The following is a 288,358-nucleotide window of genomic DNA, read 5'->3' as shown; positions in this document are numbered from 1 at the left end:
GCAACACTGGACTAGTAATACTGTATGCATTTCAGCTAAACACAGATACATCCGGAAGTTGAGAACCTTCAGTGCATCACACATTTACCACTGTGAATCCTTTCTGCTTTACTCAGTGATGTTGATGTCCTTACAAAAGTTTGTTTGAAAGTCCTCAAATTCTTCTCCCCAATAAGACTGTGCCTCTGTTGAGAGCTAAAAGTTTTCAAAGCCTGGATACAAAAGCTCTATCCAGAGATGACGCACGCTGTGAAACACAGTTCCCAATTCAGACTCTAAGAGTGGACACTGGGGTTATGTGGAACAAGCTGTACCCATCTGGCCACCAAGGTGCTTTAGTGAATGAGATACTTTGACAGTGAAGTCTAGCTGCAGTTAATTTTGTGATTAGTGCCACGGCTAAGCAGCAAGATGAGTGACTGGGCACACTACATCCCACTCACTTAAAAGGTCACAGGCCACACAGATGGGATGGACAGAAGATTTACAAGTTAATGGGTAATGGGGTAAAAAATATTTTCATCTGTTTAGCTATTGGCTTTGGGATGGCTACTTTTAGAAGCGACTAATCCTCAAAACAACACACACACACACATATACACACAAATATGCATATGCAATGTATTTTTAAAAAGAAGCACATGACTCACATTGCCAGTGTAGTTCTTAGTTGTCTTAATAGGAAAATATCATGCGCTGTCTCACTCACGCACGTGTGTGTGGATACAATTACACATGTACACAAGTACACAGGCCACACAGAGCATCAGTGATTAGACCCAAATGGAGCTGAACCCTGACTGATAGCATCTGCTTCTAAAGCCATCTGTGCAGACATCAGCCACTGAGTGATGATGGACGTATAGTGTCTAAACTAAAATGAGAGCGTGCTCAGATTCAGACTTCCGCCTCATTACTTCTGCAGTACAGAAAAAAATAAAAGCATGTTTGCTTTGTTTTTCTTTAGATGAAGTATAAATTTGGTTTATAAATCATGTAAGACACCAAGATATAAGATATAAGAAAAGAAATATATCATATACATCACTAAAGTAAGAGCCTTGAATAAGATGATGGATGTTTTTGCCTGGAAACTGTTGTATGAGTCAAGTTTGAAGTCAGGCATCTTACTGTGTTACTGTCATGCATGGAGCATAAACTTTTATATATACAACAGCTTTTTCACTGTTAATTCAAAATCCAGAGAAAAGCCTTAAGAACAGAAGCTAATAGTTTTCTTTGGTTTCTTTCTTTCTTTCTTTTAAAAAATTAAAAATTGTCAAAATGCTGAAGATCTACACATCTTGCACTGCATTTAATAAAGAAGCCTCTGCTCTGAGACGCACAACAGCTGTTCTCAACTAGTTTCCTTCTGCAATAGCAGCATTTCTTTCTGCAATAGCAACATTGTGACTCACACCTTATTTAGAGCTTCTGTGACAAAATCTCTTGCGTAAAGCAACGTAGATAGTGACATGTTTTCCCTTCAGAGCCTCAAACTCAGATAATGACTGAAAAAAGGAATGAAAATATGATTTCGTAAAATGTGTTATGTGTGTTATTTCCTAACAGCGGAGGGCTTAATCACATGCCCGATTTTCATTATACAAGCCACAGCTTTCATACACCATAGACTACACTCTGTCTGCCCAGCAACACACCTGAGATATGGCTGCCTCCAAATTAATCTGCACCTGTGGCCTCAGAGGGACTGGTTTTAACAAGGAATCACATACTCTAAATAATACCACACCAAGACCTTCGTAATAGGAAATGAAATAGTCAGTCACGGATCCTATGCTTGCTCATCCATGAACGTTTGTGATTATCTTTCATATATCACAAATGACACATTTGTATTTTACAGACCTGTAGACTTTACACAGCTGCTAAACAGGGTGTTAATCTAATTGTAGTGGTGGCATGACTGATGTTTATTGACTCATTGGCAGGGTATGAACCTTCACCTTCACCTTAGTCTTGAACAGTGTACAGAAAAAACACAGGAAGACAGGGAATATGGCACAATTTGGACAGAGAAATGTTCCCCGAAATGCACACTTAAATCTTCACATATTTCCGAAGAGCTACACAACACTTAGAAAAGCTGTTATCCAATAACATATTACATGTTTAAGCAATATGGCAGGTCTACAGTCTGATGTCTTTTTTATTGTTTGTTACCATTGTTGCCTGTAATGCATTCCAAAATAAGTCATTACTGTTATCACATTAGGTTTTTCAGTAATGGAACACATTACTGTATTAAATTCAGTAATCACATTACAGCTGCAATTATGTTGTTACATTGTTACCAAGGTTCATCAGTTATTTGCATGCCAGACAGACAAAAAAAAAAAAAAAAAATCAAATGTGTCTTTTTCATTCTCTGCTCTTACACTACAATCATCTGGACATTGCACTTATTTTTATTTTTTTATATTTTATTGTTAAAATATCTATTTTTTCTAGAATAAGAAAATGCTGAAAATAATGGTGAAGTGCAGTTCCGCCAAGAGCAGGAACAACTGCATTAAAAATACCAACACAGTCTCTTTGTAAACATCTGCACAGACTGCACGCTAACATAAACCCAGCCAAGAGCCCAGAATGATTGCATGCCAACCCCCAGCACAGCAGCCGGAGCCTGATCTTCCACAGGTAACAAAAAGCAGTGATGAGCAGTCAGGATTGTATGGCGTTGTATATGAGGGCCTATGAGGGGCCGTACAAGCCAAAATTCATTCTTTCACTCTCACACACATACATTCTTCTTTCACACACATATATTTTCACTCTCACACACATACATTCTTCTTTCACACACATATATTTTCACTCTCACATACATATATTTTCACTCTCACATACATACATTTTCACTCTCACACACATACATTCTTCTTTCACACACATATATTTTCACTCTCACATACATACATTTTCACTCTCACACACATATATTTTCACTCTCACACACATACATTCTTCTTTCACACACATATATATTTTCACTCTCACATACATACATTTTCACTCTCACACACATACATTCTTCTTTCACACACATATATATTTTCACTCTCACATACATATATTTTCACTCTCACATATATACATTTTCACTCTCACACACATACATTCTTCTTTCACACACATATATATTTTCACTCTCACATACATACATTTTCACTCTCACACACATACATTCTTCTTTCACACACATATATATTTTCACTCTCACATACATATATTTTCACTCTCACATACATATATTTTCACTCTCACATACATATATTTTCACTCTCACATACATACATTTTCATTTATGCATTCCTACATTTTGCTCTCATTTACATGCATTCAATATGCATTTAATCTCACAAATAATATATGTATGTAAGAAGAGAATGCATACATGTCAGAAGAAAATATATGTATGTGAATGAAAGAGTATAGTGGAAACGGAAGGAGTTTAATGGAAACAGAAGGCTGGGTGTCTGTACCGCTGTGATTGGCTGAGAAGCACGCGCGGGTCACTTTCAAGTGTCTGACAGCATGGAGGGGGGAGAAGAAACTCGAGTTCTTCAGCAAGCTATCGGGGTGTTAAGAAATATTTTATCATCTCCTGAAACGGTCACATCGTTGTCCTCGTCACTTGATCGAGATGGGACGGGCTCAACTTTTTTTTTTACGTGCGCTCAGAATAGTGGCACAAAAATAACGCCACAGTAACCCAGAAAGAGTAATATTTCAAACTCCGCCACTCCGTGCTTCTCTGCCACTGCCTCGTTTGAGTTTTGGACGAAATGGATTCTGAGATATTGCATTTCGTCATTTCGAGCTGATTGGAGACCAGAACAGCCAATCAGATATTTTTGCATCCAAGTCTGTGATTGGCTGGTTTTGTGGCACAAAAATAACGCCACAGGTCACAAAATAAACTTTTAAGATATTTTCATGCGAGAATGGTGCTGTGTAAACTTCAAATATCTGCTTGATTCATCAAGACATCACATATTTCCATAAGTGCTCTAACATTTTCGGAGATGCCTGTTACCTATGGCCTTATTTTTGTCCCACTATTCTGAGCGCACGTAAAAAAAATTTGAGCGCACGTAAAAAAAAAAGTTGAGCCCGTCCCATCTCGATCAAGTGACGAGGACAACGATGTGACCGTTTCAGGAGATGATAAAATATTTCTTAAAACCCCGATAGCTTGCTGAAGAACTCGAGTTTCTTCTCCCCCCTCCATGCTGTCAGACACTTGAAAGTGACCCGCGCGTGCTTCTCAGCCAATCACAGCGGTACAGACACCCAGCCTTCCGTTTCCATTAAACTCCTTCCGTTTCCACTATACTCTTTCATTCACATACATATATTTTCTTCTGACATGTATGCATTCTCTTCTTACATACATATATTATTTGTGAGATTAAATGCATATTGAATGCATGTAAATGAGAGCAAAATGTAGGAATGCATAAATGAAAATGTATGTATGTGAGAGTGAAAATATATGTATGTGAGAGTGAAAATATATGTGTGTGAAAGAAGAATGTATGTGTGTGAGAGTGAAAATATATGTATGTGAGAGTGAAAATATATGTATGTGAGAGTGAAAATATATGTGTGTGAAAGAAGAATGTATGTGTGTGAGAGTGAAAATATATGTATGTGAGAGTGAAAATATATGTGTGTGAGAGTGAAAATATATGTGTGTGAAAGAAGAATGTATGTGTGTGAGAGTGAAAGAATGAATTTTGGCTTGTACGGCCCCTCATACCACAGCCTAGTGTGCTGACTGGAGATGGCTTCCTGGATTTCCAGCCACATTAAATATTGTACTAGTTACTCTCTATCCGTCGCTATCATAGCAATATATTTTAAAGATCGCGCGTGCTCAGATTCAGACTTTGTGACATTATTTCTGCAGTGCTGAAAAAAATAAATGCTTTGTTTTTCTTTAGATGAAGTATAAATTTGGTTTATAAATCATGTAAGACACCAAGTTATTAGATGCCAAAAAAGAAATATATCATATACATCACTAAAGTGAGAGCCCTGAATAAGATGGTGGATGTTTTTGCCTGGAAACTGTTGTATGAGTGAAGTTTGAAGTCATGCATCTTACTGTGTTACTGTTTGGGCTTGATTTAAGCTGTTCCACCTGCTTTCAGATATTAGTCCTGGATTAAGAAAGATGCTGAAGATGCCAGTCCATTGTTATAGCGCTATCATAGCGATGCATATTTTAAATTGTGCTGCCATAGCAGCTGATGATCTTAAAGTAGCGTTCATGTCAGCGTCCAAATTTTAAATCCGACCTGTATCTGAAACATTATAATAAAGGTATCCAAAAACAACATTGTTCCATCAGTTTACTCATATTAGACTTCACAAAAGTCTGTTCAAGGTTAAGTTACCAAATGACTTGAATGAATGATCCTGAAATCTGCTTCCAATCATCTTTCATCCCTACTATGACATAAACATAGCACAATGTTTAGGAACAAATGGATGCGAGAGGAAATTTTTTTGTATGACAAATAAAAGTGACATTTAGAGACTAAATGAAATATGCTGTCTCATTTTTTTTCTTATCATAAATTTGAAAGGTTCAGGATCTAACAATGTAGGTTAAGTGCTATAAAGTCTGGGTGTTGCAGTTGTGTGTAAATGTTTACCTGAGACTAACAGCCAGCGGCGGACTAATGCAAGAACAAATACAATGACATCACACGGAGAAATGGATACTGCAAACTGAGTTATATCGCTTGACTTGTGTCCTGAAAGTCAAGTGGAATGGTTTGAAACATTAGTGTCTTCTTAATGCAAACAAAATCTAATATGGAGAAAGCAGAAGATCTTTGAATTTTAGAGCACAAATAAAGTTTGGTTCAATCAGCTTGATTGTATTTTTTGTTGCCCGTACATCACCTTGGCAGCAGCGATGGCTGATATTTTTTCTGATCTGTTTTCATGTTATAGGAATCATCTAAGCGCCACCACATTGGAAATCACAGTAATATTATTTGATTTGACCACAAATGGTCTTATCGAGATTAGTTTACCAATATATTTGTTCTAATTTCCAAATTGTTTTCCATCAGTGTATCAGCATTTGGTCCTGTCTTGGATGATTAGCCATGGCTTTAAAATATTCCCCACAGTGTGTCCATGTATAACTCAGGCAAACAAGGCAAGACTTGGTTTTTTTTTTACTTTCTGTACAAGAAAGCAGCTCTGTCCACAGGTGTGGTATAAAATATTGTAAATGTCAAGTCCCAGTGTAGTCAGCAAGACAAGAATCCATGTGTATGAAGACAGATTCTTGAAATACAGTTCAAAGGTAGCACTGAAAGTTGCATCCATTTTCCCTGAATGAATGATCAGTTCTGTGGGGTTTGGATAAACATCTTTGTGATCTTCTCATAGGAAAACTGAAATCTGATTTTATGAAATACTCACAGGATGCTTAGTAAATGAAAGTAGCAACTAGTATGTTTCCTTTCAGTCGTGCTGCTTCTCTCTTTGCTGTTTTCATTCACAGACAAACATTCTTTTGCACATAGCTTAACGTTCACATCATTAGTACAGTGCTACACATTATTCAAAAGTAGAACACTATAGTTTGCTTTCTGACTAAAATGTTAATACTATTTATTTAAGGAACAGTCCAAAAAGTGTGTGTTTCCTTAGGCACAATGTAATGATTTCATTTCATTTTGTTATCCGAATCCAAATAAAAGTGATCCCACTAGAGGTTTTCGGCGATAATTAATGGTCAACAACAGGAACAGATCTTCAAGCATAGAAGGAATAATAAGTGAGAAAGTGATTTCTGCAAGATGACATGTGTTTAAACTGTGCAACTAAGGCAGCATTTCATCTGATTTTGTATTAAATGTCTGTGCAAGGGAAAAGGCATATTGTCTTAATAGTGTATCTTAAAGTATGGCAGTATGTTGTTTTGGATTCTTTCTGTAGCTCTTACATTGCGTTTAGCATCCTTATGGAGCAACATCATCACTTAAAATAGGAACCATTAGTTGAAGAGACCATCACCAGTCTAGCATTGCTATAGTACGAGATTGCCCTCATCAGTCTCACCAGGCTCCTGATAACTGCAGAGGGATTTGATGTGATGGTCCAATGTTGTGACAATCACTCACAAATAGAAGGATCTGAAATTTTACCTCCATACAGTAAAGACTGAGAGAAGAAATAGCATGCCTTTCAGACAATCAAAGAGGAGAAACTATGCAGGTTTCTTGCTCAAGGAATCTTTGTTACAGGCAGAGGAGTCTCACAAAAATAGGAGAAGAGATTTATTTATAAACCCTGGCACATAAAACCACAAATCAGCTAATTTTAGACATTCCTGAGAGCCATTTTTTGTAACTCTCAGACATACTTAAGACTGAATGAGAAAAAAAGGAACAATATGACTGATGCTTATGTTCAGACTGGGGACTGCATGCATATCTATTCCTGTGAGGTTGTGATGTAGGACAAATTAATTGTAAAAAAATAGCAGATGGCTCTCTTCCACAGCATGTCTTATCCGGTCTTCCTTCTCTCACCCCAACCGATCACGGCAGATGGCCGCCCCTCCCTGAGCCTGGTTCTGCCAGAGGTTTCTTCCTGTTAAAAGGGAGTTTTTCCTTCCCACTGTCGCCAAAGTGCTTACTCATAGGGGGTCATATGATATGGTCATATGATTGTTGGGTTTTTTTCTCTGTATGTATTAATGTAGGGTCTACTTTACAATATAAAGCACCTTGAGGCAACTGTTGTTGTGATTTGGCTCTATATAAATACAATTGAATTGAATTGAGGTGCAGATGGCAATTTTGTCAATGCAGCTGTGAAACAAGAGCTTTTCAAGCTACTTAATCTTTTGCGGCATAAACTGTCATCTACTCCACCCTATATTTTGGAGACAAACAAAAAGTACTTTACTGGACAGAATCTACATAGATTTTAATGGTGTCAGTTATAATGATTTTTTCCCATGAATGCCAAAATTTGAGAAAACATTTTTTAAGAGAACTAAAATAACAAATTAAGATAGAGTTGGGGTTATAGTTATACTGATTATAGCTTAAAAAAAGCTAGGTAAAAGGTAAAAGCAAGACTATGCTCATATTCAGAATCTTAAGTCTGTCTGTCCTTTCAAATATGAAAGGCAGAGAACAATAACAGGTTTTTGTAAGTCAGATTATTGATCCACAATCAAGAAGTAATATAGGAGGGTAACAGGCATTCTGCTGACCTCAATGTGAGGAACCAGCAGTATCTGTCTCCACAGCAACCTTCTTAAACTATCTTTAGCTCCAATCCAGTAGCAAACATGATTTTCATGATCATGGCTCCATGATAGTGGAGCCATGATCATGCCCAGAATATGTATGACATCTGTATGTCACTGTGTCACCCAGTCCTGTTCATTGAATAGAAGGGGGAAGCGCCTGTGTGAGGCAAGAACGAACATAAATAACGATATTCTGTCATTGGTTGAATGTCGCTGTTGTCACATTCATACAGACCAATACTGCTTTGATTTGTTATACATGTGTACAAAACTGTCTGCCTGCATGTTCTCTGGTGGAACAGCTCAGTGCAGGACTCAAAGCAGTTTCAGATGAAGGTCCACCTTTTTGGAGCTAGATGTGCCAAACCTCTGCAGTCCTATGGTAAAGTACCGTGAGAGCTTGCATATGAATTGAACCCTGACAACATCCCCTTCAGTGATTTAACATAGGAATAATCCATTTATGCATTGACTCTGGCAGATTCAGTTTTCTTAACTGCTAGAAGGATCAACGAGAGCCAGTGTGGGATATGTGCTCATTGTTCGTGTTTATAGAACTGCACTGCCACATAAATTACATTTTAGTGAACCATCAATTTAACGGGTATGGTATGCTCATTTTTTAAGATTAATAACATGTTGTCTCTCTCTCTCTCCTACCCTTCTCTTTATCATCGTCTCCTTCTCTATTATTCATTTTTTGTGTAAAACCCCTGTTTCCTGTTTTTCTGTTTCAAACTGATTTATTTTTTAGTTGGTGAATTTCCACTTCAGTGTATGTGGGCGTTAGCACTCACACTTGTATATGCAGTGTATGATGTGTGTGAGCGTACTGTGGAGGGCATGGTGGGTAAAGCCTGCTGGACATGTTCCTGTTTTTTACTTGCTATATTGAGTCACCAGTTAAGCCTTGCCAGACCAGTGTGTCAACAGGGGATTCCAGACAGTTAAGCTGCTGTGGGTGGATGCCTACCTGTCTAGGCTGAGCTTTGTTGGTGACACGCACCTTTCCATCCAGAATTGAAAACTCAATCTCTTATCCCGTCCTTATCAAAGTCTGCAGTATTACAATCTGTATTTTCCATCAAAAAGGCTGATGAGAGCCCCCAAGGCCAAGCTGTTGTTATGTGTTGGGAAGCAAACAGAAGGCATAGACCGTAATGTGCTAAATCTCCATGGCAGGTGTCTGGATTACCTGGGGTGGCACCAGTACTCAAACATTTATGCACATTTATATTCTTCTTAAAGTCATACAAAGTAAATTTCGTGCATATTTTAGATTTAAAATAATTCAAAAGTTCTGCAAGTCCTTCAATTTATTAAAGCCTGGTTTATTGTAATATCAATCGTTTCTAACCTAACTTACAAGCATTTTTATTTCCTGACTTTTCCGGCTGCCTATCTCACCCCTGGGTATATATATGCCAGCACTCCTGTTTGTACCATATTTCAAGGTCATCTCCTGGCACCATATTTGTTATTTCTCCCACTAGAGCAGGTGATGAATAACCTGCTATGTGCATTAGCAATGTTTAGACAGTACTGCAAACTTTTACATTTGCAAACATTTTCATTACTGCACCATTGTCCAACTACTGCAAGCATCTGTATAATGATCACAGCAATAAATGATGTGCCTACAAAAAACAAAACAAAACAAAAAACAAACCTTGCGCATATTTATCAAAATAATGTGCTGAGTTTCAAACCAGCATCAGACTGGGAACGAAAGGGCATGATTGTTGATGGCAGGCAGGCTGGTCCGAATGTTTCAGAAACCGCTGTTCTACCGGGAATTTCCCTCACAGCCATCTCTAGGGTTTACAGAGAATGGACCAAAAATGCAAAAAATATCCAGTGAATGGAAGTTCTCCCAGTGAAAATGCTTTGTGAACAATAGACAATAAGTTCAGTGTGCTCAAATAGCAGTCAACAGATTTCAGTCTAACAGCTTTGGGATATGTTGGAACAGGAGATATGTTTCTGGAGCAACAGCGTGATGTCAGAGCAATGTTTCCAACACCAAGAATCCACACCAGCATTTGTAGCTCTATGGAAGATCTCCTACAGTACTATTCCATCTTGAGCATCATGTAAGGATGCTCTTTGAAGACTTTAGTTTTGTTTTTAGTACCATCAACCCAGACAGACTGGACACCGAACATAGCGTCTTAGGACTTCACAACCTGTTTGTCACTTGGCTTCCTGACTATCTGCGCCTTGATTATTAGATTAGGCCCCAATCTTTCTTTCACCCTCGCTGCGTACAAAGCCCTCTTTAACGTGCTCTCTACACCCACAACTCTGTCCCTTCCATACTACCAAGACTCTCGTTAAGTCATTACGTTTGTGCATTACGGAGCTGTGATTGGACTTGTTTAAGGAGAAGATGAGACAGCCTATAGGAGTTAAGTCCAACGACTGGTACACTTGAAATAATTTTTCCCTGAACTCCACCTAAACAAAAGAAAACAGGCATAATAGAGTTCTGAAAACACAAGAAACTCAATACACACCGATGGAAACTTCACATTTCTGGGTGTATGTTACAGAAAATCTCTCCCAGTCTACAAACATTGCAGTGCTACAGCAGAGACTTCTTTTTGTGAGGGTTCTCAGAAAAAATATAACATGCAGGAGAAGCTGCTGGTGTTATTTTTGTTTTTACCCATGCTCTAGTGAGGGTGTGCTGTCATACTACATCTCTACGTGGTATGCCAACAGCTCAGCTGGCAGACAGGAAAGCCCCTCAGAGGATCATAAACTCTACACAGAGAATCATTGGCTGCACACTCTTTCTAGCTCTTGCTACCTCAGCAGAGCAGCCGACATCATGAAAGACCCTTCCCACCTTGGACATTACCTGTTTAATTTACTGCCATCTGGCAGATGATTCAGGTCCATCACAAAGAACCAGATTTAACAGCCTGTATCCCAGAAGCACACGAGAGCTGAACTCTGCCAAACACTTACCTCAAATGAGAAAGCACCGCAACAATAGTCACCCTTGCATTACAAAGCACAGGCTCTAATGTCCAATATACCCAAGTGCAATAACTAAGCTGCTCTATTGAATTGTAGTTATTGTATTATGTTGTATTGTTGTAAATTAATTATGTCTATTATATGTGAAGGCACCTCTAGGATTGCTACAAATTGTGTTGTACTCTGTGCAATGACAATAAAAAGGATTCTAATCTAATCTTTACATCCAGCAACTATTTCCTCCACAGACAGACAAAATTCTTCTTCCATTTCAGTCTTTTAAAAATCATTTTCAAGAAATCTTCTGATCAGTAATAAAGCTTTACCGCCCACTTATTATTTCTTAAAGAGAGCCAGATTTATCTACATCAGGCTTAAAATATTAAATAAAATGATTTGTACTGGTTGTAGCTTTTGAATGTGATATGCGACAGACTTTTGAACTGTTTTATTTAAAACAGTTCAGTAAGTTAGAGCTTGTTTTTTTTTTACCTTTTCATTCGAGGGACTGTTCAAACAGCATGAAGTAAGTTAAGAAATACAAGTGGAACCAAATCAAACAAAAGCCGGAAATGTGGTCAAATGGGTTAGAAATGGAAACCGATAAAACTGAAAGGTACAAAGGAAAGCACAAAGATGACGAACCTCCTTTGATTCATGCTGACATCATCCTTGCTGCTTTTACTCAGCATTGATTCTACCCCTAATGAGAGACACTGAGAGGAAGCCAGGAATCAGTAGTGATATATTTGATTACCTGGGTTGTAAACCTGTAGTGTAACTGCAAAAACAGCCTCCAGTCACCCATACCTCTAAGCACAAGAGAAATAGGAACAGAAGAGACGAAGAGGTTAATTGAAGGTTGATGAGCTCTTTCATGTCTAATACAGAAAGGGCATTAGTGTTTAATAAAATAAGAAAATTGCCAGAGGAGTCTTTAAGCCTATAACTTTAGTGGCACGTATTTGCGTTACTAGTGACTGAATTCACTTATTAGTCTATGGCTAGTTCATGGGAAAGAAAGGTGATTTTGGACTGAGATACACTTCTGGACTTGAAACTGCAAAGGTTTTATGTGGAGACAGAGTTCGGATACAGCAAGTCTAAATGTTTTATCAAATGTTCTCCGAGTTTGCCAGTTTGAAAAATAAACCTGAGCATGTTTTGCTCCATCCTAATGTTAACTATAATTTCCCTTTTGTAAAGACGAAAAATGTCACTCTTTGATTGGTGTGTTGGAATTCAGCTCTGTCAGTGCAATTTATTCTATGTTCCACAGGCAGACAGAGAAGCTATCTGGCACAGCACTGGACTTGTCTGTTCTTTCCCCTTTCTTTGCTTTTCCTCCTGCCTTTAAAACCACATCAGTGATTATTACTGGGAAATGAATCAAAACTGATATCAGTAATTACCCTTAACTGTTATGATGAGTTTAATTCCATCCTTAAATGTATCATTTCAGTGTGTAATTATTTTTGATATGTGTATGTTGGCACGCGTGCATGTGTTTCTGGACAGTAATTAATTAAATGTCTCTTGAGCTGTCTGGTATTCCCTTCATATAATTTAATAATCTAGATGAAGAGTCCATTTTTCACTTGTCATTTTTCATTATTAAACTTTAGAGTTTTACTTCATGAGTGTCCAAGAGGCCTCTAATGGAGAATGGGCTCGGCTTTTCCAATTAAGGAGATGAGACTGTGCAGAGGTAAGCCTCCATATAAATAAAGGCATGCAAAACGAGGTTACAACGGGCTTTGTTGCATCTGGATATATACTTATATGGAACAACGTTCTGTGGAGAGATAAGACAAGGTATCACACTAAAATCTTATCCCAGCTATGAAGCATGGAGGAGGGAAACTGTGGCAGATTGCCCAACATACAAGCTGTGTACTTGCACATCAAGCATAAATGTACTCTTACTAAAAAAGGTCAGAAACAGAAAGCGTGTGCAAATGTTGCCAAAAAATATTTCTGGGTTATAATGCTACAATAATTAAATGATAATGACATTAAGAAACGCATTCAGTAGTTTGCCTACACGCTGAGGCATAAAAACATGCAAAGTAAATTCTGAGAAGAACTTCCAACACTGAATATCCTGGTAACCTTGTGATGATGTGACATCCGGCATCCCCATCCATTGACTTATTGACATCGAAGTGACCTAAGATTATTGTCCCAATTATCACAACATCACGTCTGAAATAGTGGCAGCTGTGACTCTAAGGCACTTTACTCTTCATTCTCTGAAGATGTCCTGTTAACACGATGAAACAACCTAAAGGTCACATGTCTGTCTTATTGGCATATTTGCTTAAAGCCTTGCTATTCCTGAACCTTCGGCCAACCACCCCCCTCTTTAATTAGACGTCTGACAGGCTAAAAATAGGCAATAATGACTCATGCAATATGTTTCACAGTGAGAGTAGCACTGTTTCATTTTCCATTTGACCAAAAAATATGGCATATAAATGATTCCATAAATATGTGCTTTGGTCTAGTTGTAAGCAACTGTAATAAGATCTACAATGTGGCCCTGAGTCACAGCAAGCAACCAATCTTCTGCTAGTGATTTGTATGTTCAGTACTATATGTTCCCAGCAGTGGCAATTTCTCTCCCGCATCAGTAAAAAATAGTACTTCTGTGTGGTGCTATTACCTTCTTAATAGCTCTGCTAGAATGAGTGTATTGAGAGACAAAATGTTGGAGTATTTGGCATTATATTCAGACTGAAGGCTGGCTACTGAAATTTGGAACACGTCTAGGCTATTGCAGCAAATATATAACAATATTAAACTCAAAACCTACTAGTCCAGTGTGGCTGAGGTGTCACATTCTGTCATATGACAAGGGAGTTCAAGCAAATTCATGTGTCCAAACTTTCTAAGCCAGTTAATTGTTTTTTTGTTTGTTTTTTGGTGTGTGAGAATTGTTTAACTATAGCACCACTAAACAACTTTCTTTTGCTAACATGGATAAGTAAATACAGTTGAATTTGATTCTATTATCTAATCTCCCTGCTCTCCATTTCATTCAGATCCAATAAGGTCTGTTAATCTTCTGGTAAGCTTTTTCTTCTTCTTCTTTTTTGGGGGGTTTCCAAAAAAGTGATTTAGGAGATTGACAACTAAAAGCTTATTTTAAGGAGGTGAAAAATTCATTTTTGTCACTGGTTTTGTACTATACTGTTGAGTCACTTTGTATTTGTCCCAGCACTGTTCATTTTGGAAAAGAAGTTGTCAAATTCTTTCATTTCACAAATTAAAGTAGCTGGAACACATCTATAGTCTAGATGCAACATGCAAAGGCTCCTTAATGGATTTTAAAGTAGAGGTTAGGAAAATAAGCCCCTTCTCTCCTGCGGCTCGCTTTTAGCTATGTGGTAATACTATCTACACTGAGTTCCATCATGTCGATGGAATTGCTGTACTCTACATTAAACCTCACTCTTGTCTCTATCTCCGTGGCTCTCAGTGCTCTGTCAATTTTTCCATCCTCCCTTTAATGTTGCAGTTAGGTAATGGGATGTCCCTAGCCAACAGCATGAATCTTTCTTCCTTCTAACAGGGGTCCTCTCCCTTAAATCCTGAAAATTCCAGAGACGGTGATGTAATTTACATGCAATTTTAAGACTGCACTATCCATTACATTATTTTACCCATTCTTTCCTTATTTTTTAAAGGGACAACTGAGTTTTCTTTAATTTACCAGCAGCAAATCAAGTAAATCAGATGGACATAATATGGAGAAACAAACCTGCTAGAACTAAGACAATGAAGATTGTAGATAATTTTCAGTAAAGCATCCACGGAAACACTGCACAACAGTCTTTCTCTTTATACCTTACTGTCTGTGCGATAGGGTCATCTAATCTTAATGCACTCAAAGTGGTCAGATAAAAGTCTCAAAAACATTTTTCTTTGTGCCTAAAATTATGGATGCAATTTCCACATCCATAAGCAGGATCTAAGCTAGGGTCTAAGTAGAGGTCTGTTCAGACGTCCATGCGGTCTCAAATTCTGTTGGCTTCATATGATGCTAGTACTCATATCCAAAAAATATCCTGAAAAGCATTTAAAGAGATCCTGTGTGAAGAAGTCCTTTTCTACCTGCATCTACCATTTGCCTTTCAATAAATATAAGGATCATCAAAAATGTGCAACGAAAGTTGTGAAGGAAAATTGCCCAGACTTTGGGAAAGCAAAACTTCATCTCCTTCTAGACACAATCTATTACAGCTGATACATTTCCATCAAGTGGAATCCAAGTGTGCGAGAAAGAGATACAATCATGGTGTCATTGCTTGTCTGTGGAGGATAGCCACAAATATAGAACAAAACAAACTAACCATATCATTTTTTAAATATTTTTTTATATTGATATTGATTATTTTATTATTATTCTATCTATCTATCTATCTATCTATCTATCTATCTATCTATCTATCTATCTATCTATCTATCTATCTATCTATCTATCTATCTATCTATCTATCTATCTATCTATCTGTCTGTCTGTCTAAAGCACAGTGTGTGTGCAATTGTTGGTTAGGGTTATTCAGTAATTTGGAAAAAAGTAATATTGTGCAGTGTACAATCCCTTTGATATGACTGGCAGACATAATACACATTCGCTATTATTTGTCCAAGCTGCCAAATCATTTTCCATGTCTGGCAGGATGCTTGCATCCCACCACAGTGACATAAACAAAGGATGTCATTTCCACTTTTTATCACAGAGTTTGTTGCTATGTTACTGAAATAAACTAATGAAATGTTACATTGAAAGAAAGTCTACTGAAAGAAAGACTCCCGCAAATGCTGTGTGTTTCTCTTTCTTTTATGTTTTTCTCTGGGGTGGGGTGTCAGGGTCTTGTTTTTTGGGGGGGGTGTTGTACATCTGTAAACTGCAGGCTGCACTGCAAGTGATGCAAGTCACATTTCTTTATATTTATTGCCTGCCTGTATCCATCAGTCTATGATTTTTAGATGTCTGTCAGTTTGTCAAACCTCATGGTTGTTTTTCTGTTTGTACCTCAAACAGTGACAATATATATAAACTGCACTGTATACAATAACCTTTTCGATTTGGATAGACAAAAACACGTACAGTGGGGTCAGCATGAGCAGTGTGTGAGAAACATTACTTCATTTGCTCCTTCATAAGAAGCTTTTGTTGTATGTTCTCATAGATAAACAGATACAAATCTAGTTTCTGAGTGGTTAACAAACTGAGACATGCAAAATTTGTACATAAAGTCTTATTTTTACATTTCTTATTATTATTTGCTATATAAATTTGATGATTAACAGTTTGAAAGTAAATCTGGTAGTAGACCATAAATAACTAATAAGTGGCCCAAGATGGATTTTTGCACTGTCAGCCAACAAAGCAAATACTCTGAGGTGCCCAGAACAATTAGTCCCAACGAGTGGTCAAAACACTTTTCAAAGGATCCCAACTGATTTTTTCTGCTAAAATGTCACTTCACAGCAAGATAAGCAAACCTGCCACATTTTCCTCCTCTGCTTATAAATTTATTTCCTTTTTGAAATTTTATGTTTTATAACTTTCCGAATTGGTTCAGCGGGCAGTTCTGTTCTATGACCGCTAACGAAAATCCCCAAATCATTAGGATTCATTGTGATTGTAAAACATAAGCATCTGTAAACAGTATTTGAGCAGATAGGTAGGTGCAGTCGCGGAGGTCAGTCTTCTTTTTGGTTCATGAAGACATCCCACCTTTCATCCAAGAGGTTTCAGTTTCAAAGGGACAACCCCAACAGGAATCAAATACCTGGTTCTCTTCATCAGTTAAACTGAAGGAGCCTCTTGAATAAGAAGTGAAACATCTTCACGAAAAAAAGAAGCCCAGTGTCCTTCTTTTCTTCATTATTCCTTTTTTCCCCCCAAGTGCTCAAGACTAATATTTATACGCACTCAGAAGTGATAGACCCGAAGGTACAAGTGGGAATGACACACAGAAGCTCCACTCCGGTGTGGACGAATAAATAAATAAATAAAATTAAAAGCTTTTCCAGCTTGTTAGCCAGAACCATTGCTGTGCTACATGAGTGGTATTTAAATGAATGAGGAGGACTGTATTTTGTCATCTGTCTGTCTATGATTATGTAATCACAGAGTCACCTAATGATGTCATTGGAAAGGAGGTGTCAAGGGCCAACTACAACGAAAGAAAGAAAGACGTGTGCAGTCGAGGTCTTTAACCACATTTTGGTGATTCTCTTGTCATGGAAGCTGTGCATGCTAGTCTTTTTGTTGAAACATTGCAAGGTTTTATCCCATGAAATCACAAATATTAAAAGAAAATATCAATTGTAGTACCTAATGCATATTTTGAGTCTTCACACTCACTTTTTAAAGTCCTTTTGTTAATATCATATAATCTGGACTTAAATCAAACGAAGCAATGTTCTGTAGCAATACGAAACACTCACATCATCCTGTAGCATTATGAGTCCTCTGGGACTAGAGGGAGGGAGTTTCTATATAGTTGATTTGAATTTTTGATTTGAGCAAATAAGCACTAATGTATCATTATGACATTTGGACCAGTGTGGAGAGAACAAACAGGCAGTCCAGTTGTTTGCATGATTAGATTATTCTGTGTCCAAAGCATTAAAATCCGTATCCATCTGATCATACCTTATTTGGCTGCACGTCTTTGGATTCAGTTCTCAACTACACAGAAAGCCGCTAAACACAGCACCCGCATTATGGATCTGTCCGTGTTTTATTTACAGTAGTAGCAGACGGCACTCCTGGGAGATCATTTATGCATGAAACACAAAGCCGCGTTATCGCTTTGTTTTGACATCTTATTTTGGCACTGTGTTGTGTTACAACAGGTCAGACATAATTTATACAATATGTGATGCTGTGATGAAACAATTCAATACTGATAAATGTCCTCATTCTCAAGCAGTCTGCAGGCACAATGACCTTAGAGTGATATTTTTGATTTGATTTTTTGGTAATATTGTGAGATATTGATGGGTAGAACTGAGCTAAACCAGCGTTATACAGATGTAGAAAAAAAAAAGGGTTTTCTACAATATGTTGGTGTGTGTGTGTGCACATATATGTTTGTATCTAAAAGCACCTGACTGTGTATGTATACCATAGGCACATTATATCATAAGGGAGAACAAAATAATCTAATATTGTACAGGAATAAAAAAGTAAGAAAAAAAGTGAATAAAGACAAAACATCACCCAAATGTACAAATGTGCCAGAACACATGGGATTATGCCAGCCTAATGGCTCCAAGTACTCAAGACATACAGGCCCAGTAGTCACACTACTTGTGGTTATTGTGGGAGGTGTTGTTTCAGCTTTAAAGCTGCCCTAAGGGATGAGGCTGACCTTTAAGAGTAAGCATCTGATGACTCCCTATGGACAAGCCCATACTCGTTTAGATGGAGTCTTTACATTTTCTTTAGTTAGTTATTCATGCAAGCCACCTTGGGGGAGTCAGGCAGTCTGTGACAAATGTGACCTTTTATACCTGAACTGCATTAAGGTGATGACTGGAGGAAGAAGAAGGCTGTCTGTTGTTGAAACCATGTCCCTGTAATGCGGTTGCTTAAAGCCACTAAACGAGCTTCCATCATTTTGAAAATAGGATTAGTTCATTATCCAAGGACACATCATTATTTATGTATTTATTTGTCTTTTTACATAAATAAGCCAAGTACTGCTCAGGAACCCTTAAATCCCACCTAACAAAGATGTGCCTTTCCCTTTTTGTGTCTTTTTTTATCCCACGAGAATAATATTTGTACAAAAACTCTCACAGAGTCTGCAGCACATGAGAAAAGACTGGATAGATGAAATCTCTCCAACTGATTTGTGGCCTAAATGCTTACTCATTTCTAAATTAGCCAGAGGTGCTTATTCTTGTCAGGGCACCAATATCCCTAACAAGCACTTGCTTAATAAATAGTCATCCAGGGCACTAAACTTTAGGATGACACTATTTTGGAGTGAGTACCTCTTCATGTACTCAGTTATTTAAAATGCTGTCAAGAGGCTGCAGATCATCACTGAGAGTGCTGTCTATTAAAGGTGCTAAATGAGGACGTCTCTGCTTGGCTTTCATGTACAGAGTCTATTTTTATACAGAAGTCATAGAAGGTTTTTGTAACACTTTAAAAAAATATATATAAGTGGATTTCAACCATTCTGTACCCAAGGCACCTCCAACAGTCATGCAACAATTTTAAGGCATACCTCCATGCCATCTGACGCATCATCAGTTGTTCTTTTTAACCGTATATTGTCACAGAAAGGTAGCATCTGGATGAAGCATTAATGACACATAAGAAAACAACCTTTATTACCCATTTCACTCAATCAGATCAGTGCATTTAAATTTCATTCTTTTATGGAGTTGCAGTAATAATGTATATGCTGACACCAAATACCCAGCCACACCAGTGTGCCTCACCGCACCATTTGGGAACCACTGTTTTTTAATGCATGAAGATTTATTTATATCCCATGTGCTGGTTGTGTTGTGAGAGAGGCTATACAGGTAGGTAAGCCACCATTAAGCTTTCCATTAAGACCACTCTGAGCAGAACTACCAAGGAGGCAAATAATTGAGGTGGGCAAACGCCTGTGCACTTTACCTTCTCAAATTTCAGTGCGACTTCAGACCTAAAAGTTAAAACCAACCAAACCTGCACAGTGAGGCCTAGAATGACTCAGATGGAGCCTAAATGAATTTCTTCCTCTTATGCTCCTTTAAAATGTCTGTTGATGTGTAGAATATGTCACTTGCAATTGTCATACAACACCAAATTCATTCAAGAATGAACAAGAAGATATTATTTGACATATAACCTTTATTTGGATTAGTAGATATTGCACATAAAAATCTAAAGCAATTTACAACCATTAACATGACCCAGTTGTACATGCACATTTAACACTGTGTGTACATTAGAAACAGAGACAAACCAGGAGAGACAAAGCCCCGTTCAAACATGCACTCCTTTTTACCTGCCAGGATCTAAGTGTGAATGAGCGTCCCAGCTGCTTTTTCCATTATGTTAGAGCAACAATATCAAAGCTAGTGACAGAGCAAAGTACAATGCAGCATGTTTGAATTGGAGGAATGATGGCATGCCCTCACCTTAGCAGATTAATGAAGCCAGTAATATCACATGTCTGAAAAGGGCTGTATTTTGGATCTGCCAGACATGAGGATCATGATTTTACTGAGCCGCTGCAGCAGCCAGCCTGAAAACATTACATATTTAAAATATACTAATGCCGATCGGATGATCCTCATGCAGAGAGAGCACATCTGTTGTGTCTGACAAGTCAAAGACAATGAATCGCAGCTGCAATGACAATCAGAGAATCTGCACTGTCATAAGGGAGGTACCGAGGGAACCTCCTCCATCTAGAGCAGAAACAAGAACATTAAAAAAAATTACACATTTGCAAACTGCAGTGTCACAGCGGCACATATTTCTTAAGACAGCATCACAAACAGTAGCCAAGAAACCCAAAGTAAATATTCGTCATAACTGTTTCCACAAAGTTGTCACTGATTCAGCAGAGTCACAAAAAGTTATCTTTCATCACCATTTACCACAAACAGAAGAGGATTTTGAGCCAACACCTACATTTCTCCGTATAAACATCGTTCACCATTATCCATATTATTTTCCAACACTGCCAAATGCTTTCATCTTCAGCTCTCATCTTGCCTCAAACAATAGTGACTCACATGTACACACAGCAAATGTATGAATTACTCATATGCACACACACACATGCACACACACACACACAGCTACTGTATTCTCCAAATGCTCTTAAGGCAATGGTGGCCTGGCAACTGTGACTATTCAAGTAAATCTAAATGCATCTTCGTATGCATCTCTAACCCTTCATCTCTGTTCACCCCATAGACGCCTACGGCCTGAACGAGTTGCTCAGAAGCATGGGACACGACTATTTATCACCGAGAGACACGGTCAGCAGTTTCCCTTACAAAAACATCACAAAACAAAGAACAGTTCATTGTTATATGTAAACACTTGACAATTGAGAATAGCGTACAAGCTAACTCTGCTAACGACGCTTGTATTTGCGTGACGCTAAAAGGGTTTTTTTATGCCTTCACATGTTGCCGCTGACATTCATGTCAAAATAGCTGCACTAATTCAAAATCTGCCCCCAAGACAGTAAACATCAACACTAATGAAACAATTCCCAGAATACTTAACTTTCAGACAGCACAACCTTTAATCATATTCTACAGCTTGATTTCTATGCTCCACATAAATCATACTGACAGCAAAAATCACTAATACATATTTAATACATTGTAACAGTGAAGACTATATTAAAACATAACTCATTTTGCAGCTTGCTGTGCACGTGCATGACGACTGTCTGTTCATGTTGATGTTTTCCACAACAAAGATGCTTGTGACAGCTTTAAAAAGGGCAGCAGTGTGTTTTTTCTTTTTTTATTTTGTTTCAGTTTTTTTCTTTTTTTCCCTTTAAAGATGTTAAACTGTTTGTTATGTCATAAATGAGCTCCTTGCTTTATAAGATAATGCAATTAAAATGGCAAATCTGGTTAAGCAGTCTGGCAAAGATGATAATGTTTCCTGGTGCTCCAGACCTTCTGAGGCACCAAATGGCCCCAAATTTACGGTATAAATCCTGTAATTCAACTGATTATGATTTACAATCAAATATGACCAGTCAGGGAATGTCCTTCATGATTAGGGCGACAACATTAGTTCGTTGTTATTATTTCTTATTTTTCTCGGGCAAAATTGTAAGTATAAATAATCTTTACACACAAACACACAAATGAAGTAAAATGCAAACCCTCATCATAATTTCAAAGAAATCCTTTGAAGAATGATTTTCTCTGGCATGTTGCAAACACATTTATTTGAATGAATGATTAAAATCTCATTTAACACTTGTAGTTCAATTGTGCCGCTATTTCCTCACAATGACTTTAACCTTGTTAAACTTTGTAAAGACAATGCACAAGACAGTTAGGAAAGGGTTAGGGGACAGATGCTTGTCTGGCTTCATGATGAAAATATAGTTCATTTATAGTTACTTCAGACAAAACATGTTTAGATACATGTATGCAAAATATCAGTATTTTGCCACCCTTAAATCTCACAGCTCTGCTGTCATTCTACACCTCATCCTGCCAAGATACAGTTTCTTGTTCAAGTCTCCACCTGCTTCATTTTTGCCACAACCAGCGCCAAGACTGAAGTCCTACCTCCTCCCATCATCCATCACCAGACACAGCTTTGCTATCTAACCTCACCTGAGTGTAACTGCCGAATAATTTATAACTGAAACTTTGTATTTCAATAAATAATTTCCAATTCATCCAAATAGTCATTTATCACTGAAATTCCAGACTATGGCTGCTGCTGCTACTGCTGGTGGTCATTTATATTTATTGAGCTATTTAAAATAGAAACAAAAACTATATTAAAATGACTTATTGTGTCATTAATTTAAAAAAAAAAAAAGAATTAGTTATCCTAATGCTGAATGTGATATTAATCATAGCAAAGCTAAGATTTACATATCAGTTGGGAATCTGGACAGACGTTTATTTAACATTCAGATAACCGAGACTGAATTTTTACATTTATTTTCTTATCAGCATTTTACGGCTGGAGAGCAGATTTGCCATGAATGCCCCTGCCTCCGCTGCCCACTCAGGCAAATTTACTTCTCAGGCAGCTTTGCTTGCACTAAACAATTACAGCACTGTTCAAACTGTCAACCCCGTGCACCAGAGAGTCCCTGTGCAACACCTGTGGACAGTATTCTTATCATTCTTCAGCAGCATTTCCCCTGAGCACAACTGCACCATGCGTCAGCTACACTAGTGTCAATATCCCAACATTTATTGTAACAAATGGCTACACCTTTATATAAGGGAACCACTCTAAAATGCAAGCAGCAGCTAGAGTCATTGTCACGTATCGCAGAGACATGTAGTGAGTAAGGCTGAAAAAAAAAGCTATTGTCATGCATGGAGCAGGGTATGTGCCATCGTCATGCATGTTAATAAGAAGCTGAAGCAAGAGGAGGCGATGATGGTAGAGAAGTCAATCAATGCAACCACTTACAGGTTTGTATAGCCTTTAAGGAGAAGAGGGGGATGTGTATCTGTCATGATAATTAAAGAATGTGTCACATTATAAAGGCCAACCCATTGACTGAACATGATTGATTACTCAATCAAATACAAGTCTGTGGTAGTGCATGAAACAAGAACAATATTTCTACTGTATGAACAGTGATTAGGCTGGATGAACAGACCATAAAAGACACATTTTTCACACTTACTCTTCTTCACATTTACATTATGTGTAAGTGAAATATACTAATGAGCGGTCCAACCACAAACTATTCGTTATCACAGTTATTTTTAGAATGAGATTCATTTTCCTGGCCAGTTTTAATTGCTGTGAAGGGAGAAAGCAGTATTTATTGGCATCTGTCTGTAATTGGCTGCGAGAAAATTCATAATTGAGCCTGAGTGTGTGTTTGTAGCTGGTGGATGAGATGCGGTGGGCTGGGGAGTGAGGCATAACAACCTCTTTGTCACTGCAGGGAAATAAGTCTGTTATAATTCTCCAGAACAAAAGTGTTCCTCTAATGTGGGAAACACCACATCTCCCGTCTGCTGTTCAGCGCAGCGGCAGATCTGTGTTCACAAGGGAGGAATGTCTGCTTTTCAAAGATTTAACAATGAGTTTGTCAGATCGGACTGAAAAACATAATTCATTTTCCATGACATCACTTTCGTGTGCATACTTAAGATCAGAGATATACATACAAAAGCTGAATGTCCCTGTGGAAATCAGTAGAGCCCAAACGCTGTCAGAGAGGTAGATGAATGTCTGCCTCTTGAGCTTCAATGATGATGGGGCCTGAGCGTGCACAGTGACACATGGAGGATCTCTGTAATGTTCTGTTTGTCACTTTGTCCATGTGAGATCAGAGTTGTCTCAGCAAGATTTACTAGGCTAGTCTGGGTGTGTCAACAATATTGTCATTTGCTATATTTTCCATTATACATGCTGAGATTTCAGCTGATAAAATTCTGTGCCCTAAAGTAGCTCTCCCACTGTACCCACTGTAGGACATACATAAAAGGAAGTGTGCTGTTGCTCTCTCTCTCGCTCTCTCTCTCCCTGTATATATATATATATATATATATGTATATATATATATAGATTATATATAGATATATATCTACATATCAGAATTAGTGTGAGGGGAGTCATGTGTATAAGAAAGACATGACAAAGACACAAACTTTGAATCCTGGTTTCCAAACTTTAACCTACTGACGAGTTCAACAGGGACACAGAAAAATGAGCTTATGAGGGTTCTGGGAAGTACCTGTACATTGCACTTAACAGACTGGTTTACAAATGCAGTTCAGCAATAGGAGAAATATCTGGTGCTATAGCTACTATGTCCTTTTAAGCATTAGTTGCAATGATACTGATAAACCATATTTACATCAAGCAGCAAACTCCAGGGCTAAAAAATTAAGCCATTGCAGAAGTTCAAAAAAATCCCAGTCCCTACAATAGCCACTCACACCATCTCTAAAAGTGAATCAGTCATTATGTTCTTTTGCTGTTTTTTATTATATCTATGGTAATATTCAGTAATTTCAGATGAACACAGGAGAGTTAATAAAATTTTTATAATATGATATGTAGAATTTATTACCTTAGAAAGATAAAATTCCATTTAAAATGCTTTCCATAAAGAGCAGAATAGAGGCCCAAGCACATAAAAGATGTTGGCTTACATAATATTTTTTTCTTTTGATTATTTTTTTTATGTCATGACATGAATATCACATAACAACCTACTCATTTATCAGTTGCCATGTAGCAATTTACAACATCTTGTGAATATTTGCAGCTTAAGAGTGTTTCAGAACTTTTAAACTACACTTCTAACTCCAATAATTAGAGGAAAATTAACATTAGGTAAATATAATATTTAGTTTTCAGTGGTGATAGTCACTGTTGTCTTCATCCCACCAGATGCTAATGCCATCATTATCAAACAGCAGCGCATCCATTCAGTCACCCACATGTGGGCGACTTTAACCACTGGTGTCTTAAAACACTACTCCCCAACTTCTACCAGCATGTGACATTTGCAACATTTTCTGCTAGAAGTACAAAGTCAGGAATGAAGACGATCACAGCCTGAAGAGGCTCAATCACAGCTACAGGACTGCTTTGATCACACAACCTGGGATTAATTCAACCAAGCTGGAGGAATGCACAGAAGCTGTGCTTTTTTATATCACAAACTGTGGATGACAAGCAACATCCAAACACTCTTCAAAAACCACAACACTTTCTTCAGAACAAGTGACAAAGCCTGTTGCAGCAGAGCAAGAGCCAATCTAAAAGAGCGGAATAAAGGTGATGAAAAGGGCCTTCAAGAGCAGGACTGAGGACCACCTGATACATAACGGCTCCTGGAGGGTTTGGGAAGAGTTACAGCATATAATCACTGTGAATGTGAATCATTGTGAATCACTGTTGATGAGCTAGGTGGTTTCTTCATCCAGTTTGAGGCCACAACAGACTCACTGCAGGAACAGGATGTGGGATTTTTGCTAAGGTCAGACATGTGCTAAGGAGAGTACTCCAAGCATGTGCTAACCAGCTCACTGGGGTATTAGAAAAAGTCAGGTCAGGCACTATAATTCCTTTTCCCAAAAAGCCAGTCTCTGCGGACTTGAATGATTATAGATCCATTGCACTTACTATATGCCTGTGATTAAGAAGTGCTTCAAGAAACTTGCCAAGCATCACATTAAAAGCAGGCTCTCTCCCACACCTGATCCACATGAGCTTGCTTACAGAGCTAAGAGATACTCAGAAGAGGCAATTGCCATAGCAATCCACACAGCAATAAACCACCCAGAACACCGAGGGAGCTATGCGACTATAGCTCTGCATTTGATATCATAATTACAAACTTTCTAGTCAGCAAACTATAAACACTTAGGCCTCTCATCTGCACCTGGATCAAAGTCTTCCTCATTAACCGCTCACAGAGAATCAAACTAGAACCCCACCGCTCTTCCTCCATCACTCTAAACATCGATGTAAGATTGTGTCGCGAGCCTGGCCCTCTGCTCCCTTTGCACTCATGACTGAATGCCAGTTTACTTGACCAACTCCTTAGCTGACAACACAACGATCATTGGGTTTATCACAGGAGAATCTATGACAGCATACAGGGACAAGATAAAAAGACACGACAAAGTCATGGTGATGCTCAGTGAATAACCTGACACCGAGACAGCACAAAGACAAAGGAATTCGGCAGGAGGAAATTAGACACTGATCTGACCCCTCTCTTCATGTGGAAAGGGCACAAACATTCAAGTTCCTGGAGGGTCTTCATATCTGAGGACCGTAAAGAGTAAAGACAGGAGATAAAACACAGACAGCATGCTGATGGTGGCCTTCTACTGGGAAACAAATGAGAGGCTGGTAACATACTGCATGTCGGTGTGGTATGCAGGCTGAAGATAAGAAAGTACTCCAGAGAAAATCACTGGGTGCCCCCTCTCCTGTTTGGAGGCCATTGCCCATTCATGCTACCTGAGCAGAGCTACCAACATCATCAAGGACTTCACTCACGCAGGCTTTTAGCTCAGTTTCTTCTCTCATGCAATAAAAATCAAATGAGGAAAAACACTAAAAGTGTGCCACCCATCTGGCTGCTGTGCGCCCGCACTTTATTTATTAATGTACATACAGATTTGTATATTTTATACAGGTTTTTATATCTTTATTTATCCTAGATTTTATTGTACGTCTTAGTTATCATCCTGTGTTTTAGTGAGCGTCCGTTTTTTTTACGTTGCACCATCTCAGTTTCCTTGTATATATTTACAGTGACAATAAAGGCCATTCAATTTAGAAGCAGGCACTTTGTCCACAAGGCAAATGTATTATCATCATTAACACAGACAACCAGTAACTGACTGCAAAACATCAAACACAGTTTTAAAGTTACATAGCAAATCATGGGTTTGTTGTTATAGCTACATAATTACTATTTAGTTATAAAGACTGTCTCACATATCATGTAGCCAACCACTACTAACATCCACACCGCAAATATCTAAGCCAACAATTTGCCTCTGTCTACAAGAGATAACTGTATACTCTGGTGTTGTGCTTTTTCATAAAAGCCATGGAGGTATTTACACTTAAGACTGGGTTTCTTAAGATAATCGATATATAATTTTATTCACAGTCATAAATGAAGCTTCTATACTGCTACATCACATGGCATATTTTTTCACTTCACATGAATGTCCCTATGAGCACGTGTTAAACAAAACAAAAAGCTGGGGGGATGTTGGGTCTCGTGTTGCCTCTGTAACTGTCTTTTTTTAATTGTTGTGAATCCATTTCCCTCAACAGGTTCCCATAGTGCTGACAGTAGTGTAACTAAACTTGGACATGGACGCACCTGTCGCCATAGCGTCCTCCTCATTGTCCCGAAGCCCACGATGACGACGCCGATGGCAAGGCGCGATGCAACATGAGAACGTGGCGAGCAGAGCTTTGCGGAAGCGTGTGTTCATGAAGCAGTAAATAATCGGGTTGACGCAGGCGGAGGTGTAGCACAACAAATGGATAAAAGCGATGGGGGCCCCTGAGAGCGTCTGTGTGGCAGAGCTTTCATCAAAAGCCCGCCAGGTGTTGACACAGTACAGTGGCATCCAACAGACAAAGAACAGGACAACAATCACCACCAACATGCGAATGACTCGTTTTTTGGCCTCTAGCTTGGCTTCCGATGTGTTGCTGCGTGGCCTCTCTGCCTTGATCGCCCTGCCTGATGCAGCCATGGCAGACATCTCCATCGTGTGCGGCCGCTGGACCGCAGTCACGTAGCAACCATCTCCATCATCACTGCCAGCAGACACGGTAGCGGTCAGGCCATTTACATCTGAAATGACAAGCAGGGTGAAAGAGAGAGTATTTTGGTGTTAATTAAATTCAATAAAAACAAATTCTCAGCCAAGTTATTTAAAGCCTCATCCTCTAATGTTTGAGCAGTGCTCCTGCTTCGTGATACTTTATGCCTTTTCTGCCCTTTGGGGATGGGTCTGGATTATATCAGAAGCAAATTAAAATTCAAAACACAAAGACATAAAGGACAGACACTACTTGAAGGTTTAAATGAACTGATACCAAACCAATGGAACAAAACAAAAATGCAGAACATAATTAACACAATAAAAATACTGGATATAGGTATTATTCCAAATGATTGCACACTCAGTAGCAATGAAAATATAGACTTAAAACTGTGTATTACTTTAAGAATCTATTTGTCATTACTTCATGTCGGGGCCTTCTTCTGGCATATTTTAAATCATTTAACGACACCTCTGCACCTTATAATTGTCTATCCTATGCAACTAAATTGCCACGTCGTTGGAAGGAAATTACATCAACATAATGAAAAAAGCAATAAAGTCACAAACATCCTATAATGGAGTGCTGTATCCACTTCTGATGCCTTCGGCATTATTAAACTTTTAGACATTTACAGCACTTGATTAATGTTAGGGAAAAATGTTGTCTCTGTTTAGAGAAGAACGAGTTTGTAATGACCTGAAATAAAAAGTGCTTGTTTACATTTTTAAAAAATCATTTAATAACCTCAACCAAACAGTTTTTTTTTTCTGGATACAAACTCATGCCTTCGTGTGTCCAAATCATTCCAATCACCGACTGCATTAAAACTAAAATTTTAGAATCAATTTAATTGTGAAGGAATACATTTCCCCAGGGGCGTAATTTCCAGGGGGGTTAGGGGGGTTGTGACCCTCCCAATAATCAAACCCAACCAATATAACCCCCCAATAAAATTATGAATTATCTTGCATAAATAGTCTGTTGATTTTCTTTACTCATTTCAGGTATTACCAGCAAAATAGTTGCTTGTTTAATCATCTGGGAATTTACCCAGATTTATTTATTTATTTAGACAGAGATCTTGACCCCCCCCCAATGTTCAGCACAAAGTTACGCCGATGCATTTTCTACAAGTCAGCGTTGTTAAACATAAATGGTGTTGATATCAGAGTGATTCTGCCATTGCATTAAAAATAGTTTATTCTGGGAAATCATCTTTTATCCTGCAGCCAGCTGACTAACTCCTGTGTAAGGTTATTTTGGAGTAATTTAAAGAGCAACTTCTTGCCTTCATAGATGGAATATTAGCAAGTAATTCTTACTAGCCTATGGGGGTATTACAATTCAGTAAAGCAATTTGAGAACCTTGCTTTTCCTCTATAAAGATAGAATTAAAAAGGATTCAGAAATAAGAGCCTCAAGGTACCCCATACAAACAAGATCTGGTATTGTAAAGCTACCGAAGCACCTGCTGGATTATTAAACATATTTCCTAGAGGCAGTTTTGCAATCTGTGGGTTAAGATGCAATTTTTCAATCTCTTCTCCTTCTGTTTGTTTTTAATCCATATTGTTTTCCTCCAAAAACTCTTTATATATTTGTACAATCCCTTTCTCTCTGAGAGCAAACAGATGGTAATGTCCATGCCTGCAGCTGCCAGCCAATCCATCCTCTAATGGAGCATCAGCAAGGACAGTCGGTGCTGCTATCACCCCAGACACGAGTTCATATTCCGATAAAAGGTTATGTTTCACTTAGCCTGCGCACACTACAGCAATTGTAGCACTAATGAAATTCTTGTACTTAAAAAAAATTCCTCATAATTCACACAAACCTGTAGAAAAAAATGTAAGGTTAGAACTTGTTTGGTATGAGCTGATAAGTGTTGTGGCATTCAGTAACAGACAGTTTCACTCAAGAATAAAGTCAATTAGAGAGCACTGACTGATCTGACTGATTTATATTATGATATGAAAAACTCAGTTGAATTACTCATTACTCAGACTATTTTGTGCTTTTAACTGTTTAGTGAAAATACTAAGTATACTCTCTGTATACTGGAGCTACACACACAGATGAACTGAAATACAAGACCAACAATGATTGTTTTTATTAATGAGGTTCAGAAGTTCTACATAAACATTTAATATGAAGACGTTCTTTACTTCCTTCATCAAATCATTTAGATAAATATTTTTGCTATTCAGTTTAAAAGTATAAAAAGCACGACTACAGTTAAAATGATTGTTATGGCACATTTATTCACCTGTCCATTTTTTTAATTACTGCTGTTTTTCTCCGAAACATAAGTGTTAATATGCGTGTCCTTTTTATATTTATGTATTTATATTTATATATATTTGCCTCATTTTATATGACAGCTTTGCTGTATGTTGTATGCATGCTGTTATGACAACTCGATTTCCCTCTGGGTTTAATAAACTTTCTCTGTTTCTGATTCTGATTTAAACGTTGCTGTAGTTTTCTGTGTTTTTTATTGTTGTTTTCTAGGAACCAGATGGCTTTCTGGAACATTAATTCAAACTTACTATTTTCTTTATGTTTTCTTTTATGTTTTCTATAAGTACCGTAGTTTAAATGGCCTCACCTGAAGAATCTTTTTTATGGCCCATTTCAAACTGGATGCCTCGATAAAGTTCTCTCGAGATCAAACCGTAGGCCACGATCATCATCACGCCTGGAATGGCGAACAGTACAAGCAACAGCAGGATGTACCTAAAAGAGAGATGAGAAGTTTAAAAATCCAAGCAGAGCGGACAAAAAAACAATAACACGTGAACTCCGTGCACTGAGTTGCAGTCTGTACATATCTTATGAGTAATGCATTCATCACATGCTTTGTATGTTTGCCTGTTGGTTTGTTGGGTCATTGCATTTGAACATTTTAACATCCAACAAGCTTGTTGCCTGGATCAGAAATAAAAACACAACTTGGGTTAAAATGGAAACAAGTAAAGAGAGTTCTTCTGGAACAAAATTCATAGCAGTTGTAAATATAAAACATTATTACATGAGCGGTGTGTGCTAATGGGTCGCACAACACTCACGTTGAAGGCGGCTCTCAATTACACACCTGCAAATGTTACAGTGAGTGAATTTAACAAAACAGTGATGTTTTCCTGTTGGCAAAATCTGAACACTGACGGAAAAAAATCCTTCTTTCCAAGGATTTTTTTAAGTGGTGTTGAGGATTAGTTCTCTGGGCTTTCTGAAGGTCTTTCAGAGTTTGTCTTTGGTACTTAATGAATCTCTTTTCTTTTCTTTCTTTCTTCCGTTCTTTCTTTTTGTTAAGCCAGCAAATACCTACCTATGAATAATTCAAGCATAGAAAAGCAATGTAACTCAAAGAATGAACGAATGTTGTGGCTACACATAACAGACCACGAGCAAAATAAACCATTTTAAATCATATCTTTGGGCCCTTTGTTACTAGCAGCCGTGTTGCAAAAGCATATAATTTGTTTCCATTTATTTGGTTGAATGTATGAAAAATGCCAAAGTTAGCACAGTTTGACGGGCATAAATTAGTAGTTTGGCACCAACAAGGTGATTCCCAAAGATATTAGTTGAAAACTTGCACAGTTTTGGAATGTCCTTCACAAAGCCTGGAGACTGAACACTACTTATAGAAATGAAAACAAAGCAAAATGTTTGTTTCTAAGCTCATTAGAATTGCGTAAACTCTGTTTTTTCCTTATGTGCTGTATTCCCATGTATGCTTGGTCATATTTCAATAAATCACTGAACCTATTTCTCATTTCCCCAGCAAAATATAAAGAAATCAGGCTTGAGACACACAGTATTGTGTGTGTAAATAAAAAAATAATAATAATAATAAAAAAAGTCTTGCAGGGAGACTGATGAGATAATGTCTCAAGTGGAGATTAGACCAATGACCTTTCCATTTTTAACAATTCCCAAGGTACTCATCTAATCAGCCATTTCATGAAGAAACACATACCGCCGAGGGACGATTGCACATTGATATTCCAGAGGTTCATACAAATACGTTCACCATTGTAGACACACACAGTGAGACAGGATTATAGTTTTCATTGAGACACACAAAAAGGCATAGATATGCTTTAAAATGTATAATCTTTTTATGTGGACTGGATGTTTTGAGGCCATTTGCTACATGAATTGAAAATCAAATGAAATGGGATCCAGCGCTCAGTGAAAGATTCACAAGGTGAAAACAATACCAGCTCTGCTGCTGCAGCTGCTTCGCTCTATGGGTCAAATGTTATGATAATACATCAGAGACAGTGGGAACAGAATTTATACCCAGAAGAGAAAATCAAATACAAACATGGCAAATCAGACACAAACACAAAAACAAAAATAATGAGCACACAAAGATAATCACATGGTCGCCTGAAATTACATCCAAAGCCTGTTTTATCATAATTCATAACAAAAACACACTGAAACACGCTCTGTTGTCTTCACCTGTCCTAATGTTTCCACATAAACATTGAACAGACATAGTTAAAACAGGCTCCAGGTCCAAACATGGAAGTGAATGAGATATTTCAACACAGAGTGGCTTACTGAAAGGACACAGAGACACACACACCACTCATAAACAGACACAGTTCATCTAAAGTTTATTACAATAAAAATCACTTTGTGATTGCAAGCGTTGTGAAAGTAAAGAAGGAAGCATGGCCCGACAGCGGGTTTGATGATGAAGTAAAAATATAGCTGGAAATGTGTGTTTATAATACGAGTAAAATGTTCTAACATGTTTCCTATGAAGAAATAGGAACTTTTAATCTTCAGTCTTATAGTTGCCAAAAATATTGTTGCATGGAGTTAATTTAATGCCTGACTAAATAAAGGCTATGTAGCATGACTGAAATTTCATGGTATATTAGACCATCCTGAGTTAAAACAACTTCCACTGTGTGACTGCGTACCTTATCCACTCATGGTGTCTATGTTCGTTAATCCAGGAGACATCCTTCTCTAATTTTCAGAGCATTAATGACTTTTCAGATATTTTAGACAATTTTTTGTTGTTGTTTTTCTTATATTTTTATCAAATATGCATACAATGAATATATTACCTCACCACAATGTTAAAGAAATGAAAAAGTATAACAAATAAAATGGTCTACATAAGAGATACTGATTTTCCATCTATCTCTTTGTAGTCTCTTCTTATTTTTCTCCCACACTAGCTCATTAGGTAAGATTTAGAATTTGTAATAAAAACAACTTAAAACAAAGTAATAGAAGACATCGACTTCCACAATTACCCTATAGCAAGTAAAATCTTGTAATAATCAGTAAACCAGAACTTTTCAGAAAACACTGCAATGATGGGTCTTGGTGCTGCAGGTGTACTTGGTGTGGTATGTAATTCCCTTATTACAAGGTGTTGCTTCACATAATTGATTTGGCAGAGTTTTATGTCCCTCCTGTCACAATCCCAAAGGGGATTTGTATCTCCAGCTGGAATCAAACTTGGCAAGAGAATGTGTGGATACTATGGATACTTGATACATAGCTCATATACACATATATATACACATGGATACAAAGGCTTTATTGTTATGAGGAGAAATAAATAAGTCGCCAGAAGAAAAAAAAATGTTGCAAACTGACAAAACAGAACATTTTCCAGTTTGCTGTTCTGGAGCATTCAGACGTGTGTTAACACAATGCCATAATGGACTTCCCAGCCCCCCCCCCCCCCCCCCCCCCCCCCCCCCCCCCCCCAAGGTTAGACTGTAGAACGTTCAAAAATATGGTGGCATGGTTTAAGTCTGCAAGGTTATACGTGAGCAAGACTTCTGGAGCAATGCCCTTTGGACAGACAAGATTAACGTGAAGATTTTTGCCACATTTGGCAAAAACCAAACGCAACATATCAGCACAAACATCTCAGTGTCGTGCTGCACAGCCACGGGAACTGGGTATCTCGCGGTCATTGAATTGACCATGAACTGCTCTCTATACTAAAGTATTCTAGAGTCAAATATGAGGCCATCTGTCTGACAGCTAAAGCTTGGTTGAAATTGGGTCATGCAACATGACCTTGATCCCAAGCTCACCAGCAAATCTACAACAGCCTGTCTGGGGGAAAAAAAGAACCTTTTTGCGTCACGTTACAGAGTTATGCGAAAGTAATGTAACAAGGATTGGAACAGAATTCCTCCACAATGATGTGGAGGAAACTGATAAAGTCGTTACAAGTTTTTGCTGTTAAAACTGGTTTTTCAAGGTGTGTACTAAGTTTCATAGAACTGAAGATTTGTGTGAAAAACTTTCTTTACTGAGTTTACCCAGTTGATAAGGGTTGAGGGTAAGGGGTAAGCTGCATCCACATTGGAAGCGATTCATTCGTCATGTTTCACTTTGAAGCTTAAAGGTGGTTGCTTGCAGACATTCCAGGTTACTGTTGCCTAGGTAACCCTTCTAATGTATTTACTATCAGGTCATATGTCAATCAGATCTTACTCTCTTGTTTGCTTACCTGGAAGTTCAGAGAACTTTATCTCAGATCTCACTCACTTTGCACTGGCAGTGCACGTTACAGATTATGGGCTATTAAAGTAAATTTCTGCCAATTTTTTTTCTCATAATTTTAGAATGAGAAAAAAGTTATTCCGAGAAGAACTGTTTATTTTGTGTAATGTAATTATCTAATAATCTTTTTTAATTCATTGTAATTTCATTTAGTTTGAAAATGTTTAGTTTTAGTTTAGTTTTTAATAGTGCCAGTGCTAGTTTTAGTCTTTTTAATTATATTTGAGCTATTTTGTATTGCATAGTGTACATACCTCTGTGTTAAGATTTGCAAAAATGAGTACAGGTACTTCAATAAATACAGACTCACAGTGTTGTAACACATCTATCAATGCCTCATCAGGCAAGTTGCAATGCAAACTATAATAACCCTGGTGATGGGTGTAGAGTATTATTTTGGACATAGCACTCATGATTTATGTTACCAAAGTGAACCAAGACACGTACCAGGTCTGCTCTGCAGTTGCGACAGGCCACTTGTGGCGACACCGGTGTGCTGTAGTGTTGTCACGCCGCGGAAACGACTCCAGGTGACTGATGATCGGATAGGGGATCATAATAATCAAGGCCAGCACCCATGTGGCAGCAATCACCCGATAGGCATGCGAACGGGTCTGCCATACCCGTGACTTCAGGGGGTTACAGATGGCGCTATAGCGCTCAATTGCTATGGCAACCAGGCTAAAAGTGGAGATGCTCACGGATATGCCTGTTGGAAAACAAAACAAAAAAGTAAGCAGGTAAAATACTGTGTGCTTGCTATCTTGTATCTAATGCCATCTTTTGTTGCACTGTATAAACATTTATTACTGCTCAGTGCCAAAAAAGAGTTTGGACCCATAATAAAAAAATAACACAAAGCAAGTAGGCTATTATCTGCAATCATAACAAAAAGCTGCCGTCGGTGGAGACGTGTTTGCAAATGAATATAGTGTGAGGTGGAGACAGTTATCTGAATCCTGTGGTGGAGGAAATCATGCTGGCCTGAGCCACAGATTTGATCTGCCATCCCTGTAGTGACAGGGCAAGACGGGAAATTACTCTTCACCTCTCTTATCCATGTCTTCAGCGAGAATACACAATACAGACTGAGTGTGTGTGTGTCAGAGAGAGGGAGCAAGAGACCCTTAGGTGCACTATGGTTATATACGAAGGAAGCTTTAGAGCATCCCCCAAGGAAGCAGGAGACAATCCACCAATAGTCCCCCCTTAGGGTCTCTGTCCTTTTCTTCAGTGCACCTTAATGATGGCTGCCTTCATTCATAAGCCCTGTGCTTTACATGAGCCTTCTTTTCTCTTCAGTTCTCAAATAATTCTGGGCACAAAAGCCCTCCTGTTCTTGTTTGTTTTATTTTTTTTGACATATTTTAATATTAATAATTGTATTGAAATTTCCTATGTTGTTAATTTAAATGAGGACGTAAAAATGTTATGTCCTCTCTTTTTCCAGGTATCTGCGTTACAGTACATTAATGAACTACTTAAATGAAATAAGCAACCGTATTACACACTGAATTAAAGACTAAAGCTTACCTCCATGTCATTCCCCCATTCTGTAGAAAATATATACTTCAATATTATGCTTAACTCTTTCCACTCCCTGGACAAATATGTTTCAGCTATTTGTGCAAACGCAATTTTTCAATGGTTGCCAAGGGCGGCACATTCACTCATTAAATTGTGCTTCATTTACTCTGTGTAGCAACCAATTTGGTGGAGATGCAGTTGAGAATTCAGGTTCAATAGCCCCAGTCTAATGTTGATATTTCATCATCACATTTTATCTTTAAAGATGTAAAATTGCCCGTTTGTGCTCTAGGTTTTTGTTTTTTCAGTCTGGGTTTATGAAGACTTGTTTTTTGTGTTTTTTTAAAGATGCTCTCAAGTGTCTCTTGTCTGTAGAAAGCTCTAGCCTCACAGTTGTGGAGCTGTTTATGAAGTGGGGGATGGTGCAAAGGTGGGAATGTCAAAAAAAGGCTTCAGACTTAGAGGGTTAGAGGCACATCAGCCTTGTTATAAGCAAGACTGAGAATATGTACCACTTGTATAAGCTGAAGGTCAAAAGGTGAGAGATCCTAACCCTCTGACTGCTATTGCTTTCCATTGTTTTCACAGATTTTATTAAGGTTAAGTGAAGTACAGGATTAGAAAGCAACAGGAACACTATAGTCACTGCATCTGAACGGTGTCTTCATTTAGTATGAAACCACCAGCTGCCACTGGTGATTGTTTCATTTTCTAATAATCCAAGTCAATTGTTTTCCAGGTAAAATTGACTTAGCTTTGCAGTCAAACTTAAAATGTAATTGCTTAGATTTAAAATAGCAGGTGATGCCAAATCAGCTTGCATCAGACAAAAAGATTTTTGCTTTTGAAAAATGATATATAATCAATGATTACATGATACATGATTATAGATTTTCTTTTGTTTAAGCCATAATTTTGCCTTTGCGTTAAAATTTTTAAGTTAATTTGTGTGTTTGTTTGTTTGTTTGTTTGTTTTTTCTATTTCTGGTTGCAAAGTATTCCAAATCTGTGGGCCTTTAACTGTAAATGATGACTGACCAAATATCCTTTATAGATAATTCAATCACCATTAATAACTCCCCTCAGAGCCCAGCTAATTTACCAAAAGCTGGAAAAGTAATTCCCTAATGAGCTGAACAATTTGTCTCTTTATAATCTGCAGACAAATGTCTGATGAGGAAGGAATTAAGAAAAGTGTCCAGGCAAGCATGGATGTTGCCTATAGTAAATGCTAGAACTGGAGAAAATTATGTGCTTTTATCCATCCTCATCCATTATTCAGCAGATGGCCCCGCCCCTCCCTGAGCCTGGTTCTGCTCCAGTATTCTTCCTGTTAAAAGGGAGTTTTTCCTTCCCACTGTCATCAATGTACTTGCTCATAGGGATCGTCTGATTGTTGTGGTTTTTCCTTTTCATTTTTCATTATTATAAGGTCTTTACCTTACATTATTAAATGCCTTGAGGTGACTGTATTGTGATTTGGTGCCATACAAATAGATTTGAATTGAATTGAAATTTAATATTTACACACTGCTTGCTAACAAATGACACCATCAGCTTTTAGCATTGTAATTATCTGTAACCTACTGTCGCTGATTTAGATTTCATATATTATTAATACATATATCATATATTAATTTATGTAATTCATATATTAGTAATACTGATTTTAAATGCTATATGTTCTTGTAAATATGAGATGGAAAGTAACTGCCATTAGTCTTTAGTGAACTCTAAATTTGCAGATATATTTGCAAAAGTTTGGAGCAAAGTTACTGAAAGTGTCTTCACATTCTTTAGTTTTATGGCATTAAAATGGCTTTTGATGATTTGCTATCCTTACCACAAGCTTGAACTTTAACACTGTTCACTGAAAAGTATTCCCATACAGGCTCCCTGAAGGAATTCCCATTGGTAGAGACACTTTTAACCTCCATCAGAAGGTGTCTGACCTCTCATCTTATTGCAAACCACCGATGTGCGACTGTGCTGCTTAAAATTCAGCTGAATCAGATTTATACAGCATTTCATAGCAGTTCTTCTGTATCAGCTAAAAAGATTATCACCAACATTGTACCAAAGACATTTGTACATACATGATCGTTCTGTAAAACACAGCTATATATACAGTGTATGTCTTTGTGTCTTTACCATAGGGAAACCTAAAATTTATGCTACAAATAGATTAAAATGAAATAAATTTTATCTCTCCAATAAGCTTAGCTAAGAAATGTTCCTAAAATGTAAAGATAGCCTCTAAATATCTGAAATCTGAGGCTTACTCTGGATTTATTCACATCTTTTACAGTATAGAAAAAACTGTGAAAAGAGAAACAAATAACAAATAAGTGATTTGGGACCCCGTCTTTCACCACACCCCTTTTTGCTCACCCATGAGGTAGGTGACTATCTTGCACATGGCAGCTCCAAAGATGAAGTCCTTGAGGATGCTGGGGATGAGGTTGAAGGGCATGCAGAAGATGGCCATCATCAGGTCACTGACGGCGAGGGACAGCAAGAAGGTGTTGGTCACGGTGCGCATGCGCTTGTTGACCGTTAGAACAACAATGATCAGCAGGTTTCCGAATACACTCAGGAAGAAGATCACCGAATAGAGCAGGATCCGAAGTGTGTGGTCTTCATCTGGTAACGAAAAGAAGAAGAACAGATGGAATATTAGCATGCTAAAGTGTTCATCTGTTTTCATTCAGTGGTGTACTCTTCACTTTTTAGCTTCATAAAGCTGTCTAAGTCTAGGTGTGTTTATTAAGTTGTAAAAGCCAACGAGTGAGCAGGTTTGTCTCTAAAAGGTGGAACGTCTGATTGTCCAGCCAACAGCAGTACAGTTAGGAGCTGTTACTGTTAAAATATTATGTAATGCATTGCACAGTTTTTATTAGCTTTAAACTGCGCTGGTTTGTTCGTAAAATGTTAGATGCTATTAAGCGACAACATGCCATGGCCACAACGAAGGACATTACAGCGTCGGTGACTCGCTGTCCAAATTGTTATGGTGTGAAAAGTGTCCTGACAGTTCAATTCATCCCCAGCTGAAAATTTGCAGAGTGGCACTGCTCTGTTTCCTGTCTATAAACACTGTGTTGGCCAAAGATTGTTGTGGTCCAAGAGCATCAGCAGCAACAGAGGGGACCTTGTTTTCACATCCAGTAGTGGTCTCTTAAAAATCATAAAATATTGATCATATCATCGATCACAAAATATAAGACACACTATTCGTCATCATCTCTTGTATTTTGTTTTGAGATTTACTTTGTGTCTGTTTATTGCCTTGGTTATGTTCTTGTGTTTTCTGTTCTCCTCTTGTTCACATTTCACCAATTTGCCCTCAGCATATAGTTCCTGTTCTACCTTTGTCAGTGTGTCTGTTTGGCCTCATTTGTGTGCTTCCTGTTGTTCCTAGAGCTTGTGAATTTTGCTTATTTTGTTTTGTGGACTGTGGACTCTGACCTATTCAAAGGTTAGCTCTTGTTTAGCTCGTCTTCCCTGGTTTCTTTTGGCCCATTTTTGGCATAACCTTAAAAATTATTGCAATGAAACAAAAAGTTAAATGGGTTTAACCTTAAGTTTTAATCAATAGAAGACAATTGTGTATCTCCAGAGTGTGGCTGGCTGAGCAGGATAATACTGAAGAGAATCAGGGCCACTGGGGAAAAAAAAGTGGGCATGTCTTTTTTTTTTCTTTTTATCCAGAATTCTGATATTAAAGTGACTTTATTATCAGAATTCTGGAAAAGAAGAAAAAAAAGACGTGCCCACATTTTTTTTTTCTCCAGTGGCCGCAATCCTCTTCTGTAGGATAATATAGTGTTTCAATAATAAGGTTGTGGGTATGGTTCAAGCTTGCAGGATCTGGACATTTGATTGGTTTTCCTCATACCTTTGGAAAGTTTTTGTCATTCTACTTAATCATACAAAATATTCAACCAAACAAGTCTCCACTTTGGACTTCGGACAGACTTCAAATGGTGCAACTGCATAAAAATTATAGAGTTATACTAGGAAAAAGGACTAGAGGTGGATGCACCTTCTTATTAGTTTAAATATTTCAACTTTGCTGTAAAAATTCACTTCACGCTGCCTCATGAAAAATCCTGTGAGCTGGGATTCTCCCATAAGGCAGTGGACTCTCCTGATACCACTGGCAAGATAAATGACCCTTTTTAAGCCGAGAGGAGCTGACTGTGTTAAACTTGGCTTTTAGATAGACAGAGAGAAAAAAAGGAAGAGCTTAGTGAAGAGAAAGTGAAATCATAAGCTCTGAAGATGTTATTGTAATTTGATTCCAGCTGCCGGTGGTCCTGACGGCTGTACAGGACAAATATCTGTGGAGTCATAGGTGTAACACAACCTTTATTTTGGAGCCTCTTTTTTTTTTTAATCCACGATTTTGATGATGATATTGTGGCGGGGTGTGGTTAGCGGTGCCACTGCAGAAGAGGAGTGGCGCAGTGGGTTCAGGGCGTGGTGGTAGGGGAGGCTGGCTTGGCACAGCCGGTGAACATCTTCTAATCACACCTTCCCTATTTCAGTTGCGGCCGAGACCGGAGAGGAGAGCAGCTGCTTGTGGAGTATCAGAGCCGAGGCAGCGAACACTGAAAAGTGCTATCAAAGTGTGTGTGTAAAAAGTAACAAAATAAAAGCCATACAATGAGCCACAGAGTCGTGTCGGGTCCGGTCCACAGATATCTTGATGGGACACTGAAATGCAAAATGCTTGTTGGGTAATCACTCCTGCCAAATCCTAACAAGGACTTAAACCATGTTTTAAATCTCGATTGTACTTATTTGAATGGGACTTGATTTGTATTCCCAAAAGAGGGATTTAGATCCCACAAAATGACAGGTCCCTACAAAATAAATAATGCAAATACAAAAAACACATACAAAGAGTCATAACAGATAACACACGCTAGGTTTTTCCAGGTCTCTCACCTACTATAGGTAGGTTTAAACATTCCCAAAGTAGATTTTTAAAATACTTTCACTGATTCATTACTTCCTGTAACAGCTGCATCCCAAATAGCCAACAAATCTCTTCCCCTCTTTATCTGGAGAACATCTGGATAGCACTAAAACCCATGTTACAAAACCCATGATACGAGTTCATACACCTTAAAATGATGTCATCCTTTTAAATGATAAACCCTGACAGGCAGATAGTTACATTTTTTTCAGGTTAGCAGGTAAAAGTCAGTATGAAATAATATTTACAGGATTACAACGACACTAAAACTATCGAGCGCATCCTTTCAAATGATTTTTGTAAATTGAATAGCAGTCTTCAGGCTGCAGGAGCTCAGCGACAACCTCTGAAAAATATTCCATTTACGTGTGATACAGTTAATATCATTTGCTTTTCATTCCTTCTGAGCCATTTCAACCAAGTTCCTCTAACACATTTGGAAGTTTGTATTTTCCTACCCCAAAGTTGCAGTCTCAATCTTGCATAAAAATACTGTTAAATGTAAAAGATTACCTAAAGCCTCTCTGTGCCCTCAGCCATTGGCAGCTTCACTGGATCATATCCTGTAAAGTCCATGTTAACGGCATTCTCGCTTATCTTCACTTCGCCTCCCTTCTTAGACACAACACTCTTTTAAACAGGTTAGCTACTGTGTCTGTATCCTGGGGATTAGAGGTACCCATGTGTGCTGAATCTTGAGGACACAAATCACATTGCACACATAAACCCGAACTTCACTGACACAGTTGTGGAGGCATGTGCAGTCAAACACACTCAAGCCTTTAATCCCCTGAAAATATACCACCGCAGTTCCTCAAAGGCACCGGTAAATTAGATTAACTAAAGTCTGCAAATATATATCAAGAGTGTCTGTGTCCTTGAAATCACCAAATTTATTGCCATCTCTTTCAGTCTTCTTCTTTTTTTGTGTTTTCATTTGTTTTTAATGATTCTTTTTTTCACTCATTGCAGTGCCCTTTTTAATGAGGCTTTGGTCATTGTGTTTTTGTCTTTAATTTAAATCTCCATGACTTTTAAATGTTTCAGTCTCAGAAGTCTTTTGCTGCTTTATTACTCCATTGATTCCTTTCCCCTCTGCTCTCAGTTAAAGTAGAAAGCTTTTACTGTTAAAAAAAAAAAAAAAATCAGCATCCAGATGCATGACAATGTGGCTCCCACCTAATTTGCCAAAGTGCATGGGAAAAAAAGGTAGCCTAGTGGTTGTGTTTTGAGCACTGAGTGTTTTATTTAAGAATCAGGAGATGATGCCAGCATTGATTAACATTTTCGTTGCTTTAAGGATATTCCTTAAGGATCACATCAGTGACTTCCAATATAAAAAGTGGGATTAACAACGCAACATAAAAAACTATCCAGAACCACATTTATTTGAAGTAATCCCAAACCTAACTCTTATTGACTTTTAGTAATCCACCTGGGATGTAAACATGTGTATTGTGCACAGCTGGCTGGGATAATCCGAGCTCCACTTATCTGCCTGCTTAACAGAAGGCGACGTAATGTTCAGGTCGAGCTGCAAAATCTGAACATGGATACGCAAGAGCTGACATGAAGTTAAAGAGGTACATTATTGGAATTGCTTTGGTACTCCTAATGCATACGAGCATATTTATAGTTCATAGATAAAAATAGCATCATGTCTTACCAAATTGATTTGGTGCTCTTGAATCTGCCCATTCACTCAAATGTTATTGTATCACTTAGCTTGGTCAGCAAAAAGTCAGTAAGCCAGTGAGTCATATGCTCGCTCTCTCTCTCTCTCTCTCTCTCTCTCTTTCACGCACGCACACACACACACACACACACATCTAATGACATGTGCCTCCACCATCTGTCTCACAAACTCCTATGCAAATAAAAAGCATTAAGCTCTAATATGGTGGGTGTTCTAATAACAGACATGCAAACTGCAGCCACTGAAATTGTTACATTTGCATTGTGGGCGCAAAAGCAGAATGGAAATACGGAGACACATGATTGGCAAGAAAGAGGAAGCAACACTCTCCTTCATTACTGTCTATCTCTCTTTCACCCTCTCTTGCTTAATGAAATATGTTACACTGGCTTCTGCCTAATCAAAGCCAATTAGCTTTCCTGTGTCCTTGCTGATAACTCCCTGAGCACATTTACCAGTTCCTTCAGGACAGTCTTCGCAGTAGCTGCTACTTGGCTCGTCAGTGTAGAATGGAGGCATTCTTAATATTTTACCTTTCTCTCACACGGGCCAATAACATGTCTGCAAAGGGAGCACTCTAATACTGTGGTCTTCTGATTCACAGTCTCGCTGGGCTGATTAGTGCCGCAAAATGAAAATGCGGTGCTCATCAAGTCTGTTTAAATGCTAAAATTAATATTGTTGTTACTTGAACTTCTGATAATAACTTCTTTTTAAGGTGGTGAACATATTGCAAAACAGACTCATATATAGCCCTAAAGGGTTGATTCTGTTCATCTGGACGTAGCGTTTTCAGTGGGAGAAACGTTTCGTCACTCATCCAAGTGACTTCTTCAGTCTCAGCTGACTGCAGGTTTCCCCAAACCTTATAAACAGTAGATTTGGACAATGACTGAAACCAGCACCACTGAAGGAACAATGGGGTGGGGAGTCAGTTCCTGATCTCACATCAACTGATGATGATCAATTCCGTGACCATCATCATTGATATTCAAGGAACTGACCTCCCAGCCCATTGTTCCTTCAGTGGGCTGTTTCAGTCATTGTGCAACTGTACTGTTTATAAACTTGGGGAAACCTGCAGTCAGCTGAGACTGAAGAAGTCACTTGGATGAGTGACGAAACGTTTCTCCCACTGAAAACGCTACGTCCAGATGAACAGAATCAACCCTTTGGAATTTACTTACCTGGATGAATGAGCATGCATCAAGACAGACTCATATCTACACATCCGGACTGACTGAGTAACGCTATCATTCATTACATGTTTTTTTTCACTGTCTTTCAAATCTGTATTTGCTCTCCACTAACTCTAATGCAAATCAGCTGCAGCTCGATTATTCAAGGTGTGTCTTTAGAGTAGTTTTACCAGCTACCTGATGGTATTTTATGAACACGGTATGCTGAACCAAAGCTACTTATTTGCCATTTATTTATGATTCATTGGGTAATGATTACTATGCAATATGATCAATTAAGCAGATGACCATCATGAGGTATGAAGGGAAAGTAAATGACAAAGGAAATATAAGCATTGTTGAGCTTTTGTAAAACTAAAGAAAAATCACATAATGAACTCCTCAAATCAGTAAACCTTCGCTGTAGAGGTGCTATAGGTATATTATACGTGGCCAGATGTAATTTATGACTGTAATTAAAAAAAATGGGGGTGGATGATTCAGAATTTGATGACTAGTGCTTACTTCAACAAACTGAACCAACAGGCTCTACGGTCTGTGCATTTTTCATACAGTGAAATCTTCTCTTGTGAAAATGGGCCCATCTCTTGATTTAACACATTTAGTCTATATGGTTAAAATATCTTAAATAAAGGTAAGAAACAAAATAGTAGTTGACAAGATATGATGAAAGAACAATTTTTTAACCTGTTGTATTGTAGTTGAGATGGTGCAGGGTAACCCCCAAAGCACATTTTATTCATTCTTTTCCTTCTGGTTACTTTTGCTTTCTTTCTCATCACTGTGTCTTCCAGAAAATAGATCCAACATGAAACTAACATCTTAATGTAATTTTATACTAGACTTAGTCATTAGTGCTAATTAGTCATTTCTAAAGAATTAGTGCTTAAGAAAGATTAAAGCACTAAAGCTTTATGTTGCAATTTACATCTGCAGTTATGTGTCCACGGTCTTTTCGGATGCACAGTGCTTCCTTATTCCTTACTTTTTTGCACTTGTCACTTACATGTTTCAGCTTGTCAACCAAATTTTGACTTTAGACAAGAATTTAAAAATGCATTGTTTAAATGATGATTTCATTTATTAAGGGTAAAAGTTACCCAGAACTGTTTGGCCCTGTGTGAAAAAGTAATTGCCTTCTAAACTTGATAACTTGTGCCACTCTTGGGAGAAAGTGCAACGGCACCGAGTCTTTCACAACAATGTGGAGGAATTTTTGCTCACGTTTTTTCCCCGAATTGTTTTAATTCAGTCACACTGGATTTTCTGGTAGCGAGTAAAATTCCTGGTTACAGCTGTCCGGAAGCAGCAAAGGAGCCCCAGAACATCACACTACCACCACCATGTTTGACAATTGTTATCATGTTCATTTTATGAAATGCTTTATTAGTTTTCCACCAGATGTAGCGGGACTCAAACCTTCCAAAAAATCTACCTTCATCAATCCACAAAATATTTTTCCAAAAGTCTTGTGGGTCATCAAGATGGTTTATGGCAAATCTGAGACGAACCTTTGTGTTCTTTTTGGTCAGCAGTAGTTTTCTCCTTGAACTCTCCTATTTTTGCCAAGTCTCTTTCTTATTGTTGAATCATGAACTTTGACCTTAGCTGGACCAAGTGAGGCCTGCAGTTCTTTAAAAGATGTTCTGGGTTCTTTTGTGATCTCCTGCATGAGTCATCAATATAGTCTTGGAGTAGTTTGGCACACCACTCCTGGGAAGGTTCCTACTGTTCCATGTTTTCTCCATTTGTGGATAATGGCTCTCACTGTGTTTGACTGAAGTTTCAAAGCCTTAGAAATGACATTGTAATCCTTTCCAGACAGATAGATGTCAACAATTTTTTTCTTAGCTGTTCTTGAGTTTCTCGTGATCATGGAATAATATGCTGCTTTTTATTTGGTTGCTTTTTAAAAAAAAAAATTTAGATACACTAGCCGCTCCATAGCATCAAGTTAGCAATCATGACCAAGACATCCGCTATACCCTTCAAAATAAGGCAGTAACCTCCAGTTTACTTCATACCGGCCAAGTTGGTATAATAGCTTTTTCCCGTAATAAATGAAATCATGCATTAAAAACTGTATTTTTGTAATATTAAAATTTGTTTGACCATCTGAATCTAAGTGTGAAATATATGCAAACAAAAAAGAGAAAGAAATCAGGAAGGGGCAAATACTTCTTTACACTGTAAAATGTCATCACTACATCACTGTATACTGAGCTTTGAGCCAAGCTAACATTACCACGCCATTACGCTATATTTTAGAGAAAGGCAAAATATAGGGTGGTTGGGGTGGAAATTTTTTTTTTTCGTGGAATGATTGTTTTCTTTTTACCCTTGGGAGACTTAAGAAAACAATTTTATAAAATGAGAAATGACCACTTAGACCTCAGGAAGTTACATATTAGTCTGAATTTTTGTAATTATCAGCATATTTGAATTGTGGCCTGAAAATCTGGCCTGAAAATTTGTGTCTGGTTTTCCTGTTATACAGCAGAATGGGCCAGATAGGAAAAAACATCAAATCAGACACATGCGGATGGACACAAACATAACGCAGAGGCCAGAGCTGCCAGTGAGGCAGAGAAATATCATGTAATGGTTAATGTTGCAGGAAATTACTCTATAGATAGGAAGTTATTACTGAAACCAACACTGACCATTTGGCAAGGCTTTGTTTGTACCCAGCTAAACCAAAAGTCTTTTCAGTTTAAAGAGCCAAATGACAGAAGGGAAGCCTGTAGCACATCCACGTCTGGCCACTGACGCTGACACACAGTCTGCTCTCTGTTTACAGACTGCAGGAAAAATCACTTTGTTTTAACTGCTGGGGGTTTTCTGCTTGCAATTATTCAAAAGAGGCCAGATATGCTACTTTAGATCATGTGTCATTTATTTCTTGTTCGGCTCCATTACCAGTACATATTGTTTCACTATGTCATAGAGAGATACGTCTCTGAATTTGGGTAGATCACACAGAGTGCACGCAAGATGTGGGCTGTATTGGACACCATTGATTGTTACACTTTTTTTTTTAATGCAGAGCAAATGTGCAAATAATGTGTGACAGCATATCTAACATGTCATTAATAACAACTTACCAGCCATTAAAGTGCTGTTTAAACACTGCAGAGCAGATGTTAACAACAACACCTGTAACAATTCAAGTGAATAGTAAAGTAAGCCTGTTATTTAATATGTTAAATTATGAACAAAAGAATAAGAGTTTGTATTTCGTTAATGACTATTAAAGGTTTCATATGTTTCTCGCAACCAGTATCTATACAAGATATAGATTAACCCCACACTTCACCACATCGTTTTAAATCCCAGTATGCCCTCGTGTCGCTGCGCCTGTGAGAGGAAAGCTGGCTCGTCTCCTGTTAGACTTAGGTATTGGTAAATGTCACAGCTAGTGGCTAATCCAGCAGGGTAAATGCCACCTAAGCCTTGTCACTAAGTCAACACCCCCCAACCCACCCCCACCCCCAACCGAACAGTTGATCGTGGCAACGAGCAAACCCATTTACTGCTGACTGACAGACTACAGCATGCAATCCACAGAGTCTCCCATCACAGCGGTTAGCATGCAGAACATTAGGTTTGCTGCTTGTCCCACAGCGCAGGCATGTATTAAACACCTCAGCTCTCACAGGCAGAGTGAGAAGCGAGGGTGTGAGCGACAGTAGATGGAGCGCTGAGAGAAGTGGTGGGAGAAAAAGAAGAAATGGAAGGAAAAATGGTTACATTTTTGTACATTTTACTTTGGGTTTTTTTTTTGTTTACTAGACACCTTTTGTTTTGCATAAACTGCTTTCTGAAAACAGATTTGAAATGGTGGTTTGCTCCTGGCACTGACAACAGACCCCTCTTTCATTATTTTTCATCATCCTCTCCAGAAATTGCCTCCCGCTGCTTGAGTGACAAATTATGCACCGGTTTTCCAGTATCCTAGATAAAGTATAAACATTTTTATTGATTCTATTAATGAAAACCAAGCAACGTGTGACAAGCTTCCTGTGAAGCCACAGTAACTGAAGTCTACAGCGATGATGTAAATCCATGTGCCGTGAAGCCCTTAGAGAATACGAAGGTGTCTTTTTGTTTTTTTACCTTTTTTTTCTCACTTTTTGTTTTGTTATTTTTTTCTTTCAAATCTGAAACAACACCTGGACTGTGTTGAGTGTGAAACCATTTTGAAAGGTGTCTGCAGTCGAGCAACATGTTTCCACCTGGAGCTTGCACAGGTTTGGCCTTACTTTGACATGCGCTCGCTCCCACTTTGTGCCTCACTCAGGGGTGAATGCCAGTATCCATGGTGAAATGCTCACAAAGCGGCGGATGTACATAGACATTTTGCAGAGGTACCCTTTTTTTGTTACCAGGTTATTCCAACAATTTTGTGTCATATTTCTGTCTTCAAAAAATGTGCATTAAATTCTCCCATTTAATACTTGCAGCAATTTCCCTTTGTGTTTTCCATTTTTATGGCAAATATCAATCGCAACCTACTGTAAATCATGCAGTATCATAGCTTGACTTTTAGTGTACCTTCTCCTCTTATCCACCTATCAAATGCCTTATATTAAAAAAACACTCTTTGGCAAACAGGAGGATCCTGGACTGGAGATATCTCACTGATCAAAATAAATGTCATCCATTGAGGAAGGATAAATTTACTAAATCCCTGCAGACTACATGTGGTCCACGGCACGCTCCTTGAGGTCACCAATCTGCATAAAACATAACTCTTTCAAAGTCTGACAGTGATGCAACTCAATCTGCCTGATAAACACAGAAGGGCAGAAAGAGGAGATGAATGAAGAATGATTGACAGAGGTGGAGAAGCAATCAATTTGGGAGTGACGGAGTGAGAAATGACGGTGACAGCAGCTGCACTGGGTCCGACACTTTAATTTCATCTATTTATATGATCATCTGAGATCAGTATGAAGTGCAGTTAGGAGATACAGTGAGAATATTAACCAGAGAGAAAGAACGGCCTGATTTGAAGGAGTGATTGACATGTTGTGGGGGAAAGAAAATATCTTAGTTTGCTGCATATAATATATCAAACACATCTGCTGCCAGGCTCGGGAGACACAAACCACCTTACATTGATCTGTACTTGTTAGATGTGCCCTCAGTGGGCTTGTAATTTGCAGTGTTCTAATTCAGCCTCAGTTTGAAATTACTTACCACTGGGAGGTGTAAAAGATCACGTGTAATGATGGGAATGATTGAGAGAGAGGCAAATCAATCATCATCGCCTACAATGCACTACAGTTTAAAGTCTTATAAAAGGGGTACAGGTATCTGTCATTTATATAAAAGAATACTGACACTATGATGCTCACATACACACACAAGCATAGGCACGTGTGGCAAAACCACCTCATCCAAACACAGAAACACTGACAAATTCTGAGGAGTGAAGATTGATTGATAATGTAGCAGCTGGAAACAGGGCACAGGAAATTGCAAGTGTGATGATGCACTCAAATGTCCCTTTTTTCCTCCAAAATTTATAGATTTACATGGGGAGTGGGGGCAGTCTATGCATAAGAGGTGCTCTGTTCTCATCACAATTTGGATAAAGTGCATTAAAATGCTTTAGGAACAGAGATGGCACATTGGACTGGGATGACCGTGAGGCACAGCCCTGATGTGACTTTTTTTTTTTATGCATAAATCCCCTGTGTGGCCAGGATTAGATGTGCCTCTCTGTCTGTGTGCATCCTCTTTGATCTGTAATTCACTGCTGCTCTGTACACTTTTTTTGCTTTAAATAAATAGAATCTAAAAAACCAGCCTTACTGTAAAAAAAAAAAGTATTAACAGACCTCCATATACTTCCAATAAACTGCTAAATCCTAAAGACTGAAATGGTATCACACATAAAGTGAGTTTGTCACCTCCAAATGTTAAGCACAAAATGCTTTTACCTTAAATTGTTAAAAGCACAGATTCTTATTTTATCTGTTGTCATTTCAAGGACTTGAAAAACAAAAACAATCAGTTTTAGTTTCTCTGAACTCAGAGCTCACCAGTCCCATCACATCCCAATGAAGTCAATACTACAAATTAAACTTAAGTTGGACATTGCATACAGTCTGCGAATGTATGCAATGCTTCAGTACAGATAATAGCACGTTAAAATTAAATAAAGAGACATTATGGTGGCACATTTCATTAAAAGATGAGCTATATGCGTGCGCGCTCACCTCTCTGCCTCGCACGCTGAGGTATGAGGAGTGTGGACGCGTTGCCGCAGGCGATGTTTGTTGCCTCCAAGCTCCCGTTACCCGCTCCGTTCTTCAGCGCGTCGACCTGCGCTACGACGCACTCGGGGTTGATGGATGTCTCATTTCTCACATAGTCAGCCATGATTCTGTTTTAATGTTCGCAGCGTAAGTTGATGCCGTCTAATATTAGGAAAAAAATAAAGGGAATTCGAGCCTTTAAAGTGTCAAATAACACTACCCTGCATCCACTGTCCATCACACTGACTGAATGAGGTATAAGTTGTCTTTTTCCCAATTTGCAAAAGAAAATAAAAATGTAAAAATAAAAAAAAAAACGTAGATTAATTTCCTTTCTTTTATTTTTTCACTCCTTCTCGGTTACTGTAGATGTGTCTCAGTGGGCATCGCGCGTTAATCGAGGGCTGGTGCGCACCAGGAGAGGTGAGCGCGGCGCGCTGCTGCGCTTTTGCCAAATGAACTGCCAGAGTCGCGGACTGCTGTCATAAAGGGCGTGTGGTTTGTGTGCGTCTGTGTGTGAGCAGTGGGAATAAGAAAAGCCTGATTCGTTTTTTATGTGTGTAACTCATACACGAACATATTTATAATAGCCTCACAGCTTCTCAAGAGGCAGCATTGTTTGTCTCGATTAAAAGAAAAAAAAAAGTCGGGGTGAACCATAAAATGAAAACCATTCATCATTTTCTCGCAGCACCATGAGCCTGAAGCAATGAGTACTGAAACATTGTGTTAGGGGAAAAGCACTCAGTTCCCTTTCAATATCTAAATAGTGATAGTCCTAAAACGCTTAAGACCTCTTGAACTTTACAAAATAGTCAAGGATTTAATATGGAAGCAGCAGGGGAGATTCAAATGAATGAGACCTGGGTGAATAGAGAGAAGAGAAGAAAGACCAACATGATTCATTGCGTTCAGGTTTTTGATTATTATTACTTTACTGCCGTCACTTACACTCATATTTGACTATTTGTTCCATAGTGTGAAGGTGCTTGTGGTAATTCAATTAAGAGCGAGGACGTTTTCACCATATTTAAGGGTTGACGGACTGTAGGCGGTTTTGTGGTTTTTACATGCACGCCACCGCCCCCATGTGGCAGGTCTGAGCGGATTTCCGGTCATCTTGTTGCAAATCTCTCTTGACTAACAAAGGTTTGAGCTGCAGAATACATCAGTGCAGTTTCTAAACGCGTGTGTGATAGACTTCCTCCCTATAATATCTGGTGCATGATTATCAAAATCATCATCATTACCTCTTTAACCCCTTCACTTGAACTAATTAGATCTTATGTTATTAAGAAATGCCAAATGGGTTTTCTGCATACTTATTTTGCATTTTTTGCCATGCCGCCTGCCCTCTGGCTGTGTGTGTTGTAATATTTTCATCTGCACTCATTTGATTACTCACTTAATTGCTCCTCATCAGCATTTATGGTTGATGTAGAACTCTCTCTGTGTGTGACTTGATTTATTTGCTACCAGCAGTTTCGTTTAACCATTTCAGCTTCAAGCCTTCCCCCAGCAGAAGCAGTTTTATTCGTCTGACTTGAACATTTGAAAAACACTAAGATCTATTCTGTTAACAGTCATCTGTGGAAAGAAGTGACAAAACACCCACACTGGTTATTCTGGCAGAACTGATAGTACAGTTGAAATCTCAGTAAAGGCTTTTGTTTGGTCCTGATCCTGGTTATTCTGTTGAATTTGCTGTGCCACTATTTTTTTTTAACCATTTCCTCATCATCTCTGTCTGTTGGTTTATTGTTTCAGTATTGGGTGATCGTGTTTTGTTTCCTGCTTGTGTTATTCCACCCATCTTTGTTTCATTGTTTGTTGATGCTTCCCGTGTTCTCTTAAGAACTCCTTTGTGTTATGAATGTGCATTTCTTTTGGAAGTTTTTAGCCATCAAGAATCGCCATCACTTAGATTCTTTCTCTGGCTGAGTTTAATCCTCTGAATGTAAAACTGAATGGGACTTATGAGTGGTTACTTTTCCGTGTTGAGATGTTATGCAACAAATAACCACTTTTATGAAAGAATGAACATGTGGGAGGAAACTAGATTACCTGGGGAGAACTCATGCAGACACAGGAAGAACATACAGTCTCCACACAGAAAGGCATTGGCCTGGAACCCACGATCTTCTTGCTGTGAGGCAACAGTGCTGACCACCATAACACCCTGCCGCCCTTAGAGGATTCTGGAAAAACTAAATGCCTTAAATGTCTTGGCCTTTACCTCTTTTATTGCCTGTACACTCATCCTACCCACACTGGAAGTTGCCTAACGCTTCAGGAGAATGGTTTTGGCAGACCGACCTAATGTCACACCTGAAACTGAACTTTGGGCTCATGAATTCACTGTCACATGGCGGTCTTGCCCTCTTTTTTTTTTTTTTGGAGAGGTACTTGTAGCTCCCATGGCTTGGAAATGCTTGTTCCCATTACTACTGTATACCTAGCTGTACTTCTGCAGTAACATCGTGTATCGAGTGCTCTTCATCATTTCTGAAAAGAACAAACTGGAGAGTGGGAGTGTGTGGTTTTCATTCTTATTTTTACCATCTTTTGATTCTACTTTGGTCTCTTTTGGGCTCTCTTCTTTTATTCTTTTGTGTGCAGATTCATATCTTTGTTAAAAAAAAAAAAAAGCTAAAGTGCATGTGTCTGTGCCCTCAGGCAGTGTGTCAATATGATTCGATGTCTTTAAATAACAATATTGTTAAATGACAGAATGTTTTTGGTGGTCTGCTAGCAAATCCTTGATAGTCTGGATTATAGCTCTGATTATGGGAACTCTTTCTTGTCATTTTATTGGGGTCTCATACATCAAAGATGCTATTTTTGAGTCAGGTTCTTCGGTTTCATCATTATATTTTCCTGAACTAGGGATGAAATATGGATATACAGTAGTATCTGCCTTGAGTCTGGACACATTACATGTCTACTTTTTTTCCCCTAAAAGGCAACAGACACTGTGTCTTCAGTGCCACTTGCACATTTGTTAAGTTAAAATGTCACTGCTCTCTGAAGGGTGTTATTACTGGGAAGCCACTGTTTGCCCCCTGAACACTCAAATGATTTCCAGAAAAAATGGAAGGGGATATTGTTACAAGCAGCCCATCTCTAATCTTTCTCCTGGTCTAATTAGCTGGCTCGGGCAGGTCATGTGCACAGCCACTTAGCCCAGATAAACAAGCCATGTGAGGATGCCAATCAGAATGAAGAGAGAGAATAGTGCTCCCCGTTGGGCATCGTAATCGCATACTGGCATGACATGTTGATTACCGACGCGTCCCTGCTGATTAGGACAGGTTGGAGGCAACCACTTCTTGGGTGGCACTTTGAGGCTGATGTCTATGACTTTTGTTTAAATAATAAATGCATATTTTGTATATTCTTGTATAGCTATATTTTATATATATGACATTATGTTCCATATTCAATAATCAACAGCTTCTTTGGAAAATCCATCAATCGTCACAAAAAGACAAAGTTTGTGTGTTTTTTTTCTGGCAAATTCAAGGTGATGACAAGAGGTAATGGATAGTGAACGCATCAGCAATAAGCCAAGCTGAAACGGATTTCTGCCTCTTTCCACTCATCTCCCCTCAGGTTGTGGCTCCTAAATCCTTGAGATCGATTGTTCAAACCTGGCTCCAAACTGGTACTGTGTGTGTGTGTGTGTGTGTGTGTGTGTGTGTGTGTGTGTGTGTGTGAGAGTTATAATCGGAAAGCTCAGTGTGCCAACCCATCAACAGTAATAAGTGCCTGGTCAGGAGGTACGTACACCCCTATGGGGTATCTGAGTGTTCAGGTGCACAGGCAGAAAGATTGAAGTCTCCAGCACAAATTCTGCCATTTCCTGTTGTCGGTCTCACCACGTTGTCACAAACAGACCTCGTCATACTTTTTACATCAGTATAGTATTTACTAAAGCACTGGCTCTCAAAATTGGTTCCAGGAACCCCCAGGGACAATGACCTAGTGTAACAGAGGCTTCTTCAAAATAACTTGCTTAAATCAGAAATATTGCAGACATACAAACGAGAAGCATTAGATCAGTAATGCAAACCTCACTAATATGACACTAATATGATCTTTCATTTGCTTCTCACGGGTGCAGTGAGACATTGATCCTAAGTGATGTTAGGACCAAACCAGCTACAACAATGTTAGTGCCATGAGGGGAATCCTTGGAATAGTTTATTCCCAGTAAAAGGAGCTTTCAACAGTAGATGAAAACAAAACAGCAACAATGTCTACTTTGTCACAGTTTACTGTAGAAGAGGTGGAAGGTATTGAATACACATAATTCAGTTTATTGTTAAAGGTAAGTGCTCTAGAGTAACATTCAACGGGATGGCTCTAGCATTGCACCAACAATTATATCCATACAGTAAAAGCGTGGAGTGATGTGATTCACATTTCTGTGAAGTGCTGAAGGATGGTAATGGATATCCATACATCTTTCCACCAGCAGGTCTGCACATCAGTCAATATACATTACTGTTGTTGGTGGTAATGCGCTATAAAAGGTAGCAGTGTGCCAAAAAAAGGAGGAAAATTATATTGGGGGGAGGGAGACTAATGCAAGCTCAAAGCAGTGACGAAAAGGGTTTTCAACCAGATGTGCTTGATAGATGTTGGATGCATAGGTTATGTTATAGTGAAGATGTAGTAAGGTGGAAATGAGACCTTGTATTTTCTTCTTCTTTTTTTTTTAAAGGGATACACACCTTTGTGGATGTTACCTGGCAAGATATTTGGATCTCATACATGTGTGGAAGTTTTAATATCACCTTGCAAGTGTGACTCAGGATTTCTTTCTGCATTTATGCAAATTCAATAAATATATCTAGAGATTTTTTTAGAAGATGAACTTGCCAGAGGCAGTTTGGTTCTGTGCATACAAATTAATGTAATTTGGGGACTCTAAAGTAATTATTTCCTTTCAGCATGACATACACAAGGTAACTCTCAGTGTGTATGCACATAGTAATAAAATAAAAACAAAATTATACATAGATAATAAGTCAAATAAAATAATACATTGTTAAGTAAAAATCTGAACATGTCAGGACATCATTTGCATAAAGCGCTGCTATAAAAGTTCCTGTGTTATATTGCGCAGTCTCATCATTGGCAGTCCACAGCACTCATATTTGTTTTGACCGTCTACTCAGTGCAGAAATAATTTCTGTTCAAAGACATGGAGAGGAACTGCAAATTAAACTCTACTTTGTGGCCTCGTCAGAGGCCTTGAGAAAGAGAGGACACTACCAGAACCGAATTCTGAGTAGCAGTAACAATAAAACATTTAAAAAGATATTGACAACAAAATCTTGCTGCAGGCACCAGTTTGGTAATGAATAAAACTTTTCTTTTGCAGGCCTTGGTTGTCACCTTTGTGCCATTGTATAACTGCTTTTTACATCCAGAGTTACGACCAGGTTAACAACAAACATTAAAACTTAACTGCGACCAATCCTATCTTGAATTTTTTTACACCACGAAGATCTTTACTAAAAAAATAAATGACCCCCTTTAGTCCACTTTGTTAGAAGACTAGTGAAGTCAACATTTTATCCTTACCATTTTAAGTAATGACATGGAAAAGAGGTACAGAGGGGAATTTCTAACCAGTGGTGACACTAAGGTGGAATTTGTGAAGCTGTTTTTTGGAAAGTGAGACCAATTAACCCCTGGGTCTCAGACTCTTAAAGAATCAATGAATGCTAGTGAGAGCAAACTTCCTGGACACATTATTTTATACAAGTATCTATGCTGACAGAATGGATAGCTAGTCCAGTGTTGTTCTGTCCCTTCATTAAGGTACTGTGCAACAGTCTTGGCCCATAATTTCTTAATATTTTGCTTCCAGTGAGCCGGATGTATTAAAAAGATTTTATAGTGGCTTGATCAACAGTTGTCCAAGTTTTTCTTTGGACATTGGCTGCTTTCCATTTCTTTCATTGAATCTATGAAAAAAAATGTTTGATAGGATAAAATACTATTTTTGCACCAACAAGGTAATTCCCATAGAGGTATTACCTAAAAACTTGGTATATTTCAGTATGGTGTGCAGTGTGTCCTTAAAAAATTTGAGGAAATTGGACACTGGGCTAAAAAACTATCTGCAGCAGATAACAATATTTGAAAGTCATGTGTCTATGAAACAGAAAACCATCAAAGCGAAGACCTAACAAAGGACTTGAGACCTTCAGTTGATCCACATACTGTTCAATGAAGCCTCACCAAAAATTATCTCAGTGGCTGTCAAGAAGGAATTATTGAGGAAAAAGCTGAGGTATGCCAAATTACATAACAAATGAACTGTAAACAGCTCGAATAAGGGTTAATGGAGTGATGACTCCAAATTTTAAATTCTTGATTTTTAATCACCATCAGTATTTACAGAAGAGGTCAGGAGAGAGGAACAAAGGCGAGTGACTGCAGTAAAAACACATTAGAGGCCCATAGTGTTGGGGATGTTGTCAAAATTGACGGATTTACGAACACAGAAAAATACCTTTAGATTTTGATTGACCATGAAATACCATTTGAATAACAACAGCCACATTTTTCAGTATGACAGTGATCCCAAACACACTAACATTGCAGTATAAGCGTACCTAGATAGAAAAGCCCTGTCTGTTTAGCATTATATACTGTATTTTCTTTTGTGATTCATTAAATCACTAGATCTAGTTTACATTTTCCTAGAAAAAAAAGGAAGTGTTGCTCAAGACATTTGTGCAGCACTGCATGTCTCAAGAGACACCATATCATCACAATAAAACCATTAGAATTAGATTTGAACATTATGACCTTGAGGGTGGAGTTTATGACACATTTGTTGAATGAGACTGGATTGAATGTGCCATAATGCAAACACTGCAGCTTTGAGGTGTGTAAATGTAAGAGAAACACCCACATGGGTAATTATCAGGGACGTGTATTGATAAGAACTTAGCAATTCCGATTTCATTGTCCATATTTATATATTCTGCTCCTTATCAGTTCTTTTATTGATTCTCATTGGCTTCTCATTTGCTCCACTTTGAGAGTCATTGCCATCCCTAAGCACCATATCAAAGACATTACATTCATGCAAATTAATTGCATACAAGTGTCTGTGCCTGTTGTAGGTATTTCCCCTATTTGTTGTGATCAGTGTTGGGATCATTACTCATAAAAAGTAATGTATTGCACAAATTACACATAACACAATAATTAAAAGTAATGCAGTACAACTTAATTACTCCCAGGGGAAAGTAATTTTTTACACTATTAAGTAACTTTCATGTTACTCATTAAAATGACCTGAAACTCATTGTTTCATAAATACTACTTAACAAAATATAATCCTGTAGGCTCCAGTCCCAACCTTTCCTAATGAGGACACACGTGGGATCTTTCGCTTTCTTAATATTTAGGTATGAACACAAAGCTGACAGCATAAAGCAAGGATGAAAATCAGCACAAAAAGACTTTAAAGCGATCATCATAGTGATTCTACGTTAGAAACATGAACAGAAAGGTAAGCTTCAGCCTGATTGCTCATCACTGGCTTTGTAACCTGTTGAAGTTCAAGGTCTGGCTGCTGGGATGGGGCCGGCATTCACTCAGCTTTAACATCACTCTGGGTTCTTGGCTAACTTAGCGTTAGCATACTGTTTGCGCAGGTGCTTGCAAAGAGCAGAAGTTGTGTTCTGTCCTGGATGCAGTTTGCACTTAAACACTGGGCTCTCCTCCTTTTGTCCAATAAACTATAAACAAAATGTTCATATCCACACTGTAGAAACTGTAAAAACGAATTTCCTCCTCCAGCACACAAACTGAAATTAGCTGATTAGCACAAGTGCAAATGAAACCAATAAGTGGGCTCGATAGGCGGGCAAACTCAGAAATCAAAGTAACTGAACAACTGGGAACAGGTTCTCCACAAGAACCAGCTCCTGATCCTCATCTCTAATGATTATATTTACATTACATGAACTGGCTTTTTAAGTACTACTGCATGCAAATTTATTGACCTTTTTGCTAGAATAACACAATTTAGGTCATTCTTTGTCAAGTTTTAATAAGTACGCCATCATTTTTTTCATTCAAGTAAAAATTAAATTATGCAATTAAATTGTGCATTTTTGTAGTCATTTCACAATACTGTGTTAGTGATTAAAACTCGAATTTCACAATGCTGTAATAACTGTGTGCTGCAAGGATTGTACATTGTTTTTTTTGCCACCTGCATTTTGTACCTTTGACCGGTAAACAGCTGACTGCCCACCTTGTAATGCCTCTGCAGAAATTTGTGAGCCTAGAAACTGTTAAATAACTCAGCCTTTAGGCTAACCTTTGGCCTGTCAAAGTCCCTGAAGGGGGAAGGAAAAGGGGCGGGAAGGAGGAGGTAGACAGGAGATACATAGATAACAGCTAAACAGTAACAGGTGAGCTCTCCTTCGAGATTCAGACGCCAGGAGAGACAGGCTGGTGAGTATATTATAAACACTCAACTACGCTGTATGTAATTTTGTGTAGTTAGTTAAAATTTTTCAATGTCACATTCAAAACTAGATCTATGCTATCTTATAAATTCATTTTAAGAATAATGGAAAATGTTGTCTTGTCTTGAGGATGAGTGTTTCTTCAGGGTGAGCTGTGTTGCTTGTGTTATAGTAAACTGTTATAAGTCATTATTGAGATTATAGACATAAATTTGTTATTATTTGGATACCGGATCTATAAACAGTGTAATCTTTAAGATGCTAAACTCATATGGTTCGAATATTGCATTCAGTGAAAACATAAATTCTATACACTTAAATTTAGGACAGGTAAAAACATTTCTTTTAAAAGTAAAGGTATAAGGAATACAAACAAAAAAATTATTCTAACCTGCCTGCTTAAATAAAGTCGTTGTTTTTAGCCATTTTTCGTTTATTCAGCCATACAAAAGGCTAAATAAATCAGCCAGTACATGTGCACACACAGAGTGACAAGAACTTTATGACCTTCCTGTATGGGAATAACAATCCAGCAAGAATTGCAGCAGAAGTTCTTATTGTGCATTCAAAGTCCAAGCTGCTTTTTTATGGAGAGTCATCACCACTGTAACCTCTTCTTCTATTAACCATTAACTTCTGTTGCAGACCCAGCATGAAAGGTTAACTGTAAGATTATTGATCTGAAGCAACTCTCCTACTGGTCCTTGAGGTCCAGTAGTAGTTTCTACTCTACTTATATATTTAAAAGACCAGCGGCAGTAACAACGGGGAGGGTGGCGGGGGGCGGGAGGCGTTAAAAAAAAAAGATATGCCTGTAAGTTAAGCATTAGTAGTGACAGGTGTATTTAATGTTATGACTTTACCACTGTGATTGCCATGTGTGTGCTTTTCACCTTTTTTGTTAGGACATGGCTGGGTACAAGCCACGGGTGATTACCCTATCCAAGAAACCAAAACAGACATTCGGCTTCTATCTGAGGGTGGAGAATGGCGAGGAGGGTCACCTGATCCGCTGCTTGGAAATGGGAGGTCCAGCTGAGCTGGCTGGCATGAAAGACGGAGACCGCATCCTCCGGGTCAATGGAACATTTGTCGATGAACGTTCGCATTCTGAAGTGAGCAGGATGTAGAAATACTGCAGTGCATTAATCAAATCAATAACAACTCTTAGACCAGTTCTGCTGTGACAAGCATCTTTTCTTAGAGTCTTCTTCTTTTTTTCCTGGACAGGTGGTGGACCTGGTGAAAAACAGTGGAACCTCTGTCACGTTCCACATTCTAGATGAATCCTCCTACAAGCAAGCAAAAGCCCAGGGAGTAAACCTTTCCAGCCCTGGAAGCAAGCCAGTTGCCAATGGAGTGGAAAAACATCGTCCAAAACCCAAACTCTGCTACCTGGTTAAGTCCAGCTCAAGCTTTGGGTTTTCTATTCGCTCAGTTGAAGGTAAGGAGAGGATGCAGGGACTCCCAATTCTGAGTAAGTGTTAGAATAAAAAAGGCCATAGGAGTACTATTTATAGTGATAAAAGCCATTTGACGCTGGACAGTGGAAGTTTAGATTTGCTAAACTGGAATGGCTTAACTTTGGAAGTACCCATTTATATGACACTTACAGTGGTTCATAAGTTCCAGCTAAAAGCGTATTTATTTGCTAATAGAGCATTTCCTAATGCCTCATATGTATAGTCGCCAATAAGGCTTGAAGATAGTGGCTAAAACCAGAAATAATCATGATAGTGTTGAAGGGAGCTTAAGTATCATTACAGACTTTTGTCCAGCTATCCATTTTATTCCACTTATCCAATTCAGACTGTGCATGAGCCTATCCCTGCTGTCATCAGGCAAGAGGATTCACCCTGGTGCGGACAACAGTCTGTTATATTCCAGTCACAGAAATAGTTAGACAACCGTGCTCATTCATTACAGACTTTTATGTGATTTGCTTTTGGAGTCACCTTCCAGCATGAAGATTTAAAGACCTTTGCAAAGATTTCACTTGTCAGACCCGGACGTTATGTCTAACTTGTTGCAGTGTTTTCTTTGCACTTATCTTTGAAAGGTATTTCAGTAGTAATAGATACAAAAAGATATTATCACAAATTAAAATTAGGATTTTGGTTAAACTTCAAAAGGGATGACTTTTTTCTTTTTAGTCTGTAGAGAACTATCGAGAAAACTGTTCAATTAAGTTTAAAAAATGTCCTTTTTTTTTATCATCATGTCTAGGTGAGCATGGACTTTTCATGACAGAAGTGACCCCAGGAGGCACAGCTGAAAGGGCAGGGGTCAGACTCAATGACCGTCTGGTGGAGATCAACGGGGAAAACGTAGAAAACATCACACACGATGGAGCAGTGGACAAAATTAGACGGGCAGGCAGCCATATCATGTTCCTACTGGTCGACAAAGAAACAGACAAGTTCTATCAGAAGACTCATGCAAAGATTGGCTCGTGGTTAGCCACAACAAAGTACCTCCCTCGAGAACCACGCATCATCAACATAACCAAAGGATCTGATGGATACGGCTTCACCCTTAGAGAGGAGCCCAGTCAAGCAGGCATGGTTATAATGACTATATTTTGTAGATTACACTGTCCAAAGAAGGCTACATTTTAATAATGTGCTCCATGACTCCATGCAGGACACTTCATCAGGGACATAGAGAGAGGCAGTTCAGCAGAAAAAGCGCATCTGAAGGAAAAGGACAGGCTGGTGGCTGTGGATGGCAGAGATGTGGAGAGCTGCAGCCACGAGGAGGTGGTAGACAGGATCAAGCAGAGTGGCAACAAATGTTGCCTCCTAGTAGTGGACAAAGACACAGACCAAGTGTATAAGCTGGTGAGCCAGGGCGCCAACATCTTGTCTGTTAAGTAATCCCTGCAGGTGGTCTAAATTATATCATGTTGTATCATTCACAGGGGAAAGTTTCTCCTCTGCTTTTCATGGAGGAGATGAATGATTCCAACTCACCACCCAGTTACACAGAAGCTGTTAACTTACCCATTCCCACACGATCAAGCACGCCTGCTCCAGAGAGGAAAGAGGAACTCAGGCCTAAACTGTGTAAACTGGAGAAGACCTCAGATGGCTTTGGCTTTCATCTAAATAGCATCCAGGGAGTGTGCGGCCATTACCTCCAAAATGTAAGGCTTCTAAATAATGTCCACAATTTGACCATTGCCACTTTAAGCACAACTGATAAGTGATAAGACACACTGTGTTCCAGGTGGTGAAGGGTGGAGTAGCTGACAAGGTAGGCATGGAGAATGATGACATTGTGGTTGAGGTGAACGGGGTGAATGTAGAGCAAAGCCATCATGATGACGTGGTGAAGATTATCCAAGGCAGTGGGAATTATCTGGAGATGTTGGTGGCTAAAAGGAGCGTCTATGATAAGCTCAAAGCTCAAGGAGTGCCTATCACACGCCAGCTCCTCGGGGAAACATCTTACGCTCAAGTCCACAGTGCAAAAACTCCAGAAGCCAGCAAGAGGGAGAGACTGGAGGAAGAGGAGGAAGCAAGACCTACAACCCCGACTGAACCAGAAAGACAGAGGGTGAGAAGTGGTTTTTAATTGTTTCAAAAACATTATAGCATATGCTGGTGTGTCAAAAACATTCATATTCCCCAGAGAATAAATTATAATGACTCTGATGAGCTTCTGGGTTTCCTTTTAGTGCCACAGTGAGGTTTACAAGGTTTGGTGTAAATAACTCGATGACTGGATGAGAGGAAACTTGTTCAGACATCCATCTTTTCCTCAGAATTCAATTCAGTTTTATTTATAAAGCACTAAACAACAGTCGCCTCGAGGCACTGTAAGGTAAAGACTACAATAATACAGAGAAATGCCCAACAATAAAACAAACCCCTATGAGCAAGCATTTGGCAAAGATGTGAAGAAAAAAACTTCCTTTTAACAGGAAGAAACATCTAGCAGAACCAGGCTCGGGGAATGGCAGCCATCTGCTGCAAGGAAGACAAGACAAAGAATGAACTGTAACATTTATCTGACACTGCTGATGACCAAATGCCTATAAAAATACGTCATTCCCATCATCGTCAGCTGTACTCTGCGGCTGCTGTTTGCATGCTAACACACCAAACTAAGATCAGGAGCATAGTAAACATTAAATCTGCTCATACTACAACCGTTGGTTATAGTATTTTCATTTGCTTGATAAAATACCTCTCATCCCCTTTTCTCAATCATCCCTGAACTAAAAACATACAGGAAAAAAGCTCATTGTCCTTAATAATGTCTGTGTTTTCTCTTATTTAGAACTCATCCGTGTCATCATCTTCGTCTGCAGAAAGCATTGATGAGAGAATGTGAGGAGCAACGTGAAGGACCCCTCTCCTGATTTGGCCTAATTTGATGTTGATCTGTTTCTTTTTCTTCTGTTTATTTTAACCAGTCAGCTTGGCTTCTCACAAAGACTTAATATCAAAAGATTTTTTTTTTAAGTTGACAGAAACAATAGAACAAGGACAGTGAAGACTTCAAACTTACTGTCAAAATCTGATTCATCGCAGAGTAGCTGCTTCAACTGTATGACATGACTGAGAACAAAAGCATCTTTGTGAATATTGAGAAATTTCAGGAACGTTTGCCCAACGTTTTGATGAGTGTGTTTGCCGAGATGAGTAATATCCTTCCTACTATGACTAGCACAGCACCGAGAATGAACACAATATTAATACTGCCAGTAAACACTGCGACCTTTTATGTATTCTTTTTTTCTCCTGCTTTTAATAAATGTTCGAAATGTTTAAAATTTTATTTGCTCTCTGATTTATAAATACATGAAACGTTTTTGAAACATGAATAAACAAACGTGTCATCTAAAAAAAAAAGACCAACTTCATGAATATCTTTTTGTTGGCAGCTAAAAACGGCATATTTGTCAAAACTTACAGCCACTTCAGAATGTGGGTCACAAGTGGCATTTTCATCTTTTCTTAAAAAAAAAAAGATCCAAGGACGGAGGCAGCTTGTGTCATCTGAGAAGATTGTGGCCTCACATGGTTATTAACAGTGGATGTATACCGATAAAAGAAAATGATTTGTGCACACTCTGTGATTAGAGGAATGGGAGACCATAGAGTTTGACCCCAGTGGAGCGAGAGGTTCTGGTAGACGACCATAAAAGCAGCAAAAACAACAAGTGAGGGATCTAAAATTATATGTCATAAAAAATCCTTCTACTGCTGAAATGAAATCATTTAAATGTGCTTTGATACTAAAATATGAGGAAAAAACAAACCCAAGTTAAAGCACAGTATAAAGGTAAAGATATTTAAGTGTCAAATATATGTGTGTGTCCACTCTCCGGTTAATGAGCTTTTCAAATATTCCCTAATATTCTGATCAGGTAAGCTGCACACCAAGGAGCTGAAACAAAAAAAGGAAAAAACAAAAATTCAAATGGGTAAATGCTAACCTACTTTCAAAGCAAATGTGAAAAGGCTAAATTAATAAAATATATATATTCAACCGAGAGAAGATCAGCTGGGTCTGACTTGAACCCAGCTGGAAAAGTCAGCCTGTCCACCAAAATATTTATCAGCTGATTTTCAAGAGTATAGCAGGTGGCCTTCTCTTCTTTGAAACACTGGCACGTTCCATCAGTGATTTTTATTTTTAAAAGTTAACTCACTGGATATTCTTGTTATTGCATATTCAAAAATATTTTCTTCATAATTATTTAAAAGCAAGGACAAGAAATCACACCTCTGTTTGCAAATATGTAGTAGTAATACATTATATTTATTAATTATTCCCTCCCAACCAAAGTGGTATCTCCCTAACAGCAACGACTCAGAGTACACTCGAGGATCGTGACAATCCCGCACCTTTCTCCCCACTTTTAATGCTCCTGGTATCATCAGTGTACCATGCAGCCAGGGTTGTGCGCTGATCTGCAGTTTGAAATTTAATCTTTATGTCATTTATAATTAACAGAAAGCATGGTGGTGCAACAGTAAGCACTTTTCCCTTACAGCAAGGAGGTCAAATCCACCAGGTCGCCGAGGCCTTGCTGAGTGGAGCGTGCATGATTTCCCTGGTTGCGTGGGTTTCTCAAGGTACTGACAGCTAACTGACAGTTCTAACTTGGGTGTGAATGGGAGCGTGAACGGCTGTTTGTCACTTTGCGTTAGCCCTGTGATAGGCTGGCCACCTGTCTAGCACGTACTCTGCCTCTCACCTAAGACAGCTGGCATAGGCTCCAGGCCTGCAGCGACCCTGAAATTGGATAATCGATGGATGGTAATTTACAATAAAGTTAAAGGAGTAGGTGTTGTCTTAGTATGCTGCTGTGGCAAATAATCCAAGATGGTGAAAAATGTGGCCTTAAACCAAACCATTTACAATTTCATCCAGCTGAAACGTTCACTAACATATGGTGAACAGGCTCCAGGTCAGCTCCAGTCATGACAGTGAAGAAAGAAAAGAATGTAGCAAACAAATGAAACAGTGTTTGTATTTGTAAATACAAAATCAAAAAACCTAATGATAATGTTCTGTAAATACTTTAATTTCAAGAGAGGAGAGAGTTCAAAGTTGTTCTGTGTGCCCCAAAAGGTCCCCAAAACTTATTCCCCCAAATCCACCATTCCTGATTCAGGAAAAGGCAGTCCAGGTAAATATGTCCAACATATACATATAAAAAAAAAAATGTAATTTTGGATATCTCTAAATTCCAAATTTAAAAGTTAGCCCATGCATCATGAGTCCAAAGAGAGGCGATGTACTTCAGGAGATCAGAGTGCCATGTGTTTTTCTGGTGCCTGCTTGTGGGCCAGATAAAGGAAGAGGATGCTGGACAAAGCGCTGACCAGGAAGATGACATCAAACCAGCGGTGATAGAAGTTGAACTGCAGTTCTCCCAGAACCTCTGTCACAATGGAGCGATACTCCAGTGGCATGCTCATGCGCATCAGCAGCACAGACGACACGAAATACATCCCCTATTGGATTGAGATGCATAGAAACTTCTGATTGCCAAATTACAGTTACAGACAATTTGATTCAGTATAACTCGTTATGCAATGTTTACAATCTTACAACTCAGTCTCATGTTTACAACTGCAGGTTATTGCTGGTATTTAAATCAACACCGGCAAGTGGAGGCTAGTGCAATATGGAAACAACTGTGTTTGATATTTACAGACATATTTCTACATATTTTTTTTTTTTACACTGAGAGAATTGCACCTCAGTTTCATTGCTACAACGACAATAAAGATTCAGATTCACGGTCATTTGTAGGCTGCAGGTTTTCTCAAAAACACACTCACCATGATCTGAGCGAGGACGAGCACGATGACATTGGAAGACTTGCTGCTTGATATTGCGTAGAAGAACTAAAAATAAGCAGCAGAAAATGTTTCATTAAACTGATCATGAGGATCAACATGAACTGCCTAAAAAGACCTTATGAAGTGACAGTTTTACCTTGGTGAGGGTGATGAGTAAGCCACGTATCGATGTGACGATGATTATTCCCACCAAGATGAAAGAAATGTGTTGGGACCAAAACTTAACCTGAAAAAGTGAGAAAGACAAAAAAAATCTATAAGAAAAACAGTGGCATGAAAAACAGATTTTATTGGGTAGGCATTTATTCATTTAAATTCAAAAGTGATTCCAAGGATCTTTAATTGTGAACTGTGAGAACTCAAAAAAAACAAAAAAATGAGCATGACCAGAGTTCTTGCAGAAAACAACTTTACAAGAAGTCTGCATGACACATGCTGCAAATTTTAAACATTAAGGTTAGACAAATAGAAATTATGTTTGGGTTGAGTCTTATGAACTAATCGAAACACAGCTTTGTGCTTGTGTGTGCATGGGTGTGTGTCTCACATCAAACTGAATGCCCAGGTAGTTCACCGTAATTTCAATGCCCCTCGTCACTGGATCCGTCTTTCCCACTCTATCAAACACTATGTTTATAGTGGCCTAGGATTACAAGAAGAACATAATTTTATTACATCTAGTGCAATAAAGATACACAGTGACACGTTATTATGTAACCAAAACTCTGTATGTGATTATGAATGGAAAAAACAACAAAGCCAGAATACATTATGTGAATATTCTCACCATGAAGATTTTCCACACACAGTAGATGGAAAAGAAATAGCCAAGGAAGTTAAAGTATTTTCCCTGGAATGTCTTTGAGTACTCAATTCGCTCCTGCAGATAAAGAAAGGTGGTGTTAAAAAATTTGCAAATCATTTACCCTACATACAAGAAAAGGGCGTAGTGTGTATAAATAAATGTGTCTATAAAGGCAGGATGTGCTGTTATGGTGTCAGAGTCCTCTTGGATTTAATCAAAACATTCAATTAAACAATGGTTTCTATGGAAAACACAGGCACGCAGGTCGCTTTGTGCTTCAAACTAAATCTTACCTGCTTAAATCACAAAAATAACAACCACACTTGCCACGTTATTAACATTTTAGAATCAGCATTTTACAAGTAATCCTCTATATGGTGGATTACAATGTAAATGGTTCACATCATGCTAGGGGACTCATGCTAGTGCATATGTTATAGGGACCCTGATATGTTACAGATCAATAACTAAGCTTAACAGAGTGATGATGATGAAAGCTGAACAGTTATTAAGTCATAACATGACCTGAATTCTTTACTTGGTACTTACTGAAGAATAAGCAAGAGTGGAAAGGGACCTGGTTTCAGTCCCTTTTCAGTCCAGCTGATTTTTCAGACACATATTTGCTGATTTAAAAAAATCAGATATTCCAATATATTGGAAGGCTTTTCCCCCCCATTCAGACACACTTATTCCATTTGTTATGCGTAGTTATTAATTTACTTGCTCAAGCTTTGCCCAACTCTGCTCAGATCAGTTGATTGATCCCAATATGCATGTTCCCAGCAGGGTGGCTGGAGAGTGCCCTCTGCTGGGCAAACTATGCAGCATCAACACTCGCACCAAGATTGAAGGGTGTTTCTCCTCTCTTTTCTTTACTTTAATAGTCATTTAATCAGCGGTTGCAAGTGCCAATACAGATAGATCAGCAAGTAGCTAGTATCAGATCATACTAGTGGCCCACTGATAAATCAGTTGGGCTCTAATCAAAAGAACAGAAATCACAACTGAGAGGGGATGTTCAACTTGTTATAGATGAGGAATTTTAAAAATCTATACAATAAATTAGAGATGGTCTCCGAATTCCACAGCAAAGTGTGTGGGTGTGAGATCACACATGCACATGTGTTACCTTGGTGGCTTGGAGGTCTACAGTCTCAAGAAAAAGCTGCCGACTCAACTCCTCAAGAGCATCAACCTCCTGCTGGACCAGCGAGAGGTCTGGAGAAAGAAGTCAAGGATAACTACAAATATTTACGCCTACTTAAAGTAGAGATATCCATTAACAGCTGAAAAATCACAGAAATTAGGCTTCAAATAAGACACAAATCCCGTCCCGTTGTGCCACATATAACTGCTGTGGCAACCTTGTGTGACAGGCTTTATTCATTATAAGCATAAAGGATACTTTCACTGCCCGTTTGTGTAGAGGTGACACTCTTGATCATGCCCCAGAATCCTGTCTGTTTGTTCTGGTCTTCCCCACGCTGGTACATCTGCCTCCGGGTCATAGCAATTCTTTAAAAATTGTTAAAAAAAAAAAAAAAGTATGAAGTGCGACACAAATATGTTTTTGTAGTTTAAGAAAAAACAAAAAGTCTTTTCTTACCGTTTCTTTTTGCTGACAATCATGTCCATAGTCTGAAGCAGCCGTCTCTCCAGAGCAAGGATGTCACTGTCTGTTACATTTCTATGAACGCAACAAAAGCACAAAGCATAAAGGCAGTGTCAGCTTTTGTTTGAACTCTGCCATGAAAAAGAGACACAACTGAGTATGATAATTAGTGAGACTTGGATTAATATAATGCATGATTACAGTCATGGTAAAAAGAATGTACAGCCTCTTTCAATTATCACGATATTATAATAATAAAGTCATCTGGCTTATTTAAGAAGAAACCATGATGTGACATGTTACACTGTGTCACTATTTCACAAAACTAAGACAAAAACATAGAAGCAGTGTGAAAAACATATAGTATACGCCATGACACTTGTGAAACCACTTTAACAGCAGTAATTTCAGTTAACCATTTCCCAGTTTATCAGTCCCACACATTTGTGAGAGTGATAGATGGGGAGTGGGTCTCCCATGCTGACAATTACTATGAGGCATTTGTGCTAATATGCTCTGTTTCATTTCTGCTACACATGACACTGTTCAATATGACCAAACATCTCCACTCCAAAGATGTCTTGTGGTTTCTTCAGATACAAACCTAACTCATGCTGTCACGTTCCTTTTAAAGCAAAGAGGCTTTCTGAAAACCCTCCAAACCAACCACAATTCTTCAGTAGAAACTAAGATATAGCTCTTGGTGTTTTTACAGTTTCTCTGAGCATTGCAGGGTCTGACCTTGAGGTGACTTTGTTGGGATTTTCACTCCTGAAACGATTGGCAGCTGTCTTGAACATCTTCCATTTATGAATAATCTTTCTTGCGGTAAATGACAGATATACAACCCTTCCCCGATTGACAGGCAGTGACAGTTGTTTCTATAAGATCACTTCAGTAAGGGTGGGCTTAGTTTTTCACACGCTGCTTCTGGATTCAGGCTCCATCTTTGTTAAATAAATCATGACACGGTGTAATGTATCACATGCTGTTGTTTATCAGAGGTTGTATTTACCTCATTTGAAGCCCTGCTAAGAATATACTTTCTGTTTCACATAGCATAGCTGAATGTGATGTCAGAGAAAACCCACAGTGGAGCTTACCTGAGGAAGTAGGACATGTAGGTGTAGGGACAGTTGACGGCACCAAACCCAGACAGCAGAGCCATGAGAGTGACTCCGATCACACCAACACGACTGATTAGCTGCTCAATGGATAAAATCCCTAAAACAAAACCCCCACAAAGCATCAGACTGAAGCATCACAACTCTTCGCTTGGCCTTCAACACTCTTTCCAAAGTACAATATTAGAGATGGGACCTCCATATTTTAAAAAATATAATGTTTGAAATATTCTACGCAGTGTGAGAACATAAAGGTGACTGGTGAAAAATAAAGTGAGCTATGTGCACTCACCATGTTTCGGGCTCAAGATGGGGAATGGGTCTCCCAACTTCCAGAAGAAATACATGAAGGTAAACCACACCATACAGGCAAAAAGAAGCCGCTGTCTCTGCACTGCTCAGAGAGACATCAAAAGTTAAAGTTTAGAAAAGTTTAACTTTAAGTGATATCATCTTACTTTTAGTGGGCAAAAGTGGCGAACTTACATAGGCGGATGTTGCTGACGACAAAATAACCAATGTAGAAAGGCACCACAAAGATTAGAACCAGCAGAATCACATAGAGATTCAGCTTCCAGTGGAAATACCTGGAACTGTTGCAAACACATAAAGGCTGATGTCTTTCATTGGCTGTAAGCAACAAAACACACTTAAATCTCACAGAAAATACACCAACCTGCTGCTTAAGGCACCCAGAATCTCAAAGATAATGAGCTCAAACATAGTGCATGAAAATGCAAAAGTGACAGAGAAAACCACCTGGACAACATAGTGCCGCACCTGCACACAAACAAAAACACATTTAATTAATTACAATGCAACCTAAACACCTTAATTGTTCTTATTAGATTTATTATTATCCATCCTGGTGATAATTTGTAAATAAAAACACTGTACCTCATAGTCTTTGAACAGCTGCCGCATAAAGAACAACCAGCCAAAACCAAAGAACAGAACCTGTTTGGAATAAAGTGGGAGGTATGTGGAGGACAAAGAAGTGCATACCATCAAATTTCAGTTAATCAGAGCTAGAGATAGTTTGATGGATTTGTTCGAATAAATATGTGCTTAAGTTAAATACGAAAGCATGTCTCCAGCTTCAGGTTTTTGGTATAGGTGCTTGTTAACTGGCTAATTCTCACATTATCACAGCTTACTGGCTATGAAAATGTCCAGTAAGCTGTAGGATCACTGGGATCAATGGCAGTTCCAGTTCTCTTACCCAATTTGCAGCCCTGCACCAAAAACAGTTATCACCTATTTGCAATCAGGTGTTGTGCCAAAAAGTGATCGTCTGCCAAAAACTGTTTTTCGGTGTTTGCCAAGTAATCCTGAGCCACAAACAACATTCCACAATTGCCACAAGGTAAAAGCCACAATCTGTTTTTGGCAGTGAGTTTTATAAATCTTTTTATTTATCAAGTTAAAAAAGCAAAACACTTTTTTAAAAAGAGTAATCTGACCAAGAGGACAGCAGAAATTACAACATATATAACAATAGTTCTGTAAACATATTTCAAGTGTCCAAAAAGGACCGGATTAGTTATAATGTAGGTACAATAACACAGAGTTATGAAGATACTTGAAAAACTGGTAATTTTTACATTTTATATATAGCCTTCTTTCCTGTTCAATAAAGTTAATTTACAAATATAAGTAAAGACATTACACTTAAGAAACACATGGAAACATTGGAAATCAGTTTTTGGCACAACACCGGTCATGAGTTTTCAACCACCTTACAAAACAAGCATGCATTCTGCAACAAGGAAATCCAACATCCACAAGTGTGAAGCTGACGAAACTCAGCTTAACCCTACTTCCTACTTCTAGTTTGTGAAACTACATAATCCACAAGTTCGCCTGCACAGCAAACCTACTATATGTCTATCCTCGCAATTCACTAGGAAACAGCCTGAATGTTCTTTTGTTAAAATCACCATGTAGAGCAAATACACATTAAAGTACTCAAGAGCTGTAAACATTCTCAAAATGTACTCTCAAAGCTTACATTTTAGTGGAGGCGCTTGTGCTTAGGTAAGAAAACAACTTGTAATTCCTAACAGTTGTTGTTATTCTTCTGTTAAATGAAGTTATTTACAACCACAACTCGACTTCGATATTTAGCAAGGGCTGTAACATCTGTAAACTAGCACCAAGCTAACAGTCTTTAAAAGGCGTTTTCGGTGTGATATTGGGAGGATATACTTGAGAGTCAAAGCTTAGACCTGTCGCTGCATGTCCGTGTGTACAAAGTTAAACACGAGTTACAACCAGTCGACTCATCCAGCTCAGCATTACCTGTGAGGTGAACATAATGACTGAGTCCACTAGAAACGACATGATGACAGTTTAGTGCGTCGAAAACTAACTGAGCATGTGTAACTGGGTCGAGCACAGCTTCCGTTCACCCTGACATGATAGAAACTCTCCGATCTGAATGCAAATTATTCGTTATGTCGTTAAGAAGCTCATATTAACTGTCATGTTAAAGCAACTGCCCGCGAAGGGACGTCACCGAGATGACTCCTGCAAATACACTTCCGTCTCACAGTTATGACGTCAAAAACAAAAAATAAATATCCCCAAGAGCACCTGGCAATATGGCTTTAATTCTATAGCAAACCGTGAACGTGGCTATATTATTTACATATATCAGACATTTAATTTATTTGACAATTGTTGTATTTTCCACATGTAAAAACGTAGACGTAAAAAAAAAGCGCAACAAAAACGCACTTTATATTTTTCTTTACTTCAATAAAGTTAATAAAAACTGTATTCAACCATAGCGTTAATTTTTTTTAATATTTTCAAATAAATTGTGAGTTATTTATAAATATAATTTATTTAATTATTTATTCACTTTTTAATACCTGGGGACAAATTTAGAGAGACAAGACTGCGATGGTGTGCAATGGAGGGATAGTGGAAATACTGGGAAAAGTATGCTAACTGTAGATGGAGTTGACAGGCAGGACACGAAGAAGAAGATCTCAGAGAAGTCAATAGAAGTAGTGAAGGAGGGTATGCAGAGGGGTGTGACACAGGAGGATGCTGGGGATAGGGTGAGATGGAGGACACTGGAAACCCCTAAAGGAAGCAGCTTAATGAAGAAGATTTGTGTATTTAGTATTTATATATGTATTCCTTCATTCATTGGTCTCAGCTTTAGAGCAGTTTGAAAAATAGTGATTTTTTTCTGACGTCACCCTATGAAGTTTTACCCAAAGTCCCAATTAAAGGGATTTTTGAGCGTTAAACCTTAAGTTAATATGTTTTACTCAAACTTCTAATTTATTATAATGTGTATTTGACATAAAAATGAAACACTTGTCAGCTGCGTCCCGTAGTCCATGGTTGACTGCAGGCTCCCTGAAACAAGAAATTCACACAAGTCCCTCCAGAGGGCGTTGTGAGCGCAAAACATGATCTATGTGGTTCAGCCTGTTGTCGGCGCCTCACCGCAGTCCATTGTTGGCCGGCTGGTGTTCACGGCGGAGTTTGATGTGCGCACAGTGGAAAAGAGTTGGATGAGTAAAAAAGGTCTCTATCTTTTTCTGGAGTGAAGTTTCCCGAGACTGACAAATCATAAGGATGAGCGAGATGTTGCAGAGGTAGAAGATTTTAAACTGTTTGGCTTTTTGGTATACAAGCGGTGAGTGTCTCAGTCTCATGGGTCTATTTGTATATGATAGGGCTTTTATTTTATTTTATTTTATTTTATTTTATTTTATTAATGAATTTTGTTTCATTCACTTGATTAACTACAGCTTATCTGATTTCAGCAAAATAGTACAACATTTATGTGATCACTAATTTCTTTCATGTGCAGTTATCTACAGTTGTATTTAATTTGGGGTTTGAACCGTTAAGCTTAAATCCAACCCTGAATCGGTTTAATCATCTCTGCTGTGATAACTTTGCGACCTACTCAGGCTTTGCAAACTTAATTTTTAGATGTATGGAAATATTTTGCACTACATCCCACTAAATACTTTTGTTGGAGTAAAAGTTCTGTAAAAAAAATATTGTACATCGTTGAATACAGCAGTTTAACTGGCTTTCTGAGTAAGAAAAGTGAGTTTACCTTTTCAGCCTTTATTCTGCATCACTGGATCATCAACTGTTTTAAATTATAGGAGAGGGTATATTCACACAGGAGCAGATCATCATCATTTGTTAAATCTCAGTAACTCTCATTTTCCTCTCTGTTGAATGAGCAGCGAAGAAGATGATGATCCAGGCCTCCTGTCTGCAGCTGTGTACACTCTTGCTTATGGCAGGACGCCTACAAGGTGAGTGTGCCAAACCACGCTTATAGCATAAGGAAAAAGCCAAAGTGAGGGTGTTCTATACATCAGCTTATGATTTTCTCTGGTGGCTGTTCCAGGCAGAGTAACAGCACCCCAGCATCTGGTAGCACCAGTGGAGAAGCCTTTCACTCTGACCTGCAGTCTTTCAAAGGAGCGAGGTGAATCCCTGAGAGAGGTGCGTTGGCTAGATGTCCAGAACCAAACCCTGCTGACCTACAAGCCTGGCAACAGGGAGACCGTGAGCGGGCAGCAGCATGTGGAACTCGCCCCGTCGTCCACGAAGGACACCTCGGCTATCACGATTCGCAGGGTGGGCTTCCGTGATGAAGGCTGCTACACTTGCATATTTGACCTGCACCCTACTGGTTTAAAGCAGGGATCAACGTGTCTCACAGTGACCTGTGAGTAAGCCCATTAATGATAACATTGACATTAACATTAATGATCTTGGAGCAACAGTAGTATGTTATAGTTTAGATAAAGCCTGTGCGCTTGTGCACATTTCTGAAACTGTACCAATCTGTTACAGGACAGAATGAGTAGCTTGCCTGTATGGATTAGGGTACTGATCCTTTACAGCAGTGTTTCTGGCTCAGTTAAGTCAGAGACCCCTGGTGGATTTCAGTTCATTCTTCTCAGATTCCTGTAATCAACATTATGTCGTGTACTCCATAAAATGGCTTTGCAGGGGTGAAAGTTCAAAATGAATTTTTTTTTTCAAACAGCTAGAGTGAAAAAAAACACACTTGCTCACTTGGGAAGACTTGCTCTTGCAGCCAGTTAAAGTAATGATCCCCTTGACACAAGGAAGGAGACAGACGTCATTCACAGGGTCAAACTGAAGAGTTCAATTGTTCTGAAGTGGAAGCAAGATGGCCTGTCAACCAGTTGATTAATATCATCATTAATATCATCAGTGTTGTCTGTTTTTGAATGTGAAAATATGAGACGTGCTAAAATAGCTGTTGGTATATTTGAGAAATAACAAAGATTAAAATTGAGACGCCACATGAGAATCATAAAAGCCAGTCAGCTAAATGGAGTTTCCATCGTTTCTGTCCTCAGTGGTGCACCATTTCTTAACTGATTTTGGATGCCTGCCCTTTGCACCCGACCGTTAACACTGCAAATATGTGAATACAGATGTCCCTAACCACCGCTCACCTCTGAACAAGAGTTGATGAGTATGTTGAAGCTCAGCCAGTCATGTTAATAAAGCGCCGTGGAGCAGTGGGAGGAGGGCTCATTTCACTAACCAAAAACAGCTGGTATGGATTCCAGTGACTGGTTTCTGTTTGGGCGTCTCATATTTCTGAATATTAACATTGTTCTGTTTGCACCCTTTATCTGCCTTTTTCTTTTCTTTATCTTTTCTTCTCATCCATCATTCTTTCACTGACTAGTGTTTTTCTTTTCTTTTTAAATCTCCAGCTCAAGTCACCGTTGATGGTAACAAAACAGCAGTGAGCGGCAAAAAGGTTTCCCTTTTATGCTCCTATGGTTTGCCAGAAAAAGTTCGACAGATAATGTGGAGGCGCATTTCTGCTCAAGGAGAATCCACGGATGTAGCCTCCTTTGCAAAACGGAGCGACCCCATGATCGAGCCACCCTACCAGGGGAGATTCTGGCTCACTCCCTCCCTGTCTGACAGTCAGCTTACCATCCACCCTGTTGCCATCCAGGACGAAGGCTGTTACACTTGCATGTATGAAACACATTCTGATGGGCTGAAGACCTCCACAATTTGTCTCTCCACCTACGGTAAACACCTGTTTTTCCCAGTGGGCTATTACTTGTGATGCTGTTATGGTTCAGTATTGTGAAAGGATAATCCACACAAGAACACATTATTTGTACAAACCCTGAGACAGCTTATGTACAATAAACTTACTATGTATCAGAAATGAAGCACAGTTTAAAAGTTTTCAGTATGATCTTAAAATAAAAATTAATATTTTGCTAATTGCTATAATCATTAATTATGTAATCTGCTTATACAAAGTGGCTGGTGAGCACAAATCAGAGGAAGTAAAAGAACAGGCTCCGTACTGTTGAAAAAATAATTTTTTAACAATATGCAAGAAAAAGCAAGTCTGTGTAATGTTTGTAAAGTTATCTTACAAAATTAGTATTTAACTAATTTTTAACTAGCTCACCAGATAAACTGGAAACAGAAACATCTAGCGTGTTTCTGCACAAAGGTAATAAACACTGCTGGTGAAATTGCAGTATTGTTTTGTCATGCAAAAAATAAATTTTTCACATGATTCTGTGCAAAACTAATTGATAAGAACTCGTAGCACCAACTTTACGAGCAATAACATGAATTTATCAGATTCTTACATCATTGTCCAGCCTTTCCAAGCGTTAGTTTTTAGACAGATGGTCTCACATTTGATTGAAGATTACTTTGGCATACAGAGGAGTTCGTGGTCAACTTAGTGACTACAAGGTGCTCAGCCCAAATCATCACCCCTCCGCCACCGTGCTCGGCAGTTACATTAGGCGTTTGTGCTGATATGCCGTGTTTGGTTCTCTCCAGGCAGGGCGCTGTACATTACAGCTCCGCTAAAGTATCATCAAACCAAACGTCAGTCTATCCAGAAGTGTTGTGGCTTGTTTGGATGTAACTCTGCAAACCTAATTTTGTTATAATAAACATTTATATGTGTCTTTGGGGCTAAACTAATCAGCATTTCTGGAAGCTGTGTTCCCAGTTTGAGGCACTTCTTCCTTCTTCGACCTTCTTTGAGGTCATAGTCGTAACAATGAACAGTTGTCCTTAGCAGTAAAACCTTATAACTACACTTAAATTGAATAACTGTTGCTGTTAACACTGGGCGGTCTCTGTCACTGTCTGCCATTGTCGATGAAGTCACTATTGCAGTGCAATGTAAGATATTTGTCTTGAAGTAGTATATCCCATATCTGGTAAATCGTTTGGGTACTGTTATAAAAGTATTCCCGTTACATTTTACTGTTCACATTAATTATGTTAGTATAAAAAGCAAAATTCTTGTTTGGCTGAAGTGAAACTGGGGCTTTAACATAGTGTGCAATAATAAATTGCTGTGTGGGAATCGTCCAGTTTCACTCATGGTGTTTTGTCCTGACAAGTCCACTTGTCAGCAGATCCCTCTGCAAACTCAGCAAGGAAACACACTGTACCAAATAGACTGTGATTGGTAAGATACTCACTTGATTTAGTTAATTCAGACTATTACAGTCTCATATTTGCTTTGTAAAATGCTTAAACCCACCCCTTGCCCCCAGAATTTAACTGGAAGTGATTGATCTGTTCTGAGATTAAATTAAGCCCTGGACAAGTGGAAGATTTGGCTTGTTGGTGGCACTAGATGAAATGTCAGGCGACCAATAAAGTCATTAAGAGTCTTAATCGAGGCACCCTGAACCAAATTACGCACAGAATTTCACGCCAAATTTCCAAAGCAGTACATCAAATTGACATAGTTTGCTTTGGACCAACGGACCTAATCAAGGTTCCCTCCCTCCCACAGAGCTATGATTTTATTTGTTGTTAGTGCGACTGATACTTAAGCAATCTTCAGTTTTTTGAGGCTGTGTTTTTGTAAAATAGTGTCACTAGTGCATGGAACAAAGAAAATAGTTGGAGCTGGAAAGCCAGGAGAAAAATAAAGGAGGCAGGCTTTAGTGCAAGTAGGAGACAATTTAACTTAGATATTGTTGGCAGGATAGACAGGTACCCCCTGGGATTCAGATAGGAATGTGCATCTTTTCTCCCAGATTTTGCCCTCTGAACAATTTTATGATATCGGCAGAGTAGGCTGTTGTTAACACACAAACTCAGAACAGAACAGGAGTGTGTCCGTGCAAAGAATGGACCATTCGGTAGAATGATGGAGGCAGGGAACGAGGTCCTGATGCATGACTCCGTCAGTGTTTGCGGCAGACAGTGATTCCCTCTGTGCTTTGTTTCTCTCTCTCTCTTTATGCTCATTTGCTTTTGCACTTTTCTTCCATTCCCTTGCTCTCACAGTTATCTCAAGAAACACACGTGCTTTTGTCTGAAGCTGAACTGTACAGTACAGTAGGCGTTCTGGGTGCTGAAGCAAGATTAGCATTAATGTTTTATTCTTGCTGCTTATTGCCGCCAACAGGCTTCTAACTTCATTCCACTTTGGGTGTGACATAATACGCCCTTCTTTTCTCCCACTTTCAGACATACTGTTCAAGCCCAGTTATAGCCCATGCAGACACATTTACATTATCTTTGCTATTACAAGTATTATTGATTACATTAATAAAAAAAATTGTACTAAGCCAGACCCCCCTTTGCTTTTAGATCTGCCTTTGTGGTAATTCTTCATGGCATATATTTAACAAGGTGCTGCAAACATTTCTCTAAGATTCTGGTCCATGTTGATATGACAGTATCACACAGTTGCTGCAGATTTGTCATCTGAACATCCATGATGGGAATCTCCTGTTCCACCACATCTCAGTGGTGCTCTTTTGGATTGAAATCTGGTGACTGTGGAGGCCTTTTTAGTACAGTGAACTCACTGCCATGTTAAAAAAATGATTTGAGCTTTGTGCGTTATCCTGCTGAAAGCAGACCACAGACCACGCTCAAAGTAAATCTGTTTATCTATATTCACTTTTTCAGTGTGAAAAACGTGGAATGGAGAAATGTGTAATGTGATTTAAAAGCTCTAAAAAGATTTTTCATGCTACAAGTGAAGCAGTCACTGGGTTCACATCTGCATGGCTACATTAAATTTCTGCATGAAATTATACATTTTCAGCTTTTTTATGTCACAGTTTGTGGTGAAAGAAATGCTAAAGTTCTGTATTTAAGTTGTAACACCAGACTTGACACAGTATACATAAGGTAATATATAAATGTCTTAACTTACTACAAATCTCAAAAGTAATCGCCACCATGAGAGAAAAAGCAATCACAGTACTTTGATTGTTTTTACGTATATATTTGTGCCATTGTAATAGGTAACAACAAAGTCATGAATGGGGACAAAAATGTACTTCCTTATAATACATTTGCTCTTTAGGACACACAAGTATTACATTTTAAATAAAAGCCACAGTCCTTCCAAGCTATGCAACACTAAGGCATTATTATGGTTTGGATTGTTGTCAGATTGATCTCAGATTTGAAGTTGGTGAAGTTTATCACGTAGAATTCGCAGAAAATGCTGAAACTATGAATGCCAGATATCTGTGGCTAAATGTTTTCTTGCCAACAGAAATGTTCTGAGTTCCAGTGTATCACATTCCTTTCTCAGCCCAGAGAACAGAGAATTGAAAACAGCCAGATATTTACTTATGGATCTAAGGAGTGCAGGAATTCGCATATCTTAGCTGAACCGAAAGGCTTTAAGGGTTTTATTAGATATGATTTTAGAAACTTAAATAAGCACACTTAGATGATGCAAACTAAAACAATGGGCCAATTTATAGATTAAAGTAATCTGACACATGCTTGCTTTACCACAGCATGGTTTTCATATTTCACTGACTGCTTTTATTATTATTGAAGCAACAGAAATAGAAGCAACAGAAAGGTTTACTGCAATAAACTTGCATTTGTGTAAATTTAAATGCAGATAACAAAGCGTTTACTGTTCCTGATTATTTTTCGCAGTGCTACCAAAACCTCAGGTGAGCTACAAAACCGCTTCTCCAGGGGTGATCGAGGCAAACTGCACCTCTGTTTCAAGGCCGCCAGCAGAGATTGTGTGGAATGTGGAGAGAGACAACCGCACCATGGGCCCACCTGTGACAAAACAGCTATCGCAAGATGATGGGACCACTCTGGTGATCAGTACGCTGACTGTCCAGTCTGGGTTGCTGAAAGACGTGTCGGTCAAATGCTTGGTGCACCACAAGGGGCTTGAGTCACCAATTGCTGTATCAATGAACACTAAGAGTAAGTTAGTGTTACTAATCCTTCTTCTCTGAAGATCTCAGCGACTGAGCTTTTTTGCCCTGCGCTACGTTACGTTACAAACTTACTTTCTGCAGGCAATACTACAACCCAGAATGAAAAAGAAAGCAGAAATAGTTTTTAAATGTTCTCTAAAAGACACCGATAAACTGCATTACACTGGTTCTCATACTTGCAGACCAATATTTGTCTTATGTAGGTCTGTGGAGCCTTTTCAATTTTTTGCATAAAGGCAATCTTCACTTCATAACATAGTGAAATGAACATTTGAATACCACTCTTACCTTCATGAAAATGAAACTACAGTCAGCTGGATACCTTACTTTAGCACAAAATCCAAGAATTCGATACTGCATTAAAAGATGGAACCTCAAGGGTCAAATCAAAATTGCTTTTTTAAGCTTCCTCATGGATCTTCTGAGCAGTGTTTCAATTTTGGACCCATGGACCCTGCGTATTAATATTATGCTCTGCTGAGCACAGAGGCAGTGTCCTTGGCTGATGCGGTGTAGCTTGTTAGTAGATAGTCATATAGACCACTGCTTTTTCTCGCTTGACCACGATTGATAACACAGCTAGCCTGGTTTCTGATCCACTAGCCAGCACCGCCTCCTTCTCCTGGCTTCCAGTCACCACAGGAGTCTCTGCACGATGCCTTGAAACTCATCAAAGCAGAGCCATGAATATGAGGTGCCCATAAAAAGTAAAAATGCATTCAAATATAGCTCATTGTGGAGTGCTGTTAGCCCTCCAGGACCACCGCTGTGTTTGGATTGTTCACCCTGTTCTGACCATGTGCAAATTTGCAATGACTACTGAATCTCTTTTGCTGTGTTGGGGGATTTAAATTTAGGGAAGAGTACAAAATAAGGAGGTAAAGTATCAGATTTTTCTCTAGAGAAGCCTGAATTATGATACTATAAATATTTAAATATACATAACATTAAACAGTAACTTACTTCCTATCCAGGATTCACTTAATGTTCAGAATTACCATAATGGCCTTACGGTCTCTCTATTTTAAAAGTCTCAATAAAAGGAAGAAATTTGGAAGTGAAAGCTCAGATCTGATGAGCTGGGGTAATGTAGAGCAATGGCTGTATAAACCCCCCAAAACCCCCCAAAACTCTACAATGCATGTCATCTGTTTCAAGTGCTGGATTAAGGTATGATTTTTGTCTTTTTTTAAAGACAATATTGCACAAGCAACCTATAAAATGATCATTCGCTGTACCTACATGTCTGTTTTCATGCAGACCGAACACAGAACATCTTAAATAGAAAGTTACAGATGCTCATAGATGATTCGTTGATGCCAGCCATGCAACTCTCCCTTATTCCAGTGTTTATGCTAAGCTAACAGGCTGTCCTAGGAGCCTCTTAGTTTACTCAGCACCTCATGTTACCTGATAAGCATGAGAGTGGGAGTCATCGTCTGTTTAAGCTGTTGGCAGGAAAGTGAATCAGCAAAGTTGCTGAGTGAATTAGTGTTTTCCCATTCTTCACCGGTATGGTTAAAAAATCTTTGTTGTTGTTTTAATTAATAATGGTCTGGAGGCTTTGGCATATGTAAACTGTGTGCTATTGTCAGGTATTTGGTTTTATGATGACCTGTGGTTGATCTTGGTTTAATGGGTCAAGAGTGCAGACATCTGTGAAATCACACAGTAACTAAATTAAATCTGAGATTTAATCAGGGCTGGTCTATAGCTGCGAGAGGGAGCTTCAGTTTAGCACAGCCCTTCGGTACACACAGTCACCGAAATACTAACAGCAAAATTAAATTGAAGAATTATATGTTTATCTATTTATGGGAGATATTAAAACTGCTGATCAGATTTCTGTATCTTTCCCTTCCAGTCGGGACCGCGCTCACCATCCTGATCTCGGTCACTACAGTAGCAGCTCTGTTAGTTCTGTCTCTCTGCTTCTGCCTTTGGAAGTGTTTTTTGCGTAAAGAAGGTGAGTATCCCCACTGTATAACTCCAAAAATGTCTCACTGTCATTATTTGAGGGTTGTATCAGGAATACATATGAAAAATCTCATGTTAATGTCAACACTCCTGTCGTTTTAGCCAACTGTCCACAGGTTTTATGTAACTAGCGGTGTGAGCTGGTCACCTGAAGTTAACTAGATTGCTTTATGTTCAAAAATGCTACAAAAAATGCAGTATCATTAAAAATGAAAGCTTTAAAATACTTTTGTTAAAACATTAGCCTAAAAAGTGGAAGATCCCTAATTTGATTCCAGGAGAAGAAACAAATCCCTTTGTCAGAACTGGGCTCCATGTCTGCCAAATCAAACATGCAGAGCTACACATGGTTCCCGCCCTTTGGAAACATAACAGTGAACAAGCTAAATTAATATTGGAAGTAAAACAGTGTTTTTTTATTTCAATGTTAAAGAACTGCTTGTGCACCAATGCACTTGATACTGTCAGTCTCTTGGCTTGAATTGTTTTAAAGTTATTACACTTTTTCCACTCACTCCATCGTAATTCTCTTAAAGCCAAGAGATCATTTGAAGGTCAAGGAAATCTAATATTTGGGGCTCCTTCTCTTATTGTGGGTTTAGGCAAACTGCCTGGGTGCTTCAAAAACAATGAAGAAGCAGTTGCCAGGTGTGGTGTTCTTCAACAATAGTGTTATAATATTGAAATAATGGTCAGAAAGGCATTTCCCAGAGGTCAGATATTGTGAAATGTACTCACAGTATCCACTGACGTACATATTGTGGTATACACTGTCAAGTAAATTTACTGATTTAGTTCCAAATTTGTGAGTTGTGTAATTACCCCAATTGTGAGATTCCAATGAGATTTGTCAGTGTGTTATAATCTGCAAATATGTATTGAGTTTCTGTGTGCATAATTAGATTAGTAAATGTTTTGAAAATAAAAAAATCATCTCTTTCAGTCTGAATACAGATTTGGAGATATGTGTACACATTTGCAAATCTTACTATGCACACACCTCCACATTACTGCACACATTCACAGGTCAAAAGGACTTTTTAAGATATTCTTTTGCACATTTTGCAAATCTTATTATGCACACATAGATTGTAATGCATTGTAAACATGTACATTTTAATTACAATAACATCCCCATCGATAGGCTACTCAGTTATCACCAACTTACATTAATATTTAGTAGCATGGAGGAGCAGGAATTTATATTGTATGTTGTTGTAAACTGGTTTTATTCATATCTATAAAATTACCGGATCTCTCTTCTCAGTTAGTTTTCAATCTATAAACTCTGAAACCAGCTTTTGCTCCTATACAGTATCTGACTGGTCTTTAGTCAACTTGTGACATAAATGCTACATTTACAATATTGAATAAATGAATGAAAAAATGGGTGCTGAAGCTGTTGCACTCATTATTTGAGATTCCAGTTGTATTTAATATTATCATTAGCCACACGGCCTAAGGGTAACTGCAGATTCACTTGGTGATGGTGGAGAGGAAAAACCCCCCTGTAGCAGGAAGTGCCTTCTGGCAGAGACAGGCTCAGAGAGGAGAAGATATCTGCCTCAGTTGATCAGTGGAGAGGCAAAAAGAGAGAAAAGAGAAGCACAAAAGCACAGTTAGAACATTAACAAAGGCACAAAAGCAACAACAAAAAAAACTATGAGAGAGTTTAGACAAAAATGAAGACTGAGATTCAAAGACTTTTAATTTTGAGACTAGAAACTTCTAAAAGTCTCCGGTTTTCTCAGTTTTTTGTATTATTTCACTTTTTATCAGTTAGTTTTTATATATTGATTCAATCTATCCATCTGGAAATGTGTTTCATAATGTCCTCGAAGTTTAGTTAATATTTACAGTTAGGATTGAACATCGATGGTATGATATTCCTGCTTCATTGTCCTGTACCTGCACTCCATCTGCACTTTACTGACAAATTTAAGAGCTGTTTTCTGTCTGAGCAAGAAGAAAGTCCAAGTATAGCAGTTCTGACTGAATAAGGAAATCAGCCAAAGCCAACCAAAGTCAAAGAAAACTTTACAGACAAGACTTTTGCAAAGAAAGATCTGATGGAAACAGTTACATTTATACACTGAACACAGTGAAGAGTTGGACAGAGACTAGGTTCTGCAGTTGGATGCTTTTCCCACTTACCTCATCTTATTCTGATAGGAATGATTTATGGTAACGAATTTTCTTGGAACTTGATTTTAAAAAGTCTGATTGCAATAAAACTATATTATTTAATTTAATCATTTGTGATCCAGGTATTATTACATATACTGTAAAATCAGTGTGATTGTCATTTTATGTTTTTTTAAAACCTGCATGATCAACCACATTTTGTCTTTTGACTTTGTATCTAGCTTTTAAATGTGCCTCTGTGTTTTCTCACATGTAGTACCTTCTTACAGTTAAACTGTTTCAGACTTTTTTCCACAATGTAAATGTTAAATATGATTTTTACACGTTATAATGCATTTTTAGATGTTCTTGTCATACTCTCTCCCCGTACTTTTGTTTTCAGCTGATTAATTGTAAACAAACCAGACCAGAGGCTGACAAGAAGACCTGCTGGGAGCCAGCCTTGCAGAATTATTTCCCTGCATTATCGTCGTCTTCATCATCATCATCATTATCTCGGTACAAAGGGAAGATATTCTGACACACCTCTGTAGGATGTTCAGTACAATCCTATTTATGAGCACCAAATGGACAACACTTAACTCTGCTCTGCTGCCTCTGATATAATCTCCCAGACTGTCCTCACATGGTGTCAGTGAGAAACTCTTAAGCAGATCTCGCTGTCGTTCTCTGTGTGACTCTGTAATTGAATGAATCGATGCTCACGCATTCCTGAACCAACAGCAACGTCTCTGTGCGGCAAATTGAAGTACTTGTTTGGTAGCACGTCGCCTGTCCTTAAAACACTTTCCTCTCTTAGACTCTTAGTCTTTTACCTGGTCTTTAAAGAAAGAGTGCACAGCTATTTTATATTTTTCATATTCAGCAAGTTAGCAGAAACCAAATGTGTATTTGTATGTATCCATGCTGAAATTATAGGCAGTAAACTCTTGATGTTTTGAAAAAACATAAATATATATAATTGTATTTTAAAACAGTGAAATTATATTAAATATTCCAGGATTTAGCTGCTTAGCCACGCCTGCACTGCAGAGATGTACTAACATTTTGGATGATTTTTGGACAGTAGGAAAGAAAATGCCATCCCTATCCTTTAAATAACCAGCTAACTGTCACTATGAGCTGATACTTATTCTTCCTCTTGTACCTCAGCTGAAGACCCTGTCGCTTCAGTGTATTGTGAAAGCTGGGTGGGGTCATCGGTAGTATTAGATGAACTAAAAGGGCTGCATACTGATTCCTTGTTTATGTAATATCTGTTACAACCTTTTCTACACGTTTCAAAGTCTGTTTGTGTTTGATGTGTGTGTGCATGTGTGTGTGTGTCCATGTGTGTTCGTTAGAGGTTGAATTCCACGGTCAGATGGCTTGAATCAATTGCCTGAGGGAGCAACAGTAAAACCTTTTTGGTGCCCCAGAAAGGAATGCGTGTCTTGTTCGATGCCTCCATCGTACAGTCATGGTTAGTGGTTTGAAAAATTGCTTGAGAACTTCACGTTAAACACCCAAAGAGAGACTCCACTCCTCTAAATATTTTTGCTCTGGATCAAAGTGGTACCTGCGTGCTTATATGATCAGCAATGAATTGCAATGGCGCTTCTGGGTATTACTGTGTTTGTATGTGTAAAGCGGTGCTTTTAAAATGTTATTTCCTTATTGAAATAATATTTCATTTCAAAGCATATGACTTGCATCTGTCAGTTATTTTCTTTGTAAACAGACGAACAGCATGAAAGTTATTAGAGTTTAAGATCAGCACTTCATTCAAAAGCTACAAAAGCATTTAAGTAGTACTTACCTGTATGTGGAGTTTGAGCACACGCAGTGCTCAGGAACACATCATTTACATCAGCATAATTCTGAAAGTGGGTTCAGATTTGTTTAATAGGAATGCAAAGTAGCATCCAACAGGAAAAAAATCAAAGGATGCATGAATGACTATTTACATATGTAAAGTTAATGTAATAAATGCAACAAACAGAATAATAAAAGTGTTTAAAAATGCATCTCTTTGTCTTTAGTTTTCAGACTCTCACTGTCATCCTTTCAGCCTTTTATCTCAACTTTGTGCATTTCCAACTATATTTAGAAAAGCATCACATTCCTTTGGGCTGTGCCAAACCTGGTGGCCAGATGCCTTTTTTTTAATCCCAAGCCAAGTCGTGGTGGACATCGCCGAGCAAATAATCACACACATATTGTGCACACTTTTACACAGAGAGTCTGCTAGGCATGTCAACTGAAAGATAACATTTACTATTTATGCTTTCTATTAGATATATGTTTGTGTATTTAACTCAGCACCTGTATAAATCTAGACAGCATAAATTCAGATCTGACTGCATCTGGATTTATGTGAGAAGTGTGACTAAAACAGTGCTTTAATTTAGCAGATATCCAAATTGAACCAAGCTAAAAGATTATGTTATTTCTTTTGCTATGATGAATAAAAATGCTTAACATCAGAGTGAAATCATTCAAATATAATAGTTTTACACTCCTAATTGATCCCTGCTCCTGTTTAATCCCCTTGGAGACATCTGTATTTTTAGCAAAACCACATGCCTTAAGCATTCATAGCATTTTTTTTACCCTGTCAAAAGGTTTGTTGCACTGCTGCAGACATATGCCAGACACTGATTAAAATTGCACAGTTTCTAAACCTGTGGTTGTCTATTTGCATGTGTTTGAATCTGCATGTGAAGGTTTATAAGGTGTTTCTCAGGTCATTTGTTTATGTAAAATGTAAGCAGGTCTAGGTGCATGTGTATGTGTATGTGTAAAGTATGTGGTATGCACGTTGTGCTTTAGTGAAGTGGTAGGGTGGGGTGATGGAGTGGTTTAGGATTATAAATCTGCACATACTGCTGAAAAAAAATTAAACAAATACTAATTTTACCCCCCCTCTCAGGAAGGCCGTGATATTCCTGTCAAGAATACTTTTTTTTTTTTTTAATTAAAAAATCCCCGTCTCACTGGTCATTTTTCCAGATCAGTTTAAAAGTTTAAACATAATGCAAAAGCTTCTTGTGTTATTTCACTTCACTAATATTCACTACGTATTAGAAAATGTTTTGCGGATATGCTCGGACGTCACAGATGTTACTCTCGATCATGATTTTGGAGGAAGATGACACACACTCTGCGTTTCTGTGCACCTTGTGGGAGGTTTTTTTTAGCTGCTTTGATGCAGAAGCGTCCACAAACTCGCTATGTGACCTCAGAGGCACCTTCTAATCTGGCCTGTTGCAAGCGCTGCCTTCACACAGCCTCCGTGTGCTCTGTCATTTCGCAGGGGCTTCGTGAATCAGGGCTTTGTCTAACCGAGAGAAAATACAATCACCAATGTGTGTGTGTGAGAGAGAGAGAGAGAGAGAGAGAGAGAGAAAGAGCATGCACAGAAGGCCTGTGTGGGTTGTGACAGCCAGACACCGATGGTGAGAAGAGAAAAATTCCATTCACTGACAGAAACGTAGTTTCCTGACTCATCTCACATATTGATTAAGAGTCACATAGAACATGTAGGCTATATTTCAACTTCTCTGGGTCCTCCCCCAAGTACTTCCACTGAGAATAATGGAAGAAAAATGGGGCACATTTTTCAATAGAGATTTTTTAGTGAATGGTGGATTAGAGCATCAGGATTTACAACAGAAGGAACATAATAATATAATAATCCATAAGTTTGGGGTTTTTTCTCGTGTGACATGCTGTGTGTGTTGAGCAAGATCGTGAGTGATCAGTGATTTAAGGTCTCAGAGTTATCACTTTGGTGTAGATTTTCCAAAGAAGCGAGCAACAGCAGTGAATTCGCTTTAAAAGGTGGGGAAGCAGTTTCCTGTTTCCAGTCCTTCAACTGAAAAGTGGTGACCTTAGAGAAACTTGCTCTACAAATTCGGATTTTCTTCTTGATTTGTTGGTCAGAACCTGTTTTTCCATGTAAAATGTGACAGCAATGACAGTGTCGTTACACACTTTGATTAGTGTTACAAAATGTAGGTTTTTGTTTTGAAGAAGTCTCCGCACACATCAGCAACTTTAGCAGACTTGTTTATTAGGACGTTAATAGCCTAAGTTTTAATTATAGAAGAAAACAGCTTCATATATCACACTTCTAACCAGGCTTAAGAAAATAAAAATATGAAGGCCTGTGTGAAAGAAAAAAAGAAACTATTTTATTGCATGTTTTTAAATATTTCTGTAAAAATTGATATATTGTTTTTTGGGTTTCTTTAAGGACAAGGATGCCTCCTGGGCACCTCCTGGGTGAGGTGTTCCGGGCATGTCCCACCGGGAGGAGGCCCCGGGGCAGACCCAGGACACGCTGGAGAGATTATATCTCTCGGCTGGCCTGGGAACGCCTTGGTATTCCCCCGGATAAGCTGGAGGAGGTGGCTGGGGAGAGGGAGGTCTGGGCTTCTCTGCTTAGGCTGCTGCCCCCGCGACCCGGCCTCGGATAAAGCGGATGAAGATGGATGGATGGATGGATGGGTTTCTTTAAGAATTTTCCTTTTTAGTAAAATGCTCCAACCTAACATACCCTCATAAAATGATCCCAAGTGGCAAAACCCCTCTTATGAGGAATTACTCCCAGTTAATGTCTTAAGAAAAGCGAAACCTGTAACAAGAGGAGATGAGTCACAGTAGATGAGTCTACTATTACATATAATTGACATTCCTTAAATCTTAAGTTGGTTTCCTCTAATTTTTGAATTCTTTGTTGCTCTAAATAGCTAACTTTTATTTGACCAATTATAAGGCAAACGCCCAAACTGCTGTATTACGTAAACAATGTGATGTTGAGGTGGAGCAACTTTTACCACGAGGTGTCATTGTCAGAAATCTTTCTATCTTCGACTTCCTGCACACTTGAACTAAACCGCACTGATGCGGTTGGCAGACAAAGTGCCCCGTTTCTGACGGTGGCAGTGACAAAAAGAATGAGCCCTGTGTGTGGGACAGATGTGAGATGACCTGGTAAAGGTGCTTGCTCATATCTCTCTTCACGCTCACAGACCTGTCTGTCTGGTAGTTCTGTTTCACAACAAGTAATGAATGGACAGGTAAGTAAGTCAAATAATAAGCTCAAGTAAGAGGAATGCAAAAACGTGCAATAAAACCACTGCATTTATTAACGTTTCAAACAAAGTTAATGGTTCCAAAGTCACAGATGAGCCAGTGATTACACTGAGAAACTGATTTCTCTTTTTCACAAGCCTTCGATAACAAATCAGCCCGATGACTGAACAACACATTTTCCCTGAGTCTGTGCAGAACAAATCTATTTACCCACTGGATTTTCTACGAAATCATTGTTTTTAGTTTGTTTTCCGTATTGCTCACTGTAAATGAAGAATATAAAAAGTAATATTAAAATATAATAAAAAGCGACGTTGGAACAAACCTGAGCGTGAGAGTTGCTGCTTCTGGTCTACTCAGAATAACTTCAGATGTCCAAAAGCACACCTACACAACCACAAGCTTCCTCTGTTCACCTCTTCTGCAGCGTGGTTGATCGCTTATCATCTGCTCAACAGTGCGACACAGCCACACGCCAGTGCACTTTTTTTTAATTTACACTTGTGCATTTCAAATTATAAACATTTGACAATATTATTATTACAGCATAGGCTGGGTTTAACTTGGTTAGTAAACCTGCTGTTTTCCAGCAGGTTTACTGCAGTGTTGATGCTTGATGAAGCACTACACAGCAGTCTTGATTTGGGTTTTTTTTTTCGGTTTGAAGCAGAAGGCTGGTTACCAGCGGGCAGGAAAGCTTGTGGTTTTGGTGATTATGCAGTTCCTTCCAAGTCTTTTTGCTGTACTAAACAATATTTGTTACCCAACTAAAAATAAAGCCAGTATGGAAGTGCAAAATACTTCCCTTCCTTTAATGGCTGCTAGAGGCTCCTGTGTTAAAATACCCAGATTAAGAGCATAAATACAACCAGACACAACAAATGGGATTTTGATCTCTGGCTTCTTCTACCTCTGAGACAAAAGCATGTTTGGGGTGTTTTTCACTTAATTATTTTTAAATATTTCATTTAATGTTTTTGTGTGTCTTTGTGATCTTGGGCAGATGTTCTTTGTTTTTGCTTGTTAAACTTATGATCAGAGTGAATTACAGATTCCCATTGCCAAGATATCTCTAGAGCTCTCTCCTCCAAATATGGTTGCATCAGGTGACAATAGAGGTAGTTTTTGCTTTGGAGTTCTTTGATAGTTAAGAATGCTTGTTTTGTGCATGAAATAAGCCACAATGCAAAATTAGGTAGTGAATTTTGGAATTTTGCATATTTTGATATTGTAGGAGAATAAAAATACATAAAAATAAGGCAAAGCATACCTGATACTGAGATCTTGATGGCGAGGGCAATTATGCTATGATGGTATCCTATTAAACCAAATCTGTGCAGCTCATCATCATTAATGAAAATCTGCTTAAAACTTAAATATGAGATCAACCTGTCCTTAACATGTTTGTGTGTTATTTCCACGTTTTCTCTTTTACTAATCTGTTCACAGTTGTTTGAGTCGAAGTTTTTACACCAGATGACATTTAGTGATTCTCCACAGTGTTTGGGTGGTTTTCAATGACTTGGCTCTCCAGACTATAATCACAGCTTCACACTAGGCATTTTCTAACAGTAGATTGCTTTACTATGTGCTGTGCCCTGATATTTTACTATCTTTCATAACAGATGTAAGTGGGTTTTTTTTAGTATTCTTTACATCTCATTTAAAGTTTTCCAGGTACAACACCATGTATAGTACTGAGAAAAATGCAATTTTTGAACGTAGTGCTTTCAGTGAGAGAAACGTTTTGTCACTCACAGAGACAAAGTCGACTGGGTGAGTGACAAAACATTTCTCCCACTGCTAGGGCCAGATGAACAGAACCAACCTTCTGGAACATCTGCTTGTCAGTTTTTTTCGAAAAGGGAATTAATCATTTTTTGTGATATGCCACTGGCCAACAGTCCAAACAGATTGCAGTTTTGGCTGTGGCTGAAGCTTCAAGGGGATTCTGTTCAGCTCTCATGAGACTCAGCAGGGGATAGCATTTCCCTCCCCACACTATATATGGTGGGGATGGGGCACTGCTGACTTCAAGTAAGGGTATAGACAGGCAGACTTCCTGTTTGCCTTTCTATGCAGGCAGACATCCTGATTGTATAGAGAGGCAGGTCTTTCACTTCATGACTGAACTGCTGGGGCTCCTAAGCATTTTCACTTTGCATTAATACTGTGGAATATTTGATTGTGGAAAATCTATCAGGGAAGAAATTTCACAGACTTCACTTATAGTGAGCTCTTTAGAGCGCCCCATTCTTTCACAAATGTTTGTAGAGAGGCTGCATGGTTGGTTACTTGATTTTGTAGACCTGTAATGGAACTAAAAACACCTGAATTCAAAAATTAAAAGGTGTGGCCCAATACTTTTGTCCATCTCAAACTCTTCTTTAAATGTGAGGGAAAGTGGAACAGGAGAGTGGCTGATGGATTAGTGGTGGCATCTGCGTATGTTTAGCAAGTGAATATTGATCAGTCTATGTTCCTACTCTGCATTATGGCTATAATCTGTGGGTAGCAACCACTGAGTAAGTCTGTGACACTTTCACACAATCGTATGAAATTGATTTGGTAGCAATTGTTTACAGAATTTAAATGTGTTTTTCACTGCTTAAAGTTTCATGTGGCGCCATTAAAAAATGTAACTTTTGTCTATTGTGAAAACTGTGTTAAATAATGTCTTTGTTTTGCTTTGTTTGCTTGTTTGTGAATGCTCTTTCTTTCCAGGAAGTTGCTCTAGCTTCAGACCCACACATACAATGACTCAGAGAAATCTGAGATGCAAAAATCAGGGAAAGAAGGCCATGGTGTTAAGGTCTCCAACCTCCAGCAGTTATAAAACATGGAGTCTAAGCTGGGAAATAATGGTATTTGTTTGTATCATAAGCTGGCATTCTCTAATTCTTCCATTCTCATTTGCTTGTAGTTTCTGGTACCTTTAAATAGCTAATCATTGCTACCCTTACTTGAATAAGTGGCGCCAACAGTAAGGCCATGACCCAAACTGCAATGCTAAGTATATAAACATGTGGTTGCGGTGGGGCACCACTTGCCACATGATCTCATTGAAACCTTAAATCTGTCCATCTTTAATTTCCTGCACATTTAAGTTTAACCCCACTGCTGTGGTCAACAGACACGGCGTTGTATTTCTGACACTAGTGGTGACAAAAACAACGAGGGCTGTTTGTAGGACAGAAAAAGGTATGAGATGAAATCGGCTTATTTAAATATTAAATATTTGTTCGTATCTTCAAGCATCTCTGGTGCTATTACTACATTTTGCAACGAGCCACGAGTGGACATGATCATTGTTTCTCTGCATAATATATGAAAATAATGAGCTCAGCTAAGAGAAATAAAAAATATGTAATACAGTGAGTACATTTATTAACTTAACTTTATACACAAAATAATCTTTCAAAAGCTGTACATGAGCTACTCATTAGTTTACATTACAAAACTTTTTTTTTTCACGTTTGTCATCCTGTAACAAATCAGAAGACTGCATTACAAATATCAGCAAGTCTATACAGAACAAATCTATTCAATTAATGAATTTTATGACGTTGTCAAAGTTGAATACGTTAATTTTTTTTTTTTAAATTCCAACTCAAGTCATTGCATGGATTTGAATGGGGGAACAAAGTCATATCAGAAAATAAAAGCATTGTCTGGATTAAACCTGAGCGTGAGAGAATAAAGTTGCTGCTGCTTTTGGTCTATTCATGATAGCTTAATAGGACACAGTGCGTCTACACAACCACAAGCTTCCTCCATTCACCTCGTTTGCAGTCTGGTGATTGACTTATTTCTCATCACATTATGTTTTTACACACACCCATTGATTCATCAGATTGTGGAACCATATCTAGTTGCAATAATGTTTCAGTCCTTTGAGTTTTGCACAATTTGTTTTTGCACAGCTGTCTTGAGCATTTGTCAATTTGGGTTGAAGTCTGACTAGGTCATGGAAACACTTTGATTCTTTTGTTTTTCAGCCATTCTGTCGTAGAGTTGCTGTTGTAGTTGTGCTTGGGATCATGGTAGTGTTGCATGCCCCAGTTTTGGCCTAGCTTTAGTCATTGGACAGACGGCCTCACATTTGACTCGAGAATACTCTGGTATACTGAGGAATTTGTGGTCGACTCGATGACTGTAAGGTCCCCAGCTGCATCACAAACCAAAAAACATCCCCCTTCCACCACTTTGACTGAAAGTTAGTTTGAGTTGTTTGTGCTGATACACTTTGTTTGGTTTTTGCAAACATTTCAACTTTGGTCTCATCTGTCCAAAATATATTGTTGCAGAAGTTCTGTGCTTTTTTCAGATGTAACTTTGCAAACCTAATCTATGATTCAACATTTTGTTTGTTTGTTTTCCTGGAGTCTTTGTCCTGGTAACCCTTCCAAACAAGCCATAATGTCCAATGTTTTTTTAATTGTACTGTCACAAACTTTAACAGGCCTATAGAACTTAATCTAGCCTCTGAGCATTGCACTGTCAGACCCTGCAGGGAATATGTGGTGTTTTGTTGCTCTAGATCAGCCAACTTGGTGAAGATCTCTCAGTCAGGTGTATCTGATTAGCTGCATTTGACTGCTATGTACCTTCTTTATTCCTATGGAAGCAATGGAGATTTACTTAGTTTTTCAAGTAAATTAAGAATTATATAGTCAAACTTTTTTCTTTACATGACTGTACTGATTTACATTTTTACACCATTTCATCCACAAATAGCCATTTCAAATGAAAAAAATTGAGGAACTGTTGATGACAGCATATTCTGGATTTTTAACTTGATTGTGCCAGGGTGTGCTGCTCTCCAGCAGGTTTTCTAGGTTGTCTGTGGTTGATGACAGCATACGTTGCATGATCTACATTTCTTACTGCTGGATCTGAAGCTGAAATCTGGGCTGGCGAGCTGGTGATTCTGGTCTTTCAGCAGTAAAAGAAGACTCTGGGTTTTTAACTTGGTTAGTCATGGTGTGATATTTTAAACCATGTTTAGTAGCATGTCTATGGTTGATAATACCATATATTACACATTGTTGATATTTAAGTGCTGGATTTGAAGCTGAAATCTGGTACTCATGGGGCTGGCAAGCTGGTGATTCTGGTCTTTCAGCACTAAAAGAAGGCTCTGGGTTTTTAACTTGGTTAGTCATGTTGTGATATTTTAAACCATGTTTCGTAGCGTGTCTACGGTTGATGATACCATATACTGCACATTGTTGATATTTCAGTGCTGGATTTGAAGCTGAAATCTGGTTCGAACAGGGTTGGACAGCTGGGGAGGTCAACACTGCTGTAGAAAAAGCCAATAAATAAATTACCCATTTTTAGACGGTAAATTCAATAAATTCAGATTCAACTATCCAAAATAAAAATTAATGCTCTTACGTTTCCAGTCATAAGAACTCAGGAAGATGAGTGCAGTCAGTATGAGAATCAGAAGCACTATGCCAAAATAAATGTAGAAGTATGGCCTCCAGTTCTTATCCTCATTGTGATAAGGGCTCGGTGTTGTACCTACAAAAGCAGAATCACCAGATCAGTCGGGCTAAACTGCATCCACTAAAATGTTGGCAGTGATATTCTGACAAATAAAGCTTCTCACCTGCATTTTTATCGTTATTATCAGAGTTTTCAACTCCCTGGTACATGTCTTTAGGGAATGATAGACAGAATTATCACTTCGTATTTTATTATTTCATATTTTAATGCAGATGAAGAATAAAATATATCTGAAAGCATACCTGATACTGAGATGTTGATGGAATGGCTGATTGAGGTGCCATTATATCCTAGTAAACGACATCTGTACCGACCATCATCATGAATGGAAATCTCCTTGAAATGTAAATATGACATCAGCTTATCCTCATCAGGATTCTGTGTTATTTCCACATTTTTTGTTTCATGAATCCGTTCACAGTTGTTTGAGTCGAGGAGTTTACACCAGGTGACCTCCAGCGTTTCTCCACAGTGTATGACCGGACAGCTGACCTTCAGACTTTGTCGTGGAGGAATCTTCCAGGTGCTGCCTCTTCGGACCATAATGTCAACTTCACACGAAGCATGTAAACCTAAAAAAGTAAAGAAGAGAGATTTATAGATGATAATGGTTTAAAACTGTTTTTCTTTGTTTTTTAATTGTTTTGAACAGTATCTTATTTATTTCTGATTGTTGTATAATTTAATTATTGAGTTGATAAAAACAGTCACTGTATGTAGGAACTATTGCATTTTTTTGACACCACTCACAGTTCTTAGCTTGACTATGGTGCTTGTTTTACAAACTTAAGCATCAAACTGTTATTCCTATCTTACACTACTGATGTAACTAGTAGTAGTAGAAGTAAGACATATATTATTAGCATCAAATTCAAAATAATGTAATAATACCATTTATAGACCAATAATACCAATAATACTAATATCATTTATAAATTACATTATTAATTTCAAACATTTTACATGTTTTCTTTGTTCTACTGTAAATAAAATCTGATTTTATAATATATGCAGATTTCTTGCATCGTGTTTTCATTTACATTTTACACAGCATCCCAACTTTTTTGGAATTACACAAATTGTCATTTTCATACTAAAATGGTCATTTTTGTATGTTGAAGATTAAATCTGAATTTATGTGGTTAACATGTCATTTTGTGATTTAATATCAGTATCACACATCTTAAATTTGTATCAGTTCTACATGCTATGTTTATGTTCAGCAACACACATGAAAATAAAATAGAATAAAATAAAAAATAAACATCAAAACAAGATAGGAACCAAACGTAGGGAATTTGTGAAAGCACTGATTCTATGGCGGTGCTCATTTTGTCTGAGGCACTCCTTGGAAGGAATACAAAGATTAAACTTAAGAATCAAATAAATCAAGAGCTTTTTCTTTAAAATATATTTAAATACTTTTACTGTCATGACACGGTGTCATGTTTAACCTAAAAAAAAACCCAAAACACAAACTTTGAACTTGTTTTAGTTAATGCACGTTCATCAGGAAGTTACACAGAATTCAAAGAAGCAGGAAATACTGCAATTGTTTCAGCGTACCCAAATATTATATCTGTGTCTCTTATATTCTACATTCCAGTCTTGTGCTCTCAGTCTTCACTTTTCAGTCTCAGCCAACAAATATCTTATTTGTTTAAGTTGTTTTCCCATCGTCTTTTTACAATTAGTTTATATTAAATAACTAATCATTAATAAAAGAGCTTTAATAAAAAGCATTAATAAAGGTTTACCTTTACTGCTTCCATCTACAGACACAAACACAAAGCAGCAAAAAATCATCAGAGAGTTAAATCCGTCCATCAGGCTCATCATGCTCAGACCTTAAACTTACAAATAATCTGTTGAAGGTACTGCAGGGGCTACTTAGACTTGTGACAAGCTCACCACTTCCTTGGTTGTTCACACATGTGCATTTCAGGTTGTGACATGATGAAGTTTCTAGTTTCTAGTATTAAAGAAGAATCAAGATAATAAATAAAAATAATAAAATAAAATAAAATAAATAAAACTTCTCTCACGAAGTGAGACACATACAGTTCAAATGCATTTATTTTACTTGCAAGGAAGCAGCAGTATACACAGCAAATGTCTATGCGAGTGCTCACAGGGGCAGTCCGGCAAGTTTCATTTATACACTTCTTCCAATGTTATCCAATGTTATGTGCCTGAATCTCTTACAGAGAAAAAGTAGTTTCAATCATGTACTTAATCATGATTGAAACTACTTTGGATAACAGAGAGCAGAGGAGCCACAACAAGGCCTGAGAAGATAGAGAGAAACATTCCTTCAGCTTATTGGAAAGAGTGTTGTATAGCTTTAAAATTTTCATTTTCATTTCTATCTATCAAATTAGTTAGTGTAATAATCTACAGTGAAATCTGATTCCAGTGTTGTTCCCAGTTTTTGATTTCTAGTTGAGTTTTGATTCCTGTTGGTTTTATTAATGTTCATTTAACTCAATTGGAATTTAAATTCTTGTTTATTATTAGTTACTCAATTTGTTTCTTATTAATATTTGATTTTTATGTTCCTTCTTAGCATCTAGGGCCTTTTGCAGTTAGTTCCACTGCCTGTTTATTTCCATTAGCAGTCTGGTTGTCATGTGTGAACATGAGGAAGGAAAGGACCTAAACGCAGGACTCGCAGGTAGGTGAGGACTGGTGATTTATTGCAGAGAACCGAGGAATGAACAGAACATGAGATGGCTGACTGAACTGGACTGGACAGAACACACGGGAACGACAACATTAATGACAAGACAATGAACAGGTGGAAACTGATGACTTAAATACACAGACTGATGAGGATGATAATGAGAGACCGGTGAGAAACACAGCTGAACATAATGAAACAGGAAATGGAACATGTAGAAAATAAACAATGAACATGAACTGAAAACGCTGGGTCATCAACCCAGGAACCCTGACACTGGTTTGAAGAGTTTAGTTCCTTGTGTTATTTTCCTTAGCCTTTGCCTGTGTGCCTCTGTGTTGTATTATATAGTGTTAGCGTCTTATCTCTGTTTTTGTGACTTCTTGTTTTACTTTGTTTTTACTATTATGTGTCTCTTGTGTCGTGTTCAGCTGTGTTTTTTTTCCTTTCGGTTTTCACTTTACAAATTAGTGAAGAGAATTTAACATTATTAATAAGGTATTGGAAAATTTACCTTTATACCATGAATGAACCAGTAGACTTGCTCCAGAGTGGGAGTCCGTGTCCTTCGTGGACTCCATGGTGGGATGCTAGATAGTGCCTTATTTAAGGACTCCATTTTTCCTGCTGGGCAACATCAGCACTTACGTGAGCAATGACAGTGAAGTCTGAAAGGCTTATGTTGTCTGTAACGGACAACTAGTTCAAATATAAGAGTGTTCGTAAGCACACTGGGCGCCAGGTCACCTTAAGTGCCAAGTCTATGATTGTTTTTCTAAAAGGCCATCAGACCTATGGCCGTATGTCTTGGACATTCAGGTGAACAGAGATGTTGAACCGTTAATAGATCACCACATGTAGTGAGGTTGGGCTGGGAATGTCTGGTGGAGGGCCCTTTCTGGGAGATCGTCACTGTGGACACTGAGTCCAAGTGGACCATATTCCACTTTCCTGTCTGTCTTTACTGCTCCAGTATCTAATAAAGGTAAAAATGCCATAAATCTATCTTTAAAAACAAATAAATAAAAGAGCAGCATCTGGGAAGAAGTGGGACAACTCATCCACCACTGTAGCTGAGGTCATAGGGTTAAAAAATTCCACCCTTGGGAGGTGGATTAAAATTCCACATGTCTTTATTGTTGTAGGGCTGTCTTCATTAAACTGGGATAGTGTTTCCCCTCTTTAACAAGGGAGCTCTCTGGGAAGGTCAGTTTCATCAGTACTGGAGATGAGACTCCACCCTTTAGTCGAACCTTAGATTGAAGAGGAACAGCGTAGCTTTCATCCTAGTTGTGGATCAGCTGGATCAACTCTTCATTGTCTCAAGAATAATAAAGGTTGTGTGAGATTGGACAAAATCTCACACAACCTTGTCTTTTAGAACAACTCGTCTATCTCTGTGGTTGCTCATAGAATTAAAGAAAAAGCTCTCCAATGGCCAGGCCACTTGGGCATGGGAACTGCTCTAAGTCTGGATACTTCTGGGTTTTCTTGGTCGACCTGCAATATCATGTGGAAGTGAACAGTAATTTTGAATCGGTAAACTGGGGTGAAAGTCCTCAATAAGTTTTTGAAAAGGGGACTCTCTGGGAAGCTTTGTCCCAGCTCTATATAGTTTTTCTCCTGTCCTACAAATCAGCATATGTTCTGTAGTCACAGAGGAGTCATTCATTGCTTCCCTTGGCATGTTCTGTGGAGGTTGCTTCAGGAATATGGTGTATCAGGCTGAAGGTTAAAGGTTATTTAGTCCCAGTAAAACTATAGCAAGAGATTGGTTCACATTGCCAGTGGACTGGACTTTATGGACAGAATTTCTATGTGCATGCAATGGGCAGGTGGTGTAAGATCAAAGTCAGTTGATTTGTTGGCCTTAACATCTCATTTCTGATTTCTTTAGATGATGTAGTGTAAGTTTAAGGTGATCAGAGTGATCATCTCCAGGTTGTAAGTGACCAAGTGTGAAACAACTGTGGATAACAATTAGAACCAAGTCTATGACCATGATTCTCAGTCGCAAAAAGTTAAAGTACCCATTTCAGGTTGGGGATGAGCTGCTGCCCTTTGCTCCATGTGTGAGGGACATACTGAGCAAGAAATTGACACATGGATTTGTGCAGCATCTGCAGAGGATGTCTGAAAGACTGAGATTACACAAACAGGTGCTGGAAATGTGCTTGATCCGAAGGTTGTCTGAGTTCTCACTTAGAGATATGGTGAGGAACATGAAATAGGCTCACAGCAGAGCCACTCTTCCACACTGAAAGGAGCCAGGATGTTTCAGGTCTATTCAAGAGGCCCAAGAACCAGACATAATACACATTATACAGACCTCTTCTTACCTCTTCTTACCTCCACAGACACAGATGGGCAGCATATAGAATACATATATATCCCATTATATTGATGCTCAAAGTTTTAGAGAAAAGCATATTGTAAATAAAGAAAGAGTCTTGGCTTTGAATTGTTGTTGAATTAAATGTGTTTTTCAGTGTTTAAGATTTCATGTGGCTATTGTATTTCAGAAGTAATGTGGGTTCAAAACACTTGAAATGTTAAATATTAAACATATTAAAAGCGCTCACTATTCCATGGTATGAGCATAGGCACACTGCTCACCAGCTTATAAATCACAGCAAACCTTTCCACAAGCATAATGTAGTAAATGGGTTTATTTTCTGCAGATTTCTGTTTGTGACACTTGACAAGAAAATTATGATCATGCACCAATGTTTTATTGACCTGTTAGCTGATATCACACACTGCACATACAGTAAACGATGGGCACAGCTCGAAATGATTAAAAGTGAAGGCAGTTCACAAGTACCTTAAATCTGAATTATTTCTAAGAACAAGGGGCAACCTCTGTGATTTAAAAAAAAATAAATGTTTGGTTGTATAGATATGGAAAAACCTTCCCTGGTCCCCCCACCACATATACCTCAGTAAAAACTTATGGGCAGAATCACTGGTTTGAACTGAATGCAACATTTAAAAAAATCATACCTATAGAGTCTGTAGTCTATTGTCTATGGTATTATTTAAAAAGCAAAACAAATAATCAAACATGTATATATACAAATACATATATACTAATGTAGATCAATTGAGTGTAAGTATTAAAGAGGCAGGATTAATGCTGACATTTGAAATTATTCTAAACAGTTAAATTGCAGCTTTACCATAATTGTTTTAATATTTTGATAAACACCTGTTTTTTTCCAGGAAAATGCTCTAACTTCAGACTCACTTATAAAATGATTCAGAGAAATTTTAAAGGTGAAAATCCCCCTTAAACGGAATTGCACACAGTGTATGTCCACAAAAAGGCCCTAACATTTTACAAGGGGAGATTTCTTTAAGGTTTCCAACCTCAAATGGTTAACAAACATAGAGTCTACTATGACAACGACTATGTTGTCTTTATTTAATATTTCCTCTAATTCCTCCATTCTCCGCTGCTTGTAGTTTCTGGTACCTTTGCATAGCTAACCAATACTACTCTTACTTGTTTTTCTTTTAAGTATAGAATATGTGAAAAGACGGACCAAAAATAAGGCCATCACCCAAACTGCAGTATTAACAATGCAAACATGTGGTTGAGGCAGAGCGTCCCTTTTCACAAAATGTCATTGTCAGAAATGTTTCCATCTTTAACTTCCTGCACATTTGAGCTAAACCACACTTCTGTGGTCAACAGGCAAGGTGTTGTCTCTGACAGTAGTGGTGACAAAAACAACAAGCACTGTATGTGGGACAGGTATGAGAAACTGTTCATATCTCTCAAATCTCTCTGGTACTGATTAACATTTCTTTTTAATGACTGCCATCCTTCTATAACAAATCAGTCAGAAAACTGCATTTAAGTGTTATTCGTCTGTGAAGAAGAAATCTGTTTATGACCTTTTTTGAAAGTACGACAGTTACTACAGTCAGTCAATACAAGGACTAGAATCAGATGACACCACAAGTACAATACAAAGTACAATAAATTATTAATTGAAAAAGAAGCAGTGCTGGGAACAAACCCGAGGCCTAGAGAATGAAGTCACTGCTGCTTCCGGTTTAGTCATGATAACTGTAGAGGACATACGGTTCACTTAGAGAACCACAAGCTTCCTCCATTCATCTCTTCTGCAGTATGGCTGTACAGCTGTACGTTTCATCATGTGACTCCACCACATATTGCAAAACATTTTTCCATTTTTTCATCTGCAAGTGTCCCTTTCAAATCAACAACACTCAGGAAAATTTGATGACAGCATACTCTGGGTTTTTAACTTGGTTAGGCACAGTGTGCTGTTTTCCAGCAGGTTTGCCGTGGTTGATGACAGCATACGTTGCATAGTCTTCATTTCTGACTGCTAGATTTGAAGCTGAAATCTGGTACTCATGGGGCTGGCGAGGTGGTGATTCTGGTCTTTCAGCAGTGATAGAAGACTCTGGGTTTTTAACTTGGTTAGTCATGGTGTGATATTTTCCACCCTGTTTGGTAGCGTGTCTATGTTTGATGATACCATATACTTCACAGTCTTGATATTTATCTGCTGGATTTGAAGCTGAAATCTGGTTCGAACAGGGCTGGGAAGCTGGTGATACTGATCTGTCTGGAGTATATGATGAATAGATGTCATTCAAAACAGACAAGCTGGTCAGTGGGACAGGAGTGGAAGGAGGGCTCCATTTAGGGAGGTCTGGTATCATATGAGTGGGCATTTCCTACGGCACAAAACACCAAAATGAGAATATATTAGACAGTAAAAAAATTCTTGACACTCCCATGACGCTAAATCCTAAGTTAGTTGGAAGACAATTAGCTTAGAAAACAAGTAAAATCGGCCTGCCAGGTTGTCAGAGGCTCACAAAATGTTATATAATTTATTACTTGTTTATTTTATGGGCTATAAAAACATTCAAACTGAAACAAAAAGAAAGAATGAGTTCATCAGTGAGTGAAACTACGGGTTCTCCTGTTTTCAAGCCTTTTGTTAGACCAAAGGTACGCTCAAAAAAAAGTCAAAAATTACACTTCTCCAAGGTGCCATTAGACGCTGGCTCCAAAAGTGAGTAAGTAAAATTTTACTTATATAGCACCTTTCAAGACAAGGATAAAAAAAGTGCTTCACAACAATAACAGCGCAGAAATAATACTTTTTGTTCCACAAATATCCCAAAACTATATCTTTAAAAGCCAACATTACCTCTCCCTTTACGTAGTTTAAGGTCAGCACTCCTGTAGAAAAGTCAATAAATAAATTACCCATTTTTAGACGGTAAATTCAATAAATTCAGTTTCAACTATCCAAAATAAAAATTAATGCTCTTACGTTTCCAGTCATAAGAACTCAGGAAGATGAACGCAGTCAGTATGAGAATCAGAAGCACTATGCCAAAACAAATGTAGAAGTATGGCCTCCAGTTCTTATCCTCATTGTGATAAGGGCTCGGTGTTGTACCTACAAAAGCAGAATCACCAGATCAGTCGGGCTAAACTGCATCCACTAAAATGTTGGCAGTGATTTTCAGATAAACGCAGCTTCTTACCTGCATTTTTATTGTTATTATCAGTGTTTTCAACTCCCTGGTGCATGTCTTTAGGGAATGATAGTAGACAGAATTAACACTTCATATTTTATTATTTCACATTTTAATGCCGATGAAGAATAAAATATATCTGAAAGCATACCTGATACTGAGATGTTGATGGAATGGCTGATTAGGCTGATATTATATCCTAGTAAACGACATCTGTACTGACCATCATCATGAATGGAAATCTCCTTGAAATGTAAATATGAGATCAGCTTATCCTCATCAGGATTCTGTGTTATTTCCATATTTTTTGTTTCATGAATCCGTTCACAGTTGTTTGAGTCGAGGAATTTACACCAGGTGACCTCCAGCGTTTCTCCACAGTGTATGACCGGACAGCTGACCCTCAGACTTTGTCGTGGAGGAGTCTTCCAGGTGCTGTTTCTTCGGACCATAATCGCAACTTCACACGGAGCATGTAAACCTGCAAAAAAAATTTTTTAAGTAATGCGTAATTCTTATCAGAAAAGAATTAAAGCCTGTTTACATGAAGCATATTTTCGTCTTTTGTGATCGCAGCAATGAAATACATTTTTATGTTAATACTATATAAACTGTCCCATCCCATACATGTCTTCCATCTTATTTATTTGTCTATCTGTCATTTTCCTAGTGGTTTTATTAATCTAATTAAGTCTCAAACTCTCTGGAGCACTAACATTTCAAAGACAGAGAGAATATAGACGTAATAGTAATTAACGCAATGGATGCTGTGTATTAAAAAAACAACATGTTTTATATTCACATGTGTATTTACATAAGACAAATTATTTTATAATGTTTGTTTTTCACTCTAACAGTATTGTTTTCTCAGTAACTGGAGGACTTACTGGCCATTTACTTGTGCAAGATAAGATTAAGATTCATGTTTGTAAAGATTTGTTTTAAGTTTTAAGTCTGGTACGTATGTAATGTTTACATATTTTAATTAATGCTTAATTAATGTTTTTACAATAAACTTTATGATAATATACACTGTATAAAGGAACTGTACTGTATTGTGTGGCTTCTGTGTGGCATGGTTGAGATTTAGTGTCGTGAGGCTGCATGCCACAGAGGGAAATGTAGCTGCAGATTTTACCTTTACTCTGGTTTACACTGACAGAACGCACCTCCTGAGCTGAATCAAAAGCCCTTTAGTCTTACTCACCCATAACTCAGTGCTCAGTCAAATAATAGACACCTCCAGCATTAAACCTAATATTAATGATTAGAGGTGTAACAAATCTACAGATAGACAAGAAGCCAATAATACTTTGAGGGAGTGCCCATAAGCCCTAGTCATAAAAGATAATAATAATCTTCACATATTTTCTAAGATTCTCCCTCATCATCTATAATATCATAGTGGCTGTAACACACACATATGCCAACATTTGGCATGCGATGTTCAAATAATTCATATCAGCGCATTTTTCCAAGAACAACATCTGATTATTTGGTTAATTAGGTATGCCTTTATGATTTGACGTTACGTAAAATATCATCTCTATATATTTTTTTCACAAAACTCAATCGCGTGCCCCAGAAGTATGTCATCATTATAAAATCGTATGTATCCTCAAATGGCCAAACACTCTCTTTATTTAGTCCAGCAACCACACGATGTATACAACAGTAACAATAAAGTGTGCTACATTGTTTGTTTTCTGTACAACTTTAAAGCAAGTTGAATTCATCATTTTAATCCCTGTCATGTTTTTTTCACACTCTTTATGTTAAATATTTAATAAATAGTTTTAAACATTAATCTTTGTTCCTCAGTAATGATTACTCTGTATCTCTTATAGTCTATGTTCTAGCAGTGTGCTCTAAAGTGTTACTACCCTCAACCAACCATGACGCATCTATTACAGCTATTTCATCAATAAAATAATATTTATGTTTACCTTTGCCGCTTCCATGGATAGAGACAAACACACAGCAGCAAAATATTATCAGATAATTCAGCTTATCCTTTAGGCTCAACATGCTCACAGCCTGAAAGGTTTCAAATAATTGACTGTAGGTACGTCAGGGGCTTTTTTTCACATGTGACAAGCTCACCACTTCCTGACGTCCCACACGCATGCCACGACCATTCTGCACATTTTGTGTAATTCAGTATGCTGTTACTTAACAAAGTTTCCAGCAATGTTAAGGAGGAGTGGACTTTATGTAATCAAACAAGTACTTTTCCACTAGCTCGCTGGTAGTTCGGTACTTTGACTCAAGCAGTTCCATGAACTTTTTGGCCATGTTTGTTTGGTTTATGACTGGAGGTTCAGGGGAGTATGAAATGTTTTGTCATTGATTCTCTACTATAATTAAACCCCTATTTTCAAGTCCCCCATTGTGATCCGTAGTGCTGGAAGCATGTCAGCATTATTCACAGTTGTTTAGTTCTTTTACAGAAGTTGTTTCATTCACCTTTACATGGACCCCGAGCTTCTAAAGGTGGCTATTTGACCTGCTTGAAATTGTACACTAAAAAGCTCGCTTTCCAGTGCAGAGTAGAGACTGTTAGGAAGAAATTCAATGGGGCCCCTCTAACCAGCGTTCATCACCATTATCTCATAAATAATCTGGGACCAGTCAAACAACTGCTTGTCTGACTGGTGTACTTGTATCAGGTGTCTCTCCTCTACAGTTAAGATTATATTAACTGTGCATTATATTTAATGTGATCATAGCTCCTTTTTATAGTCATTAAGTAGCTTTCATTGTTGTCCATAGCTTCGTTTAAACAGGAGTGAGAGGAGGAAGGCGGGGCCCCCTTAGGGAGGTCAGGTGTCTTCTACTTTTATGGCAAGCTTTAAGCATTGATTCAACGTTTCAAAGTTTTTCAGCCCACAGGGCACTCCACTTGCCTGCAGCCTGCTTCGCCTCGTGGCAAGCAGCACTTCTGTGTATTACTTTTTTTTTTACTAACTATTTTCTTGTTTGGTAGTTTTGTCATTTGTTAGTTTCTAAAATAAATGATGTTAAAATTTGTTTTCTTTTATGGATATGTAAAAACAAACAAAAAAAATCTAAAAAGTAGTAATAAATTTGTAAGAAAATTCCACAATACAGTTCTAGAGCACTGCAATTTTTTTAAATGAAGATGCACTAGTTTTTTTTTTTAAACAAAACTCAACCATGCTGTTATTTTTGTTTTATTTTGTTTTATTAACTGTGGATCTAAGTGCTAACATGCACAAATTCACTATCTAAAGAAGAACACTTTAGCTTTGCCCCAGGAGTCTAACAGTAAATGAGGGATTTGTGATAGTTTTCTTCAGACTTAAAGTGGAAAATTGGATCAATTTTTACACAAAATAATCATCTTTCCTTCACACTCGGGTTACCAGTATACTTATATGAACAACTAATAATACCGAGCATGCTTCAGGCTTCAATATGCTGCAACTTGTGTACATACTTGTGTGCTAGAAATCTGAAGTATACACCAAAAGTGACTTTTGTTTTTCCTTTTTTTGCCCTGTCTGTGCAGCCAGCAGGTGGTGTAAGTTCACATTCACCTTCCATTGTAGTTTATAGACAATGCTTCTCAGTGTCATGTGAATCAGAGCATACTTTTCCAACAGCACCATCTGGTGGAACACTGTGTGTTACTTCATGTTGATATACCAGTATGTGTGTGTCTCTGTGCAAAAATAATATAACCATGTATTTCTCTTTTAGCTTTTGGTAGTTATCTATAGATAAAGATTTTGGACCACAGTGTCAAGAGAGTATCACACGTCTTTCAGATATGTCAGTTGCACACCCATGATACAAATCTCGTGTTCCACCACATCCTAAAGCTGCTCTACTGGGTTGAGATCTGCTGAGTACAGTGAACTCACTGTCATGGTCATAAACTGGCTGCAGATCCTTTTTAGATTTGTAACATTTTGTTATCGTGTTCAAAATGGCCTTCAAAATGTCATCATAATGGGATAGACATGGTCCGCAACAATATTCAGGTAGGCTGCGGTATTTAAAATTTGCTACTAAAGGGCCCAAAGTGTGCCACAAAAATATATACTACACCATTCCACCCACAAAAGTAGTGTGAATACAAAGTACTGATACAAAGTAGGATGGAGCCTTGCTTTTATTTTGTTTACACTGAATTCTGAATTTGCCATTTGAATATTGCAGTAGAAGTTAAGACCGGGAAACATTTTCCAATGTCCTCATGTGAATTGTAGGTTGTTTTTTGTTCCGAGCTGGCAGAAGTGACACCCAGTGTGCTCTTCTGTTGCTGTAGCCCATCTGCTTCAATGTTCAATGTGTTGTGCATTCAAAGATGCTCTTCAGCATACACTGGTGCAAACAATTGGTTTTTTTTAAACTATTTGTTTTTTTACTATTATTATAAGAAGACTGAACATTCTCCTCTGACTTCTGGCATCAACAAGACATTTTCAGCCAGAGAACTGCTGCTCACTAAATGTTTTCCCTTTTTCAGTTCATTCTCTGCAAACCCTGGAGATAAATATGGGGAGACAGACAGTTTTTAAAATGCTCAGGTCAAGTTCAAAGTCATTTAAATCACCATCTTCCTCAGTCTGATGTTAGTTTGAAATTCAGCAGGTTGTCTTGACCTTGCCTATCTATGCAGCTGGCTAGCTATCAAGCTAGCTATCTGGCTAACAATAGCTAGCTAGCTTGTATTTTCTTAAATACACAAACGTTCATAAGGCTGGCATTGTGAAGTGTACCGTTGTTGCAAACTAAGAAGTTAAGGTCCAAACCCATCAGTATGGATTCTGTCCACGTACTCCTGCTTCATCCCAACGACATGTTAGGTTCACTGTTTCTGCTAAATTGGTTTTAGGTGTGGACGTGAACGGTTGTCTGTCTCTCTCTGTGCCTGCTCAGGGAGAGCTCACCTCTCACCTGATGAAAACTAGTGTTCAGTGCACCCAACCCATCTCACTGAACTGTGGAAGAAAATGAATGGATGAAGCATATGCCCCCTTTTCAGCAAACAGTATTGTGTAATTCGATACTCTCTCTGAATACATTATCATACCATAAAAGATAAGGAATACTCACAATAGGATTTGTTTTTTTTTTTAAAAGAACATATTAATGCGTCAGTGTACCAGGGATTTTCTTAATCTAAGGATGATTTCTTATCCTTGTTTACAATCAACTGGGGGGGGGCTAGAGCCTGTTCCAGCTGTCACAGGGCAAAAGGGTACAGCCTGGACCGGTTGCCAGTTTTACATTTGCTCTTAAGGCTGACACATAGATCATTCACACTCGGATTCACACTTAAAGTCAGTTTAGAATCATCAATTAATCTAAACCCATGAACATGCAAACATGATCCAGGCCCCAGACTGGATTCAAACCCAGGATCTTCTTTGTGTATAACAACAGTTCCGTACCGTCACTAAATCAATATATTTCAAGCAAAAGTAAAGTCAATCAAACACAGAATTTACAGTGAAAACATATCAGTAAAGATGATTATCTGGTGTGATTATCTGATCATTTCTACATACATCTGCACAACGAAAATGATGTAAAAATCTTCAGTTTGTCCACTCTGACCTCATTCATTGAGCCTTTCCTGTACAGAGTGTTACTACGTGATGCATATCCAGACATTTCTCTGAATGAATATAAAGGTGTGGTTCTTTTTCCTGCTGACAATAAATAGTTTGTAAACCAAACCTGGACTTTCCATGTGGCAAAGATCACTGACTTCCTGTTGTTGCACATCAAAAAAATTTGCAAAATTATGCAAATGACAGCATACAGTGACAACAAAATACATTACAGTAACTGCTCACTGCTGTGGTATCTCGCAATGCAGATATTTCATGTTTGCTCAATGACAAATATTTTAAAATACAGCAAATACAGTAGGTGACGATGATGATGATGACCTTTTGTCTCACATAAAAAGCCAGCAAACCAATATATCCACATACATAGAAGTACATGCAAATTGAGTATTTCGAGTCAACAACGTGTTACAGCATTTCCACATTACTATCAATGTGTCAGATTATATTTTGTCTGCTGTTTGTTAGTACTGACTGTTTTCCTCTACATCAGTACAGTTATTTTCATATTGGTGTGATAGCACATTTGCTTCTCCCTCTCTCTCTCTCTCTCTCTCTCTCTCTCTCGCTCCCTCCTTCTCGCTCTGCCTCTCTTTTCTACCGCTTCCTCACTACTGTGGCCTTTATGCAGTTTGATGCAACGAAGCGATCAGCTCATATCTACTACAGCGTCAGGCCGAGGGGCCCTTCTCCAGCAACCGGGCACTCTGTGGGATCGTCATGGGAAACTGTGCTTCAGGGTAAGTCATCATACACACTCATACATTCATTCACATGTTCATATAAGTGGGGACTTTCATATATTACAAAGTTATTCATCAGAATGTGATGTATTCTAAAACACTCCTTTAACTGTTGTAAATGTAGAAAATAGATTTAATGCATTTGTGAATTAACTGCAGCGAAAATATTTAGAAGCAAAGACAAAGTTTAAATGAAATGATTGTGCAGTTTTTTACAAGAAGCTTCTGCATTTCCTCTAGCAAGGAAACAGTGGTTATGAGATAAAAATAGCCCTGGTTTCTGGTTGTGTTCTTACAAGAACTAAGTCAAATACAAAGAACATATTTTGCTGTTACATTACAGATTCAATATATTACCATGTGAGATGTTAAGTCTAGAAATATGCAAAGCTTGATGTCCTCTTTGGTTATTCACTGCCATATTCAGTTGGTTATAAACAGGTGTTGATTGTAGGTCTATGTAAAGTGTTTCCTGTTGCAGCACAGGCGCTTATTTGTTAAAGCTGTCAAGGAAACACTGCTGTTGACTAAAGCCCACACCTGATGCCACAGATAATATTTTTTACAGTCTATTGAAGTGAAAGACATATTACTGAATAAGCAGTATTATCCAAAGGTATGGGGGCTTTATTCTTCTGTGTGTGCTAACATTGTGGTCCTATAGCTTATCGTTTCAATTTGCTTTATTTTCAGAAAGAAGAAAGAGAAAGGTAAAAACTGTTTTGTATTACTATTTTTTATTGCTTTTGTGTTACTTTCTCCAGTATAAAATGTAATAAATATCATAAACAAATAAACTATTATAAGTTTATGATATATTTCCACATTTCCTCTTTCAGGGGATTCTGAACCAGATGATAAGACCGTGAATGACAAGGTAGACATCCCCGCATTAATCTTGGTTCTATTTCAGTTGACCATAAATCTTCACCGTTATCAGCTCATGATTTTCATAGGACATGGGTGTGTTCCGCTTTGGATTTACATACTTGGAGAAGATTAACATGAGGCTTCTGCCGTAAAACAAACTCCACAGGAACCCACGGCATCTAGACACATTTCAAAATGTGCCAGCTGTAGAAACGCAGTATAAAAGTTGACTAAATTATTTGATGGGCATGATACGAGTAGATGACCACCCATCTCACTCTCTCTCTCCCGACAGCCCAATGAAGATGTAACGTATGCTTCTATTAACCACGAGAACGCCAAAGGAGCAAGACAAGGCAGACCACCGACAAACCAGATCACCGACGACGACTGCGACTATGCTACAGTTAATATTCCTGAAGCACTTCAACCTCACTCTGAATCTGAGTGCTCATCTAAAGACGAATGTGCAGATGATTATGTACTTATGGGGTAAACAGACGGAAGTGGAAACATTTGTTCGGTCAAGTCAGTTACAGAAAAATGTCTGATGCCGGAAAAAAGGCATGCAAGAACTTGTTTGCACTTGAATTGTCACTTTACTTTTTATATTTTTAGCTTAATCAAGAGCAGATCTTGATCATCAAAGAAACTGCCAAAAAGAGAAGATTCACAGACAACAACAGCTGATTGCGGAAGCATGTACATTAACCAGAAAGAAGTTTCTCTCCACAAATGAAGAAACGTTGTAACCAGAACATGGTGGTGGTGTTCCTTCCTCAAGAAGACAAACTCACATTGCAGACGAACCCGTGAGAGACAATACGATTCTTGAGACATTGGGACATTACTAAAAGATTTGAAAACTAAGAAGAAAGCCAGTAAGCTTTCATCAATTCTGGACCTCTCTGAGAAGGGCGATGCAACCAAATCAGGAAATACAGAAGTTTGTGGCATGCACTTACTACTTACATGTGAATCGATGAAATCTTAAAGCCACCATGTGTGACATTTTAATGTGAATTTGAAAATGTTCCAAACAGAAGTTTTATTTTGTTTTGTATCTTTAGCTCTGTGTGTGGTTACGTGATTTATGTTTTGGCCCCAAATTCCTAAAACATCGAGGCATTAGCACAAATTCAAAACTTGCTCCTCTTTAAAGAGAAGTTTCGCTGAAGAAACTCAGCCACACCTTGGCACACCACAACTGAAAATCTGAAAATGTGCACCGCATTCTCAGACATTCTCACCAAACATTTTGCTTGCATAGGAAAGAAAAGTGGATCAAGAACTGGTATTTTGTGGTTTAATAGCGTGCATGTGCAACAATAATGGCAGAACTGTTTGGGGGTTTTTGAGAGACAAATTTGTTGATATGAATGCATCTGCTGTAAGGTGCTGTGCAGGAAGGTTTGATCATTATCTAGAGTCTGTTGCAGGTGGTTGGTGTTGATACAATGCCAACTCTTTGCTGCATCATTAACCAGTTTCACAACACCCCATATTGAGTTCCCTCAGAAAGCGTTTTAAAACTTAATACTGCCCAAATGTGCAACCAAATACCAAAACCGTTTGTAAAATTTGATGTATTGCCACATTATAAAACGATAGTCCAGACCACACATTTTAATACATAGTCAGAAGCATTTTACAGCATGTAAGAAGCACCCACCAGTCCCATTATACTACAAACACACCGAAAGGCTGAGAAGTTGTTGGTTTTTTTTAATTCCTTGTTTGTTTGTTTGTTCTTTGAGAGATTGTTGTTCTTTGAGAGATTGTTGTTCTTTGAGAGATTGTTTTTATGTGCCTTTTTATTTGAATCTGTCTAATCAACAGAATTATTTATACATTTAACTTTATGGCAGAGTACTGTTATTTACCTTATCTGTTTTTATTATGCTGTATGAATAAACTGCATGTCTGAAAACTGAAAGAAGAGGAAGAAAAAATAATCTTTTCAATTTAAAACAAAAACCAGTTTTGCTATTTGCTTCTGCTTTTAAGAGGAAATCATGTTAATGTTCTAAGTCACTGAAAGAGTTCAAATAGTCAGACTGTGAAGATAGGGATATATTTGTGAGGCAAATGTTAGTTCTGTCATTATAACGGAAAGACAGTTATAGTCACTGCAGCTCTTGCCTCTGATCTACTGTCTATTACTTACTAAGGCTACTGAAAAGAACAAGTGTGAAGCCACTGACATACAAATATATACATATATTTATATATATATATATGGAGAGAGAGAGAAAGACTTTTCTTGGTTTAGATCATTGTTAGTGAGTATAGTGTTGGTGATCATGCCAGAATTGATGAATGAATGCAGAAATGTGCCATCAGGTTTTCACCCACCATGCAAAAGCGTTTGGAATGAGGCTGAATGGGAACATATTCATTTTTCAGAATGACAATGATCCCAAACACACTGCCAATGGAAAACTGTCATGGCTTGGCCTCCCCAGAGCCTGGACCTCAACATTATTGATGCAGTGTGGGATCATCTTGAAAGAGAACAGAATAAAAGGCAGCCAACATCCAAATAAGAGCTTTCAATGTCCTTCAAGAAGCCCGGAGAATAATTCCCAAAGACCAAATAATGGCTTTCAAGCTCGGACGGTAAGATTGACTGCTATCACTGAAATTATTCAGGCACCTTGCATCATTTAATCCTGTAGCAACATTAATTCTATTATTCACCAGTAGAGGGCAGAATAGTCCCTTTTCTAGTTTCTTTTCTCGGAACTGTATTAGTCACTGTTATTGTACTGAGGTGAATCTTTATACAGTCACTATGAAAAAGGTGACAGTTAGTATTGATTGTATTTTTAGTGTGTGCCCTCAAACAATGAAAAAGTCACCTTGACAGATATCACTGTAAAAATGTTGAGAACAACTGTTTTGACTCTTTTTGGTGTATCTTTCTGAGTTGCTCTGATGCAGCATTACTAGTGTTGTTCCTAAGTCTGAAGAATGTGGCTAAAATGAAGTCAGCATTTATACATGTACTTTAATACAAAGAATCATATCATCTCACATTAATACATAACATAAATACTTCACATGGCATTGTCCACATTACCTTGAGACAGCTGTGTGATTAAAATGCATGTTTTCATTGCTTGGTGCTTGTACTGTACCCACTCCAGCATGATTCTATGTAAGAGATGATTATCTATTATCTATTTAATGTATTTAATGTATAAATAAGTGTATTTGTACATAATTGTAGCCAATATATTTCATCAGCATTATCAAAAGTCTGTAGTTCTGTAGTCTTACATGCTGCATGTGGCTCAAGAGCCTCCTCATTTCAGCAGTTCAGTGCAGTTTTTAGTTAATGTTCTCCTCGAGACCCACACAAAGTGGTGGGCAGACATCAGGTACATCCCCCGTTCCATTAGTTAAGTGTTTATTAGGATACATTTAAAGTGAGAAACTTTCCTCTTTCAGAGAAAATCTTTGATCTTTCCCTCTCTTTACTATTTCACCCTTTCTCAGTTTCACAGCCCTCAGTTTCTCACAAAGACTTGTTGCATTTAAGCTGTGATGCATGTGCATAGGCTTTTTTCTTTTTCTTTTGTCATTGTGAACATATCTGCAGATCAGTTATAGATAGAGTTCACACGTTGAACATAGCTGGCATAGGGCTCCACTTCCTCCACATCCTCTATCTACAAAAAAAAAAGGAAAAAAGAAAAGACAAAAGAGATAGAACAGAGGGAGGCCTCTTTAACAAAACATGACAAAGTGCAGTTAACAACCAGAACTATAAAATACAGGCAGTTTTACCTACCGGTGGGGATTTGGAGAACGAGGTATCTGACCGTTGGTGTTGCCTAGCAAAAGTTACACAAACATGTTCAGTAACCTAGACACTCTCAGAACACAAGTTATTATTTTGATTCAATTTCTGTTAAATTAAACCTGTTACCTCCGCTTCATGACCACAAAAAATAAGACTCCTGCCACAAATGCAATTATTATCCCAGGTATGAGTGCATACAGCCAGTGAGGACCAACTGTAGGGAGACAAATGAAATGTTTGTTAATATTTTAAATGCACATGGTCGTGTAACTTTTGTGCCTCAGTTTGTAGAAGCCTGACCTTTGACTTTTTGAAATTCTGGAAACAGAATCTCAGTCAAGTTCTGGTATCTGATGATGCAGCTCAGGTTTTTTGGATCCATGCCTTCAGGAAGCTCCAGACGACTTTCTACTGTAAAAAGTCCATTTTTCCCAGGCAATTTTTGCACAGGAGAATTTTGTGCATGACTCCAGCTGATGCTGGCTGCAGGATTTCCATTTTCAGCTCTACATACTGCTACCGTTGTGTTGTCTTTGTGCTCTAACCAGGCTTTCATTATAGGAGTAGCTAAATCAGGAGAGACAAAAAAAGAAACAACAACAAAAACAAATCGTTTAAGCTTGCTTTACGTTTAACCACATCACAAAATGGGATTTGCAAGGCATAGTGTGCTCTATTTTCATTTTTCTTTGTTTTTCTTTTTCAAACAAATATCTAAATGTGCTAAATGAAGAATGTTAACAATGAAGTCAATGATCCATCTAGAGCAGGGTTGTCAAACATGAGGCCCGAGAGCCAGAATCAGCTCCAATCCAGCCTACTGGATAGATTTTAGACTAGTTCATTCAAGTGTATTTTCATTCAATGCATTATACAGTTTTTCCTATTGATAAGGGACCTCCTCTATTGTATTTCATACTACGCCAAAGTCATTAAGTAACAAGTAAACAATAAAAATTAAAAAGCAAAATCTACTATAGAAAGTTCTGTTTTTTACAATTGGTCCACGGGTGGAATTGAGCTTTTTCTGTAATTTTAGACATGCTGTCAGATGTCTTTTATCTGCTGCAGCAGCATTTGAATGTATCGTGACGTGCCGCTGAAAGCGCACTTCTGTTTCTTAGATTAAATGAGATTAAATGTAGTTAAAAAATCTTTACACTTTTTTTACACTTTCCTGGTTCCGATGACTTCAGATCAAAGTGAGCTGTATGTTGACCGTGATGTTAAATAGGCTTAACATCCCAGCTCTAGAGTACGAGGGGTGTGTTTGTGTCTAAAAAGGCAAATGGGATTAAAATGTGCCATTGAAAAGACTTTGCAGAGCAACACAAATGCATATCCATGTTACTCCCTTATGAGCTATAAGCTGAATGGTAGATAGATATTTCAACTATCTGCATTCGTATATATCAATAGACGTACCAAGTGTGGTGTGTGAATAATGTGAAAGCAGAAGTCTTACCTATGATTTTCACGTAGATTTTACAATTAGTAGCTCCTCCTCTGTAAGCAAACTCACACGTGTAGATCCCCACATCATTTTCTGAGAACTTTGGGATATGTAGATATGGCTGAGCACTGGATGTGTTTCGGAGTGACTTTCCATCATTGCAGGTGTCTGTGTTTTGACCGTGGCTTTCAAAGTTTATCTCACAAGAGGCTTTGTTAGTAAAGTTTATTTTCCAGATAACATAAAATGTCTCATTCCACATCTTATCGCTGCACGTCAAATAAACATCACTCCCATTACTGAAAAGTTCATTTCTGCGTTCTGGAAAAAAAAAGGGAAGTGTGAATGCATCTTACAGATCATTAAAATAAAATTGTGGTTTTTTTCTGTCACAATACAACAGGTGTGCTACTATACAGAGAAAAAATGCAAAGTATTTAACAAATATGTTTACTTAAAGCTTTAAACACTATTATAAAATAAATTGTAACATTGTTTATTTTTTTTGTAACAATTGTGAGATTTGTCCAATTAGCAGTCCAAAAGAAAATTATTTTATATATTACTACGAAACAATTTTACAAAAAAAGAAAATGTAAAAAAAAGAGGAGAGGGAAGTAGAGAACAAAAAGCAGTAAAGAATCAGACTGATAAGTAACGCCTTTTTCAAAAAGTATTGAAGTGCTTTAAAGCACTTTTGTCTTTCGCTTTAATGCATTTCAAGTAAAGAAAAGTGTGCAATGGTTGAAAAGTGCACAATGGTTAAAACACAATAAGCAGTAGAAAAGGAATTAAACATAATGTACTGACATTTTCACATTTTGCTGGTCACACTTTCTCACTTCATATTTTACTCATAGTGAACAGAAGCAGTATAGAAACACGGGGGAAAGACTTTTACCAATGATAGGAGGAGAAGTGGTGTTCACAGGGGTGCTTTCATTAGTTCCTGAGAGAGACGAAGGTGAATTAAGGAAAAAGTTAGTAGAATGTTTCAGTAATTAAGTAGCAACAAAATATTCATTCTGAAGTGCTCAGTCAGCAGAGCAGCAGTGATGGTCGTCTGTTAGTTGAAGTTTAATTGGTTAAGATGTAACATGAATTAAATGGCCATGCAGGACGGTTAAACAACAAAGAGCTGTGAGACACACTGCACGTTTTTAAGCTTTTGAAAAAAAACAAACATGACAGTCACCAAATGTGGGGCGATAAAATGTCACAGTTAAAGTTCAACTCCTTATAAAGCCCACAAATGTTAATCACAATCTTCCACGTTACCCAGAAGCTAGAGACACAATCGGTATTTCGTATAAGTGAAACGGAAAATTCAAGATGGATATGTTCAGTGAGTTGTTTACATCTGACAGGTGTAAAACCAAGACCACGCAGAAAGTGAGTGAACAAAACCACAACTCTAAAACAGAGACCCCCTTACAATGCAGAAAGAGCTGCATCATAGTGTTACCCAGATGCGAAATCAAGATTTCCACTGCAGCTACAGTTTGGTACGAGGCAGTTTGATCATTCAGAAAAGACGGGGCTGACTTCTGTTACGGAACACTTTTTCCCCCTGCCAGTTTCTGCTCTGGCCCACTTTCATGCATAGTCTTTCCACACACTGTCTACACTGTGAATCAGAGTACAACCATTTCACTGAAATCTCAGGAGGCCCACAACCACTTACAGTTTACAACTCACCCACTTTATAGTAATAAGCCACAAATTTAACACTAATGTAATAATGATTAATAATCATAATCATAATCATAACCTCTGTGATTATGCATGCTACATATATTTGACACTACAATCGCAGAGTATAATGACGTGGACAGAAAAAGGGTAAAAAATTACATTTTCAAGATTTAAAAATGTCTCTGTTAAATCACTTGTGTCGTAAACCACATGAACCCGCATGGAGTTTGTCATTGTGTATTATATTTGCGAAGGTTGCTCACTCTTAAGAAAATGTAAGTAGTGAAAGCTCAAAAAACAAATGCAAGAAAAATGAGTTAACATGTCAAACCTGATTCCACGCTCCGCGTTTCAGACAAGAGCAGGATCAAGACATAAATCCACATAGTCTCCTTCATCGCTGCGTGTCTTCGAGTGCTCCTCTGTAAACTTGCTGTTCACACCGTAAAACCTCAAGTATGGCCTGACATAAACCGTCAGTGCTAGACTCTCTAAAGTAACATCAAACCAAGATGCACTTTCTTTCTCCTCCGTTATCTTGCCATTTCATTTCCTTGCTATTCCCAACAAGCTCTGGATTTAAGTGAAGCATGTCCTCCAACAAAGACTTCAGACAAACCTGAAGTCCTTTGTGACACAGTAATATATACATCGTGTGACTAACAAATCCCTCCCTTTTCTTTCTCATCCCCTCTCCAAACCGCTTTCCACTGAGACATCTTGCCTTTTTCTCCCACACAGGATGACGTTTGATAAGTCAAGACACCCATTTCCTTTCTTGTCAGACACATAGCTGTGCTCTCTAAAGTAGTATGTAGTGAAGTAGTATGTGTGAACATACACATAAAAAATAGTTGTATGGACGCTACAAAGAGCAACGTTATGAAATTGTTTCAACTTTCGTCTCCACATTCATAGTCACAGGTGATGATTCATCACGAGCTTACTGGAGTTTTGCAATTGTACTTTGTATGTTACACTCACATTTATCCATTCTTGTGACATAAATGAAGCATTCTACGTATTTGAGCTTAGTTCAGCTTAGTTTAGTCAGTATTTCGAAAGATTTGATGAGAGAAATGATTTCTGCTGAGTAGGACAAATGTTTGTCTTGCTGTGGTCTCATATTTGCTGGTGTAAGAACATTTTGCTGTATAAGGCTCATGCTATGCATGCTTGCCTACATGCAGCGTTAATGTGGGTGCAGGTGTTATTACTGACTCCATCTCCAGTTTGCACATTGCACACATTAACTGAAAACAAATGGTGCAATCATTCTGCTTGTATGCGGTTATGGTCTCCAAGCCGTATGCGGAGTTTGTGGTCCACAAATACATCGTGCAATGAGAAATCTTGATATTAGCTGTCCCATAAAAGTTCAGATAGGGCAGATGAGCAACGATAGCTTGGCTTATCCTTTTCTTGTGGGTATTCTAAGTGTGACAAACAGTGAAAACTGTGAAACAAAGGCAAAAACGGTGAATAAATTTTCCTAGTATAAACTCATACATCGCATACCTTAACCAGCCAGAGTTTGATTCATCCTTTCCTAATTTCATCTAGGGCTGGGACCTTGAAAAAAGAGGGGTATTTAAATGAATAACTGCCGTTCTCCTTTTTCTTGGATCTAATATTAGACAGTGTTTATTTCATGTATAGACAGAAATTCAGCTGACTATGAGTTGGCACACATGGGACAAGGAACTAGTTCTTCCAAAAAATTGCAAATCCTTCAGCTATTAACTATTGTTGCTTTGGTCAGCAGTATTGCACACATATCCCAAAAAAGGAGAGAAAAAAAACAACAAGAGCTCACATTTTGGGCTTTAACGATAAGAAGCACAGACTGTGCATGTGTCTATGCATGGGTGCACACACTGCTTCCCTTTGATAAGTGACTTCCTGTTGATGTCAAAATCATGCTTTTTTGGCTACCCAAAAATATAACCCGGAGGGTAAGAAAAAAAACAGAAGTCAGACAATTTTGGTCTGCTCCACGTAATTCTTTGTGTTTTGTTTTTTTCTTCTTCTTTAGTTTTTTTCTGAGGTTTGAGCAAGCAAAATTGCCTGGAAAGTTTAGGGGTTCAGAAGAAAACAACTTTATATATAATGTCATGCTGTGTCATCACTGAGAGCCTAAAGCCTTGTATCTACCCTGATAACCACTTGCTTGTTGTGAAGTCCCCCTGCCTTTCATTTGGTCAGCTGAAAAGCTGTTGGTTGCTTTTATTACATTTTTCAGTTCAGTCTGACACCAAGTAAAGAGATTTGAAACATTAGACTTCATAGAAGAGTACAGCATGCTGCTGATACCTCTGTGTTCACTGTATGGTCCAGTAAAATCCTCAGTGAAGGTCAGTGTGCTAGTGCCTCGATCATATTTAAAAAGAAAGGCAGCGTGCTTCAGATTCCAGTGCTTTTTATTGGTTTTTGTGTCTTTTTTACATGAAGCAAATCCTCTTGATCACTGACGAACAGTACGTGTGCTATCATACAGCTTTTTCGATTTGCTGTGACTGTGTAGTCATACAGAGACTTTTCATCAAGCATGGAAATAATTTTCTGGTCATCCGGTATATGTAGATGGGGATCAGATCACTCTTGTTTTTCATTTTCTTGTGTGCTACTGCTTCTTGCTACAAACACAGCTATTAAATCAGCTAAGTATTAACTATGTTGTTTATCTGACAGAACATAGAGGGTGTTTTTCTTTGGGTTTATTTTAGCTATATTATTTCCACTTCTTGTAGGGTCACCTTTTTAGTCTTCACACTGTCAGACAACTCCACCCTAGTCTAGATGGAAACTTTTATCATCTCTGACTCATATGTGAGGTCGTTTGTGCATGTTGATGTTAAAATGTCCTAAGTAAGAAGCTGACACTTTACTTTTGAATTCTTGCATTTTTGTCGTTATGGAATAAATATAGTTACATTTCATGACCAGGTATATTCTACATTCTTTCACACTGATGTAACCCTGGTTCCATACATATATATTTTTCTCTATGTTGTAGATATATTTTGATTAGATTTTTCATTTTTAGGAACTACGTTTTCATTCCTCCTTCGTTCTACTAATTCTTAAAGACTGCTGTCCTAAATTTTACAGTTGTTGCTGTCTTACTTGGGGGGGGGGTTAAATAAAAAGAGGTCAAATTCGTAACCTTTTATATCCTGCATTGTTTGTATATTGATTTGATGTACTGTTTGTGTATATGTATTTTTGCTTTATTGTATATTTTGATTATATTACTGCATTTTGTAGCATTTTTTTTTACTTTCTTTTTTTCTTTTTTAAAAAATAAGATAAAATAATTAATGTGGACACTTACTCGCCATTAGTTGATAAAGTTGATTCTTAAAGACTCCTATCCAAACTTTTAAGTCTTTGCTGTCTTACATGAACTGATACTAGGAAAAAAATACTGACCTACTTAAAGAGTTTAACTTCTGTGATGTACCCACGGCCTAAGGCATAATCATTTTAGCAGATGCAGCAGATTTTGGTATGTAGGCTATATTGCGGGTCATGTAGGTTGTGACTTTTGTGGTACTGTAGGCTGGTAAAAAAGTACAAAAATTCATTCTACCAATTTTGAAAGTTATTCAACTAGGCTTTTAAATCCTGCTAATTAAAAACAATAATATAACCCTTCATTATTTATTATTACTACAAATGAAAAAGAAGAGGAAATAATTTAAACTAAGTGGGAGTTGAGACATAAAAAACGATCACCTGTGGAAAGGTAGACCCTGAATCCTCTCCTAGATGAAATCACGAAGGAAGAAACGTCCTTTAAATCTTAAATTATGACATGTGGAGTTAAATTAATATTATATTATAACACTCTGATAAAACCCCAAAGTATGTTGCCCAAGAATTACTTCCAACTTCCACCCGGTGAGAGTAAACACGTAGACCGCGAAGGCCGGGTCCTCCGAAGGATGCTGCCTACGTTTTGGGACACAGCTACAGAAAGCTCGAGATTAATCCTCCCACTTCCGGATGGTCAGTTTATCGTCTCCATGGCTACAGTGTCAAAACGACGTCGTAGAAGCTGCCGCCGGCATGTGAAATTAGCTGCAAAAATACTCAAATGTTTGACTAAATACAGAAAATGTGCGCATCTGTGACTAACACGTTTACCAAGAAGAATGATGCTGGTGCAGCTGTTTTGCGTGAACGGGCTTATGATTACTTGTACGGTGAGTAAGCTTTAAACTAACTAGCACAGCTAACGAACACAGCCAATGAGCACGGCTAATAGCTGAACTTAGCTGCCATCACCTGAACTGTTTCTCCACAGATCCCGTTCACACACTGTCATCGGAGGCAGACCACACCAGGGCCAATTTCAAGGCCTTTGCGTCCAGGTCTCGAATAGTAAGTCGTATCTATACTTTATTTCAAATGTATTACATTTTAAATAAAAGATAAGTTGATTTAAAACGCTGTCATTATTATATTATAGTTTATTTTCATTTTAATTTAAGCCTGTAGTATACAGAGCATTTATCTTGTAATGTAATATACAGGGTTTTTTGTCTCTTTTGTTTAACTAAAAATTAAATGTGAAATGCACTCTTTAACATTGTTTCCGTCTTCTTCGCTCAGAGGAGAATACCAGAGTTTGCATCCATGTTTAGTGACAACCCACGCTATACTGTTAAACTAGACCCTGCAGTCCCGCAGCCAGCCTTTATTGATCTTCAGTGGCGAGGTCACACAGAACAGCGCAAAGAGGCCCTGCAGCAGCTGGCTGGGTAACACAACATGCACAGTTTTAATAAGACGCCTTAGTTACTCAGTTGCTTCATTATAAGATGTAGTCTTTCTCTCATTACAGACAAAATAAATATAATAAATAAAGTATTTTTAATGTCTTTATTAAATATTATAAATGATAAAATATGTATATATTACATCCTGTTTATCTTCTTGACAGGATTTCTCCAAATGCTCAAACATGGCTGAAAAGCAAGGAGTGCCGTGTAACCGGAGCGGATTTCTGCAAATACTTTAAACGGTCTGATTAGCCTGTCGAGAATCTGATTGTTCTTTTTTTCCTAACACAACAAACTAAAGATAACTGCCATACTGCTCCACTTATGCAGATGTCAGTATAGTCTATGACATAGTATTTCACTTTGTTCCCATTTAGCCCTCTCATTCCCTTTGGGCAGCAGATACCTCCTAGTGTGATTTATGCTTTGCCGAGGTGAGGTTCTTTGCATTACTTTGTTGTGCAGCTGTTTCTGCTGTGCCATTTTTTCTGGAAGTATGTCTGTTTTTTGTGTCACCTTAGAGAAGACTTTATAACGTCTGATGCTGAGCAACAACCCACCCACTTCACTGTTGGGGTCCAGACAGACTACAGGGAAAGTGAAACACAGACAGACCCGTACAGCCCAGAGTATGTGATTCAGCCCGGGACTACTCCCTCAGAGCTCCTGCAGATGGCAGCTTTGACTTGGGGTATAGGCATGTTTATTGTGTTCTTTATCTGTTATATGAACCGTGATGGTACACTCATAAGCAACTTTATTGGGTCTTGGCAGTATAATTATCTTGCTCTCTTCTCTCCATCCTATTCTGAGCACTGCTTTTTATTTAAACTTGCTAAACATAATTTATATGTGCTGGCTAACCTGTGCATAAGAAACTCACTGAAAAACAAATTGTTGCAAAAACAAATAGTTGACATCAACAGGTTCATCATCCACAAGTCACAGTTAGTACAGGAAGAAAGTACAAGTAAAATACATACAACCCACGCTGATCTTGAGTGGGAGGGATGACTAAAACTCCACTTTCTGTCAGTGTAAAGACGTTTAACTACACATTTAATCACTGAGATGTCTTAATATAAGATGAAGAAGTTCAATTTCAACAGCATGTCTCAGTTTTTCTAAATGATAAATGTGGAAATTACAGAAAGAAAAATTCTGGAAGCTCACTACCCACACTGCCCTGTATTTATAAAACAAGAAAAAGATTTTGTTCATTGATTAAAATCTTTTTTTTTTTTTTAACTAAAATTGATATAGTAGACAATAAAAAAACAGAAACTTTTCTGTTATTTAATTGTTAATCTGATTGATTACTTGGTTACTTGATTACTTGGGTACTTGAATACTTAGCTGTAGTATAAATGGCTGTGAGGGAGGTATTTATCAGCAGGAAAAGCTGTAAAACATGAATGAAAATACCCTTAAAAGTCCCAAAATGGATGCACTCCTTCATATTTTCCAAAGCGGGCTGGATTGGATCTTTGCCAGGCCAATACCGGCCCCCGGGCCTTATATTTGACACCCCTATCATAAGGCAAATGCATAAATAAAGTTGAGCTTTGCTTCACAAGATAGAACCATGGCTTAAACATATTCAAATCTGCATATTCACTGTGAATCCACTGTTTGTTAATTTTAGCTTGTGCTTTTGTTTTATTGTTCTTATTCTGCCATTGTTTTACTAAGTGTTTTATCCTATTGTAAAGTGTCCTTGGGTGACTTGAAAGGCGCTCATAAATAAAATTTATTATTATTATTATTATTATTATTATTATTATTATTATTATTATTATTATATTAGTGGAACCTTTTGCAGACAGACTGAAATTTTATTGTCTTGGTTCTCAACCTTGTGCCTTGGGTCCAGAATTCCTTTTATCCCCACAAATTCCCCCTGACAAATTGGTGCAGTTTGTTTGTCTGTCTGCTGTAAATGTTTGTTATCAAGCTAGCATCCACAGTTCATCACTGCTAGTACCCAAGGTCAAAGCTGACCTTGGAAAAAAGTTAAAGAAGCTGTATCTAGTAATATATCAAGTAAAAGGGTTTGGAGAGAACTGTACAATGCACTTCTTGTTTTTTCAATACGATGCCCTACGACATCACAACTACGCCATAAAGTTTCACAAGATCTCACACTGCACGAATATATCTTAAATCTTAAGACAATTCTGCTCCAATCATATGGGTAAAGATAATAAAATACACAAGCATATAATGCTTCAAGGTCAAAGGTCAGGGTCACATAAATTAGAAAAAACTTTAGTTTTCATTGAGTCATCTCCAAACTTTAAAATAATATATTCTTCATTGGGGGTCATAAACACCTTCTTTGTCTATGCTCTTTAGAACATTATTTTTTCATTACATTATATGACTTCACAATGTCAAAAAAAGATGAACGTGCTACTCTAGATTTCCATATTAACAATGGTGACATCAGCATAAAATATCAGTGTTAGTATAGCCCTTGCCGTGTGGGGGATGTTGCGCTCTCTGACTCCTCTTAATCTTAAATTGTTGCTCGCACTGTTTTTATAACCCATCATGTTACTGATTAGCTCAGTTGTGTGATTGTACAAAAGGGATTTTTTAAATAACTGAATTCCTTTTTAAGGGTGTTAGTTGTCCCAGCTATTTTAAAATGTTTTTCTAGTATCAAGTTATAAAGTAAGATACTTTTTTTAAGTATGAAGTGTCTCAGTGTCCATGCTTGATATTTTATCTTTTACTACACTTAGCACAAAAAGTACAAGTAGTTTGGTTGATTATTTCTTAGTTGTGGCTTCATGGCAATAAGTCTTACACACTTAAAGCCTGTTTATTTCCCCTTAAATGTTGCCACATTTGTAAGGAAAATGGATTTCTAGGTTGAGTAGCAGATTTGAGCATGTGGGTTGCACGCTTGAAAAACGTTCCAAATTGACTCTGCCAGTGGCGAGCAGCTTATTCTGCTACTGACTCAGTAGCACATGGAAGAACGTGTCTGTGTAGGTTCTTGGGTCATGGTAGTCCAAGGAGCTTGAAAGAAAGCGACTAGACATCTTTCATGAAGACGTTTCACCTCTCATCCAAGAGACTACTTCAGTTCTAAAACTAAAAGGTTTCGTATTGTGTCACTTTGTACGTCCCTCACGATTTCCCATCGTCACCCCCTCCCTTCCGCTGCACCCCTGCACTGTTCTGTTTTTAGTGGCTCCCATATGGCCACCCTTATGAAAAAATTCTTGAGTGCCCCTGGTCACAAGTATTGAAAGCCTAGTGGGGATTGTCCCTTAAGAGCATAATGTGTGTCATCACATGAGCCCGAGGTGTGATATAAGGCATGGGTTGTTACCCCCAGAGGTTTCTGATGAAACCACTGTAAGAACCTGTCTCACCCTATCATGTGACCTATTGAGGTCAGCTGACGCACTATATGAGTGGGGGTTGAGGCGTCTGGGAAGGAAGTATCATAAGCCACGCCCTATGTTCAATGATGGTTGTTCATAGTAGATGGCCTCTTTTACTCCTCTTTCAAACAATCTATGTTCTCAGTCCAAAATGTGAACATTGGCATCCTTGAAAGAGTGACCTTTAACCTTTAGGTGCAGATTTACAGCCGAGTGTTGTCCTTTCGAGGTGGCTCTTCTATGTTGTTTCTTGCTTTTATTTACTGAGTAGCCTCCTAAGAACCGCTTTAACTTTTTTTGTCATTTCCTGCGTCTTTGGCACTAGAAGAGGCCGCCCAAACACATGAGATATCATTGGAAAGACCAGGATGTCCTCTACTGAGCACATGAGGACTTCGTAGGGTAGCTCAAATTAGTCAAAAGACATAGACCACAAACAAATGTCGTGACAGAGAACATAAATGAATAGGGTGGGTCTCAGGAGGCTAGAGGTCCAACTATTGCTCACTGCACTGCACAGCATACACTTTATTGCTTAGCTTGTGTTTAGGAGTTTTGTCCTTGGGATGAACCAGTTTTTGTCTGAGGGTGCGTCTGGGTTTGCAGTTCACTGGGATGTCATGCTTGGAGAAGATTCTTCTTTGTTCTTCTTTGTTACAAAAAATGCAAATTTTCCTTACTTTTGCATCAAGTTTATTTTCAGGCAAATATAGGCTTTTAATGATTTTCAGATGATTGCAATGTGTATATATTTACATTTTAAGCCGTGTTGCTTTTTTGTGACAGGGTTGCATAATTATTTTTTTCTGAATGAAAATTCCTCAGGTCACGGTCTGCCTGCAGGCCTCGCAGAAGTGGAAATGATACAGCGAGCCCGTGCCAAGCGAGCTTGGGAGGCCAGTCTTCCTCCACTGAGTGACCTGAGCCAGCTCGACAAGAGGAGGCGTTTAATGGAAGAGATGGAGGCCAAAGAGTGGGCTTTCAGAGAAGGAGAAATCGAGAAGTGAGTGATAGTACACCTGAAATGCGAATCTAACTGGAAAACACACTAATAGGGACGCAACCTACTGCTTAAAGTGATGGTGATGCACTGTTTGGCACAGATTTAAACTTCATCATGTATTGATTGCTTCACACCTTCATTGTTTCAGTTCACTCCTGTCACTCTGATAAGGAGCATTCTGTGTTGAATGCTGATGTGTTTTGTGTTTTTATCGTACATTTTCTCTGCTAGGTTGCAAGAGGCTCGTTTAGAGGTGCTAAAGGGCCTTCTGAGGCAGAGAGATGAGGCTCAGAAAGATGTCACAAATGACAGACTGAACCAGATATATTCTAAGCACCAGGAAGACAGGGAGACCAAGCTAAACAAAATACACGCTGACTACAACAGGTGTAAGACGTCCACCCCTCTAATGTTAAGTATATTATTTAATATCTGGTCTCACTCCTTGGCAACTGCCTCGGGTTTTTTTTTTCCTTTTTTTGTCTGCAGCACTGAGAAAATTAGAAGCTAAGAGGAAAAATGTGGAGGGGAAGCTAGAGCGGTGTGTCATAGCTTCTCAGACATATGTCCCCAGGATCCGCGTTGGCATTTTTCCCAGCAAGAACATCAACAGCATGCTGTCAACAAGACGCTACTTAGACACATATGAAGGTTTGAATCTGAATGCTGTTGCAGAAGTAAAATTTTTGTATGTAATTTCCAGTATAACACAGAGAGATAATTTCATAAATTCATTGTTAAGATCATTTTTAACTCTTTGTTAGGTTTAGAAGAACTAGAGACGCAACTCAGTGCTACAGTACTGAAGTCAAAGAGAGAAAGAACAAAACCCAAAGTCTCCGAGGATGTGATGAAGCCTCCTGAGAGCAGAGCTGTGCAGTTGCTGAAGAAATACAAGGTAAAGCAGAACAGAAAATATAGATGTTCATTAAAGGGGATCTACGTTGCTCAGGTCCAATGCAGTATGTATTACTACTGGAGTAGTTTTGCATGATTGACAGTTTAAAATAACTCTCCCTTATCATAAACTGGGCTCTGTCGATTCACCCACTGGAACAAGCTCAAGTCAACACTCCTGATTGGCTGTCTCATGCAGACACAAGGTTTGAACTGCAGGTCAATGATGCTTCTGTGCACCTGAGATGACCACAGTAAAGATCTCTGCTCTCATTAACATCAGGCAGAGCCAAGAGCAGAAGAAACTGTGAGAAACCAGGCCTTTATAGGAATCTGAAGCCTAAGCTTTTGGCTCGTGTATATACAGCGACCTCATTATTTGACATTTTAGCCATTTTGTTTGATGCGAGATCCACTTGAAGTATATCTTTGAAGTTTTAGATACATACATACTGGCACTTCTGGCTCCACAGAATCTCAAGCAGAAGCAGGATGACCACGCATCTTCGAGGACTTTACGTTTTCTTCTCAGAAAGGAGACGCCTGTTCCTCATCCTGTCACTCCCACAGTGGAAACGCCACCTGAGGTCAGCTAATTATTCTGACTGTTACTGAGACTTCCTTTGTAAATATTACATTTATTGTATTAATATTTCTCCATTTTTTAGGGGGAAGAAGAGAAAGAACTTGCTGTAATCTTCTTGCAGAAACTACTGCGAGGACGAAGGATCCAATATGAGGTCCACCTGTGTTTCATTCCTACATAAATGTTTCAGTCTTACTCAGTTTTTAAGCACTTATCTTTTTACTTTTATCTCCGCTGTTCTAAAGATGTTTAAGGGCAAGGAGAAAAATCAGGATCTCATCCGGGAACTGAGGACTATCCATGCCCTGAAGAGGGAAGAGCAGGAGCTACAGAAGGCTGACAAAGAGCACGTCATGATGCTGAATAAACAAAGAGACAAACGCAGACTTGAGGTGAAACACACAGACCTGACCATGCGGACAAAAATGTACTAAATCCAAACAACCTTTATACCCATTCTCTCCATCTTTTCAGATTTTTCAACAGGAAGCGCATCAAGCTGGAGTAGCAGGGGCAGAACTAGAACAAGTGTTTGACACATTGTCCAAGGAGCTGATTCGTCTCCAGGACGAGCGAAGAATCCACGCCTTTACACTGCTGGCTGAGAGAGACCGTCGAATGCGAGAGGCCGAGGAGAGTGGAAGGAGGCAGGTAGAGGAGCGAAGACGCAAAGAGGAAGACGAGATCTTCAGACAAGTATGTGCTCATGTCATTGTTGTGTTGTAAGTGGGTAACAGAGATCAGAAACGAGGAGGTGACAAAGCATTTGCAGTCAGAGCACCAACTCTTTGGAACAAGCTGAGTCAGTGAGCTCTAATCTCTTCTTAGAACATGCTTTCCTATTTTTTTGTCAATTATTGTACTTATTATTACCACTTTAAGGTGTGTGAGTTTGTGGGTTCCCTTTACTTCTTGTCACAGGTCGTGCAGGTCCATCAGGAGACTGTGGACATGTATTTAGAAGAGATCATCTTGGGGACCATTGAGCACATAGCCGACCAGCAGGCGCGGGAGGAGATCCACAAGAGGGCAAAGGAGGTCAACGACATCGCTTATGCCGTTGAGGAAAGGTAACAAGCACCTTCGAATATCTGTCGCTGCTTGGTGTTGAGGAATTGTAACCCTAACAAACATCGCTTTTGTGTGCGAGTAGCCGGGATAATCTTCAGTCAGAGGAGATTGTGTCAGAGCTGGTGTACAGCTTCCTTATCCCGGAGGTAAAGAAGATCGGTGTCAGGGAAAGAGGTTTGTAGCAAGAATTAGAAACACACAAAAATGCATTAAATGACTTAGTAGTAAAAGATAAATGCCCCTTGTTTTTAAAATAGAAATTAAAATGACTTATTGGAGTGTTGATGGAGTGATTAGGTTAAAGATAAATCCTTTCCTAATTTTTTCTGACCTTGCATTTTCAGTGCACCAGAAGCAGCATAGACACTTACAGGCAGCTCGGAACATCATTGAAGGGACTTCAGATGCTCCTGAGCTCCTGAACAGTACTCTGGAAGCGTCACAATTTACCTGTCCTGGTATAAAAGCTTCCAGTCAAGTCCTGGAAGAGACAATGAGCCAACCGCTGCAGGGGAAGGAAGCAGAGCAGCACGATGCTCAAACTGAGTAAAAGAAAAGACTAGAATATTAAAAGTGTTCTGCATTGCAATCTATAATGTCTAAAAGTTGTTGTGATATTATTAAAGTGATGGTTTAATAATCATTCTGGGTTGTTTTTTATTGAAGCCATTTTATTAGTGTTACTTAATTATTTCATGTTTTGACACCTTGTCTGTCTGTCCAAGTAAAAGCAGCTCTTTCATGTCAGAGCTCGATGAGAGGCTTTTGTGAAAGCAAAGGGGGCATAGCATTGTAAAGATTAGCTAGGTCAGTGCTGGAGTTCCTCATGTTCCCCTTACACTACACCTCTAAGCAGTAATTAATTTAATTTAATTTGACATGAAATGTTTGAAGAAGTCTTTCTGCTTTCACTCCACCACGTTTTGGAAACAAATGTTGTGTTTTATGCGGTAAATGATCTATTTGAACCCTTTGAAGCATAGACATGAATTAATTGCCAGAAATTATATATTTTATTTATTTATTTTGAAAAAGGAGATTATTGAACCTTGTGATGAATTAAAAAAAATCTTTATTATTGTAGGTGTTTTAATTTATGTCATATTTGCTACATCTGTTTTGTAATTTATTTATATTTAGCTATGTATTTCTTTAAAATGCATTGTGCAATTTATGTAAGTTTTTGGGGGGAAAAACACTCTGATGATGAAGAAGCCTCAAAAACTAATTCAAACATGATAATCCAGGGTTAAAGGTTTAACCTTAGTTGTTTTTTGTTTGTTTTTGATTGATTGGATTATTACAGATTAAGATACCCAGCAACACACAAGCAATTAAAATAATCGCAGCTCAACATTAAATGGTGTCATTTTCCATAATGACTTTTGGTACTTGTTATATATTTTGATTTTACAACGTGCAGCATGAAGGCTCTTAAACAGGATTATAACTTACATTAAAAGTTCATTTTTTTCACGTTTCCACAATTATTCAACGAAAAATTATGTTTCATCACTTTTGCAAGAAAATCGTGTACTTTTTTTTTGTGCTGATTCCATTTCCGATTAAATATTTGGATTCGTCCTGTGCCACTCCATCCTGGAAACGCCCCTGCGTCCGTGATCCGCGTCTACGAAGTACGACATCAGTAGGCGGTGCTGGATTTTACTCCGCAGTTTCTTCGGCTGCAGCCGGTTGTACTTGTGGCAAACAGCCCAGTATTAAACATTAAGCTGGTTGAAAGCTTGCACGACGAGCTGTTAACGATTCTCTCACCTGTTGGTCATGCTCAAAATCCCCCCTGATTAAGCGAAGTGAGGCGGGCACCTGTGGACCACGCACAGCTGTTTAGACATCTGGAATCATCAGGTGAGTGATTTGAATGATCTAAGCCAGACATTTAACCAGGTAAAGCAAGGAAAAGAGTTTACTTTATGACAACCTGAATGGGTCTGTGTGGACGTGTGCACACCTGTTAGACAGGTCAGGCTGCAGTTACAAACCTGCCTGCCTGCAGGGTGGGAGTAAAGTAGGAGCACTCCCAAACAAGCACTAATGTTTTACACGCTGCTTCAGTGGAGTGTGTAGAGTTGTGTATGCTTTAAAGAAGCACAACGAATTACATTAAAGTTGTGATTTCAGTGTGTCAGTAATTTGGGGGGATTTGAGTGTTAAAATTAAAAAGTTGCATTAAGCATTGTTTACTGACAGAAAATACCTGAAATGTATGTTGCTAAATCATTAATGAACAGTAGCCTGTGCTTGTTTTTTGTGCCACTTGCCTTTTTTTCCACTGGAAAGTATAAAAAAAAGACCAAAAATTGAAGAGTCCACATTGTTCTTTGCACTTGAACATTGTGCGCTGTTCTGTGCACTTCAGAAAATTGCTCTTTGATGGAAATCAAGGTGATCTCCTACTGTGACCATTTAGCCACAATGAATAAAGGGTCGTAGTAGACGTTGTGCTTTAGTCATATCCAGGTATGCGTCACTACTGGAAGAAAATGGTTCAGCCACAGTATTGTGGTCATATCCGTTCATTTAAGAGTATCATAGCACAATAACGTAGAATATACAGAGTGTATCCTGTACAGTAACTGTGACGTAGTAGTGCTGATAGTAGTTAAACCTAAGCCTGATCTCACAGGGAACCTTTCCACTTCTTACTGAATCAATCTTGCCCAGAACAGATGTGAAGGCAGTGACGCCAGACTAATCTGATTATCTCTCGGGTGAGAATGAACGAGAAAGCCACTGGAGTGCAGATCATCAGTGAAGTGCTCGCAAGGCAGAATAAAGGGGATGAGGAGGAGAAGCTGACAGATGATGAGGAGCCCAGAGTGTGTGGTGTCTGTGGAGATCTGGCAAATGGTTACCACTTCAATGCCTTGACCTGCGAAGGCTGCAAGGGCTTCTTCAGGTAAAGCTTCCTCATCTTTTAATAACATCATGAATCAAGCAATAAATGGCTGTTTAAGAGCTTTTAGAAAACAAATAGTCCAGCTTTTATGTTTGCGGTATCTAGAGTTACTCTCATGTTTTTAATTATATTTAGAAATTTTTTTTTTGTCATGAAAAGAATCCCTTGTGAATGTGAATAGACAAACTAGTGATTTCCCTTCCAAGGAGCCAGACTTTCTTGTAATCTTTTAAAGTGGTCTTGAGCAATAGTTCTCCAGTCTTCCTGAAGGTCTTCCAAAATTTTTCTTTTGACATTTCCTCACTTTTTTCTCACTCATTTTCAGCCCAATTCTTGTACCTGATGAGCATAAAAGGCTCCCGGTTGAACTTCGGGGATAAACCAGTGTTTTGTCCATGCATAGCTTAGCTAACTTAGTTCATCTAATAAGAGATATTAGATGAAAATTGAGCATATCTCAGCAGTGTGTCCTTAAAATTTTTGACGAAAGTAAAAGACAAAAGAAGAGGTGGTAGCCTTAGAAAAACTCCATCATGTCCAGCAAATGAACAGTTTTTAAAAGAAAGAAAGAGGAAAAATCCAGCAAAGACCTGACACAGAGAGACACAGAGAGATGCATCTGGCCCTTCAGTTCATCCATCTGCTTTTAAGGGAGGAAAACATGCAGAAAAGGTGGAGGTATGCCAAATTACACAAGAACTGGACCGAAAATTTGTTGTTTAAATCTCTGTTAATAGGTCAGGAGAGACCTTCATACTACAGCCATTAGTAAAACATGGTGTAGACTCTGTCACTGTTGGGCTGTCTCAGCCAGTGGTGTTAGGAATCTTGTCAAAATTAATGTAATTATAAACCAACAATTATCTACCATCAGATTTTGATCCAACACAACAATACCATCTGGAAAGCATCTGATTGGCATCCGCTTCATTTTTCAGCACAATGATTCCAATGATGAACACACTGCCAATGTAATAAAAGCATTCCCCAGAGCCCACACCTCAATGTTTTTGAAGCAGCGTGGGATCATCTTGACAGAAAAAAGAACAAAAGGCAGCCAACATCCAAAGAAGAGCTTTGAATGTCCTTCAAAAAGCCTGCTGAACTATTGCGAAGAAATTATTCCTTAAAGAAATTCTGAGAAAGCTTGCCTAAGAGGGTTCAGGGTGTGTGTTGAAAAGTACAGGCAGTCATTACAAACACTGACTTTCAAGATCATTAGTATTGGATAAACAGTTTTTCCCTTATACTTTTTTTTGTGAAATGTTCATGTCATTTTGTTGGCTGCTTCTTTTGTAAATTTGTAATATCATGTAAAGTGAAACCACATTTCAGATCACTTTTTTCATGCCAAAAAAGTACTTTTTAAAAAGTAGTATTTATAAATTAATTGGAATTCAGTTCAACACCTCTGTACTTTTAGCACCCTGTCAACCAATTAAAGTAATCCACACACGATAGTGAGGACCGGATATACACACATTCTCTATACTACATTTATACATATACTATATCTTGCATAGTATGTATATACATAGATATATACAGAGATACAGTGACTATCTTGCTTTCATAGGATCAAAATGTGAAATAAGCTTGACACCGTCTGCTCTGCAGTCTGAAGGCCATCTCAGTTCACTGTGACCTGAGTAATGATGAAGTTGTAGGAGGCTGTAGGATGTTGAATTGTATTCTTTCTGTGGCACATGCAGGTTTCAGAAGACTAGATCGTGATTTGTTGACCTAGTTAGGACTGGTGCAGTTGTGTTCTGAATAAGTTGAACTCTTTTACTAGGAAGGCTCACAAACAGGAAATGACAGTGGTCTAGTCTGCTCGTGATAAATGAAAACATGATTTACTCTGAGTCAGAAGCTTATTATGTTTGAGATGAGTTTTAACTACGTAAAAGATATGACTATTAACTTTAACACTAATCACATTTTCAGTTTTCCTCACATTCAGCGTTTAAGATTAACCGACCTTTTAGTTAGAGAGTTTATACAACGAGAAGCTCAAGATGTCTGTCAGATAGGAAGCTGTGTGTCATCAATGTGTTATCATCATCAATCACTAGGAGCCCAAATACTAGAGTTTCATAGTATTGAAGTTAACCATTTATTTTAATGGCTTTTATTTTCAATTTTTAATTGAACATTATTGTACTGTTCACCATATATGCTCTCTGAACTGTCTCATTTAGACGTGTGCTCAGTTTTGTTTATTATTTGACTTCTTTAGGCCAAAGTATTTAAACCTTACTTTGCTGCCACTAAAGCTCTCTCTCTCCCTGTTATTCAGATGTGCTGCTGTCGGTGAGCTGTGTGGTCAGATAACATTCAATTTCTGGCACAAAAGGTGGTGTCAGTGTGATATTCTCATCTACTTTGGCTCTTAATTTGACCTTCTCTAATTTCAACACCTTCAAAAATTAAATCCACACAGTGCACACAGTACAGACAGTTCATTAGGTACAGCTTGCTAGTACCAGGGTGGTCTCCTTTTGCCTTCAGAACTGATTTATTTCTTGGTGGTATAGAGTTAACAAGGTGCTGGAAACATTCCCCAGAGGTTTTGGTCCATGTTGACATGATAGCATCACACAGTTACTGCACACCCAGACCACCTCATCCCAAAGGTGCTCTATTTTACTGAGAGCTTTTTATTGAGGGCATTTGATTACAGGGAACTTGTTCTCATGTTTAGGAAACCAGGTTGAGATGATTTGAGTTTTATGATATGGTGCATTGTCCTGTTGGAAGCAGCCATCAGAAGATGGGTGCACTGTGGACATGGTCAGGCACATTACTCAGGTAGGCTGTCATGTTTAAATGATGCTCAGTTGGTACTAAGGGCCCCAAAGTGTGCCAAGGATATATCTTCCACCCCGTTACACCACCACTACCAGCCTAAACCGAGTGGAGATCCATGCATTCATGTTGTTTACACCAAATTCTGACCCTATCAAACAAATGTTGCGGTAGAACTTGAGACTGCACTATTTTTGTGTTATTTCAGTAAACTTGTGCAAATTGTGACTCATTAGATATTTGCATTAACAAGCAGTTAAACCTAAGGCATGAAGCTGTTATTTTGTGAGTGGATGTTTTTCATTTCAGACGTACCATAAAGAGGTCAAACCAACTCCGCTGTCCATTCCTGAATAAATGTGTTATAACGAAAAACAGCCGCCGGTCTTGTCAAGCCTGCCGCATGCGCAAGTGTCAGGCCATTGGCATGTGCAAAGACAGTGAGTAACATCTAAAGGCTTTTATACCTTATGTTTTTACACTAAGTCACTGTAGGAAGTATGTGATATTATAAAAGGTGCACCTATCAGTTTCTAGAATGCTTGTTATCGTTTTGCATGTTTACATCATGTCATACAATAAATTGATGCACATAATTTTCATGCCTTGAGAAGAAATTATGAATCAGATCAGGTTTTTTTATGCTGACATGCTTGACATAGTCCATGCTTGTATTTTTGTGCCTGTTCAGTGGTCATGTCTGATGAAAAGGTGCTGGAGAGAAGGGTCAAAATCAAGAAAAAGAAGATACTTAACACCCCAGTTCAGCTTTCATCCCAACAAGAAAGACTTATTCAGGAACTGCTCTTTGGTCACCGCAGCACATTCGACTCGGCATTTTCCCGCTTCAGCGGCTTCAGGGTGTGTGAGTGAATGCATGCAGTTTCAGGTCTTCATCATCATCTTTGTTTTAACTTGTGTAACTGATCTTTGATTTTTTTCAGCCTATGGACCGAAACATCCTTCCTGTGAATACGCACAAGCAGACGGCAAGCAAGCTCTTTAACCCTCTGACCGAGTGCCCTAGAAACGCCTGCAGCACTGCGAGTAAATCTACCACCGAGCCCACATCATCGCCATCGGCCACCTCGTGCTGTTTATCCTCCTCCCGTTTCCACAGTTCCATTAAAAAACAAGAACACCACATACGGAACGATGTCGAAAACAGATGTGTTTTCACCGCTCTTCCGCACGTGGCCGACCTCACGACTTACATGATCCAGGATGTCATTAGCTTTTCCAAAAGTCTCCAGGACTTCCAGTAAATGTGTACATCAACGAATATTTATATTCAGTCGGCACGTTTTTGATGCTTACTGTCAAACTGGTGTCTTACAGGTCTCTTACCATGGGAGACCAAATATCTCTGCTGAAGGGAGCCATGTTTGAAATAATACAGATCCGCTTTAACATGGTGTTCAACTCAAAAACAAGCACATGGGAATGTGGCCATATTACATACTGCATAGATGACGCCGTACGAGGTAAGGCTTCTTACAGTTGGATGGATTAGATTAGATTAGATTAGATTAGATTAGGTGAAGTCAGGCTGTCACTTAGAGTGGCCACTTTCCTGAACACTTGTGACAAAGCATCATTTAAAGAGAGATTTTAAACTTTTTTCTGAACAGGCTTTAAAACATGGATATTTTAACAAGTCAGTCAGTGGGACTTGACCAATGAGCTGACCTCCAAACCTGAAAAATGAGACCCATGCACAAGTGGGAAAAACTGCAGTTCCTCTAGGTGCCACTTGAGGCTGGCTCAAAAAGCGTTAAAACTGCCAAGAAGTTTAGCAAGTTTACAACCTGGTACAAAATACAGTTTTGGCTTCTGTGGATAGTTTCCTGCTTCATATGTTCTGAGTTTTAACCACTCACTCACCTTAATAGTTGAGTTTGTTGAGTTGATTGATGCCCGTCCTGGCAGCGGTAGGTGTCTGCTAGGCTTGATACTACTTGCAGTAACTTGTGATGTTGTATCATCTGGAGCATTTTTAATGGCTTATCTGACAATTATTATGGCTTGCTGTGTGTTTCAAACCATCCCAGAAGAGAAGAGCATGTCCTGGATAATCCTTCTTTCTGACATGTGAATTAGAAAAGTTGAACTTCATGTTTTATACAATATGGCCTAAAATGAGCAACTGACACTACACACTCAGGGAAATGTTAGGCTAACTGGTGAATCTAAATAGATGTGAATGGTTGTTTCTCTCTGTCTGTTAGCCTTGCGATGTTTTTGGTGTAACCGTCCACTATTTCATTGGCACCTGGCATAGGCTGCAGCCCCCGGGGCCTGAGTTGAATAAGCATGATGAATGAATGAAGCCTCAAGTGGTCCTTAGAGGAACTGCAGTTTAGTTTTTGGCACTTGTTTTCTTCATTTGTCTCTACATTTGACGCTGCTTACCGGAGGATAGTGGAGGATTAGGCCTAATTAGCTTCCTAATCATCTGCCGTGTTAGCAATCTCGAGCTGCTCTTTGGTGCTGGCAAAGACTGCAGCGGTGTATGAAAGCTTTTGCTGAAAAAAGTGTGACAGTGAGTGGCTGTGCAGTTTAAAATAGTGAGATACTCCAAAGAGTGTGAGAAACTGCAAATGTTGGTGCTAATTCTTTGAGTTCTCACTCTGTTCCACTGTGCACAGTGATCGACTTAGTGCATGCTTATAATCAAGTCGGTATACAAAAATACAAAATGCATTCAGTAATGGACACAATTATGGTCTGTCGTTGATTAAATTGGAGTAACTCTGAGGTGTGTGTTGTCTGAGGACTCAAAGTAACATCCCTGATCACAAATTCTGCACACCTGATTAAAAAACATGTAACGTGTACTGACATTTTGTCGACTGAATGACCTTTGCCCCCACAAAATATTTTTTCACTTGATGAACACGTTGAGTTATTATTCACTGATCTCACTAGTTTTTTTTGCTTTTAAACTACATGTAAAGTTGCCAACTATTAATAAACAGGAGTAAAATTAACACAGAGAAGTTTGACGCTCCTAACATGCATGCACATGTTGTACTTTTATTTTTGAAGCAGTCAGAAAACAGCCAGTCAGTAACATGTCCAGTCTCTTATCACTCTTGTCACATGTTCTCACATGGTGGTGTAACATGACTCCTCAAGAAACACTCACTGCAATGTTGTCAAACTGGTATTTACTTCTTTCAATCCAAAGTGCTTCACAAACACGCGCTGTCTGAAAGTTTCCTTTTACTATTAGACAAACAGCTCTTAGGAATAAGGAATTCACACCGAGCACTAAGTGAAAGTTGAGATTACAGGAAATACAGCTTTGCTTAAATTTCAAGGTGCTGACCTGCAGTTTTCACACTGGATAAGGTGTGCAGTTACAAATATCCATCACAAAGGTGTTTGCTCTTCATGCTACTTTACTTGTGAGTTAACTGCTTAGACTGACCTAAAAGTAGGTCACACCGAGCACCGAGAACAAACTCTAAAAATAGCACTTCCTTGTTTTTTTTGTGTTTTTTTTAAGGAATGAAAATGAACATAAACCATAAATAAAAATTGAACCACAGGGGTTTTTGGTATTTCTTTGGCATAAATGCTTTTAGAAATACTTTGTATTTTGTTTATAATCTGTTAGATATAAATTTTTTGGGACTGGTGCAATCTGTCTGACAAAGCCAAGTGGAATAATTGTACCTTTATTTTATCCACAACAACAGAAATCAGTATAAACTGATGTCAGACTGATTCCAGTCAACACACCAAGGATACCCCGACTATTTCGCTGGCTTTCAGTTATCTTTATTGGTGCAAATTCCTGTCACCGTTTCAGTGCTCCTATGCTAACAACATGTCAGTTACATTTATAAGCCTTGTGTGTTGGAAAAACTGTAGGGAAGTTGTGACAAACCACCACCCCTGCTTTTTTTAGAACTTGTGCAAAAATATTTTTGCAAGAATGTCTGGAAAATCCTGCAGCATGTTCTTGGAGCGCATATCTGACTGGCATACGTGTTTTGTGTATTTGGTGAATATTTACTGTGTAGCTGGTAGTTTTGAGCTCATCGTTCTCCCTGATTTTTCTTTTCCTTCCTAATTGTGGATAATTCTGCATGAATGAGTTTGTAGATTGTGGTTTGCCTGGTATATATGTTGCACATTTTCACACATAAATCTCTGCCAGAATCACCTTGATGGTAGCTCACTCGAAAGTGGGAACTAAACATATCCATTTGAATCCGTGTCTGGGAGTGTGGAGAAAGGAGGGAACAGATCAGACCTCAGTAGCCCTCAGACTGTCACTGTCCTTCCGTATCTGTCCTGCTCCTGACCTGTTTTCCTGTGTTTTCCAGCGGGATTTCAGCCGCTCCTGCTGGAGCCCCTGTTCAGATTTCACCACACCCTGCGCACACTGGGCCTACAGGAGGAAGAATACGTTCTCATGCAAGCCATGTCTCTGTTTTCTCCAGGTGATGGTCGTTCTTCAGCAGTTCATCCCAGTCCTTGCCAGGACCAAATCAATAATTAACCAACCCTGTAAATGTTTAAGCCCTACAAACAGTGTGCATTTGTACCCAGTCCAAAATAAAAATGCATTCTCAGATTTTCCTCAGGGCGAAGTGGCTTCCAATTAAAAGAAATGTGTTTTTTACTTGATTTGCCAGATCGTCCAGGCGTGCAGCAACACAGCTTGATTGACAAGGTTCATGAAAACTTGGCGCTGACGCTAAAAACCTGGATTGACTGCAAGAGATCAGGTCCAGAGAAACAGTGAGTGAAATGTCAAATTCCTGTCCTTTTCCAGTCTGTGTGAAACGTTTTTACATACTGCAGTTATCGACCTGTCTCTTGTATTTCAGCCTGCTGTATCCCAAAGTGATAGCCTGCTTTACAGAGATGAGAACAATGACTGAGGAGTACAGCAAACAAATTCTACAGATCCAGGACATCCAGCCTGACACCATCACTCCTCTCATAATGGAGGTGATCAGTAAAAGCTCCTCTAATGACTTATGAAGTATCTGCTGTACATGAGCAGCACAAGCACTGTTATTAATGGGGACGCTTAAATGAATGTATCCTATTGTTATTTTACATGTGTCAAAAGAGTAAAGACTGTCTTAAACACTGACAGGAAAAAAACTGTTAAGAGGAGAATAAAGGGGAGAGGGAGTGAACGGGTCAGTGTTGTGACTCTTAAAGTGAGTCAGAAAAAGCTGCTTTTTATATAGAGTTTTGTTCGTTGGTCTAGTTTTGTGCTTTTGTGCTTTTTTATTGTAAACCGTGATGAATGTAGCGTTTCTGATGGAATAAAAAGACAAACACTGCCCCCCTGTGGCCACACACAGAAAAACAGATTCTCTGTGAGGCTGATCTGCACTGCAAACATCTGGACTGTCAAAAGTTTTGTTGATCACTTTTGATCTACTGGTTTAAATAAACACGTGTAAAGGGAGGAACTTGCTTTTTGTTTTGTCAGTTCTTTGTCCACCTTAATTTGTAATGGCAGACTCAACCCTTCTCTTTGCACTAAGGAGACCTTTTTTCATTCTTGTGACTTTGAGAGTTGAGAGTTTAGGTTCTTCAAGATTTCTGTTTACAGTACCCGACAGTTGTTCTATTTGATTCAGGTTAAACAAAAAGACACCATTTTTTACTATTTTTCTTTCAAGGACTAAGAAAAATCCAAAGAGATTTTCAGCTATTGCCTTCAGATCATCATTAAGGGTTAACCTAATTGGGTTGAATTGGGTCCTAATTGGGTCCTGTCTTCCTTCTCTCACCCCAACCGGTCGCAGCAGATGGCCCCGCCCCTCCCTGAGCCTGGTTCTGCTGGAGGTTTCTTCAAAGTGCTTCCATTCTGATGCTCTGTTTGAAGTTCATCAGGTCATCTCGACCACGTCTACACACCTAAATGCACCAAGCTAGAGCCATGTGATCAGTCGAATACACATTTGCATTAATGATTAGTTGAGCAGGTCTACCTAATAAAGTGTCTTTGACAATATATAATGTATGTCCCTGCGACTTCAGCAATGTCGCAGGGACATACATCTGAACCTTCCAGATCCCTCAGGTCATCTGGATCCGGTCTGTTATCAGTCCCCAGAGTCAGAACCAGACACGGAGAAGCTGCATTCAGCTTTTATGCTCCTTATATCTGGAACAAACTCCCAGAAAGCCTCAGATCAGCTGAAACACTCAGTTTATTTAAATCCAGGTTGAAGACTCACCTATTCTCAGCTGCATTTGAATAAAGCACCAAATCCACACTTAAGTTTAAATTTCAAAACCTACTTTTTAACTGATTTTATCTACTGTTTTGATATTTGATTTTATATACTGTTTTGTTTGTTTGCTTGTTTTAATCAAATTTAAATCATGCTTTTTATTTGTTTTTGTTTTTAATGTCTCTGTAAAGCACTTTGAATCACCTTGTTGTTGAATTGTGCTATATAAATAAACTTGCCTTGCCTAAATGTCAGGTATATTTAAGCTGCTACCACTTTGGTTTGAATTTTTTTTCTTTTAACAAAATCAATCTGATGTCTACGAAGAGACGGGAACAAACACAGTAAAAAAATCTCAAACAGACAAATTTTATGATCATTTCCAGGCTATCCTACTCTTTATTTAATGCAAATTACAGTACCAGGGAACTATTCCTCGGAGCACGCAGAGGGAATATTTACAGAGGCGCACATTTAGCATACCTTCACAGAACAAAAGGAAAAAACAAAAACAAACAAACAAACAAACAAACAAACAAACAAACAAACAAACAAACAAACAAACAAAAAGAAATAGAAATTTCAGTCACAAACAGAGGCATTCAAGTAGTAGTACTGTTATACAGGATGTTTTTGTAGTATTTTCTTAAGATTCTTCTTTTCTATTACCCCAGTTTAACCCAGTCAGCATATGACACTAGTGTATATGTCAGTATAAGAGATTATACTAGCTTATACACTTTTCTTCTTTTTTTTTGGTAGCCATTGTGGTGCTTTTATTGAACTGGAGTAAGAGAGTAGGGGTGAAGTGGTCAAACCTTCTGGTGGAGGGTAGCAACACGTTCATGAATGCAAAATTACAGCAAGCGGGAGAGACAGGAGAAAGGCTACATGACTTGACCCCTTAGGTGCTACTGAATTTCACCCCCTGAATACTCAAGAGCAGGAGGAGAAACAAGCGAAGAGGACAGAGAAACAACGAAACATCCAAAGAGAAGAGAAGAAGAAGAGTTATTGCCTCTGAGGATGGCTCATCACAACTACATCATGGTTTGGCTTTGGTAACAGAACCAACACTGTGAGTAATACAGAAACTGCACTGTATCGTATATAATATATGAGGCCTTTTTTTGTTTGTTGTTTTTGTTTAAAACCCTGCTGCCATCCACAACACACCACCCACCCAGTTCATACCCCGAATCTGTGCCAGGACTGCAGTACATGTGTATGAGTGTGTGTGTGCCCCCCAAGATAAAACATCTATTAAAATAAACACCTGTCTACTATATCTTCAGTTCAAGAAAAAAATTACAATTAACAATGTCTGTATATTACATTTAGTGTGCAATGAAAAGAGCAGGGGGGGAGGATGTGCATCGGGTGGAAGAGGGGGCGCGTGAGTGAGCACGCGGATAGCAGGACATTCAACAGCACCAAAAGGGAGAGTCACAATATCAGAGGGGGGCGGTGACAGTGGGGGTGGGGGGTTGATGGCGTGGGCTGGGTGAGGGTGGAAACAAGGCGAAGGTGTATGAAAGCAAAGGCACTCCAAACTATAGTTACACTATACATGACTAGTTCTTGTTACAATAATACAGCTGTAATCTACTGTACTGTACAGGTAAGATTGAACATATGGCTGGATAAAGCTGATCATCGTCGTCGTCGTCGTCGTAATCTACAATATCCATAAACAACATCGGTTTTGCCCTGATTCGTTTTTTTTTTGTTTGTTTTTTGTTTCATTTTTTTGTTTGTTTTTGAATCTTTTTCATTCCGTTCCCTCACCCTTTGTCATCTTTGTTTTTGCTCATAAACAGTACATGGGTCTGCATATATACATACCTTGAACACAACATGGAAGAAAAAAAATCAACATAACATAAAAAAAACAACATACAAGTCATACAAGTCAGAATTTGGTGAGGAGCATTTATACTGTATGTACAAATTCAGTTTTTATTTCCATTTTTCGTGTGTGTGTGTGTGTGTGTGTGTGTGTGTGTGTGTGTGTGTGTGTGTGTGTGAGTTTTTTGTTTTCTTGTTTTTTTTGTTGGTTTTATCTTTTTAATTTTTTCGTGTAAATGTAGTGAGTATTCTCCGTAAATAAGACGATTCGTCAGACTGTACCGAGTGGCTCTATGTGCTGCGGGGGTGGAGGCGGCCAAAAAGAAAAGGACGCTCCGGTCGGTGGTCGCAGCGCACGAGTCAGCCGGTGGTGCGCCAAAGACCGCGGGCCCAGAGTCGAGCGTCAAAAAACGAATCTCGAATTCTTCACAGAAACGGCAAGAGGAAGAGAGAGGGAGAGAGATTCAGACGGGGAAAGGGTGGGGGGCACGTTTGTCTAGACGCTGCACTGTCACAGAAACACTGTTACAGACAGAGCCGGTACAAAGACGGGGAATAGAGCGATGCCCTAAATCCATCTACAGCCTTAATACAGACGACACAGGGAAGTGGCTGCTGGAATCTAACCACACTCCAGCAAAGAAGAGAACAACAACAAAAACAGAAATAAAATAATAATAAAACACCACCTTACCTAAATCTATTGTCTTTAGGCAGCGGCAAATATTGCCACTGCTCTGCCAGATATGAGCTCACCATAAATGATTTCTGAACCATTGTAGTTAATATACATATATCTATATATACTTTTTATACATAAGGAAAAGTAATATATAAACTGTGTGTGTATGCATGTCTGTTTTGTATTGTATGTATATATTATACAAGCACACAGGACCAGATACATGTCACATCCATCGCACATGGCAATCCAAAAGACGTCTGCCCAGGAGTACAAAAAAACAAAAAAAACAAAAAAGAAAATAATTAAAAACAAAGTTGAATAAAACAGCTTGCTAACCATTTTTAAAAATAACCCCGGGCAAAGAAAAAAAACAAAAAAACAACACTGTCCAAACATGTCCTCCCAAAGAGGACTGTTTCTTCCCACATACACCAGGATCATCATGCATCCATGTGTGTGAGGATGTGTGTGTTTGAGGGTGTAGGTGTGTGTCTGTGTGTGTGTGTATTCGCGTGCGTGAGCCTCATGCCTTGTCTGCGGAAGTGGATGTGAGAGGGCTTGGTGACCCCCAGGTGATCCTACCATACTCAGGCCATGCACTACAGAAAGAACCAAAAGGGGGGCGGGGTTTGTTTTTGTTTTTTTTCGAGGAGGAGGGGTTGGCCAGGGGACGGAGGGGTCAGAGGTCAAAGGATGCAGAAAAATGGAACAATGGAGAGGGAGGCCAGATAGAGACAGAGCAAAAAAGGGCGACAGCTCAGGACTTTTCTACAGATTGTCCTCTTAGCAGGCTAGCATTGTGTATAGGTGTACAGTGTACTTTTTAAATCAACAGTACAGTTGACAACACCTCTGGCCCTGCGCTTCACTTCCCTGTCGAGAGGGCACGGAGAGGCATCTTTGACGGAGGATGGAGAAGAGTTCAAACAGCTTTATGAGGAGGCCGGGTTTGGGGGTAAGAGAGGCAGACTGGGGATGCTCGGTTTGTGGTCAGTTAGCTGTCGAACCCGGCCTGCTTCAGCATCGCTCCGCTGCTGCCGGGGAAGAGGAGCAGGGCAGAGCTGAGCTGAGCAGAGCTCACCCCCTGGCCAGGGCAATGGAGAGGCTGAGGGCTGGGGCTGAGACCGGGGCGGGGCAGGTGCTCTGTGGGCTCAGGAGGTGGAGTTGGAAGCTGAGGCAGAGGCGGTGGTGGTGGTGGGACCTCGCTCTGTGCTGCTGCCATCTATGAACAGGAAGAGGAAGTGCTCAGTTGAACAGCTGGTTTAGAGATAAAGGCAGAAAAAGAGTTACAGAGACACAATGAGAGCGAAGGATACAAATCTGTGTACACAAACTAGACTGAACAATATAAGCAGCAAATGTGAATCGATAATACTACGCAGGTTTTTTAGGTTAAACATAAGCATACATGAGAAGAAGAAAAAAACACTAAACTTTTTTAGCAGTTCTCTGAAGTGTAAACATAATAATTAATAAATGTGAAGTAAGCTAAGCACGTCACATGACTGGGAGTGAGTTTGGGCTTATGGCATCGGGCAAAAGCCGCTGCTGTAATAGAGCACAGTGCGAAGAATTTATAGCACAAAACAAAGCAAGGGTGTTCAGAATTTTTTAAAAAAAACCTCAATTATCTTGTTTTATTAATAATTAAAAGCCAAACTCACAGCTGAAAACACCTAACATACTGCCAAACTAAGGTGGTATGTTAAGTAAAGTCAACCCTCCGGCGAAAACAGCGCGCGTTGTTGTTTGCAGCGTTTAGTGCTCACAGAGCGTTTCGGAGACATGAGTACAAACAAACGTCTGGCTTAAGTTAAATTGAACTTAAATTAAAACTAAAGAGCCTGACCTTTAGGGGCTGAAATTGTTTTTCAAATTAGCAGTAAGCAAAGCCACAACCAGTACTTCAAAGTAATAAATATAGAGCAGCTAACCACATAAAACAAGGGTCTGACGGAGGTAGCGTGGCTCTAACCTGTGGTGGCAGATGCATTGGTTGGGGTAGAGGCGGCAGCCTGGCTGCGAGCGTGGGCAGGGATGAGTATGGAGGCCAAAGAAGGATTACTAGATAGTTCTATAAGAAGAAGAAGAAGAAAACACCATGCATTACCACATTATGCTGTTACAAAGTTACCTGCAGACCAAAGATAACATAAAAGTGCTGTTTTAAGATGTGCTTAGATTTACTTACGGATAAATGCTACTGTGAATACGAGATAACTGACATGTCCCAGACAAAAAAATAATTTAAATGTACTTTATATTCTCCTAAAAAGTCTGTTAGATTGGAGTATCTAAATAAAGTAAAGCGAATTATTCAAAACAGATAGCACCGAAAAACTTTAAACCCTCAGGGCTTCACATTCCCTTGAATTTGTTATTTTAATATTCGTTTTTAAACCGTATTTACAATGCAAATGGGACTATGGGAGAGGTGTTATTTTTTTTAATTAATGGTTTCTCTTCCGAGGAACGCTTTGTGAGTGCGCCTACCCTGGGTAGTGAAGTTGAAGAGCGAGGGCTTCTCTCGCCCGTTGGGCAGTTTGATGCTGGGGTCGCGCAGCTCGTCAAAGAAGGAGTGTGCGCATGCCTCTAGGGGTGTGAGGCGGGCCGTGGGCGTGTACTCCAGCAGGCGGGAGCACAAGGCGATGGCCTCCGGAGGCGTACGTGGCCGGAACACCTGAACGTCAGTTTGAATCAACAATGAGAACATCACGAGTTTCCAAAGAAAAGAGACATTTCAGTATTATTAGCACACACGCATATACAACACATACAACACACACACACACAAAGAGCATATGACTGGATGAAAAATGAATCTTTACTGATATCCTATGAAAGCTAATGCACTTTGTCCAATGCATTTTTTATGGCGTGCTATGAATGAATCAGTGGAAGCATATGACTGCTGTAGCCCTGCTCCCTCCTGATTGGCTAATTGCATTTTCAAATAGAAGAGCTGTGCTTAGCTGAGAAAGACCGAAAAGAGACTGTCCTTTAGATTTTAAAACCTGTTTAGTTCTCAAGATGAGTTAAAACAAGCGATGACGCAACATCATGATGTTGGGAAGTAGCGCGTCAGATGATGAAGTAACTGACTGAAGCAGGATAGCACAGGTTTAACATCAGTCCACTCTAAAACATCAGGCAGATCTTATATTTGCTTTGAGCCTGTGCCAAAGCTCTGATGCTGCTGATAATGGGCGCAGACGTTGTGCTACAGGTGGTCAAGAACAAAGAGAGTGGTTGTCTTCAGCTCGATGAACCAGTGCGTCATTTTCAAACTCCTCCCTGAAGCAAGTCTTGCAACTTGGGAGTCATGGTTAAATGCTTCAGCTGTTTTGAAGCATCATCTAAGTCAACTTTCATTTCAGCAGTAACTGGCACTTTAAAACTGCATGTTCTGAATCACCAGTCAGATCCGGTACCAAGTGCTGAAGATGTAGCGTTCTACCAGCGTCTGTGGTGTTGCATCCTTCTCCCATAGATATCCTTTCAGGATTCATTGAGTGTCGTGTCTTGCTCTTATAAAGTCTAATATTTTTTTCTTTGTTCAAATAATTATTGGGACTGGAAAAGCTTAAAAACCAATAGGAGATAGGAATTCAATATAAAATTCAGGACTGACTTATTCAAAATTGGAGAAATAAAAAAACATTACTCTCAGTTAAGGATGTCAGTTGTTTAGCTGACCTGGTTTGGTCGAGACTCTCACTTAACATTAAAACAAAGCATCTTTGGCAGCATCAACACCAAGAAATCACACAACTGCATGGCACGTTCGGGAACACTGAGTAGGATTTCACAGCCTTCATTCCAACTGTCCCGAGTTTGAAATAGTTGATGCAAAAAGTACACGACGCCTCAGATTCATTGCCTGGTACTCAATATTTGATTTGCACATCCGCACATTGTTGTTAGCTACCAGTGACCAGTGCTCTGAGCACGAGTGCTGCTGATTCCATAATCTCGATCTGGGGGAGAATAGTGTGAGCTGCGTTCTGTAAATATTTGGTAAATGCAAATTCTTTGCATCTTTTATTTTTTAGAACTTGGTGCAATTATGGCAGTAATTATTCCACATGCAGGTCTATCAGATAAAGATGATGATGTTGGATGGTTGTGAAGCATGCAGGCAAAACAGGAATGGCAAAATGCTTTTGTGGTGGATCTTAAAGAAGTAAAAGGGCTCCTGTACCTGTTGACTCACCTTAGTCCAAGGATGTGCCTTGATCTGGGGGAATTTGAATTCAGTGTAGTTGGGGTTCATCTCACGGATCTGCTCTCGGGTCGGGGTGCCGAGAACCTGAAACACACAGGTGGAACCATTAGCCCGAGTAATATTACATCCAACCTGAAGCATTTTTTGTTTGGGAATATTGGAATACTTTACAACTCTTGGTTAGTACGGTCATTACCTTGATGATTTCCACCAACTGGTCCACTCCGCTGTCACCAGGGAAGATCGGCTGTCCCAGGAGCAGCTCTGCCAGTACACAGCCGGCTGACCACACATCTAAAGGACAAGGCAGGAGTCCAAATGTAAAAGCAGAAGAGGAGCAATGATGACTTGTGATTCTACGCTGCTGTAAAGATGCTTATAAACTGCTTTGAGTGCTCAAGCAGAGTAGAAAACCACTATATAAGAACCAGTCCATTTATCATGAGTAACATACAATCACATTTCCTGCTGAATGTACATGTGTCAGTCTGTGTGAGTTAGCCTACCTATGCTGGAAGTGTAGTCAGTGGCACCAAAGATCAGCTCAGGGGCTCGATAGTAGCGAGAGCAGATGTAGGACACGTTAGGCTCTCCGCGGACCAGCTGCTTAGCACTGCACACAAAATCACAGCAAATAATCATCATCACCATCTGCATACTTCAAAAAAGGGAAAAAAATGAACCTGAAGAAACACCCAGTACTGAGGATTTACACGTGTGATAAGACCTCAGAGGACTTCACATCTAATCAAACACACCGCTAAAAGGAAGATTTCTACATTTCTGCTACAAATATAATCAGCATTTATGTTAACGAATGAAAAATAAATAAATCATCTGTTTTCAACAATGTACGGTGATCTCAGTTTGACTTTTCCCGTATAATGTGCCTGGCCAAAAACAGCTCCCACATTATTATGTTGCTGGATTTAGCTTTAATGAAGGCATTGCACTCTCCACTGCATTGGTTTGATACGTTTACGCAACATTTATTACGACATTTTCACTCGAAAGGTGGGTTCATGTTTTCCCACTAACAAATTGCACTGATGATGAAACGGTTGGTCTAAAGTCTTCTACAGCACATCCCAAAGCTTCTCAGTGGAGATAAAGTCTGGACTCTGAGCTGGTGTGAAAATGATGTCTCGTGCTCACTGAACTACTCTCTTCACAATTTAAACCCAGTGAATCCTGACAGTGTCATCTTGGAATATGCCTCTTTTATTAAACAAGAAAAAAAATCCATTAATGGAAAAACCTGATTATTCGGCATATTCAGGTAGCCAGCTGTCCTCATGTTTGGGCAGATAATGTTGCTGAACTTAGACCTGAGCCACTGAAGCAACCCCAGATCATAACGCTGCTTCCACAGGCTTGTAGGGTACGTACAGGTATGATGATGATGGGTGCATCACTTTTATCTACCCCTCTTCAGGGGTACAGTGTACTCATCTCCCAAGAACAGAGTGAACCCAGACTCATGATACCACGTGACCTCTCAGTTCAATCCAGGCGGCCACACAGTGTGTATCAGCTAAAGGGTGAAACTCTTCAAAAGGAAGAGAGTAACATTTGGGGAAACAGACTAACTGGGTATGTTTAGAGGTAGAGACTGATTTCATTCTCATGCTCATAAATATAAAGTCATATGAAGCTATAAGAGAAGAGATGTAAACAGGGCTCAGCCTCGTTTGCTTAATTCCAACAAAAACTGTTGTAAGAATGATGTACAGCAGTGTTACAGGGGCTTTTTCTTGGCTGTGCATAGTTACAGTGTGTGATTTGCTGTCTTCAGGACACTGTTAAAGACTGAGAATGAGCAGTGTTACTTCTGAAACCATCCAAGCGCAACATAATCTAACAGCGTTCTGAAACCTTTACACAGATCCATTCCTTCATTTCCACTGTCCATGCTAAGCCAAGCTAACTGGTTGCTGGTGCTCACTTTTTATGTTATTAGACATCACAGCAGTACCAATGTGAACATCTGGCGCTCTTTTGTAAATGCCAAAAAAAGGAAAAATTCAGATCAGTGTAAAGCACGACTGTCCCTCACCTGCCAAAGTCACAGAGCTTGAGAACAGCCGTCTCTGGATCCAGCAGCAGATTCTGGGGTTTGATGTCCCGATGGCAGATACCAAACGAGTGAATGTAGGCCAGGCTCCTGAAGAGCTGGTACATATACAACTACACAGGAAAACACACACACACAGAGGTTAGAGAAACAGCAAACTCAGCTTCCATTACAGCATTAAAATATAGAAACTCTGGGCTGTATTTCAGCTCCAGAGAATGAATTTTACAGCAAATGTTTAGACTCCAGTTTCACACGCTGTTTCTTTTAACTCCTAAACATTGTCACCCAGCTATGTAGAGAGAAAATGGAATAAATGAAGTGTTTTTACAGACACATACTTTTTAAAACTAAAGCAATTTTTTTAATCCAAATTCATTTACTGTTTCAAATTTGCCGCCTCAGGTCAATCTATTCTTACAAAGAAGATCAAGAAATGTTTGACTTGTTAACACAGTGAACTAGTTGTTTAATCCTAATTGATATTACATTGGTGTAATACTTTACTTTCAAAGAGAACTGAGCACTTCTTTTGCTCAGTGGAACAGCAGGTGTAGTAAACAGTAGGTGTGTTTTATTTTTAATTGCTTCATTGATACAGAAAAGTCCTTCAGATGGAGCTTTTTTTGTGCCTCTGCTAATTATTCCCAATTTGTTTCGCACATCTGTCATCTAAGTAAGTCCTAAAAAGTAACATCTCGTGTGTGCACACATGATGCAAACTAACAAAGCAGTAAAGTTTCACATTGTGGAAAAGAAATCAGAAGACAGAGAGGAGTTTTTCTGAGATTTTCTGTGATTTTTTTCTTTTAAAATCTAAGACCTGAACAAAACACAAAGTTAAAAAGTTAGTAGAAGGCATCCAGGGGAAAAACTAGATGGGATATGCAAAGACACAAATTTTCAGTTAAGCTGTTTATATTTAGTGTTTAGCAGTGAAACTCCCTCAAAATATGATAAATTAGCTTTTATCAAAAACAAGCTGATAACACAGCTCAGTGAAATCTGCATGGATCTTATGATGCTCGTCGAAAACTCTAATATTAGCTGAGCCCTATAATCAAGTAGAAGAGTTAAGCCACATTTTATACCAACACAGCTGTTTAATAAAAACATAAACATGTTTTAATTCGATAATATTATTTCTGTAGAAAAAGGAAAAATATGTACTTTAAAAAATGTGAAGATACAGGACACATAATGTGGGGTAGTGTGGTTAAAGTGAACCTACAAGCAGTGTGTCTCATATTAAAAGTATAAAAATTCTCCAAGCCCAAATTTGTCACGACTGATTCATGTACAAAAAACCTGCACCCCATTTTTCTGATATATTTAGAGTCTTTATACTTGCAGCTTTCACCAGACTAACTACGATTTAAGTAAGCTGCTGTAACTAAGAATTACCAGAGATAATCACTTAACTATTGTCAATGTTTGTATTTCAGAATTGTTACATGGTCATCTCATAGTACATCTCCCCATGCTCTGTTTTAACCTTCTGTTTACAAGGAGGTGCCAATGAGAAGTAAGCAGGATTAAAGGAAGGCTTGCTCCACCAATGAGGATTGTTTTAAAAGCTACTCTAGTAGACTCTAAGGAAAAAAAATATAAGATTGGAAACATGCCCGTCAAGTTCACTTTAAACTGAGTCTTTTTCAGCCTTGTTAAACAGACAGAGCTTTTACCTTCACATAAACCATAGGCAGAGTCTGTTTGGCTCGGCTGTAGTGTCTGGCCACTCTGTAGACAGTCTCGGGAACGTAGTCCAGAACCAAATTCAGATACACTTCATCTTTCTGTCGGTGAGAAGCAAAAACAGAAAAGAAAAAAAACATGGTTACACTGAGAGAAATCATGCAAACTGTATAGAAAAGATTTTTGTAAGCTAAAAATGTTAAGCAAAACAACACAATCTTGGAAAATGCATGAATTTAACTCAAAACTTGTGATCTAAATGTGCATCCCCCATCCTATTATCCCGTCTCTCTCCTCTTAGCTGTGATGCATCTTTTCCTAAGAAAGAAGCCGTATTCATGTTGACGTAATTGATGCTTTCTTGCAGCCTAACTGGGAATCCATTGTATCTCTCCCTGCGGGCAGGAAGCACACAACCGTGCGTCATAACGGCCGGTGCCCTGACAGTGGCCGCAGACAATGATATCATTTCCTCGTTTCCTGGTTGGTCAACGCCAGTGTTGGAGGGCGGGGTTGTGTACGTTGAACTCTGGAGCGCACTGACCATGAAAGGATGTTGTATCTGGGGGGTTCTCCACCCAATTATTCTAAGACTTCCCATTTCCTTTAAAAAGTAAGCCATTACAGTGTCTTGAGGATCTCAAGCTTAAGGCTATAAATCATAAAAGGTTAAAATGCAAGACTTAAGAAATAACTTCATGAGGGAGGTTACTCACAAATGCATTCGTGATGCATTCACAGCTAGCCTGCTCAGGCTCTGATTGCATGCTAAGAGGAACAGCAGAGGCCTCTGCATAAAACACTATGCCCATGTTAAGGGGTTGGGTGATGTGAATAAATCAGCACTGAGTGAGCAGTGGTGTTATTTGGAAAGTGTCCATCATCAGAAGAAGTGTCTTCTTCTAAGCATTTAATGCTAACAATAAAATCAGTAACAGAATACCAGTAGCAGTAACAATGTAACAAACTGAGCACTTTTCTAGAGGACAATCCTGGAATTTATATATTTTTCATTCATTCTCTACAAAATATAAGCACAACCTCAGTCCTGCTGTCTCTCTTAATACTTTGACTTCCCTCCCAACTCCATAAATCATTCAACAGCCACTTAATCACAAATTGTGGTCTTATGAAAAATGCCCAAAACACTGGACAGAGCAGATTTGATCTAATATTGCTCAAACTAGAGCAAGCTGAGTTTTAGTGGAGGGGACTATTCTCACCAGGGTATTGGTACACATTTGGTGCTCTAGTAAGTATTCATAGCACCAAAATGGTGAGGCGGGACTAACCCAAAATAAACTACACAGGCCATGTTGTAGTGAAGAAACATGGCAGCCAGCACTGTGGGCCACTGATGTGTTTTAAATACAGCTGAGGTGTATGAAGCAGAGCGAGTAGCTAAACCTGGCCATCGCTTTATTGATGGTGTTGCTTTTCTTTCAAGGGATTTGCTGATGCAGTCTTCAATCTTTGCAACACAACCGACTCGCCTTCAAAATATAAGTTGTGTGCGTTCACTGTTTATCACTAGCAGAAGGCTCCTTCACTCGTTTCCAACATAAATGTAAGATAAAGTGTAAATGGACTTCACATGGGTGTGCCTTCTGTGTAGGGGCATGTAATACTGTGATAAACTGCATGTTTGATAGCAGCAGCCCATCACCCACACTGTAACTGCATCTGCAAAGCTATATATCTCATGTGTTCCCTCATCACGACATCTTTGAGAGGATCAGTGGGCGGTGAGCGCATACCGCTACATGTAATCATGTAGCACTGACTGGTATTGAACAGTATCTGCACAGACACTCATGAGACATCCCTCTTTGAGTAAAAAAATAAATAAATCTGAGCTTTTAAATTACATTTTAATATAATTATTCCTTGCTTCCCTCTCTCCCTCTTATCTAGTCTGGGACTGAGTGTCTGGATTCCTTTTGCCTCCTCTCCCCCATCTGTTAGCAGTGCTGCCCAACATGCAGCTTAGGCGCTGGCTCCCTGCAGGTCTGCAAAGCAAAATGAGTGAGCTGGGCCTGTGAAGAGCCTCCAGACAGACTGTGCGGTACACTTCTGTCAGCTCAGTGTCCTGCTTTGTCCTGACAGCTCTCTCCTGTTCACACTCAGATGACTGGACACATACACAGGCAGCGAGCGAAGTACAGGGCCTTGACTCCTGGAAGACAGATGGACAGGCACGCACAGGGTTTCCGATACTGGTGAGTATACCTTCATTTTACAATCTCATCCATCACCGGCATCGCGTTCACTCTTAGCACGCTATCTCTGTGTGCCTTTCTCTTCCACCAATCATAGCACACAGCCATCTCTCGTTCACCAGCAAAACTCCCATTGATTAGAATTGTGACGTCTGGAGAGCCCGTTACACCTCCTTCTAGTGCCACTAAAGCTATATTTAGCCTAGCAACAGCGATGACTCACTTCCTGCCTCACTACAAAGCCACTTCCTTGGCTTGTTCCCGGAAGGTTAGCCAGGCAGGATCCGATTGGCTCCTTGTTCACTCCCAGCTAAGCAACCCAGCCTTTAATTTGGTGAGAAAAACTGGCTACGCTATCTGTCAGTAAGCTTAGCAGAATGTCTTCAGTATGTAACGCACAGTATGCATGTCAGTCTTCACAAGCGAAGCTTTTATTAGCATGTGTGTTTGCACTTCTGTGTTGACATTATGAAGCATATTTAAATGCATATTACGGGAGGAAATTACACAACTGCGAGTGCAAATGAGTCTGTGAAATCACGGAAGGCAGACAGCGGCACAGAAGGAGCTCGAGCAAGATGTGAGGGACGCTAACTGAGTCCTTATTTTGGCCCACACTAATGAAGACTGGAACATGGCACTACGAATCTAAGAATAAGTCTTTAATATGTGCAGGAGCAATGCCAGATATGTCAGCCACAGCCATAAACTCTCACCTGTCTCTCACTGGTTCCTGGGAAATCCAGTGGCAGCTCTACCAGATTCATTATCTAGATGCAATGCTATTCAACCACAGTGTCTCTATTAAAATCCGGAATCACTTTGACTTAATAGCTCAAAAAAACCCCAGAAAGAAGCAGAAAGCTACACTGGTATGTTATCCAAAGCCGGATCAACCAGTCAGGAGGACCGGAGGCAGAAGAGGTGCCCCTGGGCCTATTTGTTTAGTATGTTTACACAACCATCCTTCAGCTGAACTCAAAAATAGCCACACAGGCTCATTGTCAACCCATCAGTTCATAAGTTCACTGCACTTCATTTAAAAATATGCACCATCCGAGCGCAACATAATCTAACATAATAAAGAACTGAAAACTTGATGTAGATTTATTTCTCATACATAAAATATACATTTTTATTTTGTCTTTTCTAAAAACGGTTTTTTGAAAGTCCTTTAAAGGCACCAGCAACAAAAACAAAAAAACAACCAGTGCAGTTCCCTTTTCCTTTCCAGCTAATTCACCAAGCACGCAAGGTTGTCGAGTCATTTACGTCACTTAAATCTGTTTGTGACGTGCTCGTCTTTCTGCTTATCAGACAGCATCTCAAAGCGTTTGCTTCATATCTGAAGAAACATTACTCAACGTTCACTTTTAGCAACTCACAAGTCAAACCTGCACTCTGTTGCAGTATTAATGGAGAGGCACGCACTAGACTGTGGTTTCTCTAGTCGCCAGTTTCTGAGCCCACAAAAAAAGAAAAAGGAAAGACTGATGTGAGAAATGCCCTAAACAAAAAAATCACAATAACAATAACAAGAAGAAGAATCACAAGAAGAAGAAGAAGAAGAATGTATGCCTCAAACAACTAGTCAGTGTTACATTCTTAATCACCCAGACTGATTATAAACGTGGAGAAGACTTTGAAGAAATAGTGGACACCAAAGATTAGGGCCTCCAATTCAGTATCATTCAGTATAACAGACTAACAAGACTCAGTGGGAGCAATAAATATGATTTGGGTTTTTGACAAAACAATAACAATAAAATCTAATAGGATGTGACACAGTGTACTTTGATTTGCTCACTTTGTAAGCTGCAGTATATTAAAAAAAGATGTGTTAACTAAAGTCTAAAGTGGGTACAGATGAGTTCCATGTTAAGAAAACTCATCGTTACACATCCCTCCTGAATCACATAATGATGTCAGTTTTAAGACACTGTTGAGGTCAGCAATGTTACAATGCCCATGTTAGAAAAGTGCATCAGTTGCACATCATTAAATTAACTGGACATGATCAAAGTGATTTGCAACACTAATGTGTGACATTAACCAAAGTCACAGCTCTATCATTAAGTTACTATTTCTTTGCAGCATTATAATGTACAAGTCTACTCTTATGTTTCTCTTCTTTTTTAACTGTCTGCATTTCATAGTCCTCAACAAACTCATACACTTTTTAAAGTTACACCTTTTTGCCTGCTTATTAATGCAAATATCTAATCAGTCAATCATATGGCACCAACTCAAACTGAGCATCAGAATGGGGAGAAAACTGATTCAAGTGTCTTTGAATGTGGCGTTGTTGTTGGTGCCAGACAGGCTGAGTTTTTCAGAAACTGCTGATCTACTGGGATATTCCCGCACAGCCATCTCTAGGGTTTATAGAAAATGGTCTGAAAAAAAGAAAATATTCTGTGAGGGGCAGTTCTCTGGGCGAAAATATCCTGATCCTTGTCAGAGGTCAGAGGAGAATGGCCAGACTTCTTGGAGGTCATAGGAAGGTAACAGTAACTCAAATAAAACAAGCAGAAGAGCATCTCTGAATGCACAACACATTAAATCTTCAAGGAAATGGGCTAAAGCAGCAAAAGAGCACGCTGGGAGCCACTCGTGTCAGCTGAGAACAGAAAACTAAAGCTACAGTTGACAAAGGCTCAACAAAACTGGACAACAGAAGATTGGGAAAAAATACCGGATGGCCTAAGATTCCTCACTTTCTGTTGAGAGGTCTCAGTGGATTCTTCTGTGGATCCATCCTGCCTGCTATCGGTGGTTTTGGCTTGATGATGGTGTAAGGATGAGGGGGGTATTTCTTGGCACACTTTGGGCCCCTTAGTACCAGCTGAGCATTGTTAAAACACCACAGCATGTCAACATGGACCAAAATCAGTGAGGAATGTTTCAAGTGGCTTATTTATTCTAAGACACAGAGAATTAAGGTAGGTGGTCCTAGTGCTAGATGTGCCTAGTGGAAGTGGCAAGTGAGTGTGCAAGTTCATTTTAATGCAGATTCTTCACCTATGAACAATTCATTAGCTGATTTTTGAACTCTGCCTCTCATATTTCTAATCACCGTTCAGTTAGTAACCTGAAAATGAACTGAACTTTGTCTTCAAGTCTGTTACAACAGAAAAAACCCGTAGTGTCAACCTGCTGCCAAGAATGTTATCTTAATTTTTTCATGTTACTGAAAGCAATCAGTGTGTAAATATATGTGATTTTAAGAAGAAATGCAGCAGAGGGCAGCTACATGTCAGCCGAGTACATTCCATGCACCCTCACTGCGATTTGATAGTTAAAAGTCAAGCGACTATTTGCTTCCCTGCCTACGCTGTTTGGACCGACGGCCTTCTGTTTAAACACAGTATTATACAAGTGGTTAAAGGGTAAAAGCAAAAGCACACTGTGTGGATCAGGCACGCCACATGCCAGCACTTACATAAGACTACCTGTGCACACGCTGACAGCTACTGTAGCAACAGTCCCTGCCTGTCTCACAGCTGCACCCAGCATGAACCCTCATTTCAGGACACCAGTGGCTCCTACAAACACCTGACCTCTTCTCATGTCATCTCTTTGTCTGTGTCTTTTTTCTTCCCGTACTTATTTTAAACCCATCTGCCATCAATCCATCAACATGCCTGAAACTCTCCATCCCTTTCACATTGCCTTTTGGCTACTTCACTACCTCTCAGCAGCTCTATGGGTGGTAAAATCCCCATACCAAAAACATGGTGCCAGTCTCCATAATTAGACATGGTGAGGAGAGGATGAAAGGGGGGGGGGACTTATACAAGAAAGTGATGTAAAGGTGGATGCAATCGTACAGTCACATGAAACTTGTGCAATATATAAAAAAAAAAAAGTTGGCAGTGTGTAAGGTGATTTGTGTAACATGTCACCGCGGGCGTTGTGTCAGTATACCAAGAATTACAGATTCCCAGAGGTCAGTGGGCGTGTGGCAAGAGCCTGTGACAGGCCTGGAGCCTGCATGGCACGGAAGGGAGAGCTCGAGTGGATCTATAATTAGCAGATGCCCTCTGACCATCTCACCGTCCACTCCCCTGCAAACCTTAACAGCTTTCCTTGGTGTCGCTAGGTGAGCAACAGGAAAGCATTCCTAACTGCCGTGTCATGAGTATAGTCCCGACAGCATGTGAGCCAAGTCCACGTGGTTCTATATTTGACACACAGACCTTTGCCCGTTGTAAGCTAGCTGAATGACATAGCACAGCCATGTAGTCTCCAGGGGACCTCTGATGGTCGGCGAAGACCGACAGCAGGGCACAGATAGGGACTTTCCAGTCAAGGTATGTACTATTGTATTTATTACAGCTAAGCTGGCCAGGAGAGAACATAAAATAAATAAATAAATAAAAAACAGGAAAACAAGAGACTCCAAGATAAAACAAAATGAACTGTGAATGGGACTCAATGAAATAAATGATGCTATAAGTCCAGTCCCTTTAAACACACAACAAGTCGATTGAGCTAGAAAATGCTAAACTACTTCTGAAAGCACAGATATACTAAGTCCACAGAGCACATTTAGTTTACAAATATATGTGTTATGCTACTGCAATCAGAGTCAATAAACTGAATTTTAGATCTTCTTTTATTTTGTTTAGAAAACCCCAAGATACCTTAAAAAGGCCCATTAAAGAGGAATCTATAAATTACCACCTTATTTTAGAAAACCAAAGTAAGGATTTCTTTATGTATTACTTCACTCGTCCTTGAATACGCTTCCTCAGCCACAAGCTAGTTAATATTTTTCTCTGTATGTTTGTGCATAATTAAATATGCATCCTCCCACGGTCAGATGAAGAATTAGAAGAAGCACACCGAGCCGACTCACCTTGTCTCCACTGGAATAGAAGAAGTAGCGCAGGCGGACTATGTTGCAGTGGTCCAGTTTCCTCATGATCTGCAGCTCACGATTCTAAACAAAAGAAGAAAAAAAAGAAAAAGCATGAGAGATACGTCGTGTTTATGCTTCAGACAGCTTTCATAACACAGTTGGTCTAAAGAGGGTCAGGAGATCATGAAAGCTTTCCACTGAACCTTTAGCACACTGTGGAGAGTTCCTTTTGAGCTTTTTTTAACCAACTAGATGTCAGAAGCGTTACGTGTCAGTCTCAGTGGGTTCAACAGCAACGAGTGCAGTTTGGACAAGCCAAACGTTTAACATAAACCATCAACCTTATATTGCTTATGACTGTCTTATGACAGAAAACGCATACTATTAGTCAACTGGTTTCACAATAACCTTATTCACAATAACATCACTGTGACAGGTCAGCGTGTTACCAAGACAAACACTTCCACAGGGAGGGGAAGAAAGCAAACAAAAAAAAAAGTTGCATGCATCCATTCTCATTTAAAGCACCAGCACCTACAGAAAATGGCCCCAGGAAAAGAGTTGTCCAAAAAAAGATGTTCAGAAGGGTTTGAGCAAAGCTCTGGGCCCTGTAGTTAGACAATCCAGGCCTACAAAAAATGTCAGACCACTCCATCTGTATTCATATACAGTGTTTCCATACATAAAAAGGTTAGGCGTATGGATTTTCTCAAGGTTGGGCAAGAATTCAAGCATTACAAAAAGCTTTAACAGCTCCATTATAGTCCACATTTGCTCCCATTCTCCATTTTCCTTCCTCCTCTTTTCCACAGCGCTCAGTGTTGACTAAAGTGCTTGTGTAACGTTGTGTGGCCCCAGTGTCGAGAAAGAAATGGAGGGTAGCAAGCATATGGAGAACTAACACAGAGATCAGAGAAGAAAGCTCAGCACAGGGACAAAGTGGAAAAAGAAACACACCATCAGTGTGTAGCAGTGAAGCGGACTCCGTACGTAATATTCTGACTTTTGGTTAGAAGTCCTGCAATTTGAATGGCGCGTGCACCCTACTGAGTGCATTTTAATATTTTCAATTAGAAACTTATTAGAGCAGCATATGCTATAGCTGTGATGTGGGTTTTCAATGAAGCTGTCCACTTGTAGATGTACAAAAGAACTGCCGCCCACATTCACTTTTTTTTTTGGTATTTGATAAAGGCTAGCAACTTCTGGGAAAAACATGATTACATTCACAAACCAAGCGCTGTGACTTTTGTGACATAAAGATGGCAAATATAGCTACAATGACATCAGTATGCAGCATGCTTTTACTGAGAAAATTCAGGCATACATTTCCACTCAAAGAAATTCAGCAGTAGTTCAAGCTTACTGTCTAATTCCCCTGTAACCAGACTGGTTACAGAGTTAATTCACAGACAAAGTTATTAAGGAAGCGCAGAATTGCATGACTGTCCAGCTGACTAACAAGCTACCAGACCAAGTGTCAACCACTCAACATCAGAGACTCTGCTGTCGGTTTCTGGATGAAAAAAGATGTAAAGCCATTTGCGAGATGTGCAGTTAGGTGGCTGACCACAGAGCTGCTGATAACCCGAATCACTGTCTGAACTTGTCTAAAGACAGGTTTCAGGATTGGTTTAGAAGCACTGCACGCAAATCATCTTTGTGTTGTTTAAATTGGATGCACATGTGGTGTCAAAGGAAACTACTTTGTGAGCTTTGGACTTTAAACAGAGAGTGATCGATTGAAACTACGAAGTTAAGAGACTCTGTTGTGCTTTTAAGCAACTTATCCATCCCACAAATTGTCTAGTATCATTGGGAGTAAAAACACATTAAGTAGGGATACACAACTACTAACTGAAGGTTCATCTCTTTGCTTTTATTTAATAAAGGGGCTTAACATCAGTGCTACTATTAGTATATAACACAGCAGCTAGAGATTGACTCTTCCTCTTTGACTAATCTAATGATTAACTGAAATTTATAGTATTATTTATCAATGGCTTTGATAACTGTTTAACTGCTTATTTCCAAGTCGAGACGATCATTCCAAAAGCCTTTAAAAGCCTCCAGACTGGGATCGTCTGGTTTTGCCGCTCAGTGTAAGATAGCAGAATGGGTAAATTTGTTCATTATATGCAACAACACAAAAAAATGCCAATTCCACAATCCAAAAGATTTCAAGCTCACAGTTTTGCCTTTGAATCTGCGGTTTTCTTAAAAAGAAATATGGATAAACGTGGGTGACAAAACAGTGTGTGGTTTGAACTGTCTATCTGAAGCTGTGACTCATGAAAAGTCCCTTACGTGGGTCGGGATGATGCTTGCAGCTGTCCTTGTCTTTATAAGGCTTTAAACCCATGTCGCGTTAGCAGGGTTAGGTCCTCTCCACCTAAACAACAGCAGCACAACAGAGCATCTGGTAGCTCAATAGCCTCCTGTAGACAACCCCCCAGTCTAATTCACTTAAGCTGATGCAAATCATCCCCACAGTCTTCCCCCTGCTTTTTTACCCTTTGCGCAGCCACGACAACCACACACACACACACACAACCCCCCACATCACCAAGTGACATCACTGCACACGGGGTCAAAGACCGGCCGCAGGCAACGCCCTCGTCTTTTGGTGCTGGAGTGTCCGAGGGTGTGTCTCTGTGTGAGAGACAGAGAGAGAGACAGTAGCATATGGAGGAGGAGTGGAAAGGCTGTCGAGTAAAGCCCAACCCAGCTCCAGTTATACTGCAGTCCATCCTGCTGACCTATCATCCCCCAGAGTGTGAGCGGCACAGACAGCAGAGACCGAGAGAAAAGAGAGAAAAATGACTTGATTTGAGGCGGCTGCAAGAACTACACCTGAGCGCCTCGCGCAGCTGATGCTGCCAAAACCACGCTGCATCCAGCTCCCAAAAAGATTGAAAACGCCAAAGCCACAGAACAATACAACCTTCGCAAACACGAGCCCTGTCCTACTCTAATTAATCCCATCTCATACTTCCAGACGAGTCAACTAGCCCCTTGGGTTTGTCGTTTTAAATGGCTTCCTACAGCAACAATGAAGATTTTGGATTGTGTGTGGCAATGATACCTAGCTGTCGTTGTGCGAGAACATAAATTGATTATAAATACTGTAACGTACTTGTACAATCAAACAAACGAAACAGTAATAAATCTGATGTGGTTTAAATATAACTAATGAAAAGAAATGTTGTTTATGTATAAGTTAAATGCAATTAAAATAGACATGTGGTCCCTCTCAGGCCCACTCAAACTGTAAATCATCCAAAACAAAAGAACAAAGGGGTTTCTCTATGAGTGCTACTCAAAACTGTCAAACAGACACTTATAAATTAAAAAAACTAAACATGTACGGGGTTAAATCGATCAGGTTTCAGCTACAGAGTATTTACAGGATTTCTTATTTTCTCCATTTTTCTTTATTCGTTAATAATTTTTACAAGTATCTGCCATCAGGCGTGCTCTCGGTCTGTGTGAGAGCGCGTTCTAATGTGAGCATCCATTTTCCGATAGGCTGATATGTGATCCCTCAGATGGGAAGGGAGAAGGACCCATCCCATAATGGACAACAAGAACACTGTGAGCCCACCAAAGCTGCCTCACAGTTAAACCAGAAGCCTATTCACATGATTACCCTGTTTGACTTGACTTGAATTGGTTGCGTGTGTGTGTGTGTGTGTGTGTGTGTGCGTGTGTGTGTGCGCGTGTGTGTGTGCCAGTGAGAGAAAATAAAACGTTCACACATGTTGGACTGGCATGGTTTACTCGACCCACGCTCACTTCACAGATGAGCACTAAATCAGACAGGAAAAAAGCAGAAGTATGGACAAAAGGCTTTTGAAGTGGGGGAGAAGAAAATAGAACGCAGGTGTTTATGTGTGTGTGTGTGTGTGTGTGTGTGTGTGTGTGTGTGCTGCATGCTTGACAGTCATGTGAAGAGTCTTAGCCCTCATTTGCTTCATTTTTCCTAACAAGCTGTTCATGAGGAGGACGTGCAGATGAAGCAGCGAGAAAGACGAGGCGGAAAGAGCGACAGCCAGCTGAGGCAGAGGGTCTTCTCTAAAGAGGAAACTGAACAATCAAAACAGCGTGAGCTTCACTGAGCTGTTTAAAAGAGGAGGCGGCAGCTAGCACGTCATGCTAACCACAGGCTAACAGGAAGAGCAGGATGTGACTTCACCGGGGCCGGCACGCAGTGCCACAAAAAGACAGTGTGAGCGTCCGTAACGAGCACCGCGAATTTGGTGGCAGATGTCCGACCCCCTACACCATTAAGTGACATCATTCATCTTGTCTGGCTTCACAGAGCAAAGGACTAGCACATCCTGAGGAAAAAAAACACTCTGCTGAATCTCCAACAGGTTAAACCCAGGGTTTTGAGTTGCTCAAGCATTTAGCTGTACCAGTTGGGTGAAAACGCTACAGGCAAATACATTTGACTGAACTTTGTGAGCAGTTCTCACAGTTATGGGAAAAACAAAAAGAGCAGCAGGATGGGAGTCTACAAGATAACAGTGAGCGTTCTCCTCCTAAGAATAACACGGACATAAAATGATGAGCGAGAAGGGAATAGCTCTGCCTTCCAAGCTTAAATCAAATATTAACAGACTTTATTCCCATTAGACATACTACTTATTTATTTATTTATAATGGGGGTATGTATGTAGTATGACACATAACCTACCCATTTATCATTGTCAATACACAGTTTTAGTTCGTTTTTTCCTTTTTTCTTCATGCCAGCATTTCATTTTGTATTTTCAGTTTTACGTTTAAATGCATGTAAATGTGAACTGCTTCAGGGTTCTCCTGGTTTGCAGCCATTGTTTACTGGAACCATTCTCTGACGACATAGCCACTGCTATTTTTAGTAACGTCTGTGCTTTTTTTCCCCCTAGTCATATGTCTACAATTAAAGCATCTCTTGTAACAGAGTGAAATAAAAGCTTATGGGTAAAATGTACACAGACTTTACAGCATCACAAGGTCAGAGATGTAAGGTATAAATTGTTTTTCGCAGTAATTTTACAGTTGAAATGTGTCTCCTTTAATCATCGCAAAAACTTCTTATTTTTGCCTGTGAGGTTAGAAATTAAGCGTCTGAGTCCATTCAGAGCTGCAAAGTAATTGCTGTGCTTAGGCTGGAATAGCCCACTCAAACCAACCCCAACTCAGTTGGTAGTTGTTACTGTATTGGCTGTCTGTGTGTATGACAAATATATAGTCTCACACGACAATAGTGCACTCATTTTTTTAAGGCGTGACTTTCAGTTGTAGTTGGGAGGGCAGCAAATCTGGAGGTTTGCTGGTGAGCCCCTGGTAACCTTCAGTTGCCGGGAAAAATGTGTATTCCCCACCTGGCTGACAAGTTGTTGGAGGTTGCTGGCTGTCGCTAGGGGTTGTCGGTTGCGAAGACAGCGTTGCACCAAAAAACACAACAAAAAAATCCTGCCATGGTCACCCTTAGTTTGCATTGACACAAAGACAAAGTTCACTTTCAAAGTAGAAGTTTAAGCCTAACATGTAAATTATACTCCTGCGTCAGAGCTACATTGTAACGTACGCAATAACTGGAATCCTATTTTAACCCTAGGCCACAGCCTTCTACGTAACCAGACAGGCACCTCCCGAGAAATTTAACTACACGTTGGGTCGACGACCACAACCACTCGAGTGGCGTGAAAGGTTGCAGTGTGGAGATAAGAGGAGTTACTATGTAAGTTAAGACATACATTTCCTGCAGAAGTCTAAATTAAGCTTTACTGCTGACATGTCTCATAAAGGTGTAGCTTCTACTTTCGAGGCTAACCCTCTTCATTTCCATTTGTATTGTACTTTTCACAGTTTCACCACCAGTCTGTGAGCAGAGGCGCTGTTTGTAGACACGTTTGCGTCTCTCTTCCAAACTACAAGCTATCTGATTGTAACCAAGACAATTCCAAGGAGGTAGCAACCACTCACAAGCATTTCCTGTAGCTTACAGTGGTTTCAGTTAATCAAAAAAAAGGCAGAGACTAGAAAGAGATAGCATATTTCTCCTAGATTGGTTCCCCTTCATTGGCTTCCTGTTAAATCCAGAATTAAATTCAAAATCCTGCTCCTCACATACAAGGTCTTAAATAATCAGGCCCCATCTTATCTTAATGACCTTATAGTACCATATCACCCTATTAGAGCTCTCGCACTGCAGGCCTACTTGTTGTTCCTAGAGTATTTAAAAGTAGAATGGGAGGGAGAGCCTTCAGTTTTCAGGCCCCTCTTCTGTGGAACCAGCTTCCCGTTTGGATTCGGGAAACAGACACTATCTGTACTTTTAATATTAGGCTTAAAACTTTCCTTTTTGCTAAAGCATAGTTAGCCCTGGATCAGGTGACCCTAAATCTTCCTTTAGTTATGCTGCAATAGGTTTAGGCTGCTGGGGAATTCCCATGATGCATTGAGTATTTCTTCTTCAGTCACCTTTCTCACTCACTATGTGTTAATAGACCTCTCTGCACTGAATCATACCTGTTATTAACCGCTGGCTCTCTTCCACAGCATGTCTTTTATCCCATCTTCCCTCTCTCACCCTAACCGGTCGCAGCAGATGGCCGCCCCTCCCTGAGCCTGGTTCTGCCGGAGGTTTCTTCCTGTTAAAAGGGAGTTTTTCCTTCCCACTGTCGCCAAAGTGCTTGCTCATAGGGGCTCATATAATTGTTGGGTTTTTCTCAGTATGTAATATTGTAGGGTACCTACCTTACAATATAAAGCACCTTGAGGCCACTATTGTTGTGATTTGGTGCTATATAAATAAAACTGAATTGAATTGAAGTTTGCAGTGGGTTGCCGACGGATCTCTATCCTGCGTGACTGGAGCCTAAAGAAACTGAAACATGTGACTACTATAGTTTACCAAATGTTATAGATGAAAGGTGACGCAGACCAAAATAATTTACATTAAAATTTGATTTACATTTCAAAGACCAAGTTCCAGTTAAGAACCATTACTAAACTGTCCAGTACATCATAATCACACACCTGCAAGCTTAATAACTTCCTTTAGCAATGATCGCATGTTGACTACCTGAGTCTAACATAAGCTATTTTTATATTTTGTTGCTATACTGGCTGCTGAAAACAAGAATGGGCCTCCTTTTTTCAGAAAATTGATCAACAATCAATAAAAGAATCAATAAAGAATAAGCCCTATAAGCAGACTCAATAATAGTATTGGTATTACTAAATCCAATAACATCCCTAATTAGACTGCACTGGCTTCAGTGGTGAGGAACAGAACCAGTGTAGGTGACCTGGGTAAAAATGTGGAGCCCAGCTAAGTTAACAGATATCATTTTTGTGGTGAAAGTGAAACAAAGTTGACTGATGGTATCCTGGTAATGTATAATATAAAAAAATCAAACTTTGATCCCTGTGTTAGAGTTTATGGCTGCTTTTTAAGTGAAGCATCCCAGAAAAAGGTTAGGAAGAGCTTGGTAAGATTTAACAAATGTTCTATATATACTAAAAAAACAACAACTGTAAGCTTAACACTTTGAGCTGTTACCCAGTTTAACCTCAGCCTGATCACACACTTAAAATACTGTGGAAGCTCATTTTTTAAAGCCTTTAAACTTGATGAAACTCTAAACAGCTACCCTGCAAGCTTTGCTTTCTGAGGTCTAGTGGCAGGGACAATGAGTTTGTTTATATGAACATGAGTTTTTGAAGTATCCCATTTTGTCTTTGCCACATAAACATCATATCCTGATTTCTGAAACAAGGACAAACCCTTAACCAGTCCGAGAGACCCAAATATGCTATCCTAAGCACTCAGAAATAATCCCAGCTAATGTTGCTTATATACATCTTATTATCAAGTTTGTGTGTTTCATATAAACATCCTATCCGCATGATCCTCAGGACACTTATTTCCACCCAAAAACACTCAGCAGAGGCCATGAACCAGTGGAGCAAAGACAATGTTGCCCAAATGAAGGAACAACAAGCCATCAGTCAAATCTATCCAAAGCACAGGAGGAGATTTCCAGCAGAGCTCTACTTGGAAACATGACGTTTGCAACCTGACGGATGACTGAGTATTTATGTGTTTGAGTTTGTTGGTGTGAGAAAAGACCTCCGCTCCACTACTACACAAATATGCACATTCTCTGCAAGAAGAAGAAAAGACACGCTTTAAAGTAGGAATGTGCTGAATGACAAACTTTCCCACTCTTCTTTTGTTTTCTTTTGTTTCAAAGCTTCTCTGATCTCCCGTTCGTGTGAAAGATCACCCCATTCATGTCTCTTTCACGGTTACCCAATAACATTCATTAATGCCACACATCTCGACTCTGATTGCATGAATTTCTTTGTTAAAAAAAAGGGTGATTTGGAGGGTGAACATCGAGTTTGCGTTTATATGCACACTCGTCATTTATGCCTGCAGCTGTTCTCAGTCATAACAAGTTTTACCTTAAACCTCTTGTCTTGCAGGACCTTCTTGATGGCCACCAGCTCTCCAGAGTCGCAGAGTTTAGCTTGGTAGACGACGCCAAATGAGCCATTGCCGATGACCTTGGTGTCCGTGTAGCTGACTTCCTGTGGCCGGTCGGGGCCTTGGCCTGGAGTGGCCACAACTGTTGTTACCTTGCTGCCATCTTTGTCCCCTGAAGATAGAGACAAAGACACAAGCAACACACAAGTGTTCAGATCCAAGTAGATTGATTTTCCCAATGTTTTGATCTATTTATTATATTCTCTCCTAATTATTTTGTCTGAAATACATGAAACAAGAGTAAAAACGCTCATGATCCTGAGAGTCTCAGAGCTCACCGTCTTAAAATCCAAAGATATTTCACAGAAAACCAGACGACTGTGTGACCACTGCAGCAATGCTTCCAAGCATTTAAAAACTAAAAGAATATAAAAAAAAAAAAAATCTTCAAACTGAACTTTATTCAGAACGACAGTTGACTGGTGTATTGATTCATTTCTGATGGACTGGCTTTTAAATGTAGGTCACACTGTGAGAACTCGTTCTCTGACACCGTTTCTGAATTTTGCTGCAGGCTGTCTTTGGTCATCAAAGCGTCAAATTGGTCCTCGATTCACAAGTCATACAACGCAGCCTAGGACCGCCATGTATTACTGATGAACATTTGAACCGTGTTACTCTCATGCCTATCAGCTTTAGCCTCAGACAGACAAAAAAAAAAGCGCAAGTGGAAAGAGCTATAAAACAGAGGAAACTGACTGGGCAGGTCTGAACTTAACGCAGACTTCAGAGGAGGAGCCTAAACAAGTCAAAAATATCAAACGCATTCTCCTCTAATTTTCCCTACATTTCTCACAGTGGTAGGCAGAAAACACCAGGGGTTGGATGGACTCTGGAAGGCCGGTCCGTTCACCCACATTGAGTGGGTGTGCACGTCATGCTGATTTCTAGTAAAGTACCAGGTCATGGGTTTTTCTGCATGTGTGTTTTGAATCAACAATTTTCCTCAGGCTGATTAACCCCGCACCGCTAATCCACAAATCAACATTTGACCTTAAACCATAACCAAGGGTGTGGAGGTTAACCAGTCTTATTTCTTACTTTCACTGGTTTGCTGAGTTTATTTTCCAACACCGCCATTGATTTCGATGCAAATAATCCCCCCACAGACGCCGACACTCACACAGGCTCAATCCAGACATAAAATTATTAATGTGCGTTTGCAAGCTTTATTCTGCTGCTGTGTGGCCAGCGAGAGGCCCCATTACCAAAGATGCAATTACAATCAAAGAATACGGAAGAAATGGGAGAAAACAGTGGAGGGGTCTGAGAAACCAAAAAAAAAAAAAAAAAAGAAAAACAGACAGCTTCTCTCTCCAGGACCAAGTCTAGAAAGGGAAACTAAAGCTAGATTCTGTACCAACAGAAATAGACTTTCCAGGACTGCGGACAGAGAGGAATATGACTCTGCCTACATATATTCCAACAGGGCCATTTCTATGACGCCTCTGCACTTCCTCAAACCGTGAGAAAAGTCTGTGCCTGCTCACAAACACATACAAGCCTCTCACTGGGAACCCACACTGCCGTAAGGAAGGAATGACCAAGCGATCAAATGACATTTGAGTGACTAACTGGACGCCGTTTCACACAGACTAGAGAAACTATTACAATTGCACACAATTAGGAATTACCTTCAGTTCACATGTGAGAAGAAATGTAACTTCCTATAAAGCAAAGGGCACCTATTTATTCTAATAAGTAAACCAGGAAAACAAGCAAATCTTTACTATAATAATTTTTTTAAAAATCCTAACTGCTCTAACTGCATTTTAGAGCAGTTAGGATTTTTAAAAAAACTGTCTCCGGTGCTGTCATCAGCAGCACCGGAGCTCCACAGGGAACAGTGCTCTCTCCAGTCCTGTTCACCCTGTACACTTCTGACTTCTGTTACAACACGGAGTCATGCCACATGCAGAAGTTTTCGGACGACACTGCAATTGTGGGCTGTATCAGGGACGGGCAAGAGGAGGAATACAGGAGCCTGGTGGAGGACTTTGTGCAATGGTGCAGACTCAACCACCTACAACTCAACACTGCTAAGACCAAGGAAATGGTGGTGGATTTCAGGAAGTCTAAGCATGCCCTGCTGCCAGTCACCATCGAGGGGGTCAATGTGGAGGTGGTGAACACATACAAGTACCTGGGAATACATCTAGACGATAAACTGGACTGGTCAGCCAACACTGCAGCAATCTACAAGAAGGGGCAGAGCAGGCTGTACTTCCTGAGGAGGCTGCGGTCCTTCAATGTCTGCAGCAAGCTCCTCAGGATGTTTTACCAGTCTGTTGTTGCCAGCGTCCTCTTCTATGCTGTGGCATGCTGGGGAGGAAGCATTAAGAAGAGGGATGCTGGGCAACTAGACAGGCTGGTAAGGAAAGCTGGCTCTGTTGTGGGAGCTGAACTGGAGTGTATCACTTCAGTATCAGACAAAAGGACTATGAACAAGATACTCAACATCCTGGACAATGACTGTCATCCACTCCACACCACTATCATACAGCAGAAGAGCTTGATCAGCTGGAGACTGCGCTCCCTGACATGCGCAACAGACAGACTCAGGAAGTCATTTGTACCCAGGGCCATACAACTTTACAATGCTTCACTTAAGGGAAAAGGAGAGTTGGTCTTCTCTGCATAGTCTATCTGCACCGCCACCTTCTAATACATTCACAGGACTTATCTGCCCATATTGTGTACTGTACCTTATCCCTGCACTGCTGCTAGAACTCTTATACTACTATGTTTACTTGCACTAATGCTATTACTCTTATACTAGCCTACTGTTATTCTGTTTTATCTTATTTGCCAATATATTTATACTTGAACTGTTATATTACCATGCGTACACTTTATTCTGTTTTATCTTATTTGCCCATATATTTATATTTATACTAGAACTGTTATATTACCATGTTTACATTTTTTTTTTTTTTTTTTTTTTTTGTATTGTCCATATATGTCATTCTTGACCAATGATTGTATCTGACTTGCACTGATGCCATAATTCTTATACTACTGCTGGTTAGTTTTTATATTATTTGCCCATATATTTATATTAGAACTGTTAAATTACTGTGCTTACATTTTATTGTACATGTTGACATATGCACACATTTACTGTTGGTCACTAGATTTTAACCTTGCACTGTTGCACCATTGCATTATTATCCTGACACACACCTCAAACAGGACTGCATCCCCAGCACATTATACGCTTGGCTACTGCTGATTTAGATTGATTTAGATTTAGATTGATTTAGTAATGTTGTTTTGTTGATTGTTGTGTATCATCCTGGTACATTGTAGTGAATGCTGTGTGTGTGGTGTTCTTAAGCTGCTGGAACCTTGAATTTCCCCTTGGGGATTAATAAAGTATCTATCTATCTATCTATCTATCTATCTAGTTCGTAATCACTTTGTCATTTAACATTTAGAAAACTCAAAAACATTGGAAAGACAAAATATAGATCCAGGCATTAATAAACATGATCATTTTTACCAATATTTCTACAGTCAAAAGGGCCAATATTAGCTGATACTAACGTTTAACCAATAATCTGTCCATCCTCATAATAAAATATCCCCAACAAACACAAAAGTATTTGGTAAAAACTTCTATTACATGTAAAGCGTTCTTTAAATATAAGCGAACATGAATTTTGCACCAATAACAGAGAAATCAGTGCAACAACAAACAGCTTCAAGCATGTGCAGGGATTGTTAACTTATCAGTCAGCCTGCAACAAGTACACTAGTTAATAGATAAATCACAGTGCATCGCTCCATGTACGTATGCTGTATTACATATCTACAAAGTGACAGAGCAGAGACGGTTGTTGCAATGCGACGTTTAGCCAGCGGCATCAATATTCGATTCAGGTCAGCAGACTAGTTCAGGCCACGGCTGAATATGGCTAACGTGTGCGCACAACGAGGGCACAACAACACAGCCGCTGAGTAGTCGCAGGACACGTGTGGGGCTGCTGCTGATAAAACGTGCAACCCTGTATTTCTAATAAAGCTGCTGAAAAACTACATGAGCAAATGTCATAAATTAATCTGTGTTCATCTAAATCAAATCAAGCGGAAAAAAACAACTTTTCAACTTACAGACTTATGGATTATCTTAATTTTCCTGACATGAATAATAAATAAGGAGTCATTTGAAGCTTATTATGGGATGAGTAACATGATTAAGTTTGTAAAGTGTTGCCTAAAAGCAACACTTCTATTCAGGCTTTTTGTCATTTATTTTTCCCTGGTGGAGGGCAATGAAATACTTTTAAGGGGCATCCACAAAGGAAGCAACCAGCAGCATTTTGGCAACAAGAGACCATAAATAGTCAACAATATTCAGCAACTTCAGGTGATGTAGAGCAAAATAACTGCTGGCAATGCAAGGTGGGCGGATCCCGAGTTAAACTTTCATCAACTCAAGACGAGCAAATTAAGCAGCTACCAATGAGAGGGAAGGACATGTTGATTGACATGTGACAGGGTAGCCCTTTCAGGTTAGGTTGCATCCGCACAGGGCAGCAATCACTGGTTTGACGCTGACAGTTGGTCGATAAAATATATTCTAGGTTCCAGTTGTCTAGGTTACCCTTTAAGGTATTTCCTACCAGGTCATGTCAATCACCCGTATCCTGTCCTCTCACTGGTAGTCGCTTCAACGCGTCACCAGTGGGATTTTTTTGCCCGTAGTCACTTGAAGTCGCCGAGTGTCACTGACTTTCTACGGCCTCTAAACGCCTCGTGACAACAAATTGCTCCCTGTGTGGACGTCTCCTCATAGTCACAGTCAGTGAAGAACTTTGAGTTCTGACTCTCAAGTCTTCCTGTGGCTGGCAAATATTAATTACATCTTTATTGTTTTGTTAAACTCTTCTCAAATTTGTAATGTCTTTTAATCACAGCCCAACAGAATTTAACCCGCCCAAAAAAGATAATATTGCCACTAAAATTATCTGTTAATCGCTGCTCAAAACAGAACATTAGCCACAAAATGACCACACTCACATTGTGGCATGTATACGATAATTCAAAAAGTTATTAGCTATTAATATACAGTAGTGCCTTGGCACTGATAGTGAACAGAATAACATGGCATAACTCTAAAGACAAATCCTCCACGGTCCACTATTCCATGGTCCAAGTTCTGGACAAGATGCTTCTTTTTATTAATGCCATAGCACAGTTCTTCCCCTTCTAGAGCTAATGCATTAGTATTTTGTCTGTCACGGAAGTCTAAACAAAGAAATTTTCTTTGTAATTTTACACTTGACTCCCACAGCATGATCAGCCACAATCTTTACAAGTACTACAGGGGTATAAATATGCAGCAGTAATCAAGCTGCAGTCATAAAATTAGTCATGTATTTACTGCAGTGTGAATAATAATTTTCACACCATTCATGTTGCATCACTACAAGTGAATGTCAAAGAATGCAAAGCCTGCCAAACAGCCCATGTGTCCATCGCTTTCTGAATTTTGGCAAAGAATTGCACACAATGACTTGCTCGTACACCAATCAGCTACAGCAAGGGAACTACTGACAGGAGATATGTAGATGACTCGTTACAGGGCAGTGTTCTGCTGGGAAACCTTAGGTCCAAGCATCAACACCCAACTAAACATAGGCCCAAGCCCCGAAGCGTGCACGCAGAGATATTTTTATAACCTTTAGGGTAACTAAAACCTGACGTGCTTACCACTAAGCTTGGATTTTAAACCTTGCTCAAGATGTGTGTCATATTTTACGCTGCCGAGTCAGGGGAACATTTAGGCCACATTATGCCTGAACCTTGCAAGCAGAAGCATCCACGCATTGGACCAAACAGTTGTACTACTTTTCAATACCTTTTTTGGGGTTTGCATTCACACAGGTAGTGGCAGTGACAGCTGTTGCATTTTCTTCTAAACCTCTCCAGCCTCCTCTTTTTCAGTCTACACTGCTTTAAAGTGTGGTGGCTGCCTAGAAGCAAGTTGAGAGCAATTAAGATACAAAATTTTGACATTCTGCTTCAATTCCAGTGTGTACGCTATATATTTCACTGTCACTTTTTCCTTGCTGTGCTTCATTTTTTTAATTAATATTAATAGATTTTTCTTTCTTTTTTCCCCACTGGTGCTGCATTCATGTGTCTTTCATGACAGACGCTCATGTAATGCAGACACAGGTACAAACAATTTTGCAGAATCCCCCCGTTCTAAAGCTGACGCGATAATTCACTGCATTACTGGAACGAGTGTTACAGCTAATGCAAAGCAAACTTAGCCAAGAATCACTGAGATGGAGACATAATATTGGTGCATGGATTGGAGATGTCAGGGTAGCGTGCAGCCTGCAGAGCCATTGCTGCACTACTACACTCATCTTATTTAGCTTTCTCGCTCTCTCTTTCTCTCTCACAAAAAAATACAAAAATTAGATCTCATCTCTCTTCTAAACCCCGAGCGATTCCGGTGGTCCTCGTCTCGTCTGTAAGCCTGCTGTTTCGTTTGGAATCAAAGAGTATAATTAGTTCATTTTGTTCTCGTCATCACTTGTAAAACGTGAGAGGGGGACAGAAAGGAAAAAGGAGAAAAGAGGAAGAGAGAGCTGCTGCTTTGAGATGCTAAACAAGCTGCTCATTGTTCCTGGCCAGCTGCCTCACCCCCCAAAAAACAAAACCTGAGGGTGCTCGTGTGGGTGTGTGAATGTACTGTATGTATGTATATGCATGTGTGTTTCCGTCTGCCTGTGTAGGAGGGGTAAGAGCATTCTCTCCAGGATCATACGCAGTGGCTACAGCTGCTTAGGACCATCAGCCAAGTTATTACACACACATTTGAGCGCAAGTATATATCCAAGTGTGTGTGTGTTATAGGATGGTGGAGGAAAGGATAAACAAGTCTAGGTAGATTCCAGCTAAGTGACATAGTCCAAAGTACAGTTTTGATACAACTGAAACTGCGTACCACATACTTCTGTGTGGCAGATCCTACCTTAGATTAAAACAATAACTAAAAAGAAATGTAAATTATATGTAGCTGCTTGTTACAAGAAAAAATAAAACTCAGTGATTAAGCACAATCGACAATGAAGATTTGCTATCATCCTTGATCGTTAAAGATTGGGAACTTAATAATGTTCTGTTTGGGTGCTTGGATGCTGCTACCAACAATGTGTTGCTAAGAGGCCCTCTGCATATATATCCACTGACCTTTACAATTGCTGGTTTCCTTCCCGTTTATAAAAGTCTAAATGAATATAACCCACCATTTTCACCAATGTTTTACTAATGTCCACGCCCAGAATCTGCGATGTACAGAAGGCCCTGAAGCTGCCAGAGCTGCTTACTTTGGTGGAAATTACTTTGGGAAGGGTTGGTTCCATGAAATGCTTCACAGACTGAAATTTTACAATAGGGGACATCTGAGCAATCAGCCACTCTACTTTCCTCCATGGAGATGAACACCACCTGCTGTTAGACATCAGATTATCAAACACCTATTTAATTGAGCAACTAGAGGTTCAGCTTATTATTTTAGTTGATAATAACGTACTGAGTCACCAGATGAGTCTCTATGAGAGAAAAAGAAATCAAGTTGAGGATCCAAAACTTTTGTCTGAAAAAATTAATTCTCACATTTAGCAGACCTGACCTATACATGCATCTGGGGCAAGACAAGAATTAGACTTGGGTTTGGAGTGTGTGTGTCACAGTGCACTAATCGGTTTCCAACACCAAGGCCCAGACATGAGCCTGAGCCTCAGGCCTCACCCGACTGACATACATCATGCTCACATCACAGCCCTTAAGGCTCCGTCAGCATTCCTTAACAGGTACGTGCCCCCAAACCCCACTCCACCCCACCCACACCCATCTGTGTGTCAGATAAGACAGGGGTGTAACTAGGAAATGTGCACGTGTCCATCTACGACAGTCGATACTCATTAATAGTAAGGATGCCATACTTCTAAATTAATTTCAATGAAACGACTTTTAGTGTTAATTTGATGTTATTTCATCTGAGTGAGCTCTAACTGGGCCATTAAATATAACCAGTACAGCAGTAGTATCTTCAGCATATAGACAGAGCGAATGGGAGCGAGTGCGCCTTGCCTTGAGATCGTTGTGGTGATGGATAGACTAGACGAAAGAGAGGCGTCTAGCACCAACATTGCCAGCCCCCCACCCCGCCACTTGCTCAGCTGACAGGCCTAGTCAGTCGCATGGCTTCCTCTCTGCAGCCAGTCTATAAGCGGTCTCCGGCACCGTGCCACCGTGGCTTCATGAACAGGATACTCGATGTCACACTCCCTCCGGTCGTCGCGACACGGCCCGTGGAAGTAGTGGAAACAGGGCTAATAAACCACCCCCCTTAGGATCGCGTCAGTTTCGCCCGACTCAACTACGGGCGCACCTTCCGCTCTGACGGTTGCGTAATAGACCGGACCTATCGCTTTAACTCCATTACGCATGTGATTGGTGCTGTGTGGCAATATCTCTACGCGATCTAGTCTACATTCAAATGGACAATAATCAGGCCGGATCTGCGGTGGAAGAAGGAGGCTTGGTTTTGACCTGGGCCTGTGCCAACACTACCTTCCTATGGCCCGGCCCGGCCCTTCCCGGCGCGGCCTGCTAACCCTGCTCCGGCTGACCGGCCCGGGGCGGCGCGACAGAGCGCGTAACGCTGTGTGCCCACACCGGGGCGAGCAGCAGTGTGTGCCGCTCAGCAGCCTCCAGTCTCGCTCTGTGACACACATATATGACAGAGATAAGCTTCCCGGAGCTAACCGTATGCTAACTTGACACATTTCCAGCCTAGTTAGTGAGAGGACACTTAAGCGAGCATATGCAGCCCACAGTGGGCCTGGTGCGTGCAGGAAAAGTCTGCCACTCTAGAATTACACGGGAGTACTTACTGCTGACTTTCATGCTGCCGAAAGCTGAAGGCTGCGGCACTGGCTTGCAGCTCTCTGCGAAGGATGTGGTCCTGGGCCGACCCGACATGATCCGACGATCCCTTTGATTCTCTCGACTGTGACTTGCTTAAACGGCGGAGCTGATCGATTCGCCGAACCTTCTCATCAAAAATAAAAAATAATAATAAAAAAAAATCCAAAAAAGGGGGGTTGGGGGGGTGACAGTAAATTAATATCACTGTAATTCTCAGGGAGGTCAGCTAGAAAGAGATCCCCTTATCCCAGGATCCTTCACACTACTTTGTATCGCCACTAAATGACCCTTTTCTTTTCCACCGACGGTCGATCAGAGCATCGTTTCCTCCTTATGCTCCAGGTTTTCTTTCAGCGGGCCTTTGAAGACACGTATCCGACTAAAATAGTCATGAATCTGGCCTCTCCCTGTGGCCCCACGGTTAAAAACCAGCGGTAATTTCTTTCGGGGTGCGGAATCGTTTTCACGGAGATGAAGAAGGGTTAGTTCAGATGCTGATCCGGTGCGGATCGGTGACAAATGCGGCGTTTTCTTAACGATTCGGAACACATGCAGTTCCACTTCATATCCCGATGTGGAGGCTCAATGATCCGACTGCCATGGCGGCTCCCTCGCTATACCCTAGCCTACAGACGGTCCAACGGAAAATCTGCCAGCTGCTACAGTCTTCTTCAGCAAATTCACTAGCCGTACGCCGACTCTAAATCCAGCCTTGCCTCGGTTAAATTTCGGTGTCTTTGCCGAGACCCCAGGCCGGTGAGCTCCTCAGAAAATACTGGTCTTTCAGCACAGAGTCCAACGATACGGAATTTCTTTTTTTATTCCTTCCCCATAGGTTTCAGGCTCGCAGTCTTTGTCGCTGCGCATGGTAGGTACGCCGTTTCCGCAAATTGTTCGAGGGATCGCTCCGGCGTCACGGAAAGACGTTCACGCTGCTGACGTAACTCGCGAGGGAGAATAGGAAAACTGTGAACGCGCGCACGGCGAATCTGGGGTGGCCGATTGAGCCAATCAGAGAGGGAATCCTTCAAAAACGGGCGGTGACCATTTTCCCGCCGTCCAATAAAAACGCCGCTCTCGAGCACCACATGGCATAATTTGCTCGGCACCGCCCTCGCGACTTCAAAGGCTTTTTTCCTGTGCCGCGTCGGGGACAAGGGGCGGGCCCGCTCCCGGGATGGATGACTTCTTCCACCAATGGAGAGCCGAAGCCGGGCTGTCAGTTCAAATGGACCCAGCTGTCACGGACACGGAGCACCGGTGGTCATGCAGCACTGTTGCTATGTTAGATACAAAAGCCTCTTCTTTATCGCTCCCCAACACTTTTTACCTCACGCGGCCCTCGGGCACATCCTTTTAATTAGTGTCATCCTGCTTAGTAATGTAATAATGTGCGCGTGCACGCGTCTCACCCTTCTATTGTAACCTTATCTTGCATGTTTGGCATCGTACCTCCTGATTTCACATTTAAACTGCTGTCTCTTTTGTGTGTTTGTAAGATGCCAGACAAACAAAGCTTTTGCTATTATTTATTTAATAAATATGGCGTCGTACCTAATGGATCAGTTGGCTCTGAAGATTCCTTTGACTGATGTTTTTTTTCACTTAATTTTTGGTGATATTTTGATGTATATAGTTTCTAAAAGGAGAATAACAGGTAAAACCTTCAGCTTGCAATCTCCTCTGTGGAATCAGCTCCCAGTTTGAGGAGGCAGATACCTTCTTTACTCTTAAGATTAGGCTTAAAACTCTCCCTTTTTCTATTAAGCTTATAGGTAGGGCTAGATCAGGTGACCCCGAACCATGTCTTGATTATGATGCAATATTGCTGGGGGACTTGCTAAGATGCAATGAGCATTTCTTCTCCTCTTATCGCTTTATGCTACAGCTGCATTTACATACCACTACAGCATGGCATTAACTTTTTTCTTCTCTCTGCCATTGTGTTTTGTCCTTGTCTCTCCATGATCTTCTTTCTCTGTTCTCTTTCCTCTTACCCTTGAGAGGGCTGTATTGTCAACTGACATAATGTATGAACGATTTTCATTAATAATAGTGAAGCTGCAAGGAGCAGAGATAGTGAAGGTGGATTAGTTTAACTACACTGGGTCAAAAATCCAAAGCAACGGACAGTGCACAAGAGAGGTGAAGAAGAGAGTGCAGGCAGGGTGGACTGGGTGGAGACGAGTGTCAGGGGTGATTTGTGACAAAAGCAGCATGAGTGAAAGGGAAGGTTTACAAGATGATAGCTGATGGTAGGTTTGGAGACAAAGTTAGAGAGACAAGGATGAGAGCACTTGCAGAGGAGGGATAATAGATATATTTTAAAGATGGAGCTGCGAGGCTGGAGGAAAAAGAGGAAGATCACAGAGAAGGTTCATGGCTGTGGTGACAGAGGACATGCAGAGGGCTGGTGTGAGGAGGAGGATATAGGGATAGCGTGAGAATGAGGCAGATGATCCACCGTGGCGACCCCTAAAGGATCAAAGAAGAAGAATGAGGTGTTAATAAATGAATGTTGTATCACTGAGTCAAAAAGATTTAAAATAATCTAGAACTGTAATTTATTACTGATCTATAAAGCAGTTATTGTTAACAAACTACCAAAAAGGTTGGAAATGGTGCAGTTTATGTTTGTCTGGTGATGTAAAATCGCTGAAGGTGTATCTTGTTCTTTTCTGCAAATGCATGTGAGTGTCACTAACTGTACTGAACTCTAATTATATGTGTGCTGCATTTCCTGAAATGGCAATAAAATATATTATATGCAGAATGCAGAAAGGGCAGGAAAGTCTTTCCCTGTTCACAGTGATACAGTTGCTAGTGTATCTTTTATGCAGGGGTGTGTGTATGTGTATGTGTGTCTGTGTGTGTTTTATTCTCCGTATCAAAGGGAGTTTCTCCCAGGCTGGCCTTCAATGGTTCATATGCAGAACAGAGAGCGGCAGCATCTTAAAAGCAGGCAGCTGAGCAGAAGTAACACAAGACACTGTTTTGCCTTCATAGCAACACCTCCCCCGGCAAACACACATTTCCCCATTAGTGGAGGGATAAAATACGAGAAAGACAGAGAGTAGATAGCAGAAGGGAGTGGAAGTGAAGGGCAAGTCATAAAAGAGACATGAAAGATAAAAGGGAGAAAAGGCTTTTGTCTGTGTTTCGGGAAAATCCATGAAAATGTGGTGAAATCATGAAATCATGGTGGAGATTAAAGTGATGTAGAGCCTGGCAAATGTTTTAACTCAGGGAAAATGTTGCATTTAACATGGAAATCATATAAAGGTGAGGTTTAGTATTTAACATCACGTCAGCACTCACATTCACAGAATGCACATTGTAAATTCAAACTCAGATTCAGCAAAGGAGCATAACAACATTTTAAGGAATGTTTATAATAAAAGAAACATAAAGTAATTTTGGGCACCAAAACATCAACAAATAAATACAGAAATAAATACAGAATTGCACAATTGATAATAGAGCGCACATTTGTTCTGTGAAAACCTTTTATGTTGCATCTGTTTATGTCATTTTTCACTATTGTGTCTCTTCTGTCAGTATATTTTGAGAACTTATATGAGTTGACTAATAAAGCACCTGTCTACAGTTCTGTGCAAAAGTCCTGATTTTTTCAGTTCATAATATTTTGCTGGGAAAAAATGAAATAGGTGCAAACATAAATAGAAATACAGTATATAAGGAAAGAAACATAGTTTGTACAAGTACGACGGCCTTTATTCTTTAACACATGCTGGACTCTCTTAGGCAAGCTTTCTTGTAATTTCTTTAAGTAGTCTTCAGTAATAGTTCTCCAGGCTTCTTGAAGGACAAAAGTAACTCTTCTTTGGAGTTTTCTTGTTCATTCTCTGTTTAGATGATCTCTCATTGCTTCAGTAATGTTGATGTCTGGGCTCTGGGGAGACCAATCCTTGACCGATAGTGTTGCATTGTGTGCATTTCTATCCAGCTATGTTTGTACTGCTTTGGCAGTATGTTCGGGATCATCGAAAAATGAAGTCATTGCCAATCAAAAGCTTCCAGGTGGTATTATATAGTGGATCAAAGGCTGATGGTACTTTTCTGCATTTATCATTCTGTAGGCACTCACTGTTGCACCTCTCTCCTGATCTCCCACATATATGTTGAGGAAAACTTAAACTATGATTCATAAGAAATATCTTGGGCTGATAGCACTTTGAGAATCAATTTGTTGGTGCAAAAACTGTTTTATATCTGTCAAAATGTGTTATCTTTGGCATTTTTTTTATGGATTAAAGAAGTGGAAACAAATTGTGCATTTTGGAACGGCTGCTAGTAACAAAGTGCCTAAACATACAATTTAAAATATTTTTTTTGATAAGTTGTCTGTTATCATTGTCATCAAACACTTTTTATGTTTGAATTATTCAAAGGTAAGTGTTAAAAAGATTAACAAAAAACAAACACAGAAAAAGAACATTCCTCTGGAAATGGTGAGGCCCAAGGACTCGTGTAAAAATGAATGAAAAAGCAGCCAATGTCCAAAAGCGAATGTCCTTCAGAACCACTTAAAGAATTAAAAGAAACTAAATATAAATAAATGAGTAACTCAAGGCTTTTGCACAGTACTGTAAGTGTCAAAGGTTTTCATCAGACAGTAGAAATAGTAATCCAAATAATACAAATAATGCCACAAGGAACTATAAAAGTAAACAGCATCATGTGTTTTTAAGCTACAAAAGTTTTAGTCTTATAAATCAGTCACTGTGACCCATGGTGCAACACAGAAAAACACCAATCTCTGGAATGTAAAGTTCCTATACTGTAAGCTACTGTCAAATGTCCCTCCATCACAGAAATACATCAGTTTTAGCAACCTTTCTGAGGATATTCATTCAAGTTGTGGAACTGGATAAATGTGTAAAGTGCAGTAAACGTGTTCATACGAAGGTGGGTTTGAGGTCTTCTTTGAATACCACAGGGCGTGGGGAGCGGTAGAGGCTCAAGTAGTCATCATACTCGCTGTCAGAGGAGTCTGAGGAGCTGTCTGAGTACAGGAGGGAGCCTCGCTGCAGGCAGGAGTCACAGTAAGGACGGTGGTAGTAGCAGTAATCTGTTGAGCTGCTGGAGTCTGAGTCCGAATACCCACAGGAGTCTCGAATGTGTCTACGGTGCTGCTCGTTATCACCGCCTGCTCCCACATCCTCTGGAGCTTTACGGTTTTGTTCTTCACAATGCAAGACCGAACATCTCGGGAGCCTTGAAACACACCTCTGACATGTTCTCATTACTTCATGCACTTTTCCGTCCTCCTCCTCCTTTCCCTCTTCAAGGTCACTGTTGTGATGTGGGATACAGTTATCATCCACAGTAATATCTTCTGGACTTTGGAGCGCACATGTGTCTCTTGCTCTTGCACAGCCAGGAACCTCAGAGCCTGTGTAGAAGCAGGGAGAAGCTAAACCTCCTCTAGAGGTGTGAAAGGGCCGCCGCCTTTTTCTCATGGTGTAAGGTGAGATGCTAGGGTAGCGAAAGAGTGCAGGAGAGGGAGGGGAGCAGGGTGTCCGTGGGGAGAGAGGGGAGAGTGTAGAGTCTCTGGTCAGCTTTTGCTGAGAAGGTATCCTGGGCACCTGATCGGGAGATCGAAGCGTGGTTTCCATAATTGCATCCACGTTGAGTTCCTGAAGGATCTCCTGCAACTGTTCGCTACTAACAAAACCAGCTGGTTTGGTATTTGGTCCCGCCTGAAGAGTCAGGCCACTATAACTACCAAAGGTTTCAGCCATAGAGGGGTTCAACCCTCGTCGGGACTGTAGAGAGGTCACAAACTGAACTGTCTCCTCTGCTGTCCTGAGTAAACCCATAAATGGGAGGGATGCGTCCCGTTTGAGAGCAGATGCATTGTTTTGAGTTTCACAAGCAGGGATTTTGGTGGGGAGAGGGGAGGAAACAGAAATGGGAGCGGAGTAGTTTGAAACAGAGGAAGGAGCAGAGGACGGTGTAACAGCAGATAATGAACCATGAGCAGCAGTGAGGTGAGGGGAGAGAGCAGAGGGCGAGAGTGTTGATTTAGTGTCTTTCTGAGATTGAGAACAAGTAGAGGGGCCTTCCGACTGGAGCTCGGTCGTCTGGGTGGAGGAGGAGTTGAGGTTAGTGGCAGAGGAGTCCATGTCTTGGTCTTCAGGGTGCTGGCTCGCTGACATGAGTCTCAAGAGTTTATCCTTGGCGTTGTTCACCTGCTCCTGAAGACTGTCAATCACGGCATTCTTCTGAAAATTGTGGTGATACAGAGAAGTGAAAACATTTTGACACATACTGAGAAAACGTTGCTAGAAAAATCTGCCACTATGAAAACTTGGCACGCATCAGTTTCCTGCCTTTTGAATCAATATAAACAGAACAGTCAAGCAGTGACAGAAAGGCGTAAACATATGGTTAAGCAGCTGGTGCCACTTTGATTCAGCACTGACTCAGCCCTGTTTCATCTACACCACTAATGAAGTAATATGAAGGTGTTAGTTTTATATATTGTACTTTTTTCACATGGATGTGTTTATCACCTAATTTTGACATTAAGTTAGTCTGTTAAGAGGACTACCTGCAGCTTCAGGATGTAAACTCTTTAAATTTGTTTTTGTGTTTAATATATAGACCACTACTTGACAGTGCATCACACATATTATTATAGATGAGGAACAAAGACGTGTCCAATACAGAAGCTGGTGGGACATCATAAGTGCCTTGTACCCTATCAGAACTGTGCTCTGCTGCTCCATTTCTATGTAATTTTATTAGGTACAAAATAGAAACTAAACTAAAATAAAAAAGACTCGACACACTTAGCTTGAAATAACACAATCCATTAAATCCATTACCTACTTTATTTACAAAAACCTTTGTCTCAGATAACTCTGAAAACTCAGACCCTCTCTCCCACAGTTTGCCTTTTCCCTGTCTTCCTGTGTTTGCTCATAGAGGATCATATGATTGTTAGGGTTACTTTCTAATACCCGAGTCTTTACCTTACTGTATAAAGCACATTGAGGGGACTATTGATGCTGTATAAATAAAGCTGACCTCCATTGAAATTTTTGTTATGTGTTAAATAGCCTGGAACATGTTTTTTCACAACCATACGCACACTATACAGAGAAGTGAAGCATAAAGTTGAGGAAAATTTGAGTACAGCAAAGTGGCTGCATCAGTTTGAAACACTTAAAAAAAAAGCACTAAATTGCAATATGTGCTACCGCAATACTCAAAAAATGACAAAATGTTTAAAATCACAAGCTTCCCACTTTGTAGCCACGCCCTGAAGCATACTCTGTTCTGTTGTTGATTTTACTCCAAATGTTACAGTTCTTTACTATATAAACATTATGCTCTATTTAAAAAAGACAGTGATTGATACCACAAACCAAACAAGGAAGTTTTTACTGAGATCATAAATAAGAGAAGTGATGTCACTTCCCCATATTCTTGCAACCAGAGGAGTCACCCCCTACTGGCCTTTATAAAGAAAGCACAGGAGAAGAATGAGAGGAATGGAAAACCTAAATCATCTGCAAAAAAATAAAGATCACCTGTCTTATAATTAAATGAGAAAGTTCTACTGCAGCTTTATATGAATTCTAACTTGAAACTAAAATGATTTCTTACTGAATGGCTAATTCTGAGAAGAAAACAGTAACATTACCTCATTAAGGAGTTTCTTCATTGAGCTGTTTTCCCCCAGCAGGTAGAAGATTTCATCCTGACTGTACACAGATGGCTGACTCTTACTGGGGCTGCTGAAATACTTGGCCATCTGACTCGGGTTGTTCTGATCTTCTTCAAACTGTCGCCACTGGGTCAGCTGTATCGGGGCAAGTGAGATATTTTAGAGATTTGAAAAAAATGTAGTTTGTTACAAAAGTTTTTAACCAAAAAAAGAAGATATATTATCAGGGTCATTTGATCTGGAATATTGACCAGGTGTATTTGCACAAACTGCTCACTGTTTAGCTATTTCCTTCCGTTCCAGAGGAGATGAATTCCTTTACCGTAACAAAAGCCCTCTGCTAGACTCTTAGAGAGTCATAAACCTGTTTGCGACAGCCTACGTAGTTTTGACTCATAAACACCTTGTGTGTGAGTCACCCTCCACTGACAGACATGGAAACCTGGCACACATAAAACTGCATGTGTGAGCACCGCAGTCACTCACAGATTTACTACTTTATTCAAATGAAAAAGAAAAAGCTGCCATTCACGTGTCTATTTGTCATCCGTCTGTATATTTAGTTTCTGTCTGTCTGATTGAGTCTGTTTATTTACTGCTGGTTTCTAAACATAGTATTCTATTATTATATAATCAGTTTATCCTTCACTTTAAGTAAATACGTTTGCCAAAAAAAATCCCTCTGTACACTGAAGCATCATTGTGTTCGCAAAAATGAAATGGACAATCAGTAAACATAATACTTCTAGACACGATAAAGTTTATTTTCCAAGTTTTCTGTTACGCAGATGCTAAAAAATGGAAAATGACATCAGTGTCTGACCTGAGGCACAAACAGCATGCAGTTTGTAGCCAGCGTACAGATGAAGATGGCTCCAGCCACAGTACTGTAGACCAGGTTGGGCCAAGTCTGCAGGAAGATGGACACGGGGATGGCAACGGCGGAGGAGCAGGTGACCAAAGTGACGCATGTAATGATTGTAGGAGACTGGTTGACCGGGGGATGGCTGACATTACTTGTCAGTCCAGCTAGATAAGTGCCATAGAGGAGAAGACAACCCTAAAGAGAAACAAAGTAAAGACAAAGGGCATTCAAATAAAATAAAATAAAAAATAAAGAAACATGGTGGATAAAATAACCATTATTATTGTTTAAAAATGATTCATCTTATTCAAAAGTCTTTCAGATGTTAGGTTATTTAATACTTGAGGTCTGAAACTATCATTTACATATACATATATTCAGTTAAGAAAAGCACTTGCAATGGTGTGTTTTACATAATGCAAACTGGAGAAAACTGTACAGCATACAGAATACTGCATACAGAAAACACAGAAAACACCACGTGAAAGATAAATTATGCCATCAAAATAATGCAAAACTTAAAAATGTGCATTTAAACATTGATACAAATGTATAATAAAGTTTGAATATAGACTAGTTACCTTTTGGACAGCAACAATAATGATCCACAGATTTGAGTACAAAGAAGAGCAAGAAACCAGCTGCGACAACGAGTAGGAAACATCTCTTTCTCTCACCTACATCATCAAAGGAAACAATGCACCATCAGAGAGTTGATTTATTTAGCTGTCATCATTATGTATGAGTTTGTCATTTTCTCGTCACAAAATCAATTTTTTCCTGCAATCTCATTCAATTTCACTTTCCATAATTTGACAGCAAAAAGCATTCGGGTGAGCATTTAAGTGCTACGCATTTTGGTTTTCATCATTCTTAATGAAACCAAGTCATGTTACAGCTTCAGGAAATGACCAATAATCCTACCTTGACAACAGCTCCCATAGATCGTGAGCACCTGATGGGGTCGGTGAGGTTCCAAGCAGTGAGAATCAGCATGTCCAACAGGATCAACAGAGCCACCATACCCATCAACTGGATGTCCCTGATTATCTGACATATAGAGCATAGTCCCCAGTTATCATTTCACCAGTGCAGCATTTTCATTCATGTAGAGACACCTCGATTAAGTGGCACAATTATCAGAGACCAGATTGGATATGCACAGTAAAGAAATTTATAGAAAGCAAAACAAGCTTTCTCTCGTATCCATGGCCTAACCTGCTAGTTAAAGCTTCAGAAACATCTCTGAATATCTCCTAACCAATATAAATACCTGGGGCAGAACAAGCTTGATGAATCTGGTAAATAATAGAAGAAGGAAAGAAAAATACATAATACATACTGACTGTGTAAAGCAGCAAAGCACAAAAATAAAATCACTTATATTGATGATCTCTGCAACAAATGTAATTGGACATGAAATTTTTATTAAAGAAATTTTTATCAGCAAGGTTAGAAAGTGAGATGAAGCCAAGACGTGGCCATGGCGATTAGAGATGAAAGGCGATAATCCCACAAACCGGTGGTAAAGACCACTGAGGGCGTAACATGCTTCTCTGTGCACCAGCACATGTGCCATGCTCTTATTGTTTTTTCTGTCATCCTTTATTAACCTGTTCCCCTCTTTCTTTATCTATTCTTTATCCCTAGTGCTGATTGGCAGTGGAAGCTCACCTGCACACCTATTAAAGATGGAACATGGGGGGCTCGCAGTCTCTCTGCTCTTCCTCACCAGCACCAGCATTATTGCTCAGTTGTTCTTTTTTGCAGTTTTTTTTTTTTTTTATTAATTCCTAGTTGAGTTGGGAATTATTGGCAATCATGTTTTCAGTCTTGGCTTTATTACTTCAGCTAATATTAGTTTAAGCTGGAATCCGACTGCTCATTGTGTAGTTGTGTTTGTTCATGGTCTTCTTTCTCTGTTGTTTGTTTATGCTTGTGCTCCTATTTCTTGTTGTATCTATTTGTTTTATTTTTTAAAAGAACTGTTTTTGCAATATTAAACATTTGTTGAACTGCAGCAGTGTTTTGGCATCTCATATGTTAGGTTTCTTTGAGCCATGGATTTAGGGACCCTAACATGAGAGGCCCTGGGTCCAAATCCCAGACCAGCCCCCAAACATATTACTTTCAGCTGCTGTTTTATTCACAATAGATCTGCATGTTTGATTTGGCAGATTTTTACACCATATGCCCTCCAGAAAAAAAAAAAAAAACCTGTAGAAGTTTGTTTTATCCCAGAATCAAACTGTTATCTGAAGATAAACTACTATACCAATATATTACAGTGGTTATATTGTTATATGTTGGCCTTGGTTGTGTCTAATCTGTCATGGCTCAATTGCCTCAGCATGTAAGAAACCAGATTGTGAGTTGTCATAAAGATAGAGAGGGTCCAAGAGTGTAAGAAGGCTACTTGGCATAAGTTAAAACAAAGAGCCAGCAGTGATTAAAAAGTAAAAAATGTAAATGAAGAGCCATGTTAACACAAACAGGTACAGTGAACGGCCTTAAATACAGGACAAATACACAATTTGCTATTTTTTGCTACATATAATTTGACTGAAAAGCAGATGGCGTGTTTGATGGTGGACAGAGTATCAGCAGAAACTGATGTATCAATAAAAAAAACTGAATGAATTCAGCCTCTGCAGAAAGAAAGAAAAGAAGAAAACAGCAGCTTAAAAACAGCACAGTGCTGCATGATTTGCCAAAGATCATGAAAAGAAGCATTGTGACTATTAGTGAAAGCACTTTTAGTTAGAGTTACAACCAAATAAAAGCAAGAATAATACTTCAAGTAAGAGGAGGTCAACAGTGCTGGCTGTGAAACACGATTGCAAACAATGTTGGGGAGATGGCAAGTTTGTGCCCAGAAACTGAAGGAAGGTTGCCCTGCAGTCTTAACAAAGTGGACAGAGTGAAAACTATGTCCCCTAATTCAAAGAGACTACAACCGAAGTGTTTTAAAGTAGAAGGTCAAGCAACAAAAATTCCTCCAGCAAAGAGCAGCTGAAAAGAATCATCTGTGAAAAGCACTTCCTCCATGTCCAGGTGGATCAAATTTATCACCAAAACTACAGGCAAATATACAAATATATAAATATATATATATATATATATTAAAAAAAAGATGGAGTCACTAACATGACATTGAGGCTGGGGGCCAATATTTTTTATGGACTGTAGACTATGTAGTGTGTTTGTTTTTAATCGTCCACATCTCAAAGCATCTACTCATATTTGTGTACCGTATAAGATACTTCATGTATCCAACAAACCCAAGGAAAACTGAAGAGCATGCCTACCACTCTCTTGTCCGGCACTCGTTGTGTGAACACCCTGTACAGTCTCCATGTCTTCCCCAAAATTGGGCCAAACACCAGGGTACTGCCGACACAAAGCATCCACATGCGAGTCTACAGGAGAGAGCATGGTATGATTACCTAGCAATCTAACAACATCAACACTAATACAGAGCGGTGAAGGGACGTTGGACTCACTTGTAGCACAGCTATAGATGCTCTGCTTTCCTCGATGGCAAACAGGAAACCGCTGCTATAGGTGAGGACACTTCCAAAGAGAGTCAGGGCATTGAGGTTGGGACTGGACATCTTTACTATCCTAATGACATGACACACATTATGTTAAATGACTTCTGTAAGCTTCTATTTGTGTTTATATACTGCGTATGTTTCACTGTACCTGTTGTTTTTGAAGCGCAAGGTGAAAAGGAGGAAGCAAAATGCCAACAGGATCCCACAGGAGAGGAGCGTCCACACCACAGCAGTTAGCACCGATGAGAGAGAGCGCCTCGGGAGCTCTGCTGCCATCTGCACACACATACATGCAACATGCAAACATGCATCCGAATTATTAAACAAGATGCTCTTGTGCATCTGAAACTCTCATTTTTTTGAAATCACAGACACAAAACAATAATAATAAAAAAAAGAATCACGATTCATTTCGACAAACACAATTTTATTAAGCAACAAGTATTATCCTACAGAGTTGAAACTTTTTTCGGCACGGTTGAAATTTTAAATTGAAAACTAAACGAAGCATTCAAGTAGAGATCACAAGTTATGAAGTTTTAGTTAACAGGCAAGATTATGAGAGGTGCTGAGTTAACCCCGCCGTGATTCCTCCGCGGGTTAAAGTAGGGGAGAAGTCTGCTACTGAAGGTGCACCCAGTGAAGGAGTAGATGTGACAATGAGAGTCCACGTCGTAAAATGAAACCTGTCCCCAGCCCATATCCACATACACCCCAATTCTCTGGGGCTTCTCAATCAGAGGCACACATACAGGGCTGTTGCTGAGAGCCCAGTAGCTCTCATCCTTTCTCATCCCCAGCGCCCAGTAGCCTCTGTCAGGGTTTAGCATATTCCCTCCTTTTCTGGTCACCGTTTCAAGCGCAACTCCAATATCCCATTCTGTCTTTCCTTTCACCTCGACTTCATAGTAGAACCTTCCAGCGGAGAAGCCCTCCTTTCCCAAAACGCTCACACAAGGGTAAAATCGCTCTGGGTTGTCAGGGAGGCTGAGGGATACGTCACCGTGATAGACCTGCTTCTTGTTTTCAGACAGCACCAGCTTGGGATGAGCGGTATCGGGATCCAAATGCACATCCACAGCATATTGTTGAGCCTTCTGAAATTCGGACTCGCAAAGCCTCTTCACCTCAGCTTTTACCGTCTCCTCCAGCTGACACATTACTCTCCTCACCGCTCTCCTCACTATGCCCACATATTCAGTACTCTCTAAGCAGGTGTCCGACCAGTCTTTGGTGGCTGGCATTGTGGCGAAAGCTGGAAAGTATTGGAGAAGATAGAGATCATCGTCGGTGAAGGAGAGCTGCTCCAGTTCATCTCTCCTGCAGCTCAGCTGATCGATCTCCTGCTCCAGCTCCAAGATAAGCCTGCTGGCCATGCTTTCTACTTGCTTCTGCTTTGCACCAATCACCTCAGCCACTTCAGCCTGGCCTCTCTGGACAAGCTGGAACAGTTTGCTGAAGACTCGCAGACTCTCTTCAGTCTCCCTTTCTGTGTTTCTCCTGCTGATTTGAATGATTTTATTGATGTCACAGATTTTCTGCAGTCGGCGATGGATCATTTCTCCCACCTCTTTTTTTGTGCTCCCAATCTGAGCCCTTCTGTTCCGGCTCTCATCCACTATACGAACAGTCTGATGAGCCGTGTGGTCTTTCGTAATGCAGATCTGGCACACGTACACCTGGTCAGTGTTACAGAACAGGTCGAGCAGCTTTTCGTGCTGCTTACACACCCTGTCTTGCATGTTTATCATGGGCTTAATCAAGCGGTGTTTCTTGAAGGTGCCTAGAACGTGATGGGGCTCCAGATGAGTCTCACAAAATGACGCCAAACAGTCCAGACAGGATTTAAAAGCCTTGACTGTTTTTCCAATGCATACATCACATGAAACCTCTCCTTTGTGGCCCTCTGACTGATCCATACCACTGCTCTCATTTTCATTTTTCTTTTCCACCAACTCCTTGAAATGAGAAGCCACCTCCGATATGAAGGTGTTAACTTTGAGGTCAGGCCGCATGTACAGCTTGTGCTTGCACATGGGACACTGAGGCATGTTAGAGCTCTGCCAATATCTTTGTAAACACTCCCTGCAGAAGTTGTGCCCACAAGGAGTGGACACTGGCTGGTTGAATAAATCCAGACAAATGGGGCAAAGGAGCTGCTCCTTGGACAGCACACTGCCAGCTGTAGCCATATCTAGAAGCACAGAAAGAAAAAAAACAGGTGGTGTTTTATGGAATAAGTTGGCTCAGCTCCTTGTATTTTTGTCTTTCCACTACAGTGTTAGGGACAGGAACACTTGGTGCCTGGTGGGCTGTCCACGTCCACAAATAGCAACAAATGCATGGTGTTAGATTTCATCAAAGGGTATTTCACTTTAGCTGAGCAGTTTTTATGTCAGTTGAGGTCATTAGAAAATAATAAATAGAGACCATAAAGACACTGAACTAAAGGATAATACTATGTTTGAATACTATTTTGTCATGGAAAAAATTACCATAACAAAGAAAACACAGCGCAGCTCGCTGTTCTTCCCTCCCTTGGGTGAGGATGCTATACACTCTCTGAGACCCACCCATGCATAAATTAATATCAGAAAGCGAAAGAAATCAAAGCGATAACTCACCTCGACTCGTTGTGGCACGGCAAGAAGAGAAAAGCTTGTTTGTGTTCCTTTGACACAGCGTCTCGGCTACTTTAGTTTCTATTTGGAAAGTCCCATTAGACTTTCTTTGCCTGCCTCACGGTGCTGATCTCCGCTGACTCGTCTCTTAAGGGCACCAGTGACTGAGACGATGCTAAACATAGCTTCAGTAGTCCACCCCTATTACCTTTCGGGATATGTACCATTCAAATAGCTTCTCGAGTAGGATAGTATCACATTCCTAGTTTGCTTGATGTGTTTATTTACACGGCTCAGTTGTTCCATTGACCAACAAACCAATATTCACAATCTGCTTTTAAAAGTGATTTAAAAAACCATTTTTTTTAGGTTTTGAGTGAACAAATTAATCAGAAATAGTTTCACTCCTTTTACCTTTAGGCATGCCAGCACTTTGTGATGTCAAAAGAATCTGTTTACTGTGTAAATGCAGGAACATGACATCTGGATAGTCTAGATACACAGATGTGTGACAAGTTAAAGGAAAAACTTACTTGGCCACCTGATCTGACGGTAAGAAAAGTCCTGTTGATTTATTATGCTGTGAGAGTAATTTACTGGCATTGCAAGAGTAATTGTAAATCTGTACAAAGTTCACCCTCACCCTTATACTTTGGTGAAACACTGAGGGGTTGCTGACTGACTGCATGTATATTAAAACAACATGCATCATATTCTATGGCCTTCCTGTCAAGAGCTCTAAACCAACTGAACACCTATGGGAGATTTTGGACTGACAGCTCAATCATCTATCATCAAAACCCCAAATGAAGGGATATCTTTTGGAACTATAGCGTTTGGCGTGTCTTTTCCTTTAATTTGTCACCCATGATTATACAGTATGTGCTTTGCATTGTTATATGTTTCATTATAAGTATATATATTAACATGAGGGAGTGACAGAGAGAGGTTACCGTGCTGACACTGCATAGCCTCTGCAGAACGTCGAGGCCCTCCTGCCTGTTGACTCCTGATTGGATGAAGCAAAATGGGGACTCGCACTGGGAGCTGCAGTTCAGCTCAGGCTCCATGATTGGCACCAGTCCGTCCACCATCACAAAAACATCCTGTTAAGCAATCAATAGATTTCACAGATATGATGAAATGGAAAGAATAAACACGCTGCTCTTTGTGAAAGAAAACCGAAAACACTAAAATCACTTAGTCCTGTTTTGTAATAACATTTTTACTGTATAATTATTTATATTACTAATGGACCAATGTACTAAATTCCACAAGATAAGATACTAAAGACCAAGAAAACACTTTTTAATGGCATTTTGCTTCTGTTTCCAGGTTTATTATTCACCTGACAGTTGTAGGACCTGAAGCCACCACAGTGTGGTGCTCTGACAGAAACCTCTGAGAGGAGGAGTGACAGGGACAGAGACAGTCATCGTGCATTGTATAGATAGCACCCCAAACAGAAACAGGCTTTTTAAACAGACAAGAATATTAGAATTACTAGAATATATATAAGAGACGTTATTAGGCATTAGTGGTATTTCCAACTTTAAACAGGAACTCTGTTTCTGCTTATCCTCAGTTTTTACCATCACCTTGTGATCCCAGAGGTAAACTAGCAAACAGTGGACCACAGCCTGTGACAACACACATGCTCACATTTACCAGGCAAAGGAAAAAGGAACAGCAGAGCTAATTTAACATACCAAAGTTAACATTTCAGGGTTAAGATTTCCCCGACAGCCAAGCAATCCACAATTATACCTTTAATTTAAAGCATCTGTAACTGAAGAGGTAAACTTTAAGGCCAAACAACAGTTTGTCACTCTTCTCGCAGGAATTTTTATGAGGCTGCGCTGGGCTGCACTGACATGTTGCACGCTTAATTATGCGGCATGGTCTCACCTGATACTGTGAGCTGTAACTAGGACAGACGAGAGTCTGATCGTTGTAATCGCTGCTGTGACTCAGCCACATGTTGCTAAGACGATGTAAGACTTCTTGTATCGATACAAATTGGCAGACCGGTGGGTGTTTATGTGAGTAGAGTGCTATTAGGCATCACACGTCTCGCCTTTGTCTGTAGAATGACTAAGGTAACCTGAAAGGCTCTGGGGCAGTTCAATTATGGGATCAATCAAAATGAAAGTGGGAATTGTGCAGAAATAGTGTAAAAACATTCTATTTGAAAGCTCCTGAGTGAAAATGATTAAGCAGGGCTGACAGTAATGTAAAGTATAAGGCATTTCCAAATATTAAGACTGTTTTCAGAACAAAGAAGCCATCTCTTCAATATATCTAGGAAATGTCTGGAGTTCCTGTTCATATCCTTTCGTCACTTTCCAAGTTTAGATCACAGTTCTTCTTCTTCCTGCAGGAAAAGCTGTCAGAGAGAGGCATTTCCGCTAGTTTTTTCTCAGAATCCTGCCTCTGTAGCTTTCAGCTTAGGCCAAAACCCACCACCCTGCAGATGTCAGCAAAGGTCGAGCAACATCCAACTGTGAGGGGGGTCACAGTGTAAGCAGGGAGAGCAGTGCTTGACTCCAAGCTGAGTTTGGTTTTATGGACATGTTTTGACAGTTCAGAATAATCATGAGGAGTGTCTTTTGAAGTCCTGAAGGCTAAACCGCAAGTAATACCTGAGCTACCTGTAGCCTTGATTGTCTTACTTTAAACATGGGATGGGCCTAATGGGCTTAATGTGCCTGCAGCATGGCTTTCACTTTTGCACTTATAAGTTTGTCTTTAAAAAAGAAATAAATAAATAAAAAAAAAATTGTATGCAGTGATTTACAAATCTTTTAAACCCCGCCTTTCACTCGCTTCATACACAACATATCAGATATTGAGAACAGTTGCTTTATGGAAAATAACAGGAGATTTTTGGATGTGACAGTTTGAAACTGATGCCAAAAACACATTTCAAAGACGTTGGAACAGGGATATGTTTCCCACTGTGTTGTGTCACCTCTTCTTTTCATAACATTCTCACCTTTGGGAACTACAGAGACAAATTGCTCTTGTGAATGGCATTTCCCCCCCAGGTGTGCTTGATATGCCAACAGAATCAAATATCAGAGCCAATTTCATGACAAAAATGTTTTCAGCGATTGACAGCACTGGACTCCAGGCAGGCCAGTTCAGCACCCAGATTCTTACTGGGTCTGTGGTTGCAAGGCTTTAGCTGGAAAATATGGTTCAGAACCTAAAACCTGAATATGCTGTTTAGTATTAATGGGTCCTTCACGGTAAGTGTCACAGACTTTGGCTTGTATCTGTGCAATGATAGTGTCTGCACCTGCCTGTTTTAGACAACTCAGACCCAGAGAGGCATGTAGTGTTCATGGTATTCTCTTTGCATGGTAAAACTTTTACTTGTATTTCTGAATGCAGCAAAAACTGTGCTCACTCTCAGTGGTTGTTAGAAGTGTTCCTGAGCCCATGAGTTGATTTCCACCATATTTCTTTTTCTTGTTTAATGCAAATGTCCAAGAGCCCAATCATTAACAATCAGTCACTTTTGGCTTTTTTCCTTTATGTGCAAAGATTTCTCACCATTCTCTGAATTGTTTAATAGTTTTATGCACCACAGAAAATGAAAATCAAAAATTATTTCTTACTTTATGTTGAGGACTATTTCCAAGTCTTTTGTTGCCCCAAGGTAGTCATTTTTAAAATGTATTTTATGACATCTCCATTTTAAAAAAGCAACATTGCCAAGTTGAAAATTATATTTATTCTTCTTGCATTTTAAACTAAATAGAAAACCACAGCCAGTAGTTTCACATGTTTGATTCTCAGATTTCTTTTTACACCAGATTCCCTCCCTGATACAACCCCAAAGGGATTTATATCTCCTTCCTGGATCGACTCGGGAATGTTAAATTTGTAAACTTAATCTGTAAATGACACTATAGAGCCGTAGGTTAAATTATTTAAGAATCATCGCAGACTCGCTGCCTTAGCATAAATAAAGAAATAAAATAAAGTGAGTGTCTTTACATTTTGGTAACAGGGGTGTACAGTGCCTCCCTTTAAGACACATTTTCTTAAATTCGGGAATATTCTCATTACTTTTGGCAGGCAAACAAAATAGAAAGAACAAGTCCTTTAAAACTTTTATTAAAAATTGGAGTAAAGCTCATTCATTGTTCTGTCAATCACTCTGTTCATCTTTTAAGATTAGAGTGTTGTAACCATCAGATGTAAAGCCCGGTTCAGGGGCCATTATTGAAACATTCCTTCATAGTCAGTAATCCGTTTATAAGTTTATTCTCTAAGCTGATTTAGAACGCAATTACTGGCACTAAAATCCCACCTCAGGCCATTTCTGGGCACATCATCCATTTTTTTGTAGGTTCTGGATGATATATTTTACAGAGTCATCAATTACATTCATCAAAATGTTATCAAAAGGTATCTTTTGTCTGAAAACAGGAGCAATTTGACTATACAAGCAAAAAATCTTATGAGTTTTCAGTATATCAGTTTAAAGTTTACCAAGGAAAACTATAGAGAAGCATTATGTTATTAGCCTAACTATTTCATCATTATCATGATATAACTGTAGATATAACATACAAGGATTGCATGTGGATCCATGCAAGCATCATAGCAAAATATTATGTCATTATTATGGAGTGTTTTTTTCTTCTTCAGATAAAATCCTTTCTTATAGAAAACAGCGACTTCTAGTCTAAACACAATACACATTAGAGAAAAAAGTATATTCACAGCCATTTTCTTTGGTATCAAGTATTATTCAGTAACTTTAAGTAGTTTAAGTAAAGGTGTCTTGTATTTTATTTATATGGTGACACAAACTACACGATCACATTTGTCCTTTTTTTCATAAAATGCTTGAATATGCACATATTTTACGGTATGATGGAGAAAAATAATATTATTGGCATTTGATTTTAGCCATACCCTCCTGACTTTGCAAAGAGCATGAACTGAATGAAACGTGCGTGGCATCACTGCTTTGTAATGAAGCACCAATAAAAAGAGAAACAGATAACAATAAAATAAAGTGACGAAGAAATCGCTGATTTATGAGCATTAAAATTTTGAATATAAAACACCTGTACGAGATCGCATAAAGAATATAAGCCTTCCTCCGGCTGTGAAATGCGATCCTATCCGGTAAAAGAGCCGACCGCTCATGGCTGTAATTAGTAGGCTGTACAGTAAAGCAGCCAATTTGTCAGCTAAACCCGCTGAGAAGAAGAAGAAGAAGAAGAAGAAATAATAAAATAATGACTTCAAAAGAACAAACCTCGGTCTTCAAACCGCACGCAGGATCCCATTGCCTCGTCCCGTCTCGGACTCCATGTCGCCAGACTCAGAAACCTTATGATAATAAAAACTGAAAATAAATGAAAATATAGCTCCTTATCTAACATTGCTACATGGCTTTCGTGGCCGCACACTTGAAACGATTCCCGCCCGTCACTCCGGAAAGAGCCCGTCACTCTGGAGAAGTTCAGCAGAACTCTGGAGTCCTCTTTTGCGCACGGAGGAAGGGGAGGGCGCGAGTGTGAGCGAGTGTGTGTGGGAGATACCACACTCTCTCTCTCTCTCGTTCCCTCTCTGTTTCTCTCTCCAATAAAGCGAATTCAAAGGGTGATGCGTCCAGGATTGTGACAATGTGGGTGCAGTATGGTACAGGGGGCCCCTTGGGGACCTGCGTGTGGCAGATGGGACAGGGCGGCGCGCTCTCTATCCCCAGTACAAATAAATAGAGTGAAAACAGCGCTCGTTTTAATGGAAAGAGAAACACACATCATCACTGTTAATATTAGTGTTATTTTTCTTCCAAAACAGACGTTTATGACGGATGGACGTGAGATCGCCGTGCAGGCTGATGAAGACAGATTGAGAGAGTTTCTCTGAGAGCTCAGCGAGCCTCTGCAGAGGTATGTCAGCATTTATTCAGCCGGCTATATGAGACATAAAGGTGTTATTAAGACGTCACTGAGATTTACAGTGCGAGCCTACATGGCGTGTCATTCCTGATAAGGGAGTGCCACCACTGAGAGCTGTAAGTGGGGAAACAGAGACAAACACAGATTATCAGAAAAAGAAGAATATGGGGATATCCGCTCATGCATCCATCTGCCCCCATTAGTCCCATTCACACGGTATACATTTTCCTCCCATGGCTGTATTAATCTATAGGCTCACTGCTTTTCATTTTAAAGTCACTTACTCTATATTAAAACTCTGTATTGACGCATAGCTCCCTATTATTTCAAATAGGCCACGGTACGTGTTTACAGTGCACCATTGTTTCAGGTTTGAAAAAGCTTTGTGCTGCTGTGGCCTTTCCCCGGAATTAAACATATAAATTATTCTGGCATCGAAACTACGACAAACCAGATTTTCCAAAACCAGAAAGCTTACAACAGGGGCCCTCCAGCAGTTATCCCAAAAGTTGGGTTTCATTTTTCAGACTAACTTCTCAGGTGGGAACCAGGTGAAACGCAGACGCAAACATATTTACGCAAACAGGATGGAATGACTGTTGTGCACAATGAACGCCCAAACAGCTTCCGGCACATTGAGTGTATTCTTCAGTAACAGCATTGTTTGGTACTTTCAACAAGTAAATATTTCAAAGAAGAGTAATTCAGTGCAGACTTGTAGTCATGAGAAGAAGAAAAAGATAGTAGTTGTTTTTATTCGTTTTTTGTTTTTGTTTTTTGTAAATTGCACTTAAAAAATACAAGAAATTCTCAAATTTGTTGAGTAAAAACACATTAAACACGATGTAGGCACTTGACATCCAGCTGAGTCATTGCAAAAACCCATTGTTTATTTGGGTCTTCTTTTGAGCTATATTACATTGTAATATGCATTGTTTGGAGGATGGTTTTCATGTTAGTGGCTGTTGCCAAACTGTTGGTTTTTAATATGTTTTTAATATCGCCGGGAGAACAGGTTATTATGAGGATAGCATGTTAAAAAAATGTAATTCAACATCATGTATTGCATTAAGGACAATTAGGTGTTCATTGGAGGCTGGCAATATGACCTTCTGAAAAATACAGTACTGTATTAATACAGTACAGACTACAGTACTAATCACTTGTCAGTGTAAGAAAGCTTTAAAAAAGAGCTAGAGTGGAATATGGGACGAGTGTCTTTAAACTCATAATTTTTCTTGCGAGCTAAGCTCAAATGACATCATGTCAGTAATCCACTGAAAGGCTGAAATGCTGTCACCAGCTCAGTTACACCCAAAGTGTGTCGATCACTCTCAGGTTTCCTTCAAGATCAGGTTCAAAATAACTGCAGCAGCAGGTGGACTACAATGATGCTCAGGTTACTGGGAGCTTGAATAATTGATCTGAGGACAGGGAGGGGGCTGTTGCCCATAAAGCAGGAGTCAAACAGACGAGGCTGAATGGGAAGGCGAACTGGATGAAACAGGACACATGTTGTTCCACTGAGGTTAACATTAAGATGTTATAATTACCAAATTAAGGTATCAGTAAGAGCCTCTACCTTTCTCTGCCATGTTGTGCACATGTAGCAGCTGGAAGTCCACCAAACCAAACAAAAAACAAGCAAAGCTTAAAAGCTCCTGACACACCATTTCCTGTTGAACCACTCCTGAGTGCACCGCTGTTTCCTGACATGGAAGCATCTGCATTTGTGGTCCAACATGTGACCGCAGCACCAACAGCGTACTGTGTGGGTGGAAGCACATTGTTCTTCGTGTGAAGCATCACAATCTTTTTTTTTTTTTTACAGCTACAAGCTGTCCTTCCCTGAGCCCGGACGCTCCCCCGTGACATGCCCAGGTTTGCCCACTGACATACCGGGAGACAAAGCCCTCTCTGGAACACCGCAGATCCTCCTGCAGTGTTGCTATGGACCTGGATTAGAAACTTTGAATCAAAGCTCCCAAGCAGGTTCCAGTCATGGTGTTTTTAATGCAGCGGATTATGATAATGATTAATGTGGTAGCTGTAAAGCATCAGCCTACACGCTTGTTAAAAAAAATAAACAGATAACAAGTGATTATGCAATAACTGACAGCTAAAGTTAAACAGTTTTAAAGACTCCTGACGCATTAGGGGTTTGTTTACTCAAATAACTCTTATTTAATCAAATTCTCATTTTAGCTCCATTTATGGTCTCCATCTAATCATTCTCATTTTCATCGTTAGCTATATTTAATTGGATTTAATGCTTTCTGTTATATAATTTGATTGATTGTGTTTAAATTGATGTAACAATTTGTCAAAATTGTATGATTTCAGTTTTGAAAATCATTAATATTAACACCATAACTACTTTAAAAAAAAAAAAACAGCCTTTTAACCTTAGATTTACTTACAGCTTTTTACAGAATGTGAAACTGTAGATCCCAAAAAGGAGTTTGCTTTGTCACCTTTATGCAGTCTTTAAGCCATTTGATCTGTCGTATACACTTCTGACACTCAAGCAAAGACATGCAACAGTTTTAGAAAACATTGAAGCAGACTGCTGTTAAATGCTTTGGAAAGACTGAAAAAGTGATGCTTTTTTGCAGCCATTCTTTTCTACTACACATCATCAATGAAGGCAAGTATATCCAAAAGCTGCAGTCACATGTCCCTTATTCTGTGTGATTAGCTGCTGCACATGGTTTCTTTCAATGTTCTCGAGCATTTCTGTGACAGTGTTGGCTGCTGCAAACATTTGCCTGAGATGAATGAATAATAGATAAGTGATAAAAGAAGACTGAATGTGAAAACACGAATGGCTTAAAGAAAACAAAGGAAGGGAAGAAGCTATAAACCAAAAAAAACACCTTTGCTCAGCTCCGGATGGTTATTTACCAGCCACTTGTTCTTCTTACTCCCTTCTTGCTTCTCCGAACTCCAGCCTGATTTTCACTGTCGGCAGGATTAGCGGTATGACTTTGAAGACAAGGCTTGCTTATTGTCAGGGTGTCTTCAGTGTGCGGCTGTCATAAGTAATAAGTGTGAATTTGAAAACGATCGTGTGAGGTCTGGCACGCATGTGTAAAACATACTGGATTTACTACGAGCTGATATGGGCTGGTATGCCTCAGACTGTGGGGCATTAAGAGGATTAAAGTATAAAAAAACATGTAGAAGTGCTTTGATTTGTGGATCACCTGCAATGCTGTACTGTAACCAGCAAAGAGAGCTGTGCTGCATGAAATTCAGCAAACAAACAAAAATTATATATGTTTGCATTCATCCTCAGATGTGACAAGACGCCACACTTACCCTTCAAAGAAGTCTAAAACATCCTCCTTGCTGCAGATCCATTCCACTTGATCCCAGGTTTCAAAGTCTGTGTTCAAGCTGTATTTTACTTTCTGTGACTCTGCAGGGCTGATTTGACTCTGGTTTTGGTGACAGCGACTCGCCTCATCTGCCAGTCACAGCTCACTGTGCTTCATCACTGCTTGCATCTCAGGTTGCATTTGACAGCATCCCCTTATTTAACAGACAAGGTATGCCGCTGTGTGCATGCAAACCATAGACGTAACTCTGCAGTGTTGCCAGAGTGTTTCCTTGGTGTCTGCTGTTGGTAGAAGGGTTCGTGTGCAAGTGCTGAGAGCAGAAATGAGGGACAAGAGACACGCTGCAAAAACACAGGAACCCAGCTGTGACTTGCTCAAAGACCATTGAAAACAAACAAAATATGTGCAACCCTCTTTGCCAACCAGGCTTAAAGAAACAGTGAGGTGAAAAGAAGTGGAATGAGATGCCGAGGTACGAACAGAAACTGTGAAAAGAGGCGAGAGAAAGGAAAACAAACTAGTAGTTTAGCTGCCTTTGGCTGCTGATGTTAAAGGATTTGCAGATTGTGAGTGGCAGAATTCACTAGCTGTAACAGAAAAGGGCTCTCGGTATTCAAACACAAGAATGAACTCACCTTCATATGCAAATGAAACCTGGACATATTCAAGCTACAAAATGGAACGGTTCATGCAAGAAACACACACAAAGTCTTTAGGAGTCAGTGTTGTGCATGAGCACATTTTGAAAAGAGTATTTCTGTGAACGCTGACCCAAACAAGTTCAGTTTGTAACTAAAAAACAGCTTGAGCATGAACGGGTGCTGTGAGGTGCCTGTACGGCATTTGGTGCAACATAAAAAACAATGCAGCTTCTTGGTTTCACTACTACTAGTCAGATAATAGCAGCAACCAGTGATTCTGCTAAAGCCAATCCAAGTGAACATTTGAAGAAGAAAAACTCCGTTCTTATTTAACTTAGGCATCTGGACAGTGTTAGGAAATATCTGCAAGTAACTGATCAGAAGAATTGAGTCTTACTCTTCATCTGTGATCACTTTAATAAGTACACATGTACACATGCTCATGGCAACTGCATGTAGACACGTTCAAGATGACCAGTCAAACTGAGCTTCAGCATGAGGGATGAAAGGAGATTTAAAGGACTTTGCCTGTGCCATGGTTATTGGTGCCAAAAACTGCATAGAAACTGTTGGTTTACTGGGATTTTCCTCCACAGACATCTCTACAGTGAATGGTCCAAATGGCCCAAAAAAGAGAAAATACCCAGTGAAAATACCCAGTGAGCAGCAGTTCTCTGGGGAAAAATGCCTTGTTGATGACAGCTCGACTGCTTCAAGCTCTTAGGAAGGCAACTGTAACTCAAACAACCACTCATTGCAACTAATGCAATGAGTGGTTGAATATCGAACTTTAAAGCAGATGGAGTACGGCCTCAACCACAACAGGTTGGCTAAGATCAGCAAACAGAGGCTACAACTTGCACAGGCTCACTAAAACTTGACAATACAAGATTGGAAAAATATTGCGTGGTTTAATGAGTCTTGATTTCTTTTGCAATATTCTAATGGTTATTCAGAATTTGGTGTAAATATCATGAAAGCATTGATTCATCCCAACGAGTATCAACAGTTCTGGCTTGTGGTGGCAGTGTAATGGTGCGGGAGATTATTTACTTATCATATTTTGGGCCTGATGGTACCAATTGAGTATCATTTAAAAAACAAGAACTGCTGCTGACCAAATCAATCAAATCCATGACCGCAGTGTACTGATCTTCTGATGGCCACACCCAGCAGGATAGAGCACCATATCACAAAGCTCAAATCAGATTGGTTTTGGAGGAAATTTCAGTCAATAAATCTGCAGAAACAGTTTCCAGCACCTTGTTGAGAACAGACCACGAAGAATGAGCAGTTCTGAAAGCAAAAGGGAGTCCAATCCAATATTGATAAGGTGTACCTAATAAAGTAAGGATCTATTGTTTTTTCCCCCAACATTAAAACACATTCTGATTCTATTAGGGTTAAACAGTAATCCATGTAGTTGTAGTCACAGGCTGTGTGGATCTGAGGAGATTCTGCTCCTCAGACCAACACATACAGAAAATACATGTAAAAGGAATGCGATCTTGTCCTTTTCAGGACTAAAACGGTGAACATGTAACTTTAAATCCACGTTAGTTATAGTTGCAGCTAATAGCTGTGCGAATCATTTGCACACATGCACATTACAGATACCAGATGTTTAAAAAGCAGCCTCTGTATTTAAATCGTATAACAACATCAATGCAACTGAAAGCGACTGAAGAATTCCCCCAAGTTGTTGCTCACATTTGCTTTAAATCAATTAGAAAAGATCACAATACCAACACAACTTAAAGATATAACAATCAGTCTTTATTAATGTCATTATTTACTGTACATCTACTTACAATATCTGGGGTTAAAGCATGTACCATTTTATACATTTTTAAGCATTGTCTATTCCAAAGCTTGTTACAAATGTAGCACTTTAACTTTTTTTTTTTTTTTTTTTTTTTTTTTTTTTTTAAATGGATTTATACATTTATATAAATCCATTTTGTTCTAAAGGGCTATTTTGTGTATTTGCTGTTAAACAGATGAATACGGAAATCAGATAAAAATGACTTTTATAATGCTAAATTGGTCACATTTCAGGGTGCATATATCAGTTTCTTCATACGTTCCTACATACTTGCTTCGCTGTTAGAAGTCTCCATTAGTAAGGCACTTAGGAATTGTAACTACTGTAGCTTCTGTAACATAGAAGAATGTTCTTCTGTTTTCTTAACATTAAGGTCTAATGTGAAGCCAAATGGGAATTCTTCTCCTGACTAATGGACACAGACTGTCTGGGACATTATAAAATAACCCAGCTTTCCACACAAGCAGAAAGTTGCAGCAGATATGTAACCATACATATATCACTGACTGTGGGCTTTATTCAGATACATCTTCATACGCTTATGCCCACAGAAAACTAACAGCCCTGAACATAAACACAAAGGCTGCCACTGAGTTGTGCTCAATAGCTATTGTTTTTGTGCGCACAGTCAATGGTTTTCCCTGGCCCAACCCACATCCACTTCCTGTGAGTCAGCCTGGATAAGCATTCTTCCACATAACCACTACTTTGAGTTAATTTAAAACTACCAAGCCATCACCGCAACGTTTTTTCTCCAAAGGTGGCGTGCAGTTGAGACAAAAGCACTGATAAAAGATCGCCACCTTGCTATTCTGAAGGCAGTGTGCAGGATTAAGTGGGATCTAGCAACATGACAAACAAGTCAACACCTCTGAAGAACCTGCAGTGGCCGTTAATGAAAGGTCCTCTGTAGAGTCAGTGTTTGACTCATCTCTTCTGGGCTAAAGTAGAAACAGTGGAGCTTGGTGGACGAGGACCCGCTCCTGTACTCAAAGCCAAAACCAGGTTTTCTTCACCTGGTTTGTGTTTAGCCAAAATGCTGCACAGCCATTACATCACATAATCAGACACTCAACTGTTTCACAACTACTAACAAAGCACAGAGTATTGGACTCTATGTGAACCATTGTCTTTGACACACCCCAGTCTTTCAAAAGCAAAGACACATTCTATTGGCATAGTTGACAGTTACTTTCCATCTGTGAGGACTCGGACTTCACAGGCAACAAGTAGACGTGTTAAAGAGCTCATCTTAAAGTTCAGTCCTCAGTAATCTCCTTCACAGATACCAAGGTTGTCAGCGATGGTTTATTTGAACGGACAACTAGATTTTAAGTTACAGCTAGATTCATGTCAACACAATGTTTTAACTTGACCAGAGTTTATTTCTCCCTTGTCATTGAGTATGCTGACAGACAGCCACATGTCTAACTTATGGTTCACAAATCTTTGCTTTTCATATTTAGGTGATCAAAAAAAAAAAATGTGGTTTGAAAGAGCTGGAAAATTGACAGGCTTGCGCTTGTTCTCAGTTATGTGACGTATCTAGCTTTGGCCAGCAACGTTTAATTTTCTTTTGGTCCTCCAGTGTTGATCCACATGAGTGAAAGTGAACCCTCCCCACCAAAATCCTACATACTGGTCCTTTAGTATTGTGTGGGACTGGCAAAGCAAAGGTGTACATAAGGCCATCTCAAACCACAAAAAAATATTTATAGTACCGCAGTTTGAAACTATGTTCAAAGTTCCTGCTCACATACTATTAAAAAAACTGACTTTTTCTTTGTTTGCACATCAGCCTTGATGGTCAAGTAAAGTCAGATGAAGGCTGACAAAGAGCTCATACTCAAAGTGTAAATGCAGAGTAATACACTGTAGCATCTGCACAGAATGAAATGTTGTAATTACAACTAAACATGTTGCCCTGAAAATAAAAAGAATCCTTTCACTCCTTCAGTCAAACAAGGGTTTTGCTGCCCTCCTGTGCTCAACCATGAGGCAAGCAGGCGTGGATGGACCTTCCTTCATTTGCTTTAGGTAGACTGATGTGTGGTGAGACAAAACAGACAACACTTCATGAAACAAAAAACCCCCCAAAACATTCATAGAATAGATTTCACATTAGTTCAAAGCAAAGGTAAGTTGTCTCACTTTTTTTGTGCATTTCAGTGGCTGAAAGAAAAACAAAAGTTATGTGTATGAGCACTAATATGTCCGATAAAGTCTTAATCAGGGTCCTTGTTAGTGTTATAAAAAACAGTAGCAAACTGTCAAGGGTTTGTATGGCCAGAGGATCAGACGTTCCTCAGGGTCGTACTATCCCAGAAGCACTCTCTGAAGGCGGTCAGCAGGCACGCTGTTCTCTTCCTCAGACTCGGCGTCGCTCTGCGGGTTGGAGCTACAGGGAGAGGTGCACTCAGGGGAGCACAGGTAGTGCATGAGGGGTAGCCGGTACTTTCCGCAGAAGTCTACAAATTTGATCTGGCGAACGCACGAATCAAAGTACACACCTGGAACAAGAAGAGTGACAGGAAATGCACAGTCAGGCTTAAGTAAGTAAGTTAGTAATTTGTGCTGTTCCACACACACACACACACACAATATACAATATATGGAACAACAGTTGTGGTGAGCAGCTCACAAGTGTGGTGAGCATGGTGATATCACTGTGGTTCCCAACCTGGGATATGAAACTTCCATAAGAAGGTCACAAGATAAAAATAAAGGAGCCATGATGCTTATCCTTTTCCTGTCATATACACTGATACAATGGATAGATGCTCATAAAACAAGTTTCAAATAAGGAGGTCACCATATGTACAATTAATCCATGTGCGATTTCTTTTGCTACATTTCTGTATATCAAAGAGAGAGGATATCCTCAATCTGATTATCTGAGGCACACAGCTGGCTCGGAGCACAGCAACCTCGCCCACCTATTGTTCACTGTGAAACTGGTGACATGGCATGTAGTCATTAGGCACAACTCACCGGCACACTTGGGGTTGGGACACTTGCTGGCCAGGTCCAGATAACGCACCAGGTTTGCAGGCAGGTCAAAAGGGGAGTACAGAAGATTTCGACTCTTAATGGTGCGCCCTGCCAGCTCTAGCAATGAGGGTGGATCGTAGGTCATCTCCTTGACAAAGCGCACAACCAGCGGGTTGCCTCTAAGACTGAGCTCCTGCAGGTGCACCAGGCTCAGGATCTCTCTTGGCAGGTAAGTGAGCAAGTTGTTGTGGAGGCTTAAAGATCGCAGAGAGTGGAGCCTAGAATCGGATGCATAAGCACTCTGAAATGATTTGAGCTTTGTTTGCTTTTTGATAAAAATCATGACTACTTGAGAGTTCAGCTATCAGATCGATGCAGTATAAATTACAGTTCTAACTCCGATAGCATCTCTGAGGAGAGCACATAGTCAAGCTTTAGGTAGACTGGCGTGTGGCGATTGCTAGGATAGTGGGAGAGTGCTGATATTACCTGGTGAGCTGCGGTGGGACACTTTGGATACGGTTGTCACACAGGACCAAGTAGGTGAGGTAGGGCAGATTCGCTACTTCAGGAGGAATGGCTGAAATAAGGTTTCCGCCCAGGTACAACATCTCCAAACTGACAGAAGACAAAAGAAAACAGGAACTGATTCTCAATCTCGAGATTTTTTCCTCCCTGCATCACAAAGTATAGTACAGTCTTTCATATGGTGCTCTGTTGTAGAGCATCCATTTCTCTCCTTTGTGATTTTTACTACAACAAATGTAAATAAATAAATCTAAATTCAATAAAATTACTCTTTCCATCACAAATGCTGGAGTGCAGTGGACGGTTGTTTTTTCAAATCAACTCCTGTCATATACACAATAGGAGTTTATACCCATAGCTTCAGACTCCTAACTGTCAACCCTGCTGATGGCTGAAGGCCGCAGATACCACAAAGAGCACTGTATTAGCCACCAATGAAGATTTCATCTCATTAAATAAACAAATAAAATGTTACAATAAAGTATACCACAAGGGGGAGCTAAAGCTTCACCGTTTCATGCTCAGAGTTCAGGTTTGTCACCAAAAATGAAACTTTGCTCACAAAATATGAAAAAGAGAAATGAGCAGAAGGAAGTATTGTTTGTTTTCTGTTAAAAAACAGACATTAAATAAATGCTGAGGTGATATTTACATTGAGGAAAACTGACATATACATGCTTGTGTCGCTAGGCAAAAAAAAAAAAAAAAAAAAAAAAAAAAAAAAAAAAGAGACCATGCTGAGTTATTGCAGGTATCGAGAACACGAGTGGGTGGGGGGCGGGTGGGTGTCAAAGAGAGACATGGAGAGAGCTATGGATGGCTGGTCAGCGAAAGTAAGCTGTCAGGCCATCTGCGTGCGGGAACTGATGACACAGCGACTGCGAGACATGAAGCCATTATCCTGTCCTTGGTGGCTGAGCCCTCGGCAAGCCCTCTCATTGAAAAGAACGGAGACATTCAGGATCTGCTCACTGCCCACACCGTGACACAAAACTACTAACTGTCCATTTCAAAGACACATCATGAACTGACTCATGGTACATCATTGTTCATGCATAGTTTTGTTATACCCGCTGCTGTATTTTATAAACTGTCATTTGAGCATAGCAGTGTTAGTGATAACTTGCACAATGACCAGCCATCCTGCAAGATTGCTTCCTGGGACTAATTTTTGGGTCATGGGAAGGATAAACCTAAACAAACTTGTTAGTGTGGCACCTCTCCCCATCTTACAGGTATTTGGCTGACATGCGAGGTTTATCAGTTAATCAAGTTCAGCGCGTCCTTAAAGGTTATAAAGCTGGTTCATGTGGTTACATGTACTTTGTCTTCTTCCGTTTGCACCCCTAACACCACAGCACAACACATTCACTCACTGCTTGCCTAGATAATTCACCAGTTATGTTTTTGTATTAGTTCATTGGCAATATGACTAAATTTTGCTCTTTTGTAGACTCTATAATTGATGGGGTTCCCCCCCCCAAGCCTGTTTGTCACAAATCTTATGAGTTGTATCAGGTCAATTGTCTGTGTAGGTTCTCAGTCATCCAGATTGTAGTAATCTAAGGAGCTTGGAAAGAAAAGTGACTCAACTTCCCGCCCCCCTTAGATTGGCTATATTTTCCAAAAATGGCTAAAGAATACTAGCTTGACTTTCCCCCCCTTTATATTAACCATTAGTATTGCCTTAAAAATCCCATATCAGGCAGGCTCCAATCTTGTACACATTTTAATGCAAGTAACTTCTTGCATTTCAATTCAAAAACAATGTCCAGAGGATCAAACAGTCTTAATTCACAGTAGATGCTTTGACTTCAAAAGAGAGAAATGCAGCATAAGTTTAGATTTAAAAGGAAAACCATATTAATGTAGTTGAAACTCTTATTAGGATAACAGATTTGGCTGCAGTGACAGTCTCCGCATACAAACACCATCCAGTGTTCTTCAGGATTTTGAGATGCATTCCATCTTTCTCGTCTCTGACCAATCAGTGTTGTCTCTGTGATCCAGGACCTCCTGGTTCATATACTGGGCACTGGATTTTCCTTTCATGCTCAATAAAACACAGTGTGAACCAGCTCTGTGTGAACGAGGCTCACAAACTCACAAGGTCAGCGAGGACGGGCTACAGGCAACTGGGTCAACGAGGACAAACTGAAAATTACTCAGGCAGAAAAAGGTGTAGAGTTACAAGTCATTTTGCAGCATGGAGGATTCTTTTTGAAGAACGAGAAAAACTTCTCAACATGCAGCTATAGTGGACACAGATGAGTTTGTATGGATGTAATCAATTAGATCAGGAGATGGCCTTTAAACCTGTGCTGTAACATATTGTGCTTTTTGGAAACAAAGATCACCAGTGTGTAATCAAAGTGTGCTTATCAATGAATATGATAGCAGCTGGACAGTAAATTTCCTACATCGCAAAGAGACTTAATGAACCCTTATCAGGAGCTATAGGACACATAACCAAAAGGAATGTCTTTGCGTGCACAACTGTTGCCAGGGTGCTTCAGCTGATGCAGCATTAAAGCTGAGAAAAGAATGTAAATGTTAATTAAAACACACACGCACACAGATACACAGAAAACAAACAAAAACACCACCGTCCAATGAGTCAGAGCAGAAGAGGCTTATTAGTCCTGATAATAAAGAAAAAAAAAAAAGTATATACACTGCCTTTTTCCAGCCAGGCAGCTACAGCAATTAGATAGCTTGTCTATAAAATAAAGTCCCTTTCATGATATGTTCACATCAAATGTGAAGCCAAGTTTCCCCTTCATGCAAACAGAGTCAACTGTAACTTTGGAACTCCAGAAAAATATTCACTTATTATATCTGTTCAATATTCTCCAAGAGCTTTTTCTTCCCCACCCTTTTTCTACATAAAAGAGAAGTTGAACCATAGGTTTCAAGCTGCCAAGAAACAGTATGTTTCTCCACCATTTCTGATTGTTGGTGGTGTCAGGAGAAGACAGTCTCAAGATGAATTATTTTGAACTCGTATTTGGTCTGAACACATCTTCAGATAACTACTTTAGCCGACAACATCTGTAAAGGGCTTTGTAACATTGTAACGATCCTTCTTCCACATGACCAACGTGATGAATTTCCAAAGACAACCGTGCAACAAACTGAGGGAACAGGGCAGCTTAGCAGTGTGGAGTATCTTTTATTGTGTCATCAAGTTATTTTAAGTGAGTAAGCCAGAATATTAACAATTAAGCCCACCATTTCCATTCTGCTTGATAAGCACCTCCAGGAACAGCCAGAGTCAGACTTCAATCTATGTGAGAATGTGTGGCTGAATTCGGAAATGCAACTCAATGTTGAGCAGTTTTTCCAAGAGAAATGGTGAATACAGTACTGTACTGTCCACATATAAAAGGCTTACTTTTAAAAAAAAAAAAAGTCTAAATACTTCCTGCCTGCATGTGACTTATAATTAAAGTAGCAATTTTTATCCATTGCCTCTGAGCTGCAGTATTTTTTTACATGTTGATAAAACGATTAGGAGGCTTGATCTTTGGCCCAGCATTGGGTCACTGTGACACTTGTACCTGTCAGCAGTTGAAGATAAGAAGTCCTTGTCCTGCTTTGCCCCGTTTAACAGAAAACAGCAAAACAACCAGCCTGAAAAAGTTTAACAGAATTCAGCTGTTGACTTTTATTTTGAAATGAGCTCCTCTGACCTCAGTTAACTTTTGAGCTTTGTTATAAATCACGTTCTTGCTCGGGAATTCATTCAACTGCTGCACTTTCTGCCAACAATCACGTCCACAGTGCTGCAACTTTCCTTCCACTAGTGTTCTATGTTCTATCTAAAACCACTCCAAGATCATTTGTGGAACAGCTCAAGTCAATATGATTCTGCACAGACTGAAACACGATATTTGCACAATAAACTTTTGAGCTAAATGTGTCAAGACGTATGGACTGATGTGATAAGCGCTAAATGTTTCAAACTGCTAAACCCACAAAGAGAGGAAGAACAAACAACTTCATTTGAAGTGTCGAAATTGCCACATCACTGTGATTGTTTAAAATGCTTTAAAAAAAAAATAAAAAAAATACTGTGTGTGCAAATGAAGCAAACAGACAACGACAAACTGGTAGAAGCAGACCAACACATGCACACTCTGGAAGAATGAAAAATGTTAGGAGTCAAATTTAAGTATAAAGTGTGCAGAAAATCACGTTTAATGTTTCACTAAATAACAGCTTAGAATAGACAAGCCACCACCAAATTATTAATTTGGCATATGGAAAGACACATACATACACATACACTATAAAGATGGGCGTAGCTACTGTGATTTAGGGAAAAAAATGGGTTGTGAAATCCGTTCTCGAAGCCTTGAGATGAGCATTTCCGTCGATGCCACCTTGGTGTTTTGAAACCAGATGTGACGAGGCAATTATGTTGCACTGAAACTAGACTCTCACTGGGTAATGACTTGCAAATCACATATAATTAACCATTGAGCCAGTTATCCCCAGATAAACCTCCTTTCTGAAACTTAGAATAATCAAAACTTACAAAATAGAGTTAGTGTCTTATTCAACAAGAAACCAAACTGAGCGACTGACTGAATCAATAAATTCACCAGCAAAGTTGTCAGGGCTGAGGTTCATTTTCCCATAGACGTCAATCGAATACAGCCACAATCAGACAGCCCTAAAGACCATTTGGCAACCAGCAGTTTCAAGTGGTTTCAGGAAGTTGATGGCAGTTGCTGTGAAAACAGGAAAGCAAGCCTGTGACCCCGTGGCAATCACCTGTCACTAGGAAAAGTGTATTCCCCTGTTGGCAAAACCCTCCTTGTAGTTGCTTTGGTTGCTACTGCAGTCACAGTTTGAACAGAAGTGAGAGATCTGTCTCCAAATACTTTTTCTGAATTTTTCTGGCTGCACAGCTGGAGCAAAACTTTTATTGTAAAGACAAATCTCTTCCATTTCCAGTTTTGTCACACCTTTTCAAGTTGTTCTGTGGCTCGGCTAGTAATTAGCAAATGTTTGCAGACAAACATGAAAAACTACAGCAACTGTAGCAATGTGCTAGCAACCAAAGTAATTACTCTGATATTTCTAGTGCAGAACCTTTTTTGCAACAGATTTCACCCAGTGAGGGCCAGCAACCTCCAGGAACCACAGCCAACCAGTAGAGAGATTTCCCTAGCAACCAGTGGCGATGTCCCGTTCAATATGGCAGACAACTCTTGAGCAATATGACTTCCCATAAGAAACGCCATCATATTATATGTTGGATATTATATGCTGGGTCCAGTACTCACATATCCTAATATATTCCCAGAAACAGCAATAACTTTTCTTTCTTTAAAATTGGTTAAAAATACTTACAAAAAAATTAAGACATTATTTCATCAATTTATATATGAAATTAATATGGAATTTCACATACATTTTAAAATTACTATAACATAAAACAAAGAATGGCAGGAAAAACTAATTTTTACTAAGATATTTCATTAACCACCAACTTATGGATTTATGCATATTAACATGTTTAGCGTTCAGTAAGTTAAAAAAACATCAGGAAACAAACTGTAGATATTAGCAGTAATATTTTAGTCGCGTGACAGGTGAGATTTAGTTAGCTATGATCAGATATTGTTGCTGACTGGCTGAGCAGAGCTGGGCTAAGTCATAAACAGTCTAAGCCCTGAAAATGTCACATAAGACAGGTTGATGAATGTATATTTTTATTTTGTAATCATACAAGAGAAAGTGAAATATTTTTTTGATAAGCATGTTTGATAACTTAATGCTACTGGTATAATAATTTTAATTGTCAGAGTTAGGACAGTGTTTATCCACACTAATAACTGCAAACAGATAGCAATAAGTATATCTGAGATTTTAACCAAAAAAAAAAAAAAAAAAAAAAAAAAAAAAAAAAGGATGTATGCCTCTGAGGCTGAAAAAAAAAAAATCTGCAAGATAATGGTATCCTTCCTTAATCTTAGTTATTTATCATTACCATTCACTAACAGTGATTCAAACAGAGATACAAGGCTAGACTTGACTAGATGGGACTTTGCATTAAAACCATTAACAAGTTTCAATTTAAGTTAGTTAATATTGTCAGTTTTAACAATTGCATCAGTATGCAAATAAAAAATATCTATTATTTAGGCACAGACCTAACTAGTTTTAAAAACGTATTGTCTCCTGGTTTATTTTATTTATTTATTTATTTTTACAAGCACACCAGTTACCCATTATAACAGTTGTGCCAGATGTATTATGCACAGACGAAGCGTGGACAATATAGTTAATATTAGCAGTGTTGAAGTGGGTCGTTGGTGGTGGGTTTAGCTTGGGCCTGGGGTTGTGCAATATTGTCGATTGCCTGAGTCAAAGATACGCAGATTGGACGCTATACGTAATCCATTACCTCAGCGCTTGACTGGAACGTCCCCCATATATTGACTTTTCGTCCGTTTTATGCTGTTACCTTACCTGGTTAAGTTTTCGATCTCTGCAGGTATACTCTTCAATCTGTTTCCTCCGAGTGAAAGCGACTGCAAGCGCAGCAGTTTGGTACACTGAAGCGGGATCTCCTCGAATCGGTTCCCGCTAAAGTTCAGCACCTCCAGCTGCAGAGAGCCGAACTCCTTGGGCAGCGAGAACTCGTCCAGGCGGTTGTTCTTGGCTATAAGTGTTTTCAGCTTGGTCAGACGCATAATGTCCTCACAGATGAACGAAAGTCCGTTGTTGCTAATGTCCAGAAACTCGAGGTTGAAGAACAGAGTGACCGACGACGGCAGCGAGGCCAGTCGGTTGTAGCTCAGGTAGAGCTGTTTGGTATCTCTTTTCCTCCTGTCGGTGATACTGTCAATGCTCAGAGTGTTCAAACCCAAGCGTGAGAAGTCGAGCACGCCGTCGCCCAGTGCCGCTGCCCGTTCGTGACTCTCCATTTTGGCAATTTTTTTTCTTTTTTGCAACTCTGCAAAAGTTTCGCTGAGTACGTTTAACGTCAACGCGTGACTTAGCTCCACGAGTTGCCTATTTTTAACATAAAGCACGAGCATCTACCTGTAACATTTAACAGCATTTCTAATCACGTCTAGATGACTAACTTATTACTTACAACAGGCTGAAATAAGCCACATTAGCTACACCGAACGCCGTGCAGCTCTTCTACTCGCAGCTGTTGGGCTGACCTGTGGCTTCCTGGTTCAGATTGGCTGATTCTCCATATAAATCCCGCCCACCCACGCGTCCATTGGTTTCTCTCCCGATCTGTCATATTACACAGGGATCGATTAAGGGAGTTGTAACTGGTTTTTGGAGTTTATTAACAGTTTCCTGGTACAAGTTGCCATGTGTAACCTCTGACTGCATTTTTTTTGTTGTTTTTTTCTTCTTTTTGTGTTTTTTAAGTCTTACGAAAACGGGACAGTGGTGGCCGATGATCGATAAAACCAGCTACCTATTTTCTCTGCCCTTATGCAACACGCGTCCTCTGTTACGTTATGCAATTCAACGCTGACTTGGATGTGCATGGAATGAGAAATAGGTACAGGATAATTGGGTTCCTCCCACTGAATTCAGGTCTCTCCATAAAAATGTCACAGCTTTATTCGGGAGAAGCACAGCAGTTGGCCATGGGTACTGTTCCTGCAGAATTTCCTGGAAGTGGTTTCCTAAGAGTTATTGTGTAGGTTAGCAGTAGTTACATGTCATTAAAATAACTAAACGAATACTGTAACATTTGTGAGGTGTTGCAATACTGCTGATATATAACATTTACGCACAGTATAGCAGAAACGAATGCATCTATGTCATCTTATCAAAAAGTTAAGAAATTCAAAATTACACTGTCTATAAATAAAGTATTGTGCAAAACGCCTCCAGCCATCCCTCGTTTATTCATATTTAGCTTCAAAGTAGCCAGACTTGTCATTTGGTGGTCTCAAGCAATAGTCCTCCAGGTTTCTCCAGGTTTCGGCTGCTTTTTCACTCACTGCCAGTCCAGTTCTTGTACTTGACTATTTTTGGAGGAATATGATTGTGTTTGATGAACCACTTAACACTATGAATCATTCAAACATAAACAGAAATATATCTGTGTAGGTTCTGTGTTATTCAGGTCATGGTAGTCTTAAAAGGTTAATGCACTTCTTTAAGTTTGTGAAGACATTTTTCTCATCCAAGAGGTTTCTGCAGCTCAAAAAACAAAAAGTTGAGAGATATGGGTATTTAAACCCCAGTGGAGGTTTTCTTCTGAGGTGGTCGTTGACCTGTTACTGATTATGAGCCAGGGTGTGAAAAAAGTGGGGGCTAAGTATTAAGAAGGCACCTAATTCAAGGGATGAACCTGTGTTGTGTCCTGACATAACACATAATTTTTTCAAAGAAACTGTTTAAAATTGTATCTTTAGGCACTTTGTTTCTAGCACCCTGCCACAAATCACACAAGTTGTTTGCATTTCTTTAGGTGAATAAATAAGTAATTGCCAAAGATTGCTGACATATCTCACCATGGTGTGCAGTGAGCCATTTAAGTGAGAACCTTTCAAGAAAAATAAATGCTTTATGAAAAAAGCTAGAACATCAAAGTAAAAAGAGTCCATAGATCTCAGGCTCAGTGGGAGAGAATTCCAGAGTCTTGGGGCAACTGGGGCAAAAACTCTGCCTCGTGTAGCTCTCAGCAGGCTCTGATTACATGACCTCAGGGAACTGCAGGGGATGTATGAGTTTGTGCTGGTGCTTGTCCATGCATGGCTCTAAAAGTATAAAGCAGAATCATAAAGTGGATCCTGATACTAATGGGGAGCCAGTGCAACTGAATTAATAACTGTAAGATATGTGAGTTCTAACAAGACTTAGTCAGAAGCCTTGGAGCAGTGTTCTGAACAACCTGCAGACGTTCCAAGGAAGATTTGTTAAGACAAGCGAACAATGAATTACAATAAACCAGACATGATGAAATAAAGTCATTAATAACAGTTTGCAAGCCAGAGGGTGGCACAGTGGAATTCAACTTGGAAAGATTTCATAAGGGATACAAGTGATAGTGAACCACAGCTTTAACATAATCATCCAAAGTGAAATGTGGGTCAAAACTCACCCCAAGGTTCCTAGAAGATTTAGTAATTGTGGCAAGAAGACCTAGAGTTTCCGTTACCTAAGGTGCAAATCTCTTGGAGCAAGACACCATTCTTAAAGCATATCAGAGCCCAGACCTCAAAATTACTGAAGCAGTGTGGGATCCTCTTGACAGAGAAATGAACAAAAGACAGTCAACATCCAAACAAGAACTTTCAATGTCCTTCGAGAACCCTGGAGACTACGTAAAGAAATTACAGGAAAGCCTGCCTGAAAGAGTTCAGGTTGTGTTGAAGCGTAAAGGTGATGATATCAGGTTTTAAGTTTGTTATAATTGTACAAACTCTGTTTTTGCCTAATATACTGAAATTCCATTTATGCTGGCCTATATTTAAATAAATTATCTATTATATTTTTTAATAAGCAAAATATAAAGGAATAAGGGCTGGTACAAAACTTTTGCACAGTATTGTACATCCATTTTGCCTAACTGGAACAATTAGTTGAATTTTCACATTGTTTCTTTTTTAAAACAAACATCTATTTCTGTTAGTAAATCAGTTTTTGTCAGCATGAAGGATACCATTTTTCAGTTTCTGCAGAGACTTTTTGCCATTCCTCTAAGAGCATCTATTTTTAGTCACTCTTTGATGGAAGAGCTGCATTGCCTTCTCTTTGGAACCCACTGGATTAGAGTCAAGGGACATACTCGACCATGTCACGGTGATTCTTTTCTTCTTTAGAAATCCTTTTTTACTTTTGCTTTGAGATATTCCTCTACTGACAAGCCTTGGTCAGCCTCGTTGTCTTCTTGTTAAACAGCATTTTGGTAAACCCACAGATTATTCTCTCCCCAAAAGTCATGCATTTCTCTAACCTTTTCACCTTTGTGAATCACTGTTGGGACTACATTCATATTGATGTCATTTTAACCAAAGAATGCCTAAATCTACTTTTCATGTTCTTCAGTAGACTTCAATTTTGCAATTTTGTCCCACAGAAAATAGTCCATACATGTCCACATTATGCAATATCCGCTGTACTATTTGCATTTTGCTCCACTGATAACCCCTGTACCAAGTCAGAAGCGCTTGTCTGTTATTCAGAGGTAGATTTCGGGAGTAGGTCAATGTCTGCAGTGTCACTTTAGCAAAGCGATCGCTATAGATTTAGTTGGTGCATTGTAAGATAAACACACACACCCTCACACACACCCTCAAAAAACAAACCCCCAAAGTCTACGTTACACAATCAGCCAAGAAAATGGATGGAACATAAAGCATGGCATGGTTCCTTGATAGGTTTTACTTGAAAATGTCATTTCATTTAACTAATGTATTATAATAGCCCGTTAGGCGAGAGAAACTCCAGTTAACATTTAGAGGTAAAGACAACAAATGAGCTGCCCTTTCAAGCTGGGCAAGACTAGAACAACCAGCAGTCACTGATTTACTATGATGAGCACCTTTATGTAAGTAAAGGCACAGCAATTCAGAAATACACTCACTGGGCTCACCGAATGATGCTTTTTAAGTAGCAAGTGTAATTTTTTAATTTGATTCCCATCTGTACTGGCAACCAGTCCAGTGGTGATATTACTGGCTCCCTGCACTTTGGCAGACAATGGTTTAAACTTTTTCTCCACTATCAGTATTTCATAAGTAAATCTGGCAGATAAAAGCACAAAAACATCCGTGCACACAGACACAAACAAAGGCACAAAGCTTTGTTGTGGTGAATGGGCTTTATTGGCATACATATTCCTTACAGTCTCTGCACTTTTAGTAAAATTTAAAGATTCAGCTTCAACTTAATAATGCAAATTTCACACACATAGGAAATAGAGTCACAAAGCACTAGTTTGATGCCATCTTCATCAAAGCACACTTGTTCTTGAAACGCCACGTGGCAAAAAAAAAATCCTATGTGCAGGTAATGGTAGCGACCTGTACTGTTTCCAGGTCTAAGGCACTGATTTCTGGTGTTTAGACATAACAATTCAAATGCAGGATTTCAACAAATGAACACATTAAACAAACCGAGCTACTCTCAGCGTCATATTTGAAAATCGCACACACGCACACACGCACACATTTCATACGCACCAGGTTATTGACGCTCCTAAGCTACTTCTGCTGACAGTGAGGCTAGTCCTTCTGTTAAGAGTGATATTGAAAGCACAGGTATAGTGTCGTTGCTGGGTCCAGAGTAATGGGTTACCTGGATAATTTTGTACATTATTCAAACACTTCATCTAGACTTTGGTTTCAGTTTTCACCATGCTATATTCAGATCAGGTCTCACTGAAAGCTGGACCACTACGTCTTGGAAAAGTAAGACACACAAAGAGGGAAATGTTTAACCCCTCCCAAAAACAAAAAAAAAGCACCAGAGAAACTCTACTAAGTATAACATGGGAACAAGATGAGTTCAAACTCAAGCCAATAACATAATGTATATAGAAGCAAACTTTTTTTTGGCAGCAATGCTATTATTTTAGCAGTAAGATACAAGTAAATTCATTGTTGTGGTTAAACTAAAGCCTAAGAAAGCTAAAGAGAATGAAAGAGAAGTGCAATGGTCAGGCAGTGGCCTACTGTGGCAGTTCTACAGGCAACGGAACTTTAAAAAGCACTAGTAGCTCTACCTTTTTATGCAACATTCTGACAAGAGGTTGTACGAGGCGCCAAGCAGTCAGTTTTCTGTGTACTCGGCGCCTATATTTACACAACCCCCAACCTCACTACCTTCTCAAACAGTGACTTCCATATTCCAAAACAGTGATAACTTGACAGTTTTCTTTTTGTAATAACTGCAAAAATATAAGGACTGTAGTAAAAAACACATAAAACAAAAAAACAACCCCGAGGCTAGAGTAGGGGTGCAGTAATACAATCAAACATGACAGTACTCAACACAAGGGAATCCACTGATACGCTTTGATTGCCCCGAAACTAACAAACATCAACACAAACACTTAAAAATGTAAAAAAAAGGGTAATAATTAACAGAGCAGAGAAACATGATAAAGTGAGTTAAGTCAAGTATGGAAGAAGGACGATGGCGTGCATCCTCTTCTTTCATCGCGTCCCGACTTAGGCCTCCTTTGTGCTGGCCTTCATCTTCTCCACTGTCTCCTATGTTTAAAACAGTGAAAAGAAACGTGAGCTATAGTGTCTCATTTGACATGCTGACTAAAACAGTATTTCTGGAAAACACACGCTTTTCCCGTTAATATCAGCACTCTATTTGTTTGAAGGAGAATTTGGTGTCACCTATCGAAACTTGTACACACGATGAACCGCATTTGTTTACAGTGGCACTACAAAGTATTCCTCTGGGGTACACAGTACATGGCTTTGCTGACTCAGTCATGGCCTCAAGCCAGATTCCTAGAGCTACCTTGCGGACATCACGGTGTCATTCATGCACACAAGCAGACACACAAGCTACAAAAACATGTGCCAATTAGTCTAATCCTACTAAACCTAATGCACTGTCTGTGAATGATAATAATAACCATGAAACGTTGAAGGAAGACGTCAACACATAAATCTGTTAAAAGTAAAAGAACCTCAAACATTAATGTTTTTTTTAAGGCCGTCTGCCCTACATTTCATATCCGCAACATCATTTTATGGCTCTAAATTTGAAAACATCGCTCTCCTCTGGATTTATTGTTTCACTTGTTCTGTCAGAAGTAATAAAGCTGCTGATACTGTGGCTCGCTGAGTTCTGCCAGGTTGGAACGCATCAAATATTTACACCGACCTATTCCTCTGTCGGTTGTATTGAGCAATTTGATTTGAAAGGAACTACAGGTAATCAAGGAATATAAAAGCAGGCACGAGGCAATTGGCTCATAAAAGTTATATTGCGTGGACTTTATAACCAGTCCCACAAGCAGAGGACAGTGAATGAGCTTTTAAATGCAGTAGAACCAAGTGGGGAGAAAAGCAAAAATTAGATTCCAAGGTTGGGAAAACACTAATAATTTTTGATTTATCTTGTCTTTAACTTGACTGATATACTGTACTTTTTTGGATGGGTTCTAGTTTACAGATACACACCTGGTGCTTGTTGAGCTCAGCCACACGGAGGTTCCACTCCTCCTCAGTCATCTCCACTCCAGCATCTGCTGAGTCATCCACAGCTGGCTGGTTATCTGGTCAGATTATACAACGGTTAAGTGGAATGTGTGTGTAAAAAACAGGACAAATGCCATTTTGAGTATTTTTTTTTACCAGTGCACGTCATGGCGGTGCAGACCCAGTTTCCGCATGCACAAACGCAGCGGTTGCACTCCACCTGGGTCTCTGCTCCGTCCTCGTATGTTTCATCCTCCAAGGCACATTCTGCACAAAGATAAAGAACACGCTACCTAGATAAGGCCACAGATAAGACTCTAGTAGAACAATAACGTGTTACATTGTTACCAATTTTATGACTTTTATGACTTGCCAGCATTTTAAAATGCTGCATCATTCATCCACCAGCATAACCACAGTGTCACATTCTTTTGGTTACTTTTGCTTAGTCACAAACACTCAGCAAAACAGCCAACGCCAAGCATAAAACCTTCGTGTGTAAACTGGAGAAACTATTATCTAAAAAGAGAAAAAAAATCAAATGCCTTAACCGGGCATGAAAATCTTGATTTGCATTTGAAACTTTGCATGTGGACTAAACCCAGAGTTTACACAGCTAACAGTCAGTTAGCCAAATAAACGTGTGCGTCCCTGACTCTGGTGTAGCTCCAGAGTTAAGTCAAGCGCAGCGACTGGCTGCTGGAGGAATGCCTCCTCTTCATGTGAACCTTATCCCAGATATATCAGCACCAGTTGACTGAACAGATTGAAGGGCCGAGTCTCAAAATCCTAAGAAAACAGCAGCTGCAAGGACTATTTTCAGTTTGCTGGGCTGCACTACTGAGCTTTCTGTGCTTCGGTCAATTTATATAGTAGATCTAATGGTGTGCTATATTATGTCAAAGTATCACTCCAAGCTCACTCTTCTCTGGTGGATTGAAGCCAGGCTTCAGGCAGTTAAGAAACTCATCAAAGCTCAGCTTCCAGTCAGCATTCTCATCGGAGAGCTCAATGAGGGCATCAACACACAGGCTCCTGGGGAACGAGAAGCACACAAACACAGAATAAATATTAGCTGTTACATACAGTAACGGTGGACCATTACAGAAACAATACAAATGCTGTAGAAATCATTTTGATAGCTGCTTTTCTTTTTTTCTCCACAGAGTGCAGGTGTTTTTGCCAATACGGTTTCCCACAAGGGGCCTGCAATAATGTTTGCTCTGGCCAAGATCAGGTTCAATGACTTGTCCTAAAATAGTGCTGCAGCACAAAGATAAGATTTGGTACAAGCATTGGAAAAAAAAATATTTGAAGGCTCTCTCACCTCTTCCACTTCCACACTTTTTCACAAGGACGCAAACTTGCAGACACACTAACCTGAGCAGGTTGTTGCTCTCCTGGTCTGCATAGGACTGCAACTCCACAACCGACTCGTTGTGCTGGATGAATTTGAGCAGTTCTGAGGAGTCCAGCTGAGAATCACCATTGTCATATGACTGCAAACACACAGACTCATGTGCATGAGGACTGAAAACAAAGAACTCTGTAAGAAGTCATTTGGGGTTTTGATCCACAGGCTGATCAAGGCTGCCAGTGAACTCGCAGCTATCACTAGAATACAAGCACACCGGTTCTACTTCCAGCCTCCATTTCTTTTGAAGTATCCTACATTAACATTTTTTATTCATTTATTCTCTCTCTTTTTTTTTTAATGAGTAGTTGTTGTTCAAACTGATTTAGCATCCAAGCTGACTGCTGTTAGTTTTCTACTGTACATGGGCTTCATATATGATGATGAAATAAAAAAAAATGTTGGGTATAAGTACAGTTTTAAATCGTCCAACACAAAAAAACCCATCTTTTGCTATAATGCCATTCATGTCAAACCATGGAGAGGAAGGGGCCCTCCTCTGTAGAACAGAGTTCCTCATTAAACTGAATTATCACCACCAGCTGACTCGCTTGAAAGGTCTGTCACATGAATAATTAGACACAGTCACAGGCAGCTTCAAGAAACAGGCGGACTGAAAGAGGCCCGCGTGGACAAATAAACTGGGGTATTCTATGAAAACACTGGTTTAGGAGAAGTGGTGTGCACTAAAAGAGAAAAGGGTTCATTCTGCCTACCTTGAAGTATTTGAGCAGGATGTCAGAGAAGTTGGAACCCTTGACAAACCAGCCATCTGGGATTATCTCAGTTTGCAGCCACTGGATCACACGAGATCTTAACTCGTTGCGGTCAGCAGCATAGCACACCACTGCAGGAGAGGGGATATTTCCAGAAGTCAGCAGTATTAATAAATAACCCAGTACACCTGGTATACTGTGCATCGGTATATTCAGGCTCAATATGTTCTTTCGGTTAGACCATAAATGTCTGCTACTGTATGGCACGTGTGCTAGTAAACTGTAACCCATCTATGTAACCATGGACTAGACCTAAATATGCCAGTACAATCCAGTCAAAAAATTACAAATACATTCAGTTGTAAATTAATTTATATGTTTATATAAACTTGATAAGGATAAGCGGAAGAAAATGGATGGGTGAATGGATGTTTATATAAGCAAAAAGAGCATGCACGCACATACACATAAGCTCACCTGGACTGGCAGCGGCCTGTTCTGTTTTCTTTTCTAAACGTGATTTGAAAAAAAAGAGAGAAAGAAACAACATTTGATGCAAAACCTGGAGAACATTACTGGAGATAAACGTGTCTGTCACTGAACAATTGGCCAAAGGTCTGCAAAGAGCATGCTGTGACGTAATGATTTTCCCTCGCTGACCTTTCTGTCACCGATCAATGTCCAGGCTACACTTCTTCAAGTTCTCCGTTTTTTTCTTTCTTTGTATCTTTCTTTCTAGTTCCTCATTTTTGTAATTCCTTTGTGATTTCATTTTTATGTTTGATTTTTTTTTTCTGAAAATCAATGTAATTTCTTTTCATTTCAGACTGCTGCTGGACTTCATGACACACACTGAGCATTTCTTCTCCACGTACTTCTTTTCTCTCCTCACGTGTTTATACACCACTGCAGTATGCCACTAAATTTTTGTCTTCTCTCTGCTTTAATCTGTGTTTTTGTCCTGCCTCCCTTTGCTGTCTTTTTCTTTTCTTGTCTTTGTCTTTCTCCTCATCCCCAGCTGGTTGCAGCAGATGGCCGCCCCTCTCTGAGCTCGGTTCTGTCGGAGGTTTCTTCCTGTTAAAAAGGAGTTTTTCCTAAGGGATCTCCTTATTGTTGGGCTCTCTCCAGAATATTCTAGGTTCTTTACTTTACAGTATGAAGTGCCTTGGGGAAGCTGTTTTTGTGATTTGTCGCTATATAAATAAACCTCAACTGAACTGAACCTCAGCTGAAATTAGTTTCAGAATTAGTTTTGCTTATTTATTTATTTATATGTATTATTCACATTACATATGTTGACAAATTTGACCAAAGCATTTTAGATTATATATCACAGATTAAGGTCCAGTTAGCTAAAGAACTTTGGTTCATGTCAGCAGGGACCAGCAGGGCAGTGAAAGTTCACTTGAGATAAGATAAGATACTAATATTAGATATATGAAGAGGTGGCTACAGGGCAGAGGTGTGATAAAAATGATAGCACAGTGTCATGTAGGGGTCATTATATGACTGTCTACCCAGTCACCTCACATTATCAGTTCAGTGAATGTATGGTAGTTCAGAGATCACATACTAATCAGTTTAATTGCTTACTATCAGCGCTTTCAAAATTAGTCGGGTGAGCTAAATGACATTACTGAAAAGGGGCCAAATTGGCCTCCCATTGTCACATCTACCAGATCTCAGGGATTCACTTATACTTAAGCTTCTACTCTGTACCTGACAGTAGCCTATGACTCTGACATTCGGTGTTATGAACACAAGATTTTTAGTCAATGTTGTTAAATTCCTCTCTAGTAATTCAGTCAGACAGGTTCCAAACTGTGTTTTCATCTTTTCAACTCTATATCATTCTCGTGTTATTTTGGCTTCCACTGCACTCTAAGCAGTCAAGTATTTCATTTTTGGAAGAAAAAAGAGCTGAATAGCATCAATTAGCTGCAATAGACTGCCAGCCTGTCCACAATGTACCCCACCTTTCACCGTATTACAGTGGGGATATGCTCCAACATCCCTGAATTAGATATGTGCAAGAAAATCAATGGATGGACCAATCAGTGCTTGAATCAGTGCTTGATAGGTCAGTTGGATGAGAAACCTGATTTGCTATGTCCTATCCTATCAAAATGTTGTTTCTGTGTGTACATGTTTTAAATCGTAAAAATGAAAAAAATGAAAAAACCCTGAAAACCGTTCAAGGCAAGAAAGATGATGTTAAAAAAAAAACATTTTTTAGCAAAAAATCATTTAACAATTTTTGAAAAATATATTTTCAATATCTGACATGAAAATTACACAACTTCCATTTCCAAGGTTGATTGTGTGATAATTATGCCGGTTTGAACTGTTTTATCAACATGTGTTATCCGTACCCTTGCAGTGTCCGTCGTGTGCCACTTGGATCTTCAGGCCAGTCAGACAAGCATCTCTGTGGAGCTCACAGTGATTCCTGTAGGTCTTACCATTGCTGCCACATACTGACCTCTTGTGGGGCTTACAGCTCTGCAAAGAAACAAAGTGCAAAGGGAATAAATGTGAAGTGAAACCAAAGGGAGTTTGTAATCCAAATCTATTATTTGGACATATCTTCCTTCCTTGCATAAAAGCAATGACATCTGGTCTCTATTGAATCACACACCCAACACTCACCTCTATGCACAGACAGCTGGGCTCCCCCTTCTCATTGACAGCACACTCCCTGCCGGCCCCGCAGAACACATTGGCACACACTTTGCTCTTGGTCTGCACCTCCTGTAAGGCAAAAGAAGTTTGTGATGGTTGAACACAGGGTGGCGCTGTTGTGCTTTTCAAACAGACTGCACCAATCAAGTCAAACAGAAATCTGCAAACGGGATCCAAAACACAAATATTTTACTTTCACAATAAACCATGTGGAACCAAACTCATGTCACAGATAAAGAGATCGTTTCGCCCAATTGACTGACAAGAGTCTGTCCCCTGATGGCATCCGAGATAAAAGCTCACTTGCACTGCACTCAGTCTAGGAGGTGATGCTTTTTGTATCTGTTTCCTATCTGTTTTAGCAAGATACCAAGAATTACTTAAATCATTTCGGTAAATAAGCTCAGTTGCCTTGTGCACGTAGTGGTTCATAATGTTTCATTGGAGACTCTGAGGAATCCTCAAACAACTGACTGCATTTCAATTTTATTTGTTCCTTTCTCATCAACATGATAAGCAAAAAAAGCAATATTTATGTGCTCAAACAAAGGTGTCCTGGTTTATTGCTTATCTTTGTTGTTTTTTTATGTGTGTGTTAGTGTCTGCACTTTTAATGAGGTCTCTGGAGCTGTCTGAATTGTTGCCCTGTCAGTGACAGCTAGACTTGGATCCAGAAGTTGGCATGAAATAAGGCAGAATACAGAAAACATGTAAGTGGGATAAGTTCCTGCTGGACCATGCCGCCTCTTCGAAAATACTCTTTTTTTCTTTCATCCAAATGTCTCCAGCAAATCTGTCTCAGTTAAACAGCCTTTTCTTTCACTTTTAGCGTGTCTCATTCGCTCTCGTTGACACTCGTGGACATACGCCGTCTCATTTGCTCGTCTTGACATCTTGTGTTTGCTCATTTTAGGGACTGCCAGCAGACTCAAGAAATGAGGTCTAGCAACCAATCAGAAGACGCCAAGTGGAGCTCCAAGAGCTGGTTTATGACCCTCATTACCGCCTCCTTTCCCCATCTGTTTGTTTTTGTATATGTGTGCCATTGTGTGTGCTTGCATTTGTTTGTGTGCGCGCTTGTGTGTGTACAGGGTGTTTCCACATCTGGAGTCTGAGCTGTGTTTTCCTTTAGGCCCATTCCCATGCAGTGCAAAATCTTTTCTCCTACCCCCCCGACTCCCCTCCTGCTCCCTAAGCTGCTGTTTCCTGTAACAGCGAGCCAGAAGTTGGCCTTCTTTGTGCGCCTGCACGTGAGCTGGCTTCCAACTTTTTCTCTCTGTGTATGACTGCAAGGTCTGGTATGTAGGTCAAAATGAAGGTGGGATGTTGCTACTGAACCTTCGTGAGCTCTCATGATAAAATGTAACAGGATGGATCTCGGAGCTAAAGGGATGACAGTGGGGGAGCAGTCACATGCAATCATCACAGTGTAGCAATTCTGACTCAAAACTGGTGAGAGGAATTCGGTTCTATGCATGGTTTAGAGATATATACATACACACACTTCTTATCCTAAGATGAGGTCATGGAAAAATCTTCAAAGCAACCCCCCCGGCCTTGAACATGTTGGACAATTCAGTTTCTCAGACACAGATGGGCAAGAGGCCTGTTGAAACCTGCAGAAACCTCCACTGAGAACATGAATAATAGATGGGCTCCTTAAGATGAATCTGGTACAAACACGGAGCTCTGTCTGTCCATCTCCCTCCTAGCAGAACCAGCTGAGGATATCTGACATTTAGCTAATGAATACAGAGGTAGAAGGTCCTTTTTTTTGCAGCTGATTCAAGTGCTTTGTTGCCATAGTGAGAACATATACCGGCTTCTTTTGATTACAGAAGTGTCAGTCAAGTAAGCCAGATGGAACAAAGCCTCAAAATGAGATCTCAGCAGGGCTCTTTGGACATACAGTGCTGTGAAATAAGTATTTGTCCCTTCCTTAGTTCTTTTTTCATATTTGTCACTCTTACATGTTGTAGATCATCACACCATTTTTTTTTATTAGACAAAAATAACAAAAGTACAAATGTACAGTACAAAGTGTAGTTTTTGAAATGATGATTTCATTTATGAAGGGAAACCAAACCTACCTGGCCCTATGTGAAAAAGTAATAGTCTCCTAAACCTAATAACAGGTTGTGCCACCCTTCACAGCAAGAACTGCAATCAAGTGTTTGTGATAACTGGCAATGAGTCTTTCACATCACTGTGGAAAACTTTGGTCCACTCTTCTTTGCAGATTTGTTTTAAACAGATTATTCATGCTCAAAAACTGAGTCTGATTCAAGTCCCAATGCTGATTAGGCCACTACAAAACATTTTTTTGAGTTTTTGCTGCACAACCAGTTATTAGGTTTATGGCACATTTACTTTGTCAAACAGGGTCAGATAAGTTTGGATAAACTTTTTTTCCCCTTAATAAACTAAATCATCATTTAAAAATGGTATCTTGTATCTTCTTAGGTTATCTTTGTCAAATATTAAAATCTCTTTGAGTATCTGAAACATTTAAGTGTGCCAAATATGCAATAAAATAAGAAATCAGGAACAGGGCAAATACAGCACTGAAAGAAACACAAGACTGCAGAAAATAACAGATGAAATAGTCTCTTCATGTGTTCTTGGGATGCCACAAACACAGTGCATAAAACATACATGGACAATGCAGAGGGATAAATAAATACTACACATAGCAAATGTCACAGAGATATGGTCACATTTCATGCGTCTAAGAGAAGAAAAATTAGTAGACGTTTGAATCCCCAAATATCGGTGTCACTCTTACTCCTACAGGGAGTTATTTGGTGTATTATTTCTGCATGCTATTCTATATGCTGTTACAACATAAAAGCATAAAAGCTTTATTCTATTTACGTGAGTGTTAGTAGCCTGAAAATACGAGAAGTTTTTTTTTTATCATTGTTGTTATCACTATTTTACTTTATTTGGTAAAGAGCTTCCCATGTTTTCCCTCTTTGAATCCCAAGTTCATACGCTGAGATTGATATCAGTGTTTTAATCCAAGTGAATATCACTTTCTGTTGGCATCAACCTCACCAACCTCACTCATTAACACAGTCACCAGCAGAGCAGACATAAAAACAGACATGACACAAAGTCAGCACAAACAAAAACACACCCACTATGCATGTCCTAGATAAATTATTATTTTTAATTTACTGACAACAAATGCCTTCTTTCCCATTTAAAACCAATCAGTGTTCTCATAAGAGACTGGTGAATCATACCAGAGTCCTTCACACAAAGAGCTTCCCTAAGCTCATTACAGTCAATACGGACACATTTCACAGCTCACGATACTAATCTCCTGCCCCGCTTTTCACATGTTTTCTATTTCAGTGTTTTAGTCACGAGGCTGAAACGACTTAAAGGTTTCTCAAAGACTTTTTTTTCCTCCAAAAACTCTTTGCATCATTTCCATCTTTTTATGTCAGCGTGGCAACTCTCATTTCAAGTCTTGCTTTCATTTCTGCTATTCTTTAGTTCTTTCTCTTGTCATCTCATCTCTAGCACCATGCCCTTTTACAGATGCAAGACACGTGTCTGTGAACGAAGGCCAGCCTTGAAGAGCTAGATGGAAATCAGTGGAGGAAAATAAGAGAATAGTAAGAGGCTGAATAAAAGGAGAAAGTTTTGAGGACAGTCTGAATATTAAAAAAGAGGTGGGTAGTGAAGAAGAGGAGGGGGGCATATGAGCATGTTATATTGCATAGATGAGGTGGACTTGAGTTAAAGTGGAACACATCCTTGCTTTAGAGAAGAAAATGCCCTTTTATCTTTTATCCAATGAAGACAACAGTGAAAAGGCACACTAACTAAAGGCACCTAAAGGCACCTTGCACACCATAACACATAAAAAGCATTAGAACATCTGCTCTGCCTTTGTATGCCTTTCTTATCTCTGTGTCCTCAAAGACTCAAAACAGTACAAGCAGCAGCATATTTGTCTGTATTTGCATGCTTAGTGCGTGTACCTTCAAATATCTTGGAGATGCTCCACTAATCGAACAAGCCGATCAATGCCTCTCTCCTGTTGATGTCATTTACAGCCACCGTGAGCACTTCCCATATTGCACCCTGCCCCTTATTAGCATAGAAAACATTAACCTAGAGATTGTACTGAAGTCCCTGCCATAGTATACTGCCTACAACAGTGAAGAGAATAATGGAAGCACTGCAAAAAAATAGTAAGTGCAATAAATACAGAATGTGGCATTTCTAATAATACTAAAAGATTAGTTCCATCTGTTTGATTAGATTAGTTTTGGACACAATAAATTTAATTCAGTGCAATCCAATACAACAAGCCTGCAATTCGACTGTTTTCACATAGAGCTTCTTCTGCCTGTCTGCTGTGTTCGAGAGGTGTTGATTCAGCGCTACTTTCACTGTGTAGGCTGTACTTTCTGGTGCTGCTCATTCGTACTGCATTATAAAAAGGTACAGGGTAGATCAGCTTGAGCTGCTTTAACATCTGTATGACACATAGAGTTTCATCAAAATCTGAATGTGAAAGGCTCGAAAAGGCTTTTCAAGAAGTTTGGATTTACTGCATGGGTGTAAGAGACACCTCACTGTAAATGATGCAGGTTGGGCCACTTGAAATATTGAAATGCTGAATAACAATGAAGGAACTACAGCACACTGTTTCACATGCTGCTGTGGTCCTGAGTCACTGATAAGGCTTCGGTTTGTGAGGAAGCAGAGGAAATATTTACAGTGATATTGAAATCTAATGTAAATATGCACACAGTTGTCTGTTCAATTTACCGTTTATAAAAAGCATCTATTTCACCTTATTTACATAACAAACGGGCAAATCTGAAGAAAAATGAAAACTATCACAAGCAAAAAAAAAGAAAGATTACTGAAATGAGAAAAATAACAAGTAAATTATTTTCATTTGATTAAAAATTTTTTTGAGTTACTTGGTTTCTTGCACAGAGTTGGTTGAGAAGGGTTATATAAAAAGTTTTACATTTGAATATAGGAGTGAAGGAAAGGTTTTACACTTCAGAAGTGGGAAAATGTAGATTTTGTTTTTGTTTGTAGTGAGAAGAGTGAGGCCAGCACCAGTCACACAAGCCTAGAGAACAATTAGCGTCCTCTGGTCACGAGATAAAAATATCTATTCCCAGACCAACTGGAGGTTTCTGGCAGTCAAAACATTGCAATTGCCCTTAGTCTACATGTAATACGCTAACTTGTCTGCCAGCACTCACCAACTGCTTGCCGAGCAGGAGTGAAAATATGACAAGTGTAATGCAAAATGTACACAAAGTTAAAATTGTGTTGGTTGCAGTGTGAATGTTGAAGGTGAATATTCTCCGTTTCCAGCTGTCTTTCCTCCAAAGTAATCTGCTAGTGACCAAAGCAATCACAGGGATCTTTTTAGTGCAGCATCGAATTTGTGACTGATTTCACCTAGCGACAGCCAGGAATGCACATTCTTGCCTAGTGACTGGAGATTGCCAGGGGGTCAGTCTCTGAGGCCTAAGCTACAATAAGCTAGGCTGTTGACTGCAGCTTCAGAAGTGCTTCAGAGACAGTGGTTTCTCCTTTCATATACCTCCCTCCAAGGAGGTGCAAAAGTCTATTTAAACAAATGCTGACGTGGAGGAGATGTGCACTAAAACGTGATTTTACTTCGAGCGAGGCAATAACGGTGACAGATAGAGACAGTCAGCATGACAGATGGACAGGCAAATGCATGCATAGCATGGACGCTCCCCCCCATTACCTCTAAATGCAACCGAGTGTTTTACAACAGATTTTATGTAACAATGAGGTGAAAAATGAAAGAAACACAAGACTGAAAGGCAAGAAACGTAGACAAGAGACATAATCAGGAGAATGAGAAGGTAAGAGGGGTTCATTCCCGAGCCATGTAGTGCCTCAGCTGGAACCCGACCCAGTTTGCCTTGAGCCAAAATCTCCTCAGTATTTGGGTCAGAAAGGTGGCCCTGCTCTTCCCCTCTCCAGCATTTTCCCCATGGTGTCCCTCCAGCTCTAGATTGTCTAACACTCTTCAGCTCCATCAGACATGAGTCCATGCCAGGAGCAGACAGAACAGGGAGGGCTCAAAATTGAGCAACTTGTTTCCCCTTAACTTCTAATCAGAAGAGAAGTGGAGCGCAGCCAAAGAAGAAAACCACTTACCCCATACACTGCAAGCTAACTACGATCCAGTTTCCTCCCTTAAGGAATTTTAACGAGATGATGGGAAGAAATATTACTTTATTTTGGTTTTGAGTCATTACAGAAAGCTGTTTCTTTTGCCTTCAATAATTCACATCGCTCCATTCTCAGACTCTGTTGCTTTTCCCCCCTCTGTGAATCTGTGTCTTCATTTATATCAAATCAGTTTCAGTCTCATTTCTTCTGTACTTCACAGCCTCATGAGATCACATGTACAGTAAAGCCTCCACTCAGAAACAGGCAGTCAGCCCCTCAAAAAGACGCGATCGACTGCCATGTTCCCGTTTGGCTCAAATATCTGCTTAGTATTTCATGGATTACATGACAAGTGATCGCCAGCAGTTGAGAGCAGTATGTGTCCTTGCAATAATGAGGCCAAAGAAGAACTAATTTGAGCGGTTTATAAGAGCACTAGGGGTGGTCTCAAATGTTCTCTGAGGGACCAGGTCCGAGATTAAATCTGCAGAAACAAAAAGGGCGCTGGGTAACGACCAGTTTACAGAGCTCTGCCTGTTATTCTCGTCCCTGTTTCTTATTCAGTGTAAAAGGAATGCACCAATGGACGGGATGATGTCACCTCAGTCTGCAGCCTGTTATTTTACACCCAGCAGCCTCATTGTTCAAAAGCTGAAATGCAGCAACTAAACTGAAAAGAGACATGGGGGAAAAAAGAAGAAAGAGAAGAGGGAGATAACAGAAAAACACGGTAAGATAAGTAAAGCAGAGAAACAGAGAGGGTGAGGAAATGGAGAAAGCAAGAAGTACAAGACTAAAGAAAAGCAGGAAATAAGTCACAGTCTGGGCAGAGCAACATCTGCTAGCAGTTAAAACGTCACCAGAGAACACAAAATGCTGTGAACGCAGCACCGCCCCTGGCCTGCCCTCCCCTGTTCACCCCGCTGTCACTCTGCTCGGACAAAAACGTCCCCCTGTCCTCACCACCTGCCTTTGTCTTACCCTTTTTTAGTTTTCTTTCTTATCATCATTTTCAATAATTTCTCATCTATTTAGCCTTTAAATTTTTAATCCCTTTCTTTGACTCTTTACTCATCTTGCTCGTTTCCCCTTATCCCTTTAAACTTTCTCTCTTTGCTCACTTTGTCACCTTTCTTTCCCCTCTGAACCACCCCCCACCCCCCTCTGTTCTCTGCATTTTTCCACCACGAGGAAGGGCAAGTGAGGGGGATGGGGAGGGTGGGCCAATGCAGGCTCACACTAAGGCTAGGGGAATGAGCAGACTCCCTGCCCTCCTCTCTGCTCCCTCTTTGAGGCCAGTGTAGGGGCTAACGTCGAACGCTTTTGTACAAGGGAAAGTCCAAGTACAGACTGCAAGATGTGTTTAGTGTGTGTAGACATTTAAATCCTGTTGTGAGACCAGACCATTATTATATTTAAACAACTGTATTTTGCCTTCCTTTTAATCAAAACCTTTCAAAGTATGTCAGGATACAGCGAGAGCAGAAACCAAATGTTATCTGATTCACAGAAAGTAAGTCAACTGTTTCATTAAGGCACTGTGGCCACTGTATCAGGCGCATGTGTTCACGTGTTCCTTCTTAGCACAGATATCCATTCAGCCAATCATATGGAAGCAAACTGACATATTTAGGCAGGTAGACGTGGTCAAGACAAGCTGCTGAATTTAAAACTGAGGATTAGAATGGAGGAGAACGGTGATTTAAGTGACTCAGGCTGGTCTCGGTATTTCAAAAACCGACAATCTTCTGGGATTTTCCAGCACAACCATCTCTAGGGTTTACAGAGAATGGTCTGAAAACAGAAAATCTCCAGTGAGCAGCAGTTCTCTTGGTAAAAATGTCTTGATGCAGGTCCAGGCTGGGGTGGTGGTGCAATGGTGTTGGGGGTTTCTTGTAGTTTCTTGGCTCCAGCCTACCTGAGTACTGGTGCTGACCATGTCCAGCAGGATAACACAATATGTCACAAACCTCAGATCATCTCAAACTCAAACACATCTCCTGAACTTAACACTGAGGTCACTGTTCTCTAATGGCCTCCACAGTCACAAGATCTTAATTCTGCAGACTATCGCTGTATTTTGGATCATGTGCGATACAGACCAAGCAATCACCTGGGCTCAGAGAACTTCATTGGTAGATTAAACAGTAATTAAATTTAGCATTGTTGTAATCTAAGAACTTGCAAGTCACATTTTTTATGGTTCTTGGAATTCCTCATGACATTTTAAATTACAGATTTTTAGTACTTCTTTTTCTTTGGGTTTGACAATCAAAGTCATCCCCCCTGCTTTGTATCATGTCTCATTCATACTAAAATAGACGGAGAAAAGAGCCTCTCACTATGTATCAGTCACGGCTGAGGTACTTGAGCTATAAATGATCAAACTGAATGAAACAGTCATCTGCGCAGTCCAATCTGTTCAAAAATCTTTTTAATTAGCGAGCTTCACAGTATACTGCAGTGAGGCTAATCATGGGATGTTCTTTTAACCTTTTGTACTTCAGCTTTCACTTGCTACCTGTTCATGCCTTGAAGAAGACTGAAAGGGTGCTAATTAAAGGGATTTTTATGAGGAAATGGCTTCCTTCCACACATATTAACCGCATTTTTGATCGCTCGAAGTGCTGCGGTTGACACGTTTTTTGACCTCTGCTGAGCTACATCCAATCCAGCTTAAACTAATTATTTTATCACAATCATTCATCCTGCAGATTACCTTCTCAGCTGACTCTGCTGCTATGTCCTAAAGCAGTGGTCCCCAACCCCCGAGTTGAGGCAAGAGTTGAGGCTCGGGTATGAAATGTATGGTTTTCAGGGTTTTTACTGGTTTTTATCATCATTTTTTAAATCGTTTTTATTGTTAACCTGGTTTCCCTGGGTCTTTTCCTGTGTGTTATGAACAAATCTTCTTCGTTTTGGTACCGGTACTGGTTTTATTTTGTTGTATTTATCCGCGACACCTTAAAGGTCGGTATATTGTCAGACATAAACCGGTCCGTGGCGCAAAAAAGGTTAAGGGACCGCTGCAACACACCCTGGTGTAGCAAACAGCACCAACACACTCATAGTACAGTGACTCAAGTCAATAAAATGCTTTTATTCAGCACCGGTGGTGGTACAATACCACCACCAGAGAAAAACAAGCTCCATCAAAGATGTTTTGGCCCAAAGAAAAAAAAGCATATATATTTTTAACCATCATTTTTTTAAGTTAGGGTGTAATTTACTGAATAACAGGAAAATTGACAGATTTCTGTAGCAAACAGGCTGTATGTGGATCAATCATGGTTATGTGCACAGTCACCCCTTGAAGGCCCTTGAGCAAGGTTTCTGCATGTGATAAGAGAGGTATGCTACATTATAGAGTGCCTCTCTTATCACATAGATCACAAGTAAACCTCAAAACAGCCACTTTAGCATCTATGTTTTTTGCTCAATGTTGGAAAACAGCAGAGTTCGCCTGTTGATCATTCCTCCTACAGTTAAGGCTGTTCAACAGAAAAAAACTGCATTTCATATGCAGGGTGTGATCTCTCTTTGACGGGTCACTGGACACAGAATAATCTCTGCTGGAAGTAAATATTTGTAGAAGTTTTCACAGTTTATGGTTTTTTTAAGATGTCAAGCTCACAGCGATGTTTATTACATTTTCCAAGAGCTTAAAGTGGGCAGAAAAGCAGCAAACAGTCATCGCTAAGTTATCTACTTTAGCTTTTTAACTTTTATGATTGAAAATGATACATTACCTCATTGTTTTTTTTAAAAAAAGCTCAGAGAACACTTTGGTGCCAGTCTTTGTCATTTGCGTGGGTGCCTGTGTTAATTTATGTGTGTCAGGCCTTTGAGGGCAGAGTACCGGTAATGATAAGACACCAGTACAGCTGCTAAGCTAAATGAGGACTCCTTTCAAGCCAAGCCAAGAGTGAAGAGAAAACACTGCGGGGACCTGAAACGTAGCACACCTCCTCTTCTTTCTCTACCCCCACACCACACAGCCAAGTCTTACCTCACTCCCAGTCTGCCTGCTGTAATTGCATGACATCTCCTTCCTGCTTTACATCACTATCTCACCGCCCTGAACAATCTCTGCACGGGATCCATGACTGAATGTCGAGCTACAGTAATTAGAGCAGGCTCGTACAGACAGAGGACACGGCGTCCCCTCATGCTTGTGTTCTCTCCACCTGGGCAGATATTTTTAGCCCACCTTGTATGGGAAAGAACAAGCATCAACATGGCAACATGGCGGGTTGCCCGAGACCATTTAGCTCAATCAGGGTGCTACAAATCCAGGGCCAGAAAGAAAAAGGGATCCAACTCCTTCATTTTTTTCATTTGTTTTCTTTGTTCCCTGAAATGTTGTCCTGGAGAACTAGTCTGGCTGCCTGTTGACGCCAGAGCGCCATAAACTAAATTAACCAATGTGTCATTCACCGTGGATGATGCACAATAACACAATAACACTGCATGCCATAACAGCGGAAATATAAACACTCTCCTCCCTCTGTTTATATGCGGCTGTGCGCACACATGTCCCCCGAGGCCGCAAAGTCTTATGACTTTCACTATGCCTGCATCCGACCTCGTTTGCATATCAAGCTCCCGGTGTGTTTGAGTAAGACATCAAGGTTTTTTTTTTCCCAAGATGCATATCTGCTTTCCAGCCTTCGGGCACACGCACACACAGAGAGTTTTGAGTCTCGACCCCGGCCACCCTGTCACACTGCATTTCTGAGCAGCTTATCTTCAAACGCAGCAAATTCTCACCTCAAGAAGCACACACGCATTCTCCTTCTTAATAAATCAGGAGTTAGTTTCCACATTTTAATAGCCTAAACTCGTGCCAGCAAATAAAAACACAATCAATCCTCTTTTCAGTGATCTTTCCAGCGTTTTTAGTGATGTGTATACAGTCAATTTAACATGCATCCAATGGTTGATACACAAGCTAAATAGATACCCTATAGGCTCAGATGCACCTCTTTGCTGGGCTTTGCTGCAACTTGTTGACCTTCTTTAGACAGCACACTGGTATGCCAGTTCAGACCTTTCTCACAGCCTGTCAACAGGCCATATACTATCAAGATAATTACCTTTGGAGAACAGATGCCTCTTTTTTTAATGGGTGCCCATTACTTTGTGGGTCCACCCAACAACAACTGCTGTGTGTTCTACCCATCTAGGACATACCTCACAGATCACGGCCATAGATTCAATTAGGAGGCACACAATCCCACATTTAACAGCCAGCAGGCGAAGATAGGAAGAGCAGGGGAAGGTCAGCCGGGGTAGCCGGCACATCAGTCTATGAGCAATGTTGCAGTTCCGACACTAATGGCCATCTGCATTAAGCCATAAAGACAGGCTCGGCCACAGATAATTGATTTATCTTTCACATGTGGCATTGCTCTAATCTGCTGAAAAATCCCTCTAATTAGGCTACAGTTATTACCGTGTTTATATCATCCTCCTGTTATTGTTGTGCCGGTCAACAGAGGAGTCAGCACAAAGCCAGGTGTTCAACAGCTGTGTCCACTGAGGGTCCAGGCCATCATCAAGTGCCACCTGGCACGTGTGTGCTTGCTCGTTCTTCGAGGAATAATTTGGGACATAGAACAAATGACTTTTTACCAAGTTATATGAGAACATCCATCCTGCTTTCAGGTCTGCATAATAATTAGGGAGGTACAATGAGCAGCTGGTTGGCATAGATTGCCACAAAAGGAAAAAGAATAATTTTTACAAGAGACTATGTGCTGTATCACAAAGACATTCTTGCAGTTTGCTTTTTTTTTTTTTTCTTTTGTACTCTTGGATATCTTGATAGCTGTTTCCATAACTGTAAATTTGTTATTCTTGCACAACCACAACAGACATCTCAAAACTGGAAACTTGCCAGTCTTCATGCTCAGCTCAGCTAACTGACTGCTAGGTTTACTTTTAGTCATATTTAGGTTTACTGAGCATCCACCCCAGACAGTAAGTATCACTAATTCTTCGAACCTACTGACATATACGAGCCCATCTGTCACACCTGTGGAGATGCTTAAACTTTAATAATTGCACGCTGTTTCAGTTAATCATTCCTGTGTGCACTGGGGCCACCTACTAACAGCACATCCTGGTGTTTACCTAGAGAGCAGACTACTTAGCTCTGCAGTGTGATACCCATGAGGTGAGCATTCTCACAGCTCTTGAGCGCACTCACCGCCCTGCAGACAAACACACATGCTCCCCGACCAACCACCAAAACAAACATTATGCCATTAGAGCAGCTGCCAGTTGGTACCAAAACACCCTCCAGTATTGATGAAGAGTGTCATCCCCCCCCCAAGGGAGATTTGTGAGAGCTACGCAAACACAAGCCCACCCATTCTCCTTCACAGCTGTCTGTCACTCCTCTCATCCTCTCATGGCACATGGCAGCTTTTGGTGCGATGTTACCTTCAAAAATCACAACTCAACAAAACAAAAACACAGAATAGGTGAAGGACTTCTCTTTGTGTGGTCAGCAATCAAGATGGAAAATGTGAAGGTTTAAGAAATATGTGCGCTCACTTTTCCAGTGCCTCATGGGTGCAACCTTGTTATTAACAACAATACCCCAATTGGAAAAAAGCAAACTAGTCAGAATGTGTCTGTAATGACGCTCATGATTGCAGTAATGGTGTGGTTCCGCTTAGGAAGATAAACAACCCAGCCTACATCACATAGACACAATACAGCCTTGAAAACCCAACTATAAATGGTCCATTTTCACCACGGCACCAAGTTTTCTCCAATAAAATACTTTTTTTTTCTTCTTCTCTTTTTCCAGATGTGTTCAAGCTCAATAAAGCTGTTGTTTGGCTGCCTTGTTTTTTTGTTTTTTAGATGGACAATTTCGCACGTAACGGTTATAAAGTGTTCAGTACAGGCGTAAAACGATTGATTCCAATATGAAGCCTCGCAAAGACAACTGTTTAAAGTAAAGAAAAATAAAACAGCAAACTTACCTCCGCGTTGTACAGAGCTACGGAGAGCAGAAGGAGCACAGCTACACTTCGTAACATCTGGACAAAAAAAAGGAGGGGAAAAGAGAGAGAAAGTATGGTTTTATGGGAAAAGAATGAGCCAACGACAGTGTCCATCCGTTTTCATACCATTCATACTGTCAAGACAAACTTGTGGAAAAGCCAAATTTTAGTCCTCTACATTACCATTTTATATTCGGCTCGGAAATCTGCTCGGAAAAGGGGTGCTGGTCCGGATATCTGTCGGGACGCAGTCGAGCAGAATTGCCGAGATTTCAAGAAATTTGAGGAGCGCTGAGGAATTCCTGCCAGTCCGTCAGTCTCTCCTCCTCCTCTCGCCTCACCCTGGCCAATGAAAACGTCTGGAGAGGAGACGAGGAGGCGGGGGAGGAACGATGGAAAGTGTGTAGGCTATGTATTGTGTGTAAATTAAACGGTAAATGCAGCCTTTCTCTCAAGAAAGGTGGATGGCTGTGTTTGTGGCTCAGTCATAATCTGTGTGCAGCTTCGTATAAAATCTGTTGTATCCTACTGATCTTATGGGAACATTTCTCTTGGCCGTTTCAGTCCATTTTAGTCAAACTCTCACAGAACAGCCATCAAATCATCCGGTATTATTAACAAGGTTTCACTTGTTTTTCTTTGTGGCCACTAGGGGGCAGAAGAACTCTTAAAACACACTGTTGACCACAGCTTGTAAACGAATAAAACAACGTTAGTTGTTAGTTTTCGTTAGTTTTCACGAGACAAATGCAGTAATCGCAGTGCATCTAGATTCTCAGACAAGTCTGCGTTTGTCTATTGGATCATTTGGATTTCCTGAAAAACACAGTTAAAAAAAATAGGGTTGTTAAAGCTGAAGGCCCCCCCCTTTCCCCCATAACAGTTAAACACACAAAAGAGGGCAATTTTAAATCACATTAAATGAAATGACTCACTCTAACCGGGTTTTCAGCTGCACCTTTGTGTAGCTGTGTTGAAATTCGTTTTAAGCTTATATTTTGATTATTCACCTCTCTCTCTCCCTCTGTTTGATGCTTCTGGTTCTTGATGTCTCACTTTGATGATTTACTTCCCTCGTTTCTCTTCTCTTCTGACTAAGTCAATCAAATGTGGAGGTGTACTGCACTGAATGGGTGCACAATGTGTATGCGGACATCTGCACCTTCAGTTTGTATGCATATACATTATACTTATTATATTGTAGTGTCTATGTAAATAATGTTTATTAAAGAAAAGTGACTTAACAGAACCTTCTGTATTTGTATTGCAATACTTGGCAATAATAATAATAATAGTAATAATAATAATACATTTTTAATAATTTCTAGTCTTTTTTTCTGTGACGTTCTTGTATTACTAAAGAAAAAACTGTTATTTTAAAAACAGATTTATCTGTAAGTGCATTAAAATAATCTGTGCAACTTGTTGCCATGTGAATCTATTATTTATTTATTTATTTTTAGAAAATGGGATGTGTTAAATATACTTCAAATTACATTTCTTGATGGTTTGTAACATCAGCAACAAGCAGAGCCAAAAAATAAAAAATAAACGCAAACTCTGACATGTTAAAATATACTTTAATACGCTGAGACTGAGCACTTTTTAGGCATGCAACAGGTCCTTAATGAACAGAATGAAGTATAAGATGTTATGTCCCCAAATGAGGACACAAGATCTTAGGAGGAAAAAAAAATAAGACAAACAGCTGTCCTTGGTTTCTACAGTTATGAGTATAGAGCCAACCGAGGTTTCCTGCTTTGAAGTTCAATGTTTTGTCACACCATCCATCCCCTCCAGCCTCCTCCTTAAGTAGTGTTTGTGTCCCCAGTGGGAACACTCCCATAGGGCTTAAAATCTGGGACTTTCCACCGGTTGCTCATAGAACTGAAGAAGCTTCTCGGATGAGAGGTGAAACCTCTTCAAGGAAACTTAAAGAAGTCCAGATGCTTTTCTTTCCACGCTCCTTATACTGTTTGTGATTGAATAGTCTCAGTTTTCCACATGCATTCAAATGGTCACTGGAGGGCGCTGACACAATGAAACAAAACTGTTGGGTAATAAATTTATATGTAGTCATTTTTAATGAGAGGATGGCCTTCTTTTAAAAAGAATTCAGATTTGATTTGATAAGAACCCATTCATTTATGCACATATTAATAGTATGAACAAGCGCATAAGGAGATCAGACTTTGTGCTCTTAGTGGCATTAATTAAAAAAAAAAAGATTTCTTTTTCAGTTTTGAATAGGCTTTTACATCATTTAGCATCGCGTCCTTCGATCAGAGCTTAGGTTCATAAAAGTCCTCTGCAGAAAGACCTTTGTTGGATCTCACGTACTGAAAGATTAATGTTCTTATTTCTTTCATGATTTCAATATTTCAGGATTACAAACCATCAATGGTGTGCACGCTCCACTGAGGAGTAATTAAAGAGTGATTAAGAAGGACAGTCTGAGCTCTGAACGCAGCGGCACACTGAATTTTGAACACAAAAGAGCGAATGAAGAATGTTTTTCAAATGCAACCCATCAATTATATATAACTTCATCTCCTCTGAGTAATTCTACCTATTTAAATAGATTCTGTGTTTATTTGACACCCCGAGGCGTTTTGTATTACTGTGTGTGAAAGTGTGCACATGCACTGGGCCTTGTGTTTGGGCTAGCACTGGTGTTAAAATTCATGAAAAAACATTTTCCTTGTGTTTGCCAAAGTTAGTTTGATGCCCCTACTTGACCCTTTTTGTAACACTGTTGGGAGATATTCTGTATTTTTCCATATTGTATCGCTTATACACTGACCTTTGTTCGCCTCCCTGTTTTGTTGCCATGCAGGATACTGTGAGAGAAGAGGAAAAATGTTTTTTTTTCTCTTTATGCTTCCCATTGGGAGTTGTCTAACTAAACTTAATGTGTTAAACAAAGCAACAATGCAGCACAGACAATCTTAATACGGCATTTTCAGTGAGAGAAGTGCAAAGCACATCATTGAATATATTGCAATGCAACACGTGGGAGTGAGAACGAGCCTTGCAATGACAAACCAAAGCCACAGCAAGAAAACCAAAGAACACAATGTGCAATAAAACATAACACAAAACAACAAAACACATTTCAGGAAATAGAAATGTGCTGCTATGGTGGATTAAGTGGTAGAATGAGATGACCACTAAATGCAGATTTGGTGTTTCAGCCCCAAGACTCACCTGCTAAAGTGTCACTGAGCAGATACAGAGCACCGAGCCTCCTTTTCTTGTGCAGAATAGTAAATTAAAAACATGCTGTGAAGTGTTTCACATAGCTGGTGTTAGAGGACCCGCTGTATGTGTGCACACCATTTGCAACATTCCCTTTATAGATAAGATTTTCTTCATTTTCTGCCTCAAAGCTCTGCAGCTCTCAGTGTCTGTGGGTGATTTTACCAATTGTGAAAGCCTAAAAGAGAAGAATCAAAGACTAAGAGAATATTTTATTCTCAATATAGTTTAGCACAGTTGCGTACACCGATTTCCTGAATCTTTGCCCACTGTAGCCCCGAGGCTCAAAACACAACAACAGAAAACAAACGAACAAAAAAACCCCCCAATGTTTTTTTTTCTTCTTTTTCAGAAAAATGCAGCTATTTGTACTTAAATTTAACATGGATGGAACTGAAGGCAGATTGATGTCATTTCCTCTGCTTATACTAGTAGTCAGCAGTGTCCTTGCCTGAAGTTTAAACTGTGTTTGAAAGCATGGAAAAAGGAGAGAATAGAGGGGACATTTTAACAAAGGGGCATTCACATAATATATTTCTGGATATGCTTTTAAGATGTAATGACATTGAAATGTCCATTTGAACCCTGAAAGCATGTTAGATTGAATTAGGACTGAGGAGATGGGCTGCATTATGCAGAGGTCTGCATGCACACTGAGAGCTGCACACACCCTTTCAAAGGACCACGCAGAGCTGACGAGGAAATAATCTTTAAGAGGCTTATAAACAATTAAATATTGTTGCTCGGGTTCGGCGGTGCTAAGAATTTTAAAGCAGTCCATAGTTTATAAAGTCTTCATCTTGAATGTCCTTTGATAAAACATTCCCTTGTGATTTCGGTCTCCTCTTACGTCTTTTCAAACTTGGCTCAACAGTCTTGCTGTGACACCAGTGAGTGAAACAGGAAATGGCTTTAAGCCATCATCGCAGACTTTTGTTGTTTCGATTCCAAAACAAGAAACGCTGCCCCATTTTTTTCCCCTGAAGTGGTGTGTTGTTGAGTTTAGAAAAAAGACAGCAACAAAAGGGGCCCAGTTGTGACTCATTTTGTCAAAATGCCAAACACAAAGCACAAAGGCAAACCGCACAACTGTATTGCAAAACTGTTTTGTCTCGAGTATGTGTTAAAATTGTCTCGTACTAAAATCTTTGTAGATCAAAATGACACACGCATATATCTCATGAAGAGGGTTTTCTGTCATCCAACAACACACTGATATACTTAACATAAAACAGTACCATCTCCTCATGTGCAGTAATAAATTTTGCGACTGATTACAGACTTGATGAGTTATTAGGCTTACTGTGTCAAAACATTTCACACAAGCCGGATAACATGCAGCAATTGTTTTTAGGTAGAGCTGTTCTATCAGTGAGTCAGCCAATCAATCAATCATGTGGCAGCAACACAGCGCATTTGTCAATGGAAACATGTTAAAAACAAGAAGATAAGAAACTTGTAGCATGGCTGTTGGTGACAGATGGGCTGGTCTAAGTGTTTCCGAAACTACTGAGTCACTGGGATTTTCCCCACATTCTAAGGTTAACAGAGAATGGTCTGAATAAAGCATCTTTTAGTAAAATGCTTTATTGAGGTCAAAGGTCAGAGGAGAATGGCCGGATGGCTTCAAGCTAATAGGACAGCAACAGTAACTAGGGTGAGAATTTGCTGTAAACAACATGAAGCATGGATCCATCCTCTCTTGTAACCAGGGGTACACATAAGTGGTCCGCAGGTGCGCATTCGCTGTCGAAATAAAAGATGCGCACCAGATAAGAAGTTGCAACGCACGTTTGCGTATATATAAAAGGCACTGTTTTTGTCCGCTAGAGCGGATTTTCACGACATATTCTGCACCACATCTCTGTGCGTTCATCATTTGTTTGAAGCCAGCTCACCTCCTGCAACCACTATTCCGAGAATACGCGCTTCTTTTGCGGTTCGGACTCCTTCTGACATTTCTTTGGAGGTGGAGGAACACCAAAGTAATTGCTTAAAGGAGCTTGCTTCTTCGACATCTTTAAGAGTTCTAAACAAATGTCTGTCCACCTCCAGAAAATCTTATGTACGCAAACGCGCATTGCAACTTCTTCTCTGGTGCGCATCTTTTATTTTGACAGCGAATGCGCACCTGCGGACCACTTATGTGCACCCCTGCTTGTAACAGTTCAGGCTGGTGGTGGTGTCATGGCGTGGGGAATATTTTTGTGCCACTCTTTGGGACTAACTGAGCATCATTTAAATGCCAAAGGCTACCTGTGCCATGAAGCATTAAAGCAGCTCTGTGGGCAGGAGGGAGTCCAACCCGGTGTTAGCAAAATGTAGCTTATAAAGTGGTTGGTGAGTGTGCAACTTAATGTCACATTAAAACTTCATTAAAATGAACAGCCTTGTTTTCCACATAGCATTTGGGGAAAAATGCAATTTGAATTCCTCAACAGAAAAATGACCTTTAGTTTTTGTCATGCAGACCTCTATGAACATTCATTTCAGTACAGCTCAATGATAAAGGTGCACTTTTGATATGACTTGTTGAATGTTTCCTGCCCACTTGTCCTCATTCTTAACTCTGACAGTTTTTGCCAGTTGCAAATCTCTCAAATCTCTTTGCAAGCTCAAGCTCAAAGCTCAGAAATCACCCTTCTACCCAAGTGTGAATACAAAGCCACTAAAGCAGTGGCACATTAATCAGATTCACAGCAGTTTGTTTGCTTGTGCTTTGGTATTACACATTTTTACCATTTAGAAGTGAGATGTTATTCGTGAGATGCTGAAGCTCAACCACACAAAGAGAAAGAACCAGCCATAATAACAACACATTTGTTTCTGATGCAATTTGTGCAAGTATGTGTTAGAATTTTGCAACACACGAAGGAATTTAGAAAAAGAGCACATCCAAATGAGACTCTTTAGGGTTGCATCTCATTGTTACCAAGGAGGCTTGGGGGCATCCAAGGCTGGATTAGGCATACCAAGTTATGCTTTATGCTCTGCCCGGTTGGGCTCCATCCCTTTTGTTGGTCAGGAAATTTGGCTGGATCAAGACCAGAGAAAAGATCACATACAGACATCATATTTTTCCATTTTGTTGGTAAATATCCTTGTTTATTTGCTAACATTTTTAAAGAATAGAACAGGGGTCTCCAACTCCAGGCCGATGTCCTGAAGGTTTTAGATATAACCGTGGGTCAATACACCTGAGTCACATGATTGGTTCGTTGCAAGGCCTCTGGAGAACTTCAGGACATGTTGAGGAGGTCAATTAGCCATTTGAATCAGCTGTGTTGGACCAAAGACACATCTAAAACCTGCAGGACACCGGCCCTCGAGTCCTGGAGTTGGAGGCCCCCTGTGAATAGATTTTTCAAGGCAGGACATTTTGATTTCCTACAATGAGCATGGTTTCCAGGTGAGTTTATTTCCAGAACCAAGCCTTACTGATACAACAGGGGGTCCTAGGGAACAGGAAAAGCCAAGGTAAATACCCAGATAAACAGAGCTAGGAACAGGCGTGAGCCTGATTGTGATACTGCATGTACTGCTGCAGCAATCTAGTGAACAGTGGGTGAATAAACCAGACCTTAAGTGGAGATTATCAACACCTGCTGTCGATCAAGATGCTCAACAGCAGGTGTGTCAGGTGGAGAACCAGTGGGAATGCCCGTTAAGAGAGCTGGCAATCCTGGCAGAACCTATCCCCTTGCAAGAAAATGCACACTGGCTAGGGTAGAGAAACAGAAAAGCATGAAAGAAAATCAGACAGAGGGAAGGAAAGAGAGAATTTGCTGTCCAGCACTGAAAGTTAGGGGGAACATAACATAAAGGGCCTCAGGTGATCAGCTGAGTCAGTGTCAGACTGGGCTGAAGGCAGGTTTGAAAATGTGAAGATGAAAATCTTTGTGTGTGAGGTTAGCAGGGAGTGAGAACACCATCTCTGACGCTATGTGGCTACAGCAGTGCTATCAGTCATCATGCATTGTGGTTACTTTAGTGCATGAGCATGCATGGGTTTGACAAATAGAAGAAAGCAGAATAGAAAACCCATAATTTAACTCCTTTTGAACTGTGCATCATAAATAAAATGAGGTTCTAAAAGTGCAATGCTAGCTAGATCACTCACTGGGAATATGTCTGTGAAGGTTCTCAGTCACTGGGAACATTTTTTCCATGCAAAACTGCACTTTTGTGTTGAGGCTATCACAGCCAGGCTTTCTGGTATTGAACAGGAACAGCACTTTGTACAGTTATTTACCTGAAACCATAATCTTACCTGAGCGCTAACCACATTGGAGGTTCGCAATCGCTTTCTAGAAGGCAAGACTGTGAAAACAGCAACATAAAAAAAGCTATCATTTGAAAAAATGCAAAAATATAGTTTCCCAGAAGTGCTTGATTGATAAATTCTGCAAAAGCTGATACAGGTTTTATCAGTTGTACTACAAACACGCACAAACGTACATATTTACACCAAAAGAGATGTGTGGTGGGAAAAATAAGACTTTTACAGCATGTTCTGCAAGCAGCTGAGAGAAGCTAACCAACAACAACAGCTCTTTCCTTCCGAGCTATTATTATAAAAACCATCTTCTTCTACAGAAGACTTAAATTCATTCACTGTGCATGGACATGTGAGAGGATCAAGCTGTGCTCAGAACAGAGAACTGAGGTATTTTCTCTTCTGATGTCTCCCTATTTCTGCCAGGGGCTTTCCAAGAGGCATCTCGAATATTCACAAACATCCATCAATGCCTGAAAGGGTCAGAAACTAGTCACAGTCATTGAGAATCACACACTCACAGACACACATTTAATTATTTCCTTTATTTTTGGCTCCTGGAGTTTTCTTTAATCACAGTTTTTCTATCATCTCTTCCTCCGCGGCCTGTATCAGTCCAATGTAAGCGTGAGTCATAGGCAGCTCTTATGTGTGCAGGGGTGTGTGTATGTGAAACATGTGGGGAACAAAAATTTAAATATGCTTCCGGAAAATAAATGTACCTCACTGTGAAGTCCTCTGAAGTGATGGAAAGGTGTTTGGTACATGTGCATGTTTATATGTGTGCTTTAAAGTATGTGGTTAATGGTTAAGGGCTTCCTGTAGTAGATCTCTATGTGTGCATGCTAGAGGGCTACAGATGATTGTTCTTAAGGACTTGTGTTTCACTAAAGTATGCACAATATTGTTCTTTTTTCACAGTTGCAAATATGAGAGGGAAAGCGGGGAGGGATAAACAATGCAAAACAGGTAATCATGGTTCAAAGATGGATAGTTTGGGGATGGTTTGCTGAACTTAATGAGGAAAAAATTAGATGAGAATAAATCATTTGCATATTTCTTGGCAAAACGTAATGCTATATTTCCCTGTTTTCAAGCTGAACCTGCTCTCATTTTGGCGCATATGACTGGGTGCTCTGGTTGTAAGTGCTCTGGTTGAATTCAGCCTAGCTGTTAACCATAGGCTGCATTCATTAATACAGCATTTTGGACAAACAGGCCCAGCACGTACACAAATAAAGTAATGCGGGAAGAGCACGCATGCGCAGTATAGCACAGACTGGAGGGCATCCATGCAACCAAGCAATGAGTATTCCATCAGTCATGTACTGCCTACAATACGTCTTCAATCACACACACACACACACACACACACACACACACACACACACTGTGTCCTGTTCATGCTCTCTCTTTGTAATTAAGGTTGTAAGACCCTGTGTGTGGGCAGAAATAAAGGAATTGAAAAGCTTCTTGGGTAGTGATGCTAAACTCTTTATCTACATTGCATTCAGGGTTGATCCTGGAATGGAAAAGTTAAAAGGACTCACAAATCATCATTCCTAATTAATGGATCATTATGTGATCTATCTAAACCCGATTGCCCTGAACTTTGCCTTGCTTACCTTCAGTCTGCAGTAGAGCAAAGTTTACTATAATATGTCATTTCACACATCAAAGCTGCAAAGAAGGAAATTGCACATGCTTGACACGCTCGTCATAATTTCTTCCATCAGAATTATGCAACATGTGACGTCTGCATTTAGAACCCCAAGACCAATATTAAACTTGTGCATAGTTTAAATGTTCGTTGGTAAATGGCCGGTATTTGTATAGCACTTTACTTAGTCCCTAAGGACCCCAAAGTGCTTTACACTACATTCAGTCATTCACCCATTCACACACTGGTGATGGTGATGGCAAGCTACACTGTAGCCACAGCTGCCCTGGGGTGCACTGACAGAGGCGAGGCTGCTGGACACTGGCGCCACCGGGCCCTCTGACCACCACCAGTAGGCAACGGGTGAAGTGTCTTGCCCAAGGACACAACGACCGAGACTGTCTGAGCCGGGGCTCGAACTGGCAACCTCCCGATTACAAGGTGAACTGCCAATTCTTGAGCCACGACCGCCCCATTAGCTTGATAGGTTATATAATATAACATTTGGAGCATCTTCCACACAGATACATTTATTTAGTGAAGGGAAAACTAAGTGAGAACACTTAATTATACTTAAGCTCAATTTAATTGTTACAATTTTTTGCTGAAGGGAATCATTATATACACTCCTCAAAAAAAATAAAATAACTAAACATAAAGAGCACCAAGCAGTGCAGGATCCCTACAAAATGACCTCTACACCACTGGTGTGAATGTCTCTGGCTGAACAATCAGAAGCTTCATGAGTGTGGCCTGAGGGGCTGACATCCTCTAATAGGCCTTGTGCTCACTGCCTGGTATTGTGGAGCCTGACTGGCATTTGCCATAGAAGACCATAATTGGCAGGTCCACCAGTGGTGCCCTGTGCTTTCCACAGATTAGAGCAGGATGATCCTAAGCACATGTTACAGACATGAAAGGGTCTGGAGAAGCTGTGGAGCATCATCGGTGTGGTGGTGGGTCAGTGATGGTCTAGGGAGTCGTGTCCATGGATGGGAAGTATAGACCTATACAGGCTAGAAGGTGACACCCTGACTGCCATTAGGTATGAATGATGAAATCCTTGGACACTGTAAGACCCGACGTTGGTGCAGGGGTCCTGGGTTCCTCCTCGTACCTGGTCTCATGTGAAAATAGCATGCAGACAGTTCTTAGCAATACAGTAACTAACTGCTTCCTTTTTTTCTGCTGCTCCTTCTCAGATACAAATATAGCTGATTGTGAAGTTCAGCTCTCTTTCTCTGTCTGATGGTCATGATGTTTAGACTGAACCAAGGAGCACTTCTCATTCCGCTATTAGTGATGTGGCATGTCTTTGCAGGTACAGACATATTTATGTTCATCCTATTATCGAAATTTGTCATTACTGATGACTTATATTAATTAACTCCTTTAAACTATAGGAATCGCTAAAGACGACCACAGAGCTTTGCTGGTGTCCAGAGGAGACTCAGTGACGCTGATCTGCAACACAAGACAGAATAATACAACCCTAATCACCTGGACCAACGGCAGATCTGTTTTTCAATATTCCATTGTGCTGAATAGCACCCATTCAAATTTCTCTTTCCATAAACTGAAAATAAATCGTGAGTTACCTGCAAAGCTAATTATTTTTAGTGCTCAGCCTGAAGATGGAGGACTTTATACATGCTACATAACAGACAGAAGTGGTGTAAACAGCATTACATGGAATTTAACTGTGTCTGAGGACCCCAGAGGTAGGTAGGACAGAAAGCAGAGCTAATAGCTGCTAGTAAAGGTCAAACAAGCACTTGAAATTAATTCACTGCTGATTTTATCCAGATTCCATTTCATCAAAGTATTTTCTATACATACTCCCATCTGCAATTGGAATCCTTCTATGTGGCATCACACTAGCTGTCTTTATCTGTGGGTGAGTAAAACCTTTTAACTACTTCATTCTAAGCATGAATACTGTGGTGGGCGTGGTCTGTGGTGCCATGCGGACGCACTTGCACGGCATCTGCAGATCACGCCCGCCGTGTTAAAACATGGGGACTCAGGGGTTGGTGTGGTTGTGGTGTGATGCAACTCAATAAAGATGGCTCAAACCTGTGACCCGTGGACTCGCCGTGCCTTATTCACACCACAAATACATAAATGTAATTTAGGATAGTTCTGAATAATCAGTACTGCTTAAGACTGGTTAGAGTGATTCGATCAATAATCTCACACAGTAATATTTTGTCTTTTTCGTTGACCAGATTGTTTAGTCTCAGTTATATGTTCAGCTTTTGAAATATATTTGAAGGTTGCACCACATTAGATAAAAGACAGAAGTGGAGTCTAGTTTGTGGTGCTCCTAGTTTGGTGTTCATTAACTAAATCAGCCATCAGTGCCTTTTGATGATGTATCTTTCTGTGGAGCAGAGACTGAAAGAGTTCAGAATCCATAGGTTCGGAATCAAATATCCAAATATCTGAAATCTATTGTTGTAAATCAAGGTTTGATACAGAGGGAAGTAATCCAACAAAATATAAGTCAGGCCACAGGAAAGACCACACTGTTGAATGCTGAATACATTCAAGGATTATCAGAGAGGACAAGGAGAACTCACAGTTTCTAAGTACATAGGAGAGAGACAGAGGCAGGTATAGAGCACATTATGGGAGGAAACCACAAAGGTCGGGAATGCAGGAAGTGAAAGATGAGAAATGAGAGACAATGATGAGTACAAAATAAAACAGGAACAGAAATAATGCAAGAAACAAAACAAAACATGCAGCCTAAAGTTTCTGCAGGGTTCTCACAAGACTCTTTGGTGGCAGTGACATGAGAAAAGTGTTTCTATACAACAAACTGCACTCAGACACATTTATTATATGCTTTTTAAAAATCTGATATACTCCATCCAAGGGAGGCTTGTACGCCAGTTTAGCTTTCGGTATTTTGTGCATGATGACCTGATGTGGACATTCAGGGAACTCAGGACTAAACAAATAACCTGGAAATTAATAGACCTACCTGCACCTACCTGAGCCACAGCTAAAGGAAATCTGGAGAACACAAAGAAAGACATTAATCTGTTGTCATAACAGAGTACGCGCATTTGTCCTGCTCATAGACATTTTGGTGGCACAAGGCGTGAGCTATACTGGGCACATAGTTTTAATGTTGTGATTGAACAGTATTTATCAGATTTATGATGTTAAAAAATTATTACTTAATTTCTCACATTGGCAAATGTTTTGTGTTTTTTGCATGCTTTGTGTTTCTTACTGTAGGATGTGCATTTCTTTTCCTAACCCAGTGTGAGGTGTTTCATTATTGCTTTTTCTCTGCAGAAAAATTGTGATGAAGACACTGAATCAGGATCCAGTCCAGGATCAGTTTCCTCCCCAGTCAGGAGAAGAGGTCAGATCGTCACTCACATGTCTATGCCTTTATTTTCTATCTTAGAACCTCCACTGATTTTTATTTTTCTCTTTTTGTCTGTATAGGCAGTTCTTCCTCAACCACAGGGTGGCACTATTTGTTGTAAAAATAAAAAGCAGAGGCGTCAGTATATGGAGAGGGTGAATACAATCTATGATAATGTCTAAATGGATTAACAATCCACAAAAGGGAGCACCATCAGAGGGAGGACAACAGTGCTACTATAGCCAATAGAACAAATCCCTCTGCTTACAAGAAGCAGCCAATTAGAAGAAGGTTTGTATTAAAGAACACGAGAAGGGAACTAAACGTGTTGTTTCAGGGACAGGATGAACTGCAGGCCTACCAAATAAATAGGGATGGTATGAAACTGTGAATCAGAACAAGTCAAGTCCAAGTGTAACTTGAATCCTTAGGAATTTTCCCTAAAGTTTTCACTTTATGACAATAATGTATTCTCAGCTCAAGCTCATTAATGTTTTTTCCTCCAAGTTTTCATTATAAGCTTGTTACAGGGAGATTGTTCATTTTTTTTTTTAGCGTGTGTGTGTGTGTGTGTGTGTGAGAGAGAGAGAGAGAGGGAGAGCGAGGGAGGGACTGTTATTCTGTCTGTGAACAAAATAACTTGAAAGAAAAAACCTTGCAGAGTGGGGTCATGTTAACGATCCTTTAAAATTTGGCTTATGTCCACCAAGGCCTTCAAGGTCAACTTAATGATGATTCTTACAAGTGTGGTGTGTATTGTCAACATGTAAAAAAATTTGAAAAATCTCTATAAAGGTTTAAAATATCATGCCAAAATTTTATTCAAGGTTGTGATTGCCTGAAGGTAAAAGTAATAATAAGGCAATTCGGAGCTGTTTAAAACTTTGTTTATTGCTATCATTGTTTGTACTGACAACATATAAGGGATATAAGTGAAATGGGGTCAAACTTTCATAAAGGTACTGTCCCCTTAAATGTAAAAACTGTTCTTCCTTGGTGGAGGTTTGTGCTCTCGGAACACTTCTTGTAATATTTATATATTGCATAATTTTTATTTTATATTGAATTATTGTTTAAATATTATATTCATTATGATTTAATTTGTCATGTGCTTAAACTTCATGCATCGTTAAATGAACTGCTTTTTTGTCCCCTGCAAGTAACCACTTCCTGTTCTTGGCATCACCTTTACAAGCACATGTAGACGTGATGGTGAAGCTTCACTTTGTCTCTCTGTAATCATGTTTCATCCAGATCAATCAGATATTCTCTTTAATTCATTCTTAGCTGTGTGCCATGTCCTCACAGGTACCGCACAAGTTTTTGATGCACAGTTTCTGAGTTTAGTAGCAGAATTTGTTTTCATTGAAAGCACAGTGTGCACACTGTGCTTTGCCTGTGAGGTAGGAGAAAGGTGATTAGAGCTGGGTCTACAGCCACACACACTATGATTCAAGATCTTCCTCTGTCTTTAGTGTACCTGACGCTGTAGTGGACTTGTGTCTGAGAATAATAACAAACACTGATCTATTAATTAAATGGACATTCATGGGAATCGATTACAATACCTAGTAGAAGAAAAATGATATGGTTATATTTGGCATACCTGTCATTCATGATGAGGCTATAATAACTAAAGTATAGTGATCGTTTTTTTCTCCAACACCTTTGAAAAGTGTGAGTTTCCTGTTTGTACTTTTTCTTTGCAGTTAAGCTTGTGAGACCCTGTGTGTGGGCAGAAATAAAGGAAATGAGAAGCACCTTCTGTACTGCTAGACCCTTGATCTGCATCTGTGGTGGATAGGCAGAAGTCATTTTTGTATGTCAGGAAGGCTGTTACTCATAACGCATAGTTACCTAATTAATGAGTCATTTTGGGATCTGATTAGACGTTTCAAACGAGTTCAGTTATTTATTAGGTTTTGCATTATCTAATACCATTTCCATTGAACATATAAGGTTTTCATTTTTTAAAAACATTTTCTTTCCTCACTTTAAACCTTTAGTAGAGCAGAGTGCACCAAAGGTGTCATTTCCACAGCAAGGCCACAAAGATGGAAATCATACGTTAAAGAGTGTTATATACACACACACACACACACACACGCATGCACGCATGCACGCACGCACGCACGCACGCACACACACACACACAATGTTTAAAATTATTTTGAAAATCTAGAAAACCTCAATTTAATTGAGAATATACAACTTAACTGACCACTATTAACTGGCCACTTTATTAGGTACACCGTGTTAGCATCAGATTAGATGGTAATTTTTATTTCAGAGCTAATTTAATTCTTCATGGCAACGGGGGTGATGTGCTTTTGGTCGAACATGATAGCATATTTCTGCGGATTTGTAAGCTCCTTGATGTGACTTTACCATCCCACCACATCCTAAAAGTGCTCTGGTCGACAGACATGCTAACTGTGGAGGGCGTTTGGTACAGTGAACACATTCTCATGTTTAAAAAACAGTTTGACACGATTTGAGATTAGGATTTGGTGCGTTACCCTGCTGGAAGCAGGCATCAGAAATTGGGTACACTGTGGTCATAAAGGGGTGGACATGGTTATTTAAAAAATACTCATCTTGGCTGTGGACATTTCACTCAGTTTTTACAAAGACCCTCACACCATTACACCACCAGCAGCCTGAACTGCTGATACAGGCAGTATGGATCCATGTTTTCATCAAATTCTGTCTCAACCATTTGGATATAACAGCAATAAAGACTCATCAGGAAACATTTCACCAATCTTTGGATGCCCAGCTGTGGTGAGCCAGTACCAACTGTAACCTCAGTTTCCTGTTCTTAGCTGACAGGGGTGACACCTGGTATGATCTTTAGCCCATTTGCTTCAAAGTCTGACATATCATGTGCTCAGAGATGCTCTTCTGCATAACTCAGCTGTAATCAATGGTTATTTGAGTTACGGTCCCATCAGCTCATAGCAATGTGGCCATTCACCTCTGACCTGTGGGACACAGCATTCTTAATTTCACATACTAAGTTTATTAAATTTGTTTTTTTTAAAAAAATGCATTACCAAAACAAAACAAACAACATGCAAAAACCATAAAAACAAAAAGGTTTGAGGTGGTAACCAGAGTGTCAATAGTGGGACAATATGTGTGCTTCTGTGATTGTGTAAAGGGACTTATGTCACTGACATCACCAGGGTTTCTAATGAAACAGTTTTTAATTCAGTTATCAAACAAAGCTTAATGAGAGCATTATACACAGCAAGAGGAGGTGGAGGTGGGTTTGACTCTTGTAACTCTGGTTTTACACTCTACATTTAACACCTGAAAGCTGTTGCTAAGGTTTAGCTATTGTGCTCTCAAAACATTCACATTCTCACCAGAACCCGTGCACCATACAAATCATCATTATCAGCAAATCCTCACAGTGAAAGACAGAAAAAAGAATCTCTTGTGTTTATACTATAACTATAACTATGTCACTATAAGGCAGTGTTACTAATCTTATCTCATATATTCAGGTATCTGAAACACCTGGAGAGTGGTAAGATATTATTATTGGTCGCTGCTTTTACTCTCCAAAAAGAATTATGATGAGGACGCTGAAACAGGATCCAGTCCAGGATCAGTTTCCCTCTCAGTCAGGAGAAGAGATAAGAAGATGTTTGTAATGTTACAGGCAGCAACTCTCTCAACCACAGGGTGGCACTGCTTGGTGTAAAAATAACAAACACACCACTGAGGTGGCAGGCTGAATTCAATCTATGATGTCTAAGCAGATCCTCTTAGACATTGTCGCTGACATTATCAGTTAGAGCCTGAAAGGTCCTGATAAAGTTTAGTTATTTAGCTCTCAAAACATTCACATTCTCACCAGAACACGTGCAACACAGCAAAAGCAGAAAGTCAGGAGGTTGCTACACAAGAACAGTTTGTTCAAAATCACACAGTCCTGTGATGAAATGTCATCAGCCAGCTGCTAATGAATAATTATACATGTCTGTTAATAGAAAACATATTAATGTTAATAATAATTCTGTATTGAGTCACGTGACAGTGAACTATTGATTATGACATATCTAAATGTCTTCTATAAAAATGACCTGCTGTTGTTAATTGTTCTACTTCACATTCATAAAGCAGAACAATCATAGTTGTGTCACAAACTGAGCAATGCAAGAAAATCGTTGCAGGTCCCAGTTTTTATCTGGTGGGTAAAGTCTGATTAACAATGCAGATGTTTTTTAGTAGTTGAAAATTGCTCCTTTACTCAGGTGCAGCTTATATTTCCATTTATGACATGAGTGACTAAATTACAAGAGGAAATTATTTGCAATATAATTGTGTTCAGTTTCTGGAAGAAATACACTTCAGTTGTGACAATTCTGACTCACTGCATACACAACTTAAATGTAAATTATTGCTTCAACAAATGGTGATACATTCACATACATTAGTTCAGAGCTCAACTCTACAGCAAGTAACCACTTCCTTTTTTGTGGCTCCTCCTCAGATACCAATAAAGCTGACAGTAAAGTTCAGGTCTGTTTCTCTCTGTCTGATGATCATGATGCTCACGATAAACCAAGCAGCACTGCTCTTCGTTCAGCTGTTAGTGGTGTGGCATGTCTTTGCAGGTAAAGAGCACATTTGTGTTTGAGATTCACTTTTTTCCAGATGAAGTGCAGATAGAATTTTATATTGAATGATTGTCTCCATTAAACTATAGAGATCGCTAAAGACGACCACAGAGCTGTGCTGGTGTCCAGAGGAGACTCAGTGACGCTGACTTGCAACATATCCAAGACAAATGCAACATTAATCACCTGGACCAACAACAGATCTGTTTTTAAATATTCCATTGTGCTGAATCGCACCTATTCAAATTTCTCATTGCATAGACTGAAAATAAATCATGAGCTAATTATTTTTAGTGCTCAGCCTGAAGATGAAGGACTTTATACATGTAGCATAACAGAGAGACGTGGTGTAAACAGCATTACATGGAATTTAACTGTGTCTGAGAACCCAGAAGGTAGGTAGGACAAAAAGCAGATCCAGTCAATTCTAGCAAAGGTCAACCAATCATTTTAAATTAATTCACTGCTGATTTTGTCCAGAACCCACTTCATCAAAATATTTTCTACACATACTCCCACCTGCAATTGGATTGCTTCTGTGTTGCATCACACTGGCTGTCTTACTCTACAGGTGAGTAAAACCTTTTTATCTTCATAATGAATACATGAATGTGATGATTTTTTTTTGTTTGTCTGTAGAATTGTTCTCAGTACTTGTAAGACTGATTGGATTATAAAGCACTATTTTCTATTATATCCGCCTACACTGAAAATGTTTAAAGTGTGTTTTAAATAAGTAAAGAGGGAAATGGAAATGTGATAATGTGGCTTATACCATTGCGTTCATAGACGTGATGATTAATGTTGTCATATTTCTATGATGTTTTTAAAGCAAATCATTACATTAGTGGTCACAGGCTCAGTGCCTCATTGGACAGAGCTCAGATCTTTTTCATTGCTAAATGCAACTTTTTATTTAATAAGATGATGCATTATTATCTATCTTTGAAAACTTTAATAATGAAAGAGCTCAGGTTTTTCTTCACTACTTCTTTAAGCACCGCAAACATGCTCTGAATATAAAGCTGTGAATCAGCCCGCTGTGCTTTCTTGCGGGGAGCTATTGTTCTATACAACAGGACAAAAAGTGACAATGACAGTAGTAAAGAACTGGCTAAAAGTGGTTAGAGTCAAAGCTGTCATTCATTCTCTGAGGCAACCCTTCGCCAACATGTACATTTACATCCTACAACTACAAAAGAATGCAAGCTGAACTCATTCTGTACAGGTTCATCATACATTTTGTAAAAAAAAAAACCCATTAAAATAACAAAGAAGTCATCCCACTAAACACTGGATGTTTTATAGACGTGCACTTTTGTTTTAGCTCAAGAGCCTGCGTCATCTTGGAGATGTCCGCTAATCGCTCTGCATTCCTTCATACATAACTGTTATGATCAATCCCATTTCAGAAGGTGTGATACTTTTCTAGATCATTTTCCAATAACTTCCTAGCCTGTAGGAAACATGCCCTCCAGCCTCTGGAAACATGGGACTACAGAAGCAGTATAAAAATAACATCTGTCCACAACGACCACATTTGGACTATAAATAGCCTGTACATGGCGGTCCTACGGACATCAACATCAGACATTACAAAACAACTCCTTCAGTGTATCAAAATTTGACGTCCAAAAATGACATATGAAAGACGTGACTCCGATATTACTTTACATAGTGGGTTAGGGTTAGGTCTTGATCCCAGAGGTTATATGGGGTCTCATGTGTATGCTGTCTCTGTTTGGGGAATACAAACTTTGAGTGCTTCCATTCATGGAGATTTTCACATGGGTGGGGTAATACAGGGATACAGGAAGTGAAAGATCAAAAATGAGAGCCAATGAGGAGTACAAAATAAAACAGGAACAGAAAATAAACACACAAAAAATACTCAATGGTTTCATACTTCAGTGGCAGTGACCTCAATTTTACTGCATACCTATACAACAAACTGCATCCACACTCGTGTATACTATGTTTAAAAATCTAATATAATTCGTGATTATTGATGCATGCACAGTCATTTGGAGTTCAGTATTTTGCTCAAAGACAACTTCACATGTGAACTGAGGGAACTCTAGATCAAACAATGAACGTGTGAATCTTAGACGCCCACTCTCCTGATTCACAGGCTGCTCTGAAGAACATCTTGAGAACTCAGATATTCATCCTTAAAACCTTCTCAGATCTGTATCAGACTGAGGACTGAGGTGGCAGAACAAGCTGAATCGTTCTGTTTATGAATGTTTTGGTGGACAAACGGGATCTAAACAATACTGAGCAGGTTGTTTTAATATTGTGTGTGAGTAATGCCTATCGCACTTTCATTGTGTTAAATAAATTACACTGTTCAAATACTGCAACACAAAAGTCAGCCTTACAAACAATGCACTTAAAAATCTAAAACAGCATTTATTTTACCGTCTGTGCTAATAGACATTTTGTTTAGTATTAAAGTTTTGAGCTTTAATATTTAGTCCTTCACTAATTAACATTTACACAATAGTTTCAAAAAGCACAGGCATTATATTATTTTTTCAAATAAAGCATACACACAATGTCTTAAAAATGGGGAAAAAAGTCATATAATTGATGGAAAATTGAAAAACTAAGAACATTTTGGATATTGTTTGGTGCTGCAGTTTTATCACAAACAAAGGACCTAAGATGCTGATATGTTCCAGGCTATACAAATCCTGTACATGTATCCTTACTTTGACTAAACCTGTGTGACTTCACAGGCCTGGTAACTGTCATGGTAATGTAACACAAACAGAGTCGCTGTGAGTTATTTATTTTTTATTATTATATCTTTATTTAAGACATGTACAACAAACCTACATATATATATATATACATAGACAAACACAATGACATTTAAGAAGTGAAATGAATTTTACAGGATTTAAAGAAAGTGTACAATAGTTACTTAAACTAAATTAGGCTGGTGCATAAATTTGGCCACCCTTGATGTTTTATTGATTTGAATACCTTTAGCACTAATTATTGGAACATAAAATTTGTTTGGTAAGCTCATTGGCCCTTGACCTACATACACAGGTGAATCCAGTCATGAGAAAGTGTATTTAAGGTGGCCAATTGCAAGTTTTTCTCCTCTTTGCATCTTCTCTGAAGAGTGGCTACATGGGAGGTTAAAACAACTCTCAAATGACCTGAAAACAAAGATTGTTCAACATCATGGTTTAGGGGAAGTATACAAAAAGCTATCTCAGAGATTTCAGCTGTCAGTTTCCACTGTGAGGAACATATTGAGGAAATGGAAGACCACAGGCACAGTTCTAGTTAAGGCCGGAAATGACAGGTCAAGGAAAATCTTAGATAAGTAGAAGCGAAGGATCGTGAGAACAGTCATAGTCAACCCACAGACCAGCTCCAAAGACCTACAACATCATCTTGCTGCAGATGGTGTCACTGTGCATTGTTCAACTATTCAGCGCACTTTGCAGAAGGAGATGCTGTATAGGAGAGTAATGCAGAGGAAGCCTGTTCTGCACACATGCCACAAACAGAGTCACTTGAGGTATGCTAAAGCACATTTGGACAAGCCAGCTTCATTTTGGAATAAGGTGCTGTGGACTGATGAAACTAAAATTGAGTTATTTGGACATAACAAGAGGCAGTATGCATGGTGGAAACAGAACACAGCATTCCAAGAGAAACACTTGCTACCCACAGTAAAATGTGTTGGCGGTTCCATCATGCTGTGAGGCTGTGTAGCAAGTGCAGGTACTGGGAATCTTGTTAAAGTTGAGGGTTGCATTCCAGCCAGTATCAGCAGATTCTTGAGAACAATGTTTAAGAATCAGTGACAAAGTTGAAAATCTACTAAGACGTTCAGGCAGAGGATCAAGTACAATATTCTGGAATGGCCATCTCAGTCCCCAGACAGACTCAGGCTCAGAAACCATCAAACCTGAGTGAACTGGAGATGTTTTGTAAAGACGAAAGGTCCAAAATCCCTTCAACCAGAATCCAGACTCTCATTGGAAGCTATAGGAAGTGTTTAGAGGCTGTTATTTCTGTAAAAGGAACATCTACTTACGTAATACTTAATACTTACGCTATTGTGTACTTCACACACGGAGAGATGCCAAACTGCCTTTCATTGTTCTTGTAACAGTGACAATAAAAAGCTATTCTATTCTATTCTATTCTATTCTATTCTAAATATAGATGTAATTTTTCTGTTGGGGTGGCCAAATTTATGCATTTATGCAATTTATTTCACTTCGAAAAATATCATTGTGTTCATCTGCTATATGACGTATTTAAATGAAATTGCTGATCCAAACAGCCAATGATTTATGAAGGAAAATCATGAAAATTATCAAGGGTGCCCAAACTTTTGCATACCACTGTAAGTCCGAAATGGAGTAGGAAGAAGTATGTACATACTTATTAATCCCTACGCCACACTCAACACTCTACTGAATCAACATATTCGGTGTTACCCCAACTTCCCCTCATCACTTATCCCACACAATAAAGTCAGACTGAAGGACATGTATAACCATAGCTACAGTGATAGATATAATTCAGATACAATTTAACTTAGTTATATATACACTATCTTCATCAACTTTATCAGCTTCATATTCAAAACATCTTTATGCACTGACTAATGCTTGAACATTGCTGTAGCCCCAAAGGAAAACTGTTCCACAGTTTTACTCCACAAATGGTAATACAAAAGGTTTTAACTCTTGTCTGTGCTTTAAGAGTCTTCAAATTAAATTTTCCCCTCAAATCATAGTCCTCTTCTCTGTCAAAAAACATCCTTTGTGCATTTCCTGGTAACATATTATATCTGGCTTTGTACATAATCTTTGTTGATTTTTATTTTATAAGATCCATAAGCCTCAGGATTTTCAGTTTTAAGAACATGATGTTAGTGTAGTCTCTAAATCCTGCTTCAGTAATCATCCCAATTGCTTTTTTCGGAGTTTTACATAATGGTTATCTTTTTTTTTATCTATTATCACACCCAGAAATTTTGTATGAGAAACTTGCTCCACTTCAACATTATTTATCAACAATTTGCTCCAGCATCTCTTTTACAATTTCCAAATAACATAAATGTAGTTTTATTCAAGTTTAGCAATAACTTATTTCTATCAAACCATATTTTCAGTTTAATCATTTCTTGTGTGACAATTTCCAAAATTCTCTCCAGCACAAAAAATATTTGTATCATCTGCAAATAAAATAAACTGTAATATATCAGATGTTTTACATATATCATTGATGTACAGGATAAACAGTTTTGGTCCCAATACTGACACCTGTGGAACGCCACAAACACTGTCCAGGCACTCTGATTGATATTCACCAACCTTCACAAATTGTTGCCTGTCTCTCAAATAATAAGCTTTTTTTTTTAGGTCAATGAAAACTCCAACTGTGCATTGTCTTTGATCTGTATTATTAGTGGCATTTTCAATTAGTTCCATTATGCCAGTGTGTGAATGTGTATGTGAATGGGTGAATGACTGGATGTGTAAAGCGCTTTGGGGTCCTTAGGGACCAGAGAGGCGCTATATAAATACAGGCCATTTCAATGCCGTGGATGTTGATCTATTTGGTCTGAAACCATACTGATAGTCCATTATTATTTGATGTTTATCAATGAATTTGTCAAGTCTATTAGTGAAAACTTTTTCCAGTATTTTTGAAAATTGTAAAATTAGAGAAACAGGCCTGTAATTTGGGAATTGGTGTCTATCTCCATTTTTATACAGCGTTATTACTTTAGCTGTTTTCATTTGTATTGGGAATATTATATCCTGTTATAACAGGATATTCCAAAATTCAACCCTATTATTGCAATAACCACAGTAATAACAATACTTAAAGAACTGGGATGTGTCAGTAATGGGACTCAAAAACACAATAACTGTATACGCAACTGTTTATATTCACTTTCAAAGACAATTTTCATATTTTTCTTTGCTATGAACTGTCAGATTAGGTATTGTGCAATTAAAAGTGTGTTTCATACATATCACCCATAATTCATACCTCTAATTTGGTAAATATAAAAAAACAGCAACAGATATTTATAATTTTCACTATAAATAATCCACTATCAGAAAATTTTCACAGGAAGGAAATAGAAAAAAGAATATGTTTTGTGTTTATTCTAGTCATTATGAGGCAGTGTTTACTCATCCTGTCTTACTGAAACACCTGGCAACTTCTAAGATTTTGTTATTGGTCACTTCTGTTTTTTTTTCCAGAAAAATCATGATGATGAAACTAAATCAGGATGCAGTCCGGGATCAGATTCCTCCTCAGTCAGGAGAAGAGGTCAGAAGACTGTTGCCATCTTTAACACTGTCACATGTCTCTGCCTTTGTACACTCTACACTGATTTTTATTTTTCCTTTGTCTTTATAGACATCTCTCCCTCAGCCACAGGGTGGCAGCACTGATTGTAAAAACAACAGGCAGAGGAGTCGGTATATGGAGAGACTGAATTCAATCTATGATCACTTCTCAACTGAAAAACCTTCCAGTTCCTGACAGACATGAACAGTGTCAGAGCAGAAACTGCAAGGGAACGCCATCCGAGGGAGGACACCCGGGCTATAATAGCCTCAGCTTCAGCTCAGACAAATGACCTGAACCCCCCCCCCCCCCCCCCCCGCACTGTCCCCACTGGAGATGCACTGTTCTACACAGGTCTGAACCCCCTTAGCCAGATCATTAACAAGACCGGCTAGGGATACCAACTACACAATCAAGCAATCATCAGCCACCACCTCTACATGGATGACATCAAGCTGTATGCCAAGAGTGAACGAGACATAGACTCACTGATCCATACCACTAGGATATACAGCAATGACACTGTGATGTCATGCGGACTGAAGAAGTGTAGTGAGGTGGTAACAAAGAGAGGGAAAGCAGTCAGAACTGAGCGAACTGCACTAGTAGAAGACAACAATGCAGACATCAAGCACAGCTACAAGTCCATCCATACCATGCATGGAGGGTTTCACCATATCCTGAGATTGTACACTAAGCAGAATGAAGGAGACTAATGAGTGTCAGTGTCATTATTGCTTTACTCTGCAGAAAAATTATGATAAGGACACTGAATCAGGATCAGTTTCTCCCTCAGTCAAGACAAGAGGTTAGAAGATCGTCATCATCTTTGATACTCTCAAATTTGTTTACTTTATTCTCTATCTCAGAGTCAGCACCAAATTTATTTGAGCCTTTTGTCTTTATAGGTAAGTATATTTATTTATACATGATTTCAAGCTCTCTGAACCATTTTCCAACAAAAAACACTCAGGTAATTCAGACCTCCACCAAGGCAGGTCACTCTCTGTGCAGTATTTTAGGGAATAGTGTTGTATTTTGTATTCATTAATTTGGTTTTCTTTGTTGCTTTTAAGCATTTTTAAAGAAGTTTCACTGCAGAAATAATTAAGTGTAAAGTGCAGACTTTTGCTCTTCGCCCAACAGAAATACTTTTTAATATGCGTGCCATAATTTTGAGTATAATAATAATAATTTTTTATTGTTCATTAATGTGGATGTAGTGCATTTTTGTTTAGTAAAATTTCTTTAAATATTTAGTAATAATTAGCAAATGAACAAAAGTTTTCTATGTTAATGTCCATTTTTGGAGTTTAGCTATTCTGTTTTTACATTTTGTATTTTTGTATTGGTTTTCTTGTTTTTTTTTCTTTACGTCAGAGAGTGGTACAGACGAGTACAGAGCTGTGTTGTTGTCAAGAAGACACTTGGTGATGTTGACTTGCAGCATATCCAATAAAAAAAATAAAACAATAATCTCTTGGATTTTCAATATTTCCTTCTGCTAGAATCACTGCAAATAGACAGCGGTTATAGTTATTTCTCCTACAGCATTCACTCTACCCCTCTAAATGTACTTGAAATGAGAGGAGTAAGAACACAGAATTAATTTGACTGCAATCTGCTATCTACTGACATCTAGTGGTGAGATTACAGCTACACACTGTACCTTAAATCAACCTCCCAATATTAAAGTGACTGTTTAAGACTGAAATATTATATTATTTGTATGTTGAAATATTATGTGATTAAACTTCATGAACCCTTAAATTTATTTTATTTCATTAACTAAACATAAATCAAGAATTACCCACAAAGTTAATTCTTTTTACTGAAGACATGCATGCAACATTACAAGTTGCCTACAGTCATTCATCGCTTCTAATTTTATACAGAAACCATTTCATCAAAGTATTTTCTATACATACTCCCACCAACAATTTGATTGCTTATTGAAAAGGATAAGTCTTGAAATTGTGTCAACCGAGATACACTGTTAATCAATGTGAAATTTAATAGATACTAATCCAGCCTTTCAACTTTTTATTTGATCAAATTTCTGCTCAATGAGTACCAATTTTATTCTTTTTTTCAGTAAATCTCTCTAAATCTGAGCACTTTATACTTTCTTAATATGACTGAACTTGAGCCTCACTTAACTGCTCCAGTTATGCTACAGGTACAGGTTTTAAGAAAAGCGATCCATAGTTTAAAATAAGTTTGACAAACATGCACATTAGCATATTAACATACATACTGGCATATTTTCAAACTTGAACTGTAAGATTCTTTCTTATGAACGAAGTCTGAATGCATAAATGTAGAATATATATGAATATATGTAACAAGTGGAACATGTAATGTTTTTAAATAGCCAGCAGATTGTGAGAGTTGATTATATTTATATTATTAAGTTGATAAGTTGGTTAGTGATAACTGGATAAATGTGATTTAAAAGGTGGCCTTTAACCTTTGTGTGTCTAAGATGAATATCTGGGATTTACAGACCAAGATGTTTGTTATTAGTGGTTTTTAACATCACAAAAATGTGATGACTGAGTTTAAACAATCTGAGAAGCATTTTATGTGAAGTATATTGAGTTAATATTTTGTGAAACATTTAAAAGAAATAAACTCTTGAGCACCTCCAACTTTACAATGAAATAAAAATTCTAATAAATAAAATGTATGATTAAGTGCAGACAAAATGGGTAAATTGAACTTTCATTTTATTGATAAAAGATTCAAACTTGAGAAATTCTTCAATTAGAAAATAAGATGTATTAATTTAGTGAGCACCCCAAACTATTTGTATTTTTAAAAGAATGAATGAGCCAAGGAAGACACTGAAAAGAAGAAATGTCAGTAGTAAGGTAGAGGTGACTGATATGATATCTAACTTTGGGAAATCTTGGGTCCTTGCATTTTGCTTTGAGATCTTCAACTTTCTGAAATTCATTTCCCAAATACAGTCTTTACTTCATTAAACCAATCAGTCCAACTTTACAATGTAAAAGCACACCACAGTATTTAGGTGTCATTTTCAGAGGTGGTGATGTAGTGTTGCAGTTCAAAGTTGCCTCTCTACACAAGTGAGTCACACGAGAGACTAAAATATAGGAGACAATTATTTGTCATATAATTATATTCCCACTTCACTTTCCATGTTTGAACTGTGACAATTTGTTGTGAATCTGAAATATTGTATAAATTACTCCCATGTAACATATTTTCTCAAAAAAAAGTGAATCACAAACATTTGTGTTGAGTTTAACTGCAACAAACCACTTCCTCTTTTTTTTTGCAGCTCCTCCTCAGATACACATAAAGCTGACAGTAAAGTTCAGGTCTGTTTCTCTCTGTCTGATGATCATGATGCTCACGATAAACCAAGCGGCACTGCTCTTCGTTCAGCTGTTAGTGGTGTGGCATGTCTTTGCAGGTAAAGAGCACATTTCTGTTTGAGATTCACTTTTTTTTCCCAGATGAAGTGCAGATATAATTTTATATTGAATGATTGTCTCCTTTAAGCTATAGAGATCGCTAAAGACGACCACAGAGCTGTGCTGGTGTCCAGAGGAGACTCAGTGACACTGACTTGCAACATATCCAAGACAAATGCAACATCGATCATCTGGACCAGCAACAGATCTGTTTTTCAATATTCCATTGAGCTGAATCGCACCCATTCAAATTTCTCATTTCATAGACTGAAAATAAATCATGAGTTTCCTACAAAGCTAATTATTTTTAGTGCTCAGCCTGAAGATGAAGGACTTTATACATGTAGCATAACAGACAGACATGGCATAAACAGCATTACATGGAGTTTAACTGTGTCTGAGAACCCAGAAGGTAGGTAGGACAAAAAGCAGATCCAGTCAATTCTAGCAAAGGTCAACCAAGTATTTTAAATTAATTCACTGCTAATTTTGTCCAGAAACCACTTCATCAAAGTATTTTCTACACATACTCCCACCTGCAATTGGATTCCTTCTGTGTTGCATCACACTGGCTGTCTTACTCTACAGGTGAGTAAAACCTTTTTATCTTCCTAATGAATCCATGAATGTGATTATTTTGTGTTCTTCTTCATTTTTTGGCCGAACCAAATAAGAAAAAGACAAAGTGAAATGGAAATAAATTTATATGGCTAATATTATTGGGTAATTCATTTAAAAATTAAAATTGTCATATTTCTATGATGGTTTCAAAGCAAATTATGATAAAAGAAAATTCCAAGTACACAGTAAAATTAACAAATAAAATGCATTTAGATTCATAAATCCAAGCTGGACCTCTTGAGCTCAGTTCAGTTAAATAAGAAAATCACTGACACAGGGTGATCGTTAATACCAGACCAAGAATGCAGGTGAAAAATCTCTCATTGCATCCAGCTCTGCCAGTAAACATGGTAAACTGTGATGGAGCAAAATACTGAAACTGCATCCATCGACAGTGTCTGTGTTCAATAAAAAATAAAACACAGAATAAATGTGTCTGGATGTAGTTTCTTTTATTACTCAACCCAACTTTTTATTTCATATGAAGATACTTTATTGTTTTAGGTAGGAGAACACCAAATTATCATGTTTGAGCTGAAATAGTTTTTATTTTTCAAGTTTAGTTTTTTGTTCAGTACTTCTGTAAAGGCTTAAACCAGCCTTTGTTCTTTATGTTGGCCTATTTTTCTATACAGATGAGAGTGAAAAGAGGAAATAAGAGTCGTGAAGAAGTGGTTAAAGGTGGTCAGAGTCAAAGCTATCATTGATACTGGGGCCGTTTTTTTTTCTTTTCTTGTGGTAAACCTTCTCCGGCGTGCATGTTTCCATTCTGCAACTACAAAAGTACCTTTGTTACTCTCAAAGAGTCTGCGTTCACTGTGCATAGGGTCATCGTGCTTCATGTAGATTTTGCTACAAACTACTGAGATGCACTCCCCAAACAGATGATATTCCCTGCTGTAAATTAAGGTTTGGTACACAGGAAATAAGTTCAACAAGACACTCGGAGACAAAACAGGGCCAGACAACAAGAAGGATAAGAAAGCTGGAATGCTGAATACTTGAGAAAGATAATCTGAAAGAAGACGAGAAGAACTCAGCTTACATGCAGAGAGGAGGAGACAGAGGCAGGTATATTGTGCAATATAGCAGGAACTTAAATTGATGTGGTCATATAGGAATACAGGAGGTAAAAAATCAGAACTTTACGTAGTACTCATGATGAGTACCACATAAAGGAAAAGCATATAACACTAAAACCACTGCTGATTGATGCATTTTGGGGTTCAGTATTTTGCTCAAAGACGATTTGACATGACTCTGGGGACTGTGTTGTTCTTGTGCTTTTAGATTTGACAGTTACGTTTGATACAGTGGATCATGCCATTTTACTCTCTCGTTTGGAGCACTGGGTGGGCCTTAGGAGTGTTTCAGTTCTTTCTTGGCAGGGCAAAGTTTTTGTGTCAGTCTCTGTGACCATGTGTGGTCCTCCGCTGCTCTCTTGTGTGGTGTCTCACAGGGCTCAGTTCTAGGTCCCCCTCCTCTTTTTTTTAATATCTGCTCCCTCTTGGTTGTATACTTAGAAAACACGGCATTGCATCCCACTTTTATGCTGAGGACTGTCAGATCTATGTCCCTCTAAAGAAAAAAGGCACATATCAAGCTTCTTTCAGCTCAGGCAGCTGGCAAAAATAAAGCCAATTCTTTCACGGCAGCACTTTGAGACTGTTATCTACGCTTTTTTTAGCACTCGGCCCGATTACTGTAATGCATTTTATATAGGGGTCAGTGCATCATACATTACTCATCTACAGAGTGTCCAAAATGCCACAGCTCCTCTTTTAACTGGCACTTGAAAGTTTCAGCACATTTCCCATATTTTAGCTTCACTTCACTGGTTGTCCATTTCTTTTAGGATTCATTTTTTAATTCTTTTATTTGCTCCATGGCCTAGCCCCATCTTATCTGTCTGAGCTGCTACAGCCTTATATACCCACCCGCTCTCTCAGGTCAGCTGATCAGCTGCTCCTGAATGTACCCAGGACTGAGCGTAAACTTAGAGGAGATTGAGCTTTTGCTGTAGGAGCTCCACAACTGTGGAACGATCTGCCTTTAGAGATTAGACAGGCTTCTTCCCTACATGTTTTTAAATCACTCCTGAAAACTCACCTCTTTACCCTGGCCTTTGACACCGTGTGAGATGTTGGTTTTATTTTTAGTTGTTTTTAGTTGATTCTATGATGTTTTATCTTGTTTTTTAATATAGGGCTGTTTTTTTTTTATGTATTATGTGTTTTGTTTATTGATTTTTGCTGTTTTCTGTTATTCTATTTTTTTTAAAACAAATTTTCTGTTCAGCACTTTGGTCCTGTGCTGGGTATTTTAAAGTGCTTTATAAATAAAATTGGATTGGACTGGACTGGAGGTTCAGATAATCAACCTTGTGATTAAATAGCACCAACCTTATATCCTGAGTCACAGCTACCTATAAAGAAAATGTTGAGAATACAAGAAAGAACCTAAGATGCTAATGTAGCAGCAAACCTCACAAGATCCCCCAGATCTCCATCAGACAGAAGTCTGAGGTTTCAGAACAAACTCAGATGTTCCAGTCAAAGATATTTTAGTGACACAAGGGGAGGAGCTTAACACTATTGGGCTGGTAGTTTTAATGGTGAGCCTCAGCAGTATCTATTAGAATTTCACTGTGTTAAATAAGTTGAGTTATTTAAAGAATATAACACAAAACTGAATGTTATATTCATTTTTCATGAACTCAAAATATGTTTTCATTCATTTCACCAAAATTTTTACCTCTACTTTGTGAAAAAACAAAAACAAAATATCTATAGAAAAATAATGATTATTTTTACTATGATCAAATTCTTAATCATTTCTAAACTCATATATAAAAATGAAGTAAAAATAACGTTCTGTGTTATTTTTCATTAGATGCTGCACCAGGACCCTGAAACATGGCTTGCATGAGATCAGGATCTTGAGTTTTGTCCAGTATCATGTTCAGCTGGAAGGAAAGGTTAGAGGAACTTTATTTTTTTTTCCCCACACAAAATGTTTCAACTCATATCTTTTCTTACCTACCCTCATGCTTGCTATTTAATGTTTTTCTAGTAAAAATTAAGTTTATTTACACTTTTGATCCATAGGTGGTCCCTCCACAACCTCAAAGATTTGCAGTGTACAGGACAGGAAGCACTTTGAGACACTCAGTCCAATCTTTGGCTTATAGTGTGCTGACAAGAAGAAAGTCCAGATAAAGAAGATGAAAAGGAAACAAAGTATAGACTGTTTAATTCATTGTCAGTGCTTGTAAGAATAATTCAACCACAAAGCTCAAACACCATTTTTCATTGTGTCTGCCTGGATTTATAGAATCAATTTACAAAAATGACAAATGATTGCTTTTATGTTGATCATGCAGTTTAGTTTTATTTTTATTACCAGGTTTTGAAATGTCTGGAGGCTTCACCAATTAAGAAAAAACTAAAGGAAATGTAAATAAATTTACATTACACTTAAAAATGAAAATTGTCACATTTCTATTATGGTTTTAAAGCATTTTATAAAAAATGAAAATTCCAAGTACACAACAATGTTAACAAATAACATTCATGGAGATTCATAAAACCAAGCTGGACCTCTTGAATTTAATTATGTTAAATAACAAAATCACTATATTAGCGGACACAGGTTTTATGTTCGTACCAGACCAAGAATGCAGCTGCAAAATCTTTCATTGCATTCAGCTCTGCTAGTCCACATGGTAAACTGTGATGGAGCAAAATACTGAAACTGCATCCATCAACAGAGAGTTAGAAAAAAAAGAAAAAGCATGGATAAAATGTGTCTGGATGTAGATTGACGTGTAAAAATATTTCCCAGAAAAATTTAATTATTCACCTTTTTTTCATTTCATATGAAGATAATGTTTTTTCTTTCAGGTATATTCAAAGGTTGGAGAAGACCTGAATTATCGAGTTTCAGCTGAAATAGTCTTTTTTGGTAAAGGAAAAAAAAATGCAGTTTTTTTTGTTCAGTACTTATGTAAGAACTGCAAACTTCTAACTTTACAGGCTTGAATTAGCTCTATGTTGGCCTATTTTTCTATGCCACTACAGGTGAAAATAGGAAATGAGAGCTGTGAGGTATTTAAAGGTTGTCAGAGTCAAACAGGCATGTTTCCATTCCGTGACAAGAAAAGTACCTGTGGTTTCTGGGTCCACTGTGCGTAGGCTCATGATGCTTAAACATACACGTTTTTGGAAAAAAAAACAAAAAACAAAACAAAACTTGGATCATTGCTTTTGTATAGATTTTACTTGGACAATCTACTGAGATGCACTCCCCAAATAGACTGTATCCACTGTTGTTAATCAAGGTTTGTGTCAGTGTGTTTATTTACAGTGAGAATTAGTGAACAATGTGCAACAGTTTCAATGACATGGTTTCCGTGAACGTGCTCCCGACTTTCGCTCCATGCTCGTGGTCTGTGACAGACAAACTTCCCCAACACTTGATTTACCAATCGCTCCACTCCCGTGACCTGGTAAGACAAAATGGGAAGATCAGTGGCAAACTCACGAAAAGCATGACCACAATATTTCCGCTCACAGCCTGGGCTTCACTAACTCGATAACTCAGCGATCCGGAGTCGACTAAAGCCCACCCACCCAGTTAAGTGGTGTCCACTGACAAAGGTAATTAGTGGCAGCTGGTGAGACTAAATGGGAGACAGGTGCGGCTGACTACAGTGCAGGAAACTCATCCGGCCTAATGATGCCCCAAAACTGGCACACCGAAACACGCACACACAAACACAGAGGAGGAGGCAGGGGACCAGGAGGGGAGCCCAAAACAGAACACAAAGAAAAACATGCACACAGGCAGGACGACCGGCTGAGACTTTCAAACCATGACAGTTTGGTGAGTTCAACAAGACACCTGGAGACAAAACAGGGTGAGGCGAGAGGAAGGATAACAAAGCTGGAATGCTGAATACATGAGAAAGGTTGGAGGTTAGTCACACTACTCAGGCCAGTCAGTTAAATAGAACAAGAGACCTTTATTTGTCATTAGCAGACCATATAAGCCAGGTCTCCACGGCTCTACTCTGTCCGTATATACATGTGCAGGGTTAGGTAGTCACCGGTGCCAGCCCGTTACTGGTAAGGTCTCTTGGAACAGATACACGAGCAGCATGTAATGGCTGCCGCTGCACTCACACACACCCAAGGAGTCTCTCCAACTGCTACAATAGTAGGACAACACCCTCTAGCGGTGCTATATCACAATAATAAGGGTTGGTACAGTGTGGACATAAAGGAATATAGAAAGTTAAAATCAGAAATGAAAGATGATCATGATGAGTCCAAAATAAAGGAAGAACAGATATAATGCAAGACAAAATATAAAACCATAAACATAACTTATGGTTTCTGGAGAGTTTTCACAAGCACATTGTGCTTGTGAGTGCACAACTCACAATCAGAAATGTGTTCTTACACATAAAATTGCATTCAAACATTATATACCATCCATCCATCCTCTTCCGCTTATCTGGGTTTGCAGGGGAAGCAGGCTACGCAGAGAAGTCCAGCCCTGGTAGGGTCTCCCGTGGACATTATATACTAAAAAAAAATAAAATTAAAAAAATAAACCACACACTCACTGCCAACTGATGCATCCAGAGCATTTGGGGATCAGCATTTTACTCAAAGATGATTTGACACGTGGACCGGGTGAGCTGAGGTTCAGATAATCAACCCTGTAAATAAAAGAGCACCAACTGTACTTTGTGTCACAGCTACCAGGGGTGACCGTAGCTCAGGGGGTTGGGAAGCGCACCTGTAACCGGAAGGTCGCCGGTTCGAGTCCTGGCCTTTCTGTCCTGGTCGTTGTGTCCTTGGTCCTTGTGTCTTGGGCAAGACAATTTACCCTACCGCCTACTGGTGTTGGCCAGAGGGGCCGATGGCGCGATATGGCAGCCTCGCCTCTGTCAGTCTGCCCCAGGGCAGCTGTGGCTACAATTGTAGCTTGCCTCCACCTGTGTGTGAATGTGAGAGTGAATGAATAGTGGCATTGTAAAGCGCTTTGGGTGCCTTGAAAAGCGCTATATAAATCCAATCCATTATTACTTATGAAGAAAATATTAAGATGACAAGAAAGAACCTAAGATATTAATGTAGCAGCAAACCTCACAATATCCTCCAGATCGCCATCACACTGAGGTCTGAGTTGTTCCAGTCATGGATGTTTTAGTGCTTAACTGAAACCTGGCAACAACCTGATGACTTTTCTCAGCTAAATGAATCTACTCCTCTGGGGTTTGTTTACCTTTCTAAACCTCGCTGCTCAGGTCGTGGGGGTGGTCTCGCGATCTTCTTTCGCCAGCACTTGAAAGTCCTGCCAGTTAATGTTGATACCTTTAGTTCTCTAGAGGTCCTTGCATGTGAGCTGACTGGACCCATTCCCACCATCATAGCTACTGTATACCGCCCCCCCAAACCTAACCCTGTCTTCCTCAGTGACTTTGCTAATCTACTAACCCATCTTTCATCTCTCTCCCCAAATGTGATCTTGGTGGGAGATTTCAACATTCACATGGACAATAATGACCTTCTGCTCACCAGAGACTTTTCCTCCTGTCTCGAAGGCTCTGAATTTAAACGATTTATCGACTTTCCCACTCACTCTAAAGGACACACCCTGGACTTGGTCTGCTGTTCTGGTCTTACTCCCTCGAATCTTTCTGCTACTGAAATCCCCATAACTGACCACTTCCTCCTTTCATTTAATCTCACTCTCTGCTGCTCTTCTACCAAGCCAACCCGTCTCATCTCGTTCCGCAACATCAAGAACATTGATATGGACATTCTCACTACCAGCTTGGACAATGTTCAGATTCCGGACTTCTATTCTACTCCTGATGATTTGTTGTTATATTATAATAATTGTCTACGCACTGTCCTTGATTCTCTGGCTCCTGTAAAAACCCACTCTGTTTCCTTCGCTCGCTCTGCTCCCTTTACCTCTGACCTCTGACCTCCGAGCTCTGAAGGCCAAAGCTCGGCAGCTAGAGCATAAATATAAGAAATCTGGTTTAACTGTTGATTCAGAAATCTATAAATACCACGTACTTCAGTATAAAGACTCCATCAGCAAGGCCAAACAAAGCTTCTACTCTGGTATTATCAGTTCTTATGAGGGTAATGCAAGGACTCTGTTTTCAGTTCTCAACAAACTAATTCACCCCCCCAACGCTTTACCACCACACTTCTATTCCTCTGAAACCTGCAACTCCTTGATGCTGTTCTGGACTACGAAAATCAGTAACATCCACCAGCAACTCAGATCAAATGTTGTGTCTACGCCCTCTCCAGAACCTTTTCTCCTTTTTGAGCCGTTTTCCACTTTTCATCTTCCTGATTTATCTGATATTTCCGAGTTCATATGTAAATCAAAGCCTGCCACATGTCATCTTGACCCCATGCCCACGGGGCTTGTGAAATCCTGCCTCTCTTCTTTACTCCCACTCATCTCTGCTATCATTCACTCTTCTCTCACCACTGGTATCGTTCCCTCCTTATTCAAGACTGCTCTAGTCACTCCTATACTGAAAAAACCTTCTTTAGATCCTAACAACTTTAACAACCTCCGTCCGATTTCCAATTTACCCTTCATTTCTAAGATACTCGAAAAAGTGGTTGCAGCTCAACTTCATTTACAGCTGTTAATAATAATATCTACGAGAGATTTCAATCTGGTTTTCGCTCATGTCACAGTACAGAAACTGCTTTACTTAAAGTCACTAACTATCTTCTAATTGGAGCTGACTCTGGTCTTCTCACCATTCTCGTCCTTTTAGATCTGAGCTCAGCCTTCGACACCATTTCTCACTCTGTACTTCTAAGCAGACTTTCCTCTCTCGGTATCTCTGACACACCCCTCGCCTGGTTTCAATCATATCTCCTCGACCGTTCCCAGTTTATTCAGCTAAGATCATTCCGCTCTCGTCTATTCTCCGTCACCTCTGGTGTACCTCAAGGCTCAGTTTTAGGCCCTCTTCTCTTCATAATATACATCCTCCCTCTAGGTACCATTTTCCGCAAATTTGATCTCCAGTTTCACTGTTTTGCTGATGACACCCAGTTATATCTCTCTTGCAGACCTGATTCCTCCCTCCCACCTTCCTCCCTTTCCGAATGTCTATCCGAGTTAAAATCCTGATTTACCTCTAATTTTCTAAAGCTCAGTGAGGATAAAACTGAGATCCTCCTTATTGGCACCAAATCCAACCTTTTGAAGGCGAACCATTTCTCACTTGCCATCGATAACTCCACAGTTTTCCCTTCTCCTCAGGTTAAGAGCCTTGGTGTCATCCTAGACAGTTCACTTTCCTATAAATCTCACATCAATAATCTCACCCGTTCTGCCTACTTCCATCTACGTAACATTAACAGATTGCGTCCTTCTCTTTCTTGTCCACAGTCTTGTTACCTCCCGTATTGACTACTGCAATTCTCTTCTGCATGGTCTCCCCCAAAAATCCCTCCATAAGCTTCAACTGGTTCAGAACTCTGCTGCTCACGTTATCACCAGAACCCCCTCCTACCAGCACATCACCCCTGTTCTTCAGGAACTTCACTGGCTCCCTGTGAAATTCCGGATAATATTCAAACTTCTTCTGCTCACCTTCAAGGCCATTCATAAGCTCGCTCCTCCTTACCTTTCTGACCTATTAACCACTGCCTGTTCTGCCCGTTCACTTCGATCTTCCTCTTCTATCCAGCTTGCTGTACCTTCCTTCCGCCTCACCACCATGGGAAGCAGAGCTTTCAGCTGCTCTGCTCCCAGGCTGTGGAACTCTCTACCCCCAGAAATAAGAAACATTGGTTCTCTCCCCCAGTTTAAATCCCAACTCAAAACTCTTCTCTTCAAATCTGCATATTCACTGTGAATCCACTGTTTGTTAATTTTAGCTTGTGCTTTTGTTTTATTGTTCTTATTCTGCCATTGTTTTACTGAGTGTTTTATCCTATTGTAAAGTGTCCTTGGGTGACTTGAAAGGCGCTCATAAATAAAATTTATTATTATTATTATTATTTATTACAAGAGGAGGAGCTAAAGACTATTTGGCTGGAAGTTTTAATGGTGAGATTACTGATAGAGATCTGATTTTCAGTATTCAAAAATTATTATACCTTATTATTACAGTTTTTCACTTTACAGATTAAAAATAGATCAAGAAATAATCTCAAGAGAACAGTTTTTAGTGCTCAGCCTGCATGTGACTGACTTTATACATGTAGCAAAACTAACAGAATTGTAACATACAGCATTATGTGGAATTGAACTGTGTATAAGAATCTCAAAGACGGGTAGAATAAAAAGCAGGACCAAGCTCTATTAATACAAAACAAGCACTTGAAATGAATTTGCTGCTTTATGTCTAAGACATTCGCTGCTACAAAACCACACACATAGAAACAAGACCTGAAGTGTAACTTGCATTTACTTTTGTTAAAGAAATGTAGCAGCATGAGGTGGTGGGAATTATGAGGAAAAGAGCAAGGAATCAATAATGTCACATGCACAGACTAGAATGCAATTGCTCAAAAGCTTTTACAAGTGTGAGGAAAATCCAACAACGCCACCAGTGGGTGAATGGGATGCCAAATGAGAACAAGTCCACAAGTTTTCCTTAAAGTGGAAAACTTGCGGCAATCAGTTTCGCACTGGCCGCCGTTTCTTTGCCAGACAGCATGTCCTTCTCTCTCACTGTCATGGTCCCCGTGCCTCGCTGGCTGACTCTGTTTGGCAACATGTTTTGTTTGTGTTTTCCTTTGCGCTCTCTCCTCCGCCGGGGTGGTGCTCATTACGGGCTCCCGCCCCTGGCCCACGCACCTGTGCTCACCGTCACACCTGCAACTGATCCCAGCTGATTTGGAGCACTATTTACAACGGCGGACCTGTGTCATCCTTCGCTGGATCGTTGAGCCATCAGCGTCAGTCCCTCTAATCCTGAACCTAAATCTGTATCTGTGAGTCTGAGAGTATCCCTAACCTGGACTTCTTTCTCTGTGTGTATATAGATCTGCCCTGGACCCGAGCGAGTGTGTGTGTGTGTGTTTGGAACCCACTGAGAGCGTTTATTGGATTAATCCCTGCTTCCCCCTGGACCCTGGAGCCCCGGACCCTTTCCCCTGCCGCACTGTATATATATCTTCACCTGATGTCTCACTGTAAATAAACGCACTTTCTCTTTGCCAAGGATACCTGGTCCGCGCGTGAGTCCGTCCCAAACATCTTGACACTCACCTGGCTTCTACGCGCTCCTTCCTCCTACAGTCTGGCCCTCTCTCCCTTTTCGGTGCTTTTTTGTTTTGTTTTAAACAGGTCCTTTAACAAGATGGGAGGCTACAGATGATAGGCCACCTCAGGGCACACAGGCACCACAGGTGGCAGCTTTTAACCAATTTGTCTAATTTGACTATAAAACAAACAAATTTCCACTGTGTGACATATGCACATTAACAGGCTTCCATATAAGGCTCCAATACTATTCTAAAACTTCAAAAGCCAGATCAATGCGCAAAAATCATACGTTGTGGGTCACAGCAGAAATCCAAGTTGGTTGTGCATGACACAAAAAGCTGACTCTTAAGCTGATTATCCAGGTGGTTACTGAATTGTGCAGAAGGAAAATCCGAACAAAAGACAGTAGGCAAACCAAAAAGACAAACCAAAAGGTTGCTAAATATAAAGCAGCAGCACTTCAGAAAACATTGCCTGGAGAAGCAGTAGCAGGCCTGCTAGAAAGCTGTCAGCCGTCCAATCAGGCCTATGCTTCCTGTAATGGATTATAAAATTAGCATTTACAGTAAAAACAAAATTATGACAGAAGTAATGCTAAGATCGCAACAAATCAGTGACCTACTGATCAAATGGTGTTACCTAAACAAAGAGGCCAATAGGAGGCTTCTGCTGCTACAACCTATAAACACACCTGTTTACTAACAAGTAAAATCATTGAACCTATGGCACAAATAAAAACTTATCAGCAATAAATGGATAGTTTTTGGGGTTAATAATTCACAGGTGATCTCTACAAAAACATGAGTAGTACCAATCAACAAAAATGTGATCAATTCAGACTGAGAAGTCACTTGACTGAACATACGGCAACAGGTGAGTGAGGGATGCTCAGATGAAGGCTACTATTTATAGTAGCACCATATCATGTGATTGGCTACAGATGTCCGCCGGTGGCCACATTTAAAAAACATAAAACACATAATAAAAAAAAAAAAACCCCAGCAGAAATATACTCCGTAAATCCAGTGTGTCATCACTAATCACTAATCAAAATTTACTAATTTAATATTGCAGAGAAAAAACTATTTTACTATTATGTCATTCAGTAACATATATTCATATATAGCAAAAATAAAGTTCTGTGTTATTGTTTTTAATTAGATGCTGGACCAAGACCCCAAACCAGCACCTGCATGATATCAGGACTTTGAGTTTTGTCCAGTATCATGTTCAGCTGGGAGGAAAGGTTAGAGGAACTTTATTATTGCTCAGATTTTAATTTCTCACAAAGTGTGTAAACTCCTATCTACTCCATATTGCTTGAAATTTACCTTTTTCCCCTTTTACCTTCTAGTGTGCTGACAAGAAGACAATCCAGATAAAAGATGAATAGGAAACAAGGTACAGACTGGAGGGAGCGTTCAAGTGAAAGGTCACATTGTTTTCTGTTTAACTCTTTAGCTGGAAAAGAGAATGTTACACATTTCTTGGAAACCTCATGTAGACTTACTTCAATTTTTTATCTGTACGTGTAAAATTTTGTGTAAAAACTTGTTCTGGTTTGATGTTTGATTTCTTCATGGTTATCTTTATTAGTGTGTAGGTTTCGTTCTCGGTGTTTCCAGTTCTTAGGTTTTCTTCTATGCCTCCTTTGTTTAATGCCTAGTTATCCCTGTCTGTGAGCTCTCTCTGTGCTCTGTTTCGTGTCCCTGAGTTTGTGTTGGTAAGTTTAGTCTGTGGATTTCCTGTTTTACTTTGAAGGTCTTGTCTCATGTTAGTGTATTCTGTTTTACATCCTAGTCTTGTCTTGCCCAATTAGTTCCAGCTGTGTTGCCACCTGTTCCTCCTTCCCTCATGTTCCTTTGCTCGTCATCGCTCTGTCTGTGTTTCTTGGTGTAATCTCTGCCCAACATTCTTTGTGCCGTTTCTGCTCTTCATCCCTTGTTTGTATGGTTTCAGGTTTGTTCATTAGATTTTCCCAGTTTAGGTTAGGTTTTACTTCTCTCCTCGCTTTTGTTAATTTTACCCCCTGCAATAAAGCTCACTCGCATCACAGCCAGTGTGTGCATCTTGGGTCCTTTATCCACAAACACCACACGGCTTGCCACGCAAACCGTGACAAAACGTTTGATTTTTTTTTTTATTTGAGCGTAAAACTAAACTCATTCAGATTATGTCTGTTGTGAAAATATCTCCTCACAGTACTGTTGCCTCACAGCAAGAAGTTTGTATCCAAGTTTGTAGTTTGAATCCACCAACTGGCCCCGGCTTTTCTTTGTGGCGTTTGCATGTTCTCTCAGAGTACTTTGAGTTCCTCCCACAGTTCAAAGACATCCAGTTAGTGATGTTAGGTTAACTGGTGATTCTAAATTGCCCATCAGCGTGAACGTGAATGGTTGAACGTGAAAAAATAAAACAATAATCTCTTGGATTTTCAATATTTCCTTCTGCTAGAATCCCTAAAGATGAACAGCAGTCAGAGTTATTTGTCCTACAGCATTAACACTACCCCTCTAAATGCACTTGAAATGAGAGGAGTAAGAACACAGAATTAATTTGACTGCAATCTGCTATCTACTGACATCTAGTGGTGAGATTACAGCTACACACTGTACCTTAAATCAACCTCCCAATTTCAAAGTGACTGTTTAAGACTGACATATTATATTATTTTGAAATATCATGTGCTTAAACTTCATGAACCCTCAAATTTGCACACATTACACATTAGCATATTAACATACATACTGGCTTATTTTGAAGCTTGATCTGTAAGATTTATTCTAATCAGTGAAGTTTGAATTCATAAATGCAGAACATATAGTGGAACCAGTGGAACATGTAATGTTTTTAAATGGCCAGCAGATGGTGACAGTTGATTATATTTATATTATTAAGTTGAGAAGCGGGTTAGCGCTAACTGGATAAATGTGATTTGAAAGGTGGCCTTTAACCTTTGTTTGTCTAAGATGAATACCTGGGATTTACAGACCTAGATGTTTACTTACATTCTAGTTTTATTTCTCTGTGAGCTGTACTGTAAAAAAAGGACGCTAACAAAAGTTTGAGATACAGTGTGAAAAAATACAAGTATAATGAAATAAAATGTATGCTGAAGTGCTACAGGTGAGTTGTGGTTTTTAAGAAAATCGATCCATAGTTTAAAATAAGTTTGACCAACATATACATTAGCATATTAACATACATACTGGCATATTTTGAAACTTGATCTGTAAGATTATTTCTTGTGAACGAAGTTTGAATGCATAAATACTGAACATATAGTGGAACCAGTGTAACATGTAATGTTTTTCAATAGCCAGCAGATGGTGACAGTAGGTTATTTGTTATGACACAATATATATTTAAATTGACAAGCTGGTTAGCGCTAACTGGATAAATGTGATTTAAAAGGTGGCCTTTAACCTTTGTGTGTCTAAGATGAATACCTGGGATTTACAGAACAAGATGTTTATTATTAGTGGTTTTTAACATCACAAAAATCTGATGACTGAGTTTAAATAATCTTAGAAGCATTTTATGTGAAATATATTGAGTTAATATTTTGTGAAACATTTAAAAGAAATAAACTCTTGAGCACCTCCAACTGTACAATGAAATAAAAATTCTAATAAATAAAATGTATGATTAAGTGCAGACAAAATGGGTAAACTGAACTTTCATTTTATTGATAAAAGATTCAAACTTGAGTAATTTTTCAATTAGAAAATAAAATGTATTAATTTAGTGAGCACCCCAAACTATTTGTATTTTTAAAAGAATGAATGAGCCAAGGAAGACACTGAAAAGAATAAATGTCTGTAGTAAGGTAGAGGTGACTGATATGATATCTAACTTTGGGAAATCTTGGGTCCTTGCATTTTGATTTGAGATCTTCAACTTTCTGAAATTCATTTCCCAAATACAGTCTTTACTTCATTAAACCAATCAGTCCAACTTTACAATGTAAAAGCACACCGCAGTATTTAGGTGTCATTTTCAGAGGTGGTGATGTAGTGTTGCAGTTCAAAGTTGCCTCTCTACACAAGTGAGTCACACGAGAGACTAAAATATAGGAGACAATTATTTGTCATATAATTATATTCCCACTTCACTTTCTATGTTTGAACTGTGACAGTTTGTTGTGAATCTGAAATATTGTACAAATTACTCCCATGTAACATATTTTCTCAAAAAAGGTGAATCACATAAACTCAACACAAATGTTTGTGTAACTGCAACAAACCACTTCCTCTTGTTTTTTGCAGCTCCTCCTCAGATACACATAAAGCTGACAGTAAAGTTCAGGTCTGTTTCTCTCTCTCTTTGATGATCATGATGTTCACGATAAATCAAGCAGCACTGCTCTTCGTTCAGCTGTTAGTGGTGTGGCATGTCTTTGCAGGTAAAGAGCACATTTGTGTTTGAGATTCCTTTTTTTCCAGATGAAGTGCAGATAGAATCTTATATTGAATGATTGTCTCCTTTAAACTATAGAGATCGCTAAAGACGACCACAGAGCTGTGCTGGTGTCCAGAGGAGACTCAGTGACACTGACTTGCAACATATCCAAGACAAATGCAACACTGATCACCTGGACCAACAACAGATCTGTTTTTCAATATTCCATTGTGCTGAATCGCACCTATTCAAATTTCTCATTTCATAGACTGCATTAAAAAATTTTTATCACGTTAATTGTGATGACGGTGTTAATGCGTGTTAACGCTGACAGCCCTAATATAAGTATGAAACAAAAATAAAGTTCTGTGTTATTTTTTGATTAGATGCTGGACCAGGACCCTGAACCAGGACCTGCATGACATCAGGACTTTGAGTTTTGTCCAGTATCATGTTCAGCTGAGAGGAAAGGTTAGAGGAACTTTATTTTTTTTTCCACACAAAGATTTTTATTCTTCACAAAGTGTTTCAACTCATATCTTCTCTTACCTACCCTCATGCTTGTTATTTAACCTTTGTTCTCGTAAAATATAAGTTTATTTACACTTTCGATCCATAGGTGATCCCTCCACAACCTCAAAGTTTTGCAGTATAAAGGCCAGGCAGCACATTCAGAAACTCATTTTTATCTGGGGCTTCTAGTGTGCTGCCAAGAAGACAGTCGAGATAAAAGATGAATAGGAAACAAGGTACAGACTGGAAGGAGAGCTCAAGTGAAAGATCACATTGTTTTCTGTTTTCTTGGAAACGTACTTTACTTTTTTATCTGTACGTGTACAATTTTGTGTAAAAATATTAATTTTGACTGTTTTTTATATTTTGCTTGTTTCTTCTGTTTCTACATTTACATTACATTATTACATTATTTTCGTCATAAATGTATTAAGTTAGGCCTTTTGCACCTGATTATTTTCATAAAGCTGAAGTTGGATATATGTAAATTTTTTAATAAGCATAATAAGCATCCAGCATAAAACTAAACTCATTCAGATTATGTCTGTTGTACAAATATCTCCAGGTAACTTGTTGGTGATTTTCAAACAGATCTGGACTGACATTTGTGCTGCTACAACTTTCATTTTCTGTATCTGCAAATAATATCTGAACATTTGACTTTTTGGTTATTTATCTGACACTGTTGTCTCACAGCAAGAAGGTCCTGGGTTTGAATCCACCATCGAGCTGGGACTTCTCTGTGTAGAGTTTGCATGTACTCTCCGAGTACTCTGACTTCCTCCCATAATTCAAAGACATGTCGTTAGTCACGTTACGTTAATTGGTAATTCTAAATTCCCCTTCAGTGTGTCTTCAGGCTCCAGACATGTGTCATGCTTTTTGCACCCTTCATTTGAACTTAACTACTTTTGTTTTGAATATGGCTGCTGAGAATTTAGCCAACAATAAAAGTGAAAAACATGATTCTGGAAGTTGTGTCCAAAATGTTCATGATACTGAATGTGAAATTCAATGTCCACTTTGAAGACATTTCATTCAAATTGCTATTTTAACAGCTAGCTGCTCACTGAGCAAGACGTTTTGTACTACTTAGTGAATTTAGTCTTGTTCTTGGTTTTGTAGCGTAACTAGGCCAAGAACAAGAGTATGTGGATCTATAGATCCACATATGTTGTCACGGTAATATTTAGAGTTTGTTAAGATTCACTAGTTCTCATATTATAATGGACCTGAAAGACTTGAATAGAACTAAGATGTCATATGTTTCCATACATATCAACCATAATTCATATCCCCAATTTGGTAAATAATGAAATAGAGCAACAAACAATATAAACATGAAGCACAATAATCAAAGTTGTGCTACAAATTGAGCAACTCAAAAAAATTATTGCCAGTCACAATTTTTTTATAGATGGGAATGTCAATATGAGAGTATACAACATGTTGCACAACTGTAAAGTGTCAGCTAACAATCTGAATGTGGTGGGTAAAGCGTGCAGATGTGGTTTTACTTCAGCTGATAACTTTTCCTTCATTCTGGTGCATCTTATATTTATGACATGAGTGACTAAATTACAAGAAGAAATTATTTGCAATATAATTGTGTTCAGTTTCTTGAATAAATGTGTTTGAATTAAGACAATTTGTAGTTATATTGAATCATTGCATTTGTTACATCCATGTAAAGTATTGTTTGAACAAATGGTGACACATTTACATACATTAGTTTTGTAGCTCAGCAGTAGAGCGACTAACCACTTCCTTTTTTGTGGCTCCTCCTCAGATACACATAAAGCTGACAGTAAAGTTCAGGTCTGTTTCTCTCACTGTCTGATGATCATGATGTTCAAGCTAAACCAAGCAGCACTGCTCCTCATTCAGCTGTTAGTGGTGTGTCATGTCTTTGCAGGTAAAGAGCACGTTTTTTGTTGGGGTTTTTTTCTAGATTAAATGCAGATATAATTTTATATTGAATGAATATCTCCGTTAAGCTTTAGACATTTTTGGAGGAGACCAAAGAACTATCCAGATTTTCTACTGAAATATACTTATTATTTCTTTCAATCTTCCATGTTGCTTAAAGACGACCACAGACCTATGTTGGCGTCCACAGGAGACTCAGTGACGCTGACTTGCAACACATCTGAGAAAAATGCAACACTGATCACCTGGACCAACAACAGATCTGTTTTTCAATATTCCATTGTGCTGAATCGCACCTATTCAGATTTCTCATTTCATAGACTGAAAATAAATCATGAGTTTCCTACAAAGCTAATTATTTTTAGTGCTCAGCCTGAAGATGAAGGACTTTATACATGTAGCATAACAGACAGACGTGGCGTAAACAGCATTACATGGAATTTAACTGTGTCTGAGAGTCCCAAAGGTAGGTAGCGAAAAAAGGCAGATGAGTCACTTCTAGTAAAGGTCAAACAAGCCATTTAAATTAATTCACTGCTGATTTCATACAGAATCTATTTCATCACAATATTTTCTACACATACTCCCACCTGCGATTGGATTCCTTCTTTGTTGCATCACACTGGCTGTCTTCCTCTACAGGTGAGTAAAACCTTTTTATCTTCATAATGAATACATGAATGTAGCTTCTTTCTGTTTGGCTGTAGAATCGTTGTCAGCACTTGTAAGACTGATTTGACCATAAATCTCAAACACCAATTTTTATTGTGTTTGACGGCATTTAAAGAGTCACTGTGACTCACACTAGCTGTCTTCCTCTATAGGTGAGTAAAAGCTTCACATAACTTCACAATGAATGGATGAATTTGGAATGTTTTGTAGAATTAATGCTGAGTGAAAGCACGAATGAATCTGTGTGTGCTAGTTTGCTGAAATGCAAGCTCTGGCCTGATTTCACTGTATAATACCGAAGTATAGCGACAATAATGGAATATTTATCTTTCTTTTTAAATCAAGGTTTGGTACACAACTAACCACTCCAGTCCATCTGAGAGAGGACAAGGATAACTATAATATTATAGTATTTTATATATACAGAGGAGAGGAGAGACAGAGGCAGATGTAAAACACATTATGGTAGAAAGTCACATAGGTGGGACCACAGCAATACAGGAAGTGAAATATCAAAGTTGAGAGCCAGTGATGACTACAAAATAAAAGAGGAACAGAAAAAAATAAAATAAAATGCAAAAAATGATTAAAAATCTACAATAATATACTGACTGCTGATCGATACATACACGGCAATTTGGGTTCAATATTTTGCTCAAGGACAATTTGACATGTGGACTCAGGGAGTGTTACGCCTCAGTCTAGGGGTACAGGAACGTAACATAAGAGTTAAAAAAAAGGAGGTGACCCCGCCCTGATCCCCAAAACCATACACAGAAAAACCAATTTCTTAGTGAACGGTGGTTTATTTTGTCTACACTGAAAATGAAGCTCCGGGGTGAACAAAGGCCAAAATAACAAACAAAACAAGCTAAGTCAGGAGAGGAGGTGCTATCTAAAACCCTATGTGAAACAAAAACCAAACAAAAGACAAACGCTACACCTAACTCCCTAACTGAAATAAACAGGAGAAAACAGTACAAGGAAAAATAATAAGCCAGCTCACCCCTCCTTTTTCAGTGCTATTTACAATGTGCTATTTACAAGTGAAAACTAATGTACACACTATATACAAAGCTCAAGGTCAAACAATAAACCCGGTAATAAGTCACAGGTATCTCTGAAGAAAATCTTCAAATCACTCAATTTGAAGAAAAAACTCAAAAGATAACTTCAGATATTCATTTAGCCTTAAAATTGCCCAGATCTTTATCAGATCGAGGACTGAGGTGCAAGAACAAGCTCAAGTGCTCTGGTCACAGATGTTTTGGTGACACAGAGTGGATCTAAACACGACTGATCAGGCTGTTTCAATGTTGTGTCCAAGTAATATCTATCAGACTTTCAGTGTGTTAAATACTTTTCAGTATTTAAATACTGTAGCAGAAAACTGAATGTTACAAACATTTTTCAGTTGAATCAGAAAAAGGCCTGAGGTACTTTAAAATCTAAAACATTTACTTTCCTTCTGTGCTAATATATATTTTGTTTAGTGTTAAAGTCTTAAGCTTTGATATTTAGTGCTACTCTAATTAGCACTTTTACACAATAGTATAGTATAGTAGTGTAGTGCATTTTCATTTCATGAAATATGAAAATATATTTTTTTAAAAAGCGAAAAGTATCACTCACATAACTGAAGGAAAATAAATTGATTTTTTTCTCAAAATATGTTGAGAATGGATCAGTATGTGAAGGCACAGATGTAACTGTCCTGCTGAAGCAATGCAAACGGTGATGAAAAATCAATCACGGAATATTCCAAAATTCAACCCTAATACTGCAATATCCACAATAATAACAATACTTAAAGAACTGACATTAATCAGTAACGGGACTCAAACACACAATAATTATACTGCATATGCAACTGTTTAAATTCACTTTCAAAGACAATTTTCTCATTTTTTGGCTATTCAAAATGTGTTATACACCTCACCCATAATTCATACCTCTAATTTGATAAATATTAAAATACAGCAACAAATATTGATTATTTTCACCTAAATAATCATTACTGTCATAAAATTCTCAAAGTGAAAAAATAGAAAAAGAGGATTTTTGTGTTTATTCTAGTCACTGTAAGATAATGTTCACTAATCCTGTCTTATCCCCAAAGGTTGATTCTGTTTATCTTGACGTAGCTTTTTCACTGAAACTAGCCCACTGAATGAACAATGGGCTGTGAGGTCAGTTCCTTGATCATTAATTTACAAATTGTAATGACCATTGATCAACAATCATTGATCAAAGATCATTGATCACTGGCCATGAGTAGCATTCACAGCGAGTTGGAGAACAGCTGCAATCACAGCACTGTAAGATGGTGAAAGATGTACCTTTAGGCCCCCTCCTCGATTCAGAGCTGGTCTTTCACTTTTCAGGTAAATGGCCTCCTTCACTTGATCAAGGAACTAACCTCACAGCCCATTGTTGATTCGGTGGTCTAGTTTCAGTCACTGCACAAATGTACTGTGTATAAGGCTGGGGAAACCTGCAGTCAGCTGAGACTGAAGAAGTCACTTGGATGAGTGACGAAATGTTTCTCCCACTGAAAACGCTACGTCCAGATGAGCAGAATCAACTTTTGGGATTTACTTACCTGGATGAGCATCCATCAAGACTATCCTGTCTTATGTCTGAATCACCTGGAGAGTTCTAAGATTTCATTATCAGTCACTTCTTTTAATTTGCAGGAAAAATTTGATGAAACTAAATCAGGATGCAGTCCAGATTCCTCCTCAGTCAGGAGAAGAGGTCAGAAGATTGTTGCCATCTTTAACACTGTCACATGTCTCTGCCTTTGTACACTCCACACTGATTTTTATTTTTACTTTGTCTTTATAGACATCTCTCCCTCAGCCACAGGGTGGCAGCACTGATTGTAAAAACAACAGGCAGAGGAGTCGGTATATGGAGAGACTGAATTCAATCTATGATCACTTCTGAAATGAAAAACCTTCCAGTTCCTGACAGACATGAACAGTGTCAGAGCAGAAACTGCAAGGGAACGCCATCCGAGGGAGGACACCCGGGCTACAAGAGCCTCTTCAGCTCAGACAAATGACTCTGCCTGTGAGCACAGCAGTTCCAACCATCCATCACCATACAAGGAGCTTTTATATCTCAAGGATCTTTGCTTTAATAACTTTGAGAGCACTTAGTTTGACAGAAGTTTTTTCTTCATCTGTGAGTATAAGACCAGGTTCACCAACCTATGTACTGTCAACCTATTGATTGACTATAAGAAAGCCTATGACTCACACACGGATCCTGGAATGCCTAAAACTATACAAGAACCACAGGACCCCAAGAACCTTCATCAGGAATTCAATGGGGATGTGGCGAACAATGCTTGAGGCCAACTTGAAGCCAAGTGAGTGGTCAAGGAATTTACCAAGGAGATGCACTGATCTACACAGGTCTGAACCCCCTTAGCCAGATCATCAACAAGACTGGCTAGGGATACCAACTACACAATCAAGCAATCATCAGCCACCACACCTATATCGATGACATCAAGCCGTATGCCAAGAGAGAACGAGACATAGACTCACTGATCCATACCACTAGGATATACAGCAATGACACTGTGATGTCATACGGACTGGAGAAGTGTAGTGAGGTGGTAACAAAGAGAGGGAAAGCAGTCAGAACTGAGCGAACTGCACTACCAGAAGGCAACAATGCAGACATCAAGCACAGCTACAAGTCCATCCATACCATGCATGGAGGGTTTCACCATATCCTGAGATTGTACACTAAGCAGAATGAAGGAGAGTGAGTGTCAGTGTCATTATTGCTTTACTCTGCAGAGAAATTATGATAAGGACACTGAATCAGGATCAGTTTCTCCCTCAGTCAAGAGAAGATATCAGAAGAAGGCTGACAAGATGGCGGCGCGCACGGACGCAGCGGCCCGGAGCTCCTACCTTTTCGCACTTTTGGTGGTATTGGGTATTATCTCACACAGTATAGAGTTACTTCAATACAACAGAGACGATCTACTACAACTAAGCCGTGGAGATCTTCAATTAACATCCGAGTATCTCATCCCCCCGGAGATCGTTAAGCAACCTACGGGGCTACCTGCAACAGCAAACCGTAGGAGGAGACGTTGCGAGCGGAGGCAGAAGAGAGGCAGGCGGGGAGGTTTGCGGGCACGGCTAAGGACTAGTCCGTTTAAACCACCACTCCCGACCATATTCCTCTCCAATGCCCGTTCAATCCGTTACAAACTGGATGAAATACGATTGCAGATCGCCACTCGACAGACTTTTAATAACTGTTCGTGCATGATCTTCACCGAAACCTGGCTGGACAGCGCCATTCCCGATGCGGCTATTGATCTAACAGGCCGCACCGCCTATCGAGCCGATAGATCTGCGGACTCGGGTAAGAAGATCGGTGGAGGGCTGTGCATCTACATTAACAACTTTTGGTGCACGAACGTCACGGTATTGGAAAAACTGTGCAGTACAGAGGTGGAATTGTTGGTGTTAAAGTGCCGTCCATTCTATCTCCCTCGGGAATTTTCTGCCGTTTACATCTGTGCTGTTTATATTCCACCAGATGCTAATGCTAAGCTAGCGCTAGCACAGTTGAGCTGCAGCATCAATAACAGCCTGGTAGCACATCCGGACAGCGTTTTTATTGCGGCTGGGGATTTTAACCATGCGGACCTGAAATCTGTACTTCACAATTTCCACCGAAATGTGAAGTGTGCTACCAGAGGAGATAGAACGTTAGACCAGGTGTACACCAACATGGCGAATGCATACAGAGCCCAGGTTTATCCCCACCTGGGTCTGTCAGACCATCTCTCCCTTCTGCTATACCCAATATACACACAAAAGATCAAGAGTATTGGGATTACAATTAAAACCGTGAGAACATGGCCGCAGGATGCTACTCCGATGCTTCAGGATTGTTTCCATTGCACAGACTGGGATGTATTCAAGGTGAAGGACACCGACAATCGTACTGCACTGGACAGTTACACCTCCACTGTCTTGGACTACATCTGTTTCTGTGTGGATAATGTAACAACCTGGAAACGACTCCGTGTGTTCCCTAATAATCCACCCTGGATGACACACGGTGTCCAACAACTTATTCGAACGAGGAACAACGCTTTCAAATCTGGAGACCAGGAGGCATACAGTGCTGCCAGGGCCAACCTGAGAAAAGGCATTAAGACCGCCAAACAACAGCACAGGAGGCGTATCGAGGCCAGGTTTGAGAACAACACAAACCCAAGGCAGGTTTGGGAGGGCATCAGGGCTATCACGGACTACAAAAGGAGAACACCAGCATCCTCAGCCGATAGTCCTACTCTGGCTGAGGATTTAAATTTCTTTTATGCCCGTTTTGATAGGGAGAACACCGACCCTGTCCTGTCCCCTCCCCCCTCAACTGACCCTGCTCCAGTCCTGAGCACTCACGAGCTGAGGCGTGTGTTCCGGAGCATTAACACCAGGAAGGCGGCCGGGCCAGATGGAGTATTGGGCCGGGTGTTAAAAGACTGCGCTGCGGACCTGGCAGACGTCTTCATCTCTATATATAACACTTCGTTGTCCTGTTCACTGGTACCATCCTGTTTTAAAGCAGCAACCATTGTTCCCATCCCAAAGCAGTTAAATGTCTCATGTCTGAAT

The 288,358-nt window shown here is 39.3% G+C and overlaps 14 protein-coding genes and 4 long non-coding RNA genes across 30 annotated transcripts; 8 read left to right on the top strand and 10 right to left on the bottom strand.

Moving 5' to 3' along the window:
- Positions 1-20,162: 20,162 nt before the first annotated feature.
- Positions 20,163-51,048, bottom strand: cckbrb (cholecystokinin B receptor b). Its single transcript, XM_005457866.4, has 5 exons — positions 50,532-51,048; positions 38,817-39,068; positions 35,346-35,607; positions 30,949-31,076; positions 20,163-28,365 (listed from the first exon to the last, which is right to left on the bottom strand). The coding sequence occupies exons 1-5, from the start codon at positions 50,692-50,694 to the stop codon at positions 27,827-27,829; spliced, it is 1,344 nt and encodes a 447-aa protein (XP_005457923.1). The 5' UTR covers positions 50,695-51,048; the 3' UTR covers positions 20,163-27,826.
- Positions 51,049-58,970: 7,922 nt separating this feature from the next.
- On the top strand, positions 58,971-63,862 carry pdzk1 (PDZ domain containing 1). Its single transcript, XM_003452937.4, has 8 exons — positions 58,971-59,063; positions 59,983-60,192; positions 60,308-60,521; positions 61,304-61,636; positions 61,721-61,917; positions 61,998-62,222; positions 62,306-62,635; positions 63,362-63,862. The coding sequence occupies exons 2-8, from the start codon at positions 59,986-59,988 to the stop codon at positions 63,413-63,415; spliced, it is 1,560 nt and encodes a 519-aa protein (XP_003452985.1). The 5' UTR covers positions 58,971-59,063; positions 59,983-59,985; the 3' UTR covers positions 63,416-63,862.
- A 1,054-nt stretch (positions 63,863-64,916) lies between these two features.
- Positions 64,917-72,493, bottom strand: si:ch73-390b10.2 (Golgi pH regulator). Its single transcript, XM_003452938.5, has 14 exons — positions 72,248-72,493; positions 70,844-70,903; positions 70,623-70,726; positions 70,433-70,539; positions 70,239-70,340; positions 69,926-70,046; positions 68,817-68,897; positions 68,616-68,725; positions 68,340-68,428; positions 67,190-67,282; positions 66,950-67,045; positions 66,539-66,628; positions 66,382-66,447; positions 64,917-66,051 (listed from the first exon to the last, which is right to left on the bottom strand). Exons 1-14 carry the CDS (start codon positions 72,287-72,289, stop codon positions 65,845-65,847), a joined length of 1,368 nt encoding a protein of 455 aa, XP_003452986.1. The 5' UTR covers positions 72,290-72,493; the 3' UTR covers positions 64,917-65,844.
- A 910-nt stretch (positions 72,494-73,403) lies between these two features.
- Positions 73,404-86,331, top strand: zgc:113337 (OX-2 membrane glycoprotein). The gene is made up of 7 exons (XM_005457868.4): positions 73,404-73,604; positions 74,173-74,244; positions 74,340-74,663; positions 75,694-76,023; positions 79,907-80,191; positions 82,070-82,171; positions 84,710-86,331. Exons 2-7 carry the CDS (start codon positions 74,181-74,183, stop codon positions 84,715-84,717), a joined length of 1,113 nt encoding a protein of 370 aa, XP_005457925.1. The 5' UTR covers positions 73,404-73,604; positions 74,173-74,180; the 3' UTR covers positions 84,718-86,331.
- Positions 74,818-75,468, bottom strand: LOC109197711 (uncharacterized). Its single transcript, XR_002058835.2, has 3 exons — positions 75,427-75,468; positions 75,009-75,118; positions 74,818-74,905 (listed from the first exon to the last, which is right to left on the bottom strand). It is a non-coding gene; the product is annotated as an uncharacterized LOC109197711 (long non-coding RNA).
- A 6,509-nt stretch (positions 86,332-92,840) lies between the features above and the next one.
- On the bottom strand, positions 92,841-105,196 carry LOC106098798 (B- and T-lymphocyte attenuator). Of its 2 annotated transcripts, XR_002058461.2 has the most exons (6): positions 105,079-105,196; positions 103,284-103,613; positions 103,142-103,189; positions 102,925-103,053; positions 102,799-102,830; positions 100,252-102,316 (listed from the first exon to the last, which is right to left on the bottom strand). It is a non-coding gene; the product is annotated as a B- and T-lymphocyte attenuator (long non-coding RNA). The 2 variants fall into 2 exon arrangements; XR_003216968.1 differs by lacking the exons at positions 100,252-102,316; positions 102,799-102,830; positions 102,925-103,053; ... (1 more) ...; positions 103,284-103,613; positions 105,079-105,196 and adding exons at positions 92,841-94,711; positions 94,807-94,935; positions 95,024-95,071; positions 95,163-95,492; positions 96,678-96,792.
- A 6,766-nt stretch (positions 105,197-111,962) lies between these two features.
- On the bottom strand, positions 111,963-118,074 carry si:ch211-214p13.9 (cell surface glycoprotein CD200 receptor 1-A). 3 transcript variants are annotated; one of them, XM_025903950.1, is made up of 7 exons: positions 117,639-118,074; positions 116,423-116,561; positions 115,625-115,933; positions 114,460-114,726; positions 114,286-114,373; positions 114,148-114,190; positions 111,963-114,025 (listed from the first exon to the last, which is right to left on the bottom strand). In XM_025903950.1, the coding sequence occupies exons 3-7, from the start codon at positions 115,872-115,874 to the stop codon at positions 113,957-113,959; spliced, it is 717 nt and encodes a 238-aa protein (XP_025759735.1). In that variant the 5' UTR covers positions 115,875-115,933; positions 116,423-116,561; positions 117,639-118,074; the 3' UTR covers positions 111,963-113,956. The 3 variants fall into 3 exon arrangements, with proteins under 3 accessions (XP_025759735.1, XP_019208946.1, XP_019208947.1); XM_019353401.2 differs by having other exon boundaries at positions 116,514-116,561; positions 117,639-118,068; XM_019353402.2 differs by lacking the exon at positions 116,423-116,561 and having other exon boundaries at positions 117,639-118,070.
- Positions 118,075-121,324: 3,250 nt separating this feature from the next.
- cfap91 (cilia and flagella associated protein 91) lies at positions 121,325-130,053 on the top strand. The gene is made up of 17 exons (XM_003452940.4): positions 121,325-121,515; positions 121,617-121,693; positions 121,925-122,073; positions 122,256-122,336; positions 122,472-122,528; positions 122,616-122,785; positions 126,318-126,495; positions 126,727-126,884; positions 126,985-127,146; positions 127,260-127,393; positions 127,866-127,979; positions 128,061-128,132; positions 128,224-128,370; positions 128,453-128,674; positions 128,900-129,048; positions 129,132-129,223; positions 129,394-130,053. The coding sequence occupies exons 1-17, from the start codon at positions 121,428-121,430 to the stop codon at positions 129,597-129,599; spliced, it is 2,256 nt and encodes a 751-aa protein (XP_003452988.2). The 5' UTR covers positions 121,325-121,427; the 3' UTR covers positions 129,600-130,053.
- Positions 130,054-130,640: 587 nt separating this feature from the next.
- nr1i2 (nuclear receptor subfamily 1, group I, member 2) lies at positions 130,641-140,778 on the top strand. 4 transcript variants are annotated; one of them, XM_005457870.4, is made up of 10 exons: positions 130,641-130,918; positions 131,735-131,969; positions 135,087-135,217; positions 135,469-135,638; positions 135,722-136,038; positions 136,116-136,261; positions 139,115-139,231; positions 139,427-139,532; positions 139,622-139,745; positions 140,561-140,778. In XM_005457870.4, the coding sequence occupies exons 2-10, from the start codon at positions 131,788-131,790 to the stop codon at positions 140,624-140,626; spliced, it is 1,359 nt and encodes a 452-aa protein (XP_005457927.2). In that variant the 5' UTR covers positions 130,641-130,918; positions 131,735-131,787; the 3' UTR covers positions 140,627-140,778.
- Positions 140,779-141,365: 587 nt separating this feature from the next.
- Positions 141,366-177,217, bottom strand: gsk3ba (glycogen synthase kinase 3 beta, genome duplicate a). 3 transcript variants are annotated; one of them, XM_019353012.2, is made up of 11 exons: positions 176,069-177,217; positions 167,069-167,262; positions 158,600-158,683; positions 151,510-151,620; positions 149,807-149,937; positions 148,257-148,363; positions 147,947-148,044; positions 147,727-147,834; positions 146,019-146,205; positions 145,501-145,599; positions 141,366-144,782 (listed from the first exon to the last, which is right to left on the bottom strand). In XM_019353012.2, exons 1-11 carry the CDS (start codon positions 176,154-176,156, stop codon positions 144,748-144,750), a joined length of 1,242 nt encoding a protein of 413 aa, XP_019208557.1. In that variant the 5' UTR covers positions 176,157-177,217; the 3' UTR covers positions 141,366-144,747. The 3 variants fall into 3 exon arrangements, with proteins under 3 accessions (XP_019208557.1, XP_013131649.1, XP_003452943.1); XM_013276195.3 differs by having other exon boundaries at positions 141,366-144,747; positions 176,069-177,173; XM_003452895.5 differs by having other exon boundaries at positions 141,366-144,747; positions 147,739-147,834; positions 176,069-177,138.
- A 2,257-nt stretch (positions 177,218-179,474) lies between these two features.
- Positions 179,475-200,831, bottom strand: gpr156 (G protein-coupled receptor 156). Of its 2 annotated transcripts, XM_025903949.1 has the most exons (11): positions 200,096-200,831; positions 196,126-196,199; positions 191,798-191,950; positions 188,372-188,499; positions 188,170-188,290; positions 187,975-188,085; positions 185,591-185,716; positions 185,248-185,343; positions 184,625-184,861; positions 183,778-183,936; positions 179,475-182,350 (listed from the first exon to the last, which is right to left on the bottom strand). In XM_025903949.1, the coding sequence occupies exons 3-11, from the start codon at positions 191,936-191,938 to the stop codon at positions 181,022-181,024; spliced, it is 2,448 nt and encodes an 815-aa protein (XP_025759734.1). In that variant the 5' UTR covers positions 191,939-191,950; positions 196,126-196,199; positions 200,096-200,831; the 3' UTR covers positions 179,475-181,021. The 2 variants fall into 2 exon arrangements, with proteins under 2 accessions (XP_025759734.1, XP_005457930.1); XM_005457873.4 differs by lacking the exon at positions 200,096-200,831 and having other exon boundaries at positions 196,126-196,401.
- LOC102076709 (zinc finger protein RFP) lies at positions 188,630-191,751 on the bottom strand. Its single transcript, XM_005457872.4, has 2 exons — positions 190,848-191,751; positions 188,630-190,417 (listed from the first exon to the last, which is right to left on the bottom strand). The coding sequence occupies exon 2, from the start codon at positions 190,413-190,415 to the stop codon at positions 188,763-188,765; it is 1,653 nt and encodes a 550-aa protein (XP_005457929.1). The 5' UTR covers positions 190,416-190,417; positions 190,848-191,751; the 3' UTR covers positions 188,630-188,762.
- Positions 200,832-202,784: 1,953 nt separating the features above from the next.
- lrrc58b (leucine rich repeat containing 58b) lies at positions 202,785-213,758 on the bottom strand. The gene is made up of 4 exons (XM_003452943.5): positions 212,584-213,758; positions 206,062-206,190; positions 205,573-205,850; positions 202,785-205,091 (listed from the first exon to the last, which is right to left on the bottom strand). Exons 1-4 carry the CDS (start codon positions 213,153-213,155, stop codon positions 204,898-204,900), a joined length of 1,173 nt encoding a protein of 390 aa, XP_003452991.2. The 5' UTR covers positions 213,156-213,758; the 3' UTR covers positions 202,785-204,897.
- A 3,144-nt stretch (positions 213,759-216,902) lies between these two features.
- On the bottom strand, positions 216,903-237,685 carry fstl1b (follistatin-like 1b). The gene is made up of 11 exons (XM_005457874.3): positions 237,473-237,685; positions 237,269-237,325; positions 224,043-224,144; positions 223,766-223,895; positions 221,871-221,903; positions 221,394-221,524; positions 220,644-220,762; positions 220,186-220,298; positions 219,420-219,530; positions 219,246-219,340; positions 216,903-218,312 (listed from the first exon to the last, which is right to left on the bottom strand). Exons 1-11 carry the CDS (start codon positions 237,473-237,475, stop codon positions 218,271-218,273), a joined length of 936 nt encoding a protein of 311 aa, XP_005457931.1. The 5' UTR covers positions 237,476-237,685; the 3' UTR covers positions 216,903-218,270.
- A 6,165-nt stretch (positions 237,686-243,850) lies between these two features.
- LOC102077155 (uncharacterized) lies at positions 243,851-250,858 on the top strand. 2 transcript variants are annotated; one of them, XM_005457875.4, is made up of 7 exons: positions 243,851-243,956; positions 245,745-245,792; positions 247,686-247,804; positions 247,887-248,204; positions 248,290-248,380; positions 249,793-249,862; positions 249,949-250,858. In XM_005457875.4, exons 3-7 carry the CDS (start codon positions 247,732-247,734, stop codon positions 250,048-250,050), a joined length of 654 nt encoding a protein of 217 aa, XP_005457932.1. In that variant the 5' UTR covers positions 243,851-243,956; positions 245,745-245,792; positions 247,686-247,731; the 3' UTR covers positions 250,051-250,858. The 2 variants fall into 2 exon arrangements, with proteins under 2 accessions (XP_005457932.1, XP_005457933.1); XM_005457876.4 differs by lacking the exon at positions 245,745-245,792.
- Positions 250,859-254,356: 3,498 nt separating this feature from the next.
- Positions 254,357-261,160, top strand: LOC102077313 (uncharacterized). 2 transcript variants are annotated; one of them, XR_266881.4, is made up of 5 exons: positions 254,357-254,496; positions 254,589-254,894; positions 254,980-255,070; positions 260,757-260,826; positions 260,917-261,160. It is a non-coding gene; the product is annotated as an uncharacterized LOC102077313 (long non-coding RNA). The 2 variants fall into 2 exon arrangements; XR_003216838.1 differs by having other exon boundaries at positions 254,391-254,496; positions 254,583-254,894.
- A 3,034-nt stretch (positions 261,161-264,194) lies between these two features.
- On the top strand, positions 264,195-269,245 carry LOC100689782 (uncharacterized). Of its 2 annotated transcripts, none has more exons than XM_019353294.2 (5): positions 264,195-264,289; positions 264,385-264,702; positions 264,788-264,878; positions 267,804-267,888; positions 268,019-269,245. In XM_019353294.2, the coding sequence occupies exons 1-5, from the start codon at positions 264,214-264,216 to the stop codon at positions 268,127-268,129; spliced, it is 681 nt and encodes a 226-aa protein (XP_019208839.2). In that variant the 5' UTR covers positions 264,195-264,213; the 3' UTR covers positions 268,130-269,245. The 2 variants fall into 2 exon arrangements, with proteins under 2 accessions (XP_019208839.2, XP_019208838.2); XM_019353293.2 differs by having other exon boundaries at positions 264,379-264,702.
- Positions 269,246-277,363: 8,118 nt separating this feature from the next.
- Positions 277,364-281,694, top strand: LOC102077437 (uncharacterized). Its single transcript, XR_266883.4, has 4 exons — positions 277,364-277,776; positions 279,455-279,591; positions 279,684-280,058; positions 280,207-281,694. It is a non-coding gene; the product is annotated as an uncharacterized LOC102077437 (long non-coding RNA).
- Positions 281,695-288,358: the final 6,664 nt, after the last annotated feature.

The sequence above is a fragment of the Oreochromis niloticus genome, linkage group LG16, assembly GCF_001858045.2.
Source record: "Oreochromis niloticus isolate F11D_XX linkage group LG16, O_niloticus_UMD_NMBU, whole genome shotgun sequence".
Classification (NCBI taxonomy): Eukaryota; Metazoa; Chordata; class Actinopteri; order Cichliformes; family Cichlidae; genus Oreochromis; species Oreochromis niloticus.
Note: the sequence above shows the minus strand (reverse complement) of the source record. Positions and strands in the feature narration are given on the sequence as shown.

Bases quoted from the DNA above. Each gene is read 5' to 3' on its own strand.
- gsk3ba (XM_013276195.3), bottom strand. From the start codon at position 176,156: ATGTCGGGTCGGCCCAGGACCACATCCTTCGCAGAGAGCTGCAAGCCA. The intron at 167,263-176,068 runs GTAAGTACTCCC...CTCTATCTTCAG, and splicing joins CGGCAGCATGAAAGTCAGCA to GGGACAAAGATGGCAGCAAG. The intron at 147,835-147,946 runs GTAATGACCGTA...TGTGTGTTTCAG, and splicing joins AGTTGGTGGAAATCATCAAG to GTTCTCGGCACCCCGACCCG.
- cckbrb (XM_005457866.4), bottom strand. From the start codon at position 50,694: ATGGCTGACTATGTGAGAAATGAGACATCCATCAACCCCGAGTGCGTC. The intron at 39,069-50,531 runs GTGAGCGCGCAC...TTTCGTTACCAG, and splicing joins TCAGCGTGCGAGGCAGAGAG to ATGAAGACCACACACTTCGG. The intron at 28,366-30,948 runs GTGAGGCCATTT...TTGTCATTTCAG, and splicing joins CCATAAAAAAGATTCTTCAG to ATGTAAATGGCCTGACCGCT.
- si:ch73-390b10.2 (XM_003452938.5), bottom strand. From the start codon at position 72,289: ATGTCGTTTCTAGTGGACTCAGTCATTATGTTCACCTCACAG. The intron at 70,727-70,843 runs GTACAGTGTTTT...GTTTGTGTGCAG, and splicing joins AGCTGTTCAAAGACTATGAG to GTGCGGCACTATGTTGTCCA. The intron at 67,046-67,189 runs GTGAGAATATTC...TTGTAATCCTAG, and splicing joins GTGTGTGGAAAATCTTCATG to GCCACTATAAACATAGTGTT.
- LOC102077155 (XM_005457876.4), top strand. From the start codon at position 247,732: ATGGTCATGATGTTTAGACTGAACCAAGGAGCACTTCTCATTCCGCTA. The intron at 247,805-247,886 runs GTACAGACATAT...TTTAAACTATAG, and splicing joins GATGTGGCATGTCTTTGCAG to GAATCGCTAAAGACGACCAC. The intron at 248,205-248,289 runs GTAGGTAGGACA...GATTTTATCCAG, and splicing joins TGTGTCTGAGGACCCCAGAG to ATTCCATTTCATCAAAGTAT.
- LOC102076709 (XM_005457872.4), bottom strand. From the start codon at position 190,415: ATGGCTACAGCTGGCAGTGTGCTGTCCAAGGAGCAGCTCCTTTGCCCC.
- pdzk1 (XM_003452937.4), top strand. From the start codon at position 59,986: ATGGCTGGGTACAAGCCACGGGTGATTACCCTATCCAAGAAACCAAAA. The intron at 60,193-60,307 runs GTGAGCAGGATG...TTTCCTGGACAG, and splicing joins ATGAACGTTCGCATTCTGAA to GTGGTGGACCTGGTGAAAAA. The intron at 60,522-61,303 runs GTAAGGAGAGGA...CATCATGTCTAG, and splicing joins TTCTATTCGCTCAGTTGAAG to GTGAGCATGGACTTTTCATG.
- gpr156 (XM_025903949.1), bottom strand. From the start codon at position 191,938: ATGGTGGACGGACTGGTGCCAATCATGGAGCCTGAGCTGAACTGCAGC. The intron at 185,717-187,974 runs GTAGGCATGCTC...TCTATATGTCAG, and splicing joins GAGTGCCGGACAAGAGAGTG to ATAATCAGGGACATCCAGTT. The intron at 183,937-184,624 runs GTCAGACACTGA...GCCCCGATACAG, and splicing joins GCATGCTGTTTGTGCCTCAG to CTGACCCAGTGGCGACAGTT.
- cfap91 (XM_003452940.4), top strand. From the start codon at position 121,428: ATGTGCGCATCTGTGACTAACACGTTTACCAAGAAGAATGATGCTGGT. The intron at 121,694-121,924 runs GTAAGTCGTATC...TTCTTCGCTCAG, and splicing joins TTGCGTCCAGGTCTCGAATA to AGGAGAATACCAGAGTTTGC. The intron at 129,224-129,393 runs GTTTGTAGCAAG...TTGCATTTTCAG, and splicing joins GATCGGTGTCAGGGAAAGAG to TGCACCAGAAGCAGCATAGA.
- lrrc58b (XM_003452943.5), bottom strand. From the start codon at position 213,155: ATGCTCGTGCTTTATGTTAAAAATAGGCAACTCGTGGAGCTAAGTCAC. The intron at 206,191-212,583 runs GTAAGGTAACAG...GTCTTCTGTCAG, and splicing joins GAGATCGAAAACTTAACCAG to TTTGGAGATGTTGTACCTGG. The intron at 205,092-205,572 runs GTGAGTTGTGCC...TTCTTGTTCCAG, and splicing joins TCCCAACCCCAAGTGTGCCG to GTGTGTACTTTGATTCGTGC.
- si:ch211-214p13.9 (XM_019353401.2), bottom strand. From the start codon at position 117,705: ATGAAGGAGACTATGTGGATTTATGTCTTGATCCTGCTCTTGTCTGAA. The intron at 115,934-116,513 runs GTAAAAGTCTTT...TTTTTTTTCCAG, and splicing joins CACTTCTCCTCCTATCATTG to AACGCAGAAATGAACTTTTC. The intron at 114,727-115,624 runs GTAAGACTTCTG...CTCCTGATTTAG, and splicing joins AATCTACGTGAAAATCATAG to CTACTCCTATAATGAAAGCC.
- zgc:113337 (XM_005457868.4), top strand. From the start codon at position 74,181: ATGATGATCCAGGCCTCCTGTCTGCAGCTGTGTACACTCTTGCTTATG. The intron at 74,245-74,339 runs GTGAGTGTGCCA...TGGCTGTTCCAG, and splicing joins TATGGCAGGACGCCTACAAG to GCAGAGTAACAGCACCCCAG. The intron at 74,664-75,693 runs GTGAGTAAGCCC...TTAAATCTCCAG, and splicing joins AACGTGTCTCACAGTGACCT to CTCAAGTCACCGTTGATGGT.
- fstl1b (XM_005457874.3), bottom strand. The intron at 220,299-220,643 runs GTTAGTGTGTCT...CTCGTTCCCCAG, and splicing joins GAGAGCAACAACCTGCTCAG to GAGCCTGTGTGTTGATGCCC. The intron at 218,313-219,245 runs GTGTGTATCTGT...TTTTAAACATAG, and splicing joins CTGAGCTCAACAAGCACCAG to GAGACAGTGGAGAAGATGAA.
- LOC100689782 (XM_019353293.2), top strand. From the start codon at position 264,214: ATGATCATGATGCTCACGATAAACCAAGCGGCACTGCTCTTCGTTCAG. The intron at 264,703-264,787 runs GTAGGTAGGACA...AATTTTGTCCAG, and splicing joins TGTGTCTGAGAACCCAGAAG to AAACCACTTCATCAAAGTAT. The intron at 267,889-268,018 runs GTTAGAGGAACT...TTTGATCCATAG, and splicing joins ATGTTCAGCTGGAAGGAAAG to GTGGTCCCTCCACAACCTCA.
- nr1i2 (XM_005457870.4), top strand. From the start codon at position 131,788: ATGAACGAGAAAGCCACTGGAGTGCAGATCATCAGTGAAGTGCTCGCA. The intron at 135,639-135,721 runs GTGTGTGAGTGA...GATTTTTTTCAG, and splicing joins CCCGCTTCAGCGGCTTCAGG to CCTATGGACCGAAACATCCT. The intron at 136,262-139,114 runs GTAAGGCTTCTT...TGTGTTTTCCAG, and splicing joins CATAGATGACGCCGTACGAG to CGGGATTTCAGCCGCTCCTG.